General features: G+C 50.5%; 11 protein-coding genes and 1 non-coding gene across 25 annotated transcripts in view; 5 read left to right on the top strand and 7 right to left on the bottom strand.

Moving 5' to 3' along the window:
* The window catches only part of MKS1 (MKS transition zone complex subunit 1), a 13,154-nt gene extending 12,590 nt beyond the window's left edge, over positions 1-564 (top strand). For both annotated transcript variants that reach the window (XM_037375150.1, XM_037375151.1), the window contains one exon: positions 1-564. This exon is cut by the window's left edge and continues 1,933 nt beyond it. The gene's annotated coding sequence lies outside the window, so the exon portion shown is untranslated.
* A 10,093-nt stretch (positions 565-10,657) lies between these two features.
* STX1A (syntaxin 1A) lies at positions 10,658-100,667 on the top strand. 2 transcript variants are annotated; one of them, XM_037375145.1, is made up of 10 exons: positions 10,658-10,759; positions 27,860-27,937; positions 28,744-28,843; positions 70,284-70,358; positions 73,757-73,830; positions 86,911-87,019; positions 94,415-94,488; positions 94,810-94,947; positions 96,650-96,760; positions 97,382-100,667. In XM_037375145.1, exons 1-10 carry the CDS (start codon positions 10,730-10,732, stop codon positions 97,457-97,459), a joined length of 867 nt encoding a protein of 288 aa, XP_037231042.1. In that variant the 5' UTR covers positions 10,658-10,729; the 3' UTR covers positions 97,460-100,667. The 2 variants fall into 2 exon arrangements, with proteins under 2 accessions (XP_037231042.1, XP_037231043.1); XM_037375146.1 differs by lacking the exons at positions 96,650-96,760; positions 97,382-100,667 and adding an exon at positions 96,545-96,648.
* Positions 100,668-100,982: 315 nt separating this feature from the next.
* BUD23 (BUD23 rRNA methyltransferase and ribosome maturation factor) lies at positions 100,983-106,891 on the bottom strand. 3 transcript variants are annotated; one of them, XM_037375147.1, is made up of 12 exons: positions 106,211-106,312; positions 106,091-106,128; positions 105,749-105,844; positions 105,463-105,545; positions 105,269-105,365; positions 104,357-104,453; positions 103,943-103,993; positions 103,274-103,359; positions 103,016-103,061; positions 102,632-102,693; positions 101,518-101,607; positions 100,983-101,366 (listed from the first exon to the last, which is right to left on the bottom strand). In XM_037375147.1, exons 1-12 carry the CDS (start codon positions 106,256-106,258, stop codon positions 101,312-101,314), a joined length of 849 nt encoding a protein of 282 aa, XP_037231044.1. In that variant the 5' UTR covers positions 106,259-106,312; the 3' UTR covers positions 100,983-101,311. The 3 variants fall into 3 exon arrangements, 2 of the variants coding, with proteins under 2 accessions (XP_037231044.1, XP_037231045.1); XR_005102224.1 differs by lacking the exon at positions 100,983-101,366 and adding an exon at positions 101,851-102,054; XM_037375148.1 differs by lacking the exons at positions 106,091-106,128; positions 106,211-106,312 and adding an exon at positions 106,812-106,891 and having other exon boundaries at positions 101,059-101,366.
* LOC119142586 lies at positions 102,079-102,215 on the bottom strand. The gene has a single exon (XR_005102344.1).
* On the top strand, positions 106,327-107,598 carry DNAJC30 (DnaJ heat shock protein family (Hsp40) member C30). Its single transcript, XM_037375149.1, has 2 exons — positions 106,327-107,272; positions 107,359-107,598. Exon 1 carries the CDS (start codon positions 106,341-106,343, stop codon positions 106,983-106,985), a length of 645 nt encoding a protein of 214 aa, XP_037231046.1. The 5' UTR covers positions 106,327-106,340; the 3' UTR covers positions 106,986-107,272; positions 107,359-107,598.
* A 7,321-nt stretch (positions 107,599-114,919) lies between these two features.
* VPS37D (VPS37D subunit of ESCRT-I) lies at positions 114,920-117,561 on the bottom strand. Its single transcript, XM_037375167.1, has 4 exons — positions 117,387-117,561; positions 116,368-116,539; positions 115,922-116,004; positions 114,920-115,735 (listed from the first exon to the last, which is right to left on the bottom strand). The coding sequence occupies exons 1-4, from the start codon at positions 117,507-117,509 to the stop codon at positions 115,241-115,243; spliced, it is 873 nt and encodes a 290-aa protein (XP_037231064.1). The 5' UTR covers positions 117,510-117,561; the 3' UTR covers positions 114,920-115,240.
* Positions 117,562-120,757: 3,196 nt separating this feature from the next.
* On the bottom strand, positions 120,758-124,819 carry LOC119153933 (fibrinogen-like protein 1-like protein). The gene is made up of 3 exons (XM_037400949.1): positions 124,626-124,819; positions 122,493-122,555; positions 120,758-121,386 (listed from the first exon to the last, which is right to left on the bottom strand). The coding sequence occupies exons 1-3, from the start codon at positions 124,807-124,809 to the stop codon at positions 120,758-120,760; spliced, it is 876 nt and encodes a 291-aa protein (XP_037256846.1). The 5' UTR covers positions 124,810-124,819.
* Positions 124,820-132,069: 7,250 nt separating this feature from the next.
* Positions 132,070-133,952, top strand: LOC119142410 (fibrinogen-like protein 1-like protein). The gene is made up of 2 exons (XM_037375319.1): positions 132,070-132,216; positions 133,228-133,952. The coding sequence occupies exons 1-2, from the start codon at positions 132,159-132,161 to the stop codon at positions 133,860-133,862; spliced, it is 693 nt and encodes a 230-aa protein (XP_037231216.1). The 5' UTR covers positions 132,070-132,158; the 3' UTR covers positions 133,863-133,952.
* A 2,644-nt stretch (positions 133,953-136,596) lies between these two features.
* Positions 136,597-138,347, bottom strand: LOC119154093 (fibrinogen-like protein 1-like protein). Its single transcript, XM_037401283.1, is given in 2 exon segments — positions 136,597-137,225; positions 138,152-138,347. Coding segments are annotated over 2 exon segments (825 nt in total).
* Positions 138,348-150,939: 12,592 nt separating this feature from the next.
* LOC119142322 (coiled-coil domain-containing protein 183-like) lies at positions 150,940-156,607 on the bottom strand. Of its 6 annotated transcripts, none has more exons than XM_037375141.1 (11): positions 154,718-155,101; positions 154,486-154,590; positions 154,169-154,291; positions 153,646-153,774; positions 153,444-153,504; positions 153,261-153,361; positions 152,824-152,984; positions 152,298-152,457; positions 152,027-152,152; positions 151,684-151,777; positions 150,940-151,167 (listed from the first exon to the last, which is right to left on the bottom strand). In XM_037375141.1, the coding sequence occupies exons 1-11, from the start codon at positions 154,895-154,897 to the stop codon at positions 151,061-151,063; spliced, it is 1,347 nt and encodes a 448-aa protein (XP_037231038.1). In that variant the 5' UTR covers positions 154,898-155,101; the 3' UTR covers positions 150,940-151,060. The 6 variants fall into 6 exon arrangements, with proteins under 6 accessions (XP_037231038.1, XP_037231036.1, XP_037231035.1 ...); XM_037375138.1 differs by adding exons at positions 155,762-155,883; positions 156,256-156,607 and having other exon boundaries at positions 151,051-152,152; positions 154,718-154,885; XM_037375139.1 differs by having other exon boundaries at positions 151,684-152,152; positions 154,718-155,100.
* Positions 156,608-158,336: 1,729 nt separating this feature from the next.
* On the bottom strand, positions 158,337-162,148 carry SBDS (SBDS ribosome maturation factor). Its single transcript, XM_037375142.1, has 5 exons — positions 161,959-162,148; positions 161,365-161,494; positions 160,434-160,634; positions 159,693-159,857; positions 158,337-159,074 (listed from the first exon to the last, which is right to left on the bottom strand). The coding sequence occupies exons 1-5, from the start codon at positions 162,084-162,086 to the stop codon at positions 158,946-158,948; spliced, it is 753 nt and encodes a 250-aa protein (XP_037231039.1). The 5' UTR covers positions 162,087-162,148; the 3' UTR covers positions 158,337-158,945.
* Positions 162,149-162,211: 63 nt separating this feature from the next.
* Positions 162,212-268,943, top strand: TYW1 (tRNA-yW synthesizing protein 1 homolog). 5 transcript variants are annotated; one of them, XM_037375135.1, is made up of 16 exons: positions 162,212-162,309; positions 164,361-164,506; positions 165,207-165,347; positions 165,845-165,946; positions 166,763-166,957; positions 167,790-168,071; positions 169,297-169,419; positions 182,778-182,901; positions 193,983-194,035; positions 196,632-196,750; positions 207,223-207,332; positions 212,861-213,038; positions 216,841-216,976; positions 239,280-239,390; positions 252,453-252,620; positions 265,275-268,943. In XM_037375135.1, the coding sequence occupies exons 2-16, from the start codon at positions 164,375-164,377 to the stop codon at positions 265,494-265,496; spliced, it is 2,196 nt and encodes a 731-aa protein (XP_037231032.1). In that variant the 5' UTR covers positions 162,212-162,309; positions 164,361-164,374; the 3' UTR covers positions 265,497-268,943. The 5 variants fall into 5 exon arrangements, 4 of the variants coding, with proteins under 4 accessions (XP_037231032.1, XP_037231030.1, XP_037231028.1 ...); XM_037375133.1 differs by having other exon boundaries at positions 162,235-162,322; XR_005102223.1 differs by lacking the exon at positions 265,275-268,943 and adding an exon at positions 239,869-240,071 and having other exon boundaries at positions 162,306-162,339; positions 252,453-252,561.
* Positions 268,944-277,758: the final 8,815 nt, after the last annotated feature.

The raw sequence follows: 277,758 nt of genomic DNA, 5'->3' as shown, positions 1-277,758 counted from the left end.
CAATACTTAGTTTCTGGCTGGGTGTTTCTGTTATTCTTATCGCTAATACCTGAATTGCGTGTCTCTGGAACCCTTCTCAGGACTGAGTTACGAGGTTAAGAGAATATTCTTTTTATAATAACAAAAGACCTTTCTGATTGAGGTGATGCCAAAGGCAGATCCTGTTAAAGAGTGGACTCTTCTGATTAGAAGATCAGGTTCCCAACTTGTGCTTGTTGCTCAGCACATTTATATGGCAGGATGTCGTGCATTGAGTGTTTAGGTTACACAGAGATGCAGTAAGGTTTACATAATGATACTAGTTTTCTAGTTATAACTCTGAATAGCGTAAAATCTGACAGAAACTTAACAGAGCAAAATCTAAAAAATAATAAAAAAATTTATTATAACCAAATAAGCAATTCTTCCAAAGACAGACATTGCTAGCAGTTTTTCACCTTTCTACTTGCAGCCTCCTTGGCCCAACCAAAGAAAATGGTGCTCGTAAAAGATGTTTTGGAGAAAGCCTGCAGCAAATGTTCTTTGGGTATGCTCTTTTATAAATTAAACCAGCAAATTTCCATATACATGTATGAAAATGTCACTGATCTTTTAATCAAAAATGGCATTTGGTGCAAGGCTTGTGCCCTGCGTTTGCCTAGGAGCCTGGCCAGCTGGAATGGAGGTCGTGCATCCACCAGGTATGTGTGCAGAAGACATGGCAGGTGGCCCATGGGGACAGGCAGAAGGGCAGGCTGGCGACCTCACTGGATCCATGGGGACTTCCACTGTGCAGAAGTGTCCCTGCAGTTTGCGCTGGAGGGTGCCTCTGCAGTGAAACACAACAGGAGAAGGTGGAGGAAGAGACAGGTGTGGGTACACAAGAGCTGGGCATGGGAGGGCACCAGCTGATAGCACAAGGGAGCCTGGCAGGCTGTGGGATGCCTTGACCCAAAGATGGAGGGAACCTGGAGGGCAGAGGAGTGCGCAGCGGCTGCAGGCTAGGTAGTGCTGCAGTCTCGTGGGGATCAGTGGGGCTAGCAGTGATGAGTCTGGGAGGTCCATGCTGTTCCTGGTGCACAGCCAGCAGCCCCCCCAGTTCTGGCTATATCAGCTGCAGCAGCGTAGCTGGTTTCTCTTGAGCTTTGTCTGCTGCTTCCTTCAGGGCAGACTGGAGCTGTAATGTTTTTTTGATTGCCAGCTGGACTTCCAGCCCAGCGAGCATCTGTCTGAGGCTGAATGCTGCAACCTTACCAGTGATATGGTCTGCAGGGGGGCAGGAGGCAGCTGAGAGTCCCTAGGGGCTTTCCAGACATCTCATTAAATAAACTATGCAAACAAAGGGTAATTGCAGAAATGTTGGCTTGGTGGATTAAAAGGCTGTGGGCAGTTGGCAGGGCTTGCACGATGCTGATCAGCAGCCGTTAGAAATTCCAGTGTAAATGTAACAGAAAAAGAAAACCTAGAAATGAGTCATTAATGTTTCTGGGGGAGCAGCTTTCCCCCGAAGAAGCTGGAGCGCAGGAATGGGGCTTGCTCTCAGCTGAGGAAGGTTCGGGCTGTGATAACTTCCAACTAGAGCCTTGCCAGCAAGCCTCAAACACCCCTTTGCCTTGGTCCCACCTCAGTGCTTGTGATGGGCCAGGGACACAGGGCTTTCTGGCTGAGGTGGGTGGGCCGTGGTGGGCTGTGGTGGGCCGTGGTGGGCTGCGGTGGGCTGTGGTGGGCTGTGGTGGGCCGTGCCGCCGTGCTGTGGCTGGGCAGCCGCAGGTGCTGGGGATGCGCAGGGATGCCGGCTCGGGGAGCAGGAGCTGCAGCAGGTGCATGTCCTGCAGAGATTTGCCTCGCTGCTGCATGCAGCGTGGGGAAGGAGAGGCGTATTTTATCTGCACCACAGGGTTTAAGTGGTCATGATTAAACAACTACTAGAGGCTGCTTGTTGGCTCGATATATTTTGTTTTAGCCTCTGGGCTGGAGTATCTCCCTGCAGGCCCTGTCCTGGCAACGAAGGAGCGGGCTGCTTTGTCTTTTGCCCCCAGCTGCCTTTTTATTATGCTTATTGTGCTTTCAGGTGCAGCCTGTGTTCTCTAAAGCTAATGTCAATATTTCTATGCAAGGCAGAGTACAGCTGACCTGAGAAAAATTGCAATTCATTGGATCAGTCAAAGAATAAGTATCTGTGTGCCCCTTTTCCTGCGTGGAAATGATTGCTTTGGCTTGATTTAATTTCTCTCACTGCTTTGGTTCGAGCAGGTTTTAAAGTGAACCCTAGTGCCATGCAGGCCAGAGGTACTTCCCTCAGCTGTCAAGATCCTTTTCTAGAGTAACACAAGAAATCAGAAAGGACTGATAGAATCAGACTTCTCTAGAATTTATTCTCAAGTTCTTATATTTGAAAAAAAAAAATAAAAATCTCGCTTTCAAAACAGCTGTGAGGATTTCTGTAATGTGTGAAAGATAAACTTGTCTTGGAGGTGTGCGATTTTGGGTTGTTTCAAGATTGCCAGATCTGAGAATGAGAGAATCGGCCCTGTGGGTGGGTGGGAAAGGTGGATCTCCTGTGACTTCATCTGGCCTTAGAAAACCAGAAAGGTCAGGCTGGATATCAAGACCTAGTCCACTGCTTTCCTTCAAACATCACCTTGATGTAATCAAAGCCTGAGACATGTTTTTTCACCTGTTCTTTACATGAAGATGGAGTTGACCGATTGTCCCTTCTAGATGTTGGTGTGGGGGGGGTTTTGGTGGTTTTTTTCAGGATTTTTTTTTTTTCTGTAGCCAATTTTCTTGTACAGAGCAATCAATGGTGGCAGCTTGTGCATGAGCTGAGCAAAGCCTGTTGTCAGGCTGCTGTTGGAGGCGTGAGGAGGAGGGAGCGTGTGATTCCTGCCAGGTGGTTATTGTTTCTTTTGGGGGTTCCTGTCCCACGCTGCCAGTGCCTGTGACATCTTTTTTTCTGCTGCTGGTCTCCTCGTGAGTGCTGTGGTGCTCTCTTACAGCTCTGGAGATGCCATCAGGAGCCTGAGAGATCAGACGAGCTGTAAGCCCAAGTGAATGGCCATTCTTCTTGCTGCTGGAAACACCGAGCCCAGCCTACTTCTCAACGCTCTGCTTGCAATGTCCAACACTTTCCAATGCAGTTGTGCTGGCAAGGTCACCCGTCGGTCACCTCCCCTTCTCATTTTTTCCCCTCCCTTTCCCAGTTTGACTTTTTCTTCTCTCTGTGCATGTCACACACAGACCTCTGTATGTGTATAGATCTGTGTGTTTCTTCCTTTCTGTAGTTTAAACCCTGGGTGTAGTTTTGACCCTGTTCCCTCTTTGCACCCAGCCATGCCCCTTGCCCCTCCCGAGCAGCCCACAGCCTCTCTGTTCCCTTGCACCCCCCGGTGCCATCCCCACCCCCCTGGGGCTCCTGGCCTAGCTGGGCACCCTGCCCTGGGCAGAAGCACCCTGAGGACAGTGCCAGGTGTGCAGAACAGCTGGGTGGCATGGACGCAGCATGCCCTACCAACCTGGGCTGGCTGGAGCAGCAGCCTGGGGAGAAACCCCTCGTCCACAGAGCACAGCTCTTCCCTTCCTTGCATAACAGCCTTTCTGGGTGCCCTGCCTCAGCCTCTACAGATCACAGCAGTTTCCCTTCCCTCCGACTGTAATCTCCCTTGTCTGCTGGCGTCACCCACTCCTGCAGGGCTCAGCTGGGCTCTGGCCCCACAGGCAGCATGGAGGCAGGAGTCGTGTCCTCAGAAAAGCGATGGCAAAGCATCCTCCTGTCACTTGGGCACGTGAGAATGCAGGCAATGTCAGCTTTTCAAAAGCAACTTTTAATGACTGTTGGCATGGAGACAAGTGTTTGGAGTAATCGCTTTTGGCATCATCTCTGCTCCCCTAGCACAGGGAGAGGGAACCTACAGCTTGTCAGCTGGATCCGCTTGTGACTATGGTCATATGTGCCTTTCCCTGCACTGCTCCTCCTCTCCCCAGCATCTCCGCATCGGCACAGGCACACACCAGCAGCAGGGTGCGGGGGTGAGGTTCCCTGTGCAGGGAGGGGGTTAGAGCGGCCCCATCTTAATTAGCTCATCCCTGCCATGCCTCTGAGATCCCATCTCTCTGTGCCATGAGACTTGGCCTCTGTTCTTGGCACTGAGGAAGACTCCCTGGCTCCCTCAGCACTGCTGTGCTTAGTGGCTCCAGTCTTTGCACCCCCTGAACAGCTTTCCAGTCTACTCCTTGACATATTACTTCTGCAGCTGCTCCAGGATCTCTGTCCCATGCCTCCACAGAGAACAGTGTCCCTGAAGTGGCAGCGGTGGCTGCAAAATGCACAAATGGCTTCAGGTGGTCTCTGAGCCACAGCCAAGCTGAGCCTCGCAGCCCCTGCTCCCGTGTCGCGTGGCACCTGGCTGAGCTCTTCTGCTGTCAGCCTCACTCAGGGACAAGGGGCTGCTTTTCTCTGCATTTCTGGTGGGGATTAATTCTGCACCCCTTTGTTGTGCATGTCTCAGCGCTTCCTTCCATCAGCAGTCACAGTTCCCTCTCTCCCAATGGAGGCGAGTCCTCAGGAACAGCAGGATCAATCTTAGATCAGCCACAGACTTCACCAGCCATCCTCCTGCAGCCTCCACTCAAAATACCTTTGTAGTTTTTCATGCGCAAGTGGAGCATGTGTGACTCCTCTGGTTTCTGTGCTGCATTTTCGGTTACTGTCAGCTGCCTGACTCACCTGAAAGCTCATAGATACATCAATGGCTGCAGACGCAGGTGCTGTTCAAGTGAAGTGTGTCTCTGACTTTTTTTTTTTTTTTTTTTTTGGCAGTTCCTGTTGCTTGTAGCACATACGCAGAGCTCTCTGAGCCTCCTCCACTTAGTCCCTGCATCTCCAGGGCTCTTGAGGAGCTGGTCTCCCCACTGCCACATCTCAGTCCTTGGGGTTGGAGGCTGCTGTGTCTGCTGTCTCATTTCTTGCCACACACCAGCGCTTCTGCAGCCCCCCCAGTGCCCTGTACAAGACCAGTGGGTGGCACCTGGCACTGGAGGGAGGGTGTGTGGGTGGTGGTGGGCTGGAAGGGAGAGGGGACCTGCAGTCTTCATTGGAGGTGGGATTCTGTTGGGACCGGGAATGGGAAGGGCTGTCATGTAACTGACAAGGAAGTTTGAGAAGTGGGAATGCTGGCTTCCGTGGTAGTCTGTGGAGCTTGGGAGAGGAGGAAAATGTTTATGTGGGAGCCGTTTGATGGGACCTAGCTAAAAAGGGTACTTCAGATGAAGGTGGTCCTGCTTGATGGCTGGCACGGAGGAAGGTGCTGACCTGTCTTGCTAGCAGGGGTCCCGGCTCTGGCAGCCTGATGTTCATGCTGGAGGTCTGCCCAGCACGCTGAGCAACGGCAATGTGGAGGGAGCTGAGCCATGGGGCCTCAAGGACACAGGCGGGATGGCCTGTTCAGCATTAGCTGTAGCAGGGGAAAGGGTGCTCCCGTGTGACAAACGGACAAAAGCACTGCCAGACCTATCCACAGTCTCAGCTGGGACAGCCAGAGCGTGGTGTCCTGGCTCTGGTGAGAAGCAAGGACGGAGAGCTGGGTCTGGAAGGCTTCATCCTCACCTGCCTTGGGGAAGGGTGAGTGTGGAGAGTGTGGGGCACGTGGGGCCTCCAAGGAACAGCCTCTTCCCTGGCAGGAGGCAAAGAGGTTTTTGGGGACATGGAGGCAGAAACAGGGAGGTGAAACCTCATGGTGGGCAGTGGAGAGCTGAGCTGCCACGATGTGGGAGGACAACAAACATGGGCTTTTCCTTGCTGTATTTTGATGGCTTTGCCTGTCCCTCCACAGGTGAGACCATCCCTGGAATTAGGGTGATTTGCAGCACCAAGGTCTTCTGTGCCCCCTGCATGGGTATGTGGGTGAAGTGAGCCCCTGCCCTAACAAGCCGCAGTAAGTGCAGCACAAACAGGACGAACGCTGCAGCAGCTGGCTGGTGCCAGGTAGCCAGTATAGCTGTGCCCAACACAAGCTCCACCAGCGAGACCCCTCCATGCTGTGAGACCCTGCGCCTGCACTCCCAGCTGCGGTGTCCATGGTTGTCCCTTGATATCAGACCTCTTGAAAGGCACCTAGATGGAGGTGGCCCAAAGGTGGACCCAGATGCTGTTTCCCTTCTTATTGTGGGAGGAGCTGATTTTCAAGCTAATGTGTCTCTGTGATGGGAGCAGGAGCTTCAAACCCTCTGGGAGGAAAACTGGCCCCTTCCCCTGCAGGAACAATTGACCCAGATGGTCCCAGCTCTCCACAGAAGCCAGCGGGCAGCAGCACACTGAAGAACACCGGTCTTGTCTCAGAGTGATCGGGGCCCATGTCTGCGTGGGGCAGGTGAGCAGAGCTGCCTGGGGAGGGTAGGAGGTGGCTCCTGGATGTGTCGGGCTCGGTGGGCCAGTGAAAAACCACCAGCAGCATGTGGCAGGGGCATGGCAGCATGTGCTGTGCCAAGAGTTGCCCCTGGGGATCCTGAGAGTGGCTGGAGAAGGTGCTGAGGCCAAAACACCAAGGTGCTGGCACCAGGCATGATTTCAGCTGGTCTGCACCCACTGCTGTGGCTCCTGGATGGGAGGGTGGCTTGTGTGTGCAAGTGTGGGCTCGGGGGCTGAGTTAGCGGTGCTGTTCAGGGGGAGCTGGTGGCAGGAGAGACAACTCCTTGTGTCTGCCCAGCCTCCCCTGGAGGAGGAGACAGAGAAGACAATAGAGCAGGGAGAAGGTGTGCTCCCAACCTGGGCTTGGAGGGGGCTTATAGGGGCGATGGCAGAGGGAGTGACATTGCTTTTGGAAATGTATAGTTTCTTGTTACCTGAGTAAATTAAGTCCCGTTCCTGGCAATGGGAACTCTTCCCTTGTGTGGGATGTGGTGGGAATGGTGGGATGTGTATTAAAGCTCCTCTGCCCACCTGCAAAGGAGCTCGGAGAGACACTGGTGGGAGGGGGAGCCCAAATAACACCTGGCCAGGGCCCTGCCAGGAGCCACCAACCCATGTGAGGCCCCTGGGCAGCACAGAGGGACAAGGGGGGTGGAAACCTAAATTAGGGACCTGGGAAGGGATGCCCTGTCTGTGCCTCTCCCGGCACAGCCTTGGCCCCAGGGCCCCGGTGTGCAGGTGTGCAGGCACTTGCTGGGCTTGGGGGGTTACACTGGGGGCAGATGGTAGGTCTGCCTGGGGGCACGGGGGACGTTTCAGGATGCAGGAAAAGAGCACTTGGGGTTTGCACAGGACTTGTTATGGGATGTTTAAGATAGGAAGTGAAGGTGGGGAAAGTGGGGGGATCTGGGTGATTCAAGAACACGCATGGGAAAGCAGACAGGCAAGGGGACAGGGCTGCATGTGACCATGTGCCGGTCAGTACACTCATGGGGCCGTGCCCAGCGCCTGGAGATCAGCGCAGGCTGACTTGCTTATTGAGCTCCATCTCTCATCCTGCCCTGGGCGAGGGCTCTGCATCCCATGTGCATGTGTGTGGGGGGGGTGCACCAACTAGAGTCAGACCATGGCTCGGAGGGGTGTGTGTCAGCCCAGCTGCTGGAGGGCTCCACACTGTGCCTATGCATATGTATGTGTGTGTATATATATATATATATGTATATGTTCCCCAGGGAAGGGAACAGGACAAGGCTGTTGGTGCTTTCTGTGCGTCTGTCAGTGCTGACCAGTGTGGCCAGCGCTGTGTGTGTGTGTCTGTGTGTTGCGTGTGTGTCTCCCGTCCCCTGGGATGGAGGGACAGAGGGGATGAAGCTGTGTGTGGGACTGGGAGCTCCTCCAGGCAGGCTGAGCTGGCTGTCCTGACGCAGACCCCCGCTGGTACAATGGACACCTGCCGTGTTCCCTTCCTGGACATAAATGCCAACTTCCTGAAGCTGTAATCACTGTCCCTCTGGCATCAAGTCCTGCCTAGCGCCTGTCTGGCTCTCTCCTGACCGTGGTACTTGTGTCACGCCTCTGCTGGGCTGCCAAAGAGGCAATGAATCCGAATTCGCAGTGCCAGGCTGGGCAAAGCCCTCCTGCCTACACCTCAGTGTAGCAGCAGGCGGGACACAGCCAGAGCATCCCTTGAAACGTGGCCAGCGTCATGCACCATGCAAGATCCCCCATAGCCCTCGCTGTGGGGGGCTGGCCAGGCTCCTGCTCTGCCCGAGGGGTCCCCATCTCTCCTGTTTGGCCTTGTGTCTGCTCCCAGGAGCCACCAGTCCATGTGGATCCCACTGGTGCAAGGCTGGGGGAGCACAGAGAGACAAGGGAGGTGGGGACTGAAACTGGGGGCTCAGAGGAAAGGACCCTGTCGGGGCCACTCCTGGCACAGCCTCAGCCCCAGGGCCCTGGTGTGGAGGCGCCTGCGGGGGGTGGGTGGGGGGTGGGATTTCTGCTTGGGGGCACGGGACACGGTTTGGGATGTGGGAGTCGCACAGGACTTGTTATGGGCCGTTTAAGAGAGGAAGTGAAGGGGGGGGGGGGGGAAAGGGCGGGGGCTGGATGATTCGGGGGAGCCTGGCACAACCCGGGTGCTGTCCCCGCGGGGCTCCGCAGTGCTGGTTGCGCTCCCGAAGGAGTGGGAAAAGTGTCGGTACCCGCACGGTGCCGGGCTGTCCCGCACGGGGGGGGCGGTGGGTCCGACCCCCGCAGGTCCCGCCGCGGCCGCCAGGGGACGCCACTCCCTGCGCCGAGCGGGTGCGGGGGCACCGTCGGGGCCAGCCGGGCGGTGCGGGGCCGCGGCCCCCGGTCAACGCTTCCCCGGCGCGGGGCCGGGGCGCACCCGATCGTGCTGCCCGGGGGGCTGCGCACCCAGCTGGCGCTGGGCACCGCGGGCCATGCCGTGCCGTGCCGCGCTGGGCTGGGCTGCCCGGGCTGCAGCAGCAGGAACAAGCGGCGCCGTGTGCCCTGAGGCGCTGCCAGCCGCAGCCAGGGCCCCCGCCCGCCCTTGTCCGTGGGGCTCAGGGGGACATGTCCCCTGCGAAGGGAGGGCGGAGGATGCAGCTTGAGCGCAGCATCTCCCAGCCTGGGCATCCTCCCGGCCACAGCTGGCTGCTCCCCAGGGAGACCTGCGCACCCCCGCAGCCAGCCCCAGCGCCCGCACGTGGGGCCGGGGCACACGGAGGGCTCAGGGCGCTGGGGGGCGCTGGGGACACCGCACGCCCGTCCCGGAGCTGAGGGCAGCAGAGCGGAAGGCGGGGGGGAGGTCTGCTGGGAAGAGCTGCTAGAACTCACCAACCCCACGTTTATCCGTGGTGGAGGTGGTGCAGCACCATGAGGGGAGCCCCACTGTGCCCCCAAAGCCTGGACTCATCCTGCATCTGTGTCGCTGCCCCGCACATCGGAAGCCCCGGGTCAGCCCGTGTCTGGCAGGCTCCCAAGAAATCTCTGAGCATCTCCTCCAGCATGTGGCATCTCCCAGTTCACTAGTGCTCCTTGATTTCATAGCCCACAGCAATCTGCTTGGCAAACGACCTCTTGCCGTTTTCATCCTCTGAAATCAGTCAGGGTCCCATGGATATTTAATCCAGGCATCTTATTTTTTCTATAGAAACATATAAAGCTGAGCAGGGTTTGCTCAGGCCATTTGTCCCTGATGTGCTGGTCTGGTTCCGGGGATTACCTGCTCAGTGCATGAACCTGGAAGACCATGGGGTCTTTGTCAAGACACTGAGTTTTGATGGCTGGATGTTTTGCAGGGAACAGGAGCAGGGTTTTGCTGGGACATTTGTCCTTGACTCCCACCTGGCTGGTTTAGGACACCGAAGTCTGTTCCCAGGCTGAGCCACCCCCTGCACTGGTGCCTCTGGAGCTTCTCCCTGGCACAGGAGCACTGGGAGGACACCTGAGCCTCTGCATGGGCGCACCCCAGGGATGCTGGACACGTCCAGAGCTGCTGAAGCTGTGGCCAGTGGCCCTGAGGCTGGCCCAGCTGGCCCCAGAACGTGCAGGAACCCGTGGACACAGGCTGTGGGAAATCCCCTTTCTGCTCTGTTCCTGGGAAAGGTGGGGAGGGCATAGGGGTGTCTCCCAACACCACCAGTTCCCCCGAGCGCAGTAAGCTGGCCCTGTCTGTTTGAGCCCCGTTGGCACCTTGCTGCTCCCTGCAAGCCCAGGGTTGGGGTCCCCAAGGGTGGACCCTCCCACCACCCCCCCACCTGTCCCTGGGCCGGGGGTCAGTGTGAGCCCCTCCCGCTGGTGCCCCCAGACCTGCCGGCTCCCCAGCCCCGGTGCTGCTGCTGCCCCCCAGGGTGTCCCTGCGGCTGGGGCTGCCGCAATGTCCCGCGGGTGTGACGCCCTAGGTGAGCCCCCAGCCGACCCCCTAGGCGAGCCCCAGCTGTGACCTCCCCTCCATGTCATTCCCAGGTGTGACCTCCTCCTGTAGGCCCCCCAGATGTGATTCCCCCTAGGTGTGACCCCCACGTGTGAGACCTCACGTATCCCCCAGCGTGCTCCCCCCGGTGACACCCACCACTTTGGCCTCCCCCTCAGCTGTGTCTTCCCACCGTTCGGTGCCCCCCCCAGTGGTAAGACCCCATGTGCCCCCCCCGCCTTTGTCACCCCAAGATGCGTCCCCTCCGGTACCCCCTCGGGCGATGCCCTCCCCTAGCTCACCCCTCGGGCCCCGGCCCGGCGGGACCCCCCGAGCCCCCCCCCTCCAACCGCTCCGCCCGGCTGCGCGCATGTGCCGCGCTCGCCCCTCCCCGCGGCGGCCGGAGACAGCGGCGGCGGCCGGGCAGGATGAAGGACCGGACCGGGGAGCTGCGCGCCGTGAGTGGGGGGCGCCGGCGGCGGGGGGGGAGGCGGGGGGCGGGCAGCGGCTCTGCCCGTGCTCGGGGCCCGGCCTGCACCTTCGTGGACCTGCCCGGGCCGGGGGCCTCCGTGCCAGGCTGAGCGGGGGGTGCAGCACTCGCGGGGGCGTCGGGGCGGGATGGGGGTCCCCGGGCTGTGACCACCCCCCACCCCCGCCCTCGCAGCGGGCCGCTTCGGTTCCCCCCCGCCCCGGCGCCGGGCGGGCGCTGCCTCAGGGGACTCCATTTTCCCCGGTACCGGGCGACCGGCTGCCCGGGGGGCCGGACCGGCTGAAAGCGATCGCAGCTGGGGCGGGGGGGGGGGGGGGCGTAATTTTTGTTTTTATCCGGAGCAGCGAGGGCAGCGCCCGGCAGGGATGCTGCGGGCGGGGGACGAGCGGCGGGCCCAGGCCGTGCCGTGCCGTGCCGCCTCCCGCCCCGCTCTGCACCCGTTTTGCTTTTTCATCCTCCTGGCTCTGCTGATGTCATCTGGCCTGGGGACAGCCCGGGGCCGCGCAGCCCTTCGGGTGCCGCCTGCCCGCGGGGCCGCTGCCCCCCCGCCGCCCCGGCCCGGTGCTGCCGCTGCGACCGGCCGCCTGGGGCCAGGGGGTCCGAGCGGGGCGGGGGGTCCGAGAGGGGCGGGGGGCAGCATCTGTAGCAGCAGCCAGTCCCAGGGAGCCCGCCGGGCCCGGTGCCCCCGGGCCGCTGCCTCGCCGGTGGGGCTGCGGCAGCCCCTCGGGGACCCCCGCGGGTCGCGGGGCCCTGGCTGGCGGAGAGCTGCGCCGTGCCGTGCCGTGCCGGGTCCCCGCGCTGCCCCCGGGCCCCCCTCCCGCCGTGGGGTGGGGGCGTTTCAGCTCGCGGCGAGGGTCCGGGCTCCGCAGCGTGCGCTGCGGGGGGTGCCCGGCGGGGGAGAGCCTGAAATGCCGGGGTGCTGCTCTTCGTGCCATCACACCAGCGACTGCTTTGCTGCTTTTCCTTATTATTATTATTTTAATTCCTTTGCGATTGGGTCTGCCGAGCCGCCCGGGGGGCGAGCAGGGGTCCAGCCGTGCTGCCTGTGCTGCCTCGCGGGGGAGGGGTGACCTGCAGGAAGTGGAGGGGGCGACCCAGGCGTGGAGCAGGGCTAGCGGGGGCGGGTGGGAGCTGGCCGGACCCCGCAGGGACCGCACCGGGATCCACCAGTTTGGCTCGGTCTGGAAAACGCCAGGCCGGAGCTGGGGGGATGCCAGCAAGGGGCCGAGGGGTGGCTGTCGATGCTGGAGGAGGAAGGGACTATATAAAGAACAGCGGCACCCACCCCCCACCCAGCCGGAGCGCCTGGAAAGCACCCAAACAGGGGGCTCTTTCACCACCAACAGTGCTGTGAAATGGGATTGGAAAATAGGCTTTTTAATAATAATAGTAAAAACCAGCCCCATGAATGTCCTCTTGGCAGCCGGTGCTGGCTGAGAAGCGATGCCGTAGAGTGTTTGAAAATGTCTCCGTTCCTTGAAATATGTCTTAAGAAAAAAAATGTGTTTTCGTCTCGTTCCTGCTGATGATCCTTACTCATCAGCCTAATGCCGAAGGGTGCAGCATCCTCCCCGGGGCTCCCCGCTGCATCTGGGAAGCCCTGGGGATAGAGGTCTGGTTTGGAGCATCCAGATGCCGTGGAGCTGAGCAGGTGCCCACACTGGCAGTGCTGCGGGGAGTGGGGCAGCGCGTGTGGGAAACGTGGATTTACACCCTCGGTGGTGGCAGTCACCCGGGAGGAGTGAGATGCTGCAGTGGATGGGGTATAGGGAGTGTTTGGGCTTGTTTCTGTGCTGCCAGTAGCCAGCCTTATTAACAGCCTGGGCCAGTTTCTTCCCATTTTAATACGGTGTGGAAATTCTGCCAGGGGTGATAAAAAAGAAGAATTAAAAAAACCCAAAAAACCCAAAACCCTGGCGTTATTGGAGCTGAGGCAGGGATGCAGGGCTTTCACTGCTGTGCAGAACAGGAGCTTCATGTCTTAATGGGGTTTTTAAGATGGTACTTGAAATTCAAAATGCTAATCCTGTCTCTTTTTCTGAACCTTCCTGCTCTGGTCATGTTCAAACTCACTTGAGCTTATCTAGTGCCCCGGGGGTGGCACTGCTCCCCCCGCCCCCCCCAGCCTGCTCTGAACCAGGGGCAGGAAATTTTGCTTACAGCTGAAAAATGTCCTCTTGTGGAGGCAGAGCAGCCGAGAGCTGGCTGTGAAGAATGCCCAGAACAAGACCTGCAGAGCTTTGTCCTCAGCTGCTCATGGGTAGGTGCCATAGGTAGCACTTCCTGCCCATCTGAAGCAGGTCCCCTTCCCCAAAACCCCCCAAAGCAGCCCCTCCTTCTGTGGCTGTCGCTCTGCAGTGTTGGTGACAGAGCAGCGACGGGAAAAAATGTACCTGAAAAATAATTTATTTTGCTTTTGGGACGGTCTCTAAGCTGTTTCTCCCTGTGCTCTAGGCACCCAAAATGTCTTTATCTAGGCTCTGCTTGTGTTTTGTCATCCAGAGCTTGAGGAGAGCTGGTGCTGAGGGTGCTGCATTATGAAGAGCCGTCGCTGGAGGAAGAGCCTGAAAGTCTAGTCAGTGGGCAAGGGCTCTGCTGTCCTGGCTGAGCGGGGTGCCATGGCTGGGGTGCTGCGGGGCCAGGACGAGATGGTGTATATGTGCAGGACTGCGAGGGTCCCACGCTGCACCATCCAGCCTGGGAGATGACACCTCAGTTTGGGTGAGATGTTAGGATTTCCAGGGTGTGAGACAGGTCCAAATGGTAAAACAATTATGAATGTGAATGATGTTTTGAGAGATATGGGGAGGAGGTGAGGGAGATGTGCAAGTGTCACAGCATCACAGAGTGGTTTGGGTTGGAAGGGACCTTCAGAGACCACCCGGTCCAACCCCCCTGCTGTGGGCAGGGCCCCCCCCCCCCCCCAGCCCAGGCTGCTCCCAGCCCCGTCCCACCTGGCCCTGAGCCCTGCCAGGGATGGGGCACCCACAGCCGCTCTGGGCAGCCTGTGCCCGTGTCACCACCCCCGCGGTGCAACATTCCTTCCCTCTGTCCAGCCTAACCCCACCGTCATTCAGTTCAAAGCCATTGCCTTGTGCTGGGGACCCCAGAGCTGGAGCAGCGCTGCGGGGGGCTGTGAGGAGAGCGGAGCAGAGGGGGAGCATCCCCTCCCTTGAGCTGCTGGTGATGCAGCCCAGGAGGTGCTTGGCTTTCTGGGCTGCAAGCGCACGTTGCTGGCTGATGTCCCACTTGTCATTGGTATTGCCCCCAGCCCTTCTTCTCAGGGCTGCTTTTCGTCCCTCCCTCCCTCCATGCCTCCTCCAGTCTGTGCAGGTACTGGGGATTGCCCTGACCCAGGTGCAGGACGTTGCACTTGGCCTGGTTGAACTTCATGATGTTTGTGGACCCACTGCTCCAGCCTGTCCAGGACCCCCTGGATGCTGTCCCTTCCGTCCAGCACGTTGAATGCACCAGTCAGCTTGGTGTCACCTGCAAACTTGCTGAGGGTGCACTTTTGTTCCCACGGTCTGGGTTGTTGGTGAAGCTGTTGAGCATGCCATGAAGGGACATCTGGCAGCCCCTGGTCCCAGATGTTTCCAGCAAGACTCAATTCCCTGCACTTGCTCCCCGTTGCTGAAGCAATGAAAGGATGCTGAGGCACTGCAGGCTGCTGTGAATTACCTGCCCGGGCCAGGAGAGAGGAGTTTGAGCGGGTACAGGGGCTGGAGGTGTGCAGTGGGCTGGTGTCTGGGTGGACACAGATGGTTCAGGTCAGGGTTGCTGTTGCTGGTGTAATGGTGTTACCGGCCATTAGGAAGCATGTGGCTGGGTGATTTTGGGAGGATCGGACTCTGCTGTCAGCATTTCTGCCAGTTAGCAGAATTTCCAATAGTTACCCATTTCTGGTAACTGCAGCAGTCGCTGGGCTCTAATTGGGCTGGGAAGGACCATTTATTGGTTGACACATCCTCTCCCTGTTCCCTACTAGACAGCCCTTGCCTGATGTTTTAGCTTGGAATTATGCAATGGAAATGTTCCTTGAGATGCTAGGGTGGACACTGCCCAAATCGTGGATTCAGGCTCTGTGGGGAGAGGTTTGGCAAGGCCACCACACTTGTGGGACAGCGTCCAAGCCTGGCAGGTTTCAGTGCTGGCAGAAGCTCCCCCGGTGTGAGAAAGACCTTCTCCAGATGGGTGACAGGAGAAGGACAGTTTGGTCTGGAGGTCCCCATTTATCCCCCAGCACAGGTCTTATGTGGTGGGACCGATCATCTGTCTAAGACTGGGTGGCTGCAGAGGTGCTCATAAGACTGAAGCCTCAACGGTTGCTTGCAACAAAGCAAGTGTACAGAGTGATGGTCACGTTTCTGGTGACCTTCCCAGGGGTCTAAAGGCTTGCCTCACTCAAATGCATGTTAACTGAGAATAATCCCACCAGGGTTTGAAGAGTTGCTGTCTAGCCAGAACTCTTTGAAGAGTTCATATCTAGCTTTTGTTTCTCATCAAACCTGGTTCTTGGGTAAGGAGCTGTTTCCCAATGCACACAAATGGGAGAGGCATGGGTGCAAAACCAGACCCACTTCTGCACGTCTCCAGTTTGCAGAAATGGTCAGAATGGTTTTGCGGGGCCCTTTCCCCTTATGCCTGTCGCTGCTCTCCAACAGCCATTTCCAGGCGCTTTCTCCAGCCGCGTCCCTGTGTTTGTGCCGTGCCATCGGCTTCCCCAGCCGCCTGAAATCCCCTGCTCCTGCCTGTCTGCCACGTCCCTGCTGCCAGCGCTGCCTCCTGCCCGTGGGAGTTGTGGGGAGGTGTCAGTTAAAAATAAAAGGAGAGAGTAAGTGAGGTCAGCTCCAGGTCCAGCTCGTGGATCCACCCTCCTGTGTCCTGCGGCAGCTGCATCTGCAACGCGGCTCCCCAGGACTTGCAGCCAGACCTTGCTCCATCCCTTCTCGTTAATAATCCTGTGCAGCTCCCACTGGTGATTTCTCTCTCAAGGACACAAATGTGAAGTTGACCAAAGTTGATGTTTACAGCAGGACTTGGGTCTCGTTGGTCTCCATCTGAGTAGTGGGGCTTTTCCGGAGCCACCCCCAATGCAAAAGTCCCCGCTGACCCCAGAGATAGATAGGTTTGCTTATTTAAATGCTGTCTTCCTTTCCTTTTTTAACCCTCTTGGTTTCCGGGCGTGCTTTCGAGCTCTTCTATTCAACCAAAAGGGTCATGTAAATAATTCAGCTTCACTTCTTCCCTTGCCTATCAGAGAGCTGGGGCTGTCACGTGGCAGGTGACAGCTGGTGGCTCTGTATTGCGTGTCCGCAGCCCGCACAGCTGCCGGGTCTGGCTGCAGTCAGTGGGGTGGGCAGTGATGCCAAAAAGCTGATTTTCGGGGGGCTGGAAGGAGCAAAGCTGCTGGGAAGGCTGTGCAGCAGGGCCGCCCTTGGGCTCTGCCTGGCCCCACTGCCTCGCTGCCCTGTGGGTGCATCTCGGCCCGGAGGCTGCTTCGCCTCCTCCCTCCCGTCACAGACAGTAGGAGGGGGTGAGACGTGGCTCATTCCTTGCTCCTTGGGGTCTGCTGGGCCTGTCAGCCAGGCAGAAGGTAATGGAGGTGGTGAGGGTGAGCCTGCAGTGCCTGCCTTGCACGCTCCCTGTCTCAACGCTTTGCCCCCCCGGCAGCTGCGGTCCCTCTGTGGCAGGTCCCGGCACACAGCGCACACCCACCCAAGCAGGGCAAGCCAAAGGAAGCTTAAAATTGGGAAGGCTCTCTGATGTGCTTTGAACACGGTGGGATGCAAAGCCCAGCCTCTGGCTTGGCCCTGGATGGTGTTTCATGCCCTCACTCTGGGAGAAGACTGGGGTCTGCACCCTGCGGGGGGGTGGCCTGTTGGATGGGGGGCTCAGCCCCCTCTGGCACCAGCCTCAGAGCGGGTCGCTGAGCACTGGGGTCCCTTGGTGTCTGCTGGAGATGTCAAGGTCTGGTGTGGTGGGGGCTTGGTGGTGCCACTGAAGTCAACCTGAATGCAGAAGTACCGTTTGCCTCCTGACACCCAGTGCGGTGCCGTGGACATCGAGGAGCAATGAGACGTTGCATTTGGAAGCCGCGAATGCTGGCTGCGCACTGGGTATCTAAAAGGGCTCCAGCCAAAGGGGTTTAGACTAGTGCCTGTTGTTTTAATTGCAAGTGTCTGTGTCTTTGTGCAAGCTGCTCAGAAGCTATACAAATGTTTGTTTTGCTATGTATCTCCCTGTTAACAAGATTTCTCAGGAAATATGCAAAATTATCACTACAGGCAGAACATGTACAGTAAGGCTCATTAAGCTAAGTACTGTGATAAATTGCTACTTCCAGAAAATTATGTATATTAGCAGAAAGGAGGAGAGTGAGCCCAAGTGGAAGATGTGGGAAGACAGAGTGTGCAGTCACATCCTGGCTGCGGGTGGCTGGCGGGTGACCTGAGCAAACCCACGGCAGGGGACAGCTGAATGTCCTTGGACCATGGCATCCGCAGGATTAGCTTAGAGGAGATGCATGGGGAGGGGAAGGCAAGCAGAGAAGAATGATGTGGGAAACAGAAACAGAGCGATGCTGTGTCAGGACCAGGCAAGGTATAAAGCCAAGGGGACAGTCTTAGAAAAAACATAAAACGAGGCAACTCTGGAAGCACAAGGATTACAGAGTTTTGCTGAGCTGGAGGAGGGGAGAGAGGGCAGGGGTGATGTGCCACAGGCTGTCTGCGTCTCAGCCTTCCACGGACAGCAGCAGGACTGGTGTCTGAAATGTGGGTGCTGCCTTGCCCCCCCAAACGGAGGAGCAGACCGACAGCTGTGAGCAGAGGACAGGTTGTGGTGTGTCGTGGACTCAGAGTGGTTTGGGTTGGAAGGGACCTTCAGAGACCACCTGGTCCAACCCCCCTGCCATGGCAGGGCCCCCTCCCCCCAGCCCAGGCTGCTCCCAGCCCCGTCCCACCTGGCCCTGAGCCCTGCCAGGGATGGGGCACCCACAGCCGCTCTGGGCAGCCTGTGCCCGTGTCACCACCCCCGCGGTGCAACATTCCTTCCCTCTGTCCAGCCTAACTCCACCGTCATTCAGTTCAAAGCCGCTGCCTTGTGCTGGGGACCCCAGAGCTGGAGCAGCGCTGCGGGGGGCTGTGAGGAGAGCGGAGCAGGGGGGGAGCATCCCCTCCCTTGAGCTGCTGCTGATGCTGCTGGGGACGCAGCCTGTATGTCTTTTAGCCTGTTGTAGCGAAGTTGCTTGTTGCTGCTGCCATTGGAGAGCTGTTGCAGGACCACAGTCATGGAATCGTTGAATGGTTTGCATTGGAAAGGACCTTCAAAGATCATCTAGTCCAACCCCACTGCCGTGGGCAGGCACATTTTCCACTAGATCAGCTCCTGACTGGGTAGAAAAATTCCAGATCTCCTGCCCAAAATTATCTGTGTGTGTTTGTTCTTAGACCAGTGTTCTCCTGCTGATGGATGAGGTTCCTCCTCCCTGCTGCTGCTCCTCTGGTGTCCGCTGGCAGCTTAGCACTCACCGTCGGGTGCAGGGGACAAGCCTGGGCTGCACTTTGCCAACATCTGCTGCAAGATGGGGCTGAGCTTTCGGTTATTAGTATTTTCTAGTGGATGCTTACGGACCTGGGTTTCTTTTCATGGGAGCTAACTAAAAAATAATTAAAAGTAAAATCTTCTGCCCGCGTTGTTGCGCGAGTTCTCAGCAGCTCGCTGCCAGCCGTGGCTGCTTCCTGCCACACAGCACTTCTGCTGTGGTGTCTGCTGCAGGTTTTCTGGTGGTGTCTTCCTTTCTCTGTCATTGCATTCAGATCTTCCATCAAGTCCTGTCAGTCTTTGGGTTTGTGGTTTATGAAACGACTGTTTGTTTTGGTTTTGCAGAAGACATTTGCCTTCTGGTGGGCCTGGTGTCTCACCTCGGTGGTGAGGTTCCTTTATGTGACCTAGGCAAGAACACCAAAGAAATGTCATCCCCGTGTTTGAGCAGTCATGACTATTTGAGCAACCTGGTCTAGTGGGAGATGTCCCTGCCTGTGGCAGGGGTCTTGGACTGGAGGATCTTTGAAGGTCCCTTCCAAACCGACATGTTCCGTGAGTGTCTGTCTGTAGGCAGTGCAGTCTGACATGAAGGATAACCATTTTACTGACTGCCTTGATTTTCACGTACTTGTAACACGGGCCAGTGGGAGCTGCAGTGCCACCTGCGTCACCTCCTCTGCCTGAGGCTTTCCTTCTCTTTTCACTAGCAGCTTCCCAGTACAGACCTCATGGTCACTGGTGAGCATCACCAGGGTTTGTTGTTGATCACAGAGCACTCAGACACCCAAAGCATGGTGGTGATCCTGGCAGAAACCTCTCCACTTGCTGACCCTGGTGAATATGCAGTGGGATGGAGAGGAGGGATGAGTGCCATGGCTGCATGTGCTTCTGCTGCGCGTGTGAAGCTCTGGTCCACACAATAAGCATAACGAGGATGATGCCACTGTCAGAAGGATGTTAAGAAATTAATTTCAGATAAATTAGGTTTGTCTACTGTTTTTCACCCAAATTATTCTTTAGCCACGATTGCAAATTTGTAAAGTATTGACTGTAAAGTATCGATGCCTTTCGGGTAGATCATAGTACTGTCCTTGTTCTAGAGCCGCAGGATGAGGTCCGTGAGCTCAGCTTTTTGCCCACTGCAGTATGGTGGCACCTCTGCCACCTCTGACATTTGTTCTTAGTCGTTAAGTGGATTTTTACGTGCTTGCCTCTAAAACAGAGCTTGAGAGTTGACCATGGCTCTGACAAAAAGGTTGGGCTTTGTGCCAAAGGCCAGTATCGTAATTCTGCAGTGATGGAAACCAACACCTAAGGACAAAACTCTCGGAAATCTTGCTCTCCCTTGCACCGCTACTGTTGGAAATTAGAAACGCCTACTGACTCATGTGGATTTCATGCTAAAGTCATTGTGCCTTGAACCTTTGTTCATCAAGAAGTTGTTAGTGGGAAGTATGGGCTGGGTTTGGTGAATATTGGAGTTGGACATAGCTGAGTTGAGGCCTGTGTGCTATAAAATACGCAGTTTATTCTGCTGCATAGCTGTACTATATATATAGTCTACAAAAAATGCTAGGACTGAGGCTGTAGGTAATTCAAGCCGTGGTCTCAGGTGGTTCAGCTCCCCAGGGTTCTCACAGGGGCTGATCCTCTGGCTGTCCTCATCCTCAGCCTTGACACCACCTTCCTGAAAACCCTCTGGAGCAGGACTTTGGCCTCTGGGCTCCTGAGGAAAGACTTGGTTTGGTTGCTGCAAAATGCTCACGCAAGCCCTGAGGTGTGAAGGATCAAAGGAGACTCCCAGGATGAGGGTGGTGATAGTTGGCTGGGTAGGAGACCCATGGGTGCTTTGGACCTTGCTCGTGTGAAGCTTCAGCAGCAGAGCCACAGCGAGCTGCTCTTCTGCTGCCGAGCATCGCAGTGCTGGGCTGGGGTGTTTCCAAGGATCTGGGCATCTGTGTGCTTTAATACGTGTCCTGTAGGCTTTTTAAGATGGCAGAGAAGAGATCACAGCGCAGTTTGCTGCTGAGTTATTCTGACCTCGTCCTTCTCGGTAGTGTGTGCAGCTGCCTGCCGGAGCCGTGGGAAGGACCTGCCGCAGGAGCCCTGATGTGCTGATGGCAATACCCTGGCTCGTGGATTTGGACAGGGGAAACAGGGCGACTGGTGTTGGACCATGTGCCACTCCATGTGGGGACGAAGTCCTGGCCGTGACGCGCTGCTACTCAGAGAGCATCCCCCCACAGAGCAGCCTTGTGTTGTGCGTCCCATGAGGTGCTTTGGTTTTGGTGCAGAAAGGTGGGTCATTTTGTAAGGAGAGCCAAGCCCAGATGGCTGAAATTTCTCAGGCTGGGTAGGTCAGTGTGTGTGTGGTCCAGTAAATAAAAAACCCAACAGATTCAGCCTGGAAGAGAGGTCCGCAAGCAGCATCCTGCACCAATTAGAGCTGAAGCCTTTTTTTTGCTTAACTTAATGGTCCCTGAAAGGGGGGGTAGCAGCTGTCGTGGCTTTTTCCTTTTGTTGTGCTTTTGTGAAGCTTTCCTTATCTCTGGTGGGGATGGGAGGCAGCAGGACGGCTCAGCCCTGAGTGGAGGCAGGGCTGGGGCTCTGCCTGCTGCCTGTTCGTGCACGCGGGCCAGGGATGGCCACCGGCAGGGCTCGGTCGGTGGAGGGATGTCAGGGGGTCAGCACAGTCCCCTGGGATGCAGAAGTGCCCAGCGGCAGCCGGGCACGTTGCTCCTGTGCTCTGGTATGGCTCTGCTGCCTGTACCAGCGCCGCAGACGCATCTGAACATGGTCAAATTAATCTGCAACGCTAACAGAAGAGGGCAGGAGCTAAAGCCTGCGTGTAGCTACTGCTGAGATAATAGCGACCTCATTGTGCCTGGCTGCAGCTTGCCCTGCCTGCTGCCTCTTGCTTTTCAGGGGAGAACAGGCTTCCAGTCCTTTTGGTTAGTTTGTGCTCTTCTGCCATCTTCCAGCAAGTGCCTGCGGAGGGAACGGGGCTGGTTTAAACCAAAGGGATGAAATCTGCTTTGTAATGAGTTTATTAGTGGCGTCCTTGTTGCAAAACTCGCAGAGCTAGGATGCTCTGGGGTTCTGGACCATCTTCCCATCCACTGCTCTGCTTTGCAGCTCGGCTCTGCCTCAGGCTCCTCTTGGCATTTTGGCCCTTGTGGAGGGGCACCTTTAACCCTGTGAGGTGAACACTGAATCCTTTAACGCTGAAGGAGCTCTGGCAGACCTGCCCTCCCCATCCCACTCCCTGCACTCAGCAGCACTGGGAGGCATCGGTGAGGCAGCGGCTCCCAGAGCCATCCCTGCTGCTGGCACGCTGCCTGCGGTGCTGCCTGCTGCTTGGCCTCTGGTGGGCTGGAGAAATAAAAAATGCTGCGAAAGAAGGGTTATCTTCACCTACCCTATGTGGGAGGCAGAAGCCCAGAGACCCCGGGTCCCCAGCGCTGCCCGAAAGTGCCCAAGGCAGGAGCAGGTGTTGAGGGAGGCTGATCAAAACCCTCCTGCCCTTCTGCTCCAGATGTGCCAGTGGCACAGGACCCACATGTCAGTGATGCAGGCAGCGATCAGCACTGCTACAGTACCTATACACATAAAGGGGGCAATGCCCCAGACCCACCAAGGCTTCAGAGCAGTGGAGCTGCTTGCTGGCTGCTTGTGTTAATTAACTTGGGCTCATTGCCTGCTGTAAGCCGTTTTCAGAGCTAGTCTCACCTGAGGCACGTAGACTTGCAGTGCTTTGCTGTGGCTCTGTTTCCTCTTGCTCCGTGAGGAGTCTTGGGGCAGCTTTTGCTGCCTGAGGTTGCAGCATGTCGAATGCGCCCAGTGGGTGCAGAGATAGCTGGGTGCCTGTTTCGGCAGCTGAGAAGCACCAGGAGGATGGCGTGCCCGTCGTTCCTGCATGGTGTCGGGAGTGCATGCTCCTCGCCTGTTGCTGGCAGGCAAGCCTGGGCTTTTGGGAGCTGTGAATTGTTTGCTGCTTGTGTTGAGCAGCACCAGCAGGTAGCTCTGACCTAGACCTGAGGTTTCCATGTGGCTTTGAAAGCCTGGGATGCTCACGACTGGGATGTGTGAAGCCAAAACGCTGTTGGGTGGGTGGACACTAGGTTTTCTTAGGAAAGGTATTTTGGTTTCATTTCTACTTCGGCAGCAGTGTATGGGAAGACACTTCAAGCCTGGGGCGAGAGTGCCTGTGAGGGCTGGCAGTGTGCCTGGTCCAAGCCTCAGCGTGGAGGGAGATGCTGGGAGGAGGTGACCCTTCAGTGCCTTGCATCCCAGGGGGCTGTGCCTGCCTGTGGGCATCTTCTCCCCCTGGAGTCCTGGTTAGCCCCTTAGCTAATGCTGCTGCTGCCTCCCTTGTGCGGGGGTGTCAGGTCAGGGGTGGTAGGGCCAGGCGATCCGCCTGACGCTGTGTGTTGGGACACGCTGTGTGTTGGGAAGCGGTGTGGCAGGGAGGGTATTTCCAGTGACGTGGGTTGGACAGATGGTGCCCTTCTCCAACCCAGAGTGACATGTGCCCTCCTGACCAGCAGGCTCCATCCTTCTCATTTCCTCTTTGCTGGGCTTCCAGCTGGGTTTTTGTGCTGCTCTCCCCGCACACAGCAGGGCAGTGCCGCGTTCAGTGCCTGCCCTAAATAACCATTGCCCTGGCTGTGCATCAGCGCTCTGTTGTGCCTGGGGGGCAAGCTGCCCTGAAAATAGAAGTGCCTCCAACAAGGCTGTGTGTGGCTTTGGCAGAAACCCTCTCCCTGGGTGGTGGGTTGCCTTCCTCCAGGATTTCTGGGTCCAACAAACGGCAGGGTCCGATGGGCGGCAGTGGTGGGACCAAGCAGTGGTGTGGCATCCTGCATGCAATGAGCCAGGACCATTTTGCATGTGGAAGGGACAGACAAGAGGTGACAAAGAGATGGGCATCTCCGTGGGTGGCATGCTAACCTGCTGCCTTTCCTCTGCTGCCAGTACTCTCTGGCCTGCCTGGTCATGGGACAAGCCTGCATTTAAAATTAATGACAAGGAATGCTTTCCTCACAGGCTTGAAAAAGAGGCTCAGAATTCCTGAATATTAAGATCCTGCCAGAATGAAGGCAAGAAAAGCTGCTGTAGGCTTGGGGGAAGTTGTGATGGAGGTGCCTTTTTCCTGTGCAGGGCTGCAGAGGCTCCCTGGTGCTTACCATAGTTGATCTCCCTGGGAGGGGGCTTTCATAGCATCACAGAATGGTTTGGGTTGGAAGGGACCTTCAAAGATCATCCAGTCCAACTGTTACCGAAATCTCGGAATGAAGAACTTATCGACGCCAATGTGATGTAGATAAGCAGACACTTCTTTATTGACGGCCGGGTGCGTGAGCGAGTCCTCTCACGATCAACGCACACCAAGTCTCAAAATCGGACACCATATATAGAACTTATTCATACATATTCATTAAGTATTCATGCATAATCATAATATTTCCCATAAATCATGTACATATTCTCCTCCTATATCTGATTCTGCGCAGTAATGCTTAGAAAGGTCTAAAATGGGTCTGGGGTACGATTTGGGTAGGTGGTATATGAGTCGGTGGTCGCGATCTCCCCCTGCCGGAATTACCTTTTACTAAAGTTCACGGTTTCTTGGCAGGTAACCACAAGCTATTCCAGTCGACTCTCCCCAGTTTCCATTCATCTCATATTCTGACATTTCAATACACTTTCTACATACAGAAGACTGGTCAAATACAAAGAAACCTTTCAAACCCTAAATTTATTACCTAAGTTTTAACAATGATTCTAGCCCATTCTTCTAGCCTTGGTACGGGATGTACAGAGGATCTCATAGCAGCTTTTACTGTGCAACTATAAGTTTCATTAAAATATATTTCTTATCCTTCTATATTTCTATTTTATAAAATAATTTTATAAAATCAAATAATCAATCAAATAAAGTCAATCAATCTTAACTTATTAGCAAATCTGTAACACAACCTCTTGCCATAGGCAGGGCCCCCTCCCCCCAGCCCAGGCTGCCCAAAGCCCCGTCCCACCTGGCCCTGACCCCTGCCAGGGATGGGGCACCCACAGCCACTCTGGGCAGCCTGTGCCCGTGTCACCACCCATGTGGTGCAACATTCCTTCCCTCTGTCCAGCCTAACCCCACCGTCATTCAGTTCAAAGCCATTGCCTTGTGCTGGGGACCCCAGAGCTGGAGCAGCGCTGCGGGGGGCTGTGAGGAGAGCGGAGCAGAGGGGGAGCATCCCCTCCCTTGAGCTGCTGGTGATGCAGCCCAGGAGGTGCTTGGCTTTCTGGGCTGCAAGCGCACGTTGCTGGCTGATGTCCCATTTGTCACCCACCGGTCTGTCCCAGTCCTTCTCCTCAGGGCTGCTTTTCACCCCTTTTCCTTTGATCCCTTTCTGTAGATGATCATCCTGCTGGGTGCATGGCAGCGTGGTCCAGGGCTGCAGGCAGGTACTGTCCCCTGTGTCCCCTGGCAGAGCTGCTCTGCACACAGAGCCCCGCAGGCTGTCTGCCCTCACCGGGGCTGCAGTGCTGCCCTGACCCCCACCAGCCCCTGCGCTGTGGGGTGTGCCTCCAGGCAGGGTGATGTGCGGGGCCTCGTGCCCTGAGGTGCAGGATGAGCCAGTCTGTCTGTGGCAGGTGCTGGGGATGGGTCGGGTGGTGGGAGGATAAGCTTCATGACATGGTGCTGGAGTCAGCAGGGCTGGAAGGAGCACAGGAGTGGTACGGTTGGTGCAGGAGGTCAACTGGAAAAACAGCCTCATTTCCTCTGAGAAACCTCCCCAAAATGCAGCTCACCATCCAGCAGCCTAATCATTGCTCTGAGCTAATGAAGAAGACACTCACCACTGAAATCCCACCTGTGGAGACCATTGCTTGTGGGGGCTGTCAGGGATGTCCTTGTTGCTGATATGAAGAGGCTGGGCAGGGTGGTGGGAAGGAGGATGCCGTGACCTGGCAGCTTGTGTGTCCAGAGTGGCATTTGCTTTGGTGGCTGCATCTTCCATCACTCGCAACGTGTGTCCCCAGGCTCTGTTGGCTTTATGTATTTCTGAGATCCTTGGAGCCGGGTGTAGGTGGGAGTTTGTGACCGCGTGCGCCATTCGGGATAATGCCAGCGTAAGGCAGGCAGAAACTGTGCCTGTTTGTGTGTGCTGGCAAAATGTCCCTCACTCTGTGCAGGAGTTAAGGGTGTTGTAAGATGGGGTACCACCCATCTTAACTGAAGGCAGTTGATGCTTAAAATCAAGCATGGCACAAACCAAGTGTGATTTCTAGTGGCATGTAAACTGAAATGCAAACGTGAATGGTAGCTACATCCATGTAGCAGGCATTCATCCATGTAGGCATCCTTCCTAGCTTTAGATGATGCTTTTTAACCTTGGTGGTGTGTCTTCTTGCTCACAGGCTGTGGGTGCTGGGGAAGCACCTGTGGTGCTCTGGGAGTAATGGAGGAGCTGTAGGCATTGCTCTGGGTTCATTTGTAGACCCCAAGTGGACCTTTGCTTACAGCCAGTGGTGACTGTGCTGGTGCAGCCAGGCTGGCTCGCAGGCTGAACGAGTGACACAGCACTGGAGCTGGGGCTTGAGGGCAACCGCCGTTGTTTTGCTAAGATGGGTTTGAGTGAGGTTGGAGCAGCAGTGGCAGGGGACAGGGAGGAGGAGAGGGTGCAGGTCCCTCCAGCCTCGCTGCCTGGTGGCATCGAGGTGCAGGAGGCGTGTAACAGAGCCCATGGCCATATCCTGGCCCTGAGGCCGTGTGGCTGGTGTTGGACTTGACTGTGCACCCAGCTGTGTGCTAAGCCTGAGTCGTGCTCTGGCTCTCGGTGTGACCGTTGGTGGGGAGTGGGAGAGGCTCGTGTGGACCTGGTGTGAGAGCAAAGTGCCGAATTTGGAGGCAGAAGGCTTCAGGGAAGAAGCTGGGTCCTGCCTGATGCAAAGGGCATTGCCTTCTGCAGGGAGTGTACGGCTCCCTGGCCGGTGTCCGAAACAGCATGGCCAGCAGGGCCGGGGCAGGGATCATCCCAGTCTGGAGGCTGCAACCTGAATCCTGGGTTCAGTTTTGGGCCCCTCACTACCAGAAGGACGTAGGGGCACCGACCTCGCTCCCGCTCCGTACTCCCAGCACAGCAGTGTGCTTTTAGCAATGCAGGGAAGAGATCCAAGTCAAAGCAAGAGAAGGCTCTAGGTGCTCATCCTCAGGTTGATCTCACCCAGCTCCATCAAAATCTAAATGCACCGACCTGTTCCCAGGCTGGTGGCTTCTGCCATGTCCCAGCCTCGCTGTGCAGGCACCTCCCACCACTGACCCCTGGTGTGGGTGCCCAGTTGGGGCCAAAATGGCCAGATTCTGAGTTCCCAGCTTCAGGGAACATTTAGTCTTTGTGCCCACAGAGTGGTGGGGTAGGGACAGCAGCGCATCTGTTTTTCCTTGGCAGGGTGAGATTTTTACTTGGATCATGGTAGCCTTCCAATCTCAAGGTCTTTGGATAAGCATTTTGTGAAGTCGTTACCAAAGCAAAGGGTGCCATGAGGGTGGCAAGGCTGAGATCTCCCCTGGGTGACCACCCAAATCAGTCACCCTAGGCTGAAAAGACAGTTTTAGGGGGAAGGATAGGTATTGCACCTGGCTTATTTCAAGGCAAGACTCTGCAGACTGCATTGGCTAGCTCCCTGCAAAGGGGCCGCAGGGTGATGTGTAACCATCTGCAAAATGTGGGACAATTATGAGATGAGCAGAGACAGTCCTCTCTCTTAAATCTTCTCCATTCCACTGGATCATTCTCTCTAGTGGACTTGGAGTAAGGAAAAACTTTTCCACCCCATTGATTTTCCATTTCCCTCCATCATGCATCTGCTTTGGATAATAATCTTTTAAATGTCTGCGTATACAGAGGACTGTAATTTTTCTTTCCCCTGCAAGCTTACATCCTCTGCCTCACTGGGACAGGAGGTGTTTTTATCTCTGGTGACAATGACACACATGCTCCTGCAGACAAAGACAACCCTTCATTTGCCTGCTGTGGCTTTACTAGTTCTGTTGTATTTTCTGTTCTCTCCCATCTTTCCTGCACTCCACAGCATCCCTCGTGCTTTCCCATCGCAGCATCCTTTCTGTTTCTCATTACTGCTGCTTGCAGAGCTGTTGTGCTTACTACGCACAGCTGAGGATCGTTCATAAAGTTCCCTCCTCCAGCTCTCTGTAAACGCATAGGTGTTATAAATCTTACTCTGTGCTTGCCAGGGGAGGCCATGCAGTGTGGCAGCTGGCTGCAGTCGTGTTTTGCGTCGTGCCCTTATTGCTGGAGCTGGCAGTCCTCGGCTCCCTCGCTGTCTCTAGTGCTCTGGTGTGGCAGCACCTGGGGCATCCTGTGCTCTGGCTGGCATTTGCCCCAGCTCCTGGGAGCAAGTGAGCAAAGGAGAAGGGGAAGATGCCCCTGAAGAGCTCCTGAAATGGAGCCGCAAACTTAGCAGGGAGCACTTGTTGATGCCTCTCTCTGTGTCGTTGCAGGCAAAGGACAGTGACGACGATGATGAAGTCACTGTCAGTGTGGATCGGGACCGCTTCATGGATGAGTTCTTTGAGCAGGTGAGACATTTGTTTCTCCATTGCAGCTTTAAAGCTAGTTCAGACCTTTCTGTTAGCGCTGGAGCAGGTTGTGGGGCTGCAGTACAGGCTCCCACTGTGGGTGGGGAGCAGCAGGTGAGGTGGAGATGGGGGTCCTGCCCTGGCTGATGCTGCTTAGCTGATGCTCAGGGTCCTTGGGGATTATGCTCAGATGACTGATGAGTAGGAACCAGGCTTCCACGCAGGCCTGAGGCTGTCCTGGTCTTACCTGGCCCTATGGATGCTTTGCTGCTCCACCTGCTGCTCCAGAAACCAGTGGCACAGCTGGGCCGGGTGGCCAGTCAGTGGGAGCAGGTGAGCCTTGCAGCCTGCCTGCCTGCAGCCTGCCTGCCTCCAGCCTGCTGCTCAACTGGACCAGCTCTCAAACCTCTTCTGAAAGCACCTCTGTGGAGCAGAAGTTTCTGCATGGGATTGATTTAATTTTGTGCCTCTCGTTACCAAACAAGAGGTTGTCTTCTGGCATGTGGGTGGCTGTAAGATCTGCGCGTGGATTTTTAGCACACCCTTAGCATGGCATGTGTGTAGGGGGTGTTAAAATGTATCTGTGCAGGCAATGGAACGGGGAAGGAAAAAAATCTCATGTGCAGATGGAGGAAGATGAGCAAAGTGTGGTGTGAGTTGAAGGAGAAGACAGAGCTAGAGAGTGGGCATCCTGGCAGGCAGAGGGCACAAGCAGAGGTTCCCCCTCAGGGATGCTGGTGTGCCTTCTTGTAGTCCAGAAGGTCTCTCACAGCACAGGGGACCTAGCTTCTTGTCCGTCTCCACAGGTGGAAGAAATTCGAGGGTTCATCGATAAAATTTCGGAGAATGTGGAGGAAGTGAAGAGGAAGCACAGTGCCATTCTTGCTTCGCCCAACCCTGATGAGAGTGAGTGAGCCATGATCTCCCTGTGTCCCCGTGGGCACGTGGCTGGGCTGGGCTGCTTGTGGGGTGGACAGGTCGGGCTGAAATCCCCTTGTCTTCAGGTGACCATGGCTGGAAAGCTACAAGCTGCTGAGGTGGCTGATGGCTGGGGCGAGGGAGGGCTGGGACCTGCATGGGAAGGAGGTGGAGGGTTGAGTGATGGCTTTCTGACTTTGAGAGGTGGTGAGAGTCCAATGAGGCTGCTGGAGGAGAATTCCTGAAGGATGGGGCAATGTGGAGGCTGAAAAGAGCAAATGGCTGGTTTGATGCTGGTTGGTTGTTGTCTTGCCCTGGGCTGTGTGGGTTGGGCACGTGGATGAGGCAGCACTTGCAGAGCTGGCTGAGCATTGCCTGCTTGGCACAGAAATGGTGCAGCTCTTCTCTGAGCCCTCAGAGTGCACTTGTGATCCTGCCCTCTCTGTCCTGAAGGACATTTTGTGGTGGCTGGCCAAAGAGTCTGTAGCTTTCAGACCTTAGTGATCAATCGCTGTTTCTTTCCCCGTCTTGTGTTTCTAAGAAAAGGTTTGTTGCCAGGATCAGAAGTTAAGGATTGCAGCACCCAGGAGGTGGCAACGTTTGAGAGTCTGTGGGATCCAACAAGGTTAGAGCTGTGGGTGATGAGTTCCCCTGTCCCCAGGTGGAGCAGTGCATCTCCCAGGGGAGCCAGAGGAGCTGGCACTGGCAGAGCACCTGGGGCTGGTGGGGTCAGCTGGGCTTCCCGAGGGCAGAGGTTTTCCAGCTTTGCTGTCTGCAAACTCCTCGTTGGGGAGCAGGTGGGACCCGAGCTGTGCAGGGGAGAGCAGGGCTGAGCACAGCCGGGTGGAGATGCTTACCAGTGGGGATGGACCAGGGGTCTGTGGCTGCATCAGGACCGACCACACGAGATGGCTCCAAGCTGTTGGTAGCCGTTGTCGTCAGCAAAGGCGTTGCTTTCGTGGGCCAGTGAGCGATTGCTGAACGCTGCTTGTGCCCTCCCAGCTGCAGTAGCCCTGATGCAAAGGTGTGCGTAGGGGGTTGGAAGGCTAAGACCAGGTCTCTGTCTTGTCATCTCCCCTCCTCCTATCCACTTCTCATCATTTGCCCAGTGCAATTTCACATCTGCTTGTATCCAACTGTGAATTGTTTCTAGAGGTCCCAGGAGGCTGTATGTACACACATTTTCTTGTGCCCAGCCCTGTGTCAAATCAATAGGTATTGCTAATTGCTTGGAAGAACGTGGCCCTTATTAAATTGTCTCATGCTCCCCTCTCCTGGCAGCTGCTCCTCAGCTAAAATTTATTTGGCCAAGCCTGGAATTGAGGGATTTTCTCAAGGGAATTCACATGTCTCAGACTGTTGTTCAATCATCCTCCAGGCTCTTTTGGTCAGTGCTTGCACTGTGAGATTTTGCAGTGTTTCTGTTTGGGTGTTTTCAGGGAAGAGCGGTCATTGCCTTCCTGCTGGCTGCTGGGCTCATACAGCGTGTGTCGGGACAGTGTCCGCTCAGGGCTCAGCCAGAGCTCAGGCTGCAAAGGGCACTTGTGGCCTAAAAGCATAATAATCTATTTAAAAGTCTTAGATGTGCAATGAACAAAATATGGTGACGTTGATGTGCCTTCCAGAAGCATCCAGGATGTTGGGAGTGCTTTTGGTTTTCTTTTACAGTGTTACTTTGCTTTAGTATTGCAGAAGATCCAGTTTATAATGCCAAAAATTGATTGGGCAGTGAGAGCAGGGCCCACATCTTCTTTAGGAATTAGTGTTTTGTAATACTGTGGTGTGTCCAGGAGGTGCGGTGGGTCTGATCAGATGCTCAACGGTAGATAGGCTCACAGAGTGGTGTGGGTTGGAAGGACCTTGAGAGACCACCCGGTCCAACCCCCCTGCTGTGGGCAGGGCCCCCCCCCCCAGCCCAGGCTGCTCCCAGCCCCGTCCCACCTGGCCCTGAGCCCTGCCAGGGATGGGGCACCCACAGCCGCTCTGGGCAGCCTGTGCCCGTGTCACCACCCGCGTGGTGCAACATTCCTTCCCTCTGTCCAGCCTAAACCTACTCTCTTCCAGTTCAAAGCCATTGCCTTGTGCTGGGGACCCCAGAGCTGGAGCAGCGCTGCGGGGGGCTGTGAGGAGAGCGGAGCAGAGGGGGAGCATCCCCTCCCTTGAGCTGCTGGTGATGCAGCCCAGGAGGTGCTTGGCTTTCTGGGCTGCAAGTGCGCATTGCTGGCTGATGTCCCACTTGTCACTCATTGGTGTCGCCCCCAGTCTTTCTCCTCAGGGCTGCTCTCCGTCCGTCCATCCATCCATCCGTCCATCCATCCATCCACACACCCACCCCTGCTCCCCAGTCTGTGCTTTGTGTGTGAGCTGGATTTACCCACCTGCCCGGTGGAGGTGCTGGGCTTGGCCCATGTCATACAGAAGGGCTTATTCCTCCTCTCCCCTCCCTTCCTGCTGATCCCTCTTCTGGCTGCACAGACTGTTCTCGACTCCAAGTTGCCGCTACTGCCTGGGCTTATTTTGGCGCCTGGTGGGTGGGCAGCTGGCTGGCTTTGCCATCTTGCCGGCGTGGTGGCAGCCCCCTGCCTGCACCTTGCAGCTCTGGTGGGCTCCCGCCCGGCTTTGGGGGGACGGGGAGAGTCTCCCCACTGAGTGGCTCCATGCTGCAAGTTGGGCAGCATCAAGCTGAGGCTTGGGTGGGCTTGGAGCAGCCAAGGGGCTGCATTGCTGCTTGGGTCAGGGCTGTCGTTGCTGCTGCTCCTGATCTGAGTCACAGCTCCTGATAACCTGTTCCTAAAATCCTTCCCGGTGAGCTGTCGCATCTGTTGTCGCTTCTGGCGCTTGAAGCAGGCTGTTTGTCCTTGGTCCTTGGTCTGGGCCGCTTCCCAGAGGAGGTGGCTTTGAGTGGCAAGTTGCCAGCTAGAGAGGAATGAAATGATGTTGGTTTTTTGGTTGTGGTTTTTTTGTTGGTTTTTTGTTTTTTGTTTTTTTCCCTGGAGCGGTTGGGAAGGACTTCTCTGCCATTGGTCTTCTCTGTGCATCGCATCCCTCCCCATGGCCATGCTCCTCGTCTCCTCGTCACTGCGTTATGTAATGGATGCTGTTTGCTGAATGAATTGCCTCTGGGAACATAAATCTTCAAATCTGTAGTCGTGTCTTTCAGCCTGTCAGCTTGGTCCATCTCCACAGGCTTTGGCAGACCCAGCAGGTATTTCAAACCTGGAAGCAGGTCCATTACGGCTCTGCACCAGGCCAGAAGGGGAGGTTCAGCTCTGTGTACACTTGACCTCCAGTTTCATAATTTAAGCTGTGCAGACTCGAGGTGGTGGCTGTGGACACCAGGGCACAGGTCCTGGGTGACACTGCTCAGGCTCTCTGTTGGAAGAGATTTGCGTTATCTGCAGAGTGGCCTCTGTAATTCCTAGCAGACCATCTCCTGGCAGAGAGACGTGCCAGGTGGTCAAGGAGACAAATCATAGCTGCTCACCTCTGTCTAATGCATTGAAGCAACAGTGGCTCGTGCCAAAAAGGCAATTTGGAGTTGCCTTGGTGCCTGGGCTCTGGCTGGACACCTCTGAGCAGGCTCTGTGCTCTCGTGTAAGCATAACCTGGCTGCTCACCAGGTCCCTTTGGTAGCTGTCATGGCTGGAAGCCCACTTCGTTCAGAGGAGATGCTGCTCAGGCACTGCTGGGAGGGAGGGAGGCTGCAGCTGTTCCTGCTGGAGCTGCCCTCCTCGGGCACTGGTTTTCTAGGGGTAAGTTACCCCTGGTGCGTGGTCCCACCAGGGCAGAGAAGAGACCTGAAGACCAGAAGTTGCAGTCACGTTATGTGGGAGGCTTCAGGCTCGGGCTTGTTTGATGCTCCTTCAGGAGGAGTGGTGTGAGAGGACAAACAAGTTTCAAGGAAAAGTCTGACTGTGTTCTCAGGCCTCTTTGCGCTCCTCCACCCATGGTGCTGCTTCTCCCAGCTTCCCTGGGATGGGAACTCGGAGCCAACCGAGACTTCAACAGACCTTGAGGATGGAAGTGAGAGGAGCAGGGGCTGGGATGAAGGAAGAGTGGGCCCAGCGCAGCAAGGGACCTGGCAAAGGGTGCCCTGGCATGTCCTGCACACAGAAAACAAAGCAGTGTGTTACCCCATTCACTGTGCTGCTCTCACCCCTGATCTGCAGCCTCACTGATGCTGCCCCTGCCACAGTCATGTCCCGCTCAGGTCTGGCCAGGGGAGGTTTTTGGTGCAGGCAGGGGGTTTGTCCTCTGTGCAGTGCAGGAGCATGGCAAAGCTGGCTCCAGCTCCCCAGCCTGAAGTAGAAATAGACCCACAGAGTGGTGTGGGTTGGAAGGGACCTTCAGAGATCATCCAGTCCACCCCCCCTGCCATGGGCAGGAACATCTCCCACCAGAGCAGGTTGTCCAAAGCCCCGTCCCACCTGGCCCTGAGCCCTGCCAGGGATGGGGCACCCACAGCCGCTCTGGGCAGCCTGTGCCCGTGTCACCACCCGCGTGGTGCAACATTCCTTCCCTCTGTCCAGCCTAAACCTACTCTCTTCCAGTTCAAAGCCGCTGCCCCTTGTCCTGTCACTGCAGGCCCTGGTCAAAGCCTCTCCCCATCTTTCCTGTGTGCCCCCTTGAAGCGCTGAGCGGTCGCAGGAAGATGTGCCCGGAGCCGCCTCTTCTCCAGGCTGCACAACCCCGACTCTCCCAGCTTTTCTCCAGGGCAGAGGTGTTCCAGCCCTGGGGCCAATTTGGTGGCCTCCTGTGGACCCGCTGTACCAGGGCCACGTCTGCCTTGTGCTGGGGACCCCAGAGCTGGAGCAGCGCTGCGGGGGGCTGTGAGGAGAGCGGAGCAGAGGGGGAGCATCCCCTCCCTTGAGCTGCTGGTGATGCAGCCCAGCAGGTGCTTGACTTTCTGGGCTGCAAGTGCACATTGCTGGCTGATGTCCCACTTGTCACTCATTGGTATTGCCCCCAGTCCTTCTCCTCAGGGCTGCTCTCTATCCCTCCCCCCCTCCCTAGCTCCCTCCCTCCACCGACCCCTGCCCACCCCCCCCCACCCCCCACCCCCTTCCCAGTCTGTGCAGGTACTGGGGATTGCCTTGACCCCGGTGCAGGACATTGCACTTGGCTTGGCCTGGTTTGATGGCAGTGTGGAATGGATTTGAGAGACATAAAATGATGAGTGATGCAGGGAGGTTGCTTACTGCACCTCCCAGAGCAGGGCTCAGGACAGGGAGGATGCCAGTGCAGCTGGTGGGTGGTAGGGTCCCCACCAGCAGTGGTGGTTCTTCAACCTCCGCAGGGTTGTAGGGGCACGGTGTGGCAGCAGAGCTCCCTGCTTGCTGCAGGACCCAGGGAACACGCACTTTGCTGGGCTTTGCTTGTTTGAGGAGGGGGAGGAGGGAGCCCCATCTTCCTCCCCTGTAACTGCCCCTGCTGCCTCCAGCACCAGGAGCAGTGGTCCTGCTGCGCGCCTGCCTCCTCCTGCCACGGCTCTGAGGGAAACGAGGTGACGCTGAAACAAGAAGCCGTGTCCTGACAAAGGTGTGCTTGGTTGTGCTGGCAGTGGCACACATGGGAGGGCATGGGCACCCGTGGGGACGGCAGGGAGGAGGTGCCGTCTGCTGCCCTGGCTCTCAGCATCCCGCATTCTGCTCCTCTTCCTCCTCTGTGCAGGTCCCTATTGGGAAGGTGTTCTCAGGCTCTTTGCAGCCCGTGCCCAGTGCAGCTACGGCAGCAGATGGTCCCACAGCTCTGCTGGCCCTGCCTGGCATGAGATGGAGAAACTGGAGGGGTGCTTGGTGCAGGAGCGGAGCTTCCTCTGCCCACCAGGGAGGTCCAGGAGCTCCTGCAGAGTGTCTCTAACACCTTGCGTGGCTTGGGCGTTCCAAGCAGAGCTGTGCTAATGGTGCTAGTGGTCATTGCGGCAATGCCATCCTGTGCTCAGGGGCTGCCTCGGGTGGCTGCATCCTGTCTCAGTGTCACACAGAGATGCTTTTTGTCACCATTTCACAGATTTCTCCAGTTCCATCTTGAATAAGTTTTGTTTCTTCTCCTTGTAATTCTTGTTGAAGGGCCACTCTAGGACTTAACCTCCAGTGGTCAGGAACCATCTTCTCATTTCCAGCCTGAGTCTATTTATGATCGATTTACATACCGACGTCATCCCAAGAACAAATATATTTAGCTGAAATAGCTGTTTGCCCTTCTGGCTTTGTCCTGTTGGGTCCATGCAGCAGCTCAGTTGTTTTGCAAGGGCTTTGCACAATCCCTGCTGTCCCTGTCACCTGCCTCAGCCCTGGTTTTGAAGGGTTGGAGTACCCTGAGGTGTGAGGTCTCCAGGATGTTTGGGGGGCCCTGGCTGCTGGTCAGCATTTCTTGAGATTTTCAGGCTGTGTTGCCCTTTTCTTACCTTGTCGTGTTGCTATCTCTTTGGAAGTTGGGGTCTGTCTGTGTGGGATGGGCCAGAGCTTCCCATGTCCTGGTGGTGGGTGCTGGGTCTCGGCACCTGCAGGCGATGAGTGTTTGAAGGAGATGGACAGCGTGAGGGTTGGCAGGTCATGGTGGCACCTATGTGTGTTAGCAAGAGGCTCAGCTGTATGTTGGGTTGTGGAGATGGTTGTCCAGGGAATGAACAGTTCAGCTCTCTCTGGTGTCTCCAGGGAATCCCTAGCAGAGCTGGGATACAGGTTGGCAGAATGCCTGCCTTCTGCGCTAAGCCAGCCCAGCACCTCCTGGCACTGATTCGGTGGGTGCTGCGGGGTGCAGGTGGAGCAGGGATGAGCATGGGTGCAGGGATGCTCATGCTGTGAGTGTAGGGATGCTCACACTGGTCCTCACCTTCCCTGGCCACTGCTGCCTCTCAGCACGGACCTGTGTGAGGCTCCCACAGCCTTGTGCCCAGCACGGTGCCACTTGCTGCCAGACCTTGGATGCTGCCCTCAGGAATGGGAGATAGGGACTTTCTGTGCATCATCCCAGTGCCGGAGCAGGGGTGCCTGGGACACCTCTGCCCCCTCTCCCTTGTGCCTGTGTGGCTTTTTATTTCATGTCCCCTTGATGAGTTATGTATTAGTCCAGGTGAGATTCCCTTTTACCATGCAGCAGCTGTGCAGTCCCCCTGCACACCCCAGCTTCATGATTGCTGGCACCTGTTGTCTGCTCTGTCATCCTGAGCAACACTGGGTGATCTGCAACGCCAAGTGAATGCAGAGTAAATATCAATTAACTGTAGTGTGATTCACGGCAATGTAGAAAAAAAAGAATAAAAAATCAGCTGCTCTGTAATTATATTGGGCTCAATTTAGATTGGCTAGCGGTGCTCCTGGAAGATGTGCTATTGCTGCCACAAGATGCAACTTTTGCTGGAAAACTTTTATCTCCTTTGGGTTGTGCACCCCGTTGCATCGCGGAGCCCGTTTCACGGTGGGAAACAATACTTACTGCTGGAGGTACTGCTGTCTCTGTTGTAGCGTGGGAGGGCTCCGGTGGCTCCTTGGCTTTGCATGTCTTGCAGCAGCGTAGCCCCAGGACGGTACTGCAGCCCCTGTTCTTGCTGTGTCCTGGGTGGTTTGGGAGAGAGCAACTGGCAGGAGCGAGCAGCCCTGGGGATGACGGGACACGGGGCTGTCACTGTCCTGAGCCCTGCTGCGTGTCACACACTCATGTCCTTCTCCACTGGCTCCTCCTGTCTGCATGCGAATCTGGCCCTGCTGCCCACCCTGCGTCTCTGCCCTCGCACTCACCGGCCCGGGCTGGCGCTTGAGCCGTGGCTGGGGTGCGGGTGGGTGGGTGAGCCAGGCTGTGCCGCGCTGCTGGCGCTGGTGTCACCATGAGGCTGCCTGAGTTGTTTGGCCTGGAGAGGTTGGAAAGAGGGAGGAAGAAGGGAAAGGAGCAAAAATGAGAGGGAATATGGCTGCTGTGCCCCTTGTAGTACTGGCTGGAAGAGTTTAGCCCTTATTGCCCAGCAGGCTGGCCAGGCCGGGGCTCTTCCAGCCAGCAGCGGGCTCAGCAGGCTGGGTGGCTGCCCAGGACACATGGGTGTCCTTGAGCTCTCCTCACCTCTCCCTGCTGGATTTGTAGCAGTTGGTGCTGGCTGGGCCTTGGGTGATGGGGGGAGAAGAGGAGCCGGGAGCCCTGCTCCAGTGGGCAGCGAGCTGGTCTGTGGCACTGGCCCCAGTGGGTGCGGTGCTGGGTGGCAGGGGGACACGCACTGCTGTGGCACCACTCCTGGGTGATGCTTGCTTTTGACTCCAGCCTGCAGTTGAGTTTCTCTTGCCTGTTTACAGCAGGCAGCATCCCCTCCCCATCCCCTTCTGTGCTCCACGTGGCATGAGAATTACTGTGATTTCTAACGCTTTTAGCTCTCAAGCTTGGCGTTGGTGGGGCAGGCAGGGAAGGGGGGCTTGAAGGCCAAAGGGTGAAAGAGCAGAAACGTGAGGCTGATTTGGGAAGCACTGGGAAAAGGGAACAGCAAGATCAGGGCGTTGGTTGCAGCCTGGCGTCTGCATGGCAAGCAGGTGAGCCCTGTCCCACATGCCTGTGTGCACTCTGGCTTTTGAAGCACTGATGCTCTTCAGAGCCATGTCCCTGCTGTACGAGTGGCCACGTCACCCAGCAGTGTGGCTCAGTGCACAGCAGTGTGCCCTCGCCTTGGGGTTGGTGCACCACAGGGTGCTGAGGGTGCTGCCTGCACTGGCAGGAGAGGGGCAGAGACCCCAGGGTGGAGTGGGATGCTCTCTTGCAGACCTCATCCAAACACAGCAGTGTAAGCTTTGCAGCTAGATCTCGGCTTTCTCTTGCTAAATCTCTGTTGTCTCGGTGTTAACACCGAGGGATAATCTGTTATTTGCAGAAATGAGTTTAGGAGGGCTGAGATGAACAAGCCGTAAATCCTGTTACTGCTTTCCCAGGACTGCTTTGGTACTGCTGCACGCCGCATCGCAGGGACGGCTTTGTGCTCTCTAGGCAAGCTGGGATCAGGGGCACAGCCTGGACCTGGCCAGCAGGGAAGGGCAGGGGCACAGGCAGGAGGGTGGCCAGAGACGCTGTGATCTCCTGGGTCCGCAGCATCACCTTGGTATCATGCCGTGGGCACTGCTGCAGCGAGGGGCTCCTACTGCAGCAGGGTTCAAGGACTGGCTTTACAAAGCTATAACTGATTTATTGATGGATGAAGAAGTCAGGGATGGTAAATTGGAAACTGCTGAAAACAGCTGGAGGAGGAATTACTGATAAAAACCCATCGTGTTTCAAGCAACTGGGAAAACAGCAGTTGTGCATGTGTCTTTGGGTAACCTTCACCCATGTGTGGCGGGCTGGTGTGCATGGTTGTATTTCAGGTGGAAGGAGGGGGTGCAGGAGTCGATTAAAGCTGTGGGAGGAAGCAGGCACACAGAGCAGGAAATCTGAGCTCTGAAGGACCCTGAGAGCTTTTAGAGTGCAGAGAAAGAGGAGCAGAGCTAGGAGCTCGTGTGAGCCAGGTCCGGAGGAGGAGGTGGGACAGTCTCCCCTGGCGCCGTTTGGCAGGGCTGGCCAGGCAGGCAGCCATGTGCTGGGGAGCGGAGGCTGTGGCTGCAAGCTGGGAGACTTTACGCTAGACAAGGCTGGTGTTTGCCTCAAGTGGCTTCCCTTGCCCCTTGGGTTGTGCCGTGTCCAGGCTGTGGTGGTCAGAAACGGGGCATCCCTGGCTCTGCTGTGTTGTCCTCTGGAGCAAAGGGATGCAAGTGCTGCCGCCAGTTTGGCTGCCCACAGTTTGAGAACAGTGTGCATCAGCTGATAAAGATGCTGAGGAGAACCTGGAAGAGCGACTGAAGGGGTGACAGCCAGGGTCCCCAGTGGGGGGCTGGGCAGCCTGCTGCCAGAGCAGGCTGAGCAGTGATGGGACCAGCTGAGACACTGCAGGGAGCAAAGCCCCGACAGTGTCAGCGAGCACCTGGCTAGCCCAGCCCAGCGGGGGTGTGTGTGTTTGAGATCAGGGTGGGTGGCTGGCTGCCAGGAAGGGGTGCCGGCTCCATCCCTGACAATTAGCAACGGAGAGCAGAGGTCCTCATAAAACCTGTTCAGGAGTGACCGGTGTCTGAGTGGGCCAGGCTGGGAAGTGGCAGGAACTGGCGAGAGGAGCTGCTGTGCCTCAGCCGGTGGCAGACCCAGCGGTGAGCTTGCTTCGCTCCTCAAGGAACGAGCCTGGAGCTGTTCAGATTTCATGTGACAGTGGCAGTGCTGCTGCAAGTGGCCATGAGATACCTATGGGCTTTTTATTTCTGAGTAATGACAAAATAAAGGCACTTAGGACAGCATGGTAGGATACTGCAGTCCAGTTGTGCTGGCCTGTTGCACAGCAGTGGGGCTGTGCATCTGCACCCAGGGGCAGAAACTACCACGCTTGAAAAATGGGAAATAAAGGAGAATACTGAAAATAGAGACAGTCTCCACTCTTGGCTTGGAGACCCATGCCAATATTTTACTCGGTGCTCAAAAATAGTGTACAGAAGTGTGGCCTAATATTACAACACAGTAAGGCAAAGAAAAATTATTCTTGGGGGAAGGTTGGAAATATAATCCTGTTCCTTTTTTAAAAGGCAGTTAAGACAGTGCTGCTGTATATTTGATTGAATTGCTGCAGTAATCAAGTGTTTGAATGTCGTTCCAAATCTTTTCAGGGCTTGTTTTAGAAGAAAATACTCACACAGAAAGTATCTCCTTAAACTCCCTCAAAAATCCCTCTATTTTACTGCCTCACGATGCCGCCCACCTTCAGCGTGTAGCTCCTGCTCTCCCGACATGTCGCGCCAGCCGCCCCTCGCTCGGGTCTCTGCCTGCCGCACTCCCACCGCACCCGCGGGTTTGATCCCGGGGGCTGCTGCCACGTCGCCTGCTACGTGTCCCGGTCCCTGTGGGCTGCACGGGAGTAGCTGGAAATAACCATTTCCCTGCAACCCAGGACGATGGTAAGTCGCCACGGGGGGTATTGCTGCCCATTTACCGCTAGTGTGGAGCCCCGCAGAGGGCTGGGTGGTGGGGGTCTGGCCCCTGGCAAGTGCCTGGGAGCTGCCGGTTTGGAGTGGTGGCTGCTCTGGCAGCTGCTGGTGCAGGCAGAGCCCTGCTGCCTGCCTAGAGCTGGCTGCCTGCCCAGCGAGGGCTCGTCATCTCCGTTAGCGGAGGTGGCCTGATGTCTAACGAGGGCATTGGAGGTCCTGGCAGGAGCGCCCGCAGGTAGGTCCAGGCTGTTCCTCATGCCTTTGGGAGCTGCTGCTCTTCAGCCCTGCTCCCGCTTGTGTGGATGCCTGCAGGGGTGTCTGTCAGGCAGGGGATGCGTGGACATCCGCATCACCAGCCCTGCCACCACTGTGCCAGGCACACAGCCTGGGCATCTCTGGGACATGACTGGATACAACTTGGACCTCCTGGTTCCTGAGCTGGACATTGTTTGTGACCAGGAGCTACCCAAAAGCTTGATCAGGACTTGGGGTTTAATTTTGTTTCCCCTTGCCAGGCTCTGTTGCCATCTCCCTGGGTTGCCCACACCCTTGCTTGTGTCCGCCTCTCCTCAACCCAGCTTTAGCTGTTTGCGCAGGGGATGCAGGATTGGGAGGAAGGCTTGTGAGCCTGGCTTCATGTGTGTTCCAAAGCCTGGGACAGTGTGTCCCTGGGCTTCTGCCCCGGCGGGGAGGTGGACTCTCTCCAGGCTTATCTCAGGTCCTGGTGAGGCTGAGGCTGCCTGCTCAGGGAATTTGGAGTGAAGGGCACGGACTGTAGTGGCTTTCCAAGTCTGGGGATGGCAGGGTGCTTGGGACCATGTGGGTGGGTGGTGGCTTTGGGTGTCAGGGCCATAGTTATAGCTTCGGTCTGCAGACGGAAGAAAATCTCCTGCAGCGCAAACGCTCCACAGAGCCACAGATTTCTTCAGGGCACATCCACCTGCTCCAGCATGGGATCCTCCGTGAGCTGCAGGGCAACAACCTGCATCACTGGTGTTCTCCAGGGCCTGCAAGGGAATCTCTGCTCGCGCACCTGGAGGACCTCTTCCCCTCCTTCTTCACTGACCTCGGTGCCTGCTGTTGTTTCCCTCATATTTTCTCACTCTTCTGTCACAGCTGCTGTTGCATAGTGGTTTTCACCCTTTCTTAAATACTTTGTCATGGAGGCACCATCACTGTCACCAATGGGTTCAGCTTTGGGTGGCTGCAGGTCTGTGTTGGAGCCAGCTGGCACTGGCTGTGCCCACCAAGGTGGCAGCTCCTGCTGTTGTCTCACAGAGGCCACCGCTGCAGCCCCTCCACCACCAACATCAGCAGCCCCTGTACTTCTGGGTGTGAAAGTTCATAAAAACATGGACTCAGAGTGGTTTGGGTTGGAAGGGACCTTCAGAGACCATACAGTCCAACCCCGCCTGCCATGGGCAGGAACATCTCCCACCAGAGCAGGTTGCCCAAAGCCCCGTCCCACCTGGCCCTGAGCCCTGCCAGGGATGGGGCACCCACAGCCGCTCTGGGCAGCCTGTGCCCGTGTCACCACCCCCGCGGTGCAACATTCCTTCCCTCTGTCCAGCCTAACCCCACCGTCATTCAGTTCAAAGCCGCTGCCTTGTGCTGGGGACCCCAGAGCTGGAGCAGCGCTGCGGGGGGCTGTGAGGAGAGCGGAGCAGAGGGGGAGCATCCCCTCCCTTGAGCTGCTGGTGATGCAGCCCAGGAGGTGCTTGGCTTTCTGGGCTGCAAGTGCACAGTGCTGGGTGATGTCCCACTTGTCACTCATTGGTATCGCCCCCAGTCCTTCTCCTCAGGGCTGCTTTTCATCCCTCCCTCCCTCCTACCCTTCCTCCATACTCTCTCCCCTCCCTCCCCACCTCCCCTTCCTCACCCCCAGTCTGTGCAGGTACTGGGGATTGCCCTGACCCAGTTGCAGGACCTTGCATTTGTCCCAGCTGAACTTCATGAGGTTTGCACAGACCCTCCAGCCTGTCCAGGACCCCCTGGATGCCGTCCCTTCCCTCCAGCATATTGACGGCACCAGTCAGCTTGGTGTCACCTGCAACCCTGCTGACCATGTGCTTGATCCTGCTGTCTGTGTTGATGAAGTTATGAAATGTTGGTCTCAGTATGGACACCATTCACAACAAGTTTCCCTTTGCACATCGAGCCATTGACTGCAACTCTTTGGACATGGCCATCCAGCCAATTCCCTATCCAACTATTTGGATATATAATTTTTGATTTGGATATATAATTTGGATATATAATCCCTCAATTAAATCTGTTATCTTTCTAATTCCAGTTTCTCTGGTTTCCCTCAGCTTTCTCTCTGGTGAGAGCTCTGCTTCAGTGCCAGGTAACATCAGCTGTGATTCAGCAGTTGTGCTGGAAGCTGCCTTGCCTATGCCAGCATCTCTCTTATTTCTGTACTAGTTTGAACCTCAAGGTCACAGCCAAGCCCATGTTTGCTGGCAGTGGTGGCTGTGAGGAGGTGTGCGGCAGCTCTCGAGGTTTCTGTGGTTTCTGAAGCACTGTGGCTAAGCAGAGTGCCTCCCAGCTGTCCAGCCAAAGGTTTAGCCGAAAGTCATCCTCTGCCGATAGGTGCTAGCACAGACCTGCAGGCTGCAAGGCTGGGTTGTGGGTCCTGCGTCCCTGTGCACTCTGGGCTCTGCAGGGGCCATGCATACATCAGGCTCACTCATTGCTGTGCATCCCCCCACTCAAATCCTCCCCAAAACCACCAGCTGCCACCGGTGGTGTTTCTGCTACCGCAGCTTTGCAGGCTGTGTGCAGACCCACATCGCAGGGGCTGGCTGGAGGGGAAGGGGCTCCACAGCTGTGTGTGCCCGGTGTTGATGGGCTCCCTGGCCACGGTGCCAGGTCAGCAGCACCCCCTCCTCAGGCAGCTGATTTTCTAGGTGCCAGCCCTGGATTTATTTCTTCGGTTACAGCAGATGAAAGGGACCCTATGGTAGTTTCAGGTTAATTCCTTGGGCAAGTATAAATTACAGATGTTAGGGCAGGGCTGGTGAAGTGAGCAACTGGGAAGTTAAATATCAAGGGAAGGTGCTGCCATGACCTGACACAGTTGCTGCTTATGAACTAGAGATCATTCAGAAGGAAAAAAAATCCCCATTGACCTGTCACTTGTCTTCTTCCCCTGCAATTTGCTGCTTAATTATCAGGGCACGGATCCCCTGCCTGTAATAAGTGCTCACTGGTGTGAGTTGCAAATGTTCTGCAGCTCTGTGTGCACAGGGCGGGATGGAGAGGTGAGCGTGTGCCCCAGCTCCTTTGGTGCACCCAGCCCTCTGGAGCTGTCCCCGATGGTGGTGTCCCGGCCTGTGGCTGGGGGTGGTTTTATGGGATGTGGTGCTGCTGAATAGTTTTTCTCACACGTGAGATTTTCTGCATAGTGTGGCTGGCTCACAGATGCAATTAATGCCATTGGTTGATTGCTGGGCTCTCCTTTCAGGGACTTGCCATGTCACCAGCACACTCCAGGTCCTCTCCTGCTGGCAACAGCGTGCTGTGTGTGGACCAGTCTCCTCTGGAGACAGCGACGTGAGGACCTGTGGGCTGGTGAGGTGTTAGCATAAATCCTGGCTCGTGACTGAGGGATTAGAAATGGGGTTTGGATTGATATTGCAGACTCAGAGGCCTGAATATGGGATGTTTGCAGATGCTGGCTGATAGGGACAAGGACATTAAATTAATTGTTAATCTGTCACCCCAACAGCAACCGCTGCGTCATGTTAGTGACAGTGATGGTCAGCGGTTGTCTGCTCATGCCTGGCAAGCCAGAGGGAAGAGAAACTTGCATGGCTCTTTCCTCTGCCCAGTCTCTCAGCCTGGGAGTGTTTTCTTTTTTTAGGGTCTTTCGTTCAGTTTTATCTATTTTTTCCTTGCTGGCGAGGGCTTTGGTCCAGGTATCAGCTGGCAAATCCTTCCCTGTTGGCTCTTCTCTGCCAACAGGCACCACACTCAGTGTCCCACGTTGGTTCTGGTGGCCACAGAGGTGAGTAACCTTCTGGAACTGGTTTCTTTTTCCAATGAATAGTTCTTGATGACTTCTTGAAGACCAGGCTTTCCCCTCTCCTTCCCATGGTTCCTCCACCTCTGGGAGCAGCCTTTGATGTGGTGCATCAGGGGTTATTACCAAAGCCATCAGGAGGGTCTGGAGCTGTGTGAGCTGGGTTCGCTGTCCCCAAGTTCACTGCTGCCCCGCACTGCCCCTGCGTATTCCCCTGCTGGTGTCTGGTCTTGAAAGTGGTTTTCAGGCAAAGGCTGCGTTTGAGTTCATGATGTCTTGTACTGCGGGCTGCTGTGTTCTGTGGTGGTGTGGGAAGTGTTGGTGTCTGGTGTGGGTGGCTGTTAGACCAGTGCCAGTCCCTTGGGAGAAGAGCCATTCAGCAGGGTGGATGCTCTCTGGACCTTGAGTGGTTTGAGAGCTGTCTTTTGGAAAGTTGCATTTCTTCCTCCCCACTTTTTTAATTTTTAGGGCAAAAACCTTACAGTAATCAAGTGGACCTTGAAATATACATTCGTGTCCCCTGATGGGGGGTGCTGCACTGGAGCTGGGGGTGAGTATCTGTTGGTGGTCGCTGACTGAGGGGACTTGTATTTGTTGTTTGCCAAGCAGAAATATTTCTGAAAACAAGTCATTAATGCTGGGTAGGTGCCTGCACCAGGGCAGGGATGAGCAGCAAAGAAGTGTCTTCCCAGCAGCTGGATGGTGCCAATTCTGTCTGGCTCTGATGATGGAGAAAGTACTGGAAGAGTCGGTGGGTACGGTAAAGACATATCTTGTGTCTCAGAAAGATCTTGCTAAGAAGTTGCTCACTTGGGGAGGTCAGCACTGCAGGATCTCAGTCCCATTGCGGGGCTTTAAACAAAACTGTGGGAGGTCAGGGAGGGCACCTGAGGTCACTTTGAAAGTCTGGATTAGCTAAGACTGACCCTCAGTAGATGAGGATCAGGTCTGGAATCATTTCAGTATGCCGTGCATGATCTGGGGTCCTCGATGGGGTGCACCCATGGTGCTGGGGGGGACTGAGCTGGTGTCATTGCAAGGCCACTTGCAATTATCACTGAAAGCTGATGGTGATCAGGAGGGATCGGGAGGAGGATCAGGGGAGCTCTAGCCCAATCAGCCTGTGGTGCCTGGGAAGGAGCAACTAATCCTGGAAACTGTGTGCAGGCACATGAAGGACAAGAGGGTGGTCTGGGGCGCAGGTTTATCGGGAAAATTGTGCCTGACCAACTGTAGTTTCTGCGATAGCCGTCTGGGTGGGTGCTACCTTGACTTTTGACACTGTCTCCCCTGTTAGACAAAGTGTGGGGTAGATAAGGGGCCGGTGGGGTGGATTGCAGACTGGCTGAGCTGCTGGGCTCGTGGTGGTGATCAGCATGAACACCTGGCCAGAGGGTGTGAAGAAGACAGAGCCAGACTCAACTGCAGGGTTGAAAAAGCAGCTGTTTTGTGTACACAAGCCCTCTTGGTACCTGATAGGGAACAGCCAGCTTCAAAACAAAGTGTAGGCTGAGAATGCTTGTCCCTGAGCTGCCCTTGGTACAGCTCAGCTGAGCCATCCGTGGGGAAGAGGGAGCTGGTGCCTGTGGAGCAGGGGTGGGTGTAGCGTGATGGCAGGACCAGCTGGGTCCTCCCTGCAGAAAGGGAGAAGAGCATGTGGGATGCAGGGGGCAGGCGAGGTGATACTGTGCTGTGAACTCAGTGTCATGGCCAGGATGTTGTCCCGCTACTTGGGGGAGAGATGAGGATGGTCTGGTTGCTTTGGGAAAAGCGCCCTGTGCCCGTCATGCCAGTAACTGAGTGCATTTCCCAACCTGACCTTGAACACTTCCAATGATGAGGATCCAGTGAGTGGCAACCAGATGTGTTGACCAGCGGAGGCTTCAGTTTGGTGGTGAAATCATCTTCTCTGTGATCCTGGGTGTTGAAAGCATGGTTCTCACAGGGTTCCCCGCTGGAGTCTGGGAGGTGCTGGATGTCTTGGCTTGAGACACCACGTCCTGAGCGGACTTGTGGTGCTTGTTCTTCAGTCAGGGCGTTGGGTACATTGTGAGATCTTGTTGCTGACACTGGTTGTGCTCCCGGGAGGGGGGTCCCAGGTAGAAGTGTTCCAGGAGAGCAGGAGGTGATGGCAGCCACATTTGGGATGGAAACTGTGGGAACTGAGGTGATCTGTGGCTGTGCCCATGTGGGAAAAGCTGTCGTGTGTATCCAGGGTGTCACCCTGCATAGGGCTTGGCTGGGGGATGGCTTGGAGGCTTCTCTTCAAGCAGCTGCAGAATTGCCAAGCATGTGATGGGATTGCTGTGGTGAGGGGTGATGGCTAGGTGACAGCCCCGTCTCTTTTGGCTCTATTTCTTATGATCTCAGTGTTAGGAGATCGGACCATGGGTTCCCCCAGTGCTGAGCCTGCAGAGCTGGAGATGGATGGATGACCAGGTCCTGCCTTCTGCTCACAGGACCCTGAAACAAGTGTCTAGGGATCCAGACAGGCAGATGACATTAGTGAGGGGACTGGAACTGAGCCCCATGTCGTAGCTGTGTCACACCACAGTACAGGCAGGCAAGGACCTCAAATCAGGGACTTGTCAGCCACATGTAGAACTCCAAACCCCCTTAAAAATCCCTGTTTGAGGTCCTAGTTTAATGAGCAGATTGAGGTGAATGGTGTGTGGGGAAGATCCTGGGCATGGGAGCAGGGAGCAGGTGTTTTGACTTACATGCAAAGGAGGTGGCAGAACATGAACATCAAAGGGGCTGGAGGATGGAGGATCTTGGTGCAGGATTACTGGGGGACTTGTTTTCTCACAGCATTTCTACCATCCAGGAAATGTACTGAGTTATGGCCTCAAATTAAGCAAAAAAAAGAGAACTCCTCTGACAAAAGAAACCAGGAGTATCAAGGGAGTCAAACAGCAGTGGGGAACCCGTGCATTGCTGGTGGATGCTGATGCAGGTGCTTCACATGGGAAGCAAAGTGGTGGTGAGCTGTGGCATCACAACAGAAACACCCTAAACCTGAGACCTTTGGGAAGCCTTTAGTTTGCCTTTGGTTGGGAAAATGGGAAAAATTATTGCTGTTTCAGGCAGGATGACTGCAGAGGCTCCACCTGGGTAGCACTAGGTTTGAAGGCTGTCAGAGGAGAGCACGGCTCGTCCGTGGCCCTGACCCTTCCCTTGCGGTGGCATTTCTCCTCCTGTGGCCCTGGAGACCTGCCCGCCGGCCCTGCCTCAGCTTCTGTGGGTCCGCTGGAGGGAAATATTTTCTGAGCACCAGCAGCATAAATCTTGAGCTTGCTTTTAATGCCAGCAGAGCCTCCTTAATAGGTTTAAGCTCCTTGCAGTCTTCTAGCACTGCTGTTAATGAGTTTCCAGGCCCCACAGAGGTGGAGCAGAACTGTATTTTCCTAATCGAGTTATCAGATTATTAGCAAAAATGCAAATAAAATTGCTGCTTTGGTTGTGAGTATAAAAAAGGGCTGTCTGGAGAAGTGCTTTGCTGTGAGCACCATGTGACAGATAATGGAGGAGCAGGCAAGGCTGAGGAATTGTCAGGGAAAGAAGATAAAATGCAGCTGGGATGTGGCGTCCTCCAAGTTCTGGTCTGGGGCTCTCCCATGAAAGATTTTTCTTTTTAATCATATGAATCTGTAGATGTTAGAAGCATTTATTGAGTCATTTCATGAGCGTACCCTACTGGTAAAAGAGCTCACGAAATGTTAATGGATGATTAATTAGCTTTGAGGTAAATAATTAATCAATGGGTGTAGAATCCAGCAGGTCAGAACTTGGCTTCTGATCTGTAAATACTGATGTGCGCACAGCCGAAGACCATCTTGTGCAGATACTATTTATCACTAGCCTCCGCCCTTTTGCGAACCACTTCTTTGTGCACTTTTAATAAGAAGGGTGATTGTCACGGCTGGTAGTGATGCCAGGGTAGTAGCATTTTGGCCTGTAAATCTAAAATAACTCTGCATGGGAAGGGAAGTACAGCCCCTGTCCCATTTACAAGTGTGGCAGTGAGGAACAGAAGAGATGAAGGCCTCCCTGGTGTCCCCGTGCTGGTGGCAGTGCCTGGAGGCAGGCTGTGGAAATGGGAGCAGGATGTTTGTGGTGCTGATTGTTGTACAACTTGGTCATCAGCAAGAGGAGTAGTTGTGCCGCACAGAGGTGAGATGCAGAACGGTGCTGAGACATTGCATCTTGTGTTGGAAAGGGCTTCACCTGGGGGAAGCTTCTCTGCTCTTGTGTTTTGAGCTCTCTTGTGCTGTTGTTAGTGTTGGCTGAGTGGGGTTGCCTGGTACCCTGGGTACCAAGTCCAGCCATGATATGTTAATAAGGATGAGAAGATTCTTATCCAGGACAAGGTGAAACCTTTTATTCAGGGCAAAGTAAAATCCCTTGTGCTGGACAAGGTGAAAGCTGCAAGGAGGCGTGGAGGATGCTGGTTAACTAGCATTATTTCACTTTTTCTTCATAGTGAGGGATCTCCGTACCAGATTAATCTGTGCCTTAGAGAAAGGCACTGGTATTCTGTCCCTGTGGTAAAACACAGGTGTTCCCTCTTTCAGGCAGGTACTTGTGGAAGGCTTTGTGTGTTCCTGGTTGTCCTTGGAGCCTTTGTATTCTCCATGTGCCCCCCAGTCAGAGCTGGAGGCCATCATGAGATGCAATGACTTGATAATTTCCTATAGCAGTTGCTGCCCAGAGCTGGCTGTTGTACTGCCTTTCCTCCCCGGCACCCAGCACACTGGTGAGTCAGAACTAGAAGGTTGTCCCATGGTGGATCGCATGTGCCAGAGTTTTGGGGGGCTGTCAGCATGCTTGGCAAGATGTGCCACTGCCACCCACAGAGGACCCACCCTGTGGGCACACTGGCTGTTTCCTGACCCCATCTGAGACGGGTTGGATGAGAGATGTCCATTTAAATGCCCTTGATGTTATTTTAGTCTGTTTTGATGGAAACTATCTCCAGAGCAGCTGCTGAGTGTGCGTGTGTGCGTGTGTACGTGTGAGAGCCTGTGTGCCATTTGCTACAACCCAAAGTCTTTGTTGTTGGCATTCTCGTAGCTGTCACCTCGTGGCCCCAGCCTGAGCCTGCTGGAAGCCTTTCACTCTTGGATATGGTCAAAAGTGGTGGGTACAAGTGTTGAAACTCTTTACTCTGTCCCTCTAACTGCAGCCACAAAGGGAACAGCCTCTGTGGAAATTTTTGGTGGAGGATGATCAAATCCTGATGTGCCCATGTGCAGACCTAAGCCTGTGTCGGCTCCAGCCTTTCTGTAGTGCCATGATGTGAAACCATCACTTGTTCCATGCCTGTGGTTGATGCTTTGAATATTGCTTGGCTTTTTACTGCAACTTGAAGAGGTTTAGATTGCATTAATATTTCAAAAATAAACAGGTGGGCTATTACAGCTTTTTTATTACAACACAGGTTGTGTTGAAGGGTTTCAAATTCACTGTTTTTATCTTCAGGTCTTCATTTCCACTTCAAACAATTACTGGTCTTTAATCTCTTAAATTAAGTGCTACCTTAAAAGATGCAATCATAAAAAGGCTCAGTAGAAAGAAGACCTTGACCTCAGGTGAAGAGCACCTGGCTTCAGGCTTCAGTGTCTCTGGAGCCCTGAGAGCGGCTGGGGCAGCTCGGTGTGCATTAGTGTTTATCTAGGGCAAAGAAGCAAAATGGGAAGACGGTGCAGTTTGTTTCTGCGGTTACTTCAATTAATCAGCGGATAAAAACCCACAAGTTTCTCCTAAAGAGTTTCTGGGTCAAAAGCAGAGCAGGGGCAGACTCGTGGAAGGTTTTCTGTGCTCCCTTTGCTGTTGGCTTGTTGGAACAATCTGTGATGCTACCTTGCTCTTCCCAGCTGCAGGATGCCGTTGGTCCCAGGTAGCCAGGTCTTCTCTTTGAAGCTTTTCCATTGAAGAAACAAGGCTGAGGTTATGAAGTTCTTTTAGTCGGCCAAAGCTGCTGGTGAGAAACTGTAGCCAGTGTGACCTCCAGTGGTCCTTTTATTTCTTGTTCTTTTAGCATAGTGAGAAGGTTTTGAGAAGAGGTGACAATGTCAGGACTTGAAAGGCTTCTATAACAGCAGAGCCAGATACTAAATCTGCTCTCTGAAAGCAGGCAGTAAAACCCCTGTCATTGTGTGGGGAGGATGTCTTCCCTGTTGTCCCTCAGCTCAGAAGGAGTGCAGGAGTCTTGGCGCCACTTCTTGTCACCCGACCTACTGTTTTTTGATGAAAGACAATTCAAACCTTGTGCTGGTTTCCAGGTTTTTGGGGCCAGGGCCCTCCTGAGCACAGGGTCACCTGTAAAAGCATCAGCCTGTGCTGATGGTAGAAGATGACGTTGTGTGGCATCCTAAGCTGAGGATTGCTCTTTGTGAAGCGTTTGGAAGTGATGTGTGTGGTAACATCTCGTCCACTGCGAGCTTAAAGGTTTTGAATAATGAAGAAAAGACTGGCATGTCCATGCCTTTATAATGCCATTTTGGCCTAGCAGGTTGGGTATGTGAGAGAAAAGTTGGGATGTTTCTGTACAGGTGTAGCTTTTAGAATAATGCAGCTGAGTGACTCATGTGTGTTCATCCCAAGTCAGAAATTAGGACACTTTTATACAAGGCATGTTAATGTCTCTTAAAAATGCTGCAGCTATAAGAAGTGCCTTATTCTTGGCATCCATCTGCGTTCTAGCAGAGACAGTGCTTAGGGTGGGTAACGGCACCGTGTGTGGATTATGTGTCTTACCATGACCAGAAGGAATCTGGAGCTCCCAATCTGGAAGATAATTCTGTGCCTTGAGAATACTGCAAGGGCTTTTAATAGCTCATGGTGCTACAGGAAAACAGCCTGGTGGGAAAGCGATTTGAAGAACATAAGCAGAACATCACCCACCTTATTTTCCTCTGAGTTTTAAGAAGATCCAGCTTAGCAGTTCCACTTCTGCAGTGGTGGAGCCACGTCAAGTGGAGCTGCTCTCAAAATTTAGCAGTGGAAAGAGGCATAATTTTTGCTCTTAATTGCAAATTAAATGAAGTGATATCTAAACCCTCAATCCTATTCTTTTTTTGTGTCCTGATTTTCAGTTTTATGTGAAAAATGCGATCTAAAAGGTGTCATCAATGTATGCCATCATAGCTCCATTACATGATGGACCCATCCCCGCACCACCTCTGAGCAGGGTATTGCTCAGAACATCCAAACCCTGGGGAGCTCCTGCTCTCTCATGAGAGAAGCTCTGAGCTGCTTTTTTCAGCAGCCTGAAGTGAAGAAACTCATAGTTAACTTTGCTGGTGAAAGGGTTCCCATCGGGACCAGCCTCTGCCCTGGTGGGAAGGTGATGACTGATAGGGATGGAGCAGCTGGCAATGGTGTCCCATCAGCTCACTGGTCGTGAGCAACAGAAGGAATGGAATGAAATTCATATTTTTGTGATTGAAGTGATTTGTTATGTGAAAAATCCAGATTCTCATGATGGAAGCAGGCTTTTGAGAGTCTGTGGTGGTGTCCTGTTGCAGATGGCTGCTTTGGCACACTGGCAGTGGGGAGCGCGCTGGTGCTGAGACGTGAGCCTGCCTTGCTGCGTTTCTAGCAGGGGGACCATGATGCTTGGCTGTCAGGGTTGGTATTCAGACAGTAACCTCTTCCTATTTTCAAACTTTGAATTCAGCAGGAGACCAAATTAAGTTACATGAAGACACTAACTTCTGAACTGTCCGTTTGTCTAAAGTATGACCTGGAGTTTTAGGCAGCAAGTCTGACTTGGTGGGCCCTGCGGCTTAGGAAACCTCTCCTTTGTTACACGTGCCTGGGGACGATAATAACATCACTGCATGAATGCAAATGCAAAATTCATCCTGCTTTGCATACAGGCGAAAACGTGCCCAGGAGAGGTGGAGCACAGCAGCCCTGTGCTGGCTGCCCCCTGAGCTGTTGCTCCCAGGCTCTGTTTCTGGCAGTGAGATGTGCTCTCTGCCCGGCTCCCCCAAAGGCAGATGCTGTGCAGGCTCCTTGGCTTTCTGCTGAGCTGCTCCTGCTCCAGCACAGGGTCACCCTGTGCCCTCTGTGCAGGTGCTGCTGCTGCTGCAGCAGGGGTGGTAGGAAGGTTGCAGGGCTGGTTTCCACACGTGGGGTGTTTCCATGTCCTCCTTGAGGACAGCCCTGGGGGGGTTCCCAGACCCCCAGCCTGGGGCAGCTTGGAAGCCAAGTGCAGGTGGGCAGTGGGGTGAGCCTGTTGGCAGCGATGCTCACCTGCCCCATCCACTGCTGCCACTGCTGGGGGCTTCGGCTGCTGCATCCCCCTGCTTCCCTCCTCCTCTCGCTGCCTGTGTAGGAGCCCTGCCTGAGGCAGAGACCACACAGCAGGTGGACAAAAATAGCTCCTGCAGAAGCTGTTGAAATGTCAAGAGTGAGCAGGCAAAGCCCACTGGCAGTGCTGACAAACCACGCTGCGTGCGTGGTCGGGGCGAGTGCCCTCCGCCGTCCCACGGTGAAGTGGCACCTGCTGAGGGCTCTTTACAACATCCTTACCGTGTGGCTTGGAGCAAGCACCAGGAGAGCACTAGGTAAAAGCTGCTGCAAAGCTGTCCATCCTTGCTGGCGGAGGAAGGCCCACCGCTGTGAGCCATGTCCTCCCCTCCTGTGCTGCCCAGCCTCTCACTTGTGTCTCTTCAGGGAAAGCACTGGCGGTGGGGAAGGGTCCTGACCCCCGTCTTTCCACACCATTTGGTGCAGGATTACCCGTCTGAGGGGCTGGGGGCTTCATGTGCTGCACAGTGTCATCTGCAGTGTCAGAACAGGAGATCCCACCTTGCCTTGGCAGGAGAGAGATGCTGGAAGAACTAGGAAGAGCTTTGGAATTAGTTATTAAAACTTCACAGGCTCCTAATGTGTAATAATTAATGGCAAGAAGAAATGGGCTCATCCCAGGTCAGATACTGGGTGTGCCAGAAGGGGAGCTGCTCTTGTTGCCAGTGTTTGTGTGTCATTGATACTGAAAGGCAGTGCCAGCCTTAACTGTTACTGCTCTGCATAGTGTTTTCAGTGTGAACCTATTCATTGCTGAATGAAAAAAATTCAGTGCTGGAATTTTTTGGCCAAAAAACATGAAGAGTCACCCCTTCAAAGCTGCCTGGCCACGGAGCGCTGTGCAGTCAGCAGCACTGCTCCAGCTGTTGGATGTTGCATCCTTGTTGAGTGTGATGCTGCTGCATATTCCTGGTTATTCCTTATTCCTGTGGTGATCAGGCTGTCCGAGGAAGGAGGTGAAAAGCATCGTGTGTTGCAGGACATGGCCAGACATGGCATGCAGAGGAAAAGGCAGCCGGCTGGTTTAGTCAGCCCTGGGTGGGGGGTCTGGCTGGGCTTTCTAACCAAATGGGGCAGGGTTGGCAGGACTGCAGTGCTGCTGGGGCACCCGTATGCCTTGAGCTGTGATGTTTGTCCTGGTTCTCCTTCCACTGAACTTGGTAACTTGAGTGTGACGAAGGGGGTGGTCCGGAAGATCAAGGTCTTGATGTAAGGACATGGTAAAGACTAACCAGCTCTTCAGTTTTCAGCATTTCCTCCTTGTAAGGTGATAGCAGATTGTAACAAAGACAGTCTTCTCTTGGGCTCTGGAATCTTCTTCTGTAAGGCATTTTCTCTTGTTCATGAACAATCTCTACTGTTAATGCCATCTCCTTGCTTTATGGAGTCTCCTTCCATCTGTTTCAGCTAGTCTCCTGATGAGGAAGTTCCCCTTGCATGTGTCCAGCAAAGTGTAGGCTGGACTTTTGGACCCTTACCAGCCCAGGGTCCATCATCAGTGGTGCTGCAAGGGGGCAGGTGATGTTCTGCAGCCATGTAACCTCCTGTGACGTGGCTGCTTTTCAACAGATTTCATGAAACATGCAGCTTCTCTTGTCTGGTCTGATACATGACAGGGCACTGCAGCTCCTTATTTTCACAGAATCACAGATTGGTTAAGGTGGGAAGGGACCTGTGGACGTCACCTGGTGCAACATCCCTGTGGGTCATGTAGAGCAGGTTGCCCAGGACCATGTCCAGATGGTATTTGAATATCTCCAAGGATGGAGACTCCACAGCATCTCTGGGTGACCTGTGATCAGTCACCATTACAGTAAAAAACCCTTTCCTTACAGAGCCATCAGATGGTTGGTGTGGAACTGTGCTCCACCTCTGGAGACTGTGGTAGGTCAACAGCAGGAAAGACTGAAATCCTTCCATGCCAAAGGAGTTGGTTGGGTGATGTGTCCTCCATGAAAGAGATGAGGCTCCAGTCAGTGGGGGTTCTGGCAACCCAAGTATAGATTTGGTGCTTAGTTTGGTCCAGAGCATGTGAGCATTGAATCATAGAAGACTTCTTGAGGACGCAGATCTTCATTATCAAGTGGAGCATATCCAGCGATGGCTAGTGTCTGGTCTTCAGGAGAAGTTCAGAGACCATTACTAGTTACTGAGATGGAAACAAGAGGAACCTGTCCCTCCCTGACCATTGCACACAGGTGTCATATCTTCTGCAACACAGCATTTGGGTGCGGCCCTTGTCCCAGCTGGCAGTCCTGTGACCTGGCTGAGGCTGGTGTGGGAAATCCTGAGCATCCCTTGCACCCAGAAGGAGGTCACTGAACAGGGGATTAACTGACAGGGCATTAAGTATCAACAGACTGCAAGAAGCAGGCAAGCCAAGTGCTGGTGGACACCAACTACTTCCAGAAGATTGTATAGTTAATATTTTGCTGAGACGAGGTACCGTTCAGACTGCTGTGTGCGTGGGCAGCTGTTCCATGGGCCAGCACCCGCATGCTGTGATTAGGTGGCATTTCCAGACCTCCCTTGGGTGAAATCCTACTTTCTAGACTCTGTTGCAATTGATTTTCTCCTGGTACATCCTCATCTGGGAAATGTGGAGGCACTGTTGGGACACAGGGTCAATGTTGTGTTTGGAGGTGGGATCACAGCCCCCTTCTGCCTGTACTGCCCATGCTCAGCACGGTGCTGCATTGAGCTTGGGGAGTCAGTTGTCTACCTAAGCCCTGCTCAGATTTGCTGTTTCCCAAGGAAGAAAATGCCTTTGATCCCTGCATGTATGGTCCTGCCATCGGCTGCTGCCTTTCTTGCTGGCTCTCGTGTTACCTCCTCTCAGCGTACAGGCAGATGCAAGGTCCTGGAGTTGTATTTGGCCATTAGATTATTGCTCTCCATGGGAACCAGCTGAGATTTGTTCTTTTTCAGTATCTCTGTAATTGATTTTTAGCCTGGTTTTGTCATTAATCAGGTGTGTCTTTAAATCAGATAGGTGAAGCAAGCACAGCTCTTCTGTGCCACCTCTGTGAGCTAGCGAGTGGATTTTCCTCCAGCCTGCAAGCTCTTAATGAAAATACTGAATTGAACTTGACCCAGGAGTGACCCCCATGTTGGGACTCATTCATCAGTTTTCCCCGATCCAGCTCTGAATCTTTAATCATCTGGTCCCTGTGTCCAGCCTGGCAGTGTGGGTATGATATACCCGTGCATCCCTGCCTAGCCCCTGGCTGCTACATACTGCAGGAAAACCAAAGATCCACTCCCCTTCTGCTTTTCCTTCCTTGCACATTTTGTTTTAAAACCTTCACCTATTCTGAACCTCGTTTTGCTTCTGAGCTGTGTTAGATCTATCCCTCTGAAGTGAGCTTAGCAGCAGTGCCTTTTCCGCATCTGCAGCAGTTGGAAGTTTCTGATGTCTTTCCTGAGCATCACCTGTGTGTATTAAAGCTGTTTTTCACTCAGAGTTAAGAGTTGGGCTTTGCAAAAACATTGCTGTCCCTGCCAGAGCTGCTGTAGAGCTGCATGCATGCCTTGATGTGAGGTGTGGGCAATGGTCACGTGTTGTGTGTGGAGCAGCCCCGTGCCTGCCTGTGAGTGCTTTGGGCTTGGATTGAGGGGCCAGAAATGTGGGGAAGGATAACTTGGGAAAGGCAGCAGATGGGGAAAAGCCTCGGTCTATAGGGTTTGGTGAGGAGACCAGGTTGTGCCATGACTGTAGTGTACAGGGCGGGGGACACAGCCACGTCTTGTGACGAAGGATGCCGTGGGCATGACCATAGACGTTTAGAAGACACCCGGGTATGAGGTTTCCCCAAGGATTCCCCCTGGGGAATACAAAGCCTGCTGTCTGAAAGATAGAAATACCACCTGGCAGGGAGAGAGATGTCCCTTCCTGGGCAAGCTGGGGAGGAGATGTGGCCATTGCTGTCAAGGTTGCTGGGGTCCCAGGAAGCTTTGGGCAATGCTCTTGCTTGAAGACTTTCTTCTGCCCACCACATGGGGTGGCCCAGCTGCATGGCAGCAGGTAGGTGCAGCAGAGGCTGTGGTTGCCTGCATGCAGCTTCACTTGCACAGCAGTTAAATTTTAGATTTTAGAGATATTTCAAGTATGCAAACAATGAGACAGGTAGTGGTGGTTGGCCAGCCAGCTGCCAACAGCAGGTGCTTGGGGCAGAGTGTGAAAGCTGCCAGGGCACGGCCGGCTGGCGTGCTGGTAATTAGCTAGGAGTGGGCAGTGTTGCAAATAGGGGAGGCAAATCCTGGCAAAGGAAGGAATCTGGAGAGCGAAGTGGCAGGGGAGAATGAATTCCAGTGCACGGGGAGGGAGCAGGCTGGGGAAGCCATAATTAAGAGAGACAGGCGGTGGGAGTGCGACGAGCCCAATGCAGCAGGGGGAGGAGGGCGCTGGGGGTGCTGCAGGGATGTGGGGCCAGGAGGGAACGGGTGAGTTGGTGCTGAGGAGGAAGTGTGGGGGCCACCATGGGACAGTACACAAAAATACTTCCTATGCAAGGGCTGAGGAGGGCGAATAAGTACTTGGCAGTTGGTCTGTGCCATCCCTGACCTGCATCCGTTCGGTTTCCCCCTTCCTTTCTGCACAGCCTGGGTGCATCCGTGCATTGCTTTGCAGTAATTTTGTCGGGTGTCTGTTATTTTCTGTTCATTCAAGCTGTGTTGTTCCATCTGTCTTGTTAAAGGCACATTGTTTTTTTCTCCCTTCCTACTGCCATTCCCAGTTTCTCTGTTTCTATTTTGAGCAGTCAGAGGGGCACTGAGCAAGGACAATGTGGGGGGTCGGAGCAGTGAAGCAGGGAGCAAGGTTTGCTGGTCCCAGTGGTCCCCTTGCTTTTGGGATTCCCTGTTCCCTCCTCCACTGCAGGGGAGGTTCCCCCTGCAATGAAATAATGAGTGCCATGGAAAGGCGGCTGGTGACACGCTGGTGACGCTGGCAGCTGATGCTGTGCTGGGGAGCAGTGGGAAGCAGGAGCGAGCGTGCCGGGAAGCACGTCGGCACTGCCTGCATGGCGCACAGCTCCCCACACTGCCTGCAGCCACGCGGTAGGCAGCGAGGGCAGGGGGAGGCCGGGGAAAGCTCACAAGCAGCACCACAGGAGCCAGTGACGGGGAGATGCTGGGGAGAGCTGGGGGATGCTGGCAGGGAGGACTGGTCGGAGGCTGCCGATGTGTTTGCTGTGCGTGGGGAGGGAGGTCTCCAGCCAGGGGTGGGTGCGTTCCCGTGCTCCTGAGCCGGATCGGGGGGAAGTTCCTGATCAGGGAACAATTTGTTTCTGATTTCTGTAAATCAACAAACAAACAAAAGAGCGAGGCAGTGAGGCAGTCTGGTGATGGGGACTGTGGAAGAGGGCTCAGCCCCAACGTGCGTATCTCATGTGAAGGCACGGAGCTGGCTGGCTTTTACGTTTGGCAGCGTGGGTGCAGGAGTGGATGGATGGACCAAACCTCACCTTGTCACTGTGGTCACCTGCTCACCCTGACTGTAGCCCAGGGGTGATGCCAGCCCCAGTGAATGAAGCCAGTTCCCAAAGTTGGGGAGAGCTGGCTTTGCTGTGCAGGGTCTTCAGTGAGGTCTTGGCATAGCATGCACCTGCGGGGGCTCCACAGCCTGTGCCAGCACTGTCCTTGCCGCTGGCCTAGCAAAAAGGTTTAGGTTGGACATAGGGAAGAAATGTTGCCCCACGAGAGTGGTGACACGGGCACAGGCTGCCCAGAGCGGCTGTGGGTGCCCCATCCCTGGCAGGGGTCAGGGCCAGGTGGGACGAGGCTTTGGGCAACTTGCTCTGGTGGGAGATGTTCCTGCCCACAGCAGGGGTGTTGGACTTGATGATCTTTGAAGGTCTCTTCCAACCCAAACCATCCTGTGAGTCCATGACTTTATGAAAAAGTTACTTGAGCAAGTGCCCAGCCTTGTGAGGTGATTTTTTTCCATTTTTGACATTTCCCATTCCTCTTCTCCTACCTCTTTAGCGACACTCTGTGACCTGGGCTGCTGCCAAAGCCTCCTGATGACCAAAGCCCATTTCCCTTTGTCGATTAAATGCATTTATGATTATTACTTGTGGGTTGCTATTTACAGAGATGCAGTGGGCTGCTGTGCAGCGGGTGGCTCGTAGGTGCCTTCCTGGCCTCCCTGTGCCCGAAGCCATCTGCTCTGACACCCGGCAGAGCTGCAGGTTGCAATGGCTGGTTGAGCTGGACGGGGTGTTGCCCTCGCAAACCTGCTGGTGGAAGCTCCAGCTGAGGTTGGGAGCTGTCAGATGGCCCCTGCCCTGCACGGGGCCCAGGGTTGGGAAAATGGGGAGTCAGAGGTGCGGGGAACTAGGACCCACAACAGCAGAACAACCAGCCAGGCTGCCTGAGAATGGGCCATGAGCAATGCAGTTTGTCATGACCCATTTGGATCTCTCAAATTTATGGGATAATGTACTCTGTAAGTTAAAATTTATTTTATGAGCTCATCAGGAAAGAAAGCAAACAAGACAACTAAGAGCTCAATACCCTTTTCACAGACTAGTCTGACATGTGAATTCAGTAATCCATCACTTAATTCATGAGGTTTCTAACTCAGTAGTTCTCAAATTCGTAACTTGCAACTCATGACTTGCAGCTTGTAACTCATGTATCTATGAGCAAAACAGTTGCCTAGCAGAGGGTGAGAGTGCTCATCCTTCCTCCTCTGTCATGGTGCGGGTGTCCCCTCTATCACACCGGGAAGTGCAGAAGCCTCTGCAGTCTGGATGGTGTTGGATCCACTTAAAAAACTTTTTGGGTAAGCTTATGTGGTTTTAATTTCCAGCTTGGAAGCTTGGCCTGTACCATTTCTGTGAGTCAGTGGATTCTGAAGAAGCTGCCAGACAACCAATGTGCAAGGATGATGGCTGCAGGGCGCAGCCAGCTGCAGGTGACAGTGGTGCAGAATGACCTCCAGTTCTTCCTGGCCACCATGGATGTCCTGCCTGCATGTTGTCCTCCCTTGGACCTAGTGGTGTTGCTCCCAGCCTATTAGCCAAAATCCAAGCAGGAGCTGAGCAAACAGTCACACAGTTCCTTGCACTTCAGTCCGTGTTTAAAAATGTAAATCAGGCCATTTTTTTAAAGAAAAAAAAAGCTGGATTGGGCAGCAGAGGTGTCTGAACTCTTTGGTGGGTACTTACTGGGGCTTTATTTCGCACATGCTGCTTTGAGTACTGAATAACAGTGTCTTGAAGAGTGCTCTCTTGCAGCTGAAGCTCTAGGTGGTAGGACATCTTTGGGTCATTTTTTTCCACCAGTGCTAGAAAAAGTTTTCTTTCCAGTTAGAGGTAACACTTGCTCTTTGTCATGGAAATATGCAACTCTAAAAATAGCTTTTCCACAATTCCCTGGCTGGCTGCCTTTCTGCACAAAGCCCTGTTTCTCTTTGTCCAAATGGGGTCACTGTATTTGATGTGCATCACTTTGTGCGTGGGCTGAAGGACTTTCCCTCCTGCTGTGGACCCAGTGGCTTCTCCACTGCCCTGCAGCCTGCTCAGCGGCCAGGGCCCCTTGGTGGCGCAGACTCTCTAGCTTGGACTCGCTGTCTCATCCTGAACAATTTAAATATAGCATTTGGGGTGCATCTGCTTTTGGGAAGAGTCGTGGTTTGTCCTGGGTCAAATAACTGCTGGGCCCATGGTGGGTCATGCAGAAGTGGGCTGTGTTGGTGGACCTGTGGGACCTTCCCCATGGGAGCCCTCTGCTCCCAGCAGAACTGTTCCTGCACCAGCCCAAGGGGACTGGTCCACCAGAAAGGCCAGGGGACATGTCTGACATACGTTGTGATGTAGGTTTGTGGCCCGTATGGTCATGGCATTCTGCAGAGTGGTACCTGACGTGGCCTGAGATGGCTGGTGGTCTTCCAGAGCTCTGCCTCCTGCTCTAGGCTCTGGGGTTTGGAGAGGTCCAAAACTATTTCACCCCCCCATTATTTTTTTTTAACTTAGTCTGATTCAGTTGGCATTGCATTCAGCCTTCTAGAAAAGGGTCAGATAAATGAGTGCTACTGCTGGTGTGGGGAGAAGGCAGCGTGGGCTGGGGTGCTGAGGATGGTGGAGGGCGCAGCGGTGGCACCGCTCATCGCAGGACGCAGCTTGCCTGCGGGTGGCTCAGAGCCGGACTACCTAAGGAGGTGTGGATAAAAAGGGAATGATGGATGGAAGTGCTTTGGTATACAGCCAGAGGACTAGGAATAAAGTTACTGAGGCATGAGAACCCCATGAAGTTCACCCAGGCCAAGTGCAAGGTTCTGCAACTGGGTTGGGGCAATCCCCAGCATCAGCACAGACTGGGGAGTGGGTGGGTGGAGGGAGGTATGGAGGGATGGATGGATGGAGAGCACCCTGAGGGAGAAGGACTGGGGAAGACTGGTGGGTGGCAAACAGGACATGAGCTGGCAATGTGGGCTTGCAGCCCAGAAAGCCAAGCACCTCCTGGGCTGCATCACCAGCAGCTCAAGGGAGGGGATGCTCCCCCTCTGCTCCGCTCTCCTCACAGCCCCCCGCAGCGCTGCTCCAGCTCCGGGGTCCCCAGCACAAGGCAATGGCTTTGAACTGAATGACGGTGGGGTTAGGCTGGACAGAGGGAAGGAATGTTGCACCACGTGGGTGGTGACACGGGCACAGGCTGCCCAGAGCGGCTGTGGGTGCCCCATCCCTGGCAGGGCTCAGGGCCAGGTGGGACGGGGCTTTGGGCAACCTGCTCTGGTGGGAGATGTTCCTGCCCATGGCAGGCGGGGTTGGACCGTATGGTCTCTGAAGGTCCCTTCCAACCCAAACTACTCTGTGAGTACATAATGCCATGATTAAAGCATGGGACAAAAAGGAATTATTTAATTGCCCCAGGCAATTAAATAATTAAATAATTGGTCTCTGTTACAAGACCAATTAAGAAACCCGAGAACTGCGGTTGCTCACCTGTGATCCCAAACTGAGCTTAGTTTGTGTTACTCACACCTAGAAGAAAGATTGGCATCGCTGGGGTGTGAAATACCCTTGTCCCAGCAGGAGGGAAGGACCCTCTGCAGAGCCCTGGGTGTGTTCAGGGCTCAGCGCTGGGGCTGGCCAGGCTGACGCAGATGAGCAGCAAATCTTCACATCGTGCAAATGTGCTGTACCTGTGCTGAGGAGCCTCAGTCCCCTTTTTGTCTCAGCAGATAAAGGGGAACCCAGGACAAGATTAAAGGTGAGAAGCTTTTGGTGCAGATGTTCATGACTTGGTCCTTCATATCATGTGTGCACTGAATAAATTTAAAGCACTGTATTCTCACTGCATCCTTCTGTGTCTCTTCCCACTTTTCTGTAACTCCTGCTTTTACAGTTTTATATTTTACAGATTTACATTTGTCTCCATATGGGAAAATATTTTCCCACCCTCTCCCAGTGGCACAGAAACTGGAGCTGAGAGTTGCAGAGAGCCAGAAAATCCAACAAGCAGCAGCCCAAAGGATGGTCTGAATTTTTTGTGACATTCTTAAAGAAGAGCAGAAACCTCTCAGCTCTTTTGATGCATTAATAAAGGAAAATGGGAGAATAATGCAGAAAGGACAAAACCGTAGGGGAAATGCTTTTTTTGAGTGTTTGAGAAAATACGTGATGTATCTTATGATGATTAGGTTCTTACATTCCAGCAGTAATTCAGGTTGTTGCTAAACAGTTGGCATCAGAAATAAACCCTGCTGGATCCAGTCCGCCTGAAGTTATCGATTGGGACGTTTTCCAAGGGCTGAGTAAGATGGTGCCTCTGCCATTAGTGTTGATTTCCAATAAGTCTCCACATACCTGATGGGCGTCAGGAGCTCAAGAGGTAGCACAGTGTCAATTTTTTAAAGAAAGAGAGAGGGAAAAATCTGGGTAATTATTGACTGATTAACCTGATCTTGCTTCTGGACAAAATAATGGAGTATTTGAAGTGGAATTCAATTGAGAGAATTAGAGGAGGGTAAGACAACTAATGCAGTTAGGTGTTGTAAAAATAGATCTGAGCAGCTTCACTGGGTACCTCTGCCTGCTGTGTGCCCGCAGGAGGGCTGGGTTAGCTTTGCCCCCTGCGAGCCCCAGCGCTGCCGCCCCAATGCACCCTGCATCCATCCTGGGTGGCCCTGGGGTCCGCCTGTGGCCCTGAGGCGGGTGGGAGCGGTGGCACAGGGACAGGGAGCTCACAGCACAGCCTGGGCTGCGTTGGGTGCCACCCCGGAGAGCAAGCGGCTGAGCTGAGGGGTTGAGGGAGAGCGGTGGGGAGGACAGGGAGAAATGGTAGGAGCCCATGGAAAGGGAAGGAGTGATTTGCTTGTTAGCCAGCTAATTGCTCCCGGAGAGGTGGGCACCCCAAAACCTTGTGGGTGATGCTGTAAAACAGCCAGGGTTGGAGATCTCTGACAAGTGGGCACATTTGCAGCTGGTGGGAGCAGCCGTCCGAAGCTATTCACTCACGTAAATTGTGCTGCCTTAATAGGGTGCCCCTCGCGGGGGCAGCTCTGTCATGGGCCAAGATGCATCCCCAGGGCTGCTGGCTGCAGCTGCCTGCCCTCACCCATGCAGTGCCCACCGCATCGGTCCTGTGCGACACTGCTCTGCTCTCATTGGGCCCATCACCCACTTTGAGCAGCATTTTAGCAGGACCTCATTGCTGTGCAAACAAAACCACACCCTTCAGCCTGCATTGTAGCTCAGTGTATGTAATTATTGCTGAAAAAATAATTAAAAGAGCTCCTAAACTCCCCTTGCTTGGAGCCATTGACAGTGCTGTTCCCTGGCAGCTCGGTGGCCTCCCACTTTCTGAGGAGCAGCTCCGGTGGAGCCGTGAGCTGGTGTGCTGGCATGAGGCGTGCCGACTGGGGATGCTGGAGGCAAGCTGTGTGTCCTACGAGGTCTGCTGCTGAATGCAAACTGTTCCTTCCATGGCTGTGATGGAAGGTGGCTCCACGAGCCCATGCCAGGCGGGATGGGCAGCAGATCTTGGGAGCTGTTTTGTTGCATGAGTTGGATTCAAGCCCACATGAATGTCCAGGCAGGGTTACAACATTTATATGGCTCCCCTTCATCCCTAGCTCTTCATCACCGTCTGCAAACTGTTGTTTTAGTGGGAGTAGTTGGAAAAAAATGAAAACCCAACACTTTCTCCAAAAAGAGAAACTGGAATGAGTTAGCTGCCCCGTCTCTGTCTCTTCCACCTTTTGCACAGGTTCATCACCAGACCTAAGTGCTGCGTTGTGAGCAAACTTTGATCCCCTCATTTAGGCCTCTGGATTATAAACAACCAACAAGCGTGGCAGCAGGAGAAGCCCTTGGTGCATAGCCCGGCTCTTCCCTTGTGGCTCTTCCTTTGTCCTGAGATGCACCCCAGGGGGTAGCATGGTCATGGCCAGCTCAGCAACAGGCTGGGAAAGGGCTTTGCATGCTGGGCTCCTGGGGGTGAGCTGCCCATGGCCACTCCGTCATTGCAAACCCGGTTGTTGGTGCAAACCTCTCGGTGTCGGTCCGGCTGGCAGACTTGGACTCTGCTTGTTGGTGACGGTAGCTTGGTGCCTCTGCCTGGCCGGACCGGCAGCCTGCGAGGGGCACGCTGGGTTTCCTGGATGTGCGAAACAGGATCCGTCGCTGCTAATATAAAAAGTATCTTACAGACACAGTCCCACTGATGTTACTAGCTTTGAATTACCTAAATTATGTAATGTAATTTATATTTTTATTACATCAAAATATGTAGTCAGTTAAACATCCTACCTGCTTCCTTCCTTAGTGACGTAAAAAGTCAGAAGCTACAGATTTAACCTGTTGAGGATCACCTCCAAACACAAACAGATGGTACAGATGAGGCATTTCGGGGAGCACCTTTAGTTCCAGGGGATCAGTAAGAGCTTTTCAGACCCTTCTGTGCATCGTCTCTGTTCTGCTCCAGCGTAAAAGCCTTGTGACATTTTGCAGTGACATTGGACCCAAGCAGCGTCTCTCCTTGCTGCACCTCCAGCAGGATTTGTCCCTTCTGACATGCTGGAAGTTAAAAATCCCAGGGCTCCTGTCCCTTCATGGACATCTCCCATGCCCTCACTCCTGGTGAAGGCAGATGGATGGCATCGCTGTATCCTGTTTCTGCAACCTGGAAAACAGCTGGAGCTCCTTGTATTCCTTCTGCATGGAAGAGACAATTCCAGCTCTGCTCAGGGCGGTGGTCGCACAGTTTTCTGTCCACCCCTCTGCATGCTTCTCTCTTCTGTCATACCTGCTGCACAACCTGCAAATGGTTGTGTTGGTCACAGTTGAAAAAACTAGAAAATTAGGAAAGGATGGAGTCGGCATCTTGCAAATTGAGCGTCTAATTTTTTTCCTCTTATTTTACTTAGCTTGAATAAGTAAGTTGCAATGCCAGACTCTGAGCTGCATTTCACAGAATCGCAGACTGGTGGGGGTTGGAAGGGGCTGCTGGAGATGAGCTAGTCCAAGCCCTGCTACAGCAGGTTCTCCTAGAGCAGGTCGCACGGAGTCATGTCCAGGCAGGTTGTGACTGTCTCCAGGGAAGGAGACCCCACAGCCTCTCCGGGCAGCCTGTGCCAGGGCTCTGTCACCCTCAAGGTGAAGAAGCTTTTCCTCACGTTCAGATGGAACTTCTCGTGTTGCAGTTTGTGCCCGTTGCCCCTTGCCCTGTTGCTGGACACTGCTGGAAAGAGCCTGGCCCCGTCCTCCTGACACTTGCCCTTAAGCTGTTTGTGGACATTGATAAGACCTCCTCAGTCTGCTGTTCTCCAGGCTGAATAGGCCCAGCTCTCCCGGCCTTTCCTCGTGAGGGAGATGCTCCAGTCCCCTCACCATCTTTGTAGCCTCTGCTGGGCTCTTTCCGAGCAGTTCCCAGTCTCTCTGGAAAGGGGCAGCCCAGCACTGGACACAGCACTCCAGAGCAGCCTCACCAGGGCAGAGCGGAGGGGGAGGATCACCTACCTCCACCTGCTGGCCACGCTTCTCCTTGTGTATCCCAGGGTCCCACTGACCCCTTGGCCACCAGGGCACACTGCTGGCCCATGGGCAACTTGCTGCCCACCAGCACTCCCAGGTCTTTCTCTGCAGAGCTGCCTTCCAGCAGGCTAGCCCAGCCTGTGCTGGTGCGTGGGGCTGTCCCTCCCCAGGTGTTCCCAAGAGGGAACATCAGCTTTTGGGAACTGAAGGACTGCAGAGAGGTCACTGACATCCCAAATCTCTTTTGGCAAATGGGACTTGAGCTGGGAAGTCCTTCTCCACAAGGCTGCTCTCTCTTCCCCCACCCGCCAGTCTGTGCAGGTACTGGGGACTGCCCCAACCCAGGTGCAGGACCCTGCACTTGGCCCGGCTGAACTTCATGAGGTTTGCACGGACCCACTGCTCCAGCCTATCCAGGACCCCCTGCCATCCCTTCCCTCCAGCATCTCAGCTGCACCAGTCAGCTTCATGTCACCCACAAACCTGCTGAGGGTGCACTTAATCCCACTGTCTGTTGTTGATGAAGACAACAGATGAAGTGTTGGTCCCAGTATGGACACCATTTGTTACTGGTTTTCACTTGCACATCGAGCCATTGACTGCAACTCTTTGGACGTGGCCATCCAGCCAATTCCTTATCCATCTATAGTCCATCCATCAAATCTGTATCTCTCCGAATAAGAAGCAAGAAGGTTGTGGGAGACCATATGAAATGCCTTACAAAAGTCCAGGTTGGTAACACCTGTAGCTCTTCCCTTGTCCACTGATGTGGTGACTCCATTGTGGAAGACCACCGGCTCAGCCAGGCAGGATTTGCCCTTGGTGAAGTGACCTTCACTGTCTCTCGTCACCTCCCTGTCATCCATATGTTTTTACATGTCTTCCAGGAGGCTCTGCTCCACGATCTTAGTGGGCTCGGAGGTGAGGCTCGCTGGTCAGTAGTTCCCAGCTTGGGGCTGGAAAACTTTTCTAGCCAATCTCCTCCCTGGTGGTTTTTAGAACAGATTTAATTTTTATTACTTTAAGGCCATAAAACACTATGGAAAATGTTTCAATCAACTCCATAGATCCAGGAAGGATTCCTTGTGGCTTGCTCCCAGAGCCCAGGTAGTTTGTGGGGCTGCCAGGTCTGTGCTTCCTCTTTGCATTTGTGTTTAAAAGAAACCCTACATTTTGTAAATGTTAAGTGCCAAGATAAACAGGCACATCAATGGCAACCTGCAAAAGACAGAAGAAAAGTTTTAAGGTGAGAAAGGTTTATTTTTTAAACTTGCAGGAACTGTGGTCAGGATCTTCTTTAATTTTGTATTAAAAAAGTTAGCTCTTTGCCAAAAAGATCCTTCTTGCAGCTCTGTCAGGTAACTCAGTTATGAATTAGTTTGGAATTGTGCTCTTGATTACATTGGTTGGCTGTTATCAGTAAAGAACCGCAGGCCACAGAGGGGTGAAGGTTTATTAATCTGAATGATAAGTGAGCCAGGAAGCTTTGATGGCTGAGAACTGTACCGTGTGTGCAAAGTCACCGTATCGTGCGTGCAGAGTCAGTGTTGCGGTGATGCTCTGGTGTGCTGCAGTGGGTGGGTGTCAGTCCTGCAGTTGGCTGTGAGGGGTGCAGGTCTCGTGCCTGTCCCAGCCCTTCTGCTCACCGCTGGGCACTTTGGAGGCTGTTTCCCTCCTCTGTTGACGATGGCAATATCAGTGCTGCGTGTTGGGCTGCAGGCAGGATCCCCTCCAGCCCTGAGGAGCATCCTACATGGCAGCACTGGGTGCTGGTTCCTTGCGTTTGTCCCCTTCCGTGTTGCACGGGGGATGCTTTTGGGAACTCAAGAGTTGTGGGGAAGGGGAATGCCAGGGAATCTGTTTTCCCTCTTTCCCAAGCAGCTGAGGCTGTGCTGGAGCTGAGTGTTGCCAGCCTGGGCTGGGTGTTTGCCCTCTTCCAGCTGGCTACCCTGGTTGCTGTTGGCAGAGGGAGGGGAGAGAGGTCCCACCACTGCCTGCACCCCTGCCTCCCCCATGCCACCTGAACTCCCGGGCAGGTCACAGTGGTGACTGGGGACATGGCCCCACAGTGCTGGTGGCCATGGGGACGTCCCCGCCTCCCTGCTGTGCTCAATGCCGCTGGAGCAGAACAGACATTCCAGGATGGCTGTGGGATGCAGGGAGCCTGGCCCATCCTCTTAAACGTCATGTCTTGCCCTTTAGCACTGCTCTGCTCGCTGGTGTGACTCCTGCTGTGACTCCGGCCATAGCAGTGGCGATGTTGTGGTACTTCAGCTTCTTGTTGCTGAATGTTACTCACTGTGAATGGTTAAATAGGTTTGAGTGAGTCACTTCAACAGACGCCATGGATGTGAAAATAATTGTCTAGGAAGCTTGTGCCTGCCAGGTCGCCAAGTAATCCTCACACATCCTGTGAGTCGAAGCCAGCCAGAAGGAGTGTGTTCTCCCTGCTGCTCAGTTGAAAATATTTTGAGGGAAGACATCCTAGCTCCCCATCCCATGTCCCCTCCATCCATCCACACAGTCGTGTCCCCTTCCTGGGTGAGCAAGCCTAGCTCCCTGCCTGTCCCTGTGTTTGTGGCAGCCTGTTGTCCCCCAGCACTCCAAGGTCTTTGCTTCCCCGTCAGCGGGTCCTAACCTGTCTGGGTACAGGGAGTTACTCAGCTCAGGCTGGCTTGTTTCTTTTTTAAATACAAGTTCTTTCAAGAACAGGGAGAAAATAAATAATTAGTCACTTAAAGGAGAACTCAAATGGAAAATGTCCTCTTCCCTTCCCTGCATTTGTGTGTATTGTCCAGCAAATAAAGAATTTACCGCTTCCCCGTGAGGCCACTATGTTGCTCAGAAATACCTGGAGTCTGGGGTGAGGGTGTTAGCAGATGTGTTCCTCTTCTCCTTTTCCCAGTAGTGCTGAGGCTCTTGGCTCGGGGTCAGAAATGTGTACAACTGTCTATAGGATGTGACCTTCCCCCAGCACATTCCCATCATGATGATTTTATAATTATGCCTGTGACTGGCAGCTGGGAATGTGCAGCATCAGAGCTACCACAGCCATTGAAATGACTCAGTTAATGTGCCTAGAGTCTGTTAAACAAAGTTTAATTTAATTAAGTCAGTCTTGATCTCATCAAAATCAAGAGGGAGCATGAGGGTGGCAGCATTTCTGAGAAATCATATTTGAATGGCAGGTGGTTTGTACTTTCTTTAGTATCTGGATTTTGAGATACTGCAACGTGCTGGTCTCGGTGCTGAGTTGTGGAGTTGGCCACCCCACAGTCAGGGCACTGCTGTGTGGGAAGCCGGGCTGCCGCAAGCCCACAGGTCAGCACAGGGTATTTTGTACCACCCAACCTCACCCAACCTTTTTGCAGTTGTGCAGCATGCAGGGCTGCGCAGGCAGAACATGGTTGGGTACCTGCATGCTGGGCATGGGTGCTGTGCCCCACACTCCAACCTTGCTGGTGTGCTCAGGGCAGGGTCTGGCAGGATGGTGAGGGGCACACCTGCATGTCCCAGCTCCTTCAAGGATGCTGGTTTCTGGGACAAAACCTGGCTGAGATCACAGCATCACAGAGTAGTTTGGGTTGGAAGGGACCTTCAGAGATCATCCAGTCCACCCTCCCTGCCATGAGCAGGAACATCTCCCACCAGAGCAGGTTGCCCAAAGCCCCGTCCCACCTGGCCCTGAGCCCTGCCAGGGATGGGGCACCCACAGCCGCTCTGGGCAGCCTGTGCCCGTGTCACCACCCGCGTGGTGCAACATTCCTTCCCTCTGTCCAGCCTAAACCTACTCTCTTCCAGTTCAAAGCCATTGCCTTGTGCTGGGGACCCCAGAGCTGGAGCAGCGCTGCGGGGGGCTGTGAGGAGAGCGGAGCAGAGGGGGAGCATCCCCTCCCTTGAGCTGCTGGTGATGCAGCCCAGGAGGTGCTTGGCTTTCTGGGCTGCAAGCGCGCATTGCTGGCTGATGTCCCATTTGTCACGCACCAATATCTCTCTGTTCTTTGCTGCATGACTGATCAAGGAGGTTCATGCCGATCCAGGTTTGCTGAGCATGTGGCTTGTGGCTTGGAGGTGCTGCTGCTATGCAGCGAAAAGTCTTACAAGGCCCAAGTGCCAGGAGATGTTGCAATGGTTGTGCTGTCAGTGGTGGTGAGTTCAGAGCCGATTGCTGGCGTTTGCGCTCAGGAGCAAGGGCAGAGAGCCCTGTGCTAGACCCCATCAGCCAGGCAGGGCTTGGAACCTCCCCATCTGATGTACTTCTTCTGAATGTGGCATATGCTGTAGCTGCGTCCTCTCTCTAGCCAATTCAGGAGTCCTGCAGCCTGCTAGACTCTTGTAAAAGCCCTCACAGTCTTGGAGAGACAGCCCTGGGGAGATGCTGAGACTCACCGATGGGCTCTGTGCGCAGCAGGACTGTTCTTCCAGTGTGAGCCACGTGCAAGTCACACAGGCTTGCATGGGATGTCCGCGGGGACAAGGAGGAAGGGACTTGCTTGTACTTACTCTTATTTGCAACTCCTGTGCCCCTGCCCGTTGAAATAGGAGAATTGCAGCACACCCTCCCACCACTGCTGGGCTGCTTAGTCATTTCATGGGCTGTGGGACTGTTGGGTGGTGGTGGTGTTTCTGGCCACTTTAGCCCCTATTTTTCTGCCAAAAGCAGCAAATTCAGGCTGGGGAGCGAACACACAGACCCTGGCTGTTAGTCAGGGGGTGTTAGAGGAAAATGTCACCTTTCATAATGCCCTGGGAGGGGCTGGCCAGTGTGGCAGAGGCTTGGGGAGATCAGCCCTTGGTGAGCAGAAGATTTTTGGTGTCCAGCAGCGGTTTTCTCTCCGCTCAGGAACTAGCTCTGTGGATTGTGTATCCCTTCCCTTCCATTTTCCGCAGAGCACTGGGTATGGGGGAGGTTAGGGCAGTGTGGCCAGGGGGTCCCTGGCTCCCTGCTTGCCTGACCAGCAATGGGTTTATTTCCAGGCTCAGGAGAGTCCAGCAGGTGTGTGAGGAAGAAGTGCTCCCAGTCTGGAAGTGGGAGTGCTCCCAGCTCTGGACTCCACATGCTGCAGGGCCAGGCAGCAGATTTTTAGCGGTGTCTCCAACACCTCCATCTTTGCTCTTTTCTTTCTCCCCAGAAACAAAGGAGGAGCTGGAAGAGCTGATGTCTGACATAAAGAAGACGGCGAACAAAGTGCGCTCCAAGCTAAAGAGTGAGTATTTGCTTGTGATGCTGCTGTGGGGCTCTGCCCGCTGCCCTCCTGCCCTGCAGCCCCAGGCAGCGGGTGCCGCAGCTCCCACCCTGGGCTGGGCATGCAGCAGGCAGAGCGCGTCGCTGCCGGGTCCTGCTCCGTGCCCCTGGTGCTCTGCACTTCCCGCTAGTCCCCTGTGACCGCAAGTGCCACCGGGCCCTGGCTGTCACCTCAACCCTACGCTGGCAGCAGCTGGGGTTTGGCTCGGGTCAAGGCAGTTGTGGGGTGGTTTGCTCTAGGTAGGAAAGGGCAGGTTATGGACACGCCGCCAGCCCGGCCTGCACAACCTCTGGCAACCGAGCTGACGCAAGGAGGGGTCACAGAGCTGGGGGAAGGGACAGCCAGAAGTGGTACCTGCCATTGCTTTGCAATGATGACCCAGGGATGGGCATCATCTTCTCTCCTCCAGCATAATCTAGCTGCTTTTATGTGCCCTTTATGAATTTGTCCCCTTGTGCCCTGTCCCCAGGATCGAGGTGAGGGAACAGGGCCACGAGCACCTAATGGGCTGCAAGCAAGTCCCATGCTGCCAGCACAGGCAGATGTTGTGCTCTCCTGGTGAGCCCTGGCTCTGAGCAAACTGCAGCATGGCCAAATGCCGCCAGGTTGTTGACAACAGGTTGTTGCAGACAGGTGGTTGAAGAGGTGCTGCTGTGGGACTTGCAAGGCTCCAAGAAGAGCTGGCTCTGACCCGGTGAGCCAGGTTGGCACAGGCAGCCTAGGCAGGCACAGCACCAAGGAGTCCCCATGTGGAGAACCATGGTCCTTCTTCCTTATGTGTCTCTCTGGCAGCATGGGGCATACTTCCCTGCTGCTCCCATCCCGCTCCTGCGGGGCTAGTATTGCTTTTCCATCCCTAGTGCAGGCTGCATTGCTTGTGGCATTGCCCAAGGCAGCGGTGCCTCCTGCCCATCCCGGCTGCACCGCTAGCGTAGGCGGGCAGGAGGCACCGCTTCTCCAGACACGGGCTCTGTGGGCCAGCGGTGGGGAAGAAGGGGGCTGTTGGACTCGAGGAAAGTTGTCCTGACTCATCAGCATGCCCTGTTACCTTGGCATGCCTCCACCTTGGGTAGCGCAGGGGCAGAACGTGGCCAACGTGACTGTTAGTTTCCACCATTGGGAGGGTCAGTTGGTCTCTGACAAGTGGGGAGTGAGGACAACACGACTGTCAGCCCGCTGATGGCAGGAGTTGTGCTGGAGCACTTGGACTAGCCCAAAAGCCCAAGACTGCACCCATGGGATTCAGTGGTTCAGTGAGGACGGCAGCATCTTGAGGCAGGTCACCCTGGCGTGGCTCAGATTTGCCTGTAGTGGTCTTGGACATCAGCGTGGGCTTTGCCCGAGATTGTTGCAGGAGACCTGGCTGTGTCTGAAGGGTGGGAGAGGACCTGGTGCTTCCCCCATGGCAGCAGCGTTCTCCCTAATCCCAGGGTTTCGTGGGAGCCCCGCAGCTATGGAGGACCCTAGATACGGCTGGAGCTGTTCGTTAGGTTCCTCACCACTGGTGTGGCCATGGCTCATGTTTATGCCAGAAGGAGACTTGTACCTCTGCTGCCTCCTTGCTGCCCTCTGTCCTGATGTGTGATCTCAGGTAGACCCCGGAACAGGAACCAGGGGCCAGCTTACCCATTTCATAAACCAGGGGTCCCTTCCCATGCACCAGAGCCCCACCCCCAGCCATACTGGGACCCTGCCGTCCAGGTGGGGACAGGGTTTAGCCTGTGCAAAACAAAAAATCCTTTTCCATAGCTGGTTTTTTTTCTGTATTTTTGAAGGGGCTTTGAGAGCCTGAAGGATTGCAGGACAGGCTCCAATTCCCGTTTCCTTCTTCCAGAAAAGACTCACTGGTATCGTATTTACCTGGAACAACAGATGATTAGTCCTTGTGCTTTGTCCCAAATTGCCTTGTGGCCAGCACGATCAATGAAAGAAAACAGTCAGGACTGATCAAAAACACCATCTGCTGACAACGAATTGACTTTTTTAGGACAGACATTGCTCATGCAGTGGGTAATTCTAATTACGAGCTTCTCGGGAGAATGTGATTTTATTAATTATCATAAATTCACAATGTTTGCCAATACTGTTCCTTGAGAACAGGGAATGGTTTATGGCAAGTGTGGAGGAAGACCAGTTGCTGATGAAATATGCTGGGCAGGCAGCAGCCGGTGCGCTGACAGGCAGAGGAGCGTACAGGAGAAGTGCTGTGGCCGTCTGACTGTGTGGGATGGGACCTTTCAGATAAGCTCTAGATACAGACGCTTGTTCCAGGAGAGAATAGGAGGGAGTGCAGAATTTGTGCCGATGTTCTGCAGCACTCCCCTGGAGCGCGCTGTGCTGTTGAGCACCCTCTGAGAGCACTGTGCAGGGGTCCCCAGGCCCACAGTCCCTCTTACAGCGCTGCTGCTTGGTGCAGGGCAGTACCGTGAGGCCACCCGTGCTCACCAGCACGAAGCAGGAGCTCAGATGTGCACCATGGTGGTGATGTCCTGCGCTCTGCCCTGCTGCACTGGTTGGTGCTGGGGAGCCACTGGGCAGCTCCAGGGAATGGGGAGCCCCTGCTGCAGGAGGAGCCTGCTTCATGCTAGGCTTGTGGGACCGGCTCCAGCATGGAGGGTGCTGGGGACAGCAGAGCTCAGAGAACTGGGGGATGTCTGCCTTGCTCTGTGCCAGACCTCCTGCCCTGCAGCCTCGTGCCCTCTCCCTGCCCAAACCACAGTGAGATGCTGAGCAGGGAAGTGCTCCTTCCTGCTGTGATTTACGGTCTTTGGGCAGGTGAGGAGGAGTTCATCTCACTTAGTTGCACCACCGGGCATAATGAAGAGGGAAAATCTCTGCCTTGCTGCAGAGGACTGTTTTAGCAAGATGAAGCATGCTCTCGCCAGCCTGGTGGGTCCTCCCTGTGCAAGGCCGGGCAGCTGGCAGACCTACTATTTTTAGGGTCCCTGGAGAAGTCTTGAGCTTGGTTATTTTGCAGAGACATTTTAGCTCTGGGTTTCCTCCTGCTGCCTAGCAGGGGGAGAGCAGCATTCCATTTTGCTTGAATACTGGGAAGTGTGAAGATCAGACCTGAACATTACATCAGTTTTGTATTGAAATCCTTGCTTACCAGCCTGGGGGTGACAGGTGCTGCCCTTGACAGCACCAGGTCTTGGCCAGTGGCCAGGCACTGAGTGCTTCGCAGTAATGAAACGGGGCTTTGCTGCCAGTCCAGGCGAAACCACAGGCAGGAGCAGGGGACTGCTCGATGCCAGACGCTCCATGATTTGCAGGCTTCTCTTTTACAGCCCCTTTGCCAAACAATCCCTTTTCCTTTTCTAAAGAGCGTGAAATAATCTGTGTCCTTTTACCTTGACCAGGTATTGAGCAGAGTATTGAACAAGAGGAAGGACTGAACAGGTCATCTGCTGACCTGCGGATAAGGAAAACTCAGGTGAGTCTCTACCCTGTGGTGCTGGGAGGGGGAGGGCAGGCAGCAGCTGGAGGCAGCTGAGGGATCCCAGGAGCTGAGTGAGAGGGGAGGGCTGTGCTTGGCTTTAGAGCAATCAGGTTGCAAATACTGAGCAAAGTAACACAGCACATTTCTGAACAGATCAGCGAAAAAGCCAGCCTGACCCATGACGTAAGTACATGCAGAAGGAGCTGTGGCAGGGAGGGCAGCATGCATTGGCTTTGTGCCTGCGTGCAACTCTGGGCATCTCTGTGGACAAACAGGCAGGTGGGTTTCTGCACATCCATGTTAAGCATATCACTAAAGATGATTTTGACTGGAGCAAAAACACCTTTTGAAGTGCCAGCATTGTGGCGGGGACTGTTTGCCTGCAGCGTGTTCAGAAACCTGCAGCCTTGGTGTGTTTCTGCAGTGCCTGGAAGGATGCTTGAACAGTTCATAAACGAGACCAGACTTACTAATGCAGCTGGGTAACTCGCCTGAAGTTTCATTTCATCTAAGAAGATGGGTGGTCTTTCAGAGGGTACTGTGCAGGCTTGCAGCCTGCTGGAAATGTTCTTCCCTGTTGGGGCTGTGGTTGCCCCTCCACCGGGCATTGATGTGGCTTTGCAGCCCAGGAGACATTAGACTTTTGAAGGGCTGACACAACTTTTCTGCTTTTCCATGGAACCAACAGTAACTAGCACCTTGTTTAGATGGGTTTCTTAGCAGGGTTATCCAGGGGTAGAGGCAGAGATGGGGTGCACCTCCATTCTCCTCCTTCTAGGTGTGTTAAGCTCAGTTGTGACAGATGGTTGTGCTGCTTGTGCTTCTGCCTGCAGCCAAGGTGGGGTGAAGTGTGTTGGCTCTGCAAGAGATGGAGGTTGAGGGACATGGGGCTTGTCCATGGGTCCAACAGCACACACTGGAAGTGGGAAGTCACCAACTCTGCTTTGAACTGAGGCTGGGCTGCGTGACCTCCTGACATCCCTTCCAGCCTCAATTATCCTACAGTTCTATGTAACTTCCCTCCCACCCCCCAAAGTCAAGAAATAGCTTAGAAATATTTGATGTAAGAAGTGTTGGAGTATCTTGCAAAGAGGCTTTTCTCTCAGGAGCAGCGGGAATGTCTGATTGCTGTGGATGTCCCTGCTGAGCGCTGCTTGAGTCCTGGCCTAAGGCAGCTGGAAAGAGAGGGCAGGTCACAAATGTCTCTCTGGTGTCCGTGGTGGGTACTAGTGGGAACACTTTGAGAACACCAACAGAGAGAGCGCATGCAGTCAGTGGGGTTACGGCAAGGCCAGTAACGTGGCAGAAAGTGCCAAAAGAAAATTTCCTTGGGGAAGCAGCAGGCAAGCACGACGCGGGAAGGCAGTGCAAAGTGCTGGAGGAGCACTGATGGAAAGGCTGTTGAGGGGCAGCTGGGGGCAGGGGAGATGACTGAGCTTCGTACACCCCTCATGCAGCCTGCGGAACCTGCACAGGTCTCAGGTTAACTCAGAAGCATTTGACTGCTGATGACTGGAGGTCTCATAAGACAAGGTTACCCATGGTCTCCAGGTGCTTTGGAAACCAGGGCTTGAATTCCTAAATAATGCGTACTTTACAAAAATAGGACATACTTTTACAAATTTTCTGAAATCAGAGCTATGCAATAGTCTTGGGCATCCCAGGGTTGCAGAGCATGTCGTGATGGAGGCAGGAGAGACCAAGGCCGTGGCTCTAGTGGGCTCTGTTGGATCAGCCAGTGGTGCAGATTTGTTTGGATCAGGCGGAGGCATGTGGTGGCACCTTGGCCCCAGCATGGGTGCAGGACTTCGTGCTGACTGGAGCTGCTGTACTGTGCACCGTGCGCAGGAGGGTGGGTGGCACCTGGCACTGCACCCACAAACACATCATTAACTCCAGCTTTTCAAGGAAGGTGGATCTGAAAGAGTGCATTTGTGCTGGGTTGGCACCCTGTGTTGTGTGACCATGACATTTTTGTATTGAGTCCATCCCTTGTTGTCTGTGGTCTGAGCTCTGAAAGCTGAACTAGTTTAGCCTGATGAAATGGCACTAGATAGAGGAGATTACTGGTGTATACTGGAAAAAGTGTACAAAGCAAACAAGTGTTAGACTTAGAGGTGGCATAACTTGGCCAAACTACTCAGTGACAGGCTGAAAACGTGGTTTAATTCTCGTGGGGAAGTGATTGTGGAAGAACGTGATGTTTTACAGCTTCAGCTCCTCCATCTGCCCGAAGGAAAGTCAGAGACTTGATTGCATGAACTGTTTGACGAGATCTTCCCCCATCATCTGTGATTCACCCTGGACAAAGCAGCTCCCTCCAAGGCCTTTCCAGAGAGGGGCTGTGCCTGCTCAGTGTTGGTTTTGTAGTGTTGCCCCAGGCCACGGGCATGGTGGGGAAGCGCATCTGTGGGGCCTTCTCAGGTGTGGGGTGTGACCAGGCTTCTCCCTTCCTCTTGCGCAGGGGTGCTGCTGCCTTTGGGGGCACCAGGGTGGTGTCCAGCAGACCCTCGCTGAGGATAGGTGAGCCTCTCCCTGCTGTACAAGGGTGCTCAGGTCCTGATAGCAGGATCAGGCCATCCACTGACAGTTGCGTGCCTAGGCCATGGCCAGCTTCTGCATCTTGGCGTGGGATCTGACTTCAGCACTGCCTCCTCTGCAGCTACTTGGACTCTAAAGCTACTGGTTCATGTATAGGCTGAAAGGGTCACTTCTCCCCTGCCAACCACCATGAGTCAGGCTGTCGTGAGGATCTCGCAGGGGAAGGGGATCACTCTTGAGTGACCCCAAGCGCCTGCTCGGCCCGCAGGTCCCCTCATCTCCAACTTGTCGTGCGTGGTTCGTGGTTCACTGGACTCTTTTCTGTGCTCTGCCGTGTTCGTTTACTTTGTTGAAATGTTTATGCCTTGGGAGGTGGCACAAGCACATTTTTGTCCTCTTGCTTTGTCCTGCAGAAGCGGTGAGTCTGAGGACCACTGCTCATGAGCAGGCAGTGTCCTGTGTGTCTCCTGCAGGGAGAGGGAAGAAAGAGTTAGATAAACTGAATGGAAGTGTACGCATGGAAGCAGCAGAGGGAATGGCAGAAAATGGGATACAGGACTGGTGTAGGTTGATGGCACCTAACCCAAAAGGTCATCGAGATGCCAGCATGAATACATGCAGCTTCTAAGAAGGCTTAGGGTGGAAAACCATTAGGCAGTGTATTCCAGGACAGGAGGTGAGAGGGCCTCTGAAGCTCCCATGCAATTTAAATCATTCCATAATTGTAGTTCAGCTATGCTGCCTAATGACCCTGGGGCAGGAGAGGTTAATGGGGTGGAAGGTTGGTGTTGCTGGCAGCTCCTGGTGAGCACAAAAGATGCATCCCAACCCCCTCTGTGGCCACCAGTAGCAAAGGCCCAGGTGAAGGGGACCTGTAGGACATGTCACACACAAACGCTGCTAGCCATACGTTTTGTGGTGCATGTGATTTTGGGGCATGAGAAAACGGGTGAATCCAGAAGGGAGTGAAACCAGCTTTATTTTAAATATATTTTTATTGAGTAAACTCCCTTCCTGTTCAGTGCAGTCTCACGCTAGGCTTTGTTAGCTCAGTTGCAGCACTCTGGTGTTGAGCTTCTTTGGTTCATGTCTGTATTTTAAGCACCTTGCCTGTCCCGCCTCGGCCATGGGCTTGGGCGGTGAGAGTTCAGCCAGGCTGGAGACGTTTCCCCGGGGGCAGTCACACTGTGGTGGCTGGACAAACCATCTGCATTGCAATGAGCCGTGTTGAGGACATGCATCTTGGGTCCAGGACATCTGGACCTGAAGTCTATGAGCCTGTCACGGCTGTCTTGCCATTGCAGCATCTTAAAATCAGCCTTCTCTGGGCTGAAGCTTTGTCTTCTGCCCCACCAGGCAGGGTTGCTGTGTAGTTTTTACAGTGAGTTGGCCACCCTTCTGGTGATCCTTTGTTGAGAGAGCACCCAGCAAGATGCAGTCATTGCTCCAGCAGTGGAATCAGCCTTGGCATCGCTGCAGGACGAGCTGCAGTGCTCTGTCCTCGCTGGTAGTAGTGGAGGAGGTGCATGAAAATGATGTGTCTCAGAGCAGAGAAGCAAGGCCTTGCTCTGCAATGAAGATTGTGTTTTAGCAAACTATTAAACTGCTAAAGGTAACAGGAGCTGCCGACATTGCTCTTCAGCACCTAGAAGTGGGGATCCTGGCATGGATCTGCTGCTCTTGCAGGGGGTTTATGCACAAATACAGCTCAGTAAAAATCCTCCTTTCTCTAAGCACTTTGCAGTGAACCAGAGTAATTTTAGCATTTGTAGTTTATCTCCTTTGCAGTCTGGGAAGCCACTTGAGTAGTCTGCTCTCCTGTGCTGCACCTGGTGCCAGATCAAGACAGCAGCAACATTAACTGATCATTTCTGCAGAGGCAGCTTCCAGCTCGGAGCCCAGTGTCCTGCTGGTCCTGCACGAGTGGCAGGAGGCTACCGTGGCTGAGCCTGGGGCAGTGGGGAAACAGTCCTCCGCAAAACTGGGGCATAAGAAAGGCTTGTCTCCAGAGCAAGTGGGAAGGAGAATTCTGGAGTGTAGTGAAGCCAAAGCAAAGGGTGGTGCAACAGCACACAGCAAAGGACAGCAGCAGGTCCCTCTGCACGCCAGCACTCCGGTCCTTCCCTGGAGGGATCCTGGCACAGACAGAGCGCTGCTCTAGTTGGGCAGTGTCGGGGGGAGTCAGCAGGTCTCTTCGCTGGAAAAACCTCTGTCATTACCACCCCAGAGACACTGCTGTGTACTGACAGAAGTGCTGTGAAACCCACACTGGGCTTTCTGCCCTGTTGCTCTCCCCTGTGCCCTTCAGGAGCTGTTTGCCATCTCAAATGCAGGTGCTGGGTGGCAGTGGCATGGAGGGGGAGAGCGAGGAGGTGGGAGTTGAAGGTGGCTGGCCCTGGTGTCAGCTGTGGTGTCCCCATGTGTCCTAGGCAAAGGCATTACTTCTGCAGTGTCTAAGGAAACTAGAGGGGGCCATAAATCGGTGCTTTGTAGCCCAGGGCCATGAATTTGAGCAGGGTTTACATTTGCTCCTTGTTGAAGCTCTGTGATTTGGAAATCATCCTGGCACATGGGAGAGCGGGATTCAGGGCTCTGCTCCACCACAGAGTCACAGAATGGTTTGGGTTGGAAGGGACCTTCAGAGATCATCCAGTCCACCCTCCCTGCCACGGGCAGGAACATCTCCCACCAGAGCAGGTTGCCCAAAGCCCCATCCCACCTGGCCCTGAGCCCTGCCAGGGATGGGGCACCCACAGCCGCTCTGGGCAGCCTGTGCCCATGTCACCACCCGCGTGGTGCAACATTCCTTCCCTCTGTCCAGCCTAAACCTACTCTCTTCCAGTTCAAAGCCACTGCCCCTTGTCCTGTCGCTGCAGGCCCCGGTCAAAGCCTCTCCCCATCTTTCCTGTGTGCCCCCTTGAAGCGCTGAGCGGTCGCAGGAAGATGTGCCCGGAGCCGCCTCTTCTCCAGGCTGCACAACCCCAACTCTGTCATCCATGGACCACTCAGTCAAGGAGCTGGGAAGTCTTCCTGTAATTTGGGCATTTCTTTAGGTTCTGTAGGTAATCAGGGGAGAGGAGCTCCTCTGGGCTGCAGCTTGGAGCCCCTGCACTGGGAGGCTGAGATGGGCAGTGTAGCACACTGCTGCGCTTTGGGGCTTTGGCTTCTGACCTGGGCGGTCTCTGACTCCGGGCTCCTGCAGCTGTTAGTCTTCCCAGGGAGGCCGACCCCATGCTGGGACCCCGTGTCCCTCAGTGTAGAAGACTGAAGCTGGGTTAATTAGCATTGATAATATACAGCTGTGGGCTGGCTTCAGGGCTGGCCCATGTAGATAAGGTGCAGCTGTGGCTGGGTAAGTGAAGTGGTTGAGAGCCAGTGAAGGGAGAGCAGCCGAGGAAGAAGCGGGGAGAGGAAGAAGCAAGAGAAGAGCAGAGTGTGCCCTGGATGAGGTGAAGGCAGCAGAGGGACTGTATGAAGAGTATGCTGGATGAGATCATGAAAGACCTTGTTGCAGGTTGATAGTTTGGAGAGTGCCGTGACACAGTGTGCATGTCCAGTGTGCACGCTCGTGTGTGCAGGAGGGGATGGAGGCTGGGAGGTGAGCTGGGCACAGGGTGGTGTTGTCCCAGGGTTGTGTTGCTGGCTTTGCTTGTTGCTGCACGCTGTGGGTAAGAGGAGGGGACAGCTCTGGCAGGCTGGCTAGCAGCACTGCTGGGCTGTGTGTGCCTGATGGTTGAGCTGTACTGGTGCAACTGTTGTAGCTGTCACCTGAGGAACTGTGTGGGGTGAGCTTGTATTAAAGCAGTCTTCTGGCTGGAGCATACCATTAGTGTGAAAGTGTCCCTCGCTCTTGCTTATGTTGGTTTTTGCCCTGGTACCCAGTCTTGAATTTTTGGTGCTATGGGTCAGATCCTTGGTGGGGCCACCACCTTGCAGTGGAGCTATTGCACCTGACATTGGCTGTGTCTGTAGTGTGAGCGTCCCTCTTGGACTCCTGGCCATACAGGGACAAACAGCAGCCCAACTAGAAATCTGGTACCCAGGTTTGTTCCTTGTTGAGGGATCACAGCAAAGTGGTGAGAAGGGAGCTCGGGACATCCCAGCCCCTGCCACAGAGCAGTGCCAGTCGTGTCAGGTTGCTCGTGGTCCTGTCCAGCTGTATTCTCAGTATTAGATTCTCAGATATAGAAGGATGGAGATGCCATTGGCATCAGTCCATGGGTCCTCTGGGCCCCAGTCCAGTGTTTGACCAACCTTATGATGATTTTTTCCTCCTTACTACTTAACTAGAATTCCGTGTGTCCCAGCTTGATCTGTTGTCTCGTCCTGCCCCTGTGCACCTCCAAGAAGAGTCTGGCTCCAGCAACTCTCCATTCTCCCACGGGGTCACTGTAAGCAGCAGTAAGATCCCCCTGAGCTTTCTCCCCTTCAGCTGACCAAACCGTGCTTCTCTCAGCCTGTCCTTATTTCTCCTGTGCTCCAGCTCAGAACACCTTGGTGGCCTCAACTGGCTTTGCTCACACGCAATGTGTTTTGGGGAGCCCCAAGCAGAACGTGGCACTTTAGTTGTGGTCTCACAGGCACTAGGTGGAAGTGAACAATCCCTGTCCGCCCCATGGACTGTCCTCCTGCTCACCCAGCACATGATGAGTTTTACCTTCGCTGCTGACTATGGGACAATGTGAAGTCCGTGAGGACTCCCAGAGCTCTAGGTACTTTCAGGCCAGCTGGCCCCCAGCCCATCCTGTGACATGCATCCTGTCCCCAGTGCAGGATGCTGCATTTGCCCTTGAGCTTCATGGTGTTCCTGTCAGCCCCTTTCTCCAGACTGTTGAGGTCCTTCTGAATACCAGCCCTGTCTCCTATTGCTCTCCCCACTTTGGTATCTTCTGCAAACTTGCTGAAAGCGCACTCCGCTACACCTTCCCAGGTTACTGGTGAAGATGTTTAATGGTATTTTTCAGACCCAATATCGCTCACTGAGGGTTTACCATTAGGAACTGGCCACTGGTCGGACTTGTATTGCTGATCACAACCTGGCAGTCCAGACAGTTTTCAACCAACCTTATCCAACCTGTGTCCTGTCAAAATGGCTGGAAGAATACTGTGGGAGTCCATGTCAAAGGCCTTAAACACAGGGTGTGCACTGTTCCCTGCTCTCCTCTTACCTGCATAGCCAGTCACCTCATTGGAGAAGACCATCAGAATGGCCCAGTGTGATTTTGTCCGGGTAAATCCATGCTGGCTGTTTCCAGTTACCTTCTTGTCCTTCTAGGAGGGTTTACTCAGTGACCTTTCCAGTGACTGAGAGGAGGCTGAGAGGTTCCCCAAATCTTCCCACCAAAAGATGTGTCATTTGCCCTTTTTTGCCAGTCCTCTGGAACCGCCCATGGTCATTGCTGTCTTTGGCCCTTTGCAGTGACATTAGCCAGCTCCATCAGCATGCTCGGATGCATCCCACCTGGTCCCGTGGACCTGTGTATTTCCAGTTGCCGTAAGCGTGCCCGATGTCTGCGTGCCTCTCCACGGGCAGTGTTTCATGCCACTAACTTCTGCTCAGAGGGCACCGGGATGCCAAGGACAGACCTTAGCAGTGATCACCAAGACAAAAGAAGAAATGGAAACCTTAGCCTTTGCTGTGTCCCGGATCACTAGATCTCCCATCCCATTGAGCAGTGGGACCACAGCTCTTTGGTATTAGGGCAGCCCGTCCTGCGGCCCCGCACACTCCTCACACTGCTCCAGCTGAGCTCTGCCTCTCCCAGCTCCACCCTGGGTGCTTGGGCGATGTGTCTGTGTTCCCCCAGAACCTGGCCCCACTCCCACCTTGGCTACTACCTTTGTGTGTGGGATTTGGGATGATTTGAACTGGAGAGCTGGTTTAGATGTGCCTGGTACTTTAAGTGTGGTCCTTGTGTAGGTATTTTGCAGCAAGGACTTCACTAGTTTGCATGGGCTTTGGCGTGAGCAAATCACTGAGTAAAGAGAGGAATGAGGAGCTGATTTCCCCCCTTGTTAACAAGTTGTAAATTAGGAGTAACTGAGCATTAAGATTATGGACTTTTATTCTGGCTTTGCCGGTTTTATCTCCATCCAGTAGAACCTCATCAGATCTGGACCTTTGTCCTGGTTTCGGCTGGGACAGAGTTGATTTTCTTCTTAGCAGCTGGTGCAGTGCTGTGTTTTGGATCTGGGGTGAGGACCATGCTGAGGGCACGCTGATGGTTCGGGTTGTTGCTGGGTGATGTTTACACTTGGTGCAGGATTTCTCTGTTCCTTGGGACCTGCCGGCGAGAGGGCTGGGGGGGCACGGGGAATCGGGAGAGGACACAGCTGGGACAACTGACGCGAACTAGCCAAAGGGCTATTCCATGCCATGGGATGCCACGCTCAGTCTATAAACTGGGGGGAGTGGGTCGGTGCCTGCTGATCGCTGCTCCCTGAGCATCAGTCAGTGGGTGGTGAGCAGCTGTATTGTCCATCACCTGGGGATTTTTTCCATTCCCTTTGGATTTTAGTCTTCTCCCCTTCTCCCTCCTTTTCATTAAATTGTTGCTGTTGTTGTTATTATTTTATTTCAATTATTAATTTTTTCTTATCTCAGCCTTTGAGTTTTATCTTTTTCCTGATTCTCTTCCCCATCCCGCTGGGGGCAGGGGGAGTGAGCAAGCAGCTGCCTGGTACTCAGTTGCTGGTTGGGGTTAAACCACGACAACCTTTCATAGGAACAGCTTTTTCTTACCCTGGGCCAGCTGGCCAGGCTGTGTTGGAGCCAAAAAGGCAGGGAGGTTCATGTGAGTCTGGTCCTCTGGTAGGTGCTGGGGCAGGTGGTGGTGCTGGTCCTCCTCCCTGAGGGCACCAGCCCATCCTCCAGTGGCTGTCCCAAACTCCACAAGCTCCCAGCAAACTGGTCCCAGGGGTAGCCTCGCTCCAGGGCTGCTTCTGCACGGAGGAAAGGTTGTTTTCATGTTCTAAATTAATTACATTAAAACCACTTTGTTTATCCCTGTTTCACATCAGCAGTTTGAGTAAAGCACCATGCCTCGGTCAACTCGCCAGCAGCAGAAAGATATGGGGAGCTTTGGGGTCACAGCTCCGAAGGGCATCCCCAGCCCAGGAACATTGCCAGTGAGACAGGTTCTCAGACATCCCAACAGTATTTCCCATGTTTCTAGAAGTATCAAATTTTGAGTTCCTAACAGATCAAAAGCTGCTATTTACAGTCTTCCAAATGTCAGTAATTTTGGTCCCTGTAATTCAGAGCAGCTTTTGCTGTGGTTGTTTTGGGGCTTGGTTTGTCTGCCTGGTACAGTGGAAATATTCACCTCACTAGAGAATAGTTTGAACTAGTTCAAACACTGAAACAAACCCGGCCGGTAGGAACTCAGGAGTGGGACCTCTCTCGCTGCTGTAACCCTGACGGGCTCAGCAGGAAGGCAGGCATCTTCCCTGGGATCCCCCATGGGATGAGCACTTCAGAAATGTCTTTCTTTTAATAAAAAACATTGAAGGCCAAGGTTCCAGGTTTCAGTCTGTGCTTTGTGGGAGTTTCAGAGCCCCCTGTGGGTACCCAGGGCTGTATGAGCTCTTTGGCAATCCAGCTTGGTGGTTCAGCAACTTGGGCTGTCTGCCCCATGTTTGGGGAGTGAAGAGTTGCTGGCCCAGGGTGAAACAACCCCATTCCCTAGCTTTAGTTAATATTTTCTGTTTAGTGAATTTCTTTCAAAGGCAAGGTACGTTTTTATTTACTCTGAATATTCAGGTAGTTTTATGTAATGAGTGAAAGCCTTTTAAAATGCTTTTTTCCAGCCTGTTTTGCATGAAACTCTGTGTTCCTTCAAAACTCAAGTGCATTTTGTAGACATGTGGGTTGCCTGTGGGAACATAAAATAACAGTCTGACAAAATAAACAGCAAGTTAAATAACTTCTTAAGTCAAAGAGGTATGGCATTGGTATACTGATTAGCAGGAAGGGGTGTCATTCAACACCCAGGCTATACTTGGCTGCAGATCAAAATACCTTGATACTTTTCAGCTGAATGAGAATGAACTGGAGTTTAGAAAAACAGTTTTGAAAAGGTAGAAGTATTGCTTAGATGGCACATCACATTTTTTTGCCAGATTTCAAGCCACGATGCTCAGGAGCTGTTTTGACCTTGCCTTGGGCTGGGCACCTCTCGAGCAGAGGCTGCCTGCTCAAGCTGAAGCTGCCAGGAGGCTTTTGTGTGTCGTTTGCCAGCGGAGGAGGAATAAGATGAGCTGAGTCTTAAGTCTCTGCCATAAATACTGAGCTGCTGCTTGCTTAGAATAGCTGCAAAGCAAGTGCAAGTATATCTTCAAGATGTCTCCGGTGCTGTGTCCTGGAGGTGGGGATGTGTTGGCTGAGGCTGCTCCAGGTGTACCAACATCTGGTAGGAGCATCCGAGTGCCAGTGTGTGCCACGCATGTCTGACCCCGCAGAGATGCTGCGTTCCGCCTGTCCCTCCTTGTGCAGACTATGGGAGCTGTTCCAGCTCGACAGTGCTGGGTACAGCCCTTCGGTTTGTCTAAGGGTGAGCTCAGGCCATGCTGGTGGCCCTGAAAGTCCCAGGGGGAACACTCATGGGGGGTATCTTCATTGGGTTAGTCTCTCTATGTCTTTCTGCTGATCCTTTCTGAGTATTGTCTTTTTCTATCCCTTTTCCATCATCTCCTCTCCTTTCACCTTCCACCATTTCTCCATATCTCCTCGTGTTCCCTGCTCCCCAGACTGGGCTGCATGAGCAGTCGATAGGGTGAGGTTGGGGTAACACAGGCTTTGTCTCCCTGCAGCACTACTGTGGGTGCCCATCGCGTGTGAGTGATGCTGAGTGCCCAGGATGGAGGTGTGAGATGTGGCTGGTCCCATCAGTCACGTGTTGTTGCTTCTGCTGCATGATTGAAGAAGCGCACAAGCATTTCTTTCTTGACACAGTATTGGGTTTGGCTCTGCTTAAGACTCGTGCACTGGATTTGACTTCACTTAAGACACATGCACCAGATTTGCCTTCTCTGGAAAGGGAGGCTTTCAGCCCTGCGAAGAAGGGCTTAGAGAGACTGGTGGGTGACAAATGGGACATCAGCCAGCAACGTGCGCTTGCAGCCCAGAAAGCCAAGCACCTCCTGGGCTGCATCACCAGCAGCTCAAGGGAGGGGATGCTCCCCCTCTGCTCCGCTCTCCTCACAGCCCCCCGCAGCGCTGCTCCAGCTCTGGGGTCCCCAGCACAAGGCAGCGGCTTTGAAGTGAATGACGGTGGGGTTAGGCTGGACAGAGGGAAGGAATGTTGCACCGCGGGGGTGGTGACACGGGCACAGGCTGCCCAGAGCGGCTGTGGGTGCCCCATCCCTGGCAGGGCTCAGGGCCAGGTGGGACGGGGCTGGGAGCAGCCTGGGCTGGGGGGAGGGGGCCCTGCCCACAGCAGGGGGATTGGACTGGGTGGTCTCTGAAGGTCCCTTCCAACCCAAACCATTCTGTGAGTTCATGATCCTATGAAACTCAATTTCTGGCATACTGGGGAAAGGGTTCTATAACCCTTTATATACAGAACACGAAGAGATACCAGTGTTTGGATGAAGGATGCATGTGATGCTCTGTCTTGCCTTTCCTGGAACATGTTCAGGGCTGTTTGCTGTGCTCAGCCTGGCAGCTGGATCAGACCACAGGTCAGGCCCCAGTGGGTGCTCATGCAGGGATGAGCTTCCCCCCTGGGGACAATAGCCAGCACTGGAGGGGAGTTAGCGTTTTCAGTAGGACCCTGATGAGGTGCAATTCCAAGGTTTTCCAGTGCATTTCCTGTAGAATGGAAAGCAGCCTAGTAAGATGAGGGTCTCCGTGTGTGGGGGCTGACAGCACTGCCACACCACCCCCTGCGGGCCGGCAGCCACTCACCTTGGGGCATGTGGCCAACCCCTGGGACCCCATAGGGCTGGTGCTTAGGGGAGCCCTCTGGCGTGGGGAGGCAAGGTGGGACTGTATTTCCAGAGTGGGGACAATTACCCTGGACAGCCCTTGTCCCCTTAGCCCAGCCTGTGTGCCCCAGGGCACAGGGTCCCCCGGGTCTGTCCAGCCCACCTCTGGCATGGCAGAGTGACTGCTGTGGGTCCATCCTGCACCAGTGCTGGGTCCAGCACATCCTGTCAGCGCGGCAGAGGCAGGCAGAGCTTGGCCCAGGGGGCTGTTGTGGTCTTGGCTCTGGGCTGCTTGGGCACAAGCTGTGCTGTGGTGTGAGAAGGGTGCTGCCAGCCATGACCCACAGGTCTGCCCCTGTCCCAGTGGGTACTCTGGGGGCTGAAGGCTGTGCTTGCATTGGGCTTGGGTGAGGGGTCCGGTCCACCCCGCTGGGGCCATGTCACCTGCTGCCACTTGCCCCCTTGCATTTCGTCACGCTCCTCAGAGCAGCTTTTGGGCTAGAAATGCTTTCTGGGCTGCTGGGGGTGTGGGGGATGCTCAGGGCTGGCAGGTCTCTCCCCCTGTGGGACCCTCACCTGTGCTGTCTCTTCTTCTCTCCTCTGCAGCACTCAACACTGTCGCGCAAGTTCGTGGAGGTGATGTCGGAGTACAATGCCACGCAGACTGACTACCGGGAGCGCTGCAAGGGCAGGATTCAGAGGCAGCTGGAGATCAGTGAGTAAACCTGGAGGGGGAATGCAGCTGGGCTTTGCACACCATGGGACCAAATCCTGCACCGGCTCTTCACCAGATCAGAGCTCCTCCTGCAGCTATGCAGAGCTCTGCTGTGAAAACCTGGGGGTGTACAGGGGCTGTGTGTGCACCCATGGGAGCAACTGGGACACAGCTTCTGCTGGGAGATAGGCACATGGTGGTACCTTGCATTTCAGTGTCAAACCACATCCAGCAAAGCACAAAAACTCCCCTCAGATTTGCTTAAATGCTGTGTAGAGAGTGCAGAGAGCACAGGGAGAGGAAATCCTTCCTTGTTTGCAGCTGAATTTAAACCCAAGGAAGCTAGCAGGAATTCTGGACTCCCATGTGTTGCCTTGCCTTTCCTCTGGGTGCTTTTCATCATGGGTGAACTGAACTGAACACAAAAGCAGAGAAGTGAGCTTAGAGGTGGGGGCACTCACTGCTCCCAGCAGTTTCCCTTGCCACAGGAGGAGCACGAGCCTTAGTGTGTGCCCCAGGTATCTCCCTGCACTCAGGACCTTGATGGCTCTTAGCAGCAGTATCGGTGTCTTCTGGCTGAAGGTGGGCCCCAGGTGACACCTCTGAGGCTGTCAGCACCATGGCACAAAGATCTCTCCCATCCAGGGCCCACCACTTAGCATAAGTCTTGTCCTGCCTGTCCACAAAACCTGCTCTCCTGGTGGTTCTTCTGGGCAGTCAGTGATAACCTGGTTAGTTTTAGAGAAATGTGGTCATCTCCCATCAAAGAAGAACCATACCACCACCATAATAAGCAAGCAAGGGAGAAGTCAGAGCATGCAGAAATTAAGAGATTTTTGCAAATAATCTCATTGTCAGAGAGGCATCGTGGGCTTTTGTGCTCAAATGAAAAAGTCTGAATGCTAGTCTAGGGTTTCTTTTCTCACAACAAATGGATGCTTTCCTTCCTTTTCACAACTCGGTGCAAATAATAATGTAGGCGATCTTTGATTCAGAATGGTGTCCTGGAAGGTCACCTGTGGGATTGTCCTTCCTGAGCTGCATATACCTGGGAATCTGGGTGCTACTGGGGTGTGGTAGTTTCTGTGGAGGGCTAGAAGGAGACTTGGCTGTGCAAGCCTTTCCTCTGTTAAGATTAGTCTTTAGGATGTATAATAATAATAGAAATGTTTAACACTGGCTGAATGGAAAGCTTGACTGACATGAGGCTCAACAAGAGCTTGACGTTTAATGTAAAGTAGGATGATGAATGTGTCACTATAGCCGACTGACTCATTTGTCAGTGAATGTCATTCTGTAGGTGATACCCAGCCACAGGGATGGCTTGTAATGTAAATGTGAATTTAAGGTATGCCTACGCTTCCCTTTTGAGAAAGGAGAAGATCTGAAAGGACTCAGCCAGGTCCTCAGTTGTCTGCAGACCTGAAAGAAACCTTCCTCTTGGTTTTCTGCTCATGGATTTTGGAAGAACTCTGCTGCTCTGCTTAAATTATGGAGATACATTAAATTGTACTTGTCTTTGCTCTGTCCATCCTGCTGGCTGTCAGTATTGATGGGGTGCAAGTAAAAGGCTGCTTAGGGCTCACTGTGGTGCAGCCTGCGTGCAAAGGAGGTGTTCTAGTTAGCGATGGTGAGGGACCTGCTGTCCTTTTGGGGTGGAGCTTTGGAGCAGATGCGGAGGCAGGATGGGCTCTGTGCTGGGAAGGTATGCAATCCTGGGCATAGTCCTTTGCAAAAGCTGGGTTCCTCTGTCAGGACAGCGGAAAATCTCTTCTGGCAGAAAGGCTCATCAAAAGCAACAAGCTTATTGAGGCTTTATCAGCAGTGCTTCCTGGGCGGGGGGGTCTGCTTGTCCTGGGGTGTCCCAGTGAGTCCCGTCAGTCCAAGCTGCTCTGGGGACTCTTGAACAGACTCTTCTGAATGGAGCTCAGCTGGAATGTGGCGACTGCACAAAGCTCTACGAAATCCTCAGCTCTCATTTTCAGCTCATGAATCCAAAGATAGAAAGTGCCAGGAGCTCTGACAGCAAAGCCAGTAAATCCCTGGGGTTTTGAAAGTATGAGAGCAAGGGCTTCTCAGCTGTTCAGGGGAGGCTTTCCAGTGCCCCGGTGAGCTTCTCTGTCCTGACTGCATCTGCTTCTTGCTCTGGAAATAGGACAGTCACAGGAGAAATGGCGACATCGCTGCCCCAGGCCATAGCCACCTCCTGGGGCTCCCCGCAGCCCTCATGATCTGCCCCTTCTCCTTGTGTAGGCGCTGCTATGTCTGCGTGTGCCAGAGGCTGTGCCTCAGTGGCCCTTGCCATCACTCTGGCCCATCTGGCACACACTGAGCCATCCACGAAGTGGATGTCCTCTCCCACCGCTTCTGCCTCTCATAATCGTTGTCCTCACCCTGCCCTTACTCACTTGCTCTGCTCCCAAACACACCGAGATTGCGCGTGCCATGGAGGGACTGCAGGATGCGCCGTGTTCTGGGGTTGGTGATGGCAGGACAGATGCTCGGGGGCTGTCCTCTGGCTGGACCGTGCCTTCCCCCAGTGGTGTCCCTGCTTCTGTTGCTGGGAGCTGTGCTCCCCAGGCACGAGCTTCCACAGTGCCTGTGGTGGGAGGTGTTGCTCCTTCGGTTTTTTCATCTCCAATTTGTCTGCTATGAGAAATGATATCTTAAATCTAATTAGGGTTTGCTTCCAGAAAAAATTGGATTTGAAACTTGGAGGAGCTTTCTGTGGTGGGTGTGCAGCTTTGAAGCTGTGGAGGTGCTGCACAGACGCTGCTTGTTTTTATGAACAGTTTTGTTATGTGCGAGACCAAGGAGCCAAAAATAAAGCATCTGCCATCTCCAAAGGCACTATGAGAATTAATCAGCCCCTGTCCCAGTGTGCAAGACCCGGTTAATTGATGGGCAGAAGGGTAGGCTGCGGGTGCATCCCAAGCTGCCCTTGAGCCAAGAGGGTAGGGGGGCTGCTCTGGCCACAGTGGCTCCTCTGGGCAGCCCAGGGTGGTCCCAGGGCCCTTGGTGCTGAAATGGCCTTAATTAGGATTCCTGTGACACTTTCATCTCGGGGAAAAAAACGTGGGATTTGTCTGAGCTAAAAATGTCTGGTTGGGTGAAAATGCCTGCGCAGCGCTGGAGGTTGGCCCCTGCAGCCCTGCCCTGGCTGAGCAGAAGGGGTCCTGAGGGACAGGGAGGTGGGGAGCAGTTTGTGGTGTGCTGGGCAGGCTCTTACAGCTGAAGTCTGCTCATCCCAACACCACTGCAGGCAGTGCTAGGGCTGTCTGAGCTGGGGGATGGCCAGGGGGGTTGGGTCACTCGCACCCGTTACCTCTACAAGCACAGGTGGACAGGGCAGTGTTGTCCCTCTCTCCAGGAGTTGCGTGGATTTGTATCTAACAAGAGCTTGAAAGCCAGATCCAGACAGATGAACCCAGCCTTGGGAAGGTGCCTTGTCCTCAGTGTTTCCAACCTGAGTCCTAGCTGTTGCTGTGTGGGTGCTTGTGCAGCCCTGCCACCGGGAGGAGAGATGCTGCAAGCTGAAGGAGCACAGCTGAGCCGCTGAAGTTAATTCAGACATGGCATGTTTGACTTCTGCAGCCCGGAGGTGCCTGGAGCCTTCACTATTTATAGAGTGTCTGGCATGCAGAACTGGGCAAGCTGGCGTTTGGTGTCAGCTGGGTGATGGGGTGAGCTGTAGCACTGGGAGCTTCCTCAGGGTCCTGCACACCCTGATGGAACTGCTTCTGCTGCATCCCCTGGGAACTGGTCGTCAGGGGTGGTCACTCCATCCAGTTGGGCATCACAGGGCCAAGGACCTTGGGGTCTTAGTTAAGACCAAGCTCAAGGTCCCAAGGCCAAGGCAGTGGCCTTGGGGTTGAAAGTTTCCTCAGTGGCTTCATGTCTCTGCCTGTCCCAGAGCTTCTGATGGCCTTGCTGCACCGTGACCTGTTCATCATCTCTTGCCATTCTCTCCTTGCCAGCTCAGGGCTGAGTTTGCTTCTCCCTCGGAGCTGCAGCTCCAGCAATGCTCGGTGCTGCTTTGCTCTTTGGCAGAGCTGCTTCTCCCCAGAAATCTTTAATTTCTAGAGATGCCAAGTAAGAGGAGGATTTACTTTAGAGCTCTCTAGGGGGGCAGGGGTCCAGTTCTCGTGATTTTCCAGTGTTTTGTCAAGTTTCAGGGCAGGGGTTTTCCCCCAGGCTCTTTTCCCTTTGTGGGCACCTTGCACTGACACAGTCCTTTTGTTCCTGTTTGTGGCTGTGCAGTAGCTCTGTGGTGATGTGGGCAGCAGATCAACCATGTATCTAGCAGACTTTCATCTGATTTTATTGCTGTTGAGGAGCTAACAATAGCCTTTCCAAACCAGGAAACCTAGCCAGAATGCAGTGGACTCCCTGGGAAGTCCTGTGGGGTCCTGCGGATCAGTTATATGGCTTTGGCAAATGTGCTGGATGGTGTAGGTGAGATGCAGCCTCTTGGCCTCCTGCTTTGGCTCAGCATTAAAGCAAGCCCTTCCTGACAAGCCTTTGGCCTTTTTGACCAAGCCTACCCTGGCTGGCCAGTGGTTAATCCATGTGATGTCTTTGCTTTTATGTTTCACCTCACCGCAGCTTTTACTGGCCCCGCGCTCTGCAATAGGGGAATAGGGTACCAAGGAGGTGGTGAGGGCTGGGGTGAGAGCATGTATCCTGCATCCCATCCCACCTCTGTCTGTGAGAGACGTGGCATCTCCTGAAGCTGATCCCATTGCTTGCCCTCAGAGCTGTCTCAAGGGCTTGAACTGGGCAGAGCAGGTAGCCCTTGACACACTGCGCCTGGCACGCTCCTCCTTGTCACTGTGCCAGTGACTGCTCAGAGTTGAGCACAGTCAACAGGAGTGTTTGTAAACACGTGCTGTTCAAGCCCTTGTTCTCCTTTCCTGGAACTGAGGGGGTTTCAGCTGAGAGTGAGGAGCCAGCAGGTGGGAAGAGCTGGTAGGTAGGTGTTGTGCATCATCCTTGGTGGGAGTGATGCTGTGTCATCCTAAAACATGTAACAGTCACTGGAAATGGGCTGTGGACCATTCCTGTAGCTGGGGAAGGTGTGGAGGGTGATCATCCCAAGGGGATGTTGGCATTATGCAGCTCCTTAGACCTATGAGTGTGCAGACGGCAGAGCTCAGCCCTCACCTGCAGCTGTGAGCAGGCTGCACTGAGCTCACATGGGGTACAGACCAGTCAGGTTGTTCTCTTGCTGCAAACCAGAAGCTTCTCAGGGCTTTGGGTGCACTAACAGGTGTTAGGTGTCTAGACCAGCCTCACACAGGACTTCTACCTCTCTCCATGGGTCCAGGGGCTGTGCAAGATCAGGCCTGGGCCACCCAGCCCGTAGCTGAGCCATGCTTCTGAGGTTCCTGTCTTTAGACAAAGGCCTTGACTGTGCCTTTGTTCCAGGGGTGGGCTCAGGTCTACATTCAAGATGATAGCTTGCCTCTAGTCCTGTCTCCTGGGACTTTGGATCTTTATTTTAGTCATGTCACAGGGTCATGGACGCGTAGAGTGGTTTGAGTTGGAAGAGAGCTTCAAAGATTGTCCAGTCCAACCCCCCTGCTGTGGGCAGGAACATCTCCCACCAGCCTAGGTTCCTCAAAGCCCCATCCAACCTGGCCCTGAACCCTGCCAGGGATGGGGCACCCACAGCTGCTCTGGGCAGCCTGTGCCATTGTCCCGCCACCCTCATGGTGCAACATTTCTTCCTTATGTCTAACCTAACCCCACCCTTGTTAGGCTTAAAACCATTGCCTTGTGCTGGGGACCCCAGAACTGGACACAGCGTTCCAGGGGTGTGTGTCTCAGGAGAGTGGAGCAGAGGAGGAGCGTGTCCCCCGCCTTGAGCTGCTGGCCACACTGCTGGTGATGCGGTCCAGGAGACACTTGGTTTCTGGGTTGGAAGTGCACATTGCCAGCTGATGTCACCCACCAGTATCCTCCAATTCTTCTCCTCAGAGCTGTTCTCTATCCATCTGTCCATCCGTCTGTCCGTCCGTCCATCCATCCCTCCCCCAATCTGTGCTGGTACTGGGGATTACAGGACCGTGTGAAGATGTGTAATGACTTGTGGAGGTGTTCTTGTTGGAGGAACTCCCCAGGCAGGGTAGGAGCACGCACCAAGCCCGTAGGGTGGTGGCCAGGTAAGGTAGGGCCCCCTGCGGTGCTCCCTGGAGCACTGACACACTTGTGGCGAAGGTCTGGACTGGGCTCAAGGTTTCACACACCTCCCTGGTCTGAGCCCCTGGTGTGGCACTGCTGGAAGCAGGGAGCACTGTCCTGTGGACTGTCCCTGTGCTTTACCATGTCTCCTCCATCTCCCCATTCAGAGGTGCCCTGGACTTACCCTGGAGGATGTTCTCCCCCTTTTGATGCCATTGCCAGAGCCTGCAGGCAGGGTGTCACAGGGGAGCACTGTACACTTCCCTGCCTGCCTTTCTGCTGGGGTTGGGTTTGTCAGGCTTGGTAAAATTGTGTTAGCTGCTCCTGCCTGTCCGCCCGCAGTCGCTCCTCATCACACCAGTGGGATGTCTCCTGCCATCTCTGCAGGCAGCCTGCTCACCCTTCCCACTCCACTGGGCAGCCCCAGGAAAAGCCTGTCTGACGCCGGCATCTCTGTTTAGCGCTGTAATTTCACAGGTCCTGCCTGGCTGTTAGCCTGAAGAATATGCTATAATTAATGGTGGAGGATCAGTGTAACCCACAGAGTGATTAATATCTTTCGTCTCTGTAGCAGCGCAGAGTATGTCCATGGAGAGGGGAAAGCAACCACGCACAATAGGTGAATTGCTCCCAAAGGAGCTGTGGGGCTGAAGGTACCACCCTGGGACCAAGGAGGGGGTGTGTGACACAGGGGGAAGGATGGAGCCTGGTTCCTGTTATGCAGCTGCAGGGCTAAAACTCAGGCAGCCCAGCAACTGCGGCTGCCAGGCCAGTGAGCCCTGCTGAGACCAGTGTCCTCATGGCCTTGATCTGGCCCGGGATGGGGCTTGCCAAGAGCATCCCTGCTCGTGGCTTGCTGCTCTCCATCCCTCCTCCTTCACAGCCTGCCAACTGGGTGCTGATGGCTGTCGGGCCTTTGGCACCACTCCCTGCCCTGCAGGAATGGGCAGCTTGACCAGGAGGGACAGACAGGCCTGGGTGAGCTGGGCCAAGCTGGCGGTTTGACTCCCTTAAAAAGAGGGGTCACAAATCTGGTACGGAGCCAGGCTGCGAGATTGCAGCCCCTCACTACAGCATGCTCTTGGGGTTGGAAGCTTTGATCCGTTCTACCCTTGGGAGATGCCATGGAGCCAGCAGAGCCTTGCAGTAGGGCTGCAGGACCCGTAGCTGTGTCAGGGGGCTCATGGCTGACCCATGTTGTCTCACTTGCAGCTGGCAGGACTACCACCAGTGAGGAGCTGGAGGACATGCTCGAGAGTGGCAACCCAGCCATCTTCTCCTCCGGGGTAAGCACCAGCACAGGCTAAAGCCAAACCAACCCCCTCGTCCTGGGGTGGGGGTTGCCTGGTGGATGTACTGCCACAGTGGCCCCAGTACAGGAGTGATGAGCACAGCCCACGCAGGAGGTGGGACGTGGGTGCTCAGGTCTGGCCTGAGGGTGCTGCCTAAGCAGGGGCTGTGTCCTGGCTGAAGGATGGGGTGGGGTTTACTGCAAACAGCTGCCTGGCTGGAGGTGCTCTAGGGCTTCTGCTCTTCCTCTCTTGGTGCCCCTAAGCCCAGCATCTGAGGGGCTGAGCATGCTGCTCAGTGGCTCTGTCTTCTTGCAGATCATTATGGATTCAAACATCACCAAGCAAGCACTGAATGAGATTGAGACACGGCACAGTGAGATCATCAAACTGGAGAACAGCATCCGAGAGTTGCATGACATGTTCATGGACATGGCCATGCTGGTGGAGAGCCAGGTAGGGAGACACTGCAGCCCGGTGGCTGGCTCGTGTGGGGAGGTTGGAAGGTGATGGAGCTGTTGGTGGTCCCCAGCCTGGATGGGTGCTGAGGGGAAAAACTGCATTTGGAACTGATGCAGCCCCCACTGGGGCTGAGCTGGGCTCCCCAGGGCTGGAGCCACCCGCTCTGTGCCAAAGAGCCGGGGGCTGCTGTGTGCCCAGGGCGGGAGGTTCGGTGATGGGCTCTGGAGAAGGGCAGTTGGTGGCTGCCACGCAGGTGGAGATTTCTCAATCTCCCACGGAGCACCGGGCCCTGCCAGGTGAGCTCAGGGTGCTGCCAGCCTTGGTGGTCCTGCCAGGCTGCCCCTGGCTGTGCCCAGCCCGCGGTGCCTGGGCCCGCAGCCAGGCACATGCTCGAGTGTCTCTGCTCACCCCGCTTCTTGCCCGCCATGCTGCCACGGCCTGAGGAGACATCAGTGGCAGGTAAAGCCCCGCCGAGCCCCCTCCAGTGCTGCATGCTCCGCTCTGCATGGCTGCACCCTGCATGTCTGTGGCTCTCGCGTGGCACAAGGGCCTGCCCATGGCAGGCGGGCAAGGGTGGACGCAGCATGGCAGCGTTGGTGCCTCATCCTGCCTGCCTCGGGGGACAGATGTGGGGGACTCTAGGCCCTGCTCTAAGGGCCTAGACTGTGCCAGCACCCTGCATTGCCCTGCGGGGTGGAAGGCTCCGAGCTGCTGGCACCAGGAGCAGAGGGGTGCCAGGCTGGCAGCAGTGCTGGCAGCTGCCTGCTCCGCCCCAGGCATGGCACAGGTGGGAAGGAGAAGCAGCAGCTTGAGGCAAGGCAGGGAGCAGCAGGGAGCCTGGCGGGGTGCTGGTGTCAGTGCTTGAGATGGTAACAACAGAGCACCCCTGGGCTTGCAAGACTCATCATCCCCGTGCTTTCCAGCATTAGGCTGAGAAATGAGTGTTGCAGAGGTGCTGGCCGTGACCCCCGGCTCTGCAGCCCTGACTCCTTCTGGGCTGTGCAGGGAGGTACTGGGCTTCAAGTTGCCCACCCCTGCTGACCCTGTCGGTCACATGAACTGTCAGGCTCTGTCTCCAGCTGGACCTGGCTGCTTCCCTGTGCAGTCAGGATGGGGATAAAGGAGGAGGACAGGCTAGGGGACCATGTCCCCATGAGCTGGGGGGGGGCAGAGCAGGGCAGGACTCCTTGCAGTCCGGTCTCACCAGCCTCACTCTGGGGCTCTCCGCTCTCAGCCAGGGCACTTGTGTGGATCAGAGTGGTTGCCCCTGCATGTACGTGGTTTTGTGGGCATCCCCTGTGGCGGTGCTGGTGTGGTCCTTGCTCCCCTGCCATGCCTCTGGTTTCGGCAGCATGCAGCACGGTGTCAGTGTAGATCCTGTTGCAGCTTTGATGTCACCCGAGGTACCAGACAGGGTGGCCACCAGGCCAGGACCAGGCTGGGGAACTCCTTTGACCCTCACCCTTGCTTACCTCCCTGCTGGGATGTGCAGAGGTCTCAGCCCTCTGGGACAGAGCCTTCAGTCTGGACTCTCCACCCCAGGGCATCCTCTGCCTGCAGGCAGCTGACAGTCCCTCTCTCTCCTGTGCAGGGCTGCTGGGCAGGGTGACCTCCACGTGTGCAGAGGAGCAGCAGAGCAGGAAGGAGCTCATGTCTGCACACGCACGGGCACGTGGGCTCTGTCCCCGCTCTGCAGGGTGAGATGATTGACCGCATCGAGTACAATGTGGAGCACTCAGTTGACTACGTGGAGCGGGCTGTGTCTGACACCAAAAAAGCAGTGAAGTACCAGAGCAAAGCCAGACGGGTGAGTCATGGCACTGGCTGGGGCCTGTCCTCCCCTGCTGATTCCATCCTGGGGTCAGACCCTGCCTGGCGCCCCTTCACGGGTGCCTGGGCACTGCTTTACCCCACACCACCGGGTGCAGTGCAGGTCCTGCTGGTGGCACCAGCTGATGCAGAGCTCCCTGGCTCACGCTGCGTGAGCACCGATGACAAATGGTAGGGCAGGGGTGCTGCTTGTCAGGGAGCTCAAGGGACAGGGTGGATCCCGTGGGCCAGGCCTGCTGTGAGAGCCATGTCCCTTGCCAAAAAAAAGTAGAGAAAAGGCATGGTTCAGCTCTGACGCTGAGCACTGTGCCAGCTGCCTGTCCCAGTTCCCATACCTGGTCCCATACCAGCTTGTCAGCTCAGGGACCTGTGGGCCACCAGTGCAGCTCTGGCAGCCCAGGGCTGAAGTGGAGCTGGGGTGCCCATCCTGACGTCAGGGCTGCTGGACCTCCTCTGGCTCCCAGGGTGCTGCTCAGAGCCTGTCACAGGCAGACAGGACCAGGGCAGGTCACAGCCCCCTGCTCTCAAGGCCAGCCTGCCCCAACACTCACAGTCCCTTCTCCCCTCTCTCCCTGCCGGTGTTGGGACACCTGAGCAGAAGAAGATCATGATCATAATCTGCTGTGTGATCCTGGGTATTGTCATTGCCTCCACCTTCGGCGGCATTTTCGGCTAGACTCACCCCACGGGACTGTTCGTGTGCAATGGATAGAGCCACGCGTGCCATGGGGCCGCAGCCACGCCGGAGCGAACCACGCAGCCCCGGAGCCTCCCAGCAGCATTTCAGTTTCTAATGCATGGTTGTTTGTGACGCTGTGTGTGCGGTGCGGTGCGTCTGTGTGGAGGGAGCGCCGGCCCCGGGGCGCGGGCAGGGTGCAGGGGGACGGTGATGGGCACAAAGGGGACCCAGGGCAGGGGAACCTGAGCTCTCATCACTGTTTCAGCCTGGGTGGCTGGCTGGGACCAGGTGGGGACAGAGGTGCCCTTGGGCACTGCTGCTCCTTCTGTGCTGGGCAGCCTGTGTTAGTGACAGCCGAGGATGAGGAGGGATGGACGAAGGGTGTTAGGGGTCCTTGGGAGCACAGTGCCCGGTTACATCCCCCAGCTTCCCCATCACCTCCAGCCAGAGCTCTCATGTCTGTCACCTGCATCTGTGCTTGCAAACAGCTTTCCTTGGGCTGCTTCTCTCACGGGGCCCTTCCCCAGGGCTGCGCTCTGCCAGGCCCAGTCTCCCCCTGTTCCTGCCAGCTTCAGGGCTCTGTCCCTGCTGCTCTGCTGATGGCAGGGCTGCCCCCTCCCTAGGCAAGCCCTCGCCCAGATGTGGGTGACAGGGGCTGGACATGCTGCTGCTGGCAGTGGATGCCTAATGGAGCAGTGTGGGATGAGGAGCTGCTGCATGGGGCCACCACAGTTGTTTGGGGATGGGGACAGGCCACGTAGGGAACTGTGCTGGCCCAGCAGGGAAGGATGGCACAGGTACTTTAAGGCCAGTGTGTTTCACTGGCCGCTCACCCTGCACCAAAGCCTCACGGTTCTGTTCTCAGCCCTAGCACGTGGTGGCCCTGGCTGCTGCTGCCCCCAGGCCTGGGCTCTGGCTGTTGAGGTTTGGGGCTGGCTCTGATGCCAACAGTGCTTGCCTGGGAGGACTGCGTCCAGCCTCACTCCTCAACATTGGCACCCATGGCTGGGGGTTGGAGGCAGCTGGACTTTCTCCTGTTGTGGTCCCAGGAGCAGCCCCTGCTGCATTCACCCCCCACCCCACCCCCCACAAGCTAGGAGCAGCAGCTTTCCTCCTCTATCCTACCAGCTCCTGAACAGGGCAGTGCCCGACTGCCCCTTTCATGTCTTCACCTTTCAATGTCTGCCTGCCCCTCTGCCACCTCCTCCTGGCACACTGCCCTTCTGCCTGCTTATCCCCTGGGCCATCCAGTGAAGCAGCTGCACTTGGTGGGGTACTGTGGGAGTGGTTGGATGCCTCATGCCTTCTGCTGCACCCACTACATGGGTGCAGCTACTGTGGTGTGGCCTGAGCCTGCTGGCAGCTTGGAGGAACCCTGTGTTGCCACTGTCCATTTCCCTTGGGTCGGAGGCAAGGTGCTGCCTTCACATTCTTCCAGAGACTCCAGGGCTCCAGCTGGCCCAGGCACATGCCAAGGCACCACAGAGGAGCCCAGAGCAGGGTAGTCACCTGGAGCCAAGCTCACAGCCACACACTCGGGTAAGGGCTGGACACAAGCCCAGATGCTGGTTACAGAAAAAGGCACTTGACGGCAGAGTACTCCAGCTGCAGGCATGTCACATCCCTGCTTCCAGTGTAGAGAGGCCAGTGCTGCTCCAGCCCTGTGCTCCTCCGCCCTGGCTGGTTGCTGTAGCACGGGCGCTGGCCCTGTGTGTGGTGCCCATGGGTGTGAGGTGAAAGGCTGCGAGCTGTAGCCAAGACACAGTGCTGCCTTCCCTGGGTACAGCAACACAGATGTGGCTCTTTCCTTGCCATTGTCACCAAAGGTCCCACACTACAGCCCCAGTTGCATTCAGCTGCCCTTGGGAAGCGTGTCCAGCCCAGTCCCCTGCCCTGCTGAGCCCAAGTCCCCAATGGGTCCAGCCACGGGAACATCCAAGACTGGAGCCCCCTTCTTTCACAGTCCCACAAGTGATGCGAGCTACAGCACTGCAGCCTGCGTGTGCAAAAGGGCTTGGGGCACTGGGACCCCTGCAAGCAGGGGCAGGCCGGCTCTGGCTCCCCCTCTCCGGGGCAGGAGGCAGGCATGGGCAGGGTCCTTGCTCGGTGGTGTGTCTGAATCCAAGACAGGGAGCTGGAGGTGATGGCACGAGTGGTCACTGCTCCGGCCCCAGGCAGCTCCCTGCCACCACAGTCTGCGCTCTGCTCTGCTCAGCCAGCAAGAGCACTAGGCCCCCTCCGGGAAGCAATAACGCTGCTGGCCGGGCTGCTCCTGGGCAGGCAGGCAAAAAAGCTCCTCTCAGGCTCTCACCCTGCAGCAACGCCCACCGCTAGCACAAGGCAACTCTTCTTCCACGCAGCGGCTTTTGTGGCACAAGCTCACGTGACATCAGGGCTATGGCCCACCCCAGTCAAGGCACAAGGCCAAGAACAGCACTGGGGGGAATTCTGGCACTTGCTCCTTCCTTGTTGGTACCACCGTTGCCAGCAGGAGCTGGATGGGGCCACAGTTAGCGATTCTGCTACTGGCACATTGCCGAGACCCTGCAGGCAGCGGTGGTGCCAGGCTCTGACACGAGGGAGGCAGAGGAGCAGGCTGCTTTTGGTGCCCCACAGGCAGGCTCACACTGTCCTCGCTGTGAGGGGAGGGTGTTTTGGTGCAATAATTACCCCTGCACTACGGGAAGCCCCATTCCGTTCCTTTTTACCTACCTGTCGTTGCATGTACAGACCAAATCACCAACAGCGTGGTTGTGCTTTGCGGAGACATTCCACTTTTTCTTTCCAGCTCCCAACCTCAGACCACTTGTCCTTTTGGGTTACACCACCTCTGTTCCAAGTGCCACCTGCCCTCCCAGCGCCAGGAGTGTGTCGATGCAGTATTTTCATGAGCAGTGTGGGGCACGCACAGCTTGCACTCAAACTGGGGATTGGGTTTTTTTGTAATTAATGTACTTGAAGGCTTTCCGAGCCCCCCGTGGAGTTGTACTGTTGCTGTACTGTGAGCTAAGTGTCCTTGTTTTCTATGTGGATCTTGACCCTGGCTTGCTCTGTCTCACTGGACTGGATGACACTGTATGTTGCCTCTTTTCTCCTTCACCCTTTCCCTCCCTGCTAGCCACCCTTTCTTCTCCCAAAGCTTTGGGTGCAGACAGCTTCCCATTTTGTGGAATTTTTATGTAGAATAAACATTTGTAACTGTAAAGCTCTGGCTGGCACTTCTCTGTTTCAGGGGAAGGGAGGTGGTGGGGAGCAAGTGCTGGGGTGCGGACAGCCCCAGCACCCTGGGAGCACTAAAGCAGACATGGTGGGCCTGACGGAAAGCACCCACAGGCACAATCGCCACAGGAAACACACTTCTGCCAGGGGCAAGATTTGCCCTCACGGGATATGCACCCTTATACTGCCCGACTCCCTGCCTGCAGACAGAGGGCAAGCTGGCAGGGAACTAGATGCTGCATTCCCACCTCAGTACTCCCCTGCACTGAGGGCAGGACACAGGAGACCAGCAACACTCCTGACTCGTTAACTGTTTAGTGAGGAGGCTGGATGTAATGTTCTAGCTCACCTGGAGCTCCAGATGGCTCACTGCACTCTCAGGAATATAAGCAATGGTATTGTAGACACCAAAAGGCCAGAGCACTGTCTGCCACTCAACCTTCACCAGAAAAACAGGGCTGGAAGCTTTAGTTGGCTGTTGGGCAGCACCTGAGCCAGTTTACAGCTCCAAGAGCCACCATGACCTGTCCCAGCAAGTCCCAGGCCTGGGATGCCCATCTGTGCCATCCATGGGAGGCTCACTGGAGGGACCAACACACCATCTTCCATGTCAGCAGTGTCCAGAGCAATTCAGAAGCGAGGGCGGCGCTTTCGACCCGTGTATTTTGTGTCTGCTCGCACTTCCCTGTGGAGAAAAGCAGAGAGCAACTAAGCACAATCTACAGGTCATTCCAGGAGGGAAAGGGAAGTGGGTTTGTGGCAGGAGTATGAACAGGTGACAGCAGGCCAGACCAGCACAGTCAGCCTCAGCTGAAGCAGGATCCAGCTGAACTTACTTGCCCTGTCGTCGTCTACGCTCCTTCTTTTCAAGGATCCAGTCCCGGCTTTTCTTCACAGACTTGCCCTTGGTGTTTCTGAACCGTGTCCTACAGAGAAAGCAGACAGCAGCTGGAGAGGAACTGAGGCGCGGGGGGCAGTTTTCCTCCTTGGAGGACTGCCACCCAGAACGGGGCATGCCCTCTGCCTCATACAACTAGCGAGTACCCCTCCCACCACCCCTGGGATGAAAGCTCAGCCAGCACTGGGGTAGGTGGCCAAACAGTCCAACTCCAGGTGCAGTGGGGGAGGAGGCTGCTTCCAGCCCCAGCTCTGACCTGAGGAATACCTACCCTGCACAGGCTGCAGCAGGCCAGCACTCCCCTGTGTCACATCTGACACCAGCAGCATGCTGGGCTCTGGGATCTCGAGGGGAATTACGGGCTCAAGCACAACCACCTTCCCCTCATCTGCTCTACTCTGAACAAAGTAGACAAAGCCTCTGGCTTCCCAACAAGTTGCCAGTTCTCCTATTGCCCTCCAAGACCAGGTACCCTCTGGAGTAAATAAGCAGAGAACGGCAGTGTAAGAGGCAGGAAAACATGGCAGCCACAAGCTTCTGGCAGCCATGACGACTTTCCTCTGATTTTTGTTCTCCGTCTCTCCCACTGGCTGCAAGAGGGGATCTTCCCTGCACCGCTACCATGGGAGGAGACCTGGCCAGCAGGAGAAACCTCCCAGGCCACAGCTAAGCAGAGGTAAGCAAAGAATTTGACAGTAGAAGAAAGGGAATACCAGGCTTCAGACACAGAAGCCTAGCTCCTCAACAAAAAAAGCCATGTTTGGTATCACCAGAATTGTAAAACTTGCCCCTCCCATCTCGCCGCTATGCAACAACAACAGCCCCATGATGCCACAACAAACCCTCCAATTAACCCATACTGTTCCTTGTGTCTGGGGCCCTTCAATAAAACACAGCAGTACCCATCCGGGCTGCCAAGGGTCCTCCCAGTCCCTTCCCTTCAGTCCCTTCTCACATGGCAGTGCTGTGGTTGTCAGTCAGCAACACCCAGCCCTTATATCCCCACACCCCTTGTTTGGGGAGAACTTGCAGCTTCACCCCCTGCACGATACCTCTCATTGGTGAACTTTGCCTGGTGTATCTCTTCTCCATCAGCACACTCAGTACCAAGGCCCTGAAAAGCGAAATTGGGAAGTTACATTCTTCTGGCAGAGAGACAGCTAACAGTCATTCCATCTAAATTAAGGGGAACCCAAGGCGCTGCAAGGGGAAGGACTGGAGCAGGAACAAACTCGTCTTCCAGTAATTGGAATATATAATTAACTGGAATATATAATAAATAAAAGAAACCAGATCTCAGGGACAGCAGGAGTTGGTGACACTCACAAAAAATGTTTAAACATATAAATGAAGTCACATCTGCACACAGAGCTGCCTGGCTTCCACATGACCCAGCAGCCAGGAAGGCAACTCTGCTGCCTCATGGAGCTCCTTACCTTCGGTAACGTGCCAGATGCCCCAACAAAGAGACAAAGGAAGAACCTGAAAGAGCAAGAATAAGGAGCATGAAGCTGGAATCCATGCGATTCCCACTCCCCAAACACAACTGGGATTGTTTATAACAGAGTCAGACCTAAGCTGCATCCTCTGTCCAGGACTGTATCAGAGGAGAGAGAACGGCTTGAAAAAAAAAAAAAAATCACTGCTACCCAAGCCTCACCCCAAACACACACTTACGAAGAGACACAACTCACTTCTTGGCTTTGGCACTGTTGGGGTAATCTACCACCATTCCCCCAGTAAAGCCAGCTCTCATGGCTTGGGTTGTGATGAGCTCCAGCTGGAAAAAGAAGCATGTGCAAAAGTTATTTAGCAGTCAACCACCAGCAACGCCCAGGAGACCTCTGAGCTCAACCAGAGCTAACTGCAGATGCCAAAGATGGGTCATTCCTGCTCCTTTTGAACTCTACACTAAGCTCCTGGTTCTGCAGTACCATTCGGACACCGGCCCGCTGCCTTTGTTTGGTTTTCCCGGCTGCTCAGTCTAGTCTGGGTTAATTGGCATAGCAGACTCTCTAAGAGGGACACTGGGCTAGATTTCCCAGCCCTGGGGAGTACAGTGCTTAGGACTGCAGGCCAGTCTTCAAACCCTGTCACACAGGGGAAAAATCCAGGACAGCAGATTCAGATCGTGTCCTGCCAACTTATTTGATTTTAAGGCTCAACCCAAGACAATCTGCGAAGCAACAGAAATTGCATGGGGCACTCTCCTTATAGGATTTTTCTGGGCTCTTGAAGATGGCGGGAAGGAGAGGCACACAGACCCAATATGGAGAAACATGATGCATTTAGAGCCTCAAACAGCAATGACTTCTCTGCCTGGCTCTGCCTGTACCTCTCCCCCACTGACTAATGTCCTGTACCTGTTCCGAGTTCTCAGGGTACAGCTGCAGGACAGCTCGGGATCCTCGGGCCTACAGGAAATAAATCAGTCACAAACCTGTCTCAGCGCAGGCAGGCCCTCTAGTCACCCAATTCCTAGCCCAGACACTAGCAGCCACCTCCCCAGAGCCTCCTGGAGAACACTGCCAGGAGAGCTGCTCAAACTGCAGAGCCAGCTCCTTCACAGCACAGCAAGGTACGGGGGGTAACAGCAGGGATCTGAGAAGCATGAGACACCATGCAGGCAGGCAAGGAGATAGGAAATGGGTGCTCCTGCCAGTCCTCCATTTCAGAGCAGAATTTATGTAAATAGCTGACTTAAAATATCTTGCTAAAATGCACCAGTGAGACTGTAAAAGTAGGCAGAGGCCTGACTGGGAGAGCATGACACTTACCAAGGCAGTATAAAGAGTAGAGAAGAATCGATACAGGCGTTTCGGAGGGCTGTGCGATTTCTTATCAGCATTACAAAGCCATTGCACTGCGGAAATACTGAGAAAGAAAACAAGATCCCTGGGACACTAAGCCATTGATTCTTCTGCAGAGCCTCTCTGCCTCCCTCCTTTTGAGCTTACTTCCAGCACTAGGCATGCGTTAGGCTTCAGGGAAACAATTTCATTTTTCCAAGTAGCTTTGCCTTCTATTTTGCAGTTACATGAACCCCTCTGGAGCCTCACTATGCCAAAGCCCAACAAGGCACAGTAGTTATCCAAGCACAAAAGAATCTTGAAGCATCCCCTTTAGGCCAGGTGTTCAAATTATTCAAGTGCTTAGCTGTGGCCCTTGCATGGCTACGCAGGTTTTGCCTATCAGCAATCCCAAACAGAGCATTCAGTTCAGCAACAGATAATCCCTGCTCCGTCCCAGCACCTTTCTGTAGTATTCTCCAAGAAGAAGAGTGTTGCTGTCCCCTTCGCCTAGCTCTTCATCCCAAAACCAACTATCAGACCTTTGATCCAGGGACTGACCTTGCAGCTAAGCAATGGTACAGACATACTTTCCATTTTCCTCCTCGGAGTAGGCAATGACAATACCCCCACTTTTATTTACTTCAATAAAATTCCTCGCTCACCAGCACAAAACAAGACAAGCATCAATTGGGAAACAGCTGTCGGAAGCTGCTTCAACCATCCAGAATCTCAGCAGCTTATCCCAGAGAGGTGGAGTCAAGTTGCATGGAGCAAAAAGAACTACTGATAAGGACAGTCGTGTTCATCTGCTACACACCATAGGCAGACCACGCGTACTGTACAGATGATGCAGTTATGTGGAGTATCAAGGGAGCTCGCTTATGTACACAAACCTACCTGATACAGCCATCAAACATGCCAGGCCTGAAGGGAATGCCATGACCCATATCTGCAAGGAGAAGGTCTCCTTCCACCTCCCTTTCCATGGCCACATCTGCACAGAACAGAGCATGGCTCAGGCAACCAGCCCACACCTTTGGGGACCACCTCTGAGGTGAGACAAGGGCGACAGGGGAGGAAGGCCTGCTCACCCAGCATGGCAGGGCTGATGTCCATGCCAATCCAGTAGTGACCCTCGTCAGAGATGTAATCCCCGCTCAGCCCAGAGCCACAGCTGAAGGGAGGAAAGTGCTGGGATCATGGCCCGGTCTGAGGGCGATACTGCCCAGCCACACCACTCCAGCAGCCCGTCACGGATCTTTAGCCCACAACAGAGAGCCCAGGGCGCTGCCAGGCCTAGATGCCCCTCGGCCCCCGGCACCCATCCGGCCCCCAGGTGCCCCACGTGCCCTGACAGAGGTCAGGGCCTCCACTCACCCCACATCCAGGAGGAGGCACGGCCGGTCCTCAGGCAGTCCCAGCAGCTCCACAGCCCGCTCCGACATCTGCGACTGGATCTCTGCCACCCGGGAGCTGCGGGGCGCGGCCAGCAGGCTGCAGCCCCGCGGCGGGCCGCCCCCGCCCCCGCCTCACGGCAGGCCCGCGCCCCCGCGGCAGGCCTGACGGCCCCACCGTCAGCCCCCCTCCCCGTGGGAGGCCTCCAGCGCGGCCACACGGCGGGGTGCGCTCCCCCGGCAGGACCCCGCACCCTCCGCCCCACGACGAGCCGCCCCCCCGCCCGCGCGGCCCGGCAGCCCCGCAGCGATCCGCCCGCCCTACTTCTGCGTGTACTTCCGCGCCTCGGCCTCATCGTAGAACTGCAACGAGAGAGCGGCGGCGGTGAGGCCCGGCGGCCCAGCGCGGCCCGGGGCTCCCCACCCGCCGCCGCCCCGCGCTCACCAGCTCGGGCGGGCCCCGGTGCTCGGGCCGGCGCCCGCTGCCCGCCATGCCGCCGTGACGTCACTGAGCCGCGCCGCCGCCCTCCTGCGCCTGAGATGGCGGCGGGCGGGCGCTGAGGCGGCGCGGTGCGATGGAGCCGGCCGCGCTGGGCCGCCTGCGGCGCCTCCTGCCCGCCGCCCCCCGGGCCCCGCGGCTCGGCCGCGCCCTGGCGCCGTCCCGCGGCGGGCAGACGGGCGGCGGCGGCGGCGGAGCTCCGCGGGCGCGCCGCGACCTGTACGAGGTGCTGGGGGTCCCGGCCACGGCGACGGCGGCGCAGATCAAGACGGCGTACTACGAGCAGTCGTTCCGCTACCACCCCGACCGCAACGCCGGCAGCGCTGCCGCCGCCGCCCGCTTCGCCGCCGTTAGCGAGGCCTACCGGGTGCTGGGCAGCGCTGCCCTACGCCGTAAGTACGACCGCGGCCTCCTCAGCGCCGAGGACCTGCGCGGCGCCCCGCCGCCCCCGCCCCGGCCCCGTGCCCCGGCCCCGCCGCCGCCCCGGCCCCCCGCCACCGCCCGCCGTTGGCCCGTTCCCCCGCCCTTCGACTTCGACGCCTTCTACCGAGCGCACTACGGGCAGCAGCTGGAGCGGGAGCAGGTGCTGCGGGCGCAGCGGGAGAAGCTGCGCCTCCTCCGGGAGGAGGCAGCGGCCCAGGGACGCTTCCGGCTCCTCTCCGACCTCTCCGTTGCATTCCTCCTCGTGCTGGGTTTTGCTGTCCTCTACGGCCTCAAGTGACAGCAGGGCCGGGCAGCCACCAGGGCTCCCACCCAGCTCCACCGCTGTGGTGGGACAGTCATCGGTGGGCACGGCAGCTGGCTGCGGGGCGTCCCCTGTGCCCGTGCAGCTGGCAGGCACTGTATGCAGGGTTTGCTCCTCAGGCTGCCGTAGTTCCCTTCTGCTGGTGTGACCTTCAGCCACAGTACGTGAGCAGCAGGCTCCGTGTGCAGGCTCTGCTCTGTGGGCTGTGACCTGACCCCTCTGCCAGCATGGCCATCAAACATGGAGTGCAACTGACAGGCATGGTACGTGGTTGTGATGTGACCTCCACAAGCGCGACCTGCAGACAGCTCGTGACCACCAGATACCACATGTGGGCTCTGCTCTGCAGGCTGCAGTGTGCCCCAGCTGCCAGTGTGACCTTGCAGATGTGGTGTAGAGGCTCAACGGGCTGCAGTGTGCCCCCTCTGCCGGTTTGACCTGCAGACACGGTGCCTGACAGGTAAATGCAGTTCGTGGACTCTGCTTTGTGGACTGTGACGCGTACCTTCCGTTCGTGCTGCTGTTTGACCTTGGTGGGATCCACGTGCCTGTTCTAAGCCACAGCAGAGATTAAATGGCTATCGGTGGCGTCTGTGTGCTGTGTCTGTTCGTGGGAGATGGTCTCACCAGTGCTGAGTTTGCTGCTATTTCAAGACCAGCCACCTCTGTGCTGTCACACCTGTTACTGCATTTTTGGGGAGTGTTAGGAGTGTTTGTTTCCAAACTGCATCGTTGCCTTTTGTCTGTCCCTGTTCAGGGCTTGCCTCACTGTGTGGCAAGTATGGAAGTCTTGGATTCAGCAGCACAGAAGACTAAAACCTGAGCTCATGTCGGCTCATGTCCTGGTCAGCAGGTGACATCACCTGCAGGTGCTTGCCAAAACACTTCAGTATTGAGAGTAGCCTGTCCTGTCTAGGTCTTGCCAGGAACTTCACACATGACCATCCCGCACAGGCCTTTGTGGCTGGGAGTAGTACACTTCAGAGCACCGAGTGGCATTACTTGTTTTACATGTATCTAAGCATAATTTGCACATAAGAGTATTTGCTTATTTAAGTATTGAAGTGTTTTAACAACTAAAGAATGTGTCTTTCAGAGCTTCTGTCTTACCTTGGGTGAAGGTTTCACCTATGCTATGCTGGTTCTACATGGAGTGAGTGAAGCTTACTGAATTCTGAGTGTGCCACAGACTTCATTTGCGTTATTTTGTACTGATTTGCTGGGCCTGCCTGGCAGTGGTCTGTGCAGGAGCCAAGTCCTCGCCTCTCACTGCAGTGACCCTGGGTTATGTCTTCTGCCAGCACAAAAATGTTAAAAGCAAATGCCCCGTGTTTTCCAGTTGCAGAGTTCTGTAATACTGAACAGAGCCTGGAGCAGTAGTGTGGCAGAGAGTGTAATGTCTATTGGTACAGGGTATATGCTGTACAGGAGAGCTTTTTGCCTTTTCTGGAAAGCATTGTACCACTCCCAGCTACAGACTTTGGAGACTGCTGCATGTTTGCAGCAAATTCAGCCCAGGGGCAGAGAGCTTTCCAGGATCCTCTCTGGTTGTCAGTCCGTCCCTCTGTGTGGGATTATGTCAGCATGTGAAGAGCCGGAACCTGGCGTTCAAGGGCATTGGTTACAGAGTGATAGTGTCTGGAGCTGTGGCTCTATAAACCAAGTCACTTGAAAGACCAGAGGCAGTTTCTCTGGCAGAGTTTGGCAGGAAACATTTGCTTCCAGGCTGGAAAAGCTAGGGATGTCCATGGGATGTGGTGGGTACTAGGGAGCACCTCTCTAGTTCCTGGCATCGTAGCTTGCAGGTTTTTAAGGCAGCCCTAGCAAACACGAGGTGTCCTCTGGATTGACCTTTCTTAAATCTATGTAGTGCTGAGGCCTGGGAGCTGTTCCCCCAGGCAGACTCCATAGCCAGCCCTGGGCCAGCTTCCTGGCAGAGGGATGGTCTGGTGTGGTGCAGCGTGGAGCAGGAGGAACAGGCTAGCTGTTGTGCTGCCTGCACCCCTCTGTCCTATAACACCGGAACAGGGAAGAGTTGCTCCAGTAAGCCAGCTGGGCCGGTGCTCCTGCTCTGTGTCTGGTGTTTGTGTCTGAAATTGGGGAGTGAAGCACCCAGGCACCACAACCGGGTTAATCCATGTGACTTTCATTGGGTGGTTTGGGCAGTTCGTATTACTGGTTCTTCCTCTTCTTCCTCAGGGCTTCATGATGTATCTTGAACATTAAAGATATCCAGCTATAAACTGGTGATGAAATGACACGTCTTTCTTTTGGTGGGCTTTGGTGGTAAATATTCCTCATACTTGCTGAGAAAATGGAGGGTAGGGGACAGGCTGGTGTTTCACATAGTGACTGCAGCAGGGTGGGGAGGGGGGGTGTCCTGTTTCCCTGAGGCTGTGGTGGGAAGGGTGGGCACGCTGCCTGCAGTCAGTGGGGAATGGCCTCCCTGGGCCACCGTGGACTTCACTCCTGCCTGCTGGAGACCCGTTCTGCGCTGCCTGTGACACACAGGCTTTGCAGCGCACTTGTGGCATACCCTCTGTACTCACTGTGCTCTCTGTACTTGCATACCGCAGGTAGCGTTCAGTTTTGCTGCTGAGTTTGGCCAGAGAAGGGGAAGCATGGCATCCAGGGTGTGGAGGGATGCTTTGGGGCATCCAGTCTGTCACTTTTGGGGTGGTACAATGTATACTTCTCCTCAGCATCACCTTCGCCCTGGTTGGGCCTGAATGCTCCTCTGCTGCAGGAAGGATTTCAGGAGCTCAGGCACAAAGTGGCTGAAGCTAGTCCAAATGCACAGACCGACTGACAGCTCCCAGCACACCAGGTTACTACCCTTTTGTCTTCTCGTGTCAATATTGTCATCCCATTCTTGTCTTTCCCTAGTTGTTTCCCTGATGGAGAGGTGCTAGGAGCAGCTGCATTTCTTGCAGTTCTCCTTTAGCCAGGTGAGTGCAGTCCTTGTGCAGTGCCTGTGGCACAACTACTAGGGGAAACACAGCAGGGCCTAGCAATGACAGAAGTGCTGTGGCAGCAGGGGCTTGCGTGAGCTGTACAAGCCCCCCAGGATCAGAAGGTCAAAGTGGAAAAGGAGAGGAAACAGGGCCCAAGTGGGGCTGACAGGGTGTGTGAGGCTGGCTGCACAGGGACCTACTCTGTATTTAAACCCCGTGTTCTACCTCTCATGGCTGTGGCTGAGCAGTACTGTTGCTGAGAGGTGACTATTCGGTGCTCCCAGTAGTGGGATGCTGAGCAATTGGAGAGGGCTACAGAGCTGTCTTCGGAGAGGGAAAAGCACCAGGCAGATCAGTGACAGCCATGAGGAGTTTGCTTTCCTTCACACGTGCTGCAAGGGGGATGGGCTTGTGCACTGCTTCAGCACCTTTGGCTGAATCTTAGCCATGCAGCAGAGGGTGAAGCTCTGCAGCTACCTGTGGCCTTGGCTGTTTTCACACCTCAGGGACAACAGGGATGGATCCTTGGGGGTGCTGAGCCAGAGAGGGTTGTTTCTGTGACAGAGCCCATCTTCCTGCAGCTGGGGGCAAAGCAGCCATGGATAGGGGTCATGGCAGGGAACAGCTTCCACTCCCAGATGTACTGCGGGCCTTGCCTCCTTTTGAGGATGTATCCAGTTACCACAAGACATATCTCAGTAATGTACTGCAGTCACAGCTGTTACACAGCACACCCCCCCACACCCTGGCCTATGCCCTCGAGGTGCTGAGGATGGCAGTCTCGGGTGGGGAGGAGGTCACCGTGAATAGCTGGCATCCTGAGGCCTTTGCTGGGAAGAGTGTGATGTTCACAAGGGAGATTTCTTCTTCCACTCTTGAGTCCACTGGGGCCACCTTTACACATTTTCTAGCACATCCTACCCCTCCCCTCTCTTTATTGCTGTGCAGCTCCATGTTATGTCTGCCTTTATAGTAAGTGATGTATTGCATGCACACTGGGTGCTAGTCCTTTACTCTCTTACCCCTGATGCAAATTTTTGCTAGCTCTTAGATTTGTGTCACTGTAAGGAACTGCCCAAGGGTGAGTTGCTGGTGGGGCCTCAGCTATCACCCTGTGCCCACGCCTCCAGGCCTGTACTGCTCTACCCTGCACCTTCACCCCTGGGTTTATTCTGTGTAACTTCTTGTTACTCATTCTCACCCTTGGATTAGAAACAACAGACATCACACCATGCCTTTGTAAAAGGGAAGCAAAACTAAACCAAACTAGTTAATGGCCACTTGGTAATTAGATGCTGTTACAAACTAAGTAAATCAAACAAAAGCTCCAGGCAAGCCGAGACAAGCCTGGATAAAGCCTGACAGCCCTAGTTCTGAGGCGCTGCATGCTCAGTGCAGACCCCATTCCTCATCTTATCCCAGCCTGTTCTTGTGGGCTGGCAGCAGCATAACCACAGGCCTGGGGTGCTGAGCTGCTCACCTACCTGCTGGGTAGTGCAGCCTGTGGGCACAGGGTCTCCGTGTTTCATTAGGGCCTCTTCTCTACATCTAAGGAAGCTGGGCTGCTCTTTGGGAAGGAAGGGGTTAAACCCGGCTCCTGGCAGGTCTTTAGGGGTGCCAGCTGGGCTGGGGGCATGAGGGGCAGGGACAAGGAGCTGCAGGCTGGGTGAGCAAGGTCCTACTTGGAGGGATGGCCATCATGCCCCACCGCCACCACCAAGAGGGGCTGGCCTGGCCTGGAGCCAGGTGAGGGGACAGCCCCAGCCCTCACCTGGCCTGGGATCTGCAGGCAGGGCTCTGCACCCCACTTCTGTGCTGTTGGCCTCGAGGTGGCTCTAGGAGGGCAGCTCCCCTGCCCTTCAACAGCATCCCCTTGGGTGACTCCTCTGTTAATAGAGTTAACTGTTAATAGAGTTTCCTCTGTTCAAGTCCTGCTGCCTGTGGAGTGCCTGCTGCACAAGAGGCCCTGCGGGCACCCTGACATCACCTCCCGCTGGCTGGCCCCAGCCTGGGGTTTTGCATCTCCCACAGACCCGGGGTTGCAGCTTAAAGAGTTTCCTGGGGGCTGCCTCTGCTGGGGGCCCCCCTTCTCACAGGTGTCCTGCCCCTCCTGGGCTGGGGGCTGCTGCTTGCCCAGCCTGGCTTCTGAAAAGCCAGGCCAGGGGTGGCCACAGAGCTGGCAGATGCCCCACCTGGGTTTGGCTGCACACCAGCTGGCAGAGGGGCTGAGCTGGCCCCAGGGCAGCCGGGCCAGCGCAGAAATGAATGCAGGTGCACGCCTGGTGGCAACACTTCCTCCTCTAGCACGTTGACCCCCACCTTGACACAGTGCTGCAGGGCAGGCAGCGCTTGGTGCAGGCAGGGAGAGCCACCGTTGCAGACAAGGAAGGGCACAGAGGGCTCACCCTGTGCTGCTGCCAGCTCCTGCCTGTTAGCAGTGTTCCTGTCTTGTGCCCCATGCAGGACTTTGTCCTCAGCCCAAGGGGCTGGAGCTGCCATACCACACACGCAGTGCTGCCATGTTCCCCAGAGGTGCAGGGTACGTAAGCTCCCTGCCAGGACCAGTGCATCTGGGGGGTGCAGCCACCTGCCTGGGGCACTACATGCCCCAAACTGGACAGGACCACCTCCAGGGTTGGAGGAACCTCCCCAGGGCAGGGGCTTGCCTTGCTTGGCAGCTTCCCAGGGGTTAAAGTACCTTAGCTGAAGTGGGGTGGTGGCCAGCCCAGCAGGACCATGGGGCTGCCAGGGCCTACCCACTGCCACCTGAGCTGGGCAGGCGCCTAGGGGTGCTACAGTGTTCCTATGGACAGAAGGCCAGCCAGGACCACAGCAGTCCAGGTCACTTTGTTCTTTGGATCATTACTTTTAGTGCTGTCAGCCTCAGTGGGACACACTCACCATCCCCAGGCTGGAGAGAGGCAGCTGCTCGCCTTGAAGGCTCACGCTCTTGAGGCCACATCTGCCCTTGCCCTAAGGTGACTCAGGACCTGCCTGGGGCCAGGGAAGTTTGTCCTAGTGCTGGTGGCAGACCCACACAGCATCGCCTGGGACTGCCCAGCCCTGGGGAGCTGTGCAAGGCAGGCACTGGCTGGGGAAACCCACTGATTGTGCCTGACTGGGTTTTGGGTTTGGGTGGCTCGACTCTTTGTGCATGGTCGTGTGCACTAGTGCCAGCCCCAGTGCTGCACCAGGTCCCATGTGGCAGGGCAGTGACACACTTTAGCATTGCCTTTGGCTGGCATTCAGTCTGTACAGGTGCCTGGCTCTGGGCTCCAGCATGCACCGTATCCTCACACCATTGCCTTGGCGTCCTTTCCTCCTGAGCCAAGTGCTAAGGTGGCCTTCCTCTCCCAGGCGGGCATCCAGATCCCCAGGGAGATGCCTTGTGCTTATCTATGCCCAGCTGCTCCCCTCACCCCTGCTGTCTTGTGTGTGCATGCTCAGAGCCCTAATAGCTCAACACGCACACATCACTTGGGCCCATATCCCCATGCTGTACCCACAGCTCTGGTCATCTCACACAGAATCTAGGGCAGCACTTGGGGTATCCTGGGCAACTATCTGGGGGACTCCAGGACACTGTGCATCCCAGCCCTCTCCAGACACAGCACAGATGGTCCCATACAGACCAGCTGGCCTCCTAAGTCCTCCTGCTTGGTCCTCATGTCTCCCTGGTTATGTTAGCCCTGCGAGACTGGTACGGGAATCCAACCAAGCTCTTGTGCTGTGGTTGCCAGCCTACTATAGTTCTTCCTCCTGGCATGTGGCAAGCCACAGAGCCCAAGTGTGGCAATCAGGTGTGTTCTGGTACCCTTATTGACAGGCTGCACCCAAACTGAGCCTGATGGGACCCAGGAAAGCAGGAGGTGTTCTCTGAAACCCAGATGTTGCAGTGACTACTGTCTCCTTGCCTGCCAATAAAGCTGCAGTGGCTGGTCCCCAATTTATCCTAGTCTTAAGCTTGTTTTAACCGGTTATACTGGATGAGTGGCCCCAGTCCCACACGTGAGGGCTAGAGTTTGGCATAAGGGTGGGTACCCTCTGGTGGAGGGGGTGATCAGACACTAAGCCAATGGTCTGTATTTTAGGGTGCTTTGTAGCCAGAGCCAGGGCCCCTTGCTGCTTTGGGTCATTTCTAAGCAGTCTGTGTAACAGTGCCAAGCTGCAAGGCAGGCGGGCAACCGGGAAAGAAGTTAAATGCTACAACCAGACAAGGCTGAAAGTGTTAAGAGCTTGAAACCAAATCAAAAGCTAGAAACAGCACAAGAGATGCCCCAGAGCAAGGAGCAAGTGCCCCAGGGTGCTGAGGAGGCTACAGCTGGAGGAATCTGGGCTGTCTGCCCCAGCCTTGTCTCATCATCCATTGCATGAAATTAAGTAAAGGATCAGAGGAGCTGGAGATGAAATAGGGTGAGCTCAGGCCACCCGCTGCCTTTTCCAGTGGTGGCCGAAGTCAGGGTTAGTGTGGGAGGGTGGATGGGGAATGGGTACTAAAACCACCGTAGGGCTGTACGCAGGCTGATGAGAGCTGTTGCAGAGCCACGAGTAAGCCAGCTGGCTGTGAGGTATAACTCTTCATGGGGGCAAGGGCTTGGCTGCTGGCACGAGGCATCTCCAGTTACCAGAGGTCTTCACCATGTGTGGGGCCAGACTGCTGGGAGATGGCCCCTGGTACCTCTCTGGGGGGAAGCGCACACTCGCTGAGCTCTTGGCCCCCCTTGCAGGGCTCTTCCCTTTCCCAGGGCATTGATGGGCTGAGCCAAATGCAGGTGCAACATCTGGGGGCTCCCCAGGCTGGAGGACCCTCCTTGACTGCCAGTCACTTCCAAGCCTGGCAAGTGTCCCCCCACACCACTTCCTCCCTGCCTATTCCATCCCCCTGTTCATAGCCAAAGCCAAGCAGTAACACAAGGCGTGGAAAAGGGCCTTTATTTAGAAAGCACATGGCACAGTGCTCCTGGGCCCTCTTCCCTGCTATCTCCCACCCTCCCCCCACCTCCCATCACTGTTCCTCTTGCTGTGGATGCAGACACCTCCCCCCTGGCAGCTCCCCAAGGGCAAGACCCACTACCCAGCCACAGCGCCCAGCCCACCCCAGCCCCAGCCAAGAACTTCCATCACTTGTAAGCACCCACCCCTGTGCCTGCTCAACAGACACCACAGCCCCTCAGAGCTGTGTCTACACCACACGCCCACCTCACATGCTCCCTGGCCAGGGTGTTCCTGCACAGCCCCTGTGGAGGCATGGGGGGGACATCCCCTGTCCCTGCCCTGCTAACGGTGTGGAGGCTCCTGGTCTTGCTTCTGGTCTTGCAGTTGCTGCTGCCTGCAGAAGGGCTGGGGGCTGAGCAAAGGGACGTGTCTGACGAGGTGCAGGGGTGAGACTGGGCTGGAGATTTCAGAGCAGGGAGATGCTGGCTGGTGTTCCAGGGCTGGGAGATGGCTTCTGGGAGGCACAGCTGGCATGGCAAAGGGCACAACGGCCTCCAAGGGGATGAGAAAGGTGGGCACAAAGCCGTAAGAGAGATCGAAAGCTTTGGGGGCTACTCCACTCCGCAACGGGGCAAGGCGGGCTGGTGCCAGGCTAGTCAGGGCACCTGGGCGCCCCACGAGGCCCACAGCGTCCCTGCCCGCCTGGTCCTTCCGCAGCAGCTCCTGCAGTTTCTCCAGTTGCGTCTGGCAGATGTGGGAGCGTGTGCGGCTCTGGTGGAAGGACTCCAGAAAGGAATCGAGGGGCAGATCCTGGGCCAGGAACCGCTCTACCTGTGTCTGTGGAACAGGCAGTGGGACAGCGTTAAGCCAAGAGAGCCACAGGACCACAGAGGGAGCCCAGATGGTTGAGCACCATCCGGACCCTGGACTTTTCTCCAGGGTCTAGCACATCGGAGGGCATGGAGACTAGTCTGGGGCCCAGGAGAGGAAGGGGCAGCAGCACAGGGGTCTTGCCTGACTCACCTCCGACTCTGCCTCAGAGGCATCGAGCTTGGCTTGGAGCTGGCCCAGGGCACTCTGTGGGCTCCACTTCTTCAGGTACGCTTCTGTGTTGGGAAGGGATGGGGCTGCCCACAAACATTCTCCTGCATGCCTCCCCACTGATGGAGCTGTGGTCTTTGCCATCCCCAACCATCAGCTCTGCCCACCCCACCCCCCTCAACTGAAAACACCCCCAAACACATCCCTGGAGCCACCTGCATGCTGAGGCCTGTACCGCACTGCAGCATCGGTCCTGGCCAAGGGCTGGCTATGTTGAAGGCAGCATCACCCCCCAACTGCTCCTGATCATGGCTGGGCCATTTCCCTGGGATTTCAAGGATGCTGAGCCCACCCAGGCCCTTGTATTAACACAGGTTGCTCTGACCATGCTGGGCTCTGCTTCACCCCATCAGCTGCACCCCACTCACCCAGGCACTGCTGCTTCTCCCAACACGCCTCTCTTATCTCCTGCAGCTCCTGATACTTGATGGCTAAGGAAGCCTTCCCATCCTCCAGCCGCGGGCGCAGGGAGAGGTTCACCCTGGCCAGGGCGCAGTTTGAAGCCAAACACATCTCCCGCTCCAGCTGCAGACTCTGAAACTGTGGGGAAGGGAACAGGTTGTGGTGTGTCAGCACTGGGAGAAATGGGCAGAACCAGTCCGAGCTGGCAGCCTGCTGGGAGGGGGTCCATCTCCGTCCAGGGGTGAACCCTCTCCTCCTGCACTGTACCCATCCCTCTGCTCTGCCTGGAAAGGGGCTGTGTCCCTGGGGGGGATGCAATGGCTGGACCCTGGCTGCGCACACCACAGGGCAGCTCACCCTGACCGTGGCAAACCTCACAACCCCCTTTGCAGGGGAGAGGACTCATTAGCTAATGAGGGTGTCAGGAGAGAGACACACACCCTCCCTTGCTGCACACCCACCTTCGGTGTCCGCACTGTGCGCGGAGGGGAGCAGAGCGGTGCGAGGCGCAGGGGCAGGATGCTGGAGCCAGGCTAGGGCTGGTGGCGGCACAACCCGCCGCCGTCCCGCAGCGCAGCGCCGGGAGCCCCCGACGCCCCCGGGCCCCCCCAGCCTCAGGGCAGCGGGAGCAACGACGGCAGCGGCCGTGGCCCCGCGGCGGGTTTTGGTGGCCCGAGGCTGCTTGGCAGGCGGTGGCTGCCGAAGCTTGGAGCGGTACCCCGAGTCCCCAGCCCGCCGCCGGCCGGGACGCTCCAGCTGGGGTTTCCCCGCGGCCACCCCGGCCCGGCCGGAGGGTTTCGCTGCCCCTCCGGAGCCCCCGGGCTCGGCGCGGGGGTGTCGGGACTAAGGGAGGACCAAGGAGCAGCGGTGCCAGGGGCCGGCGGGTGCAGCTGCGCAGGGCTCCATCCCGCGTACCGGGGAAGCCCCGCCGGGCGCGGGCGCTGCACGGCTCTGCCCGGCTCCGGGACCACCCCCCCGGCCGTACCTTCCTGCTGAGGCGGGCGGCGCGCTGCAGCCGGAGCTCGTCCTGCAGCAGGGCGCGGAGCTGCGCGGTGCTGAGCGCCCCGAAGCGGCGCGGGGAGCCGGTCGGCGCCGGGGGCCGGGACATGGGCCGGGGCACGACGAGCACAGGCCGGGACGCCCCCGCCGCCGGGAGCCGCGCCGCGCCCCGCCCCCGCCGCCCTTAAAGGCGCCGGAGCCGAGCACAAAGCGCTCCGGCTGTGCACCCGGCTGTGTGCATCCTGCACTGCGTGCATCCTGCACTGCGCCTCGCTGTGTCCATCCTGCGCCTCGCTGTGTGCATCCTGCACTGCACTGTGTGCATCCTGCACCTCCCTGTGTCGTCCTGCACCCACCCTGCTGTGTGCATCCTGCACTGTGTAGTATCCTGCATCGCACCCTGCTGTGTCATCTTGTATTGCACCCTGCTGTGTGTCTCCTGCATCACACCCCGCTGTGTGCGTCCTGCACTGCACCGCGTGCAGCCTGCATTGCACCATGTGTGCCCTGTGCTGCACCACACTGTGTGCATCCCACTTCTCACTGCATTGGCCTCACCCTGGACTTCACGGCACTGCACTTGTGCATCCTGTGGACATCCTGGCACTGCTGTACCCATCGGCTCAGGAGAGAGAGAGCAAAGAGGCACCTGTCACTGCCAGCTCTGGGCGGGTCCCCTTCATCCCTTGGGGAAGGGAGAGGTGGGAACGCTGCCCCTCTACCTGTGAGAAACTGCTCCATGCAGGGTGTTGTGGTCACTAAATATTCACAGGGATTCAGGGGCCTGAAAGAAAAATTCGGAGAGCATAAACCTGCCCGAGGACTATCAGTGCCACTTCAGGACATCTCTGTGCTGGAAACGCTCTTTATATCTTTGTCCTGCTCTTACTCTATAACTAAAATGTGGTGGAGAAGCTGGGGAAAAGTAGCAAAGCAGGACCTCCTGGGAAGTGGGGATTGCTTTCCATGGGAGTTTTACCTTAGTGAAAACCCACAGCTGCAGGAAGAGCCGTGCACTGCTGCCAGAGTGGGGACGGCTCTGTCCAGGCCAGGACATTTCCATGGAGGAAATACCTGGTGGGAGATGGCATTTAACATCTGCTGCTTGACTTGACACCAACACTGCCTGCTGAAGCAGGATGAGGGGAAGCTGTCAGGGAGCTGCTGGGGGCTGGAGGTCACTGCTGTTGGGTGGCCAAGAGCCCAGCGGGATTGAAGAAGCATTTGGATGGGTAGCTTGGGCTCGGGGGCTGTGTGAAGCCTGGTGTTGTTGTAGGAGAGATGAGAACCTGTACACTGGGATGTGCTGTGGTGGAGGGACAAGACAGCAATGCAGAGACACCCACTCAGTGAGCCCATCCTCCTGAGCTGGTGGGTGCCAGTCCTGTTGTACTGTGAGGACGGGATGCTCTCCTGCATCTGCTGGCCTGTGTCTCTCCACTGCCTTTGGAGAGCCCTAGCAGAAGAAAACACTGCTGGGCTGAGGATCATTTACTCCTCAGTCTGGTGGTGCAAATGAAACTCCAATTTTGCCTGTCACTTGGAAAGCTCAGAGGCCCAGGAGCAGGACCAGTGTCATTTCACAGTCTGCCCAGTGCCACATGATGGCATTGAGCCTGCTGACTGTGGAAGCCAAATCCATTCTGGGGGTACCAGGGAGTGGGGTGGGGGCACCATCCTGACAGCCATCTTCCACATGCTGCTACCATCTCATACCCCTGCTGCAGGAGAGCCTGTCTTCCAGCCAACGTCAAGTCCATTCTGGAGCTGCCCTGGGCCTCCCTTCCCTGTGATGTGGTGCCCACTGCAAGGCAGGACCAGGCTGTGGTCTGAGGTCCCACTCTGCACTCTGGTTTGTTGGGGCTCAGCTCCTGGTGCTGGAGGCTCTCAGGAAAGTGAGTGCAGCCTGCTTCACCTGAGGGCTGTTTTCAGCAGAAATAGCCCTGAGCTCTTTCCTCAGACATCCTGAGGTGCGGTGGCCCCCCCCCCCCCCCCCCCCCCCCAATACTCTGTAGTGCTGAGGGCAGTTCTCTGGAGCAGTGTAAGGTGCTTCCTGGCTCAGAGATCCTCCACTGCTCATTTCTTTCAGTATTTTCTAATTTCTCAAATCTTTCTGGATGGTTTCAAGGGCACACTGTGCCCTGTAGTTTGCAGATGAGGGCTGGGTTTTCCCTTAGCAACTGGTCTTGCAAGCAGAACTGACTGGTGTTGCTCCAAGATAAAGCCAGAAATGGTTTGTGAAGGTGAAAGTGCTTCTCGAACGGTCTGTCCTGGCAGTGCCAGGGTGCTGTGGGATGGAGGAGCTGTAGGGGCCTTGTCCTGCAGCCTCACAGCATTAGCTCTGTCTGCACTTTTCCTGGCAAATGTTCATCTAAATTGGTCTCAGAAACTTGACTATGGTGATCTGGTTCCAGTAATGAGCTCTTCCCTCATAAGTGTCTCCTAATTCAAGTGCCTCCTAACGCCTGACCTGCTTTGCTTTTGCTTCGATTTAAGTTCACTGCTTCACAGTCACAGCAGACAGATCTGCTGATGGCTTTGAAATCACATTTCTGCAGGATCAAAGCAAGACTTGACAGACAGACATGTAGCCAGGAACAGCTCCTGGCAGCTGCAGCCTCCCAGCAGGAGCAGGAGTTGGGCACCAGGACATTGGCACAGCTTTTGGCCCTGGACTGTGAATGTGATGATGACATAGGAAGAGTTCTCCCATGTGACAGATACCTTCTGAACCATCCTGTACAGATCACAGGTCCTTTATCTTAGTGAAACTAGATTTAATTTTCTTACATTCATTCCTGTGAGAACCACTTGAGGCTTTTTCCCTCCATGTGCCCCAAGACACCAGTCCTAGCACCTGACATGGGATTTCTTGGGTCTCAGTGGGAACACATCAGAGATACAGAACAGACATTCATTAATGGAAAATGAGCTCAAGGGAGCAAATTTATTGGGATGCTTTACAACACACTGCAGAGATGCACAGAGTATATGGAAATTTGTGGCATGTAGCTTTTTTGCTTGCTGTCAGTTCTGGAGGCGCTAAGAAACTCTGATGGAAAGTCACTCCAGGGATGAGTGTCTTCCTCCCACAAGGAAGGTACATGTGGAATCCACAAATTTCACAAGTGATTTTTTTATTCTTGATTTTGAACATAATAAAAAGTAATCATTGGCAAGCACAGGGGGAAAGAGCTGAGCAGAGGGGGAGCCTGCACCAGAGAGGGGAAGTGGAAAATAGCATTTCACTAAAACCCCACTACCCTTGGGCTTCTCTCTCTGCTCCTGAAAGGCTCAAGCTGTTTGGCCATGTGGAGCCTTTGCGGTGTCCAGTGTGGACAAGAGGGGGAAGAAGCACTAACAATATGAAGCTGGTTTGATGAGGATAAGGGAGGATTTGCAGTTCCCTTTGCACAGGTTGCCCCATGTCATACCACCCTTGAAATTCACCCGTACAGAATAGCATGCAGAGTACCACCACCCACCCTCATAGCTGTAGGCACAGTTTTTACTGTAAGTGTCCTGATCCCGATCCTTTGTGGAGAACTTCATGTTGTCGTGCATGGTCTTGGGATTGTCTGAGGTCATGGCATCCCCCGCTGTCCCTGTATAGGAGCCCAGCCTCAGCCGGTAGCCATGGGACTCATCTTCCAGGCTGAAGAGGTTGTAGTCTGCGAAACTGATGTTGTCTGTAGAGTCCTGGATGATAAACCTGACCTGGTAGACCTTCTGCTTGGCGATCTGATAGATGTACTCAGTGCCCAGCCAGTACTCACTGCGCACATTCCCAAAGCCATACTTGTAGGTGCTCCAGGACTCGGCCCAGGTGACTGATGTGTCTTTCTGGTTCCTCTGGATGACCGTCCAGCCCCCATGTGTCACATTCATTTCACAGTACACCACAAGGTGGTGGAGCCCTTTTGGCTGGATGATGTAGACACCGCTGCGGCTGCCAGCAGGGATCTCGCTGCAGTCCTTGGGCCATCCTGGGGCAGGAAACAGAGATGGTTGTTAAATCCCATGCGATGAAACACTGAAAGCACCTGATGTTTCTTTTATGCCTATATTCTTTTGCACACGCATTCTTGGGCTATATTCCTGCCATGTGCTCACAGGAGTAAATCAGATCTTGAAATGATCAATGTAAGAGTTGGGTCTCATATCTTCCCAATCAGGATTCAAACCGATGGAGGCACACTGCCAAAATGTCTTGGACTGGTGAGACCAAACGAGACATTTCCTCCACCCAGCACACCAATGCACCTTAGCCCAGTTTGAGCTCAGTCTTGCAGTGCTGCGGTGATTTGCCTGTAGCACGCAGGTGATGTGTCACCACACAGGAAAATGCAAATCTGGGTTATAAAGCCATTGGCTCTTACAGCATGGAGCTTTAGATCTTTATAGTAATCTCAGATACCCTGGCGAGAGCGTGACCAAGACATCCATATTGCTAATAATTAAATCAGTCCTTGTGATCTCAATAGGGCAAATCCATCGGTTTTCTCTGGGCTTACCCAAGTAGCTTTTTAGAGACTTCCTGACTTGTTTGATTTGATTACGGCCTTTCCATGCTCCAGAGTGTCAGCTTCTTATACAACAAACAGCTGAATGCACCTACACGCTACTGTGAAGGGACTTGCTCCACTCCCAGTACCTGTGCTACTGGTTATTCCTACCCAGATAGGACCTATCTTGTGGTCCTATGGGCTAATGTTGACTCAATCACTTCAGTAACATGGTCAGTCCCTGTCTTACCCAGTCTTATCATCACCTGTATGGTGAAAATAGAAAAATAAAAAATCACAGCTTCCCAATGGCTAATAATGGATCATTGTTTCTGGTTTAGATCTTTAGGTGGACAATTCCCCATGCTTAAGCTCCTCATCAAGCACTGAGTCCAGGACGTGGCTGGTAATAGAATCCCCCTGAGAGCCTGAGCTGTGGCATCTCTGTAGCCTATCCGATAACCAACACTTTTCCTGGGAGGAGACAGTGCACGTGTAGTACATGGGATAAAATGGCTGAGAGCTCTTCGTGAGCCCAGCAATGGGGAAAACTTATGAGCAGATGTACTCCTTGAGAAAACACTTACCGTGGCCTGCCGGTGGGTGGGGGGCAATGTCTCTGACCTGTCGAACATGATTGCCACCATGATCTGAATTAACAAGAACAGAGGAGACAGGAGTGAGTATTGAGAGTAGACATGTCAAATGCCTGCTGGGAGAGGCGATCCTCCTGTTTTTCTGTTGTTGCTTCTAGTTACAGAGGGACTTGGCCATTTCAGATATCAGCCGGTTGGTAGTTTGGGGTAATTCACATGGTGTTAGAAAGGGGCAGATCCTTGGTGAGAAGGATTTGGGCACACTGTGTAGGAAAAAGACCCCCAAATGGTGGTGGCAACACTGGAAAGATGGTTGTTAAAGTGCAGTAGAAGCAGTTAGGAAGTGACTCAGGAAGAAGAGGAATTAAAGGGGGAAGAAATGTGAGAGCAGACACAGGAAAACCAGTGCAGGCAGTTGTCAGGAGCTGGGAGAGGGGCTCTGCTCAGCTGGGTCAGAAAGGAATTATAAGGGTGTTGCTGGAAGAGAGGGTGGTTTAGAGTGAATTAGTGCAATTCTGTTGCAGGGGTATCTTCTGTGTATCCACTGATGGCTATTAAAACAGGGGAATGAACAACAGGCTTATGGAATCACAAAAGCCATTCCTGTCCTCTCTTTGAAACAGTTGCCTCACCCTGCCGCTGCTGGTCTCTGACATCCTCAAATACCTGCTCCCCACTTCTACTCTCAGCTGGTGCTTTCCTATCCCCTCCTTTATGAAGTGTCTAACTTAAGTCTCTTGCACCGTGTATAAGCCCATTCCTTCTTTTACTACACCCAGAGTATACTTTTTCCTGCAGACACAGTAATATTGATATCACTTCTTCCTTCATGGTCTTCTGATGGTGGGACATTCAATTCTTCAGCCTTCCTTGACACAGTCTCCTGCCAGATTTTTGAACCCTTTCCTTTTGACTCTCTCTAAATGTGTTTTGAAGTCCACCAGTGAACGTGGTGGTTGGCCAGACCCTGTCTGGAGTGGGAAACACTCATGTAGCATGGTCTAGAGGACTTTCCTACCACAGTATTTAATTTTACTACAGCCATACAAAGCTGTTCACTCACGTTCTTTCTGTGAGCCACAATCTGCTCCTGCTCCTTTCTGCCTTCACTTCCCATCCATTTGGCAGCACTCCTCCACAAGTCAAAACTCCTCAGTATTAGTTTGTCTTGTCGGGCATGCTGCTCTGCTTACCCATCTTGCATTCATGGTGCTCACGTTTTCAGAGCACCCTGCCAGTGATCTGGGTGAGAAATGAGTGTGAAGCCCAGAGAACACCCCATTTTTCTCTACTCAGACTTGCAGTTCTTGGTGAAGCCTGAGCTCTTGCCTCAGTCACGGGTGCTCCCTGTGTTGGTGGTTTTGGGGCAGCTGACCTTTGCAGTGAAGGCTGATGTGAAACCAGCACTTGGTCCTTGAGCTCTTATTCCAAGAACATTTCCTCCTCCCTTAGAAGGTGACCAGCTCTTTCTGTCACGTCATGTCCAACCCATAGCCCCTGGTTTTATTCCAGGAGCATTTTGTGGAGGCTTCCTCATTGCTCCAATATACTCTGGTATTTGTAGGCTGTTCTGTGACATCTTTGGGCTGATTGCTCTGTCAGTGCCACTGCTTAGACTCTTTGTATTAACTTCATTTAGTTCCTCTTTGTATTCATTTCTCTTTTGAAGTCAGCTCTCCACTGACCTTGTACTTTCCAGTGGTGGCTACTGTTCTCCATGTGCTCAAAACACACTGTGATCGCCTTAACATCTTTAGCACTGCTTCTCCAATAAAGAGCCCACAGTTTACAACACCTTTGGCTTGGTCTTGCTGCTAATGAGCCTGAACCTGTCACTTCCCCTGGGAACCTGTGAACTCTGGGATTTGGACTATTGGACTCACTTATGGACAGAAGAACTTCATGCCAGACAGGAGAAGAGACAGGCAGCAAGCAGAGGAGGACTCTGAGATGATTCTTGTTCCAGTAAGAAGGCCTACGTTGCATTGGCATTGCCCACACTTAGACCATTATTTAGTCCTTCCTCTGTGTTACAGGGGTGTAGTTAGGCTCGTGAGGTGGTCTGTGTAGAAACTGACCGAATGTCACCTTGTTTGCCTCTCCCTGTTGTAGTGGTATACTTACCAGGCTGGGAGGACTCTAGGGGAATGTTCATGATATCCTCCAGTGTGCCATTGAAGAGATAGAAGTTTTGTATGTCAAGGACAGGAAAAGATGCTGCCAGAGTCAGCAGGCAGGTGAAGGGCAGGAGACAAAGGCGCTGGCTAGCTGAAATGGGAAGAGATTGGAAAAAGAAGAAAGAGATCATAACTTTTCCATTAGAGGGCCATGATTCCCATCTGAATCCTTTACTTACAGAGTAAAATAGGAAAATAAAATTATTTATGTGTAGAGCTCCCTGATGGAGCTATAAGCCCCAATTCACTCATTTAGGTGAGCTATCATATTGGCCGGAGTCATTAGCAGTGGTACCTGCTGTCAGTGATTTTTGAGACAGAAGAATTGTGAAAACCTTGTCCACACCCAAGGTGACGGTAATCAGAAATCGCTGTAAAATCCAACTCTCAGGGCTGGAGTTGAGAAGCAGGGTGAGCATGGGGGGAGGAATCCCCTTTCCTCCCAGTTCTCACCATGCTCCCGTGACACACTCACAGGGTCTGAGCTGGGACTACACCTGCCTCCGGTGCAGGTTTGTGGTCAGTGAGAACCCAGCTGTCTGGGTGAGAACAAGCCCCAGGCAGGGCTGTGTGTATTTCTCTGCTCTGCATGAGAGCAGCATGGCTGAGAGTGGCAGCACAAACTTTCAGCAATTACAGCCTGCCTGGTGCAAATGATGTCTTTTACATGGTTATATGGTTACTCCAAAATTTCCATATGTAGCCAGCTGCTCTGGTTTGTCCTTGTTCAGAGCAGCTAGGGAAAACTGCACATTTTTGCAATATTAAATCTAAATAAAAGAATAGAAAGTTTATCATGATTCCTAGAGAGTGGGGCACTGTGGAGACACCTGCCCACGGGGAAATCTGTTCGTGATAGGATAGATGCAGCTCACCCTGGCAGATTACCAATGTGGTCCCTCCATCATTTGAAAACGAGCAGAGCCAAACCTATTGCTCTGCCCTGGGATACCTGGGTTTGGTACCCACATACCTGACTGAGAAGGAAAATGATCAATGATGCCAGCATGGGACTGCTGTGTGCAGTTGCAGCCGCTCTAGAGACAAGCACCCCTTTCTGGGAATGCTCAGAGCAATCTCAGTCATTTGTGCTGGTTACAGTTTTACACCAAAGGTCTTTTAAACACCCTTCAATCCAACTGACTTGCATCTCAATTCCTACATAACATTTAGTGTCTTGGTACACTTGTGTTTAGAGGCATGTTTAAAAACATGTCTTCTTTAGGCCACCAGAGAAGCAATGCTCCCTCCGCTGCTGGTCCATTCCCCCATGAAATTGTCATGAAAAGTCTGGGTTGGAAGGAGATGCTGGGGTGGGATCAGCCTCTCCTGGGTGTCCTTCTGGATACAGCAGTATGCTTTTGGGTGTCTAACCCTCAGATACTGATACCTGTTGAATATCACTCCTTAAGAAAGAATATCTAAGAAACTCCTTTTCTATTCTAGAGTATTTAATACTTTTCCTGAAGAACTGAAAATTACAAAGAATGTTTTGTAACTATGTGGCTTGTAAAATGGGATATCTGGCACCCCAGGGCTACACTGACACAGCCTGAAAATAGCAGAACATGCAGGTTCCTGCTCCAGGTCCCAGCCTAGGGCACAGTGAGCCCCAACAATGTAATGGACTTCGCACGGGCATGCCTGGGCTGTGCAGACAGGGAGCCCTGCAGAAGACGAAGTGCCAGGATGCCCCGTGACCCACAGCTACCTGAAGTGGTGCCATCTCCTCCCATCCCATCCCATCCCATCCCATCCCATCCCATCCCATCCCATCCCATCCCATCCCATCCCACACTCACCCATGTTGTCTCTGCAGGGACCTGTGGCACGGAAAGCCGAGTGGTTTTGGCCTGGCTGGAGGGGTGTCCAGCCTGAAAGTTATAGGGCTCAGCAGGTGAGGGGGTGGAGGCACAAGACCCCTAACCACAGCACTTGTCCTTTGGTTGGCAACAGGTCTAGTGGTTTACAGCTTATTTGCTTTTCGTCATTAAGTGGTATGTCCTCAGACAATGAAGTCTGTGTCTCCCAAAGGTGAAGAACTTTCTTAAGGGGCAAAGCAAATAACTTGGTGCCATTAAGTGAATGGCTTGAAACAACCGTGATTTACAGTGCCTGGCTGCCACCCTGTCTTGGCAGGGTTTCCCCAGGGAACAGCATCCTCTGGGTACCTCTGCACATTTCAACTCGTAAGTAAATATCCAGATGGCATTCCCCCTCCTGGATGGAAATCAAACATCAGGCATAAATCACTCTCTCCAGAGCAGGCATCAAGCCCAGCTACTACTGGGGACCCCATTAGACCCTTCAGGGAAGAGATACTCTAGTGTTCCTGGCATATGTGCACTGAACTTCAGAAAGTGCCACTCCAGGTGCCTCCTGACGTGCCTGGCCTGCCACCAACACGCTGCCCTTTGCGCAACATGCACTGTGGTCTCCCCTGGCGCTGCAGCCCTTGCAGCAGTCACAAGGGAGGTTTAGGAATCGTGATGTGACACTGACGTAAAATGGTCTCACTTCAAGCCCCTCTCTGCTACTAGGAGTGCTTACACCATGGATTTCTTACAGAAAATGCCAGACCATCCTCTCCCTGGGTATTGATACCTGCACTATTCTGAGGCATGAGGACTCCTGTACCCCATGCCCACCTCATGCTGGATGGTACAAGGCAGCCAGAGCCTGTGGGGGAGCAGACTGGGCTGTTGTCACAGGCTGTTTGCTGGTGATACGGCCGTCCGAACATGGAGGCTCTAGTGCATGCCCTGCTGTGCTGCTGCTTCTGCTCAACAGCAGATGCAAGCAAAGGCAGGCAGCAGAGCTTCACCAACAGCTTCCAGTTCCTGGCCAGCTTTTCCAGGAGGCTGTGGCCAATATTTGGGTTAGGATGTACAAAGCAGGCAGGTGGAAGGCCATAGAGGGGATTTCTCTGAAACCCCAGTTATGTCCTGGGGCCCAGCTTCTGCTCAGTATGTGTTTGTTATTCAAAAAGCCACAGCTGTGGCATGGATTTTTTTATTGCTGCAGCCTGGGCTGCATCTGGAAAAATGTGGCCAGGAGGGTGAGGGAAGGGATTATTCACTTCCATGTGTGAGATGACAGCTGGAGCGTTGTGTCCTGTGTGGCACTCCTCCATGCACAACAGCAGCTGAAGCTCTAGGAGTCCAACTAAGAGCACCAAGACAACAAAGGCAGGAGCACACGACATATTGACAGCCTAAGAAAGATGGACCTGTCCAGCCTGGAGAAGGGAAGGCTGAAATGGGATCTGGTTGCCGCCTACAGCTACCTGGTGGGAGGGTAGAGAGCAAATGGAGTCAGGCTCTTCATAGCACTGTGTCTTGTTTCAGACCCCTCATTACAAGAGATATATTGACAGACTGGAGCAAGTCCAGTGAAGGCCACCAGACTGGTCTGGGGCCTGGTGCTCAGGATGTTTCAGGAGAATCTGAGAACTGGGCTTGCTCCACCTGGAGAAGAACAGGCACTGGGGAGGTCTTGTTGCTGACTACAACTGCCTGGGAAGATACAGAGGACATGGACCCAGACTGTTCAAGGAGGTGCATGGTGGTGGGATGAGAAGCAATGGATCTAATCTGGAACATGGAAATTCCAGTTAGAAACAGGGACTTTTTTTTTTTAACATTAAGTTGGTCAAATACTGGAACAGGTGCCCACAGAGAGGCTGTGGGATTGCTCTCCTTAGAGGTATTCAAAATTTGACTGGACAAGGACCTGATCTTTTTTAAATCTGCTTTGAGCAGGGATTGGATTAGATGGCCTTCAGAGGTCCCTCCCAACCTAAATTGTTCTATCACCCTGTGATTCCGTGACTCTTCTTGGAAGTGCACAGGGATAGGATGAGAGTCATTGAACGTAAGGGAAGGGAGGGAAATTAGAATTAGATTAAAAAACATTTCAGCCTGAGGGTGTTCAAAGACTAAAAAAAAAAAAAAAAAAGAGAGAAGTTGTGGGACATCCCTTCCTTGACATATTCACAGCTGACCCAGATGTGACCATAAGCAATGCAGTCTAAGCTGTCAATGCTTTGTCTTCGAGGTTAGAGCAGGGACACTTGGAGGTCCTCCTGGCCCTTATGCCTCTGTATTTTTTCTGCAGGAGTACAGCAATGGTGCCAGGCCTTGTGCAGGATACAGAGCTGGCCACAGCAGAACATGCCTTGAGAAGCCACTTTGGAAGCCCACAGAGCTCTAGCAAAAGCCTCAGAGCCCATGGAGCATGAGAGCCCTGTACAGCCAGCCAGTCTGGTGTGATTTGTTCTTTCAGTGTTAACTGCTACTGTCACGGTGCTGAGGGCACCAGTAGGCGTCAATGGCTGGTGACCAGTCCCACCTGGGACCTTCATCTGGGCCTATGAGGTCTGGTTCAGCTTGGCCCTGGGCATTCAGCCCTGACCTGAGCCACACAGTGTGAGTTCCAGCCTCCAGTTCCCTCTCTGGCCTACACTGTGGGTAGCTTATCTCCTGGATGGACCACTGAAATCCGCATTGCAGCTTATCTCCAGCCCTGCCTTTTGCACTGCGTCCTTTTGTCCAGTGTCTGGGACCCAGCTGACTGCTTGCCTTGCCTGGAGCTGTTGCCACCATTCAGCTCTGCTGGGACGTGGCAGGACAGAGTCCTGCCAGCAAGGGCATTGCCTCCACAGCGTACACCCTTGGCTTCTGACTGGCCTGCCCACGGAGAGCAGCCAGCCTTTGCTGCCACCAGAGAGCTTGCTCATGCCTTCATTCTCCTCCCTTGAGTTCTGCATGGTGCCCCTGCTCTGCTTCTCTGGAGTGCAGCCACTGGTTTTCCTCAGCTCCACTTCCAACCTGTACCTGCTCAGAGGTCCTCTTGCAGCTGTCAGAAGACAGAGGTCCCATGTCAGCATGATTTAAAAAACCTTTGTTTGATAGCTTTGAAGATACCATCCACTGGAACAAACTGGGGTCTCTGCTGGGCTGTAGATAAGCTCTCCTCTTGACACACTGTTCTTTGAAGGAAATAGCATTTGCATCTATTTGGAGCAGCCCCATGGTGCCTGCTGTACACAGTGGCATGGGAGAACTTCTCCATGTCCTGTGAAGTCCATGTTTCTGCTGCATCTGGCAGCTCTGTTGCCAGCAATAATCCCAAGGGTGGCTCACCAGCAGCAGCCTGCCCCCCAGGCCTGGCACGAGCACCCCATCACACCCCGAGGCGTTGTGTTGCTCAGTGCTGTCATTAGTCTCATGGGAACTCCTAAGTCACCCACGTCCTCTGCCCCCACAGAGGGAACATGGGCCCTCTGCCTGGGGTCCTTCTTCCCTGGGCAGCTTGGGCCCTTTTCCCTCCATAGACTTGGGAGTGCTGCTTTTGTGATTCTCCTAAACTAAATGAGACTGTGGACAAGGGCTCTCAACCTCTAACCAAGCAAGCAGGGGTGAGATCTAAGGGTTCAGATGGAAGCTGATCCAGAGATGCCTTAATTTGTAGAGGTCTGGATGCCACTGTCCATCCAGACCTGCAAGTTGCACTGCTTGATGTGGGCTCCTATAGTATGGAAGGTTTGGTGGGACCCTCAGCTTGACGCTGGCTTGCTGTGAACACCATGTTTAAAGCTGTGCCATGAAGTAGACTTCTGGTCAGGAGGCTACTGAAACCAACACCAGAGAAGAAAGTAGAAGGGCCACATCTTTATCCTCTTAAAATTGGCTTGACAAGGTGATCGAGCTGTTTGCACCTTCTGGCATGAAGAACAGCCCTCCCAAACAATCTGTCCTGAGAGCATTTTGCTCCTGTAGAGGGATCAACCCCTGGTTGACATTTCTGGGGCTGGGGGGAGAATCAACAGGGTCTCACCTGACCAAAGGCAGGGATTGGGAAAGAGAGTGGCAAAGGGACCCACAAGCACCTGTTTGTTACCTGGAACCATTGCTCTCTGTCTACTCAGAGCATGCAGACTGGGGTGACAGGGGACACTGTATACAGTGACTTCTGGCTGCTGGACACTGGTTCCAGTCCAATGACTTAACTCATTGATCCTGAAACCCACCAGTGGAGAGTTAGCAAGCAGGTACGTCTCTTGACCGATCCACATCTTTCCAAGGTCACCTTTGGGATTGGGCACATAGGAAACCTAATCTCTCCTTTGCTAGTTTCTGTGTGTATGTCCCTAAAAAGCTGCATCTCTCCACTTCAGTTTGATCATGGCTCTCCAGAATTTGCTCCAAGTGGGCAATTCATGTGTAGTGTTTGTGTATCTGGGAGAGTCGATAATTGAAATCCCTCATCATGGAGGGGGCTTTTGTGGCTGGAAGGCCATGCCTCCCTCCCCTCAGGAGGTTTAGTTGTGCTGTCATGGGATCTGGAAACTGCTCGAGCCACAATCTGCAAGTGCCTCCTTGTGCCTCTACAAATAACGAGTGTGAACACAAGTGGGTGTGTGCAGTGCCTATAAAGTCACCATGGAAAGCTCAGCATGAGACGGTGCACCGCTACATTCCTGCTCTCTGCTCAGCCGTGCTGTTGTGATGGGTGAGTTATGCTCCCAGCAGCACATGTCATTCATGTGTGATGCTGGGCTCAAACAAGACCTGGCTGGGGTGAGTATACAAAGGCATAAGATGATTAGGAGGACAGCAGCCTTGATCTTGCTTGTGTGATGCGTGCTGCCAGGCACCTTGGTAGCAGAAGGGATGCTTGACCAAAGCAACAAACAACACACATGCTTGGTGCCAGCCTATGCCTTCCCAGGCTGCCTGTGCTCTGCATCCCCTTTCCTGGCAGGGCTGGTTAATGTGGAGACCCGGATTTCAACTTGGCCCTTTTCCCTTCCTGATCAACGCATATGGCACACAAGGTTGCACAAGGGTCCTTCCCCAGGCATGATGGCATCTCCTCCAGTAACAGAGCTAGCATGGGGTGTAGGGGTGCGCTGGTGACCAGCACGGAGGGTTTGGACTTGTGTCACTGTGTGGGCCCAGGAGACCTCCTCCGGTCAGCTTGGGAGTGGTATCTGTGCAGTAGGATCTAGCCTTTGACTTTGGTTTCCCAGTAGCTGCCATTGGGCTGAAGGGGCTTATATAAAAGGCTTAAGCATGATTATTCCAAAAAGAACTGTTTCTTGTGATCCCTCCCTGCTGGCAAACTCTCCCCAGATCTAACTGTGTCACTGTCCTCTCTTAGCTACTCTTGCACTGTATGTTCTGAGGACAGATCTGCAGGTTGCTGTCTGCTACAGGGAAAGGGCTGATCAGGAGGGTGACACAGCCCTTTCTCACCTTGCAGGGGCTGAGCCTCCACTGAAGCTCAGCTTTTACCACCCTGGGAGCCCCCTGCTCCTGCCTGCACTCCGTGGCTCTGACCTCCCTGGTCCGAGCTCCCTAGGGGCTGGGGGGCTGCCCAGGGATCTCGTCAGTGATGGGCACTTTCATCCCCAGGGCTCCAGGCTGGGAAAAGTTTTCTCCGTGGGGACCTTGTCTTCCGACCCATCGTGGTGGCAATGCTTCTCCTCTGTGCAAGTGCTGGCCTAGCAGTACCCACTGCCAGCTCCCGGAGCGGTGAGTATTGAGCAGGTGGGGGGCACAAAGGTGCAGAGCAGGTAAGTGTCTCCTTAGCTCAGCGCTGACACTCAGGTCTGCTAAGTGCTAGGAAGGCCAGCTGCACCCAGGCTGATGCACAGCATAGGAACTCCTGACGCACGCAAACCATGCCAAGCCATGCTCACCTCCTTGGTGGCTCCATGCTGAAGCCAAAGGGTTTCTGCCCAAACACCATAACTTGGCAGGATTGCTCTGCAGTGCTTGTGTCTTTTTACACTTCAGTTCTAGGGTAGATCCTCCCAACATTTTTAGTTTGGGTTTTTTGTTTTTTCTTTCCTTTTCCTGTTGCAAGGAGGGTTACAGTCCCTGCAAGACCTGTGTTTCTTAAGAAAACAGAATTCCATGGGATGAATCAGAATTACCCACAGCAAATTGTCCCTCATCAGACACAAAACAAGAAAAGAAAACTAGACAGCAAATTAGTTTGGAAAGTGAGTCATGACAGATCAGTCCTGCTAACAGATAAACTGCAACAAGCTGGGGAGAGATCCCCGTGAGATCAAGGTAGAACTTAGCATTCTTTTGCAATGCCATGACCCCCAGGGAAAGCATATATTTTCATTTCATATACTCATCCAGTGGAGCATTTTGGACATTTCTGATCCTTGCAAGAGCTGCAGCTTAGTGCATCAAAGGCCTTGTGTGAGGATCAGATATACCTGGATGGCATCACTGGCATCTGGAAGATTTTTGTCCCCTCTTTTCTTGGCCAGATGCATTAGAAGGCTGCAAATGAACTAGCAAGTAATGAGAAATAGATCCTATGGCTCTTATCAGGGCCACTGTCGTAGAGACATTAGGTTGCCCTGTGCATGAGCCAGTAGAAAAGCTGCTGTGGAGCAGACCACAGATAAAACCAGCCCTTTTTGTCCTGAGTCCTCACTCCCCTACAGGATTTCCCTGTTGCCCTGACAGACTCATATGATCCTTCTCTCTCCCACAACAACCTGTTTGCCACTGCTGCTGCAGGGTTCCCCGCAGACTGCAGCCGTCTCCGCAAGACCAGCCCCAGCGGGGTGTATGTCATCCAGCCAGCAAGGTCTCCCCCAGTCGTGGTGTGGTGCGACATGGACACCGAAGGCAAGGGCTGGACTGTTGTCCAGAGAAACTCTCATGACACCGAGATCACATGGAAGCAATCCTGGACCACCTACAAGTACGGCTTTGGGAACGTGCAGGGTGATCACTGGCTGGGCACGGAGTACCTGCACCTGCTGACGCAGCAGGGCACCTACAAGGTCCGCTTCATCGTGCGGAATAAAGCCAACGTCACCCATTACGCCGAGTACGACATCTTCAGCGTGGAGAGTGAGGCTAGTGGGTACCCGCTGAGGCTGGGCCGGTTTTCTGGTGATGGGGATGACTATCTGACCCTCTATCACCCCAAGAAGGGGGGCTTACATGACAACATGAAGTTCAGCACGACCGACAGGGACCAGGACCAGTACAGTGGGAACTGCGCCAGCAGCTATGGGGGCTGGTGGTATGACAGGTGCCATAATGTCCTGCTCAATGCCAAAAAATACATCCTTTGGCCAGGATTCTGTGATAATGGCGACTGTGCATCCTCCCTCATCCTGGTCAAACCCACAGATGTGTGCTGACCGTGCCGCAGCTCCCAGCCTCCCAGGAGTTTGGGGGAGTGCCACTGTCCCCAGCTCAGTGCCCCGTTCCTGTGCCTGCCAACCGCCCCGTGCCAGCCCCGGTACATGTCCTGTGCTGCCCGCAGTGTCCTGTCCTGCCCTGTCACCCACTGAAGCACAGCAGCTCTGGGGCTCAGAGGCAACCATCCGGAGCCCTGGGCACACAGGCAGCTTCACCCAGTACCGTGGTGCTGGCTGGTGCTGGGACGCAGAAACGAGTTTGGGGTGGGTGCACCTGCTCCTGTCCTGGGGAGGGGGAGACTGTGCAAGTTCCCTTTCCTGTGCGATCGGTGTATCCCTGCTTTGCTCAGGCCCCGCTCCCTCCCCTGTACACCCCACAGCTCTGCTACCCACGCTGGGAGAAATCAGCTGCAATAAACCCTGGAGCCAGACTTCGCTGCCTTGTGTCTGCCTGCGGTGGTGATGCTGCACATAAGTGTGTGTGTATCACTCTGTCCAGTCTCTGGGGTGGTGGACCTGGGGGAAAGTAGTTCTATTATGCAGGTCCTCTCGTGGGCAAGGAGATGCACCTCCCCAAGGGATGCCAGATCTCCCTGGGACATGGAGAGCTCACCTCCCCAAGGGCTGGTGTGGTGGCTGCTGGACCAGGTCAGCCGTACTGCTGATTCTGCTCCCAGGCTGAGCTGGTGCAGAGCAGGTGTGCCATGCACCGGGTTTTTGCCCTTTTTTTTTTTTTCTGAAATATTTCAGTGTTCCATAGTGAAAGGCCTGACACTGGTTCTCACTGCTGCTGACTGCTCTCAGCATCAGCCTGTAACACAAGCTTTCCTCCCTTCGGTATGGTTGTTGTACACAGCTAAATACAGCTGCTGTGGCTAATTCTGTCTGTGGTTTGGTTCTCAGGTCTCTGGACACAATACTTCTTCCAATGGCTTTTTCCAGCCACTGTGCACTGAACTGTGGCTGTAAGGCAACAATTAGTAAACAGGGCCAGCAAAGCCCAGCATCTTGCAAACCCCTCACCCGTAGTTTGCTCCTGTCCATGGCTGGGTGCTTGCTCTATGCTGGGAAAGGGAAGAAACCACCACATACTGGAGTGTGGAGAGGATGGCGGGCTCCCTGAGGGTGTGAGATATGTGTTGGTCCTGTTGGATACTGCTGCAGAGGGGAATGTAGCTATGGATCTCCTTTGCCATGAAGGCACGTTCGAACTTAGGGCTTGAAAGAAGCCATGGTTCCTCTCTTCTGTCTTTGGAAAAAAAAGCTGAACTTGAGGAAGTCTTGTGGCTGTGAATCCTGAACAACTTGGGACTCTCGGGCCAAGATATGTGACTTGAGGTCTCAGGGGCACCCTGCAGAGTTATGACAGTGCCATGCTCCTGAAGAGGCTGCACAGGCAGCCTCGGCTTCCCCGGAGGCATCTGTGGGCCTGCAGCCCTGTTGCATGGGATGATGACTGTGTGAGGGTACTGCTGGTTGGGAAAGGCTTCCCAGTTTGAGCTGATTTGAGAGTAACGTTTCTGGACTGAGATATGCCTGCTGGTTTAAAAAGTAATTTGCACTCCACCTGGCTGGAGGGGAGAGGCTTGACAGAAAAGGGCCTGGGGTTCCTGCTGAACAGCAGCTTGCTCAGGAGTCAGCAGAGCACCCTTGCAAGTACTGAAGGTGAACTGCACTGTGGGCTGCATTAGCAAGAGTGCAGCTCCCCTCTGCTCTGCACTGGGAGATCACATCACAGACACTACGTCCGCTATTGCGCTATCCAGTGCACAGAGATATCACCACAATGGAACAAGCCCATATGGACCCAAGCTGATCCAGGTCTCAAAATTCCGGGATCCCTGACATGTTAGGCTGCCTCAGCTCTTAACCTGCCCCAGATATACCAACCATGCAGTGTGCTGATGCCCTCACAGTGCTGTTGTCCCTTTCTTCCCTGTGCACTCCTCCAGTTACCTCCCAAGGCCTGGGCTAGCATTCACAAGTTTGACAAGGCAGGATGATGCTGGTCTGACCTGCTGTCTGGCTACCTCCAGGTCATGCATGGCTGGCAGGGCTGAACTGAGCTGATGCTTCTCTCCGACTCTGAGTGCTTGCTCTTGGCCATGTGGTACTGCATTCCCTTTTTTGAAAGATCCCCACCTTGAAACCCAACTCTCTTCTTTACGTGAAAGTTTCGTCTTTAATTCCTCATTTTAGTCCTATGAAAAATTTTCCCTTCAAAAATCTTTTCTTACTGCACCAGGAGCCTCAGGTCTGGTCCTGGCAAGAAACTGGCAGCAGTTGCAAGAAAATCCCGAACAAATGAAGGACATTTGCACATGTCTGTGCAGGCTCTGAAAGCAATTTTATTCTGCAGGATGAACACAGACTACAGGAGGAATATGATGTGTACATGGCCTGCCTGGGCTCTTAGCAGCTTAGGTCAGGTTAGCTAGTGATGGGTGGTATTTTGCTGCTGAAGTTATCTGCACCTGCAAAGCAAAAAGAGAATAAGACCTTGCTGGGTCAGGAGGTTTTTAGGTTTCTGAGCACAGTTTTCTCCCCAGAAAGGAACATGCTAGAAAACCACAGTGTTTATAAGGAAAAGAAAACAGCTCTCGATATACAGGAACAATCCCATTCACCCCCAGCTCCCCAGCCAGCAACATGGGCCCCAACAGGGCACTGGTCGGGCCCCAACAGGGCACTGGTCTGGCCCTGTGCCCTGTGCAGACAGGACGGGGAAAGAGTACTAATGGTATAAAGCTGGTTTGATGAGGATGGCAGAAGCTTTGCAGTTCCGTTTGCACAGGCTGCCCCACGTTATGCCCCCCTTGACATTCAGCTGTACAGAATAACATGCCGAGTACCACCACCCGCCTCCAGAGCGGGAGGCACAGTTCCCTCTGTAAGTGTCCTGATCCAGATCTTTTGTGGAGAACTTCATGTTGTTGTGCACATTCCTGGGATTGTCTGAGGTCATGGCATCCCCTGCTGTCCCCGAGTACGTTCCCAGCCTCAGCCGGTAGCCGTGGGACTCATCTTCCAGGCTGAAGAGGTTGTAGTCTGCAAACTTCATGTCATTTGCGGCATCCCAGATGACAAACCTGACCCGGTAGACCTTCTGCTTGGCGATCTGATAGATGTACTCAGTGCCCAGCCAGAACTCGCTGTGCACGTTCCCAAAGCCGTACTTGTAGGTGCTCCAGGACTCGGCCCAGGTGATCTCCGTGCTCTGCCGGTTCCTCTGGATGACCGTCCAGCCCCCGTCCATTGCGTTCATTTCGCAGTACACCATGAGGTGGTGAAGCCCTTCAGTCTGGATGATGTAGACTCCACTGGGGCTGCCAGCAGGGATCTCGCTGCAGTCCTTGGGCCAACCTGGAGCAGGAGAGAGGGCAATTTAACAAAATCCTGTGTGACAGGACAAGGCCATGTTTCACCCTGTGGCAGTATAGAGGGACATCTGGCCAGAGAATCTGGGGGATAATCAGTTGTCCCAGTCCAGAGAGGTCAATGTGCTTGGCTGGAGGTGAGAGTGGGTTGGCCTTATCCCTCTGTTCCTCTTCCATATGGGATAACTAATGAGGCAGCCCCAGTGAAAGGCCCCAGACCCACTGGACTATGCTGGTATCAGCCCAGGAGACTGAATATGGACACTAGTGGGCTCCTTTAGGTCTCCTGAAAAAGGGGTTGTGTCACTAAAACAGTCACACTGGGGAGGAAGGTGAAGAGGACATTGCCCCCCACCTGTGACTGAGAACAGGAGAAAAATTACTCCTTCACAGACACCCCGATCAGTCTGCACGGTGTATATACATGCACACACCCACAGCACGGCAGCCTGCATTGGTACACCTCCTTACACCCACTACCCTCCATTCCGGAGCAGGGCCATGGCTGGGGATGGTGCAGCACCCTTCCCCACCCAGATCGGGCTGCATGAGCACACAACACTGGATCCCCGCTGTGCTGGCAGGTATGGTCTCCCCATGCCTTCAGCTTGCTTGCTACAGGACCTCCCGCTGGAGCTCAGGTCAACCTGCCGATGGGCAGAGCTCCTCCCTCCAGCTGAGCAAAGCCTGGGCTTGGTGCTGTGTCTCCCCAGCCTGCCTGCTTGTATATATGCTATGGTGGTGTCCTTTGAATCTGAGGCATCATAGCACACCCTCTGCCAAGTGTCATTTTACCACGGCTCCACTGGCCCAGGGCATGGGCTGGGGCTGTTCAACAGCCAGGGCTGACCCAGACCAGGGAACTGAAAGGAGTTGGTGAGAGCACTGTGATGCCCATAGGATGCTACATACTGGTTTTCTTCAGAGCACTCGCCGAACTGTTGGAGGGAGATTTCTTGAAGACGTTTAGGGTTTGTATATGCATGGAATTGCCTGGGGCAGCCAAGACCAGCACGCAAACGAGTAGAAGGCTCTGGGCTGCTAGAAAGGGAAAAGATGGAGAAAACATGAAATGTCACCCTCCCTCCGGAGAGGTGAGAAATCCCATGGCTTCAGTACTACACAGTGTAACATGACCATGTGAGGTGCAGGAGGGCACCAAGCCTGCTGGGCGGCATCAGGTTGGTCCATGGAAGCTGCAAAGCTTGCTAAAAGGCCTCAGTTCTTTTGCCCAAGGGGTAGAAAACCTTGCCTTTTCCCCTTGGCCAGCTCCTGAAAAGTCATGCACGAGATAGTTTTGGGTGGAGCAAAGCACCCAACAACCCACTGAGCCAAGTTTCATTCTGGACCTCTGAAGCAGGGGACTGGCAAGGGTGAGCAGAGCACAAGCTGCTGATGTTCAAAGGGGTGGCAGGTGATCATGCCCTCAGAGGGCACTGGTGCCACTGCTCCCCATCGGTGTGTGAGGACCAGTGCACAGAGCCTCTCCCTATTGCTGCCCTACATGTGTTCCTCCCATTGCTAGCAAGAAGTGCCCCGCTTCTCAGCCCCGTACTCACCCATGGCGTCCATGTGGGAATGCCCTCTGGAGCACAAAGCTGTGGAGTGGCAGGTCCAGAGGTATTTGTAGTGCTCCCTGCAGTGGGTGGGGTGAGTGGGTCCAACCCTCCCTCCCAGCTTCCTTTCTCCTGTAGAAGAAAATCAGGCTACGTCTCCTTTGTGTCCTTAGAAAACAGAAGCCGAGACGAAGGTGCCTGTGGTCATAGGCACATAGCTCCCTAAGCTGCAAAGAAAATACCCCCCCATGCCAGCAAGAGTCCTTGGAATGATCTCCTCTGTGAGTGCTTAGCTCCTTGGATGGAATTTCCCCTGGGAACAGCGTATTTGGGAGCTTTGAAGAGTGCAGCTCAGTAAATAAACACTTGAATGCCAGTCACCAGCCAGTGCGGAGAGCAAACACTGGGGATGTCCCCACCTGCCACCATTACAGCAGGGTGCTACCAGGTCAATTGGTTCTTGTTTAATGTGCTTTTGACAAGCCCAGCCCAGCTCTTGGTGGGGAAGTCAGAGCAGCCCCGAGACTCCCAGAGGGACTGGCTGATTGTTGTGGGACAGTATTTGGAGCGGCTGGTGTTTTCGGGATGGCATGACAGCAGAGGATAGTGGTAGAGGTGATCTTCATCTGGGGGAAGCAGGAGAGCTCTCTATTCCGCAGTGGTCCATAGTCCTGATCTGCAAGGATGCAGCTGAATGGGTCTGCTGAAAGACACTGGTTAAAGTTTCTGTGGGCCAGTTGAGACAGCTGCAGTCTCTGGGGCACTCGGTTTGGGAGACTGGTCAAGCAGGGTGGATGGATACAGATGAAAGCAAATGTCTGCCCAGGAATGGAGTGAAACTGAGTGGATGGAGAGCAGCAACAGGGATCTGAGCTTGTACAGAGGGGAACAGGGGGATCTGAGCGTGCACAGAGGTGAAAGCAGAAAGCTTGGCCCTGTGTGCATGGAGAGGATGGAGTGGATCTGAGTGTGCGTGGAGGGAAAATGGGGGGCAATTGAGGGTATGGAGAGGGACTGGAAGGGATCTGATGGTGTAACCTGTAGGAACTGGGCACCCACAGAAAGGATGGGTGGGATGTGAGTGTCAATGGAGGGCAACAGTGGGATGTACACAGATGGAAGAAGTCAGCACTAAGCAGACACTGAAAGGAACAGAGAATGTCTGAGTATTCAAGGAGGGGAACAGAGGAGATCTGGGTGCGTACAGAGGGAAATGGATGGACACTTGAGCATACAATGAGGGGAATGGAGATCTCCTTTGTGAAAGGAGGACAACAGAGGGTTCCAAGAGAGCACAATGAGGGGATATGAAAGGAGCTGGATAGGAATGGAGAGCATCTGAGAGTGCTTGAAAGTGAACAGAATGAGTCCAAGAGGATATAGGAGCACCCAGAAGGTAACAGAAAGAATTTGAAAGCAGGTAGTGGTGACATAGTTTGGATGTTAGGCACTCAGAAAGGATGGCAAGAGCTGGGGGGTGCACCAAGGGGAGTGGAGGAGATCTGAGCATGCATGGGTTGGAACTGCTGGGTTCTAAGGCACAGGCAGAGGAGCAGAGAGGATCTACAAGCACTCAAAAGGGAATGGAGGGTAATTGGGGGTCCACAGAGAGAAACAGAGGGAACCTGAGCATGCATAGAGAAGAACAGAAGGGACCAAAGAGGCATGTGGGGGAATAAAGAGTTCCTGGAGGGGATCTGAACGGACACAGAATTGAATGAATGGTTTTGATGTGCCCTTTGGTGGTCCCCAGGATCTGCCCTCTGGTTCAACGCAGAGGCTTCCATTTGGTCCTCTTGTCCCTTTAGAATCACTCCATTTACCTTTTGGTCCATCCAGAAGAAGGTGCACCTTTGGAGGCCTCCAATTTCCCTTCTGCACACTTCTGACTTCTCCATTTGTTTTCTGGTGCCACTTAAGAGCCCCCATTTTCTTTGAAGTGCTTCCCAGTGTCCTACCTTTGCTTTCCTTTTCATGCCAGAACCGTCCGAATGCCCTCAGGTGCTCTCCAAGCCCTCCACTGCCTTCTCTTGCCACCTCATTGGGATGCAATGGCAAGATGTGAAAGGACCTCCTGAGATCACCTGGTCCAGCCCCCTCCTCAAGAAAAGTCAGCTACAGCAGGCCACCCAGGAAAGTTTCTGATTGGGTTTCGAATATCACCAAGAATGGAGACTCCCTCCCTGGGCAACCTGTGCCAGTGTTTGGTCACCCTCACAGTGAAAAAGTGTTTTGTGTTCAGATGGAACTGCCTGTTTGTCAGTTTGTACCCACTGATTCTTGTCCTGGCACTAGGCACCACTGGAAAGACCCTAACTCCCACTTCTTCATTCTGTCCCTTCAGATATTTATAGACATTGATAAAATCCCCTTCTGAGCTTTCTCCTCTCCAGGCTGAACAGTCCCAGCTCTCTCAGCCCTTCCTCAAAGGAGAGATGCTTCAGTCCCTTAATCATCTTCAGGACCCTTTGATGGACCCTCTCTCACATATTCATGTACCTCTTGCACTGGGGAACCCGGAACTGGACTCCAGGTATGGCCTTAGCAGCAGAGGAAAGGATCACCTCCCTTGACCTGCTGGCAATGCTCCTTCTAATGCCGCCCAAGATGCTGTTGTCATTCCTTACCATGACCACTGCTGGCTGATGGTTGGTTTCTTGCTCACCGGGATCTCCGTGCCCTTTTTTGCAGACCTACCTTGCAGCTGGATGGCCTTGGGATTGACTCCTGGAGTACACCACTGGTGTCCAGCTGGACTTTATGTCACTAATCAGCACTCTGGGCCTGTCCATTCATCTTTTTTTTAGTCCACCTCCCTGTTCACTTATTTAACCCATATTTTGCCAGTTTGTCTGTTAGGATGTTTGGGGAGACAGTGTCAAAAGCTTACTAAAATCGAGGTAAACAATATCCACTGCTCTCCCCTCATTCATCATGCTAGTCCCTCATTGTAGAAGATGGTCAGGCTACTTAAATACGATTTCTCCTTTGTAAATCCACGATGACTACTTCAGATCACCGTCTTGTCTTTCATGTGCCTGGAAATGGTTTCCAGGACTAGCTGCTTCATCAGCTTCCCAGGGATCAAGGTGAAGCTCACCAGCCTGTGGTTCCCTGGGTCCTCCTTCTTGCTCTTGAAGATAAGAGTGACATTTACTTTCCTCCGGTCTTCAGACACTTCTCCCAGTTTCCAGGACTGATGAAAGATTTTTTAGAGCAGCTTTGCAATGACATTGGCCAGCTCCCTCAGCACTTGTGGGTGCATCCCATCAGGGCCCATGGACTTCTGTACACACAGTTGGCTTAAGTATTCCCTAACCTTATTCTCTTTCACCAAGAGTATGTCTTTCTTACTTCAGATTTCCCCCCTGATCTCTTGGGCCTGGAATTCCTTAAGGTTGGTGGTCTTCCCAGTAAAGATAGAAGTGAAGAAGTCATTGAGTACCTTGGCCTTTTCCATGTCCTGCGTCACCAGGACTTGTGAATGGGGATTCAGCAGCAGACCCACATTTTCCCTAGTATTCCTTTTGGTTTTATACCTGTCGATATCTTTCTTGCTGCCCTTCACACCCCTTACTAGATTCAACTCCAGGGCAGCCCTGGCTTTCCCAACGCCATCTCTGAATGACTGGACAGCATCTCTTTATTCTATTGGCCATCATCTCTTTATTCCATTGACCATCATACTATGCTTTCCTGACCACTTCCTTTATATGTCTGAGTTTACTAAGGAGCACCTTGCTCATCCACACAAGCTTTCTGCTACTTTCGCTTGATTTCTTGCTTGCTTGCAGGAAACATATAATAAAAATGTCCCCTGTCTCCATCTAATTTTGGTTTTGGGGTGAAGAGTGTGGGTTGGTGGCCCCTACTTCCATGGGATCCTCTGCTTGGGGTGGCAAGCTGTGTGCTGCAGAGCATGGCACACCTCTGAGGATGCTGGTACACTCTGGTGCACTGCCAGCCTCCTCTCTGAAGGGATAGCCAGGCCTGAGAGCTGCCCCAGTCTCTGGGGAGGGGCCATTCTGGCTGCCTCATCACTGAGACCCTCAGTCAGCCCCAACGTACAGTGGGCCATAAGGGCTCATTCTCCCAGGTCCGTCCATTTGGACGGTCTCAGGAACTGGATTTTGTGCCTGGCAGCTGATGGCTTCTGTGCTAGAGCTCCAGCAAGGCTGTCTGAGCTGCTGCTGTGCAGCTGAGCCCCCCACAAACCCCTCCAGAGCATGCAATAAGGAGTCAGAGTCCTGGAGGACACACTCACTGCACTTCACGTAGCAAATGACCTTGTAGCAAGCCCTCCACTGTGGGACTGCAGCAATCCAGCGCTCTTTCTGCCCTCAGCTGCTCCATGTTGTGCTGAGCCCCTCCAGCCATGGCCTGGGGCACAGACAAGGAAAGAGCCCAAGAGGTCTGAGAGGAAAGGAGAGCCCATGCCTGGTGGCTGCATCTTTCTGTCATCCTCCTTTGCCAGTTGTGTATGTTTTTGTCGTCAGCACCCAAGATAGGAAGAACTTCATCCTCTTCCCTTTGCTTCACACAGCCTGATGGAAACCTGTGACTGAAGGGAGTGTGATTTGCACCCCGCTACCCCCTCAGCCCACTCGTTAGCAGCAGAAGAAATAGGCAGGGATCACAAACCCAAAGTGTGTTCCTAATGGAAAATGTTAGTATTACTTGGATGAGAAGCATGAGCTGCAGCATCCAGGAGGAGCACATGGTGGTTCTGTTGGGTATCAGGCAAGAGGAAAAGGTCCATTCTCGGGTGAGGGTTGGCCTCTGTGGGATGGGATGGGATGGGATGGGATGGGATGGGATGGGATGGGATGGGATGGGATGGGATGGGATGGGATGGGATGGGATGGGATGGGATGGGATGGGATGGGATGGGATGGGGGGCACAGACTGGGGCTTCAGCCCAGAGATTGCTGCTCAGCCATAACCTGCACTGACAGCCCAGCAGATGTAAACACAGCTGGAGTGTCCACCCAGGTGGCAGAAGCATTTTACCAGTAGCTTTGGACTGAATACGCCGATGGGATAGGGGCATACTCTGTGTGTACTGCAGTTGTAGCCTGTTTTGTCATGTTTTTCCGGTAGTTGTTTTTTCTAACATAAGTCTAGATATGTTTAAAGGCAACATAGAGCACTGAAGATACTGTGATCACAGCCTAAGGGTTTTAGAGTAGTTTTTTTTCTAAAATCTCTTCTTCAAGGAATCATATAGCATTCTTCTTCCACTGTTTGATCATTTTGTTACAGACATAATGACTGAAAAATCTGTAGCAGCAGTTTATTCAAATTACCAAATTGAGTCAACTGGGTTATACAGTGGTATAAAAGTAAATATGTGACAAAATGGTTTCAGGCAAAAAAAAAATATCAGAGGAGAAAGTAACTTGGCATTTGTAATGGCCATGACATATAAAGGTGTAGTAATACATCAGTATCAAAAGAAAGCTTTCCTACAGGTAGCAGACTGACCTTCCCTTAGTGCTGGCTGTTGAAATGCAGGGTCAGGGGTTTTGGGACTGTATTTTGGACTGCTTGTGCACTGCCTGTTACCCAGTTTTTCTGTACGCCAGCCCACAGATTTCTGTGTGCAAGCCCAAAACACCCAGATCTCTATCTCCAGCGTAATACACATGTTTAGAACTCTTTGGTTCTGCTTTTAGACTGTCCTTATTTGCACATGCCATCCCCAATACAAGAAAGCAATTGTGGAAATGTTGGTCCTTAGGGATGGATCCACGTGTCAAGCTCCCCTAGGGTGATCCCGGGCATGCGGAATCCTCTGAGGGACCTTGTTGTCCAGGTCTGTCAGATGTCTGGGGGTCACTGCGGTTTGTGAGTCTCCAGCATTGACAGGTGGCCCTGGAAGGCAGAAGGGGGAATAGAGAAAGGGTGGGGATGGGACAGGGGGGAGGAGACCCTGTATCTCCATCTGAGGAGAGGGGGATCATGAGGAATCTGGGGGGCCCAAGGGGCAATTTGGTGGTCCTGGGGGCAACTGGTGGGTCTAAGGGTGAAAGTATGGGACCACGGGGTCAACTGACTGTAACTGGGGCGCCTAAGGGATAGTGGGTGTTCTGGGGACAAGGGGGAATGGCAGGGTCTCAGGGATAATTAGGGAGTCTGGGGGCAGCAGGGAAGCCTGAAGTGGTGCTGGGTGCAAGGGAGGTGTCCTGGAACGGGTCAGAGGACAGTGGGAGTCCCAGGGGGACATAGTCCATGGCTTGCAGTCTATCGGGATTTTGGTTAAGGTTTACCAGGTCAGGAGGACTCACACCAGCAGCAGCACGAGCGCCATGGAGCCAAGTGCCAGCCCCAGCAATAGCATGTGGCGCAGGCGGGTCTTGCTGTGGGGCCAATGTAGCACAGCTCTGAACCGAGCCTGGAGTCTGTGCTCGTCCTCCACACTTCCCTCTGATACTGTAGAGACACAGACACCTCGGGTCATGGGGCACTGCTTCCCAGGGACCAGGTGTCCTTTTGTAGGACCTGCTCCCGCCACAGACCTCACTGCCCTCTGGGACCCAGGCATCTGGGGGTCCCTGCTCCACCCCATGTGCCCCACTGTCCCCAGAGAAGCCAGGCATCAGGGAACACCTGCTCCACTACACCTGTCCACCATGGACCCAGGTGTACTGGCACCCTACTCACACCCCATGCACCCCCCGCCCATGGGCCCAGGTGTCTGGGGTGCTACTTCACCCCACACTGCTCACTGCCCCCAAGGGTACTCAGGTGTCTGGGCGCACCGTTGAGGTAGAAGTACTTGCGGACCAATGGCTCATAAACCTCCCCCAGGGAACAGGCGATGGTTCCTGGAATGGGGTCATGGATGATCAGAATGCGAGATCCCTCTGTGCTTCCCTGCAGCTCCTCAAACAGTGTCAGGTCCTGTGTGTACAGCTGGGGAAGGGGGGGAACACATCAAGGCAGCCTGGTCCACCAGGTACATGAAACAATATACATGTGCATGCAAAGGCACACGTGTCCTGCACATGCTTGTCATGTCCCACGTGATGAAGCATGCTTCTTGTACCCTTTACTCATGCATGTGCATGCACCTTATGTCCCACGTGCTCCTTGTGCTCTTTGTATGCACAGAGGGATGCACAAGCAGAGCAAAAGCCACTTCCTTGCCACACGTGTGCACACAAGTACACATGAATCTGCAAACACAAGTGACCTGCCTCTTGCTTGTGTGCACCTTTCACATGGGTCAGCACTTGCTTGCATCCTGTGCATGCTTACACACGTGCTACTTATATCTACTGTATAAGCCATACCTGTATCTATGGATTGTCCTTATGGCAAGCGCACAACTGTGTGCATGCAGGCCTTGCTACCCAGGCCCAGTCCTCTCTTGAATGTCTGTGTACACCCTTGCACAAGCATATATGCAACTCACGTCCTTGGCAAACATCCAGGTAACGGGCAGGCCAGGGAGGGTGGCAAAGGGCACAGAGCAGTGCAGTGTGACGGTTTCATCTGTTTGGGCCCGCAGGACCTGCACTGGGAGCATTGAGAAGCATGTGAGTTCACATCTACTCATGCACTTACAGGAATGAATGTGCTCCTGTGTGACTACAAGTGCTCACGTGCTCGCAGTAGAGGTGCACAGGCATGCACCTCAGCACACTGCTGTGCGTTCATGGTGGGCCCAGCAGGCATGGCCACACATGAGGAATGGCAGTTGCCCCCAGAGACCTGGAGGCACCCAGCGCCGGGGTGGGACTTAGACCAGCCTGGATGCCTGGGTCTACCATGTCCCCATACCTGGGCAATCCAGGGGAAACTGGCAGTCCACGAGGCGGCAGGTAGCACACTGGAAGACGCGAGCAGCTGGCTGGTATCCTAGGATGGAGAGACTTGCTGGTCCCATGGGGATGGGAGATGTATGAGGCGACAGAGGGTGGCAAGACAGAGAGACGGGCACTCACCACAAGGCGGGACACAGGCTGGAGCTGGTGGAGAGGAAGCAGCATTAGACTGGGGATCACTGGGGATCCGCATCCCTGTGATGAGCTGTTTGGGCTCGTCCCTTGTCCAGCCCAGATGGGATCCCCAGGGGTTTCTTCAGGATGGGGGTGCCCAAGGTGGGGGTCCCTGGGGTGTAGATGTCCATGGTGGGGGGGTCTGTGACAGTCCCTTTAGTGGGGGTCCTGGAGAATTTCCAGAGTGGGAGTCTTGGGTGGGCGTCCCCACTGGCCCCATACCTTTCTCCAGATGGCTCAGCTTCGCCCAGATTACGTTGACGGCTGCCTGTAGAGACACCTCAAAGGGCTCTGTCCAGAAGGCCAGGTAGACAATGTAACCTCCCTCTGATCCCCAGAATCCCTCCTCAGACCCCACAGATCCTCTGTACTTGCCTCAACCCCATATGTCCCTACTGGAGTTCCATATATCCCCAAATACCCCCCCAACACCCCGCCCCTCCCCCCAGAAGCTGTATACCTTGAAGCCCACATACCCTCAGGATTCCCCAGCTATCCCCTTACAGCCCCAGACCTCCATATCGTCTTGTATTTCACCACACCCCCCATTCAAGGCCTCCGTGTCCTATCCCCCATGACCCATGTCCTGACCCTACCCCTCACATGTCCCACATCCCCTGCTCACTCGTCTTGCTCTGCTTCTCCAGAAAATGCAGGGCATCCATGACGATCTCCCGAAGTACATCACGCTGCCCCGACCCTGCGACCAGTACAGGTGTGCTGAGACCAGTACAGGGTTGGGATTGGAGGTTCAGGGATGGGAGGGTCCAGTAAGGGCTGGGAGTTTCTGGGGGTTCTGCAGTCCTGATCAGGGTTTAGGGATACTGGGGAAGGGTCAGATATTCTTGGGGATTCCTGAGGTCCTAGGTAGGGCCAGGGTGTCCTCAGTGTCCCTGTTCTGGTTTGGGTGATTCTCAGGGTCCTAGGCAGGGTTGGGGTTCCCAGAGGTCCCTGAGGTCCAGGTCAGGACTAGGGAGACATTGGCATTGTTGGGAGTCGTAGGGTGCCTGTCTGGGGTGGGTCCCTGGGGTTTCTGTTTAGGAAAGGGGTCTTCAACTGCCAGGGATCCCGTGTCAGTATGAGGGCATCGGTTGAAGTGGGAAACCCCAGACGGCTCTGGGATCCTGTTCAGAGTGGTGGTCCCCCTTGGGCTGGAGGTCCCTGGTGGGATGGAGGTGCCGGTCAGGATGGGGAACCCATGACGCACCCACAGTGACAGAGGAAAGTGGCTCAGCAGCCTGGGCAAGGGCCTCAAGGCAGCGTTGATGTCGAGGGTCCTTGAGGGGGGCCCCAGTAATGTCATGGCAGAGCTGTTCCCGCTGACTGGGAGGCCCAAAGCAGAGCAGGCAGGAGTGCACCGCAGGGAGCCAGGATGCCAGGGCCACCCACTGCCACAAGGCAAGCCCCCCTGCCTTGATGCCTGGGTTTCCAGGGAGCCAGGGAGCCAGCACCCACCACCACCCCATGGCCACAAAGTACAGCACCCAAATGCTTGGGTCCCCAGGGAACTGCAGGGTTCCCAGGTGGAGCCCAGGCGCCTGGATACCCAGGAGACAGTGGGGTTCCCAGGTGGAGCCCAGGCGCCTGGATACCCAGGAGACAGCGGGGTTCCCAGGTGGAGCCCAGGCGCCTGGATACCCAGGAGAGAGCGGGGTTCCCAGGTGGAGCCCAGGCGCCTGGATACCCAGGAGACAGTGGGGTTCCCAGGTGGAGCCCAGGCGCCTGGATACCCAGGAGACAGTGGGGTTCCCAGGTGGAGCCCAGGCGCCTGGATACCCAGGAGAGAGCGGGGTTCCCAGGTGGAGCCCAGGCGCCTGGATACCCAGGAGACAGCGGGGTTCCCAGGTGGAGCCCAGGCGCCTGGATACCCAGGAGAGAGCGGGGTTCCCAGGTGGAGCCCAGGCGCCTGGATACCCAGGAGACAGCGGGGTTCCCAGGTGGAGCCCAGGTGCCTGGATACCCAGGAGACAGCGGGGTTCCTATGTAGGTCCCAGATACCTGGGTCCCCCCTTGAGAGGAGTGGGGATACCTAGACATATGAGTCCCCTGGGGTGTGTCGGCTGGAGAATGGGCTCCCAGACCCTCATTTTGGTCTCCCCAGATTTTCTGCCTTCAGTCCCTGCCAGTCACTTTACTTGGTGACCCAAAATCCCCTCTGTTTTGATGTCCAATTCCTTGCCTTTGTCCCTATGACCCTGTCCTGTCAGCACCCCCAGTCCAGTCTCTTGCAGAGAGGAACTATGCAAGGCTTCTCCTTTTCATTCCTCCATGTCCCATCTCATTAACACCTCCTTGCTCTTCCACCCAGGTGAGCCAGCCCGATCCACGGTAGAGCGGCAGATCTTGCTGCACAAGGGGGTTTCCTAAGGCAGGAAAATGCCAGGGCAGCGGAGACACCCACTGAGAGCTGACAGCTCTCATGAAAGATGCTTTCAAGGTCTAGGCATTGCCAGAGCAACCGCAGCCACCCCACCCCCATAAAAAGCAGCCTATGGAGCACTAGTGGCCAGGAGCACTGCCAGCAGAGCAGGCCAACTGTGTGGTGATCAGCCAGGGTGTGCGCAGCAGTTTGCATGGCAGTTTGCGCAGGAAGGGCGTCATCATCCTACCAGCAAAAGAAGCGAGTTCAGTTGGTGGTCATCACTCTCCCAGGAGGAGCTTGGCTATGGTATCCACCTGGAAGAAAGCTCTGTACTCTGCACTCACCAGGATGGATGTGGCAACCCAGAGAGAGCTCCGGTGAAAACATGCAGGCATCCAGGCCTCGGGCTGCAGGGCATGCAAGTGCCTTTCATGGATGGCAGTGGTGAGAAGAGCTCTGTGGGGTGTGGACAAGTGGATGGTCTGCTCAGCCTGGTGGCAGAGCTACAAGAGGAAGTAGAAAGTTCAAGGAGCATTGAGAAGTCTGAGGAAAGCATAGACTGGTGGAACCATGCTCTGCCCTCCATGAGACAGAAACAGGAACAGCCACCAGAAGAAAATCAAGATCAAGGGGATCCTGTATCCTCCCTCTGCTAGGCTGAAGGTGGTGGTTTAAAGGGTAGGAGTGAATGGAGGCAAGTCCATGCTCGGGGTGGCAGGCAAACTCTCCTTGGCCACCTCGTCTTCCCAGGTGACTCTGTACAACAGGTATGAGGCTCTGGATGTAGACGGCCAGTCGATGGATGATGTGGATGACAGTCCATCTACACCAGAGGTATTGCCAAGGTCAGAAAGGAAAGAGCCCTTCCTTCCCCCTAGGGATGATGTTACAAGTGCTGTTGGCATGAAGTACAGGGACCAAGCAGAGAGGACAGTGAAAGCCTGGTCTGGTGTTGATGTCCCCCGGCTGAAGGGGACGAGGTGCCACTCTCCCGCGCGGGTCTCCCTGTCAGTGCTGGCTGTACTTGGGGAAACAGCACCATCCCTTTGCAGCCATGTTTTAGGAGTGCCTTTGCAGCGAAGGCACCGTGGAGCCCACGGCTGGGTGTCCGTGAGCAGTCAGCAGGGCTGGGGATCCTGTCCGGGAGCCACAGGCTCGCTGTGGCATCCTCTGCTGTCCTGGCTCATGCTGGGTTAGACCTTACCTGCAGGCACTGCCCCGCAGCCCAGAGGTAGCGCCCGACGTGTGCTCTGAGGTCAGGGTTATCAGTACGAGTTGCACAACGTGTGTGCGGGGGCCAGGGGAGGGCAGAAGCTGGAAGGGTCCCCAGCCGGGTCAGGTCAGGCAGCCCCAGACTGGGGGCTCCAGCTCAGACTTGGCTCTCCCTTCCCGAGGCAGGGTCTGCCCTTGTGCTCCCACGCATGCACATGAAGACCCCCACCCTGAGGTCCAATGCCTGGACAGGTCTCAGCCCCTGCCCCACGTTTCCCCAGAGCTGCCTTGGACAGGCAACAGCCCTTTGAGGTCCCACAGTGGTCTGGGGCTGCAGAGGTCCCGCGAAGGCGATTGCCCCACAGGAGCAAGGGGGAGAGAGCCACCCTGACCCCAGCTTTGCTTTGGCCACGAAAGCGGTTCCCCCGCCCGGTCCATCCCCACCTCTGCAGAGAGCGCAACGGGGTGAGGGGCGGCGGGGATGGGGGTGCTTCCAAAGCCAGCTCAGCACCCAGGCGTCCCAGGTGCCAGAAGTGACCCCCCCATTCCAGGTGTACCACAGGCCTGTGAGGAGTGCAAAACATCTACTTTATTAAAGCTGCCGGCCAAAGAGCACAGCGGGTGGCTCTGGGGCATGCCCAGCACAGCGGGTGGCTGTGGGGCATGCAAAGGTCTGCTGGAGAAACTGCTACTTCTTGCCACGCTGCTTGCTTTTCATCAGGAGCAGCCCCTGCTTCTTGATGCCCTCCCGGGTGAGGACAAGGCCACAGGATTCGTCATCAGAATCCAAGGACTCTGAGGAGAGAGTGGAGAGGAGTGGGCTGTGGAGGCTCTGTGCGCTCGTGTCCCTGGGCAGAGCCGGCACCTTTTGCAGGGCTGGTGGCATCCCAGAGAGCCATCGTGCGGAGCCCTGAGGCACAGGCACTGCCGACTGGCTCTGCCAGCCCCGCATCCCAGGGGGACCTGCAGAGCCTGGGGTTGCCACCGCTGTGGCCCCTCTTCAACACTGCTGGCGCTTCCCAGAAAGGCCTGGAGCCAGGGGGTGGTGGGTACAGCTCCCGCTTTGTTAAAAACACAGTAGAGAGCTGCCAAAAGCTCGTGGTCTCCCCCAAGAACATCCAACAGGAGGAGGCCACAACCAGGTGATTTTGAAGCCAAGGCTCTCCCTCCTTGTCCCACAGCACCTGGGACAAGCAGCTCGTGGGTTGGGCTCTGCTGGGACAGTGGAAGACAGGCAAGGATGCCCAGGAATCCCCACGGGCAGGGGCTGGGATGGTTGCTGTGGCACGTGTCCTCGCTGTGCTCTCCTACCTTGGCCGCTGCCTGCGTCCTCCAAGGAAACCCTCAGGTTCTGTGGGTGATCCGCAGTGGTGTTCTCTAGTAAATTACGGACCTCGGCAAAAATCTGTGGAAGACACTCTGGGTTACTTGCTGAAGGGGAGGTGGGTGTTCCAAGCCAAGGGCTGCCCCACCTCGAGGTCCCCGCGCGGGGCACACCCTGCAGTGCCCCGTGCCACCGGGGGCTGAGCTGCTCCATGGCTCTCCCCTGGCGCCACCTCCATCCTGCCAGCTGGGAGGACGCTTGGGATGGGCCGTATGGGAAAGCCCCGTGCGGGTGCCCGAAGGCCACAGCAGGGATGGAGCCCCCGCGCACCTTGTTGTCCTTGTTGGGGCTGCGCCAGTCGTGGGGCAGGCTGGCCACCCGCTGCACCAGGTAGCGCAGCTTCTGCTCACAGTGCTGCAGCTTCTCCTCCACCGCCATGGCCTTGACGGGATCCTCCTGGAGTCAGAGAGAGAACAACCACCTTGGTGGGGAAAACGAGCCACGGCGGGGGGACAGTGGCTGCGCCAAGCGTTTCCACGCCGTGCTGCTGCACCACCGGGCAGTGGCCGGGGCCAAGCTCACGCCAGCCCCATGTGGGTACCTGGCCGGGCACGGTGATGCCCTGCAGGCGGACGAAAAGGCTGTCGATGTCCTCTTCACATTTCAGCAGAACATCCTTGCTCCTCATCATCTGGGCCCGCATGTCCTCCAGCCGAGCCTCTTGGCACTGCAGTTTCAGCCGCAGCTCCTCCTCCAGCACCCTGGAGCCAAGCACATTCACATCCATACAAGTGCACAGGGGGGGCAGGAACACCCTAGAGCTGTTGCAAAAGCTGCTCAGGTTGCCAATGCAGAGCAGAGGTGCTGCCTGCAACCCAGCTCCACGCTGCTGGTACCACTTCCCACGCCAGGCCAGAAGCGCGGGTCCTCCTGCCGCCGCAGCGGGAGCTTTGGGTGCTCTGCCAGGCCCAGAGCTGGGGGAGCCCCCTGCTCAGAAAACCTGGCGGCACAGGAGGGGTGGGCGGCTGCAGTGGGACGTGGGAAGGGGTGCCCTGCTGTGTCGGGACACCTGGCACACACGTGTCCCCCCCGCCAAGGGCCGTGGCCCGGTGGACACGACTGCACACCTGCTTGTGTTGGAGGGCTGGTGAAACTTCAGCTTAGCTAGGTTCAGCTCCAGCTCGTGCAGCCTCTCCGCCAGTGCCCGCTTCTTCTCCTCGCCCTCCTTGATGCACTGCTCCAGGTCCGCCGAGGACTTCTGCTGTTCCAGGAGCCTGCCGGGTATGTCCTGGCCGGGGGAGAGCACGAGGACTCAGCCCCCGGTGCTCCTGCAGGGTACAGGACCCGGGCCGTGGCCTCGGGGAGCCGTGTGCACCATGGACGGCTGCAAGCTCATGTCACGGAGAAGTGTGGTGCCATCCCTGCCCGCCCCAGAGGGCCTCTGGGCGTCTCCCGAGGCAGAGGAGGGCAGAGAAGCCCACAATGAAACAAGGCAAGCAGAGGGCTCTCAGCTCCCCGGGCCCTGAGCAGCCGTGGGTTTTGCCAGAGGGGGGGGTCACGTTACCCAGATCCTGGAGCACTGCAGCGCAGCCTTGGCCTGCTGCATCTTCTGCGTGACCCTGGCCTCGTGCTCCATCTGGGACCTGACGGCCTCCAGACTGGTGCCTGGGGTGGGAGGGAAGCGTCAGGGAAGGATGCCTGCGGCTGTGCCCGCGTCCCACCCCCCTGCACCCTGCCAGGCACTCACCCACGAGCTGGTCCTGTGAGGCCGGGGTCGGGGAGTCCACGGTGAGCTCGTGCCTCTCCTGCTGCAAGGATGTGCATTGTCACCCCCCACGCTGCTGACAGCCGGGGGGAGCTGGCCCTGCAGGCCCCCGACCCGTGGGGGGCCCGGCACCGATGCCTGCCGTCTGCCCACAGCCTGGCCTGTGCCAGGACCCCCAGCTCACCGCTCTCAGGTGCCTTTGGTACACGTCCTTCCGCCACCCTGTGTCTACAGAGACCTCCTGGGTGGCCCGGGAGCGGTACATGCGCGCTCTCTCCGCAAGGATCCGGCTGCGCGTCCTGTTTGCGTCCTCCTGGAGCGTGTCAGAGAAGGGAGAAGTGGCTGTCAGAGCTGGAACGGACCTTTGGCAGCCAGCTGAACTTGTGGGATGGCCAGGGTCAGCAATGACCAGCCCCGCCGCCAAGTAGACAGGCTGGGAAGGATAGTGGGCAAGGAGGGCTGGCGGGTGGAGCGTGCTGCCTTCGCCGTAGCTGGGGCTTCGGGCAGGCTGTCCCCAGCCCCAGGGCAGCCCGGCCCAAGAGCGACACCCGGGAGGAGCTATGGAGCCATCGGGGTGCTGTGGGCAAGCCCAGCTCCGGCTCTTTTGCTCTTGGTTGAAGGCACACTCAGCAGCTCCGGGGCACATGGTGCCGTCGGTGGGCTCTGGAGGGTGGAAAAGGGCCCCGAGGTGCCCCTGGCCATCTCACCTTGGCTCTGTCAGCGGCTTTGCAGGCCTCCAAGGCCATGAGATCCATGTCCTGGAGCTCCCTACCATACAGCTCGGCCATCTTGCACAGGAGGTCCAGGTGCGGAGGCAGGTGGGCCAGCTCCTGGGACACAGGGAGCCACAGCACGTCACCCCAGTGAGCCCCAGGGGTCCCCCGTGCTGTGACAGCAGATGGAGGGGAGCAGGAGGACCTCTTTGATCTGGGAGGGGGGTGTCCCACCAGCGTTGCCCCTGGGGCACCTCCTTGTCTCTGCTGGGGGAGCAGGTGGCACGATGGCACGGTGGGGAGGAGCTCACCTTCCTCAGGACATCCCGCACCGCCAGGTACAGGGCAGTCACCTTCTGTCCAGTGTGGACTTTGAGGAGCACCTTCTCAATGTTTTTCTCCAGCTGGCAAATGGCCTGGGGCAGAGGTGGGGGGGTACAGGGGGTGACCCCGCATGCCAAGCCCAGAGGCCAGCCGGGGGGTGCAGGGGCTGGATTAGAGCCCTCTGCAGGTGCTGCCAGCCCAGGAGGGGGTCCCAGGTACCTGCGCCTGTGCCTGCTGCCGCTTGTCAGGCATCGCAGCATCCTGCAGCTGCTGCAGCCGCCTCTGCAGCTCCTCCCGCACTTGTCTCCGCTGCCTCACCTGGTGCAGCAGCATGTTGCAGGTGTTCACCCGTTCATAGATGTCGGCCTGGAGCTTCTCCTGGGCCACCTGGATGGGCATGCGAGCATTCAGCAGGCTGGAGGCAGAGCTTGCTGGGTGCCCGCGGCACAAGGGGGTCCTGCCTGCAAAACTGCCCCCAGGGTGGAGCTGGGGACACCGGACTTAGGGGTGCTGCCTAACTGAGACCCAGGGCTGGGCGTCAATCGAATCCATCAGTGCCCCAGCTGCGGGGGTGCCGGAGAGCAGCAGCAGCAGCAGCAGCAGCACCCCCCCGCACCCGCCTGCCGCTGGCCCTGCAAGAGGCCCCCGGGCAAAGGCAGCTCTGCGGGGCCAGGGTCTCTGTCACCGCAGCGGGGCTTATAACCGCGTTGTAACCTCGGGACGGGCAGTGAAGGGCAGGGCAGGGACAGCATCTCTCTCTCAGGGATGCGGCTGGAGCTGCAGGAACCCGGGCAGCCCTGGGCACACACAGGCTGGGACAGCCGGGAGCACTGCCGGGACAACAGATCTGCTCAGGGAGCTCAAGGAGGATCTGCACGGGTGGGTCCCGCAGTGGAAAGGGACCCGTGGGACCACACACAAACACCCCCCGTTGCACCACACCAGCCCTGGGGGGCTGTCCTTGTGCCGGCACCAGGTCACTCTACCACCCACCCTGTCCTTCTGAGCCTTCCCACAGCCCCAGCCCCCTGCAAGCAGCCCGGGCGCGCTGGGCCCTGTCTGGTTGGCCAAAGTGGCCCCCAAGGACTTTGGCGCTCTGCAGGTCTCAGAGACGCTGCGTCTGTTGTGCTGTGGGCACGAGAGGGGCAGAGAGAACAATCACCACCAGCCTGGGGCCAGTCCCAGCCTAGTGCTGCCCTGTGCCGCCCGCTCCCGACAGGGCCAGCGCCAGGCAGGGGTAGAGCAGGAGGGACCCGACGGTACCTGCTGGCTATGGCCCCGGGCACGGACGTCCTCCTGCACAGCCTCACACAGGCGGGGGAGCCGCTCTCTGGTCCCACTGCGCTTTTCCTCACGCGGCTGCGCGCAAAACTTCCCGCCTTGCTCTGGGGGACACAAAGGCGCTGTTGGTACCGTGCAGGACAACGCGGGGACCGAGAGCCACCCGCCCGCCCCAGGCCGTCCCCACAAGAAGCCCAAGGGGCAGCACCCTGCAAGGCGACGGCGGCACACAGCTCCTGGGCGCGCTGGCTGAGGTTTGCCTTGCGGCCCGGCATGGTGCCACTGCTCCTGCCTCGGCCCTCCAGCCTGGCTGCGCACGTGGCAGCCGTCGTGGCTCTACTGCCCGGTGGAGACGTTGCCGGGCTGTTAGGACGTTGGCAGGCTGTGACACGGGCTGTGACATCACAGAGCTGAGCTCACTCCCTGCACTGGCGTAACTGTCACAGCGGCACCTCCCAGTGCCGCATGGCACACACCTCCTGCTCGGCCAGCGCCTCCTGCTCAGCCATCGCCACCCACGGCCCCCTCCTCTCCGCTTCTGCGGGCGACAGGCGAATGAATAACCAGTTACTGAGGCAGCCCAAGGCAGGGCGGGCAGCGCGGTCCCAGCGCCGTGGCTGCAGCAGTTGCAGCCCGCCCAGCTGGGGGACCCCTCCAAGCCCCACCAGACACGGGGCCAGGACACTTGCAGGGAAAACACGTGGGCACATGGACCCGAACAGCCCCCCGCGCTCTCTGGCAGCTGCCGGCTGGTTTCGCATGGCACCAGGAGCCCGTTCCTGCCTCGCCACGTGCCTTCGGCAACACGGAACAGCTACACAGGGAGTTCTGCTCCCGTTGCACCGGGCAAGAACAGACCAGCTGCTGAGACTGGGCTTTGGTCTTGTCCTTCCCGCACGTTCTGGCTCAGCTACAGACACGGCAAGGAATGCAAGCATGTACATTTATTCGTTGAGAAATAAAACCAAGCTCCCTCTACCAGAGAGGAGAATAACCCTCAATCTTTGATTTGCAGAAAAAGACTCCTTACAGAGGGAAACTGCCTTCCTAGCACCAAGCTTGTAGATCAGCTCTGATGAAGTTTCTGTAGCTCGAGATCTTTAATGTGCAGCCGTCCTATGGTGCTCTAGCTGCTGAACATAGGAAACAAAGAAATTAGAGGATTCTGAAATCAAGTGTTACCGACACAGGATCATCCCAGGCTCTTACTCAGCACCTCATGTGCAGACTGATGGATTGCATGTTAACGCCAATGGCCCGTGACAGGCTACACGCAGACATTATCATCTTCTGTGCTTCATAAAAATGCGCGTGAAGAGATGGCCCTTTGAAAGACAAGCAGTGAAGGCTTTGTGCCCACAAGGAACCTGGCCAGTCTGTCCGTGCACGTCGAGATCTCCACACTGAGGCGGGGCCCACGTGGCAAGTAGAGTCATTATGCCACTACACTGTCCTAGGCAGCATTTAAACATCACGGCAGGTTACCGGGGGGTGGCAAGAGAGAGCTTTTTAGAAGAACGGCTAAAATGCCTCAAGGATGTCCATTTCAGTGGCCCTCAGCAAAACTCAGACTCTCGAGTGGACGGCCCTTCCAAAATACTGCTCAAGAAACATGAGCCAGGCTTGTACAAGCTCGTGTCAACAGGCGCCTGCAGAAACCAGCTTCCAGGAGGAAGCCTTTGACTAAGGGTCTAGTCCCACAGGCCCCCTGCACCTCACACGTCAAACCTCTCCGCTTTCAGTTGTCTTCAGCCCTCCCTGCCTAAATTCTGGAGACTTCCCACGCTGTTCACGCTACAAAGGAAAAGGTCACGTCAGCAGCGCAAGCCAGAGCTCCCTTCAGTTCTCATGTAGCAGGCAGTCGGGCGCGCTAAAAGTGAACAGCCAATGATGAACACAGCACTCGTCTGGGAGAGACATCGAGGCGCTGGCTAGCCTGCAGCTCCTGACCTGCTGCCTGCTGTTAGCATGGGAAGGGGTACGTCACGCTGAAGGCTCCGTAAATCCCTGCTGGCTGAGCTTTCGGTCACCCAAGCACAGGGGCTTTGCCTGGTGGTTTGCATTTTCCGTCTCTCCTCCTCCACTTGCTGTGCTCTCTTCCCCTCTTCTTTGAAACACACCAGCTCCACTAAAAAGCATTTGTTGAACACAGCTGAGACAAGAGCTCATGGAATCTGGAGCTGCCTGGAAATGCTGGGCAGGTATTAGAAAGCAGCATAAGCAGCGAGAGGAGAAAGGACAGCTGCCAGGATTTCTCTGTCTCGCACTAAAACGGGGCACAACCAAACTGCTCCTGCTGGGGAATGGCGGCCCAACAAAAGCCTGTCCAGCTCGATGGGCAGAGGCCACCCATGCCTGTCGGAGATTCTCACTGACGCCGTGGAATGAACAGCTGACAAGCACAGGCCACCCCTTCGGCCTACAGAAAGCATCGCCGTGGCCGGAGGCACCTCCTATACCATTCACAAAAATGATTTTATGTCTTTCTGTATCTCTAATATAGAAGCAGGCGATAACTGATTTTTCTTAAGGTAGCTAAATACATGTCACGAAGAAGTTATATGGAAGAGAAGGTTTTTAATAAGTCAGCGAGTACTCTTCTATCCGGCAAAGGAAATCTTTAAGAATGGTGTTTTAATTATCAAGCAGCCAATTGTAGAAGCCCAAGTCAGTGATCGTGCTGCTCACAGATAGATTTTTAGGAACGATCCATGCTTTGCACGTGCTGAGAAGTGAAAAAGCAGCTCTCTTCTGAAGGTTCCTCTCCTCACAGACAAACTCACCCCTCAGCAATCTATGCAACCGGCCGCTCAGCACTGACAGCTCCAGGTAGCAACAACGGGCACCGTATCAGCCCAACACTCTTCAACAGCAACCCTTAAAGGAAACCAAAGGAAAAGTCACTTGTCTACCACATCTTAACTCAGGCCTCATTAGTGCAACTCTGACATAAAACGTTCCAGCAGTCAAACACATTTGTAAACCAAGCAGGTGTGGAAGGATAAAAAACCCCACACTGCATGTAAAAATCTGAAAGGACTAGTGTCAGGAAATATCTGGCAGCAAGAGAACGGAAAAACCACGAAGGCCGAACAGAAGAGCATGTCTATCGCCAGTCATTTCGTAGAATGCTGTTGCAAGTAGAACTGCTGTGGGAAGGCTTTCATTATTCAAGCTTTTCGTCTCCTTCCTCCACGTCTTTCAGACTCAGCACCTCCAGGGTTCCTTTCCCTTTTGTCTCACTCCGTATCAGGTCATCAATCTCTCTGAAGCAGCCTGGGTCAATAAGGCACACCTGAAATGTCAAGCCATAGTATTTGATTGTCATTAGACCCTTTTCAAAGTCTTACATTAATTTTCATTAAAAATAAAAATGCTTTTGTGACTAAGAAGGACTTTGCAGAATTGATAAGCAATTTCTATCAAATAATCTTTCCACAGAGGCTCTGCAGTTCCATTTACCCATGCTGGGCATGTCTTTTGACAGCTGGGATTGCTAGATTCTAATCTGGTCTCGGAAAGATTCTGGCTAATACCAAGTTCTGCTTTGCCACAGACTATTTCTTCAAAACCTAATTAACCGCTGTCAAATACAGGCCTGACCCACCAAATGAAGAGTAACATTCCATACATGCAGAGAAATTTATCCGTGCTGTAGGATAATCACTGCTAAGAGGAATGACACTGCTCCTCTGCAGCTTGAAGCAGCAACCTCTGTACAATAAAGGCTACTTGCACGCTGACCTCACTAGGATTAGGTGACATTAAAACCACAAAGCACACCTCTGATTTAGAACCCCTCGTAAACCTGCAGTTTATCTCAACATCTTCCACATATTCATTCATCATCTAGTCAAAGGTACAGGTGTAGTCAAATCAAGTATGACACCCAAGGGACCGCTTTATTACTCACAATTTCCAGCTGTTCGTGGAAATCTTCACTCTCAATAACTTTAATCAGGGGCTTGAGCTTCTCTCTCAGTTTCTTCCCCTCCTTTGCTGGAAGGATAAATCGCAGCCTCATGTGAGCACGTTCGATCTGCATGGTTTCCTTTAACTGTCTGATCACTTCCAGTGCCTGTCACGACATGAAGAGGAAAGAGCATTGACACACCTGCTTACAAACCCTTGCACAGACCAAAATCCAAATCCTTTGCATTAGCTCCAGACACAGTTCCCAGCACTGATCATTGTCACCCTGCTGCAGGGAGTATGGTTTACACTCCCTTGGTAGAGCAGCAAGAAAAGGCAGAGGTCTGGCTGTTTGTGACCACTTCAAATACTTAACAAGCCTGCCCAAAATCACGTTCAATAGCAGCCATACTGCAAAACAACAGAAACCCACGTGGCTCAGATGCAAAGCCTGATTCACTGCCTCAATTAAAATAAACGATAAAACTTCCTTCTGTTCCAGATATACCACTGTTGCTGCTTTAATTGGTTTCTTTCTTTCTCCCTTCCCCGCATTGTTAGAAAACAAACTGCGTGAGTTTCAGAAGCTGCTTGTACCCAGCATGCAGCTGCCAGCCAGCTGAGTAACCGCTCTGCAGTCTTCAGACCGCAGTGCTCTGCTCACCCCTCCGTGGCTGCGCAGGGAGAAATCAGGCTTGAAGAGCCACCTCTAAGCAGCAGCTCATGTCGCGAGAAAACCAACCTGCTGCTTTGTGCTCCTGTGCGGCTTGACGGAGTAGTGAATATCCTTCATGGCTCTTTCGATCAGGATCACTGTGTATGGCCTCTTTGTTTCAGGATTCACACACTTGTCAGCCACAATAGTTGCAATGTCTCTAAACATCTGCTCCAGCTGTGTCTGTCGTTCTTTGTCCGATACTTGCAGCTCCCCTTTGGATAAAATCTGTACAGTAAAAAGGAAGACATTAGTTAATAAATATACAGATTTGAGCACAGAATGAAAACTTTAGTAACTCTGTTAAATTTAACAATTGATTCAATGGTTTGGTTAGACGGTACAGCGGAGCAAAAGAACAACCGTATTAGTAATGTACACCATTATGGCAGGCACCACTGTAAAGTCTGCAGACAAAAAACCCACCACAGACACACTCAAAAGCGCAGATTTACTTACATTCTCACCACCTATAAGTCCATGGTTTATATCCTGCCGAGGACTAAGAAAGTGGATCTGTTCCTTTTTGTAAATATCTATCTATCTATCTATCTATATCTCATACATAGCATTTCATTGAAGTGTCCAAAGTAAGAAGGAACTGTCCCATTTCTTTCCATGCATCCTTAATAATGTATTTTAGATGAGGAACTGCTTAGTGCTGGCTAACCTTTTTCCTGTGTCCGCAGACCTCAGCACGTAGAAGCTGCATGTTACACAGAGAGCTCACAACTCTTTCCAGCCAGCTGCACAGATAATGTTTAAGACTATAGCACAGTGCTACCAGTCCTTCCGTCGCACTGCTTCACCAATTGAACACCACTTTTGCCTACAGCAGCACTGCATTCAGTGGGAACTTTCTAGGGCTAAACCAACCTACCATGCCCATGTGACCTGTTTGTAAAAGATTTGGCAGGTCTTCTCCACGCTTTGAGAAAGCAAAGTGTGTGAAACCTACCATCTTACAGATTTCTGTTTGGTCATCTGTCCCAAATGCTTGAACAAGATCTTCCCTCTTCGCCACCTGGCCTTTGGAAACGTTGACAAACACTGTATGTGTCTGCAGGACCTCGTCGAGATCTTTCTCCCTGAAGATGAGGAGAGAGTTCGAAAACTTGTGAAGTCAGTCATGTAAGAAAGAGCACACGAGTATTCAGCGAGGAGGAAGAAGTCCTGCTGCCAAGGGCTGGATTAGGGGAGCCTGGAACCCGGATTGCCCAAGCGTCACTGCCGGGGATGGGCAGGGTCACCGCCCCTGCGCGGCTCCCCCCGCTCCCCACAGCTGGGTCCCCCCCTCTACACGGGTGTCCCCTGCTCCACAGCCGGGTCCCGCACGGCTCCTGCCCCAAGCCACAGCCGGGTCCCATCCGGGTTCCCGCCCCCGGCACAGGCCGGTCGCCATGGGGCTCTTCAGCCCCGCCGCCTCCCCCACGCCCCGCCACACCCGGGTCCCCACAGGAAGTCGCCTCACGCCACCGGGCGCCCACACGGGCCTCCCCCACAGGCCGCCCCCGGCGGCCAGACCCCGTCGTCGTCGGCCGGTCTCACTCACGCTCCGCTGCGCCATCCCATGACCTTGTTGCGGTAGCAGGCGATCTCGAAGCGCTTGCCGCCGCGCCGCGCCCGCACCACGGCCACGTTAGTGAGGCGGATCTGGTTGGTAGGGGTGAAGATGGACATGGCGGCGGCTGTGCCTGCGCCACCGGCGGGCGCGCGCGGGGCCGGGGGGCGGGGCCGGGCCAATCTGCCTCCCCATTGGCCGCCACCGCGCCTGGCCCGCCCCCCCGCGCTCAGCAAAGGCCCTGCGGAAGGAAACGCGGGGGGGAGGGGCCGGAAGAGGCGGGTGTGACGCTTGGGCTGAGGCGCGGGGCTCGGCGGTGTGCGGCGGGCCGCGGCCATACGTGTGAGGGAAAGATGTGTGTCTGTGTGGGCAGTAAGCCGTGAGGGAACGGGTGGTGGGGTGTAGGGGGAGCAGTAACCGTGAGGGGTGTGTGGGGTGGGTCGTAGGGGTAGTAACCGGGGGCTGTAACCGTGAGGGATGTGTGGTGGTGCTGGTGGTGGGGTAGCAACCGTGAGGGGAGGGGGGTGTGTGTGTAGGGTAGTAACTGTGTGTGGGGGTTGTGAGCGGTGTGTTTGTGTGTAGTAACTGTGAGGGTTGTGGAGACGGGGATAGTAACCATGAGGGGTTGTGTGTGTGGGGGGGTGTGGGGCAGTGACTGTGTGTGTGGGGGGGTGTGGGGCAGTGACTGTGTGTGTGGGGGGGTGTGGGGCAGTGACTGTGTGTGTGGGGGGGTGTGGGGCAGTGACTGTGTGTGTGGGGGGGTGTGGGGCAGTGACTGTGTGTGTGGGGGGGGTGTGGGGCAGTGACTGTGTGTGTGGGGGGTGTGGGGCAGTGACTGTGTGTGTGGGGGGGTGTGGGGCAGTGACTGTGTGTGTGGGGGGGTGTGGGGCAGTGACTGTGTGTGTGGGGGGGTGTGGGGCAGTGACTGTGTGTGTGGGGGGGTGTGGGGCAGTGACTGTGTGTGTGGGGGGGTGTGGGGCAGTGACTGTGTGTGTGGGGGGGTGTGGGGCAGTGACTGTGTGTGTGGGGGGGTGTGGGGCAGTGACTGTGTGTGTGGGGGGGTGTGGGGCAGTGACTGTGGGGGGGTGTGGGGCAGTGACTGTGTGTGGGTTCTGTGGGGGACAGTAACCGTGAGAACAGTGTGGGTGGCAGTAACTATGAGAGTACTGGGGGTGGGGGGGAGGTCTTCATGAGGGGTCCTACAGGAGGGCAGTTACGCGGGTGGGGGTGAGTACCCTGGAGGAATGAAATGGGGTGGGTGTTGGGGTGCAAGGGTGAGGAACAAGGGGCATCTGCCATGGGGGGGTCAGGCGTGGGGGGTGCTGTGGGTTAGTTGTGTTGTGTCAAGTACAGAGGGTGAGGTGGAGCAGGGTACCTGGGCTGCTGCAGGTTTCTAGAGTCCCCCTTGAGGGATGTGCTGCTTGTGTTGCCTGGCAGCAAGGGGGCTGCTAACAAAGGCAAGTGCTCTCAGCTCTTTGGGAGTGTCTGTGTTGGTGGTGGAGGGATGAGGGGCATCCCCTCAAGCTTTTGTTCTGATACTGTAACTGCCTAGGGGACAAGTAAGATACCAAAAGTTTCCCGCCTCTTGGAAATGCTGTTTCTGTGCTCTTGTATGATGTCTGTAAAAACAAGAGCCAAGAGGACTGTAAATAACAGGAGGAGGATATAATCTGTGTTTCTCAGTCAATAAATGTCACCAACAAGCCTTATTTAACCCCTGAATATTTTGTATGAATTATGTAGTCACAGGCACTGTGTAAGCGTGGCCTCCTGGCTACAACATTTTGTGTCCTGAATGTTCTGAACAGAGTTGAAAAATCTCAGTTGTTCTGAATCAAACCTCACTCACATGATAGACTTCTGAAAAAGTACTTTGAATCCACCAGGTTTCAGTCTGGCCTTGAAACTGGATCAAAGCTATTGTAATCAGTGTGGTGTCTAATATGTACGAGCAAGGGTTGTATTCAGCAGCAAAGTGTGTAGATGATTTTCCCCTTAGGTGGAGCTTTCTAGCTCCAGAGATCTGCATGTGTTCGGGTCTGTGCAAGACTAAGGCCAGTGCAATACAGTGGATGTTTCACAAGGACTTTCTATGTTCAGACTCTTGCACAGCACAAGCTTTTTCTGTCTTTTCTTATAACAGACCCTGCCCTATCTAAGCTAAAACATGAGCTTGGATAGTCAGATGAAACTAGGCTCACACATCTGAGGAGGTGAAGGTTCCCTGAGTCAATTGTAGTGTCTTGTGTTTAGCCAAAAACTGTTTTCTCTGAATCCTGGGGAATAATAGCTAATGGCATGATGCTGTGGTTACTGTGTGGTTATTTTTTGTGTGTTCATTCTGAATTCATACTGTAGGAATCTGCTCTTGTTAAACCTGTGATTTAATCTAGATTTGGATGTCTCAATGGATACGTGGAACTTTTATACTTGCCTGGTGTCCTTATGGCTGCACAGATTTTACATCTATTCTGTTGTTGGTTTTGGGATCAGCATTTGGATCATCATTCAGTTCACCACCACCAAAACCAAAAAGAAGGTAACTGAACATGTAATCACTTTTGTCTGAGAAGACCCCAAAAGTCTGTGTGTGGGAGTAGTAGCTGGGTAAGGGTACCCACTGGTGCAGTGAAATGTGCTGCTTCACTGTGGGCCCACCTGGGATCCTGCAAATCTCAATGGCATTTTAGTTCATCTGATGGTTATAATCCTCAGTCTGGATTGTTTTATGTTTGTGAGTAACTAAATGCCCTTGTTGCTGTGATGTTGGAGTAGATACCAGCTGAACACCTCTCACTTTGTTACTTAGAGAATGTGTCAGCCTGGGTTGCTCTGTCACTTCAAGTACATAGCTCTGCTCATGTCCAGTGTTTTCACGTTCACGTTTCTAGTGATGTTAATGACAAGGTTGAACTGATTTTAGGATAGGAGTGGGATTAGGCCATTCAGGTTTTTAAAACGTCCTCATGCAGGTGAGTGAAGTTCTGCTGCAGGAGATGGGAGGTTCTTTGATTCAGCTGTATCCTGTTCTCTCCCTGGTGTGTGAGATAGGTATATTGTGGCATAGCCTAGTTCAGAGAAATAGTTACTTGTGTGTTTCTCTAGGTGTGAGAGAAACTGTTGCCTATTAGTGGTGCTGAGAATCTGGTCACAGGATTTGAATTGTAAATGCTTTTGGGAAAATGGGGTTAACATAATTTTGAAAAGAGATTGAATGTGGCATGGCACTTGTTTCACAGGGTGAAAAATCCAAGGGGAATTCTGCTGCTTCTGAAGGAACAGAAGGCAAACTAGTAAATGGATGTGCCGCTCTGCAGGCAAAGGAGGTCTATGTTGCTGGGGTAAAGATTTTCTATGGGTCTCAGACTGGCACAGCAAAGGTATGTTACTTTTTTTCACATACATGATTGTTTTGAAATATTGTTGAGGTTTAAGTATGTTGCTTGCTTTAAAAACACTGCACTGTGTAAAAAATCTGGAAGTTCATCAGCTCATTAAAAGTCATAGCCCAATGTGAAAGATAAAGGGAGTAGGAAAATCGTTATTTTATGTTATTTTCACTTAAGTGGGGCATGCAGTAGAGACAGTGATTATGAAGCTTAAAGTTTACTCTTACAATATACTCTTAATTTGTTAGCAGATCTTCTTAGAGGAAAGCGCTATTTTGGGTGCTTTCTTAAAAAGAAGTTGCTGTGTGTGAGTGTAAAATCATGAGTTGTTAATGTAAAATGCTTTTAGCCAGTATACTTTTAATGTGGGGAATTTTAGGTCCAGTTGTCATGTGTCACTGTTCTTTCTGTGCTGGGATAAGTCTTGTTTGACCTTTGTGATAGTTGGGTTGAAGTAATTAATAATTTTCTATGTTTCTTTTTTTCAGAGATTTGCCAAAGGTCTGGCTGAAGCAGTTATTTCCCTTAATTTGCCTGTGGAAGTCATTAGCATGGGAGATTATGATCCAGATGATTGTTTATCAGAAGAGGTGGGTATGACATAAATATGACTAAAAAATACAAGTTTTTCCTGGGATTGTGAAGGCTGTCTTCCTTTTGTATTTCTCTCCTGTTATCCTGGAAACCTCCACAGCTGTGTGTTGAAAACTGCTTCCCTTCCACATAAGCAAGTATAGCCTGTTAACCCTCAGCAGAAAATACTTAAATTTTGAAAATTACTGGGAAAGGATCACATAGAATATTTTGATGCAGACAGTAACTTTATATGAGCTAGTTCTGTAACTCAATTGTGAGTTATGCGAGAGTGGCTGCACCAGGTTCCCTTGTTCTGTCTCTGACTGTGTACACGTGGGGAGTGGTTCAAAACCGGAGTAAGTAGATGGTGATACTTCTGCAGCCTTTGTGGACTTACAAGTTAGGAACTTCTTGGGAGATGTATTTATATTGTGTAATTCTTGAATCTGTGGGTGTAATACTGAGTAATCCTTGAATCTGTGGGAGACTTCATTGCCGCAAGAGTCTGTTCAAGAAGCTGTTGACTGGGGTGGGAAAGGTAGATGTCCAGTTCTGTTTTACCACTGTGACCCTGTTAAGTAGGGAAAAGACAACTTGATCTCTCTTGGCTAATTTAGGATGGCTTTGCAGGGAGGATGGCCGTTCAGCACCACTGAGATCACCACTGTTGCACCACCTGCAGCATCCCACATCAAAGACTACCAACCCACTTAGCAGAACTTTCATCCTTTGACTGCTTTCATCTGCTGATGTGTTATGGCTCTCTTCTGATGTAAAGTGTTCAGAAAAATGCAATGATCTTTTCCATTCTGTTCTGTGTATATTATTAGACAACCAGCAGGAACATTTGTGTGTTCTTGGTAGCTACGTACACAGATGGACAGCCAACTGAGAGTGCAGTGTGGTTCTGCAAGTGGTTGGAAGAGGCTGTGAATGACTTCCGCTTTGGGAAAACATATCTGAAAGGCCTGAGATATGCTGTGTTTGGCTTGGGAAACTCAGTGTATGTTGATCATTACAACACAGTAAGTATCTCGCGTGCACCTTTCTTTGGTTTCAGCTTAGCTTTTCAGAGAAGCATTCTTAAATGCTACTAACTGCTACAGATAGTACAAATGATACTGGTAGTTGGTGTGAGAATTGCAGCTGTTCAGTGGACTTGATTAAGGACTGGGTTTAGGGCATGGACAGTGCAGATTTGAAGCAACTGTGCTGCTCTTTTCTATGGGAAAGGAGTCTCATAAGCACTGCATTGATCTGGAAGGTATGATAGTACATATGGTAAATCCTTACTGAGTTAATTTCCTGGCTTTGAAAGCTTTCTATCAGTGCATGAGGGCACCATACTGTAGCCCCTCTCACTTGCTGCCTTTTAGTTTAGAGTGCTTTTCTTGAACATAAGTACTTTGCTGTATTGTGTGGATTTTAGCTTTATTTTCTGATGTGAAATATGACAGTGTCTTAGCCTGGTAATTAGTTTCATCTCACTCAGATAAATGGCATGACTTGTCACCAGGTTGTTAACTTTGTATAGTTGGGGCCACATGGAATGTGTTATGCATGTGGCCATTTTGACCAGCAAGCATCACACAAAGAAGTTTGTTCCTGGAGGTCATCTCTTATCATATCAGTGTGATAGCAGAGGTATTTTCAAATGGGAGCTGGAGGATGTGTGATGGTGTTCAGAATGCCTTGTGTCTGTGCTCTGAGTCAGCAGGTACGAGGGAGTCTGGAAGTCCCTGCCCCGCAGTCCTGTGCAGTTTGCTAGCTCTGTTTCCAGGCTTGGTCCTTGCTTGTGTAGTTGCCTTCTTTGTTTAACTTGGGCTTTGTTTAATTTTCCTCTAATTTTCATCCTAGGTTGGAAGAAATATTGACAGGTGGCTGTGGATGCTCAGTGCCAGCCGTATCATGACACGTGCTGAGGGGGACTGCAATGTGGCCCAGAGCAAGCATGGCAGCATTGAGGCAGACTTTGAAGCCTGGAAAGCCAAGTTCCTCAGTCGGCTCCAGGCCCTCTGCAGAGGGGAAAAGAAGCCCTGCAGTGGGAAGTGCAAGAAAGGAAAGTGCAAATCTCCGGGAAAGCAGAGCAAGGAGAACTCGGATCATGAACATGGGTCATCAGAAAATGAGAATACTGAGGTAAAGGCAAACTCCATGGGATTTTGTTTCTGGTTTGGTGCCCCTTGGAGCACTACTTGAGTTCTCTCCTTCCTCCTGTAGTCCAGAGGGTGCTGGGGGAGCTTGATACTACTTTGCTCTGTAGCAGAGGGGGAAGTGGGATGAGATCCCGTGGCAGTTAACAAGTAGAACAAGCCATCCAAAAAGGACCAAAGGATCAGTGATGGACCTAGCCTAGACTGAGTTTCTATGATGTAGGAGCCTTCCGTTTGAATAGGGGGAGGTATACATTGTGACAGATGCTCCAGGGAGCCAGTCTGGGCTCTAATCAGAGTATTGGCCTTGTCTCATGGCCAAGTGAAGCATTTAGTTCCCTCTGAGGTTAACCTGCTTCCACTTCAGCTTGGTGAAGCTTAGGTGCTTTGCCTGCCATCCCAAAGTCTTTCCAAAGGCAGCTGGGGAAGTGTTATCTGAGCAACTCCTGTGGTTCCTCTGAACGTGTCTGCCTGTAATTGTTTGTGTGTCTTCTGGAGTGTTTTTTGATTGCAGGCTTTGCATGAGAAATGCTCTTTATGCTGTACAGTGCAAGACTCGGAGCTGCTATGGCACCTTAATCCTCCCTGCAAGCCGTTTATTTTTGGGTTGGAAATGATTGATATGGATGGCCATGTTAAATTTTGTAGGGAAACAGGGGCTCTTCTAGCTGAGTGGGCTTAAAAGTGCTGGGTACTGCAGGAGCAAGAGGAAAAATCTTGCTGTTGCACTGATGCTGCTGTGCTGTACTTCAGCTGTGAACAGGAAGGGAGACAACTTCTGCTCTGTGAAGAGTTTTACTTGGAAAGCAGATCCCTCACTCCCTGTTCATTCACATGGGGGCACTTGCGAGTTAAAGGAGTGCTGTTAGACTTCCAGATCGTCATAGTATGCAGTGGGGGTTGGACTCTTCTGTATTGCTTCTGGAGTGATCGGATAGGCATGTGAAGAAAACAGCAATCTGGAGGCAGGATCTCTGGACTGACTTTTGGGCAGTCCGTGTGCTACTGAACTCTTAAAAATACACACCAATAAAAGCCCTGAGTTTAAATGCATTTCATACGTTATACAGCTTATTGGTAGACTGTTATTTGGTTTTCAGTAGACTTGACTGATGGTGGAGGCTGATTTCACTGGTTAGCCTAGCTGAAGGTCTTATGTTTAACATTCAGATTAATTCCTAATTTTTTTTTTTCTCTGGTCTCTTACATAGGCAGAGGAGTTGTTTGAAACCAGTAGTGAGGAGGAGGCTGATGCTGAAGTAGCTGGAGGCACAAATTTTGTTGTTGATGTTGAAGATCTCGGCAATATCGTGAGCCACATGAAGAAAGCAAAGGTACTGGTGTTACAGCATGTATAGAACTGTCAGCTCTTTGCAAACAATCAGTTGAATTGATTAAAATACTGCTTGCTGGATTAGAATCTGTGGAGTCCAGTTAGAGGGAGAGCAAAATATGAGCTACTGGAGAACCTGCCACAAGAAAGAACGTACTTGGAGGTGTGTTTGGTATAGTTCCTGGCTAACTGTGACTTGTTCACTGAGCAAATGCTGCAATGGTGACCTGCGGTTTTCAGTCTGCAGAAAAATTACTTCCACGGCTAATGTTCAGATCTGAATTCACGTCTCTGCCCATGTGAATCATGGTCCAGTGTCTAAACACAAATCCTGTTGCTGTATCTGCCTGTGGGCATGTCAGCTGAAATGTGGGTGTGTGCTGTGACATGGTGCTGCAAGACTTTGTGTCTTGCTTGCTGCTGCCCTGAGATGAGGTGCTGTCCTTGCAGAGCAAGCCAGTGAGCTTGATCTGATCTGTGCTGAGTCTGTTAAAAGACAAGCATAGCTCCTGCTTCATTTCAGGGTGTTATGCTGTTCCTGTGCAGTTCTGTTCATGTTTCTTTTCCTGTGTTCAGCCCACAAACAGGATATATCAAACCCGTTGGGTTAGCACACAAAAAGGAGTGAGGATATAAATAGCTACTGGGCTAATCTGCAGTGTGCTCCCCGTGCTGCTGGCTGAGCAGTTGGCAGCTGGGGTGGGAAGGGCTGGCCCTGGGACAGTGCTGTAGTGTGTTGCTGATTGTTTCCCCCTTGGTGACCTTTCCATGGTGGTGTCTTTCCTTGTGAACATGTGAGCTGTTGTCCATCCCTCTTGCAACAAACCGGCCTCTCTGCCTGTACTTAACACCTTCCTCCTCTTGCATGCCTGTAGACTCACAGCTCTTCCCAAAATGTGGCAATTTCCTCAGCAGTCTGAGCTGAGCTGCCCCCGCTGGGCCAGAGCAAGGCAGGCCTGGGGCCACGGGAGGCTGTGTGCTTAGGAGGGAAGGAGGTTGCAAAGGGAGCCGGGGTGCAGGGGATCTCTGTTCCTCACTTTAGGGAGGGGAAGAAGGGAAAATACTTGCTGTTGCTTGTGACAGACTTTGTCAGGAGAGTAGCCCACTACCTTGGGGGCAAGGCAGGCCGCTCTGTGCGAGCTCCTGTCCCTGGGCTTGTGCGGACTCGTGCACTGTAGCTCGCAGAAGGGTGGGTGAGCCATCTGACTTTCGTTTGAAGGGAGGAAAGGTCATCAGCCTTTCTCTCTGTGGAACTGCAGTGAAGCGGTCCTCTTTCTCCTCTCCCGCGTGCGCTCGCCACTAGAGGTCACTGACAAAAAGGGAACGGTGCCCTGGGAGATGGGTTAGATGATGGGGGGGAGGTGGCGTCGTCCAGCAGTTTTATGAAAAATTAGGCATTTAGTGTCAGATGACTGACAGAATGTGGCAACACCATGATCAAAAGGTAGTGTAAACCAGGAAAGCCACATATCATCGTAGTTCAGTTTATGAATAAAAAGTGAGCACAGCTATAAAATGCTGCTCGTAGCTTCTTGTGCTCATTGCATTCAGCTGTGCTTGCTACCAAAACAATGTGTTGTGGTTTTATACATAGGCAGTGAGCATTCATTGCTGTCGGACTCTGGCTGGTGCACAATTCGACAATTAATTACTTTCTCCTTAGCTTCCTTGTTGCTGTGCTTGAGAGGTGAGAGGCCTGTTAGTTGTATGTACAAGTTACTACAGAAGTGCAGGTACTTCTGTGTAGGTCAGGTTCCTGTGGCTCTGACCGAAGTAGCCCCTCTGATGTGAGGGACAGCCTCTGTCTGAGCACAGACCTTCCTCTGGAGTTGTAAGTTGCAGTTTTTGAGCTGCTGCCTTTTCCTCGGAGGAGGTGGCAAACAGTTGTTCTGCTGTAACAGCTGAGCACTGCCCTCTTGCCTCTGCAAATGGTTAGATCCTGCGAGTGCACATGTGGGTGTAGGACTGGCAGTATGGTCTTGCTGTGCATGGAAGTGTCATGGCCCTGTTGTACATGAGCTGTTGTCAGCTGATGAGACAAGAGGCCCTAAAACTGTGTGCCAACCTTTCTTCATTGCTGATACCACTGAACTGTGCTGCCATAGTCATGTCCCAGGTTTTTGGATTAATTTGAAACCTTAAATGATGTAGTTCTTATTGCTTGTCCCTTTATTCCTGTTCTGCATGGCTACGGTGCCTCACTGCGGTCTGTGCTTCTGGTTTCATGCTTCTGTAAGCAGTGCAGGTAATGGAAAGAGGGCCCTCAGCGGTGACTTCTCTGTAAATTCTCAGCTCTCTTGTATGGGGTATTGTTTCCAGAGTGATGGCACATTATACCTGTGTAAATATTTTATGAGGGAGCGTGAACTGATGGCTATCCCTGTCATTAACTGGGAGAAGAAATGATGGTCCTCATTGTGAGTCTCCTGGGGAACTTGTGCATGGACTTGCAACAGGTTTATGCAAACACTTGAATTGTAAAAGGATTCTGTAGGTGCCTTACTGAAAATAAATGCTGAATACTTGATATAAAGAGCAGGATGATCAGCATTTATGAAAGTAATCTATCGTGATCAGACTCTCTGGCTCCCAGGCAGGAAGATTTAGTTTTTTAAATCCAGTGCATCTTGGTTTAAGTCACATCCTCACTTTGGTGGCTGTGAGTTTGTGCAGTGAGAAGTTTTCTTTTTCAGATGAGTTGAGTCGTGCCTTTAGCCATTTTTTCTCTCCCATAATGCTGAACTGTGTAAAATTAGTCTGATGCTTCTATTTTACACTGATGTAATTTATTGTCTTGCAGTAATGACTACCAACAGGCAAGTGCTTTGGGTTTTTGTCACGGAACTATCCCTGTACAAGCTAACAAGTTTGAAGAAAACTTGTCTGTGATATAATCCTTAAATACACACTTCTTCATACACAGAGTACCTTGGATTTCAAATGTGCTGTGTTTTCAGCATGGGTTTTGTGGATGTCAGTGTTGTGTGTAAACGGCTGTGCATGTGGAAGGTAGAACAGCAGGTTCTGGCTTAGTTTGAAATATGCTGGAGTCCAGCTTTGCTCTCTTCTACAGGCGTATGTTACCTCTTGTGAGAATCACTGGCAGATTAAGATGGATGCGCAGTTATAAATAGTCATTGTTCCTTGTTGTCCTGCCTTTTGTGGGATGGTAGAGTGAGGCTGTGGAGGCAAGTGTATCTAATAAATGTTTGCTTACATACCTGCAGGTGATCTTAACTTAATTTTGCATCCATCTCCTGTTGCTTGACTTGATGGAAATCAAGGCTGAGTTTTGTTTTACAGCTTGTTTCTCACATGCAGCAGCTTCACTGTGCTTTACAAAGCCCTGTCAAAGGGCTTGAGATAAGTACTGGATTCTTACAGTCATTTGGATCAGGCAGATGGTTTCAGGAGCTCAAGGTGAATGCCAGAACCTTGTGGAGTTGTAACTATTCCATACTATCCCTTGGCAAAGAGGTGGGGTTTTGAAGAGCTTCTGAGGGTAAAGACACAGTTCATTGTGATGGTGCCTTCTGTGCACTGGATCTGAGCACAAAAATTGGCACTAGGTTGGGCGGCAAAGGGAAATCATTTAAATATATAAAATGGTGGCTGATACAAAGGTAAATTCCACACTTTGTTGACCAAAACTCATACTATGTGGCAATGATAACTTCATAGCTGCTAAAATCCAGCCCTTTGTTTTCTGAGTAATTACATTTTTGGACCTTGCTGCAGGTGATACTTATTAGGGCCCTGAACTGGAACCAAACCTTTGTCAGTACAGAAAATGCCTGTGCTTTCATGGATGGGATTACTGGCCACAAAAGTCCAACAGAGTGTGATATGACCACAGCCTGAAGGAGGGCTGGGCAGGGCTGAAGCTGCTTCTCTCAGGTGCCTGATGATCCAAGGCTGCGGTGCCAGGTGGGGCTGGATGATGCACACTAGGTGGATTAAGGTTTGGATGTTCTCTGCAAGTTACTGCCATTCCAGCTGCTTGTTCTTAGGCTAACCTGGGCCTGTTCTCCAAATTGCTTCTGTGCAGCAGCAGAAGGCAGTCGTGGTTCTTTAATAACTAAGTGGACTTAAGTTTTGCAATTGTGCCACACTTTCCCCATCCTCCGAAGTTGCTCTCCTGAAATGTATTTATGAGATAAAATGTGAAATCTAATGGGTATGTTTGTGGTCTGCAAGACTGCTATTAATCATAGGGACACCATTTCTTAATGTAGATTGTCTCCTACAGCTGCAAGATTGTGATAAACTAGAAAGACAGATCAATCTAGTCTTGTTCCCAGGGAATGAAATGGCTTTATTAACCTTCATATTTATAAACTGCAGGCATGAGTAATAGTAATAATAATATCCTAATTTTATTTGGATGGGTTGGGAAGTAATCAAATGGGCATATTTTGTTGACAGAATTTCAAGATTAATGTTTTTGTTTTCTAAAACAAAAAGTTTGATGATGCTGATACTTGCATTTGCAATGTAAGTATGGAGGAGCGGGGTGTGTGAGAGAGTAAGACCATGACTGAGTTTACAGGAAGCAGAGCATGTCTCAGAGAGCATGTTCAAGAAGTTTGTTTGCTTCTATGCATGTTTGCCACAGGAGAGGTTTCCTGATCCCCTTTGTCACTCTTCCTTAAAAAGTCACCCTACATTAGCCTTTTGACACCATTGGGATTGTAAATCACACCACTTGCAGTATTTCCCGAGAGCCCTTTGTGAGTGTATGACTGCTATGGAAGACCGAACCTTGCTGACACTGGGTGAAGAAACTTCAGGAAGTTGGCTGAAGTTTTATTTGAAATGAGGCAGTAAGTGTTAAGGTATAAGGTATTTAAATACAAACTTTGTGTTACAGGCAGAAACTTTTTGGAGTATGCCAGAACTGTTAGCCATCTTTTAACTGGATTGAATAAGGCTGGGGTACTTAGTTGTTTCTAAATCTTGACAGTTAAAAAAGATGTGCATGCTTAGAGCTCTCCAAAAATTTCTAACTTTTAACGGGTGAAAGATTCCTATAGGAAGAATGTGCCGTTATCTGCAACAGCTCAGGCTCTGGGCTGAATTTTGACCTCTGCTACTCTGGCTCCAGAACTCAGTGTGATCCTTTATGTTAAAATAAGCTTTAAGAAATATTAGCTGCTTGGGGACTACTTCTAGCGCTAAAATCTGGGTTTGTCACAGGGACACTTCCCCCTTCCCCTTTCCTGTGGTCAAATCTTTCTTCTCCAAACCTTGGCTATTGAAAAGAGTAACAATTCATAAACAACATTACAAGAGATCTTGAGGCTTGCCTTTTCTGTGTAAGATTTGGGAGTGCCCAATGAAAAAGATGAAGAAAAATTAAAAATACTTCAAATGTCCAGTCAGAGGTTTCCTTTAGTCTTTGACATTTGGTATGATATTGGTTTCCGTGACAAGCTTTTGTAAAGGGCTTTGAGATTTATGAATGAAAACTTTTATTTTTGCCCTAATGGTAGATACCATATTTCTTGCTGTTCTGTAGTCTATTGTAAACTAGCCAGTAAATGGGTAGCGAAGCAGAGCTGGTAGATACAAACAATTCTGGAAATCTGAAGTCCCCCTGAATATTTGGCTTCCTTTTTATTTGCAACCTTTTCTAGACCACATCTGTTGTTGGAGATGATCAGGGCTTAGCCTGCAGCAGTCTAGCCCATCTGCTTACCATTTCTCCCAAACTTTGTGCTACATTTCTTAAGTGTCTCTTTTTCCTGTGTGTTTTTTAAGGTTCTTGCCAGCCAAATAACACCATTTAACAGAACTCTACAAATCAATGCAAAGAGTAATTATCTGCTGGTGGTAATTATGGGGAGAAGCATGGAGGAAGTGGCCTGTTGATGTCATTGCTGTATCCAAGGAGAGAGTGGCACAAGGATGTCCTGTGGGAGCACAGCATCTGTTGCCAAGTAAATATGTTGTTTGAATAAGGTGTTAGGAGGCACAGTAAATGCATACATGTTCCCCTAGACAAACACTGCAGGCTGGTCATTCAGCAGTGCAGCCAGCAGTAAGCCTGTCCACATGTAGTCTGTAATCAAACTCTTATTAGCTGTGACTGCCCAGTGGTCAGTATAGTTTAAGTGGCACTCAGCTGCAGAAGCATACATCCTTGTCTTGCTTGGTGTCCTACCCCTCTGCGTGAAGCACAGCACTGGTCAGGGACAGTGAGACCTGCTTTCTCTTTCCTGTTATGAGGTGAGCCACAATCTTGCTTCCTTTGCTGATACTTAGGCTGCCAAAGCAGGTAAAGTATCTACCTTTTCTTGTTTGTGCCAGAGCTGATACTCTGACATCCCTCTCTTGCTGTTGGTTGCAGAGGCTTGACGTGAGATGGAGATTAGTTTGCTAGGTGGTGTGGATATGCAGACAAGATGCAGCCTCTCCTAAAAATATTCTCAACAGAAGAGCATGGCATAAGAGAACAGAAGTAGCATTATCTCAGCTCAACAGGAAGAGCTGGACACTGTAACATGGCATTAAACTGTCTTTGTATTGCAGAGTACTTTACGTGTGTGCCAGACCATTCTTGTTTAAGCTTCTGCATGAGGAAATGACATTCCTCCTTGCTGCTGGCATGGCCAGAGCCTCTGTGCCAGTGGCTCATGGCAGGGCAGTCTGTGTGCTGACAAGTGATTCCCACATAGGGGGCCATTCTGACCCAGCTCGTTTGGGCTGGAATGAGCTGGGTCCTGGTGACAGTCAGTGCTACTGAAACAATAATGGATTGTTAGTTTTAAAAAGAGGAGTGCTGCTATATTTCATCTACTGTAAACAAGTTGCAGAAGAGACCCAGGTGTGAAGCATAAGGCTTTGCTGGAAAAGCAGCTTGTCTAGTTGTGTGCGTGGAACTGTGCTGTGTCCCCTTGGAGAGGATGAAGCACTGAGTCATTTCTGACTCTTCTTTGGCCTGTAACTTTGGAATGTGGGGCTTTGGGTCTTGATGGATGCTCTGCAGGGCTCTTGGATATCAGTCTTGGTCTGTTTTCCTAACTGACTAGTTTATGTTATCTTGCACTCAGTGAAGATTGATTATGGTAGAAACCAGGCAATTTCCTTTTGACTTTAATAATGTATTCTTATGATAATCTTGTGGCCTCTCATCTAATAGTTCTGAAAAGCTGGTTGATGCATATCATTGAAAGGGCTGCAGACCAAAATGGTTAATTTGGGCTCTTGGAAGACTTGTATACAGCTCCCCATCAAGGAGGAGACAGGTGGAGAAAATGCAAATAGGGACTTTCCCATGCTGCTTTTCAGTTAGCACTGACTTCTGCTGATTAGGAGCTTGCATGTAGTCTTGGGAAAATGGTCTTCCTGGGAAGGCTAACCCAGGTGGGGAGTTGGGCTTGTAACTCTCATGGTCGTAGGAAGATTGTGTTTCTGACACTTTTCCTCATGTTTCATAGCCTGTGTTAACGTTTTATGGTTGGGAGCTTTACTGCGTTATAGGAATTCTGAAGACCAGTGAAAGCTAAGGCAGATATGAGAACTGACTGCTGCTTGCTGACATCTGACATGTCCGTGTGCTAGCATGCGCTGGGTGCCTGCCTTTCTGTGGAAGGCATTTAGGATTTCCTAATACAAAATAGCAGTCTGCAGTCTAGCTGGCTGCTTTGCTTACAAGGGTTGGCCTTTCCACAGCAAATATTGCTACTAAGAAATATACCTCTAGCTGGTATTAGCTCAGATTTGCTATGTTTGAAGAAGCCTCCAGCCAATGATTGCAGAATTAAAATTCATCACACTTTTTTAAATGTGTGTATGGTGTTTTGACCACTTGAAAGATTGGTGTTGAAATGAAATGTCTTTTTAGTCCTAAACTGTAAGGAAAAGAAAGAAATGGGGAAGTCTTTTACAGACCCATTAAAAAAAAAAAAAGACCACCATAACCTGCAAAATATGTTAAGATGTTGTGAAAGGATGTGTGCTGCATGCTCTGTGTGTGAGAAAGCAGACTAGACTGAAGTGGAAAATCTTACTGGTTTTAGGCTGGACGCTTCAGCACGCTTGTTGAATCACGTTACCTGGATTTTAGTTGAGATTACTGTAGCACAGAAGAAAGGAATAAAAATGTGACTAAATGGCCCAATTTTCAAAAATAAGATAGTCACTTTTGGGTGGAGACAGACACATTTTTAGTTTTGATTCTTTTGTTGCCTTTGAAAATCAGTTTTCTTTATTGTTTGGTGAAGGAAGTTTCCCAAATCAAACAAATGTTGACAGAATCAGGCAGCAGTATGTGAAGTGAAGTTGTGGTTTAACGACACCTTGTAAAAACCTTCCCTAGAGCACAGCAGTGATGTTATAGCTCAGAGAAACAATCTTAAACCCCACTGTAGCCCTACAGATACATTTTTAGAGTTGTGATCTGGGAATTTTTTTGTCCTTAAGGATTGAACCTACAAGAAAATGGACATCAGTGGGATCATCTACTCTTCTGCATTTCATGGAAGATGCACAGTGCCCTTTCAGACTGATTCAGTTGGATAGCAGCATACATCTTCTGTCATTACTTGTCTGCCTGAATTTGGGTCTTCAAATGCTGTTGTACATGTCCAAAAATCTCAGCATTGACTTTTCAAACAAAAGAAAATGTGAGATTCCTTCTGTGGGGGCTGAGCTCCAGGTCTGTTTGAACAGCATCCTTTCTCTGGATGGCAGCTAGTACCTGCTGCCTCAGAATAACATGAGGGACCTTCTGCTATTCTATAGCTTAGTAAAGGTAGATGTGGATGGAGACTTCCTTCCAGCTTGTTGAAAGTTCACAAAGGTTTCTATTCTAGGAGGGGAAAAAAAAAACCTTGCTTCTGAGTTTTTGAGGTGCTTTGGGTTTTGTTCTTTTTCTTGTTTGTTGGTGGCTTTTGTTTTGTGGTGGTGGTGGTAGTTTTGTTGGTGTCAGTCAGAACTTCTCAGGGGCTTTCCCCATTTTGAGGGACACTTGGAAACACATGCCATGATTTTTGCTTTTGATCAAGCCACCACCTATTTCATCAGGGTAAGGGAATGGATTGCCAAGTTCCCAATCTCTCAGCTGTCATGCTTTCAACCCTTGTCTGCTTTTTGCTTCAGTTCAGGCCTTTGTGCTTAACTGGCCAGTGATGTATGGAGTGAGTATATAGCCTGTGATTATGTAGACTCTAGCTGGTTTTAATAAGACTTTCTTGCTTTTGGGGTGTTTGCTGGTTCACAGACTACTCAATCCAAGTTTCCATATTCATCTTTGTGCTCACTTGCAAACAGTCTAAGCTGTTTTTATTGGTGACTGACAGCAGTTAGGGCATCCCGTGTTGCTGTAAGAATGGCAGGCTGTTTCTTCCATGGACTGAGCAAATTGCACTTCTGTCTCTGTTACAGTTGGATTGTGACAGCCAGAGCTCTGTACCTGGATGAGGAAGGTCCTCACAGCACACTAGCAGTCTTCTGCTCTTCATTTGTGTTCAAGAGTGTCTTTGTGGAAGTCTGCTCCCTGTCCCACTCTTTTTCCAAGTGTGTTAGTCTTGCAGGAAGGTTGCTTTGTAAGGAAACGAATGCTGTTCCTGTGGGCAGCCTGATGTCTAATCAGCTTTCAGAAAACCCTGCATGGTTCTTGCCTGTGGTGCCACTGACAGATGAGCCTGAACTAGGGGAAAAGTTGTCAGCTTTTCTAGCTGTCCTCTTGTCACTAGAGTAGTGCTTCCAGAGCTCTGCTTGGTGTGAACTTCAACTCCTCATTTGTGTAATTCATGAACTCTAATGCTGCATTTAATGGCTCCCCTGGGAAAGTTTTACGAATATTTCTTGCTGCCAGGCACAATTTTCCCGATAGCCTTGCCAACATTTTTCCGTAGTACTGGTTCTGTTAGTCCTGGCTCCAGCCCCTGATGTATTACTGTTTTCTTAATGTTTGTGCCTTTCATTTGTTAAAAGATCTTGGAGCTTTTTGATGGATGAGGCTGTAAATCATGACAAGGCCAGGGGTCTCCTCTTCTTTGACCACTGGGAGGTTAAGTAAGAAAGAAGTTTAGTCAAAATTAGGATATTTTGGATGTAATTTTCCTTCTGGGACTGAAAACTTCTTGGGGAATACGTGTTTTTTTTCACCATGGCATGTGAATAAGTAGAGCCATGAGGCTACAAATGCTAAATTAAGTTAATTTAGGGAATTTGCTTGGAGTTCTTGATTTTTTTTCTTTCTCACCTCTGCAATATTACTTAGAAGAATATTTGATGTAATAAAAGGGAAAACCAGGGAGGTATTGGGCACCTTGGCATCTTGGAGAGACCATTTCAAAGAGGAGGAAAATTGACAGTAGCATGTCCTGTTGGTCACACTCAAATGTGGCTGTGGATGAGTTTGGTGGGCATATTTTTAGGAAATCCTTTGAAATACTTGAACTGTAATTTGTCAAAGAGGCAGCAACACCTCTGCCTTGGCAGGGAATGCTGAGGTCCTTTTTTGTCTCTGCCCAGTGTCAGAGACCCTTTGCTCTTAGTGCATCAAAAATGAGCTTCCGCCTGCCCATAAAGGATGTAGTGCCTCTGCCTGTTGTGCTGCCTGTATGGCAGTAAAAGGGAAGAGATAATTTTTTTTTTTGCCCTGTCCTATAGAGGAGGATGATCATAAGTCCTTACACTTGAGGTTCAGTTGTTTTTATTCAGGTCTGCTTCAATGGCAGTAGCAAAAAACTCTCCAGTGTGCTGCAGCAGGAGTTGTGCTGAGTCTTGAGGTACGAATGGATTGGAGTGTACCCCTATGTTTTTTCATGTGTAGGTTCTCTCATTTCTGAACACAGGCCAGAAGATGACTCTTCTGGTTTTTTTGGCACTGAAGTATTTCAAGGACCTGAAAAGCTGCCTCTTGTCACTACTCACTTGATTTCTTATAGAAAGACAGTAATTTACCTTGGATTTACTACAGGGCTTTCTGCTAAATTACCAGAACTTGAGAAGTTTGCTTTGTGCAAAGTTAACTTTGTTCTCTCCACTCAACCCTAAATAATAAATATGAAAGGTTTATTAAAGCAAGTAAGTAAAACTCCTGGGGCTACAAATTCCACTTCTCACAAGAAATACCTGAAGCCATTCACTTGCTGAACCAAATGAGCAGGTATTGCAGTTCAGAGAGAAACAAATAATTATTTTGTTTAGAGGCTTTCATATCATGATGAGAAAGGAAAAATATTATCTCTGAGGGGGAAAATAATTATTGTAATGTGTTTCTGCCCTGCCAGTAAGGCAGTTTTACTTGTTCTTATGTTTAGGTGCTTTTCTCTGATACTGCGTAACAGACACAAGAGTTAGGTAGAAATGCAAATGCTTTGATTACAGAAAGGCTTTTTCTGTATCTGAAGGCTGTCTTGAATGGAGTGTCTCTCATTTGTACTTAAATCAATTGCTGCATTTTTAATATTATGATGTGCTCCATAATGCATATTTAGTTCTAGAAGAATTAACCTGGCATGAGACTGTTGGCAAACAGGCCAGGATGGTGTCCGCTTTTAGATTCTGTGTAGCATTTTGCTTTAAGTAGCTAACAAATCTGTGCTAAGATAGCGCCTTTCCTTTTAAATGGGTGGCTGGGCCTAGTTCTGGGTTAACTGATAGCTTGTGGGATGAGAAGCTTGCTATTTAAGACAATAGTTAAAAGGTGAAGATTTCATCTCCCTCCTTCCTTATGCATGAGGCTTTTCCAGTAATACTAATATTTTATCGTTGAAGCATTTTGCTGATAAATGAATATCAAATCTCAAGAAATGAGACTTTTAAATCCAACAAATGACAAGTACTTAGAGCTAGCCTTTCAGGAAAGTTTTGATGCGTTACAGAAACCAATGAAAGCCTGCCTGAAAACTTGGCAAACTGAGTGAAAGGAGTAGAAGATGGAAACTTCTTTCTCCTTCAGTAATGACCATGCTTTTAACAGTCATTAGAAAATACCTTTCTGCACAACCTCCCTGAAACTGTGAGCAAAGTTTTATTCAAAACTAGTAGGAAAGCTAATAACCTCTGTCCCTAAATGTTTTACTTCCCTATTCCCCTCTCAAGTGCATACTGGGAGCTCTTGTTTTGTCCTTGAACCTCTGAATCTGTGTGTGTGGTAGGTTTTTTCCTTGGTGGTTTTTTTTTTCTTCTGCGGCATCTTTATTTTCTAAAATTTTGCTCACGTACAAAAGTAATCTGTTTGTATGTCTAGGAACAGCTAGATTACTTTAGATTACTTTCCCTGTTTGTGAAGAACACAGTTTGGCAAGTCAAGAGCAGTGGTGTGTGATGCTAACAGTTGGTGGGCAGACTCAAACTGGAAGTGTTTGTATTGACTTCTTGATGTCTTTGGCACAAAAGTGGCTTGGATGTGAAATAGCCTCAGTTTTGTGAAAACAAAATGTCCTCTGTTGGTTTTTGTCTGTTGTTTATCCTAACTCCTTTAATATTTCAAAAAAAGCCATAAAGGACTGACAGATTACAAGTTGCATGAAATATCAAAGTAATTATTTACACTTTTGTGCTGCTTTGTGCAGACGTGAAACAATAAATACCCATAAAGTCTCAGAAGTGACACCCATACAGCTGGGGATTCGCAATTCCTCATGTGCTGGGGTTTGCTTCTCCTGCTTGTAGCTTTATGCTATATGTGATATTCCTGCATTTGGTTTTAAGTAAGCTCCAAGGGCTTAACTGGGTCTATAAAGCAGCGTCTGCTGGAAGCCAAATTGAGGTGAGATGCTGCAGCTCATGTGTCTGGAGTTGGCTGTGGGGTGGGGAGGAACAACCTTTTCTTGCAGGGCCTTTGGTGATCACTGAATCTTGGTGATGCATATGGCTGCTGCCTCAGGTGACTTGTGGGGAGCACAGCTTCTAGTCTGTAATCTCTTACGCTGTGTCGTGATGTGGCTTTCTTCCTTGACCTGTCCAAATAATTGAGACAGTAGCTGCTTGTCACTCCAGGCAATTGTCAGGCACAAAATGATTTGTTCCCTCTGGCTTGCATTCGGTAGACAGGTGAGGTTATTGTGCAGTCATCAAACACTTGAGCTTAAATCCTGGAATCCCTCTCACTCTCAGATGAGATTCAAACACCTTGTTGCTTAAAATATCCTAGAGGATTTTATTGCCGTGTTAGTAGAACAAATCTAGTGGTGTCGTTGCTGGGTGGGTTTGTTTGTTTTTAATTTACTGTCCTAAATTACTGAAGAGTCAGAGTCTGATGGGAAGAGTGATAAAATGCCAGATTACACAAATGCAAGAATTCATGTGTGGGCACTTGCATCAAGTCTGTGGCTGAACTGTGCCGCTGTTTAAAATGTGATGTGTGACTCTAAATGATTGTAATTCACTGTCTTTAAACAGGGAGAACGTGAGCTTGAGGAAGGAGGTGTTGGAACGCGCTTGACTCAAGAGAACTCTGGGAAGAAGGAGGGTGGAAAGAGAGAGATGATAACCCCAGCTCTGAGAGAAGTGCTCACAAAACAAGGTGGGGCTCTGCAAAGACCAGGTGGTGGACCAGGCTTTGAAGTCTTAATGCTAGGCTTTCAACAGAGCAAGTGAAAGGTGGTGTTATTTATGTTAAAAATATTGCTCTGGACCGTCAGTCATAGCAGGCTCTAACCAGAGGCAGGACAGAGCTTGGGTAGGGGCTGTTTATACCTGATTGTTACAGGGGAAGAATCTAAAGCGTGATGCACACTAAAACATATGGAGAGTATATCAGAGTTGAGAGAGTTTTAATGTTTCTGCTAAGGCAACTTCTGAGAGAAAATGGTAGTCCAGCATGCCCCTAGCTCCCAGAGTGTGGGTTTCTCAAAGAATATTTAAAGATCAGCTTTGCACCTCTATTTTGCATCTTAGGCCCCTGCTTTTATTTCAGTTTCAAACTGATTTTGTTACTGAAACTTTATTTCAAGAAGTGGAAGTAGTTCAAACCAACAGTCCACTAGATGATTAGATCAGTAGCTGTCTAATGAGCTGTAGAGGACAGTTTTAATGAACTTAATCCCTTTTTTTTAAAACAAAGGACAAGCATAATAAGAGCCAGACTGACAGCCCTGCAGTTCAGAAGCCTCAATTCTGAGTGGCAGAGCCAGGGGAAGGGTGATGTGAGCTTCCCTGTGCTACTCACTTGGAGACTAATGGGAGTTTAGTCTTAATTTCTTTTATTTCTTAGGATGAGTGTGCTCAGTTTTCTTGCTTGCTAAATCAGTAGTATCTCTCCTGATGCTTCTGGGAACAGGTTTCTGGTTATTGCAGTGGAGGCATCTTGCTACAGAGCTGGGCTCTGAAGTTCTAATCCTGACCTGTGTGAGTCCAGCAGGTGTGGGATCCCAACACCTTTGCTCACCAGGATCATGACCATTCTTTGGCCTAAGCTTTTGTAGGTGACTGGTGGTGTTTTCTGCCATGAAGTATCTGACATGTTTGGTTACTGGGTTTTTTTTCATTAACCTTAGCACAGTTATAAAACAGAGCCTTTATTTTAATTCATAGTCTGAAGGAATAAAGCAAAGACTTAGAAAGGAGCGGTAGTTACCCTGCCTCCTCTTCATGCCCATAGTGGTGGTGCTGCTGGCTGTGACCAGTGGAGGGATTGTAGGATGCTGGTTCAATAAATCTTTTCAGCTTCAATTCTGAAGGCTGTAACATGGTGGCAGTTACACTGCAGCATGCTGCAGAGCATCTGGGACACTATTACAGCCTTTTACTTAGTTATTACTGTCTGTGTTTTGATTCAGAAATCTAATTGTTTTATCTGCCTGCAAGGAAGCTTAGGGGATCAGTGGATTTAACTAGCAGGCCTGGGGGAGTGGGCTGCTGGAAACATGGCTGTCTAGAAATGGGCAGTGGGGAGGTAAGTGTGTTTGTGTGCTGCAGGTGCCCTGGTTTGAGAGGTTAGAGGGGCTACTGACTCTGTGGAAGGGTGCACAGAGTGCCCCAGACACCTCAGTTTGCTTTGAGGCACAGGAACCCTAGGTGGACTGTGGAGACTGCCTGTAGTACTGAGTTCTGAGAGGGTGGCTTTCAGCACACTGCCCTGGCTTTTTTGTGGTGCAGGGCTCTCTGCTGGCTCTGCCTTGTGCTGTGGTAGTTAGGATGTTTCACACTGGCTTGCTTTCTTATCCAGTCTGTATTGGTTTGGTTTTGAGGAGTGAATGAAACTGTGGTTTTCTAATGGTATATAAAAAGTGGTCATTTGGAAAATTACAACAGTGCAAGAGGGAAAGTCACCTTCCTACCATAATTTTTTTGACACAAAGGCAAGCTCCCCAGAGAACTCAGATTTCCTTGTGATGTTCCAGGGAACAGGAATTTATTAGCCATATAAGCAGATATGTATTTCTCCCTTCCTTCAATATTCAGGGTGATGCCAATATTGTATCAACTAGTAGGTTCTACTTATGTAAATCTGCAGTTACAAAGATTTAAAACTGTTGTATTTGTGTTACCACTGCCTCTTGCAGGCACAGCCCTCCCTTCCTTTCCTGTGCGGCTCACCTAACTCTTTAATGGTCATTCAGCAGTGAAGAAAAGCTGCCTTTTTTTCACATCATATAATGTTTTCTTTCTGCAAATAACACACCAAGACAGGCTTATGTGGTTATAAAAATAAAACAACTCCCTTCTTCCCTCAGCAGCGTTCCCCTCAAAATAACAAGTGCAATGTAGTCAAAAGATAATCTGATTTATTTAGCAACAACTGGTTGCTTTGGGTGTAAGTTCAGTGTCTCTTCAACATTATCCCTGAGGGCACAATTAGCCCAAGAGGAGGGAAACCAGTGCTAGTGATTCAGGAGAAAGCTGCTCTTTTAAATTGTAGTTGCGTAACAGAAGTTTGCCTTTGAACAGCATCTCTCCAGGATATTGTAATGCTCACTCTTCTTATTTTTGATTCACCTTCAGACAAATTTACCTTCCAGTAGGTAAACTGCATATTGCTTAAACAATAGTTTTATTTTAGCAGTGGTATTGAATTTCAGCTAAATATAGCCTCACCTACTGGGTTGTATAGATGTTGGTCCTCATAGTTGCTTGGTTGCAAATACCTTTATAAAAGATGCTCTGTAACAATTGCTTTTTAAAGTCATAGCCAATATTGTGTTGTGAGAAAATACTGATTCCCTTTCAAACAGTGTTCAGTCTTGCATGAAATACAAATACAGCACAAACTATTTAATGCCTCCAAGTAACAAGTATAGTGGGAGAGAGGAGTTGCTAGTTTGAAGCATTTGGCTGTGTGTTATATTTGCAGTGGTACCATTTTGCTGTGTTAATACCTTAGCAATTTCATCTGTTTAGATGTCATGAAATAAACTGAAAATAGAAACAAACTTTTCACATTAATGTTTTTTGTATTATGATCTAACATGATTAGTTAGATACAGCCTAACATGTTTATATTTGCTTTCTGCCGTTGTGTAGATTCTTGAAACAATCCCTGCTGGGCTGAAAGTTGTGGGTATTTTTTTGGGGGTGGTGGTGTGGTGTGTGGGGTGTTTTTTGGTTTTTTTTTTCTTGGCCTGGTTAGTAGGAGGATTCTGTACATGGTGAAGTTTGCCTTTCCAGAGCTGCTGATTTTTCAGGAAATGCATTTAAATCCTTTTTAGCTTCAGGGGCCATCTCAAGCTGCTGTTTTAATAGGAAAGATGACTGAAAAAAAACCCCCACCCTAGTATGAATCCATTGGGGTTCCTTCAGTGTCCCCTCTATCAGCTGTGCTTATTTTAAGAGTACAAAATCTTGACTGTCTTTTTATGTTTTCCTGCTGCTATAACGTCAGTACAGCAATAGTGCAGAGACCTGTGCTCTATTTGGGTTGTTAACTATCTTTAGTCTTAACTGCTCTTTGATTTTCCAAATGTTTTATTGATAGCGATGGTCAGACTGAAAGCCAACTCAAACTGTCATGCCAAATGTGAAAGCAAAGACTGGTAGTTGGGGTAATCATGGTTTTACTGCAGCTGACTTCATGAAATATTTGAAGGTCAAACATGATATTGCCCAGTGACAGCCAGTTTCATCATCCTCATCAAGCTACAGTTGTGTTTAGCAGGGTTTCAGGTCATCTTTGATGGGCTTCTCCTAAATGTGCAGGAATAAACTGAGAAAAAAACAAACCCAGATCCCTGAAGAGCTGATTGTTTGCTTAGATTCCAAGGACCTGGATTTCTTAAGCAATTCATGACATGTATTTCCAACATGCTCTTTGCTTTGTTCTTTTCTACTGTAGCACTATTAAAGCTGTGTGTTTTGTGGTAGGCAGTGCATTGGGAATGTATTAATGATACCCAAAGACTGACTCCACTGACATTGTGTAAATTATTCTGTGGTGTTGCTGCTACTACAGGTGCAGTTTTGCTGCAGTCCAGTTGGATTGTTCTGTCTTTACTGGTTAAGCAAGCCTACAATTTAGCACCAGGGTGTCCAGGATACTTCTATTTTACTTGTATCCAAAGGCAAGTGGTATTGGGGAGACAGCTTGTATCTGAAGTAGTACAGGCTGCTTCAGTAACCACTCATTTTCATGCTTTGACTTCATGGTTGATAAAGACACACTTTGATCAGTGTTTTTCAGTATGTATGGGCAATCGGGAGGCTGACATCAGAAAAATATTGAAGACTGGGCTTTTCAAGTGCTTACCAGCCTTGTTTGAAATCAAATTTTTGAAAGTACTTGGTGGTTTTTGCTGTCCGTTCTTTGACTGGGGTTTCCAGTGCCTGCAGCTCTGAGCTCTTGACAGTCTCAGCTTGGCTCACTGCGTTGAGCTTTCTGAGTGTCCAGACTTTAGAAATGAGATCCACTGTACAAAGATGTTGCACAGATATTGGTGCTGCTGGATGTATAATTTTGCAGGCCATGTGCTAAAATGTTTGCGTGCATCTTTGGGATTTGGTGTGCTTTATATACAGCTAGGAAACTCCAGGTGGCACTAGCAGCTCGCAGCTGGGCCAGGGATTGGTAACGCTGGTGCAGTCCCTGAATGTGCCACAGTATTCAGATACTGCCCATGAGAAGACTGAAAATTAGTTTGAAAAGGAGAAAACTGTTCTTAAGCAAGCAGAATAAATACAATGACTGAAACCAGATGAAGTTAAGCATCCTAAACTTTCTTGCAGTTCCTTAGAAAATGTCTGTGTAAATAAACAGCAAATACATGGTTAAAGGGGAAGAATCCAGGAAGCAGAAGATGCTGAAGTCCCACAGTGTGGACGCTGCCAAGAGCTGGTGGTGAGCTGACTGCAATACTAATTTGCTGGCACAGATGTAGGAGCTTATCAGGAACAGAGTAGATGGCACAAGCTTGGTTTTGCGGGCCTGATTCTTCCCTTGTGTAGTTGCTGGAGTTGGTAGAATTACTACATGTATAATAGGGGAAAATAAGCATAAATGCATTTATATTTGAAGTGCATTGATTTTTTTATTTTAGATTTTGGAAGGGCTTTGGAGTTTATTGGTCTTTGAAATTAAGTCTATTAAGCTGGAACAAAATTTAAGATACAGTCAGGCAAGGATAAAATTTGTTGTCCTTTTTTCATAACATGAGTTTCACCAAACAAGGGGATAGCTTATGCAAATGGAAATGTGGAGAAAGAGATGTGCCTGGAATGACTGAGAAAGAGCAGCTCAATAAAACACAAACAAAAAGAAGACTTTGTCTGTAGCAACTTGTAGTTCTATTACTCTGGGTACTTGAGGTGAGAGGAGGTCTCAAGAACTTGCAGTTGATTTGGGGGATGGATTAAGATGGGATGGCCTACTGTGGTGTTGATGACCATGGCCTTCCTTCTATAAGACATGCTTTGCTGTGGTTGCTACTAGTGGAGGTCACTAACATGACCCGTTCATGGCAAACATTTTGCAACAGCTCAGCAAATGGTCTGGCTTACCACATTGCCTTTTGACAAAGGTGCCAGATACAAAAGGCTTTTCTTGGTTTTCTTCAGTATCTGTTGATAGAGGTAAAAATATCAGGGTGTCTCTGGCTGTATTTGTCAAAGGCATAATCTGACAACAAGTTATGTATTTGAATATTGGAGGTTTTATATTCCTACTGCCAAGGCAGTTCTGTACTGCAAAGGAAAAGGTGCTCTTGGGTTAAAATGGACATCTGGGTGTAAGTGAAAAGCCAGACTTTAAGAATTTTTAGATCTTTTATGATCAGCTGTTGAGGCTGGATTTTATTATAGCTACTGGCATTCCCACCCTTGAACTCTGCCAGTCTCATTTTCTTGATACTAGATTAGGTTTGGTTTGCCTGCTGAAGCAGCTATATTTCTTTCACTAACCTTAGTAGGCTTTTACTATGTGTTAAAAATGTTCAAGATGGTTTTTGTTTTGTGTACAATGAAAAGGATCTGGTGCAGCATTTCAGCAGCCCCACTGAAAGACCACACTTCTCATCCGTTCTGGAACAATAGCATTTTTGCATACAAGGTACAGTCCCGCAATCCTTTCTTGCTTCCATGAGCCCAAAGCAGGAGTGAGGACACAAGTCCTTCCACAAATCACAAGTATTTTGTGCTTTAAGAGCACTTTTTTTTGAAAAAGAAGAAAAACACTAAAGTAGGTCTTGATGTGCTTTGCAAGGTTTTATTGAAGATTGAGCAGTGCTAGGAATGAAACTGGAGGTTTCTTCTATCGCGCTTGGGCAATCTGAGTAATTCTACTTCTTTCTACATTTGCATAAAATATTGATATAATTTGAACAGGTTCCTTTTACAATGGCATTTCTAGTTTGTTTTCCTTACTAATTTTTAAGCTTTAGTCAGAACATTGTCTTCGCAGTGGCTCAAGTGCATCAGTAGTATTACAACTTTCAAAATGATCCTTGAAGTGGTGGTGGTGGATTACTGCTCTGTCACTGACCTTCAGCTCTGACCCTTTTAAACTGTACTCTTGCAAAACAGCAGAAAATTGGAAACTTCTTCCCTGTAAACATTCTCCTAGTGTGAAGTTCCCTTTCTGCACTGAGTTTCAGCTTTAACACATAATCATTGCTTAAGCCCAGAGGGCTTTTTAAGGAGATTGCTTGGTAGAACCACACTTACTTGTCAGCTGTATGTCACTCTTGGAAGAAAAGCATTCTGAAAGTCGTTGGAGGTTGTGAAGCACAAGGTGACGTCAGATTGGCTTTTACCAAGCTTATGGTGACTGCACTCTTAGAGAAGGATGGCTAAGTCTTGTACGTTTTCAGGGATTTTTTTTTTCTTTTTCAACCACTATCTACTTCATCTTTTCATATTAAATCTGCTTTGTGCTTTCAAAGTCTTCTGTCGCAACAAGGTTTGGGTGGTATAGGCATCTGAACTGGAAGGTGCCTTTGGGTTTTCTTCCAGATGTTTTGCCTTGTTGGGATAGTTAGCAATCTTTGAAAGCTGTTCAGTGTGGCTTTCTTACAGGTGCATATATTTTTTTTTTTTAGACTGTGCGGGTATCATGGCACTGCTTCTGCTATGGACAGTTGAAGTTGTAGTAATTTGGTTTATCTTACATGTTCTGTTTTCAAAATTAAAATGGCATAATTGCTCACATGGACGTAATTCATTAATATTTGGGAGCTTAGAAAGACTTGCTAAGTGTATGGCGTTGGTGAACTAGCAAAACATGATTGGAATACCTTGATATCGTGGAATGTGACATGGATAAATAGCAGTGTTCTGTCTCTGGCTGAGAGCTCAGTAGGGTCCCTTGATGAATTCTTTGAATTTCAGGTAAAGGACTTCTAAAACTATTATGTACATGATAGTCGAAATGCTGCAATGTAGTTTGAAACGGTTACAGAACAGTTTTGTCCCAGACAATGAAGCAGTCACAATCTGTGACACTGGCCATCTCTTTGGTTAAAAGTGCCTGTGGTCTATTAAATTCCAGTTGGATTGTCAGGGTGAGCAATTGCCAAATGTTTATCAGCTTAGTGTTATTGCCTGATAATACTAATTTCACACAAAAGCTTGTTTAAAAGCTTAATTCATGTCTTGTTATAGTAAAAATGACACTTAATTTCAGTGAAGTTTGGCAGGCTTCTAGGTCGTTCAAAATTCATCATCTAGCTCAGGATCAACTAATTCACAGACTTCAGATTAGACATTCTTGTGCCTCTAATAAGGAGTTGAGCTGATTATTATGAGCCTACTTAAAATTTAAGGAATTCTTTGAATATTAGGCTGTAGAAATAATAAATGGATTGGGTTTTTTCAGCCTTAATATCTGAAGGTACATAGGGACTGTGAGCAATGTCCCATCAGGGCAACATACTGCATTGTTTGGAAAGTGGCGTATCCAGATATTTACTTAGTTATTGCTCACAAGTAATATGCCCTAAGAGCAAAAAGGTGAATGTGTTCACAGTGAGCCCTGGCATGCATAGGTACAGACTTCTGGTCCATGAGTAAGATATGATTCAACCACCGTTTGCCTTGGCAGAGCCACAGTGAAGTTGTGGCAAAGCTGATGGAAGAGATGAGCTATCCTGAGCTTTCCAAAGGGTTGTTCAGCAGAAGCTACAATGTGGACCCTCAGACTGCTCTTGAACATGTTTTCTGACGTTTGGTTTAAAACTTAGCACTGCTTGGTTCTTTAACCCTTTGTACTTTCTTCTAGCCCAGACTGGTTTGCTGCCTGTGTTACTAGCCAGCAGTAAACCAATACTTGAAGAAACAGGCTTTGCAGAGGTGGGAGGACTCCGCTTAGCTGCGGTAGATGTGTAAAAAGTGTTCAGCCTTGGTCACTGTCCCTGACCAATTTTATTTAATTTCCAAATCTGAAAAAGCATGGCATTGCTAGTGTTCACTGCGTTGGCTTAGCAGGGTAACCATGCTTTTTACAAGAGTTACCAATGAGGTGAAGACCCAAGTTCAACAGCTTCATACAGTGGTTTTAAGAAGTTCTGCAAGTATATGCTGTTTCTTCCTGTAACCATAGCTGTGACTCCTGGCAGCAGTGAACAAGATGAGTAAACCCCTGCTCATCACTAAAGCTGGCTGAAGTTTGTAAGACTGTTTTGATGTTGAATGTGTACAATTTTTTTTGGCCTTTAAAGGAAGCTGTGGGTGCTCCACATGGTGGAAGTTGATTTAAGTAACTTAAGAGAAAATGCTGCAGCTTTGGGCTCCGGAGCTTGGCACCTTGCTCAGTTTAGCTGCTTCCTTTCTTTCCCTTAAACAACTCTGCAGCTGATCTGGGCAAGCGTGTCCTATTTCCAATTTAATTTTAATCTAAAACTCGTTTTAAAGCAGCCATATTACTTCCACTGACAAGTGATCTGTGAGAGAATAATCTTACGTGAATGCTGTTGCTGGCTTCTGAAAAATGGAAAAAAAGGCTGGGGCTGTGCTGGTTGACACCAGCTGAGCCTGGCTTGGACAGCTGTATTAAAGGGAGGAGGAACGCAGCACCCTTTTCAATGCTTGTCAAGAAGTCCTGTAAGGACATGAATTTTAGCAGCATGGGGAGGTCTCAGCTGAGATTACACATTGCTGGACAAGCCTGTTGGCAAAGAAATGCTTGAGAAATAGGCAGGACAGACCCAGCGTGGGAGAGATGATGTGATGCAGACAAATGCAGTTGTGTGCACTTGGCTGTGCTTCTGACAAGTGTCAGTCAGAAGTTGCCACAAAGTCTTCTGGGTCTTACCCAGTCCTAAATAAAGATGTCCCCAATATTGCATGTGGCTTTGGAGACTATTGGTTCCATGTTAGGAGGGCTGATCAGGGTTACACTGATGCCTTTCTCCAGGAAAGGATTGGATGATTGCTATGTGAAATACCAAGGCTTTTTCGTTTACAGAGTTCTTTCTTCCTTGCTGTATCAGGGGTTATGCATTTAGTGGGGAAAATGTTGAAATATTGTCCATTCCCACAGAGCTGAAAATGGGAGAGGGAGCTCAGGACATGGGAGCAGCCTGACGAAGTCCTCAAAGCCTCACTTAATCTTGCAGTTGGCTCCTGCCATCTAACAGGGGGTCCCCACTGCCTGGCCCTGCCAGCCATCTCCCCTGTGCTGGCCCATGTGTTTATGCAGGCTCCTGGAGGGTCACCTCAGGGAGCTGTTCAGGCCAAGATTGCACATGTGCTAACCTCCCAGCAAGGTTAGAACCAGCACAAGGAGATGGGAGCAAATACCAGGTTAAGAAGAAAGAGGAGCGTGGGCTGATGTCTGCTGGGTTTAAGTTGCAGAGTAGCTAGAGCAGCATGCTCTAAATGCTTTATGATACCTTGTTAGCCACGTGTGTGTCAACACAGTTTAGTTTTTAGCTAGTGCAGCTGTTGTGGAATCTGCTGTCACTGTAGTTCCTGACTGGCTCAATGTCCCAGGATGTGTGGAAGACTTTGGGGCACAATCACGCTCCCAAGGGATCTTGCTGTGCAGGAAACACATGGTGACAAATGAGCAGGGCAGGGTAATTGTGCTGCTTTAAATTGCAGGAAGTGAAGGCCAGTTCTTCTGCTGAGCAGAAGGCTTCTTTTGCTTGTTAAGTTCATGCTGGCTGGCAGGAAGGAGACTTGATACCTAAAACTGGATGTATTTTTTTCCCCCCTTGAAAGTGTTAACAAACATCAGCCTAAAGCAGCTAGTTGAGATGTGCTGGGTTTGGGGACAACCAGGACACTGATGTATAAACACTACTGTGTGAATGACACAGTGAGGCTTCGCAAATCCCTCTTATTTTTATGCTGATTTTGAAGTGACTTTTAATCCTTCAGACATATTGGTCTCTAAGCACTTTTTTCAAAGAGGAAAATAACCCAACTCAAGCAGTTTGGGTAATAATAGTACTTGATGCTTAACGAACGTTGTGGAATTAATCCTCCTGGACCAATAAATTTAAATTAAATTGTGTTCATCTCGGCTGGGGAATGGGGAAGTGCTGTGAAATCGGCTTTTCTCAGGGTATGGAGGAGTGGCTGCCTTACAGTGGCTCCACCATGGCCAGTGGAGGTAGAATTGGTGAACCTGTGAAGTTTGGGTTCAGGCTGAGCCCTGCATTTTGGTTCTCTTCCTCTGCCCTGGCAGCTGCACTGTGAATCAGATGTTGTCCTCCAGGCTTGGTCAGACCTGCCAAGGAGTGATGGAAATAGTCCCCTTCATTCTGGAGAAGAGTCTGTTCTAGGGTGATGGCTTGGGGCCAGGGAGATGCTTCTAGTTTCCTGTCCTGCTCCCTCCCATGTGCTGTTCCTTGGGGTCAGTAAGGTGGTCCCACATTGCTGAGCTAGTCCTGTTAGTCTGCTATCCTGTTATATGGAGAAATCTTCTGGCCACCCCCAGCTGATTCCAACAAGAATGAGTAATGTAAGTAAATCTTACTCTCATCAAGAGAAACTGTTCCAAGTTGGCCGAAGTGCATTGGGTGGCCATGGCCTTTGCTGTGATATGCAGGCTCCTAGAATCAAATGGTGTGCTGTGGGTGGGTGCTGACATCTTGTTGGTAGTGTCACCTTTAGGCTAATGTGGAAGAGCAGCACTGAAACTGTGATGCTTAATATTGTGTATCAATTGGTATGTTTTGTGTATCAATTATTGCAGGTCAAAATCAATTGTTCAATTATTATCTTGTTTGTTTTTAGGTTACAAACTAGTTGGAAGCCATTCTGGGGTGAAGCTCTGCCGATGGACAAAGGTATGCTCTCTTTTCTTTTTTCACTTTATAAATTAAAAAAAAGTAGTAGAGACTTGGGTATTACTATTTCCAGATGAAATAACATTTACCTACACGAGAACAAATTTTGTCTTCCAAGCTGTAGTTCTGCTTTTCAAGCTATTAAAATCCTTCTGCAGAGAGTGAGAATGTGGCTGTGGCAAAGAGCTGGGAACACAATTTTCTGTTATTTTTCCTGTTGTTCTGCTGTCTGCTGAAATATTTCCTGCCTACCGAAATACATGGCAGGAGCAGAGCACTGCAGTGAAAAGTGGGAAGGTTACGTCACCAGTGTGAGGTCTTCTGAAACAAAGACAACACAGTCCATTATTACACTCGAATGGGCACACAAGGGCATTTGAACTTCTTGTTCTGTGACTGATATATCTGGCTTGCGACAGTCAGTGCTCTTCCACTGGTTTTCAGCATTTGTCAAATAAGCTTCAGATTGAGAGGTAGCTGTTGCTTCTTAATCCTGGGACTTTTTAGAAATTACTATGTGGGGGTGTGTATGTATGTAGTTGTACATAATATGTCTGTGTGTATGTTTACATATGTATGAGAGAACTCGTCCTCTAAGCTCTGCGTTTGTATTTTTTCAAGTATGCAGACTTAAAAAGGTTCCTGGCAGAGGCACCACAGCCCTGTAGAACAAACTTCAGCCACTTTGGTATGTTTTAGCTGTCCTTTTCAGGTCCCTGAGAAGCTCAGAAGTTGAAAGCTGGTCAATAATGTTACATATTTAGGGAGTAACATTGATACAGCATACTAAAGCCTTCAGCATTCGTGGGATGATAAATTATGGGAAGCATCATCTCATTAAAATGCCAGCACATTTCTAATTCTTGTGCTGTGTCAGTGATCAGTTCCTTGGTCTCTTAGCTCTCTTTTGCTGCATGATTAACTTTGTTTATTTTTGAAAAGAGCTCTTTGAATGGCAATCCACCGAAGTGGGTGGTTGCAGTGAGGTTTTCATATTGAAATGCCTGGTATCAATGAACTGTTTCATCAAAGGACTTGTTCTTGTGAATGGTTTAAAGTGCCCTGTATTGTCATGAATATTTGTAAGACATACTGATCCCACTGATGCTTCTGCTGTTTACTCTTAAAATATTTCTCTCCTATCACTTTTAATGTCAGAGAAGGCCATGATATGTTTAAAGAAAAAGTTGTCAAACTTCATCAGTGCTGTGACTGAGAGAAAACCAGAGAACCTGTTTTTATTAAAGAACTGGAATTTAATGCAGCACTGTAAAGCCATTTCACAAAATAAATAGCAGCTCTGTGTGCTTAGATAGGACCATACTATTTTTAGCTTAAGCAGGAATTGAATGTAAAGTATTCTAATAAATTGAGCTGAAATTGGTTACAGGCAGTGGCTTTGACTCAGATTCACACCAGTATGTGAATATCTTTAGGAGGCTTGTTTGAGATTTGTATCAGCAGAAAGCAGGAGCAGGGCTGGAAGGATTAGTATTAAGTAGAGTTTCATAACGATATCTCAGATTAAAATGATTGTGTTCTGTCATATTCTGGAAAAGAGTGTAAAACCTGCAAATTTTAAGAGTTGTCGATTTGTCTGTTTTATGAAATTCAAAATATAACTTGCGGTCCTAGAATTTGTGGATGTGGGTAGAATAAACAGCTTTTCCATTTTGTTTAATCTTTCAACTGTATGAAAAGGCTGTGCCTATGTTAGGGGTTACCTGTGTATTCTTTCTCTGCTGCTCAGTGGAGAATTTCTTTTGGGTCACTAGGACTCTTCAGGTAGGGGATGGTATATTAAAAGTTACTGTGTCATATTTTAGATTTTCTCTTGAGAGTAGTAGAGATCCTGTCTCATTTATTATTATTTAACTGAGATAATGAAAGACAGTCTTAGCTCCAAGCAACTTGCATGCTAAATAGGAGTTAAAAGCCAGCGGGAAGGCTACTGTGGTTCTACTGTGAGGAGAAGTGCAGCGTCCTGCTGGAGCCGCTGACTGGTATGAATGAGAGTTTATAAGGTCAGGGTATTTATTTAATTTAGTACTAGAAGAAATACTCTACTAGACAAATGAAAAGAATTGAGTGTTCAGTAGGGCAGCCTTGAAATTGATCCTTGTTACTCTTTAGTGAGCTTTTACAATAATATTTCTTGCAGCTTAAGTGGCTTCACCTGCTTGCTTTTGTTGGCTGATTCAGTTAAAACTTCAGTAAAGCACATTGTCATGCTGTGGTGTTGCAAGTGAGAAGTTATTGATTATGTTAAAGTTTCTTTCCTCTAAAACAGTTATAAATTCGACATCATAAATGCCTTTTTTCTGTAAGGGTGTATATAAACAGTCATGCTACATACTGATCTGTGTGCTATGAAACTTCTTAAAACAGTCTGCCTCTGTCATTATTCAGACCTGCTTCACAGCTGTGACCTCGCTTGCAATGTTTGTCACAGGCGACTTTGAACACTGAAGCTGCTAATGACTGAAAACTGCAAATATGCCTAGGGAGCAGATTTCAAACCTTTGCACTCAGTTTGGCTACAGATAGTGTGTTTTTAACTTTCTTGGTATTTGTATGTGTCTTTCTCTGCTGTTAGTCGATGCTTCGAGGCCGAGGAGGCTGCTACAAACACACATTTTATGGAATTGAGAGCCACCGCTGCATGGAGGCCACACCGAGCCTGGCTTGTGCAAACAAATGTGTCTTTTGCTGGAGGTAAAATACTAATGCAGTTTTACTTTGAGATGGGGGATCTGTGCCTCTCTGTCCCCGTCCTGTTCCTCAAACCTAGGGCAGGGTTAGTTGTGTGCCCTTTTCACTTGGAAACTGGGGGAGGAAGGATTTGGAAGGGAGCAGTGTTACTCTCTCTGTACTCTTTTCCTTCTGAGAGCTGCAGAGCATGTGGGTCAGGGATTGCTGGAGGTGAGCTGGGTCGGTGAGCTCCACATCTTGGAGGCTGAAAAGGATCTGAGGGCTCCCAAGTACCACTTCCCCTAGAGCAGTGTCCTGTGCAGCCAGGTCTCAGGCCCCAGCAGGTGCAGGCTAGCTGGGGACCAGCAGAAGGAGGAATCAGGGAGGCAGGAGACAACTCCTCTGTTTACTGCCCTGCAATTTCCACTGCTACCTGCACTGAGCACCTGGTAGAAGTTTGATTGATTGCCTCTGGAGATCACTGTCTGCAACTCCCTGTGGCTCCTGGTGCTCTGGGGAACACAAGCTGGCTCATGTTGTGCAAAGGCACCAAGGTGCTAAGCAATGTCATTATCTAGTATCTTTTGTTTTGAAATTGGACCATTTTTCTTTTTCCAGATACCTTCACCCCACCAATTCAACTGCATTTTCAGGGAGTGAAAAGTGTTGACTTAGTAGCTGTTGCTTTCCTAAAACACTAGCTAATAAATGACTCTTATATTTTAGTCAGTAAAGTGACCCCTTTTCTCAGCAGAATTGCTTTGCTGTTAATTCTCTAAAGGAAATGAACTTTGCCGGGATCTGAACTGTGAGCTGCTCTAGCCCTGCTTCCTCACCAAAATGCCTGGAGTTTTGAGGGAGGGTTTTGCTCGGCTGGAGGAGTGCAGGATGGGATCGGTGAAACAGAGAGGCTCAGCAGAAATAAAAGCAGTGACATGAAAGCATACTGAGTGGGAGGATGTGGAGGCTATTCTTTGAGTTCTTTTGTCTTCTACCTTGCTAGCTAATTCATACCGTGGGGGCTGTGCTGCTTTTGGTATTTATGCCTACCCTGGGGGGCTGGCTGCCAATAACACCCATTCCATCCCTTAGTCTGGGTGTCCAACACTGCAATATTTCCATGGAAAACCAGCCAAATTCTTCTGAGTACACTTCCTGTCTTTCATAGCTTCAAGTTTTAATAATGCAATTATTTCATGAGAATATTTAAATGACAGCATCAGTGCAGAATAACTGCTATAATTTTGAAGGTGCTTTGAAGATCTCTCCCATGTTAGTGTTAAGTATAAGCATTAGATGCTGGTCATCCTGTTAAGTTTGCATTTGGGAGTCTATTCCAAAATGTTAATTGGTGCTCTTGATGGTCTTTCATCATATCCTGGCTTGAAAGGACACAGCAAGTGGCATGTTTAATGTGCAAGTTTTGCTGCTTTTCTTCAGAGCAATCTAATGACTGGGAAGAAAAATGTACTGCTCATATTTTTTTCCGTGTATCACCTAGCAGTGGTGCATTTAATTCTGCAGTGGTGACTGTACCGGTAGGAAGACGATTACTGTGCATGTTATCTCTCTGTCCCTACACAAAAGTTGTATCATAAACAACAAATAGAAAGCAATAACATCATCAGAATGAGGCATTTTGTTCCTAATATTGTACTGCAGACCACTGATGCTGTTCCCCTTCAAAGTGACCCAACTCAGTATTTTGTAGCAGCAGCAGCCTGTGCCTGGAGTATGGGACTGATTCAGGGAAGTCAAACAAGTGCAAATTGAAAAGTTCAGTAATTGGGATAAATCACCATGTGTGATACATTCCAGGTGCCTCTAACTCATCATCCTGTAACTGTCACTTTTAAAAGGGATCCTGAAAACAGTAGCCTTAATGATAACAGTGCTTATTTCACTAATGGTAGCAACCTGAATTCAAGGAAACAGCTTTCCAGGGGGACTGTGCTGAACAATGTTCTCACTTATTTACCTTCTGGTGAAGTGCATTGCAGTTGTTTAACTCTTACGTGTGGACTGCTGCGTGTTGTCTTTTCTCAGACCTCTACCAAGCTGGAAGACTTAAGGCTCAGTTTGAGACTCATCCCAAGGTTTGCTTTATTTACACCTTAAGCCTGACATAAACCAGAACTGCTGCTGGAAGAAGCTTTCTTCACTTTGGATGCTTTTCAGATCCTGTGCTTGGGCTGCTGCAGCCTTCATGTGGCTGTGAGCTGTACTGATCAGGTTAATTTGGTGTAGGTAGAAGGGACTTCCATACCCACTCTCCTTGCTACTGATTGCATGTCAGCACAGTTCACACACCCTGCAGCCAGGGCTATCTATACACTTTTTATTTTAAACCCACCACACCTTGCAGATTATTAATCATGTGAGACTAAATGTAGACTTGCAGTAACCAGTAGCTGGGTAGGATAAATATGTTACCTTCTTATTAGCAGTTACCATCTGTGCTGTTGCAGACATATGAAGCAATAGTTTTGATCTACTGTTGGCAAAATGTTTTTAATACAAGTTGTATGCCTTGCTGGTCTCATCGTGTAGTGTGCACACTAAAGTTGCAGATAAGACTGTTGTGATTGGTTTGGGGTTTTTTTCCTTGATCTCTTCAAGACTGTCTGCCAATGTTCCCACCTGTATAATCCCTGCAGCTCTCCCAGAATTGCTGAGGAAAAGGCCAAGGAGCCTGTTTTTCTCTTCCTCACTTTGGGAAGAAATGCTGTGGTTCAGCTGCTTTCCCTGGGAATTGGATGTTATGGTAGCTGGCTGGTTGTGACTGGCAGATTATGGCCCTGAACCAGGAATCATGGGTGGAGGAAGCATCCAAACACACTCAGAAAGTTATGGGTTTTTTTGTAAAAGATGCAGCTTGACTCTGCACTGGAAATCTTCCATCTTGTGCCGGAAGCAGTGCATCCCTGGTAGAGATCAAGCCTGTAGTGCCCCCTTCCTGGCTTGTGTTTCGCTGCCTCTCCCCCTCAGAGTGCTGACTGAGAGTTTTATGCAGAATTATAATATGGCAGCTGCTTTGGAAGGCTGGAAAAGCAGATTGTTCGTTTGTATAATGTTCCCCCTGCAAGACAGCACTTATGCTGTGTTGAACTCCTGAGGCTGTTGCATCAAGAGCGTGGTGGAGGAGGGAGAAACCCCATACCTTAATTACTGCAACATACCAAAGTCGTAATTCTCCCTACAAAAATAGTCTGTCACTATCCATTATTGCTCTCAGCTGGTCTTGCTGTGTTTCTTGTGTCTCTTTAGCTTAATTGTCTAAATGGAAATGTGCAAGTGACCAAATCTTTTAATCAATTAGAGCAAATGTGAGGACTGAGGCTTTCTGACACTGTACTGTGGCGCAGTCACCAGGCAAACCTGATTTGATTATGTTTTCTGGCTGAGTGTCTAAAGCACAATCAATTATTGTGGAGAGATGGAACAGCTAAGTAAGATTTAAATTAATAGGGTTTATTATTTTTGCATCTGTGGAGGAGGCAAACCAGACAGAGTGAAATATCCTGTAAAGAAATTGGTTCATATTTCTTCTGTAACTTTATGATGTTTATACCTGTACTTGAAGGTTTTTCAGTTTTAGATTGTACAGTAGGCAACTGAAGTTCTGTTCAGACAATCTAAATAAGTGTATAGACAAAAGCCAGTGATCACAGTAAGCCCTGCAAAATGAAGAGACTCAAAACTAATAATTTCTCATAGAGTTACTTAAGATCATTGAAAAATTAAACAAAAGCTTCTTCTCATTAAGTAATTTGACTCCAGAGGCTAAATTCTTCAGGGAAATGTGAAGTGTTATGATACCAAAGGAACTGACACTACAGGTTTGTGAGATTTGGAACCTGAGCCTGAAAGCTCAGTCACCTTGCATCTGAAGCCCTTGTCCTGCCAAGTTAAAACTCTCTACTCCAGTGTTTCAATTTGGTTATTTTTTTGTTTACGGAATTGATATATTGTGACCCAAGTTTCATTGTTTCATTCAGATTTGATTCTTCACTGCTTTGTTGACCTCTGTGCCTGTCTGTCCTCCAGAAGCTTGTGAAATAACCATATAAATGGGGTGGGGGACAGGACATCATAGGATATACCTAGCTCATGCCCTGGCAATGGTAAAAAAGAAAAAGTCATGGTGCCTTTATGTGCTGCTCTCCCAGCACTATAATAATTTGAGGCATTTCTAGGAGAAAATGTTAGTGTGGCCCATCAGGTGGGATGGGAGCAGACCCTGGTTGACTTGTCTTGGCTGGGTGCGTATGTGCCAGCTTGCAGGAGCGTTGGCACCTTACTAAGATGCTGGCAGTGCCTTGTACTTGATGCTTGTGCAGGATGGAGTTGCACCAGTTTCTTGGTACTGTGCAACAGGGTGGCTCTCCGTATCAGACACTGTTCTGCCAAATAGGGCACAGAAGTGTGGGGGTAAGGTCACTGTAAATGCACTTAATCCCAAAAGTAGTATCTGCCATGTGAGGATTCCACCTCACACTGTGCAGTGAGCAGTATTTTCACTCCTGTTATGCAAAAGGTTTATGAAAGAAAAAATACCCTACCAGCAACTTGCTGGGATTGAAATCTATGCTATTTTACAGCAGTGCATGTTTTCCTGGTCTTGGACTTGTTGAAGGCTTTTGCAGTTGTCATTATTTACATATTTATGGCATCAGTAGTGAATATAAGCAGATTATTTACTATGAAATAATCATATGTCTTGATAGTTACTGTGGGTGGTTGGTGACTTAGTACTCTGTTACACTACTGTGATGGAGTGATTGTGGGCTTTGAAGGTGAACTTGTACATTCAGGTTTGTTTTGAAATAATCTTTGAGACTGTGCTGAACATGATTCTTCTGGGAAGGAATCAAATATCTTTAAAAGAGCCCAGGGCAAACTTCTGGGAGGTGCTCAGCATTGCCTGCCTTTCTAGAAACTGTGGTCTTAAAAGCGAAGCGAACATTCTGTAGAGTTGAGATGTAGTATTTCAGCCTGGGATGTCTTCCATCCCTAAGATTTCAGAAGTATGAGTTAGGAAAGAATCATAAATTGTTTAGCTTGGCAGTGTTGGGTTAATGACTGGACTTGATCTTAAAAGGTCTTTTCCAAGTCCACCACTAAACTGTGTCCCTAAGCACCACATACATCTACACATCTTTTGTATATACCTCCAGGGATTGTGACTTCCCTGGGCAGCTTGTTCCGATGCTCAACCACCCTTGCAGTGAAGAAATTTATCCTAATACCCAACCTAAACCTCCCCGGCACAATTTGAGGCTGTTTCCTCTTGTCCTGTTGTTTCTTATCTGGGAGAAGAGACTGACCCCCACCTCTCTACACCCTCAAGTGGTTGTAGAGAGTGAGAAGGTCGCCCCGAGCCTCCTTTTCTCCAGGCTAAACACCCCCCCGCATTGCCATAGCTGCTCCTTATGACACTTGTGCTCCAGCCCCACTGCCTGGCTCTGGACACACTCCAGCTCCTCAATGTCTGTCTGGGGATGAGCAGCCCAAAACTGAACGCAGTATCTGACGTGTGGCCTCACCAGTGCCAGTACCAGAAGTGGGTTCTTTCAAAAATCTTCTAAAGTTCGGTCCTCTCTCAGTTCAGAGGAACTGGCAAAACCAGCCTAGTATAAAGACCTCACTAATGGTACTGTATCGTGAGGTGAGTTAATGGTACTGGATCGTGAGTTGCTGCCAGGTGTAATACAAGCAAGGTATCTTGCAAGGAGAAAACTACGTTACTTTTGATGGAGCAGGTGATTTGAAAAAACTTTAGGTAAGTTAGTGAGGGTACAGCTGCAATATACTCCTACTGAAAACGTAGAAGTTATGGGTTGATTTATTTTGTTTAAAATTCATCAATTCATTTTGGGCTTTTTCACCTGTTTCTGAAAAATCTTTTAAAGTTTATTTTAATCTATTTAGTTTAAATAAATCTTTTAAAGTTTACTTTAAAACATGAGAAGTCCAAATTTTCTTCTGGAAATACTGAGTATTTTCTCATTTTTAAAGTGAGAGTTTTCTTGGGATATTCAGATATCCAAACACTTCAGTCTTAGTTCTCCAATTTTTTCTTCTCTAAAATTGTTTAAATTTATCAGCATTTAACAACAAATCTATGCCTTTTGAAAAGCTTTTATTTTCCTGAATTTATTAATAATAAACCTGTTATTTTTCTCATTCGTACAGCTCAAAAGATTGCTTAGAGCAACATGACAATTACCTACTATCTTACAAAAACTTCTGTAGAAATGCTGTGTTCCTTTTCCTCAGATGGTGGTCTAGATAGAGATTTTGTTGTTCCTATCAAAACTTCTCTTTTTAAAGTGAGTGTTACCTGATTTGTAGAAGATAAATCTGAGAGACTTGAAGTCTTTACTTTATCTCTGCTAAAAGGCATTTTGCAGTCAAATGCAAGTTATGACTATGTGATACCATCAACGTGGTGATCTTCTTCATTGCATGTTGTCCTCCCCAAGTTCGCATCTCCAGCCAGGTTGGTTTCCCCTCAGATGTGAGGCTGGCTCCTGAGCCATCCATCATTCAGCTTCTGGGAGCTGTTGAATAAGACCACTCCAGGACCTGACCTTGCAGATGCCTTTTGGATAGATCTAGCGTCCTACTGAACCGGTGGTAACTCATCTTCAAGTTTTCCACCCAGACTTGTTCTCTCTTACAAGTCCGTAAGTGTTACTTACAGACTGTTTCTTTGGCAGATTATGGGAATAGTGGATAAGATGGCATCAAAAGCTCAACATCTTCTTCTTTCCCTTTGTCTGCAGGTAGCAGTGGTGGCCTTGGTGTGAAATGTTCTCAGCAGGTTCATGTTGGCTGTTACCTATCCCAGCGCTGTGTTCTGGGGCTCACAAACACTTACTTAATCCAATATGTATTGAGGAGCTGGCAGTTAGGAGGGGCTAGTATAGAAATCTTTGGCTTCTGCTGAAGTGGGCATTGCATTTGCACTTTTCCAGTGTGTTTTAAGTCACTTTCACATGCTCCTCACAGACTTCCAGCCTACTGCTAGCAACCTCAATACTGTAGCCAGTTCATCCAGCATGCCTTAGGGGTGAGTTTAGCAGTCCTAGTGAAAATGTTTCCTTTAGATTAAATCTAATTTGTCCTCTTCCTAGTCCAGTCTGGGCTCTTCCCATTGCTGTCAGGAGGAAGCAGAAGAAAAGGTGTAAATAGGTTTCTTGTAATCGTGGAGAAACATTGAGTATTATTTGCTTGTGCATTGGATGAGCTTTTTCCTTAGTCTTCCTCTTATTCCTCACATCGTTATAGGGAAAGTGGTTCTTCTTGGCCCTTTTGTATGTTCTTTGCTTGTTGTGTCTGTTGGGGGTTTTTTTGCCTTGCCTATCTTCTGATGATGATCCTGTGTTCTTGTGCTACTGCTCTTATTTTTCAGCTGGAGGATCACAAGGTTGCAGAAGAGCAGGCTGATTTCTTGTTACTCTTCCTAGTTTTGTTTTTTATTGCTGCAGTTTGCCTTTCTGCCTTCATAGGCTTCAAAGAACTTCCAGTTCTCCTGAACCCCTTTGCCCTTCAACTCCTGTCCTCTGGGATCTTGCCCACTGGTTCTCAGGGTTCACTGAAGTCTGCTTCATGAGCTCTCTTGTTTTTTTTTTTTCTTTCCCTCCTCTTCCTGAGAACCATGTGCTCTGTCCTTTGTGATCACTGCCACCAGCCTTTCCTCACCATCATGTTGCCCGCCAGGTATCAACATTGATCAATTGATCACTGCAGTAAATGGGACTTTATACTCATGTGGCATTTTCCCTCAAAGTTTCTTGAAAGACTTGATAATGCTAAGCATTGCTACAGAAGACGGCAACCATTTTAAGAGGGTATAGAAGCAAAAGCTGATTTAGTAATATAATATACAAGCGATCAGGGAGGGGGATGTGCTGCCCCACTGAAGCATACACCTTCACAAAAGTCTGATTGTTCTTCAGTGATGCTTTGGTATTGCTGGCCAGTAATACTGGTCGATCAAAGGTCTGATGAGAATGCAAATAAGCCTGGATGGAGGCAGGCTTGTTAGCCAAGGGTGAGCTGAGAGCTACCCATCATGTTTTGTGCAGTCTTGCATCACTCCATGGTGGTGGGGTGCTGTGGCAGTGATGACTTGTCTCTGCAGTAGCAAACCAAACCTGTTTCGCACCTGGAATATTTGATAAAAGAAGGGTTTTCTGGTGTGGGTGGCTTGGGGTGAGATTATGTTTTTGGCTTGTGTTCTTTCAGGAAGGGAAGGAATCCTATGCACAATTACCTGCTTGAGTAGGTGAGGGGGGTAATGTGGAGGGTCAGAGAGCCTGCAGGGTAATGGGAAGGTGACTGAAATTCTGTCTGTGCCAAGGGCTGTGAAACAATCTCATCAGCCACAAGACATGACTTTTTCTCCCCCTATTACAAGAGAAACTGCTTTTTGCCAAATAAGCTGCTTTGTTGGCATGACCTGGTATGTTTATTAAACAGTTAGAATGTGTTAAAAATTCAAGGACTGTTAGAAACTAATAGCTGTCCAGTGTGCATCAAGAGGCTATTGATTTTCTGCCAACTTGCCTTATTAAATATACAAGGTACAAGTCATGTAGTTAAACATATAAGGGTTTTATAAATGCCTTTTATAGTTGGCATTCAGAAAACTTTCCATGTTGGCAGACAGGGGAAAAAAAACCCCAATCCACGGAAATTTGAAAAGCAAAGCTGTTTTAGCTAAAAGGATCTTTGAGATGTATAGTAGTTTGAGAGCAGCATTCCAGTCTTCGCTCTTGAGGCGAATGAAGAAATGCTTGGGCCAGAGGGGTGTTATTACTGGTGCTGTGTCTAGAGTTTGTGTGTTTTAGCTCTATCAAAGCGTGGAGCTGCAGGTCTTTCTCACTTGAAGTCAGGGGGAGTCTCTTGAGTGTCTTCAGTAAGCGCAGGCCCAGTGCCTTCATTCTGAGGAAGTGCTTCCCTGTCTCTTCTCCTTTAGTTAACCTTTAGTTAAATGCTGGGCATCAAGTCCTGATACCTGTGTAGCTGGAAGGCTGAATACGGCAGCTAACTTCACAGTCATCTCTGGGGCTGACTTCCAGGGGTGATGGAGAGTGGTACAGGGAGCAGAGATCAGCTGGCCAGAAAAAAGTGTTTCAGGAGTCTTTATTGCTTGGTCTTGTTTTCTTGACTAGATATGTTTTGAATCCAGCAGTGCTGTTCTGAAAGATGCTGCAAAATTTGCTACTCTTCTGTTAATAAATTCCTCTGAGCTACAGTGGAATTGGTAGGGGAAAAGCAGAGGAACAAAATATGTAGCATATTTTGGAAAAAAAGCAGGAGAACATGGGAAAAGAGCAAGGAGGTGAAGTGCAGGAATTCATTGTTTTTCTTAGGATGATACTTAAAGGCTGAAATGTCCCTGCTCAATACCAGTCTAAGTGTGGCAAGGCTGGTGGAAAATTCCTCTCACCAGGGAGAGCTCTGTGCTCTTGTACAGGCTCTCTCTGGGTTGTGTTTGTCTGGGTGTGAGCATGATGGGTTGTGCCCCGTTGCTTAGAATATTTAATTTGGTGGTCAGAATGTGCTTTTTTCGCAGGTGACTTAAAATGGATCTATAACATCCTCTCATGTTAATGAAAGAGGGAGTGGGGAGAAACTCCACATACCTTCCAGGTGCTTGGGTGGATTTGCCTGGGTAGGCTTTTTCCATTTTTGAGGAAAACAAAATATGGGTACAGTCGTCCTTTCTGGGTAGGCAAGGTTGGCTTCCTAACCCAGTATGACGCAAGTTGTCCCTTAGTTGGAAGATCAGTGGTTTTTCTCCTGCAGTCTGCTTGGCTCAGAGAAGTTAACATTTTGTTTCTATTTTTTTGCGTTTGGGTTTCAGTAATGTGGTAGCTAGCAGGTCTCAGAAGTGATGAGAAGCCCCTACTGAGTAAGTCTGGGAGATTAACCAGATCCACCAGCAGTGCACCTCCAGCATACAGCAGACTTCCTAGTTTCTTCATACAGTCTGAAGTAGTCTGCCCTCATCTGTCTTGTTACTACAGCATCACAGAAAGACTGGATTAGAAACTAATCCCGTCCTTCTCTGGGTGGTAGTTGGTACCTTTGCAATGGAACTAAAAATGGCTTGGGGCCTTCCTTTTCTAGTGCTTTGCACAGCTGTGGCTAGAAGAAGAGTTTGAACCAGTTTTCCTTTCTTTACAGAGGTCTTTCTGGCTGCAGAGCATCCTTTTAGCTTAGAAGCTTTTTAGCTGTCCTTCAAAATAGGTATGTTGAGTTTAATATAGACGGCAAGGTCCATTCTTCCTTCTAGGGAGACAGAACCTGGGCAGAGGGGGATGTGAGAATGGTGTTCACAGATGACATCTGACATCTGTGTTGGAAGCAGGATATCACTGAGAGTTTCTTGTTGCTTTTAGCATTGCTAACCAAGGTCAGAGTCCTCAGGGTGACAGCAGGCATGTTATAAATGGCAGTAAATAACTGTCTTTTTCCTTCAGACATCATACAAATCCAGTGGGTACAGAGTGGCGATGGAAAATGGACCAGCCTGAAATGATCTTGCAGGAAGCTATTGAGAACCATCAGAACATGATCAAGCAGTTCAAAGGTAACTTCTCCCATTTCTTCCCTGTTAATGATGCTTTTAGAAGATAACCAGCAGCAGCATCTTTAAAGCAGAGATGAAAACATTCTGGTCATCTGTCAGGTGCTGGGAAGGAGTTGTGAGTTTTATGATATCATAAAGATGGGTAAGTAAGAAGAAACTTCTGTGGCGCATGTAGTGTTTTTGGAGATGTTCTGCCTTTTTTTTTTTGACATAAGAACACGAGTCAGTCCTTGGGTATCTGCTGGTGCCTTGAGGGGCTACAGTGGAGTTGCCTCTTGTGCTTCTTGACAGTTGTCATCTCCTTTTGCTCAGTGTGCGTGGAGGCTTCTGCAGTCATTAAAGCTGGCCTGGACAATGAGGAGTCTTGAATCTTATGTAAAAGTGAGGGTTGGTAGAGGGCAAAAAAAGTCAATGCTGAACCTGATAGGAAATATGCTGCCCTTTGCTTGCGGCATGTGTGGTCTGGGTCACAGCTCTAGAGCTTGGCCAGGGGAAAGCAGTGAAGGTGCTGCAGTGGGCTAGGGAAAGGTGATGTCAGTTTGGTAGGGGAGGCTTTCCATGGGGAAGAGGTAACAAGGTGAGAGGTGGTCATTGCATCTTCTTTCAGATTAAGCAAAGCACAGCTGTCGGTGCTCAAGGCAGGGCAGTCTGTAAGGAAGTGCAGGTCTCATTCCCCAGCCTCGGTATGCAGCCATGTGGGCAGTGTGGGGAGAGCCCTGAGCTAAGGCGGGATGCCAGCAGCAGTGCTGCCTGACTGGCTGGGGCAGAGCTGCTGCAGGGTTTCCTGGCTGCCTGTTAACTCAGCTGGTGGGATGCAGTGCCAGCACAGCAGGAGTTTGGTACAGGTGGCTTGCATGCTTGAAGAGCATGTAGGATGTCAAATCTTGTCAGGAAGGCTAGAGCAGCCGTAGAAGACTGTTACAGCTCTAGGCAAGTGTTCATGGTTAGCACTTAAGGCACTGAGCACTTTTCAGACTCTGCTGTTTTATTCAGTCTGTTCTGGATAGTCAGGCTCTTAGATGAGTTGAAATGTAGCTGGGCATGCTGAGAGGATTGTGACTTAGAACTTGAGGTCAAGCTCATGGCTGATAACAAGCAGGGTGCTTCAGGGGCTGTACGATATCAGTTGCCAGGTCATCATCTCCATCAACAAATGGGGATGATGATGGAGAACACCCTCAGCGACTTTGCAGGTGATACTAATTTAGCGAGTGTGGCAGGCACACTTGGTGGCACAGCTTTACTTCAGTGGGACCTTGAGAAACATGAGTCTTGGGCCAACAGATACATGTGGAGCTCAGCAAGAAGTGGAAGGTTGTGTACGAGAGTGTTACAACCTCATGTCAGTCCCTGCTGGGAGACCCACCTGCCACAGTAGAACATGGGGCAGTAGGCTTAGGTTTCTGATTGAGAGGTTCAAATTAGAGATCAACATAAGCTTGTTCAGCCAACATTGTGTCCAGAGAGGTAAAGGACCCTCCAACCTTGGAGGCTCTCAAGTCAAGCCATTATCACCCCCGTCCAGTGTTGGCGGTTGTCCTCTCTGAGCAAGAGGCTGAACTAGAGACCTGCGGGAGCCCCCCCAGCTTAAAGTTCTGTGGCTTTAGTTAAGAGAGTTAAAATTGAAAGGCTTAAACAATAGCACACCCCCTCATTTTTATGAGGCAGGACTTGACTCAAAATCATCTTTTACGTTTGCTTAGGAAAAAGCCAGATGTTCAAAGCGATGACTAGATTTGCATGCAGCTGCTGATGGTGTATTAGGGTATGCTTGTGAAGGCTGCAGTTGCCCTCAAGCTGTGCAGTACTTGTGCAGTGTGATGGAAGTGTTGCCCTTGTGTGACGGATGTGTGGCAGAAATGTATGTTGTTTGCACTGAAGAAAGATGAAAAGCAAAGTCACTTTGCAGATACTTGAAAGCCCTACCTTCTGAAAGCTGAGTGTAGAAATATGTTTAAACCCAACTTCAGACTAAGGAATAATCTTCTCCTCCTTCTCTTCCTATGCCCTGGTATCTTATGAAAAAGGGTTGAGAAGAGCGAAGGATTCTAGATGGACTTGGCAGCATCTGAAAATATTCCCAGTCTCCAGAGGCCTTTAAGAACAATCCTGTTTTCTCTTTTTGGAGCTTGTTTTCACTAAAAAAATTTGCAAATATTCCCTGAAACTTGCATGTCCATCCTCAGCACGGTTATGCTCGACCTGGAACTGTGAAAGGAGAAAGAAGAGAGAAAAAAAAAAGCTCTGAGCTAGAACTGTGCTGCAAAGTGGAAAAAGAAAAGATGTGTTACTTTTGCAGAGTGATACATGGCAATGCACTTCTTGTCTTGGGAGCCTAAAAGTAAGTTTTATTAATGAGAAGAGAAATCAGTAAGAAAAGCCCAGTAGCTTGCTGTTACATTTTGTGAATTTTACATTGTCACTTCCCTAAGGTGCATGTGAAAATATTGTTAGAGTAGAATCAGTGAAAGAAAAATTGAGTTGAAACACTGTGCTGAAGTCAGGGAGGGTTAAAAGCTGCGCAGTGTCTTGCAGGACAGAAGTCCCTGCGTGCTGTGCCAGAGCTGTCCTCTTGTCCAGGCTGGAAGTGCCTCAGGCAGAACACATGACTATTTCCGGCAAACTTAAAAGCACTCCACAAATAGTAGGTTGGATTTTATTATGATTGGTTTTTAAAAGAAAAAAACCACACCAAACCCCTACAAATGACCCCAAAGCTTGAGCAGTGAGGTGGACTAGGTTGCTGCTTTGAAGAAGGGCAGGTTGCAGCTGGGCTCTGTGGTACTGGCTGGGCAGCCACAGGCACACAGAGGAGTTTCCAGCAGTGTGCTACGTGTGGCTGCTGAGATGTTTGAACACAGATCTCCATCTTCAAGCAGACCAGACTGTTTGGGCTGCTGGAGAAGAAAGCATGGGAAAAATACCCTAGCTAGAGAGCCCTCAAGGCTCCTCAAGTGTCTGATAATGCTGCTGAGATAACACACAAAGATTTTTGAATAAATTTGTTCTCTTTCTAGTACCAGTACCAAAGTTTTGCATTCAGGTACACATACAGACACCTCTATGTGCCAAAGGAAATGGTGAGCTAATCTGATGCTTTATTAATTCTACACATTGTAGTGAAAATGAAATATCCTTTGAAGGAACAGAAGAATTCTTGGGGACCCCCTGTCCTGTAGGGTATCCTAGAGGATGGCACACTATCCTGTAAGAGTCCCTGTGATGGTTTTAGAGATGATGATGATGTGTCATCTTTTAGTGTTGCCATAGTTTTGTACTGGTTTTGAAGACCATAGACATTAATGTCACATAATTCTTTTTTAGACTAACTGATGGAGACACATCTTACTGATAGGAGCTAAGGTGGGAAGGTGTGAAGTAGTTTATTTGATGGATACACTTTCTCAGTAGTGGCTAGTAAATCTCTGTGCCCTTGTGAAGGGCACACACAGAATAGAAACATAATTCAAAAATAGGAGAGTGGGACTCTCTAATAATACAGCTCTAATTCAACTTGGGGGAAAAAAACCCAACAAAACCCAACCAAAAAACCCCACCAAAACTGTAACCTGAGCTAGGAAAGCCTAAGACTACCTGTGTGTCTTGCTGTAAGAGTGGATAAAACAGGTTCTTTGTCTTCCCAGTCACCCAGGCACTTGTGATGACTAGTGTACAGGTACTTGCAGAGGTGTGCCTGAAGTCAACAACCAGCTGTGCCAGATAATGTTTTTCTTTCCCAAATTGAAGTGCATCAGTAGGAGAGCAGCTGGAATCGCTTTTTAAAGGAGATGTGCTGATTAAAGAATGCTTGGCTGTATGCTTTGCTGGAATCTGAGCTTGGTAGGAGCCAAAAGCTGTACACCCCTGCCTCTTGCAGGGGCTTCTCAACTTCGTACGGCTCCAAGCTCCTGCACCTGTTGGAGCTGCTGCATGCCCTGCCAAATCTGCCCAGGATCTGACTTTGCTGAAATTCATTGACTGAAGACAGAAGGAGGCTCATCTGCAGGAGCAGAGGTTGAGTGCTGTAGTGGTATGGGAGCCAGAAGTGCAGGAGAGTTTGTGTGTTCCCTGGAATACCCACTAATCCTGGTTAGTTTATTCCTGTCTAGTTTGTGATTTATGTGGTCAAATGATTACATACACTCCACAGAAGGGTAGAGGTTTTGTATTTACTATATGCCAGATTTGCTGTAAGCTGTTTGGAGAAAGTTACTCTGAGACTTTGTGGTGATGGAATTTTTTTCTGTCTGCTTATAAAGCTGGCACAGTAATTGTCATAGTCCAATTGCAAGATGCTGACAGAGAGAAATTAATTAATTCCAAAAATGACTTACAGTAGCTTTAGGAATACCAAAGTTAGTCCTTTAATCTCAGTGTGTGGTTGAGATGCTTCTTTCTTTTCAAATAAAGTTCTCATTTAGTACTGTCAAGTTTCAGTGGAATAACCATTAGTCCTGTCACTTATTCAGGACTGAGCCTGGCTGGTTTAAAATGCACTAAGCTTTGCTCTGATCACACACCAGCTTTTCTGTGTGAGGCTGAAGCAATATCCATGAATACCTCTTTTTATCTTGGCTTTACAGCATAGCATGTAATTTTCTGTATTGCTTGTGCTCCAGCATCTAGGCAACGAAAGGTGAGCTGAGGACCCGGTTTCAAACTCAAGTCTTTGGGGTTGTTTTTTTGAAACAGTCCAACACCCAGTCTAAAACTTCAGATATTATTTGAGTACATAAAGGCATGTCAGGGAAATGTGAAGTGACATATTTGGAACAAAAGCTTGTTTGTAGTCAGATGATTTCACACGGGGTCCTGAGTACTTGGTTGGATACAGATGGGCTGGAGAAATATTTGCCTTTCCCCTGCCCTCCCGTTGGTACAATGTGACTCTGATTGGTTAAACCTGCAGCCAGCATTTTAACGTGGACGCTACAGTAGAGCTCAGTTGTGTTTTCCAGTTTGTTCTGAAATGTCTCTTGCTATTTGGAATGGTGTCATGAGTTGGGTTTTGTTTTTGAACGTGTACTCAGAGCTGCATTTCATGTACTTGTTAATGTGGATTCAGACGCGGTGGTTGGTGTTCTGCCTGGCTCCTCTGGGGAGCTGGTCTTGGTGGGGCTGGGGACCCCAGGGGGTCAGCAACAGACACAGATATAATCTGGTTTTGTTTTTTAAGAAGCCTACTTGAAGTGGCATTAAACTGGCATTTGTGTTTGTCTCAGCATTCAGGCAGCACCACGTTGCGGTCTTAGCAGTATAAAGCTTGACTCAAATGTTACTAGACAATTGCTTGCATAGTTAGCAGGGCACACAGAGCCCCAAGCTTTGCCTGTCTGGCCATGCACTGTTTTGTGGACTCCTGCAGAGCTGGCTCAGTGGGCACTGGCTGTGGCTTGCTGTCTCCTGGTTCAGGAGGACTCCGGCAGGTTTTGCTCAGTCTGTCTTGTGCCAAGAGTGTATTTTAGATACAGATGTGTGGTTTGGGAGGGGGTTTAGTTGATTTAAGCCTGTTTTCCCTCTTTCTGCAGGTGTGTCAGGAGTAAAAGCAGATCGCTTTGAAGAAGCAATGACAGCAAAGCACTGCGCGCTGTCACTGGTGGGAGAGCCCATCATGTACCCTGAGATCAACCGGTTTGTGAAGCTCCTGCACCAGTACAGCATCTCCACTTTCCTGGTTACAAATGCACAGTTCCCAGATGAGATTAGGTAAGAGTTGGGCAAAATATCTTCCTACTAAAACGTTTGAGTGCTGACCTGTGTTTTAATTCTGTTTTATCTCTCATCAGTCAACTCTGCATGAGCACTGGCAATGAAAAAGCTCACTCGGCATCTATTTGATTTTAACCTTAATCTCCCTGTGCTCTTTCTCATCTCTTTCTCTCCCTGTTTGATTTTCTTTTCTATATCTCCTAAAGTGTGATTACCTCTGGAAGTGAAGAGAATGTAATATAGTACCTCCCGGAGGTGCGACAGGAAGAGAACAGCAAGTGAGCTGTGTTTTGTGCTTGGGGACATGGATAACTGGTGTGAGTGTTTCCAACAGCTAGACCAGGAGACTGAACTCATAAACTGCCTTTTTGGTTTGTGTGCTTCTCTGCAGTCTGATCTTTGGTCTAACTCTGTAAGACCAGCTGTAATGGTGCAAACCAAAGATCTATACAGCCCAGCAACTCCAGCAGGACTCAGAGTGCAGGATAAGGAAAGTGGAGAAGCACATACTCATCAGCAAAAGTGAGATCAGTAGTTCTTAACCTCCTCTTGGAGGGATTTGAGCTAAGTGTTCAAAACATTTTAATGAACTCTGAAAGAGTCTTCACAAATGCAAAGAATCCCTGTTTCTGATGTTCTTGAGCATCCAGGCTGCTTTTAATAAAATCTGAAGCAACGTAGCAAGGAAATGCAGCATGTGGTGTGAGCTGCAGGGTGGTTGGGAGCTCATCAGAATACCGTCAGCTAGTAACGCTGATGAAGTTCAACCCTGGTGTTACGTGAGCGTGTTTGCAGAGCTGTATGCAGGGTGGGTTTGGTATGTTGCTCAGCTTGTCATTTCAGCTCAATGACTGTGTTAGCACTTTCTGATAGAGCTTCCTTTTCGCTTCCTTCTCGTGGTCTGAATATGGCAGTGAGGGGGGAGGGCATGCAATTTTTGAGTGAGTAATTATACACTACAAAGGCATTCCAAATGATTTGAATAACTGTGTAATCAAGTTACTTTAAGTCATGTATTATGTGCCTGATAGACAGAAATTGCTCTTTCCTAAAAATAGTATTTTAAAAAGAGAGCACGCACTATATTTTGAAGCTGCATTTCCTTAGGATCTGCTGAATGTTTTTAAAAAGAAACAAAAAAGAAAGTGATAAAATGCTAGTCTTGCTGTCCTAAAAATTGCAGCTGATTTTGGACTCATCAAAGCAAATGATTTGCTTAATTTGGGAACTGAAGTATGCACCAATCTCACTTTTCCACTGTCAGCAGAGGGGAGTTATAGTCTAAAAGTTAGCCCTAAAATAGACAGCATGACCTCTGGTATCCAGTGTGCACGTGGGGAGCATGTCCTGGGGTGTTTGCTGGGTTTAGGAGAGGGGCCTGCTGGCTCTGCAGACCCTCTGGCTGGGTCTCCAGCATGATGCTGCCTGTACCTTCCTCTCTTCTTTCCTCCTTCTTTTGTATTTAAACTGCAGCTTCATCTGCCTCCAGGCACACATTTTCAGAAACTGAAGGGTGTTTTATAGCATGTGAGCTGGCGTTGAACAGTTACTTGGTTCTTGTGCTTTTCCTTGTCTTGTTTCTGATCAGTGGCTGTGAACTAGAACCCTTGTGTATGCGTCTGCATTTATGAGCATCAATAATAATAATGAGTAGATGCTTATTATTGTTCATAACCAAATGATAATTTTTATTATATTGATGTTTCTGTTCTTTGTGTCAGACTAGGCTGTGTCCTGTGTGGTTTGTAAAACCACCTCATGGCCTGAAGTAAATTTATTGCTCTTGAGTTGTGCTATGCTACTTGCTCATGATTTCTGCCCAAGTTCATATGTGGTAAATGCTCTCAATTTGATCTGGATGGGATCTTGGATGTCTAAGCTAGCTAGGAAATTAGAACCAAAAATTAAGGGAGAATGTCGAAAAAATCCATCCTAGTACCATGCAACTAAATTTCCTGTTAATTGTGAAATGTAGCTGTATTCCAGGAACATCAGTTTGTGTTCGGCTTCTCCCTGGTGCTGGCTGGACCTATGACTGCCCTTTCTCCTTGCTCCCCTTTGTCAGGGCATGTGCAAAGTTGTCCTGGCTTCAGTCCCAGCCAGGGCAGAGCACTGTGGACCACTCCCTTTTGGAACAAAGTGAGGCAGAAATCTCTCCTTGAGATCTCTTCTAATTCCTTAATTTTCTCCAGTCTTGCTTTTGCCTGTCCTTAGGATTGAGACCTTCAGAGAAGAGATGATTTTCCTCTGCTCATGTTTTGTAACACACTCTGTCTTCAGTGGGGCCCCTTGCAATTATGCAAATGCAGCATTAAGTAAAGAAAAGAGTATATTGGCTGTGTTCTTTGAAACTGAATACTTTGATCCACTTATGCCTAGAACATTTGGTCATTTTTGGAGATTGTGGCTTTGGGCTGCCAGTCCAGACAAGCTTGTTTACAAAACAGTTTTTTTAAAACCTAAAATGTTGAGTTAGTTCTGGGCCACTTTATTCTTCTGTCTGAATACATACAGAGAGAATACATTTAGGTAAGCTGTTTGAATGTTGGTGTTAAGTGTTTTTTTTCTGGACACTAAAGGCTCTGCTCGAGCTCATTCTGGACAGCTCTTGTCACCTTTGGTAAGGACGGGGGGTTGGTGTATTTTTAGTTGGCACTGTTTGGCAGCTGAACAATAGTTTCTAATTTCTTCTTATCTTCTATAAAGAACAAATAAAGCTGGGACTATAGCCTGCTCATTAACAGACTTCACAAATAACGCTTGCAGTGTTGTCCTAAAACTGTTCAGAGTTAGTTACGCGGTACAATTAGGATGCTGTCGTTTCATCTTAGAGACACCAGGGTGGAAGATGCCATGAGGGGGTGGATGTGTTACACTCACTGGCTTTTTCAGTTTTGTCTGTGATAAGGGAGCTTGTTTTAGGATGTTCCTCTTTTAATGCCTTCCGTTATCCCTCTGCTAATGGACTGCAGGGTTGCTGCTTCTCCTTTACACCCTTGGGGTTTATGGAAGGGATTAGACTCAACCCAGGCTCTTTGCACAGTAGAAGAGGTTTAATCTTTTTAGAAGTTACTGGTGTTGGGCTCACAGATGCTGTGCTTGCTGGCATTATGTGACCAGAAAGACTATGTTGCAATATCTGTATGAAATAAGAACCTTGGAATCGGAAGGAGAACACATTGGAGGATTGTGCTTGATTTTATTTTCTAAATGCCTTTGATTTCCCTTCAAAAAAATATTTGACTGATGATGCCAGCTGTAGGTCAGGTAAGTTCAACATGTCCAGCAGTAGAAACTGGTTGAGTTATGGTTCTGTTTCTGTTAAATGGGATTATTTTTCCGTGGGCCAGGGCAAATAGAACTTGGGAAAAGGGGCTGAGCTTCATGGTTTTTAACCATGGCGGCTGTGGTGAGAAGCAGAGCCTTCCAGTGCCTCGTGTGAAGCCCTGGCAGTCTGCTTTGAGAAGCCTTTCTGAAAGAGTTGCAGCTACGCTGGAGTGAATTATGTTCCAGTTCAGTGAGGAAAAGATAATTAAAATGTCAGCCAAGGCCTCTATATGTGACATTCTTAGCTTTGGGGTGTATTGTTTGTTGAAAGTAGGTTGTAACATCTTGCTGTTAAGATGATGGTCACTTGGCAGAGATGAACCATCAGAGTTTGGTAGTTTCCCTGTAAATACTGTATAGTTCCTGTCACTACTGGATCAGCAGAGCAGCTTATCTGGTGATACTGTATTTTGTGTGCTTTGGTAGGAAAATACAAATCTGAGAAAACAACAATTCTCTTTTTATTTCCAAGGAACCTTGAGCCAGTAACACAGCTTTATGTCAGTGTGGATGCCAGCACCAAAGAGAGTCTGAAGAGAATTGATCGACCCCTCTTCAAGGATTTCTGGCAGAGGTTTCTAGACAGTTTAAAGGCCTTGTCTGAAAAGGTACCCAGTTAAAGACGTATTTTTACATACTCTTTTCTTCCTTGTGCATCTTACCTACTTGGGACAAAAGTAGAAGACTTAAGAGACTTCAGACGGACCATGAAGTGGGTTCTGGATGTGTTGAGAGCATATTTACATGTTTTGTATGTTAAGGTGTATAAAGTCCAGCAAGTTTGATCAGTTTTCAATGTGGGGAAAAATTTAATGGTGAGCAGAAGTGTATCAAATGGAACAGTATGCTGCGAATACGAGATGCTATGAGAGGTGAAGAGATTATAAAATAGAATATTTCCTGATGAAGTGTTTATACTGAAAGCAGGCTGCTAAAGGAAAACTTGAAAATTCAGGAAAGCCTAGGAAGAGTCATAAATCCCCATGTGGCACTTAGCACTGGTTCTCAAAGGTTCTCTTGAATTACAGTACATAAAGGACATTAACATGTGTTTTTAATGGAATTTAGTAGCTCTGGTTGCCCTCCTGCTACATACAGAAATCTGCTTATTTCTGGGAGATTTCCCCAGAACAGTAGACCTGAGCATAATAGCAAGGGTGACCCTTTACACTCAGTAGTTTATGTCTGTCTGAGACAGCTGAACAGTGCATTCACCTGAAGGCCCATGGGATCATGTTTGCTGCTGTCGGCTCAGAACTTAGTCTACTGTGTAACAGTTCTTGTATCAATTAAGCACTCATGGTCCTAGTATCACATGAATTAATAAGAATAATGCTTTGTGAGCGTGTCTTCCCTCTCTTATTTACTGATACTGCGCTCTGATGGAAGCAAGTACTTCTGTTTACCAGTTTGGCAGAAGTTGACGTGTTACCTGCTGAGATGAACAGACAAGAGAGACTGTTTCATTTGAATAATGAGTTTTTCTGCCTTCTGAGATGACAACATTGGACCATTTTCTGCCAAAGGTACTTAAATTAGTAGATCTGGGAGACTCTGTGCAGAATACAGTGTCACTCAATTACACAAAGACATGGAGTAGCTTGATCAAGCTGTTTGTGTGCAAGTCTGCTGGCTGATACTGTTAAGCAAAATCCCAGGTCATACTCTGGGCTTTCTGTACTCAGGTACAAACTTACAAAGCTCTCTGTGTGAGTAGACGCAGCTGTGGAAAGAAGAGGAGTGAAAATACTGAAGGCAAAAATACTGAAAAAATCTTTTGGAAACTTGCTTTTGCCCATCACTTCTTTCCTTCTGCCTCTCTTGACCCTGGATAGATATGGTTCATTTGTTGCTGTATGCTGTCAGAAATTTCCTTGCGAAGAATTGAAGGTGAAAGTATTGGCAAGTCTGTCCATACAGCTAAAAATACTCTGGTCAAGGTGAAGAGGAGAGGAAAAAGAAGCTCAACTAGCAGGTGCATTTTCTCCTCGAAGCAACTGCACTTTGAAGGGTCCTTGAAACACTGATAATGCAAGGGCCAATTAATAGTTGCACCAGTCGGATACGCGCTGTTCTGCCAGCGCCTGCTCAGCTGCATATTGCATCATCACACGAGGGACAGTGAGAAGTCTTGGGGAGGCTGCTGTTTTGTTATAACATTCTCTTAATGATATATATGGTTCTGGTACCCCAAAACTATCTTGAACTGCTTCTGGGCAGAAGCACCTTTCTGTTTTCCTGCTGGGCTTGTTGCTTGGTGTTCGTGTGCTATTAAGCACTGTTCTGTAGGACTGTGATGAATGAAAGGTGGTGAAAGCTAATGCATTTGCTGATTTCTTGAGAAATACAGCTCCTCTTTCAGAATAGGGGGGGAAGTGCTGATGCATTGTGTTTGGAAAGTGATGCTAATATATCTGGAAACAAAATACAATTCCCATATTTTCATGCTGCCTGACAAACTGTCCAGGCTTATTCAGGTCTCCTGAGGCTGAGACAAGCTGGCATTGCAGCTGATAGGAGTCACTGCTAATAAGAATCATGGGTAGGTTTGATCTATGGACATTAAAAAATAAAAATGGGTGAAAGGGCTTTGTAAAACCACAAGTTGTACCTTGCTGTGCTTGCCACTGTGGTGTTTGGCAAGTGCTGTTCCTGCAGTTAGCCTGCTCGCTTGCGTGACTGCTGACTGTCCCCAGGGCCTTGTGCTCAGTGCTGCAGGGATGGGTATTTAGAGACAGGTCCTGTTGCAAGATGTTGATAATCCAAACAGACAAGTAGGAGAAAGGAAGAGGAGAGGACATGGTCCTAGGTGAGAAAGGAGTGAGGATGTCCTTCTTAGCTGTTCTCTTTTCTGCCACCAAAAAGCAGGCTGATTCTTGTTAAAAATAGAAATGGAAGTGCCTGGGCAAAGAGGTGGTTTTCAAATCCTGTTGTCTTTAGTGAGGTAGTTACACTGATAAATGGGTTTCATTACTTCAACTGAAGTTCTGCACAAAGTTCTTGAACCCTTAATAAAGGAGTGAATTTAATAATGGATTGTTCCCAGTATGATTTAACAGCATCATAAAGCATGTTGGTGATCAGTTGCTACAGCATTTTCAAAGGAAGTTCAGGACTAAAAGATGTATTCTTTCTGCAACAAATGGCAAGAAACCCCCTTTTCTTCCACTACTATTTGGAGCAAGGTTTATCCTTTCTAGAGTGATTCTCATTGAGATGATCTTTGTGTTAAATTTTCTATGTTGAGAAATGTTTTTTGAGAGGAGTTTGTTAAACAGCAGGTAGACTCCCAGAAGGCTCTGTTTTTCTTGTCATGTGTCTTCTGCCTTCCAACTTAAATCGAGAGGAAAAAGTCAGACATTAACATATGCCATTTGGATTGTGCCTTTTCAGAACATCACATTTGAGAAGTCTTGTAGTCTTGTCCTCTGACAGCCTTGGGTTCATAAGATTGAAGGGTGACTTGGCTTGATGGACAAGTGCTTGGAGGTAACTCTAAGGATGTGAATCCTTTTTCTCATCATAAGGTTGAAAAATCTGTTCCAGTGGTTGAAAGATATTTCTTCCAGCCATTGCTGCCTCAATGCTATATCTAAATGAGAAGCAAGGTACAAATTAATAATGATGGTCCAGAAGCCCAGGAGGGAAGAGGTATCTCTTGAAATTTTATGATCAAATTGATGCTTATTTTCAAAAATAGCATGAACCAAACGTTTTCTGTCTTAGCAAGAAAATAAGGAACCGATGTTCTGTGAGCTGTCATCTACCAGCAGTCAGAGTCATGATCCATTTGTGTTTTGACTTTGTGCTGTTTCCTTCGGTGTAACTAGACCAGAATCTGTAGGTTGAGAAATTTGAAAACTGTTGTTCTTGTTGTTATCCATAAATCACCAAGTGTTTTCCCAAGCTTTGGGTGTGTTGACTGAGACAAATGGGAATCCCCCACTGAGCTGCTGATGTGGGGATGCAGTGACCCACTGTTGCAAAACTACTCACAGATTTCTACCCAGGCACTTTGAAAATAACTGGAAAAAAGATGGTGATGGACATGCCAGCAGAACATACCCTGTTTGTGGATTTACATTATACTGCAACATCTCTGAGCACACTTTTTTCCACCTGTTGAGAGAGTAAGACAACTCTTGAAGCGAGTGGGCTGCTGGTCCATGGACATTTATGGACACGATGAGCACGATGAAAAAAGTCCCTCGTGTTGCTTATGTGCTCTGAGGGAGCAAACTTGACGTGGTGTCACCTCTTCTGTCTGTATCTTCTTGACATAATCATGATAAATCCTGTCCAGTCTGCTCGATATGCTGTACCTTGTAGTACTTGCTGTGCTGCCAGACACCAAGTAGGCATTGCTCAACTGCTTTAACTTTCAGGGGGACAAGTGCCAATGTTCTCTAAACAGATTGGAGCCACGCACAAAGCAAACAGGGGAAAAAACCCTTTAGGTTAATAGATGTTATGGCACTGCAGGAACTGATGATGAAGCAGAACCTTATCCTTCCTGTCCTTCCAGGAGGGTCACAAAAAGCAAAAGAAACAGCTTATTGGCACTTTGTGGAGTTCAGTTAGACTTGTCTTTAGACATCATAGATAAGTCTTGCTTTAGACATTGGGTAAAATCTTACCCTCAATCTTTTTCTACTTCAAGGAAATTAAGATTTCACAGAAAAGCTCTGTGGGGGAGGTGTAGCAAATTTCTGCACACACACCCCACACCCCCCCTCTTCCATTAAAAGACCAAAAAGGGAAATTCTTAGCTCTACTTGTCCGGGGATATCACATACTTAACCGTGCATGGATTTGGTGCCTGTGGTGATGTACTCCTTGCTGGAAGGTGCTAGATATGGATATGGCTTGTCCAAAGGCAGGCATGAAATGTAAAAATGTCTCCTGTTACCATCTTCCAGGTCTGCATTTGCATGCTGCTCACAGGTAGTTACTTTTACACTTCTGGATGATGAAGATGCCAGCTTGCATATTTAAAGTTTTCAGGCTTGCATCTGGTGCTGTTTGCTTTAGTCTTTTTTTTTTTTCTTCCCCACTGAGATCCTTTCTACAAAGTTACTCTTGGCTTCTGTGTGATTACAAATGTAGTGTAAATACATCAAGTTATGTCTTAAGCATGTCTTACTGCTTATTATATATTATATGACAGTAACAATTATTTTTATGAAAAGAGCACATTTGATTTGCATGGAGATCATTTATGTGGTTACTAGGGGAGGGGAGCTGGTTTGTAAAGCCTAGTCTGATGTTTCTGAGCTAAGTCACTTTTCTTAAAAATTTAAATGTAAAACTTGCAACAGATGTTGGAATCGGTAATCAATTTTGCCACTATAGATTTAGAAGAATTTGACTCTTCTGCACAGTAAATGCTCTTCACCAGCTGTGTGCTTGTTTTAATGGTTTTGCTAACGAGACTTCTGGTGTAAGCCTTTTGAAACACAGTATGATGAGTGCTACAAAGGTATGATGTTTAATATTCAGTTATTGTCTCTGGAATAAATCATCTGCTTTCAGTTTAGCTTACAGCAAGAAGTGATCCAAATGAGGCTTTGGTGAGATTCTTGGCTGCAGAGGGAGTGAAGCCTTATTTCTTCTGTCTGTTCCAGTACTTCTTGGTTTGCTTGCAGGCAAGAAAAGGGGAAAAATGTTCATAAACACACTTCACAATCAAAATATGTTGTTCCAAGCTGCCGGTTGTTACTGCATGTCTTAAGAAGACAGTATAGTGATGCTGGGGAGGGAAGGCAAGGTGGCTCTGAGCCTGAGGCAGAAGTGGGAGTAAAATCCATGTTGTCTTAGTCCTTGTCCAATGCTTTGTCAGTTAGCCCATGTCAATCTTCTCTTCCTCATTACTATACTTGGTGCTTTGGAAAAGCCAGGCCAGTGGACTGTTTGTTTGCTGCTTGTTCTTGCCAGGGGAGCAAAGCTGCAAAGAGGCTGCTCAGCTGCCACCAGTGTTGTTGGTAGAAGGCACTTCTCCACCTTCCCATGCCTCTTGGAGCTGGGCTCTGCCTACGAAGTGTAAATGGGAGAAACAGACGGCCATCCTCTTCCAAGTTCACTCTTCTTTTTCACTCCTTAACTAGCACACATTATTTAGCTTGCCTAGCTTTTATGCTACTTAACATTTAAGAAGCATTTGCTATTCTTGTTCTTTATTAAATATGATCTTTCTTTTGCATTGAGCTCTTCCTAGAGGCTGCATGAAAGATGCCAGGTTTGGCTTTTAGAGAACTTGGTTCAAACCAGTCTCGCTTCCCCTTTCCAGCACTTCTGTTATTTATTAACCCAATCACTAGCAAAGGGCTGCTCTGTTCCCTGGGGCTTGGCTCTGGCAGCCAGAACTCTCAGCTGTCCCAAAAGACTCTCTGTGGTCTTGGGGATGTCTTCTCACATTTTCATTCTCTAGTTGTGAAATAGAGCAGTAATCTTCATGTAAAAGCACCCTGAGAAGACAGAGCATGTGTGTGTTTTTGTGAACTCTTTAAAAGGAAAGAACGAGCCTAAAATTCTGCTTGTGGCAACTAGGCAAAGGAAACTTGTATCTGCACTTTATTTTAAAGCATGTTTTTATTTAAGCCTATAAAGTAGAAATAACTGGGCCAAATGCCATAGATTGGGATTGTGCAGAGCATTGCATAATATTCCATTCTGCTAGATGCATTAGCTGTTGGATTTCTCTACTTACTGACTGATTATCAATGGCTCTAGCATGATGATTCACATAAGAAGCATTTATTGCATTTATTGAATCTATTCATTTGACGTTTCAGGAAAGATAAGTTGACAAAGCATCTGCAAGAGCAATCTATTTTCTCATCTTGGACTGAATGTATAATTGAGGCAAAAACACTGAGACACAAAAAAAATGGATTTTATGGGAATGTGGTAATGGGTGTGCTGGTACTCCTCTAAAACAGAGGGAACATTCTCATGGACTTGTGCAAGGCAAATAAAATTGGGAAGACATAGGTTTGGAGGGGGTGAGAAATCCTCTTCTAAGGAGTTAGCTACAGTGCAGTGAGTACTGTAGGTGTGTTTTCTGCAAGCCTCTATCATCCAGTAGCTGGAAGACACATGGACAGGGCCATTCAGTGTTGCAGGCTCTGGGATGGCTCTCCTCTGCCGTGAGGTGGGATTGGTGTGTTTGGCTCAAACTGCTGCTGAAAGTGATTTGACCTGATTTAGGTGGTTTGGGGCTGAAGCAGCTGGGGAGTGCTCAGTCTCTTCCTCAGTGTTCTTTAGGGCAGGATCCTGAGCAGGTAGATAGCAACAGAGCTCAGGGGACAGTCATATCTTCAGTGCTCTGCTTGTCAGTAGTTGTCTTCCTCAGCTCCTGTTGCAGCTTCTTTGGGTTACCCAAGTGCCAGCAACAGCAGAATCTGACCATAAACCTCCTTTGTCAGATAGACTTTAGCAATAAACCAGCTCATGCAAAGAAGTGCTGCTTTTCCTTGTTGCATGTAGATGTTTGTGCCTTGGCTCTGTTCTTCTGTATGGCTCTCCACCCTTAAAAATCCAAAGGGAGCTGGTGGTGTGAGTTGGGTATTTGTAACTTTGGACACTTGCTGGTAGGTGTAAATGATGGCTGTGATCAGTGGGGTGGTCTGTGGCCTCCCAAACCACATACTCTATTCATCATTTCCATAGCTGCTGAAGTAACTCACCTGGAGCCTTGTTGACTTGCAAGTTGTGCGCTTGAGAGCCATGTCCTGCATTTTCTGCTTGGATGAAACTGCTATTAAATTTGCCAGCGTAGGAAACGCAGGCACTACAACACACGGATTCAAAGTCTACTTTGAAGCTGCTAAATTGCTGGAGCATTTTTCACACAAATTTGTGGAGTTTGTCTTGTACATACTTTTACTAATTGCCAGCTTTCAGTGTTACAGTGACATGGTGCCTCGTGCCTGGGGTTTGCATTCAGGCAGGTCTGTGAAGCTGGCTGCTCCCCAGCTGCTCTCCAGAATGAAATTTGGCATTTAGACCATGACACTAGCCCTGGTTTTTGCCATGACTTTGGATTACTTTTACAGTTTGCGTTAAGAGGCTAATTCTCTTTCCTCCTTCACCCAGCCTCTATGGCATTGAGCAAATCCTTCTGATTCTGCTCTAAATATTCCATGCCTTGCTTCTGTTTCAATTGTCTTTGGGGAACTGACTTAGGAATCTGATGGAGCAATACCATGCTTGAGTGAGGTGGGGACAGCAGCATGCTGCGCGGTGGCAAGTGAGAGCTGTATTAGTGGTGGTGTTCAACATGTTGAGACAGGAGCGATGGTTGCCTGCAGTGGACTGCTGGATGCATTTTTGCATGGTCACAAGGGGACCGGAGTGCTGCACAGAAAGGTAATGGCTGTTCTTTTGCAAGTAGAAGTGATTCTTCCTGCATGAGCTGCTAGTCTGCAGTCTTTCCAGGTGTTGTTCCATGGTGCTGACCTGGCTGTGAGACTGCGGTAGCCAGGAGGTGAAACTTTCTCAGCAGGTGGAAATGATGGGGCAAGGGCTGAAGAGTTCACATATTGTTGCCTGCTCTGATGTGGTGATCCTCTACAATTTTTCCTAGAGTATGTCTGAAGGGAGTAATCCTGTAAACCAGTGGGAACTGAAAGGACTCTGATTCCTCAAGGCTAAAACTCAGAGGGTAACGGCTCAAAATGAAGAGCCAGATACAAAGCCTATGGGAGCTGCTAAAAGGCTCCCAGTGCTGCACCTGAACACACAGGTAGTGCTGGTGAGAAATATTTGGAGGGGTTTGACAGTGGCTGCTGGCAAACAGCTGTTTCACAGCAGGATTGATCTCCAGACCTGAAGTGTGTTGCAGAGCATCATCCCGGTGCTGTTCAGGGCCTGCTTTCACAAGCCTGCCAGTGCAGAGCATCATTCCTCCTCTGTGCTCAGGAGGGGAATGTCCCCTCTCTATATGCCACCTCCTGGCATGTCTTGCTTTGCCCCACCACTGTGCAGGAGTGCTCTCAGTCCCCAGCTCAAGCTGGAGCTTGACTGTTTAATAGCATGGGCAGTTAAAATAAAGTGTATTTACCTTTCCATACTGTTTGTTACTTTAGACTCTTGAGTTAAGGCTTTACCAGAGCAGTAGGCTTGCAAGGATTGCTTAATCAATAAAGAAATTTATCTCATACTCCTTGTTTATATTGCTCTGTTAAATAAAACGGGCAGGATTTTCAGCAAATCGCGGTGGGGTTTTAGATCTATTTTTAGGCTATTTGGACAAAACCCAGGAGAAAAATGTTATAAATACTTTACTTCACAGACTGTGAGAGTGATTTTTAATGAGGTAATTATGTTTTTATGGTGGATTAATCTCTGCTTTCATCATTTGACTCTTGCAGTTGCATTGCTGGCTTGTTGTTTCCTAAGATAACAAGTGTCAGTTTACTCTCTTCATTACAACAGCCCCTTCCCAGTATTCGGCCAAGCCTGTGTGCCATGCCATTAGTCACACGCCTGTCATGTACGTGTTGTTGGCTGCTGCTGCCTGAGTTAGTGGTGAAAGTGTTGACGTTTTGTCAAATCATGGATTCTCTTTTTACCTTAAAGACATGATGCTGCCTCATTTTTCATTATCCTGTAATTGCCCACTTAAACCATTATTATTACAGAATTATTTAAAATGCAGTTTATTCTTCTGTTCTGTAGCCCCTATTGCTGAGCAAAAATCACTGATTTTGAGGAATATTCTTTTAGAGCCCTGCAAAATTTCAGTGGGCTGTTGTTTTCCTGGCTGAGCTTTCCAACTAGAGGTTTGTAAGGTAGCATCCAAGTCATTGGCTGGATGTATAAATAACTGTTGGTATGGCTTAAAAATACCGAACACCTGGCAGCTGATGTAGAGGAGACTGGGTTCCTCTGTTGGATCCAAAGTGACTTCGGTGAATGTTCAGTTCATTCTTTAGCCAGAAGCTTTTGGCTAAAATTGAGCTCTTTTTAAACTGCTTTTATCCTTCGCTTTCTTTTTTTCACACGTACAAATGCTGCTCAAGTTTATTCTTTTATGTTCCCCAACCTGTGTGTTATGATATTTTGCACATTGTTTGAAGCAAACTTTTTTCCTTGTCATCCTCCTTGGGGTTCCCCTCCTTGTCTGTAGCTTGTTCTTAATATTGTCCTTCTCTGGATTTCCTTGCACTGCTGGAGTTAAAACTGTGCACTGCTATGTGACGTGTTGGAAAATGGTGCCTCTCTAGGACCACCACACCAGCTACCGCAGGTTACCCTCATCTTTGGCCAGACAGCCAAGCCTGAGACACTGCATCATGGAGCTAGAATGACATGACAGCGTGGAGCTATAGCTGGGACATTTTTGGGAATGTGAAATGAAAAGAGGTTTTGAGAGGTTCCCAGAGGGTGGTTTCAGCTCTTCCCATCACAAGACTGGCTCTTCTTTCCCACATGGGACCAGACACAAGTATGTTTACTCACAAAGTGCCAGCCCAGACAAAAGTAGAGATACCTGCTTGCCTTAAAGAGAAATCATTTTTATGGTCAGATCAAAGCAAGTCTGTGATTCTCCTGGATTTTGCATCTCTTTGGCAAAGGAGCTGTTTTGCAAATGGGATGGAGCCAAGGTGGCCGAGCAGGTCAGCTGCTGGCTGTGCTCCTGTGCTCATCCTCCCTTTGTGTTGAAGAGTAGCAGCTGGAGCTGGACAGAGTGCTTGTCACTTGGTGCCTGCATGGCAGGTCCCTGCTGCTGTTGCAGCTGCTGCTCTGCCCCATGGGACTGCTGCCGTTCTTAATTGGAAGACACCCGTGCGGGAAAGGTCTTGATCTCACCTGTATTTGGGAGCCTTCACAAAACTATCCCCTGTCAGACTTCTGGTTTAAGTCTTTTCAAAGTCAGTGGGACCTGGGCACAAACTTGGAGTGTTGCTGAAGGCTTTTATCCTGGTGACAGTGCTTTTTAGTGTCGTGGGTTCATTTTGTGCTCAGATTTGAGCCTGTCTTTGGTTGTGATGACGCTTTGGCACAGGGCTCGGTGGGAGTGCTACCCAGGCTCGCACTAATGCTTTTGTTGGCTCTTTGGTGTTAAACATACTGTGCTTCCCCAGGAAATGAAATATCGGCAGGCTGTGTGGTCTGTTTAACAGCAAGCTTGAAGTGGTTTTTTGCTGCTGATTTGATGTGATCTGTTTTAATGCTATTCTTCTATTTTAAGTTACATTGCATTGGACTTCTTTCCCTTGGTATAAATTTTACATGATAATTCCTTGAAACTGCTCTAGAAATATTGAAAATAAATAATAACTGGAATATTGTTGGTGCTGATTTGCAAGAGTAAGTGTATTAAAAACGAGCCTATGGAAAATGAATGAGGAGCAGTCACAGTGCTGGATTTACGTAAGAACATTTTTAGGTCTCAGAACAAAGCTGTTGCTGTACTTTGTTTTATTTCTAGCGATTCTTAACTAAATAAACTGATTAATTTCTACTGAAGTGTGAAGCAATAAAGGAGATTACAAGTAATAGGTGGCAAGTACGGGAAGAATGATTGTGGAGGGGAATGTGACTTAGGATGCCGGTTTAGGAAGGTGAGATAATGAAATTTGATATATTTTCTCCTTGGTTTCTAGTCTGGTTCATTTATTCTTGTGCTTTGTACATCAGCAGGACTGCTCACAGGCTGAGGGGCTTTTCTGGCTTAAAATTCTGGCTTGGATATTGGTGCTGATGTGCTTATCTCACTCCAGGATTTTCTTTTTATTTCGAGTGAGAATTTCAAAGCTGGTCAATACAACCTGATTTTATATGATGTGAGAATAGTTATGTTGACTGATCTGTCTTTTTAAAAAAACTGGTGCAAATCCGAAGCCCAACTTTCATGTTTTTTGTAACTTTTTCATGACAGTTCTAGCAGAACTAAAAAAATGTATATGGCTTTCAGACTTAGCACTTCAGAATAATACTTCCTAGAAAAAATATTGTTACACAAGTATACTAAAACTGAATGAATTGCAATCTGTTTTGCTCTTTGGCCTTCATCCAAGTGGGCTGACTTGGGAACCAGGTGTCAAGACAAGATGTAGAACCAGTCCCTCATCATTTGGATGCATGCACCTTGTAATTGGCTTTACCTGATTCTTTTGCAAAAAGCAGGAAAGAGTTTTGCATGCAAAGGTAGTACCAGGCTTGTGTTTTGGGTGGGTGGAGTTCTTGTGTGCTGTTTTTTTTGTTTGGATTTGTTATTTTTCCATCTTAGTTTCTTCGGAATTAGAACTTGAATGTTGTGCTGGAGCTGGTACAGGGGTCTAAAAAGATTGGAGGTGATGAGGTTTGTTTTCTCCCCTGTCCTGGAGATGACATGGGGACAGCTCTTGTGCTGTAAGATCCTGGGTGAAGGCCAAGGGCTTTGGTGCCGGTCTGCAGGTAAACCCTGAGGTTGAGTGCTCTCACTTGCCTAGCAGCAAAATCAAAGTTCGGAGCTTCACTCTAGTTTTACAGCAGAGTAGCTAATGTGTTAATTATCCTATGGTAATACGTACCTTTTTTAGCAGTGAAGACAAAGACTCAGCTTGCTTTAAACCGGTGTATTAATAGCAAATGCTTGAACAATGTATGTTTCTAGTAGATACCTACGCAGCATAACCTATTCAGGTTTTTTGCTTTAATGACTATTAGCCTGAAAAAAGGAAGCTGAAAACTTTTGTGCTTTGTGCTGACTAGGTCTTTGAGGGGAAAAAAACAACCCTCCTCTGCTGTGCACATCTGCTCAGCAGAAGGCTCTCCGGTGTTTGCAATGTGACTTTTTGGAGGATATAATCTCTCCAGTGCCCGTGTTCAGGGCTGGTCGTGTAGTGGTAGGTGAGCCCAAATGAAGGAATGAGGCTTTTGTTTAAGGGGAGGGTCCTGGCTGCCAAAATAATAGATTAATCTGCCATCCTTTCAAGGGTGCCGAGTCTTACTGATGATGTTCTCCTGGCACGTGATGGGTGCCACAGCTCATCTGCAGAGCTTCTGGGAGCCTGGAGGCTCAGCAGTGCTCATTCGGGAGAGACAGAAGTGATCTCTAGTCCTCTTACACTGGCTGTCTCCAGGCTGAACTGGAAGGGTTTGGATAGCTGTGAAATTCGGGGTCTGTTGGCATTTGAGATAAGATTTTCTTTTGCTGCATTTTGGCTCTTTTTATCCTTCGTGGGGTTTTACGCATAAAGATGCGTGTTATTGAATATGGTGAATAGATAACTTGGCTGCAGGGTGTTTTTTTTTTCTGATCACATCCCTGTGACAAGTAATTTCCAAGTGTGAAAATTGCTTTGATATCTTTATTCAGGACTCGCTCACTTGTTCGGGTTATGCAACACCTTACTAAGGGACCCGAATTGAGCCTTTGGAGAGGACGGCTCCTCCCTTCGAAGGGGCTGTTGCTCGGACAGGGCAGCTTGCCTGCCTCCTCCCACCATGTGAGGAGCCTGCCAAAAGAGCACCAGTGCGGCGCTGGGCTGCGGGATTGCATACGTGTTTCAGTTTTTTTGCCTGATTTGTATCATGATCAGAGTGGGTCCTTGCCAACTAGGAAGCTCTGAAAATGTGTCATAAAGTCAGTTTGCAAGTCGAGCCTTTCCTTGAAGGAAATAAGAAATATTAATGAAACTAAGAAGCTGGCTTTTGAAGTGGCTTCCTGTTCATCATCTAATACCTGCAAAGGATCTGTGAAGTTGTGTGAAAGCAAGAGCTGGTTTCGTTTAGAGTTTGCACCATAATTTTCTCTCCCCCAAGAGTGCTTTTTGCATTTAAGCAATGTGGTGTTTCTGTTGACAATACTGGTTTTGTTACTTGATTCATTAGCTGCAAAAATATAAATTTATGTTGAGGAGTCTATGAATGAAATGTAATTTCCAACAACAAAATTACTCTATTGATATCAGAGTAAGGTATATGAGTGGTCAGAATATCTGACTTTTAAGCAGGTTGAAATAAAAATCTGGGGTTTATTACAGTAGGACACTGTTACTCTGCTTTATGAAAAGAGCAAGTTCAAGTGAGATGATCCAAGGTAAGGGTCTTGCAGGACCTTAGCGTGTGGTTTGGAGGAGGAGTTTTGTTTGCTTTGTCCTTTGTCCCAGCCTCCTCTGATCCTGCTCCCACTGCCTCCCTGCCCCAGCTGGAGAAGGGAGATGTTGCCCTACCCCAGCAAAACTTGTATCAATCCAGCAACCTGCTCTTTGCAGCACAGTTGTGTTCACCATTCCCTTTTCCTCCTGAGATTAAACCTGGGTGGTTTTATGAAGAATAATTTCATCTATGAAAAGATGAATGTTGAGGAGGAGGGAATTAAAAAGAAATGATAAAAAACCCCACAAAAAACCCAGCCCCAATCCCTCTTGGTTATTGAAGCAAGAAGGGAGCACTTTGTCAAACTGACGTGCGAATCCTTTATTAACATCTGGGCCAGCGGATGCCAGGAGAGCAGTGTTGCCTTGTGGGCTTGGGCTCAGTCTGAGGTGTGTTCGGTGGTTTGGCGTAGGGACTTGGCTATTGGCTTAACATACGCGTGCAGCAAATGTTCATTTGCAAATGTTATAGGACTAGGAATGTTTTAGAATGGTTTCAAAGGAAAATGTAACCGCTGTGGAAATGCACAGAAATGTCAGTGCTGGCTGTGCTGCCCCAAGGGCTGGGCGTCCTGCTGGGCTCAGCGTAGCCGGGCGGCTGGGGAGGTCACCCCACTGTTCTTGGAGCTGTCACTGGGCCCGGGGTTGTTTCGGCTGGAGGTGCTGGAGGGGTGCAGGTGTGCAGCCGCCTGGCGACTCGTCTGCGGATTCACCCGAGGGTGGAGGGAAGGAGTCCCATCCCCATCTGCTGGCCCGGATTATGACTTTGAGCTCTGTCCATGGGGCATCGCTGTGGCTGGGACCTGGGCATGAGACGTTCTTTTGAGACAAGAATTTTTGTCTTTTTATCTGCTGAGTGAGAGACCAGGATCTCAGATACAGTTAATAAAATACTCTTTTGGTTTTTGGTTTTATAGAATGGCTTGGGTTGGAAGGGACCTTAAAGATCAGCTAGCAGTATCCTTCCCTAATCCTGTTTGCTTTGGGGAGGGTTCTGTTTTGTTTTTCCCTTGCACCCTGTTCTGGCATTCAAGGGATGCAATTTTTTTTTTTGGGGGGGTAGCTTGGAAAGATTTTAGCAGGAGTTGCCTGAAGGGAAGATACTGCTTTTCCCCAGGTTAGTTCTTCATTCCTTTGTCCTCAGATGTTTGGGGAACAGAAAGCTGAGCTGGCCCCTGTTGACTTGCATTTTTGTGACCCCAGTATAAAAAGGTGACTGTTGCTACACAGTTTTCAGAATGCAACGAGAAAGTGCAGGATCTCTTGTTTAAGTGTGCTGCCAACACTGATGTGGTTCCTGTCCTCCAAAGAGTAAGATATGAAATGGGGGAACAAGTCATACTGTGGTATGTACCAACTATATGCCATACCATATGTGGTATGTCTTAGTGTTTTTCTTTCTTTTAAGATCTTTCTTGGACAATATTCCATATTAAGGTGCCTTTAATGAGCCAACTACCATGTACAATCCCAAAGAGACCATGTGCTGTATTTTAGAGGAGTCTGCCGTGATAACCCAAGCAAATGTATGGGAAGGCAAAGGGTATTTGTGTAAAACTGTTCAGTTTTTACCTGTGGGCTCAGTGTCCTGTGTGGGCAAAAGCACCTCATTAGCTGCTTTATATACCTGAGAGTATGGGCTGGGCGTTAGAGTTCATCAGAACAGGACAGGATCACAGGAGCAGGTTGTTCCTTTGCTCCTAAGCAGTGTGCACTGGCCTGGAGAAACGTCTCCTGGCATGAAGGACTTGCAGTGCCTGATGCTAATTTTACACAGCAGCACAGGCCCTTCCTGCTGCTGTTTTGGTAGCTCTTAAGGATGGGCTTTGTGCTTCTGGCATGTGTTGTGACCATGTAATTGTTGCTGTTACAGTGATGTGCTCTGTCAGTAGCATCTCGAGTCAACTGATTTACCAAGAGCAAGAATAAAAGCATTGCTGACCCTTGAGCTTTGGAACAGAGGGGATTTCCTGGCAGAGAAGGGTTGGCCTGTAGGGATGCTGCTTTCTGGGGCATGGAGCATGGGTGGGTGCCTCTCTTGTGAGGCTGCTGAGATTTTTGGCAGGGCCAGACTCCTCCATCCTTGGCCCTCCCGGCTGCACGGTGAATGTGCTGTGACCTGCAGCCATGCACCGTTGTGCCCTGCAGAGGCAGAAAGCAAGATGATTTCTCCTCCACTGTGCAGCTGCAGATCAGAGCAAAAGCATCAAGTCGTCCAGCACAACGTTCTGCTGCAGCCCTGTGAGGAGATGGATTGCATCTGGAGTGCAGCCAAAGAGGCTTCATTTGGCTTTTAGATGTTCACAACTGAAAAAATAACACTTTAATAGTCAGTTATTCTGTTTCTGCAATCAGCCCTTTGGAGAGCATGCTCTTCAGCCGTGACCTGAGTCAGGAAAAGGCTGAAGATTGCTGCTGAATGCTGTCCTGTTGCCCAGACTGGATGAATGTACTTGGTGCTCAGAGGGTCACTTTGGAGCAAGGATGCATCCTGCTTTTTGCGCAGACATGCAGGCATTGTGCCATATAACTGCTCTGAAGAACTCCATGTTTTTTGTAGTATTACTTCAAAAGTTATTCTGACTTCTCCAGCCTTGAATAGATTTCTTTCAGCATACTCAACTGCTTTTTCTCTGTGCTCCCAGTTCTTCATCGAGGTCTGAATTGTTGGTTATTTAGTGTTCCTTGATTATGACCTGATGGACAGTAGTGCTCCTGCTCTGGCTGTAATGAGGCTGCTTGGCTGCAGCGTGCACTGTTGCCCTCCTGAATTTTTTGTTTTGTGCAATGCTCGCCTGATCTAAGGGAACCTTCTCTAACCACTGCTGCTTGTAGTTCTTCCTCATGGGGTGGTCTGCATGCTGCCCTTGGTTCCCCTCCTGAAAGGTACTTGAGGAAAATCTACAACTCCTAGATGGGCAGGATGGGAGCTGTCGAGATGGGAAGACAAATCTGCTTAAAGCAGGATCAGCTTGGCTGAGCTGAGCGCTGAGTGTCTTCAAGCATGGAGACTCCTCAGCCTCTCCCAGCAACCTTCTGCGGTTCAGTCAAGCCCCTGTGGAAATCTCACTTAAAAATGCAATTTGCTGTGCTTCAGCCTGTGCTCATTGTGTCTTGTCCTTTCCCTGGGTGTTGCTGAGAAGAGTCTGCCTCCTTCTGCTTTACTCCCCCCACCAGGTATTTTTTCAAGGCCATATTCTAGTTTTCTTTCCCATCTCTTGTTTTCCTTTTCCACACAGTGGGCCAGGCCCTAGAGCTGCCCTTCCTGATAGGCTGATCATTTGCATAAAGAGCTTTTTGGTGTAAAACAGATGCAGTTCCACACCCTCAACTTTCACCCATTCAGAAGGTTCTTTATCATGGTAACTTTTTCTTTTCTGCTAATGTTACTCTGATGGCTCTCTGAAGTGAAATAATGGTTGCTTTTCCTGGAAACACCGGACTTAGAGCATTGCAGTCTGGTTTTCTGTCCTGATGGTTTAGATCATTAAATTCTCAGGGCTTAAGCTCTTATTTCTTGTTTTTCAGTGTTTCTAAGAGGATCTCCTGGGGCCCTATTATTGTACAACTAAATACAAATAATAGATTAATAAAACAGGATTGTTATTTGTACTGCTGGCAGTCTGTAAGGATTACTTGTATATAAGATTTTGTGGTATTAGGCCCTTAGTCATTTTGATTTGTCCCTTCTACCAGCTTTTTCTCTGCTCAGACAATGCTTGAGAGATGTTGCCCCCTGGAAAGAGTTTTATTCAGTTGCAATATTAATTTATGATTTTTTTCTACTTTTTTCTGTATCCCTTTGGCAATATTTTTGTTTCTTCTTTCACCACCAGTTGTGATTAGTTAATACAGATTTTGTGATAGTTCAGTTTCTGAAGTGATGGAAAATACAGGTTGCAGTTGTTACTTGTGCTGCCCTATGGGAGGAAAAGCCTTTTTAATGTGCTTATAACAGTTTGAATTTTATGAAGTATTTGAACTTTGAAGTTAGACTTCTAAAATTATCTAGGCTGTATATTGGAGAGTATTAAAAATGAGATTTAAATGGGAAGAAAAAAACCCCACCTCCCTTCATGCAAGCCTTCATTGCTGTAAGAAGAAACACTCACTGAAGCATTGTACTTAATGTAAGTGTGAAAATGCTGTGCTAAGAGTACACTGGTAACGTTTCGTCCTCCCCACAAAACTGTTCTTGCAATATTGCATTTACTTGGGTCTGACAGCATTCGTCCTGTGTTCAGCTTGTTGATCTGAGCTTCAAACCACTTTTTGGTGGCATTTGTTTAGTCCCTCTGCAGAACAAGTGTAAAATTAATAAATGATTATTTATGTTTTTGCAGAAGTGTTTGCATGCCTCAGCCCAGTTCCAAAGTGGGGGAGGGAACAAACTGTTAAGAGTTACAAGAGCAAAGCACGGAGAGCGAATAGGGATTAGCCCTGGAAACCATTCATTAGATTACAGAGGGAAGAAGTGAGATGATCCTAGCAGTTGCAGGCACAGCAGTGCTGGGCAGAGGGGTGTCCCCACTCATTCTGGCTTGCAAGATGACAGGTGAGTGGACTTCCCTCCCTTTGGTGTCTGAAGGCTGGCAGAATGCTTGGTCATCATTGCACATGGATGTCCTCTGCCAACATAAGATTATTTTTTCCAAGATGTTCATATTTTTGCTGATCCAGTTGGGTTTTGGTCACGTCTGTCCGAGTGCGTGTCCCCATGCTCTAAGCCAGAGGCAGCTGTTGGTGGCTATGTGCCTTCACGCAGCTTTCACATCACACCCTCTTTGTATTGGTGGTGGCAGCCACTGGGAAGCAGGGCAACTCTTCCAGTTGCTGTCAGTATTTTGTGGCCTTCCCTGAACCTGCCCCATCTGCTCTGGCAGTTCCAGGAACATGTGGGAAACAACCAGGCATGTCTAAAAGAAGTTGACAAGTGCTGGAGGCTGTGCCTGTGATTCCAGGAGGAAGCAGGGCACCGTAGGGTCAGCCCCATGATTATGAACCCCAGGGGACCCCTGTCTTCTGTGTCAGCAGAGCATGGAGCCACATGTTTCTTGCTTGCTCTTACACCTTCCTCCGTGCTGCCTCCTGGAGAGCTGTCCCAGGGAGAGAAGTCCCGGTGATGGTTCTAAGTGCAGTGCTGAGGACTGGCAAATAAGAAACAAGTGTGTATTTGTTTCCTCTTTGATAATGGTTTATGTTAATCTTTGCAATCTGATTTAATCAATTTTTAATAGACTAGAGTTGATTTTTTCAAATATATTCCTTCCACTGTATTTTGGCAAGAAACATGAGCTGTGGGCAGTCCCCTGCAGCATGGTCTCCTATGGGGTGTGGGTGCACTTGGCACATTCATCTGCCAGCAGAGACAGAGGGGGAAACCAGTGTGGGCCCCCCTCAAAATCACAGTGTGGTCCTCTGAAATCACAGCATGGCACTCCCAGAGTCATCTTCCTCCAGTCAGTTGCTGTCAGTTTTTGCTGCCAACAAAGATGCTACTAGTTGGGGTTTTTTTATTGCTGCAAGTGATCCTTTTGGCCCCTGGAAAAGATTTTCTGTCTTCTTGGAGACTTCATAAAGGAATTGAACCTTGGGAGAACACTTAGTGCTGTTTTCTAAGCTTGCTCCAAGCAGCATGGCAGTACTGTAAATGCCACTTGTCACACATGGCCTTCAGGGTAGCAAATGCCCTCCTGAACTGCCAGCACTTCAGTTATCTAAAGGCCTTGCCCTGTCACTTCACACTTGAGCTAAGTATAAATATTTTTCGTTAGTCAATAGGAGCGTTCCATACATCTGTTGATGATATTTGTTATCCTTAATTCCAGCACTTGAGACCAGTGTCTGCCTGGTCTGGTCTCCTGTTATCTGTATGTCCTGTTCAGATTCCCCAAATAAAAAGTATCTGCTGTCTGAAGATCAAGTGGATTTTCTGAGACTTTCATCCTGCAAGTGGATTTCCTGTGGTTTATGTCTCTGTGTTAAGGTTGAGATTATAATTTTCTTTTTTTCCTTTTTTATATCCTCCACTGCTGCAGCCTGTTCAGCCAGTGGTGGTGATGCTGCTCATGCTGGATTTAGTAGGATGCACTGTCCCACTCAGTGTGCTCATTGCCAAGCTACATTTTCTATACACAGTAAAGATGTCCAGAAACTTGCTCTTAATTTCAGCACAAAACTATCCTGCCAGAACAAAGATATGCCCCAAAAAGCTTCACTTCATGGTGGGCTCCCCACTCTGATTGCACTGGGAACCCAACTTCCTAGTCTGAGGACTGGGTCCGGATCAGCAGCCTGTCTTAGGAGCTGGTATTAAAATGTGATTTTTATGTACTGCTGTCTTGAAGCTGCCCGCATTTGTTTACTGCTGTGAGCTGACCTTTGAGGAGACATTTCTGAGTTAATTGGGTATCTAATCACTTCAGATTGATAGGCGTATGTGTATTGGAGTTTTTCCTCTTGTTTGGTATTTTCCCCTCTGGTTTCTTCTTTCTCTGTTCTATGGCAAATGATGCGTTTATTTTTTGTACTAGATCCTTCATTGTTTTTCTCTTTAGTAATTAACTGTTGATTTCATACTGGCCTGTTGCTTCTTGGCGTGAACCTTTCTTTTGCCAATCCATTCAAACTGAGAGTCTCCTTAAATATGTGCTTATATGCTGTGGCTAAAGTAGAGGCCAGCTATTTTAATTCTTTTGATATTTGGCTTTCAATAATCGTTCTCTCAATAATTCTTCAAAGTTACTCTCACAGACTTTTTTTTTTTAAAAAAGAAAGCTCTACCTTAATGATTTTCTTAAGACACGGACTCCTTGTATGTATCGAATTCTTGCTTGTGTTTGTCTCCTGGAGAATTTTGCGGGTTTACCTGGTGCTTAGGTTCCCAACACAACAGAGGCAGTGAGTGTGCTGGGACACTTCTGGTTCGTAGAAGAACATATAGTTCTCTGTACATATATGCCCTAAAGACCTTCCCCTGGCTGTGTTCAGATGTTAATGGGAGGAAGAAGATGCTCCTGTTTCTTACTGGTTTGTCCTAGTTATTTGTTAGTAAATAATCTGCAATGTTTCCATAGTAAACTGGTGTAGAAAATACTACTTTTGTTTTCCCTGAAATGTGTTTTAGGTAAGTGAAGTTTTGATTTTTATACAGAGGGCACAGTTCACTTATATGGCCTGTAGGTTAGAGGCTCTGAAGTAAAGTGTGGCTAGATTGAGGATTGATACTGGGAAGTGTCCCCGTGTTACCTGGGGAGTGGTCATAGCACAAACACTTTAATAGCCTTGGACCAGGACTCAGGGTCCTGGGATCTGTCCCTGCTTTGCCTGAGGTCAGTGGATACTGTCAGAGGTACTGCAGTGGGGAACAGTCTGAGGTTTAGTGATGGAAAGTTCCTTATTAGCTTACCCTTCTCCAGTTGAAAAATGTAGTAAACTGAATAGTGTGCATGCTTCCCCCACATGGCGTTGACGTTCAGGTAACCTTGTGCCATGGGCATGTTGTGGGTAATAGGTAAGGGAGGATCTCCTAACTCGAGCTGAGTCTAAGCCTGGACTTTCTGGGGCAGGAGACTTTGATTCCAGCCCTTGCTGGGACTGTGAAGTCCCAGCCCTGGGATACAGCGTGGCCCCAGCCATGGAGTCTTGGGTTGCTGCGGATTTGTTGAATTGCTGTTTGGTGCTGGCTAAACTGATGCTTTTGTCACATTTTACAGTCTACAGTGTGCCAGGGCAAGAAAATGAGTTAATTCAAAAAACAATTGTGCTGGAAGATTGCTTTATAAATAAGTTTGAGATAAGCAAAATAAAACATTAGTGGAAGAGGAAGGGAAAGAGAGGGGAAGGATGGAAACAAGCAGATGCGAGCAATGAGACTGGATTTGTTCCGTGGCTAAGTGCTTATATTGCTAAGAGAAGTCCTTTTGTCATGAATAGCTGTTGTGGTGAGCAGCTCTTAGAGGGAAAATCAGAATAACTCCAAGGAAAGAAGTTCTCAGAGTGCTGTCTGCCACTGTGCACAGAAATAAGTCAGGTCTGAGTGTTTTGGAGAGGCACTGGTGTGATGATGGGGAGCTGCAGTGCTCAGCAGTGGGATGGAGAGGACAGGTCCATGCAGTGATAGTGCCCGGCAAAAATCCAGCTGCCCTGCTGCTGCAGAGGGTAGTGAGGGGTAGGTGCTGCTCTTGTAGTTAGCGCTGTAGCAACTGTGTTTCTAATGGTTTGCACCACGCTTCTATAAGGCTAGGTCATAAGCAGGGTGCTTGCAATGTTTTCCGGTTGTGATTTTTAATGGCCACTTTGTGCTTCCAATAAAATGTTCTGCATAACTGATCACGGGAGAGCCTTTTCTCTGTGATACTGTACCTGACGGGGAGTTTGCAGATGGGAGCAGACAAGGGTCTGTCTGTTCTTGTTTGTCCTGTCCAAAAGTCACCAATGCCAAGTGATCCAGCTGGAGGAAGTAAAGTATATCTGTGTAGCAACTAATGGTGAGGTTTTATGTCTGGGGAAGCAAATCGGAGAGTGATAAACTGCCTGGTTGTTATCCCATTAAGTTGAAGTACTGGGGATGTATGGAGGGAAGATAAGTGTATAGCAAAAGGTGGCTCAGCTCACAGATGCTATGGAGTAGCTTTCTTGAAAGAACAAGTGAGGGGGCTCTTGGTTTGGGTCTGGTTTGTTTTAGCCCCTGGCTTCTTGGAATAAATTACTGAGATTTTTGTGCCCACCACCACCCCACCCCGCTGTTTGAAGCTTTGTGCAAGGCTGGAACATGCTTCCTTTGTCAGAATGTGTTGCTAATGTAATTCTTCCTTTATTTCAGCAACAGCGAACTGTTTATAGGCTGACACTGGTGAAAGCTTGGAACGTGGATGAACTCAAAGCCTATGCTGACCTGATATCCCTTGGTAAACCAGACTTCATTGAGGTCAAGGTGAGTTGCATGAAGCTACTTTATCTTTTTAATTAGTATTTTACTTTTTTCTCCCCATTCCCCACCCTCTGGTCTTAAACTTATACGAATAAATTCAATTCTTTCAAAGATTTCAGTGATGCATGAGGAACTTACCTCTTCCTTTTAATGTAATAAAGACTTACCTCTTCCTTTCTAATACCTTACGTGTACATTTAAAGTAGTCTTCAGTATTATGCAAGACAAGATTTGTACCAGCCAGCATCAGTTTCTGCCCAGCAGAATCATAACTCTCTGGTCTCTTTTGTATTTCTCATGAAAGCAGAAACTGATAAATGTAGATACTCCTTCTTTGTGTTAACCAACATTTTAAACAAAATATTCTGGGTCAGGCTTGTAGTTTGTGGTATTATTTTTTCCCATCCTAGTCTCAAATTTGCCGGAGAAGGTGATAAGGTGTGGTTTACTGATACGCTATTTGTCTGGCTGTGTGAAACAGGGAAATATTACCCTCTGGAACTGGAAGAGGTACTAACAGGAGCCCATGTGAGATACAGCAGGGGAAGGAGGTGCTTTATCTTGGACTTAATCAATTTAGTATATAGAGAATGTAGAAAAGGCACATTACGAAGTGCTCTGTGAAGAATCACTATCAGCATTTTCATCCAGCAAACTCCTCTGTGACCAGCACATTTACCTCAGGTCTGTATTTCTGCAGCTCTATTACTCCTGGACTTTTTTGGTTCTTTCTTCTTTTCCTTCTCTCTTTTTTTTTAACCTTTATTTACTGCTGCTTTGAAGAAAATGCCTGGAGTTTGCTGCAATTTCCGTATGAAACAAAACCCAGAGGTTTTGATATTGTCAGTGTTGAGAGGTCTCTTTATCTCTGAATGTGCTGCTGAAGTTGATAGCTTAATACAAAATAAGATTTTGAGTATGGTTTGGGGGAAAAAAACCTCAGCTTTACAACATGTATCAGACTGCTTTATATTCCTTGGGTAAAACTTAGCAGGAGGAGTGCTCCTATGGGGCCCTTCCTACCTTGCATCTCCTGACTCTCTTACTGTAGCCTGGCTGTACAAGATCCTTCCAGTGTGCACGAAGGGCAGAGACGAGTGTGCAGAGCAGCACGGAGTGTGGGGCTGTCAGTGTACGTGCTGTTTAGACTGCTCTGTCGTGTGTACCAATTTTAGTAAAATGAATCGGGTGTAAGTTAATGTTTCTGAGCACAGATTCCCCTGAGCACTCTCCAGGGCGAACATCTGCCTCCTCCAAGGCAGAAGGCTACTGTTCCCTTTGCCTGGGGAAGGATTCAGCCTCTTATTTGTGGTTTCCCAGCAGCGCAGAGCTAAGTTCTCCCAGCGGCTCTTCCCTGGCAAAATCATGCCTTGGGCTGCCAGGGAAATAGGTGAGGAAAGAGGTGGTCGTAGATGTACTCCTGGCACTCTTCCAGCTGGGACAGGCTACTGCCCACTCTGCTTCAAAAAAGTCATCTTTGCAGTCCAGGTGCTTCAAAGTGCTTGTCAGATCTCAACTAGTGATGACTTTTCTCTACAGAAGGGATATGCATTGAACACTTTGCCCTGTTTGCAAAAGTGTGAACTGAGGCAGAGAGGGGCTGTGTGACATTCCCCAAAACCCCATAGCACGGTAGTGTAGCTGGGGGTTCGGCCTTGCTGTGTACCTGCCAACACCAGCCGCAAAGGGGGTTCAGAGGGGTTGCAGGGCACAGAAGGCAGAGAGGTACAGAAGGAATGATGCACTGTCTGGCCACATGCTGTTGGGTGGGTTTGGGACTTTTGTGGACTGATACTGGTTTTCAGTTGCTGGGTTTTTTTTTTGTGTGGCTTGCTTTTTTTGAAGTTTATGCTGTTTAATATTACTTAAACTTGCAAGCAGGATGCCTTGCTCTAAATGCCGTATTTTCAGAAATTACGTATTTCAGAATTTCCAGCAGGTAAATGAACTTCTGCTGTAGGACGGAACTGTCTTTCGGGCAGGTGGTGATCCTGGCCAGAGCATGGTGTCTTCAAGCTAAGCAACAAAACAAATTGTGTCTCAGTTTCTTCCTCTATGAATCGTTCAGTGTTATGCCTAAACTGTGATCCTACAAACAGTCTGTAATTGGCATATGGAAAATCTCTTGTCTTTCCAATCGCAAGAGCAGTACTCGGAGAAACTAGAGTTTAAGCCTTTCAGAGGTTGCAGCATCTCTCTGCCTTGTCTCTGCTAGTTGTTGTATTTAGGCTGGAAGTGATGGGGGAAGTCTTCCCTTCCCTGGTTACAGCTCTCATTAAAAACTGCAGTACAGCAAATGTGAAATCACAACTTCATCATGATCTGTATACTCAAAGTCCAAAAAGTCTTCTACAGTTTGCTCTTTTTTCCAGTCTAGCAGAGGGAGGATGATTTCTCAGAGCTCTCAAAACCATACAGCGAGTCTGACAGCAGCTAAGCCCCGCAAGACAGAAGTGAGAAGCTGAGTACAAGAAAACACACTAATTCCTTTTCAGCTTCAGCAGCAGAAGTGAATTGTCAGGGTGCTGCTCCAGCTCTTTCACTAGCAGGCTCTGAAATAGTCTCCATTTTTTTCCATTTAATTGAGCTTTTAAATAGAGCTGTGCTGTCTTGTTATCTTAATTTCGAAGACAGGGAAGCAAGGTTCATATATTTCATGTAGGAAGCACAATGTTGCAAGCAGGATTGCTGGAGTGCCCATTTGTAGCAGGAACTGAACTGGTCTTACTGCTGTCTGAAACGAATGGTGCAACTCTGTTCCGGCACAACACAGGGGGTCTAAATGGCATTTCCATCCTTTGAAAAATTCATAAAACTTTGTGATGGCTTCCATGAAGCAGTGGATTTGCTTGACACCAGATTGTGTTTAAATAGACCCAAAGCTGGATGAAAGGTCTTGCTCACAGATTTTTGTATGAAAAGTTTTTATGTGAGAGCAAGGGGTTTTTAACAAGTTGCATTGCTTCCTTGCCTCTTTGGAGCAAGTGTAATGATCTAAAAGATGGGTGCTTGGTGCTCTGCAGAGGGGAAGTAGCTCACACTGAATATAGTATTAGCCCAGTCAGTGGCCTTATTTGTTTCACAGTTTCATCTGCCAGTTCCTGCTAAACAGCAGCGTTTCTAAAGCGTGGAAGATTTGGCTCTGTAGGGAGGCACAATGGCTTTCTTCTCTTGTTGCAGTGTCTGACTTTTGAAATGTGAGGGGCTTACATGGTTTCTCACTTCAAGCATGGAACCAATTTTTCACTTTTGGCCAGGAGTAAGTGACATGTTCTGGAGTGGCTGATGAACAGCTAGTTGTGTTGATGCGGGGTAGTGAGAGTGTCCACCCAAGTACCAACAAGAGAGGCTGAGAGGGGATGTTATCTGAAGGACAGCTTCCTTACTTGGCCATCCTTCTCTGAAGTGTTGATGGATTGCTGGTGGGGTGGTGTGCCCCCGTGCTGCTGGAGGTGTTCGTGTTGCTGCTGCACCTGTGCTTAGACCCTTACCCTGTGGTCTGACAGTAGTTATCCTCCTTTGCTGTGCACTTTGCAGACAGGTTGTTTTAATCTGATCATCTTTAATCCTGGCTTGCAAAGCTCTTGTCTAACACCCTACCCATGAGATCAACCTTCGCTTACAGCAGGATCACTGGTGCCATATGGCCAGTGCAGTGGTTTCAGAGGCGTCTCAGCTGTGCTGTTGAGCACGCTGGGGTTGAGAATACATCAGGGTGCTTTGTTGCTTCTGCCTGTGGGGGATTCTTCATTTGTGGGGTGAAGCAGAGAGACAGGGTCTCTGTCCCTGCGATGTTTGACTGCTCTGGAATAAAAGGAAGCAAATCTCTTTTTCAGCAAAGGCGAACAGCAGAAGCAGGACTGCATCACACAGCCCCCTGCCTAGAGCCTAGGAGTTTGCGGTTGTGCAGGCAAAGCATATGTAAGCAGAGTGATCGTGTAGATATAATCCCACAGCATTCAAAGTGATACTTCATACAATAGTACATAGGAGTTAAATTCTGACCCAAAGGAGGGTGGGTTGAGGTGTGTTCAAATCTAGCACTCAGTATCGCTATCAGTATCCCCTCTCATGCACTGTGTATTGATCTGCACTTGGAAAAAACTGCCAGTGTGTAGCTGCCCTTTCATCCAGCCCCAGTAGTTGTGGTGTCCACATGGTTTGTGACCTGGGGTTTTTCCCAAAAGACCTCATATTTTTGATTTAAAGTAATTTCTTGTGTTCCTTTGAGAATGAAGCATATTGAAGAATCTATTTGGCGTGTGAATAGGGCTTAGCATTTTGTTTATTTTTTTTCAGAACTCCAGTGTGACAGGTCAAAAAGGCAAAGACTGAGTCCTGCTCAAAGCAAATAAACTAAAAAAATATTGCAAGATACTGCAAAGCATCTGCCAGAAAATGAGGCTCATCTCAGCAGGGATTTCCTGGTTAAATACTTGGGATAAATGACGTTCATTTAAAATGAATGTAGCTAATCCACTGTTGCTTCAGAAAGGCTCACAGGGTGGAGTGGATAGAGATTTAGATTCTTGCAGGCCTTAATACTTGTTCTCATTTACATGAGTTATCTTACAGTGGTATAACTCTGTGGGACCCTATTCTTTCTCTTATTTAAGCCAATAGAAATTAGCCTTGATTACCCTTGTGTAAAACTCAAGTAAAGGAAGAAGCAGTGATGTGGTTATTAAAATTGATTCATGTTTGTTTATTGCATTAGTCTGTTTTAATGTCAGAATGTCACTGTCATAGTTGTACAAAGTATTTTTGGGAGTTGCACATTCTGGTTTTAAAATATCTTTTTTGCAATGTTACCCTCTTTAGTGTTAAAAGCCAGAGATTTGTGTTGACATGCAGTATTTTGCTATTTATATTCCTTCTTAAACCAAAGGGGCAAAAGGATTTTCCTATGAAATGTGAGCCATAAAATCATTGAGGTTGGAAAAGACCTTTAAGATCAAGTCCAACCATTAACCCAGCACTGCCAAGCCCACAACTAAACCATGTCGCTAAGCACCACATTTATGTATTTTTAAACACTTGCAGGGATGCCAGTTCCACCATCACCCTGGGCAGCCTGTTCTCATACTTGAACCACCCTTGCAGTGAAGAATTTTTTCCTAATACCCAACCTAAACCTCCCCTGGCACAACTTGAGGCTGTTTCCTCTTGTCCTATTGTTTCTTATCTGGGAGAAGAGACCAACCCCACCTCACTGCACCCTCCTCTCAGGTAGCTGTAGAGAGCAAGAAGGTCCCCCCTGAGCCCCCTCCTCTCCAGGCTGAACACCTCCAGCTCCCTCATGACACTTGTGCCCCAGCCCCTTCCCCAGCCCCTGCCCGGCTCTGGACACGCTGCAGCATCTCTGTGTCTGTCTGGGGGTGAGGGGCCCAAATCGGGATTCATGGTGCGGCCTTCCCAGTGCCGAGTACAGGGGGACGATCGCTGCCCTGGTCCTGCTGGCCACACAGTTTCAGATCCAAGCCAGGGTGCTCTTGGCCACCTGGGCACTCTGCCGGCTCAAGCTCAGCTGACCATCAACCAGCCCCCCCAGGCCCTTTCCTGCTGGGCAGTTCCCAGCCCCCTGCCCCCAGCCCGCAGCTGCCTGGGGCTGCTGTGACCCATGGGCAGGACCCGGCACGGAGCCCTGTTGAACCTGATACAACTGTGACACCAGCCCAGCCTGCCCAGACCCCCTGCAGAGCCCCCTGCCCCCCAAGCAGGTCAGCACTTCCCCCAGCCTGGTGTCACCTGCAAAGTGACTGAGGGTGCACTCAATCCCCTTGTCCAGGTCATTGATATTCATCAGGCCCTGAGGAACTAATTCCAGTTGTGAATGGAGTGTGCTGCAGGGTCACGCTGGTGCACCACAGCCAGATGAGCACATGAAAACAGAGCCTGGACCTCCAGTCACTGCAGACACATTGTGGCGCAGCTGGGTACACTTCTGCTTTAATTGTTGCTGTGTCCACACATCCCCTCCATGCTGCCGCTAGCTTTAAGGCTGTGCATGTGGGTCAAGTGTTCAGCCGCAAATACCTGGCTTTGCAGTTCAGACCGGGTTCTGCAGTGGTGAGGGAGATCTGGTTGCTCTGGTCAGAGCCACAAGTGGAGTGACATCCCTGGGGAAGTGGTCTGTATTTGCTAGAGTGAAGCTTCATCTTGCAGTTCTCAACAGTAGCGTGGCTTCTTGCCTGAGCAGAGCCTTGCTGCTTCTTTCCATCACTTCAGTTTAAGGTGGTGGGGGAGTGGGCCTACCTGGCTTGTCCTTTGTTCCAGGGCTGTTCATCCTGTGGTGCTGTCTGAGTGCAGGACTTAGGCAGAGCACAGATGAGAGCCATGGCATTGCACAGAATTTCAAGTCTTCATAAAATCAGTTTTCAACCACTTGAAAGCATTTGTACATGATGATTGCTCTGCAGATCCAGTGCAGCATCCTTGTGCTGAGCTCGTGGTGGAGGATAGGCTGGGTGTTGTTCAAAGCTCAGGATGATGTTCTGGGACTGCAGCTCCTGCTCGTAGTGTCTGAGACTGACTTATGGTATTAAAAAGACCCAGTAAATGACTGCAAGGAAGGACCAGAGGGAAGTATCTATCCCAATCTGCTTAGTCTTGTCATATTAAACAGTAAAGATTATTTAAGTGCTTAAAATAATGAAGAAAATGAGCTCTGCTTTAATGAGTTTTTAATTGCATGCAGCAAGCAGCGATTGCCCCACCTGTCAAAAAGCTATTCAGAATCTTGCTGCTATTCCCATCTGCATTTAGATGAAGAGAAGGTGAAGTCTCCTGTCCTAGTGCCTGCTATAAAATAAATCTAAGCGATGTGTAATTTCTATGCCTGAAAAAAACTCAAACTATTGACCAGTTAATATTCTCTCAACTGTGAGCCATAGGTCCAAGGACAAGACACAGAGCATGGATGGTCCAAGGTGGCAGAGTAGGCAGTGGCAGGGCTGCATCACCTCCCTGTCATGCTGGAGAGCCACAGGGCTGTTGAGCACTTGACAAGAGGTTGAGCACTCTGCTGGATAAATCCCAGTTGGCCTGGACTGCTGTGGAAAGCTGCTTTCAGGTGGATCCTGAGCAGCCTCTGCTGCAAGTTGCTCCTTTCATTATTAGCATGTGTGTGTGACAGAGGTAGGGACCCAGCTTGCTATTTCTGTTGATCCAGCTAAAGGTTACAAGTTACTAATATGTGCCTGAGGAGTTCAGCTTGACATCAATGGGGTTTTTTAGTGTTGTGCGTACACAGTAAGGCTTGATAACAGGTTTCATTGCAAACATAGGTGAATGATTAAATTTTGAGTTTTCAAGTGACCCTGCCACACACTTTTGTCGAAAAGTCAGTCTTTAGTCCAAGCCTTTGGTTTGGTACAAATATATGTGTGAAATTGAGGAGGTATTTTCGTATTCCAGCATTGGGCTTGGGTACAAGCGTAAGCCTGATGAAAACCCAAGGTAAAATGGATTGTTCTCATCTGGTTTTTTTTTGTTTCAGTAAAGGTTAGTATCCACAATAAGTGGGAACCACAGGGCATGGAAATTGTATTAGGCTTGTGAGGCTTTTAGATATGACCAGGGGAAGCTGCAGAAAAAAAAGGAGCATATGGAAACTGGCTGTGTGTGATGGCCCAGTGTTGCTGTGCTCAGCCAACAGTCTGTAATAATAAATTTCTGTCCACGGCCCTGAGTGCTTGCTTGCAGGAGAAGAAGGGCTAGCCCTATGTACTGCGTTTTGCAGCTGGGGCAACTGAGGCAGGGTAGCAGTGGATTGTAGCAAAGCAGGTCACTGGCTGAAAATTCACCTCCTGCCTTCCAGCCTAAGTCTTTCTAAACCTCCCACCTCTCCATGTGCTATTGCTCTTTACCACGGTATAAGGAGCAGAGTGATAAAATAAGTGATTTTAACAGTGGCCTTTTCTGTCTCAGTATCTATATGGCTTGTCTGTGTCCTGCGTTTCAGAGTTTAGCTTATACAGGAGGAGTTCCTTTGATTTCAAGTGAGTTGCCGAAGATTCATGGGCTGCAGTAGCACGGATCTGCATATTCCGTATGTGTGGTGCATCTGGAGAGCTGGTGGTAAATATTGGGGTTATGCTGCATAACTAACCATTTCCATTCCTGCTTTTCAGATTTAACTGACACAAATAAACCAATGTCCTTTGTTAAATCAACTTGAAAGCAATTATTAAAAACAACCAATGAGTCCAAATGCACTCCAATGAGGAGCAGACGTGCATGAAAGCTTGTGAATATGATTTGGACAATGCAGATGCTCAGATCATAAGCATTTTTATTGCAGAGAGTGCAATCTATCAACATGTCATTTGAGGCTTTTTATATTTGTTTTGGGTCAAGGCTGCCCCAGTTTTTAAACAGTGGCTCTGTCACTCAGCAGCTTGGCTGACACTTTTGTTCTTCTGTTAATTCACATGAGCATCAATTAAACAAATTTATAATTTGTGGGCTAGGAGTTAAGAAAATTCTCTTGTTCAGTAATTAAGTTGGGAAGCCTGGAGTTTCAGAGTTGAGAAACAAAGCACTGTCATAGTTAGTTCCCCAGTAATTTTTCCTTCGTAGTCCTGTGGATTAAAATGATTGCTGGTTGTCAAGATCTCCGGCAAGGAGCCAGATCACAGTGGAAAAAACGTGCTTCTTGCTGCAGTGATAATCATCTTGGCACAAGGCATTGCTTAAGTACAGTGTTGCGTGCTCGGCTCCATTACAGCAGCACAGAAATCCAGAGCATGCCCGGCGCTGTGGCTCTGTATTCGTACCAGCGTAACCAAGAATAGCTGAGATGATTTTCAGAAGGCTTCTGCATTTCAAGGTCTTTGGCCAAAGCTATGTGGCATGATTAGGATGCTAAAAGCACCCTTATTAAAGACTAATTAAGAGGCACCATCATTGATGCTGCTACTGCAGGGAAGTTGGTGTAAGAGCTTAGGGTATACAATAGAATGGTTTCCTTTTTTTAATGCTTGATGTCTTAATAACTGTCTTCGTGTATTACTGAAAAATATAACATGAGTGCCCTAATCAACTGTTCACATTTTTAAAGTGGTATCAGCACTGTTAATTAACTCAAATTTTAAGAAGTTGGGGAAGTTGAAAGCTGATGTGCTTTCATTTAGTGTGCTGCTAAGCTGATTTTCATTGATTTGTGCTTGTGAATTAATCATCCATCCGAGCACTTAGTTATTCCATTTGCTTCTCCGCTTTCTTTGCTTGTAAATGATATCTTTGAAGTTTATTAAAAGAATGAGTCATGTTGTAGCTTCCTAAGAATTTTCCCCCTCTGTAGTCATACATTTTTCATGCTGCTCAAATCATAATCTGTATAATGAATGCAGGGAAAATATTGCTATATGGAGCCATGTCTATACAGCTGAACTCTGGAAATACATATCCTATTATTTATGTGGCTGGCTGCTCTAATATAAGAACATTTAAAATCTTTTTGAGACTTTCAGAGCCGGGCTAAAAAAATTAACCTACATAGCTGTTTAGCGCTCCCCTGGCTTGGCTGCAGTTGTGCACAGTCAACCTGTTTCCACGGTGGCTCTGAGTTATGGTATGTGGCTCTAATATTGTTTGCATGGGCAGATTAATAGAGGAAGTCCCTCATAAATTTAACAGTGAGAAAGTAATTGCTTCCAAAACTTGTACAGTTTCTAATTAGCATGAGTCTGTTTCTTTTGTAGCCCTATTTAAGCACTGCATGATTCACCTTGCTCTAGTTTTAAGTATTTGCAAAGGATCTGTCTGCACGTGTCACGGTCAGCAATAAACAACTTAAATGTAGGTGAATTAGGTCTTGGGAGTGCAGCATCAGCTGGGAGCAGGTGCCATAAACATAGTGTGGATGCAAATGCCATTTAAAAGTAGTAGAAGTGCTCTTCACAGAGGAAAACATGAGAACGCAAAACATAATCATCCATAAAATTGTGTGCACTCTGTTTTAAAGACTGGTGCTTGATGGGATTCTGTGACTAGAATAAGAAATAGCTGGGCCAAAGACCAAAGGTGATGAAACAACCCAGCGAGGTAGAGAGGGGTTGGGCTTTTGTCTAGAAGAAAAGCTGTTTCTTGTGTGAATTTGCCCTTTTGGCTACCAGTGGATTTGTGACCTGGGTTGCAATACCACAGGTTAAACCACCTGGATGAGCCTTTAATGGATTTTATTTGGAAAGAAAGAAATAAGAAAAACACATGTCTCAGCAAGCCACGTACTGCTGAGCTAGTTTATGAGAATATTAATAAATTAAAGATGGAGCAAGGCAGTAATGAATTTGAGTTCATGGCTAAGACTAAATCAGTAATTCAGGAGGTTCAAGTGATCCAATCTCCAATTTAAGAGCAGCTGATCTCAAAATGATGAGGCTGAAGTTGGGTGGAGTGCTGTGTAGGAGAACTTGAGAGGCTGCATTCACTGACAAGTGATCGTTGCAGCGCATGGAGCTGGCGGCAGCAGGGGGTGGGTATTGCAGTGACCTGGAGGGGCTCAGCTTCTGCTGCAAATAAATCACCTAAACAAGCAGTGCTCATGTCTTGGCTTTGTGTAGGCACAGCAGGAACGTGTGTCCTGCTTTGACGTGCTCTCCTTCAGTCTGTGTGCTGTATTGGGTGTTTGAGAAGGGAGCTGGAGAAAGAACCCAGTATCCCTGCTAGCTTAGTGCAATTAAATCTGAGATGAAGGTGTCTTTTTGAACAATGTCACTTCTAAAGTAGCAACTAGTTTTGAGTCTTTTTCCAGAAAACAATCAGAAAAGCTGCTTCGCCGAAGGTTCCTACTCCTGCATGTTCACACTGGCAAGCTACAGAGCTTTACAGGCTGATGTGCGGTGGGAAGCTTCTCTCCGTGCTCTGCCCGGGGGGTGCTTGTAGTGCTCATCACATCAGTTTGCATGTGCTGGGTACTTCCCATGCCATGGACTAGTTGTGTTTTTTTATCGGTACAGATACAACGTACCAGTGTTGCATGACCTTTACTTCTGCCAAGTCGGGAGATCAGGAGCGATGGGGGCTTTGGGGGTGTGTGAGCGATGGTGCTGGCCTTTCAGCTGGCAGGTGGCATTGGGTGTGGGATCCGCAATCAGTGCAAATCAATCATTAAAAAAATTCCCTCTGTTTTGGGTGGACATTTGCCCTGGGGCCATTACTTCAGCTCTCAGCATTTCATAAAGCAGCACAGACTGTTTGTGGAGTGGTAGGATTATAGAAACTCCCCAGTTGTTCTGATGGCCCTTGACCAAAACACAAGCTGCTTTTTAATGTTATCAAGTCACTTCTACTCATCAGTAAACAATTAGGTTCTCCAGTGCACCAAACTGGATTTTTACCCTCCTTCAGTGTGTATGCAGGAGGTGCAGGCAGAGATGGACTTTTTTTCTGAACAGTTCTCAGTATTTACTGAATTAGTTTAAGCAAAAGACTGTAAGAGTGAAGTGAGCTGGAGGGAGTTTTTATAAATGCCTTTTTATTTTGGGGTGTTTCCTTGTGTACTCAGCCCTGAAAAATAAATCTGTGTGTTTACTGACTGTACTGGCTTTACTGTGCCAATGTTATTTTTTTATCTGGCTCATGGCCCTCGACATCCAAGGGGGATATTGAGCAGTTTGGACAAGTGTCCCCAGTTTCTATTCACTGGTCTGGAGCGCTGAATGCCTAGCAGTGGATGTAGCTGTCTTCTCCTGTAGGTGAGGTCTGGGGGGAAAAGCAGGGAGGAGCATGCTCAATATTTTCCTTAAAATGCTACTACCTGCCCCGGCAGGTGGGCAGCCTGCAGCCCTCCATGCAAACAGAACTGCTGGTACTGAGCCAGAGAATTAAAGAACTGTCTTGGAAATGGCAACTTGTGTTACTTTAGATGGAGGAGGTTGGGCAGAGTTCTCCACCTGGTTTCTAGAAGCATGTGGCCGCATGAGGCTTTGTGTTCATCCTTTCACGCCAGTGTTGAGGATCTTGGTGGAACCTGGAATCGCTGGATGCAGCAGCAGAGCCAGCAGCAAACCAGCTTTTGTGGTCTATGCTGTGGTCACCTCTGAACAGCAAGCTCATTGCTGAGCAACTGGGTTATTTCTGCCTCCCAAGGAATGAACGAACAACAAAGAGCAGCACCTACAAAGCCTTGAAATTTTCTTACAGTCTTGTAAGTCTTGTTAACTGGAAGTCAGAGGAGCAGTGCTGCCATGGAGAGGAGCAGACCAGAGGCGAGGCAGGCTGGGTTAGAAAGATGAAGCTCCAGCAGTGCCACAATGCTGTCCAGGGCGGCTGTCTTTCCTCCCCTACAGCTTGCCCCATGGCCTGTGCAAATCTTGTCTCCCTTTTTTCCAGGCTGTAAAAGGAGGGTAGGAACATGTCCCTCTCGAAGATGTTGACTTCCTGGCTTTGTTAAGGATTGTTAGGTGCTTGGCTACTGCACAAAAACAGCTTAGATGAGCAGAGGGGCAGAAGCAAAGCCCTGTTTTTTCTGGGGAAACTCTGTTTTTGAGCCCAGGGAAGATGCTTTTATCCCCATGGAGTTTTACGAGGGGCCAGAATGAGATTTATATGAATATTAGAGGACAGTGGCAGAAATCACAGCCTTGGCTTGGAAGGGGAAAGGTCCTTATCTCTGTGGCACATAGGACAGGTATCTCTAGAAGTGTCATGCTGACTTGTTGCATTGGATGTTCACGAGACTTTCTTTCAGGCATGTCGTGTTTTAAGACCAAGTGACTTATTCAAAGGGCCTTTGGTGGCTCAGGAGCAGCACGAACATCCTCTGTTTGCATGGTTTTAAAGCTGCTTTCCACAATAAGGACTAACCTGTGTTTTTTCTGCTGGAGAAGCCTAGGCACACAGTGGTTTGGTGATGGTCACTGAGGGAGAGGCAGATTTATTTCTCTCTCTTTTTTTTTTGTTTGTTTTTAATGCCATCTTCAAATTTGTTACCTTTCCATAAGATACAGCGTGAAGGGGAGGACAGAGCAGACTGTTGCCAGGGTTTGCTCTGACTGATGCCAGTGCTGCCCTGAGCTTGTGAAGGGTTAAGCTGACTCTGATTTCCGTATTTCTTTTCAGGGCATGACATACTGCGGTGAAAGCTCAGCCAGCAGCCTCACCATGGCCAACGTCCCCTGGCACGAGGAGGTGGTGCGCTTTGTCCAGGAGCTGGCAGACCTCATCCCCGACTATGAAATTGCATGCGAGCACGAACACTCAAACTGTCTTCTGGTAGCTCATAAAAAGGTGAGACTGTCAGGGTGCGATAGCGGCACCATATCTTCTTGGAAGTGTTGTACAATTGCCTTGTTCCAATACATACTCTCTCTAGAGTTAGCTGGATATTTTCTTGGGGGAAAAAAATGCATTAGCGTATATTGCAGAGCATGCTGTGGAATAGTTACTGAAGCCACTACAGGTTGCAGCTCTTCGTGGTAACTCGCAGCATTCCCATGGATCCAGACAAGAAGCAAGTATCTCCTGTGCTTTGTCACACTCGCTTTGCATTTTGAGAAAGGCAAGAACAAATCTTGCTTAGGTGGGTCAGCTGGCTTTGTCTTGTTTCTGTATTTTCATGATGATTTTCAGTGGCATAGACAGCTTGCTGAGAAAGTTACACCAGAATAGGCTAGTGTTGTGCTTTTCCTCTTCTGCATCTTCGTGATGCCTGCTAGAACTTTATAGAAATTTATAGAACATCCTTCCCTTTAGTCAGAGTTAAGATAATGTGTATTTCTTCCTTTGGAGAAATAATTTTGGCAGAGTTAACAGAGGATGTTTTCCTTTTGAACTGGAGCTGCCTTTCTGCAAAACTCTTTTGCAGGACAAACGAAGCAGCTAGAACAATTACATGCGTTCTCCATCTTAATGATGGAGAAGAAGTAGTGGTGCTGCCTTGTGACACCAGTCCAGCGTCCCTTTATGCAATTGGAGTGCCTCACAGGCCAAGCGTGTTTCAACAGCCTGTGTGGAAAACATTTTGTTTGAAACTTGGGTTCCTTCTTAAATACCATCAACACAATTTGAAATAAAGTGCAACTCCAAAAAAATACTAGATTTAAAGGATGCTGGATATGAAAAATATCAAGTACAATTTTGCTTTCTGAGCTTCAGAAAAGCTTAATAGAAAGAATAAAAGTGTTTAATAATGTGCTAGCTAGGCAACTAGTGGAGCAGCTACTTATTATGCTAATTGTGATGATCTTTCTCTTTGCATATTCTTTGCTTGTGGTTGAAGTCACGAGCGCTCTCATGTCCCTTGCTTAAATGGGAGCTGCTTTTAGTGAGTGGTGGTGTAGGGATTTCCATGGGAGCTGATTCACAGTACGTGCAGGGAATAACTAGTTAAAATCGCCATTTGCAAAAGCTCCAAAACATTTTAAAGCCACATTTGAGCATTATTAGAATTTCATTGTTGAAAACTTCTGCACAGTTACAAAACTGTTACTTGCAATTTGCAGTTTTATGGGAACAGCTGTAAAAGAGCAGAGGAAAATGGGATACCTGGCACTATTTTTCTTTTAATTCACCTTAAAGTTGCTTTATTTAAAGTTGCTTTATTTACAGTCTTGTCTTGGTTGTTGCCACTGGCAACTGTGCCTGAGCAAATCCTTGATTGCAAAATACTCTTTTCCGTTCTGAAGTGAAGGGCCCAGGGAAAGAAAGGAAACAGATTGCCACCGAACTTCTTGATGCATAATTTAAGTAACACTGTTAGTAACAAGAATAGATTGATACCGGCCCAGGAGGAATTCAACAGCTGCTTTGCTTTCCAAAGCCATTAGGAGAGGGTGTCTTTTGGAAACAGTTTATACTCAGTACTAAAATAACTAATAAAAAATAAATTTATTTCTATTACATTTAATTTTGAATTTCAGGCTCCAGTGGAGAATAAAATTTGTCAGTGTATATTATTTGCAGCAAACCTGTACTCTGGGAACAGTCAAACTAGTGATTAATTGCAAAATCAAAGGTATCTTAAAAAAGTTAAGGAGTTGCAAGAAGATGGTAATAAAAATCATTAGGAAATGTGATTTATTTCACTGTGTTCTTCTAGGTCTGAGTTTTGAGGTGGTCAGTGCTCATATTAATTTTAAATGCCAATATTGAAATGCCAGCCTGTATAAAAAAGTTGAAAATGTCAGAGAAATAATGCTGCTTGCTTGCAGCCACTGCTTCCTGATTTATGGAGAGTCGTTGATGGGCATATGCTTACCTGATGAGTGATAGTTTAGAATGTCGGCTCTGATGTCTCTTAAGCCCAGGGATTTAGGTAGAAACAGGGGATTTTAGGTAGAGGAAACTGAAGTTTGTACGTTTGGTGTTATTTTCTTTTCTCGGGAAATCAAGAGGTGATACAGAGACTAGAGCTGTTGCATTTTCAGGATACCTCAGTGTCTCAAAGAGTGTATTATTGGGCTTCCAAGTCTCTTCCCACATACGCGTGCAGGCACATGCACCCTGCTGACCAGGAGTGGGTTCCTGGTGTCTGAGTCTTTCTGCAGTTACAGGTGAGGTGCTTGTGAGAGCCTTCAGGACTTGGTGAGTCTCAGGACGTGAGATATGTCCCACTTCACCGCAAAGAGCTTTGGATCTGGCACTCCTGCGCTATCCCAGGAGACCTTAAAAAAAATCTCATAACTTGAAACCTTACAGTAAAATGTTTGTTTTCCAGTTACCCTTCATAGAGCCTAAAAAAATAACACAGAGAATGCCTGTGCCTCACTCACCATAACCTGAGAAACCATTAGTTACTGGTATTTCCACTTTTTTGTTGTTGTTTTTTGGTGTTTGTTTCCAACTGGGTGTCAGCTGCTTGAGCCTGAAGGACAAGCAAGGAGAGCTAGGCTTGAGTGCAGCCCTTCCTTGGCTTGGTCTGGGCTCCCATGGGTGGGAGAGCTCCTCTTCCCTGCCTTTCCTGCATCTTCCTCCCAGCTTTCTGCTCCCCTCCACATACAGGTTTCCATCTATTCTTGAGAGGTGCCCAGTGTGTTTTGGTTCCATCCTTTCTGATTCTGTGGCAATAGGGCTAAGTTCTTGAGTAACTGTTTCTTTGTAGCAAATCCTATAAACACCACGGTACAAAAACTTAATTTATTACAGCACTGTTGAACTAATGGCTGAGATACTGAGACAGCAGCAGCTTTATCATTTAACAATTAATTCGAGTAACCTTTTCCAGAGAGATGTTAGGCGCTGTTTTTCCTGGATTGTAACCATAAGTGTATCCTCAGGACAACCATAACAAGTGCTTAAGAAGGGGGAATGTGCTGCAGCTGCCTTGCAAGCAAAGATTTTTTTGAGTGAAAGTTAGCATCTTAGTAATTTATAGACTAAACCCCTCTGCCTTGGTCTGTTGAATTTGCTTTGTGTTTACCACTTTCTCCATTGTGTTAAAACGCTTGCCTGCCAATTCTCTTCTATTACATTCATTTAAATATCTACCTTGCTTTTGCAAGTGGGTTGTTTTCCAGCTACATTCTCCCTGTTGCTTTACAGCCACAAGTTTCTCGTTAGTTCAGTTTGTATTGTGTCCTAGCTGCTCGCTCTGGTCCTTAGCAAGTTTTCTAGTAGGTGTGAGGATCCCTGCCTCTCACCCGTGATGCTGGGATTGATTTCTGTGTCAATTAGCTATGCGTGGCACAGGGAATAGTTCTGAAATCCCATTGCTTTTTGCTGTCTTTGGATGTCTCACTTAGCAGGATGAAATGAAAGGCTGGTGGGTTCAGAAGGGTGGCTGCCATTGTTCTTTTTTTACCTTAATAAATGGGTACACCTGACTTCCAGAAGCAGATCCAAGTCCATAGCCTGGATCCAGATGTTCCCTTGTGGTGTGGAGGCAGTCTTGTGTCCCAAACCTCCCTTGCCTCACCAGTTGGATTATTTCCCTGGTTGACGTGGTCTGGGTTAGCACTGCATTCTCCAGCATGGCAGTGTGAGCCTGGCATCCACAAAATGACCCAAGGTAGATGATTTTAGGAAGGTCCTTGTAATCATTTCATTTCCATAATCAAAATGCAGTGCTGAGGTTACACAGGGTACCTCCGAGGCAGGTGTCGTGGTTAGTTTGAACTGAAATGAGTTGGGAGAAGATAGTAGCCTGACCGAAGGTGCTCATCACTCTCCATCAACGAAGAAATCTTCCCAGCAAAGAGGGAATCAGCCTTTTCTTTCCCACCGGGTTTTCCAGCATGGCCTGTGTCTGCACCATGGAGGCTTGGATGGGACATGAAGACTTCACGTGCATCCTGGCTGCACTTGCAGAAGGCTTGAGAGGTTGGGTGAAAGGCGTTGAAGTTGTTCCATGCTGAGCATTTCATCTATATTTAGGGAGGAAAAGGAAGCACTTAACTACCAGCTGCAGATTGACTAACAAGGGTTATATTACAGAAAAATAGTCCATCACACTTTATTTCCTTCCTGCCTTGCAAATCATTCGGAGAGCATAAACTGTTCTTGTGATCAAGCATCCCAGATCCAGAATTTGGGTCATGTTCTCTGCCTGCTCACCCATCAGTTACCCTGTACCTGTGACAGCGTTACTGTGAAAGGGGGAAAGCAAACTGGAGTTGCTGCTTCAGGTCACTGAGTAGATGCCACATCCCTGTGTCTGCAGCAGATGCAGGGGATGACGCTGCTCCCCAGCTGAGGACAAGGTGTCTCAGTAGCCAAAGAATAGCCTTAGTGCAGGCATGAGTACGAGTGTTACGTTTCCTGAAGGTTTTTTCTTTCCGTTGTCTCCTTCCAAATAGGAAGGTGGCTCTGCTGTGCTTGATCTGTTAGTTATTAAAAGATGATCACAGTTGTGCTGAAGTAATCCATTTTTCATCCACTGGAATTAAAACTGTCTGGTTGTAGCCCTGGCTTAATTGGCAGATGAGATGTTCTGCTCTGCAGTGGGTAGGGATTAAAAAAAAAAATCTGCAATAATGAATCTTTTTTTTAGACTAACTCATGCGAGATTAGATATAATAAATAGAAGCTAACGAGTTGCAGAGGACTGGTCCCACAGGCATGGGGCCATGCAGCACTGGTGGGGGACGGTGCCTGCTCAGCTGCGCAGGTCGGGTCAGCGTTGGTTTCGTGTTGCCTTTTGGTTTCACTCTCTTGAAAAACACAACAGCGGATCCCATTTCCAGGCGTTCTAGTTGCCAGCTTTAGAAGGTGTTTCATCTACTGTAAGATGTCTGATTGCTAATGAGCACTTATTTAATTCACTGAACATATAACTGCAAGGCTACTTTTTGTTCCCATCTAAAATTGATGGAAACTTTCGGTACTGTTAACTGTTCATAGATACTGTCTGCAACGTTGCTGAGGAGTTTAAAACTCTGTTGTTCCCAGGGCTTGGTGTCCCTGCAGATTTTCATTTAGCCCCATGGACACAGCATGTAGTGAGACTTGCCTCTGCATGCCCCTGTGCTGTTCTGTTGCATGCATTTGTAACTTAATAACCACCTTAATCTTTATTTCTTCCCCCTAAAGCCTGAGGTTACAAGTGGTAATTAAAAACAAAAGATTTTAGCTTTTTAACAAGCAATATGACCCTGTTAAGATTAATTATTCTACAATATTTCTTCTTTTCCTGAGTGACTCCATTTCAGTCACTTCCACTGTCAAACAAAGGGAGCCTTAAATAATTGTGAGCCTTAATTAGGTGAGAAACTGTGTGTAATAATTCAATGAATTATTTGTTTGACTTGGAGAGCTTCATACTGGCAGGTGGTGAAAATAGTCATCGCGGTTGCATAATGTAAGTGCTTTGCACTCCCGTTATATATGATCTGTTTAATAATACCCTGTGTGACAGTGTAAAAGCTGTTTTGTTTATTGCAATGATGGGCAGCCTTCAAATTTAAATTCAGGAGCTAGGATTTGAGCCATCAAGATCATCTTTACAGAAGCCTTTTTTGATGTCATGCCCGGAGAAGTGGCTGGTGGTGGAGACCAGCAATTGAAGACCAGCAGCTGAAAGCTGCTGCATTGCAAATCTGGAGTGGTAACTAATTCCCAAGTAACACATTTGACACGGCATTACCCTCTACTTGGGCATCTCCTGTTTTGTGTACCAGTGGTCTGAACTGCTTATAAGCCAAATGACTCGGAAGTGGAGTGGGAAGATGTGATTTTATTTTTCAGAAGGGGAATCACAAAGGTAAAGACTGGCAGGTCAGTCACAGTGAGAGCGGGATGAACCTACCCCCCCAGCTTCACGTATGGCCTCAGCTGCTGCAGTATTTAAATTCCTGCTGACTGCGAGAGCCCAGCTGCACCATCTAGATGGTTCATGAGACTTCTGTCTGTCCATTATAGAAAAGCCAGATGTGTACGTTAGCCCACTGAATGTGTGGATGTGGCTCATAGAGGGATTCTCCGCAAGCTTTGTGCTGTTCCTTTGAGACCGACGTGCTGTAGCAGACCTGGGGTCTGTAAGTGTCTCCTGGTCTCTTTGCTGACAATGAAAATGTAAGAGGAAATAAAAGGGATGTTGGGTGTTAACTACTGCCCTGCCACATGGCCAGTTGCAGCCAGTATGAAAAGTAGCCGGGACGGATTTATTTTTGCATATGTGGTAATATGTATTTTAATATATACTATTAATATATATTTTTTAATTTATATATGAAGACTTCATGTGCATCCTGGCTGCATATATATCAATATATGTTAAAATATATATTGTTAATATATAGTTATATAGATAAAATAAAAAATATATAATAAATAACATGTATCCCTGCAGATTGATAAAACTTGTGGTGTTTTGATGCTCCTGAGTGGTACCAGCTGCTACCACGGCTTCTAAGGAGAGAAGCATTTCTACCACAGATTTTTTTTTTCTTTTAATCTCAAAATACCATTAATATAAGCCCTGTAGTGTGGGGACAAGTGGTCTTCAGTGACCCTGTGGGCTGTGAGCTCACCTGGCTTGAGATGGACAGTCTGCACAGCTGGCAGGAGGCTGTGTGGATACTTGAAAACAAGTTTTTGAATTTCAGGACCACATAGTTATGTAAGCATGGAATTATAAATACATCTGCTTAAGACCTGTGTGCAAAGCCACTCTCCATCTCCTGAGGACAATGCTTTTCCTTAATAGCAAAAGAATGTATTTAAGCTCAACAAAGAAAATATTTCAAGGAAAGCCACTGAAAAACAGACTGAGGATATCCTGACTGCTTCTCCAAAGATAATTCAAAGATAAGTTTTCTTCTCAAGAAGGAATATAAATGGGATGTAGTATTGGGCCTGTTTAAATCCCTCTGTGTTTAAATGCTCAGGCTCCGCAGGGACTGTAATGTTTGATGGACTGTGAATGCATTACCTCCCGTAAAGTCTTTGTGCACAAAACAATTTTTTTGTTGTTGGTTTTCTTTGTTGTGTTGGGGTTTCTTGGGGTGGGGTTGTGTTGGGGTTTTTTGGGGTGGGTTTTTTTTGTGAAAGCAACCCCCTGCCTGCAACACAGAGCATGCAACACTGACTGCATCTTGCAGCCCTGGCTCACCAAAGCCATGGGCAGCAGCACTGCTGTTGGCACTTGAGGGTTGGTTTGCATGTGGCAGCCAGGAAAGGGCTGTGAAGACAGTGCTGGATCCAGCCACTCTGTGGGGAGAGACAGGGAGCAAGGCATGCCAGCAGCACAGAGCCCCCGTGTGAGCTGTCAGCTTGTGTTGCTTGGCTGGGATTTCAGTGCTTAGGCAGGGGGAAGGACTTAATCATTTCTGAATGTCTAAGAGCAGAGCTGGCAGTTGGGTTTAATTTGTTTTTCAGGATGGGATGTAACTGCGGACTAGGAAGCGTCAGACCTGCTGGCCTTACAAAAGCCGAGTTGCTGAGACTTGCTTTTGCAAAATGCTCCTTTAATGTCTCATGCTATGTGCAAACCAAAATAAGTGTTGACTGAAACATTTGGCAAAGACAGGTTTTAAAATGCTGGAAACCATAACTAAAAAGGCATCAGAGGAGCAGTGGGCTTTCCCTGCCCTCCTGTATGATGCTACGCCAGTTCTGTGCCTCCCTGCAACTGAAGTACATGCTGTTTTCCCTGCTTCCCACATTACTTTTTTGTGTGGTCTTTAAAGCAACGTGTAAAACTGCCGTGTTTAACTATTAGACCCTGTGCATCTGCCTGGGGAAGAATCTATTTGTTGAAATACTAAATCTTCGTGTCCTCAAGTAATTAAAGAGTAGTTGTTGCAAGACCCAAAGCTCTGCTTTCTCTTCCCAGTTCTTCCCTCTGCTCCTTGGGGATGCTGCGTTGCAACACAGCTCATCACACAGAGAAACACAGAGAAAGGTTTCCTGTGGGTCGTCTCTGCCTCGGGGACAGCCTCTGTCCTTCCAGCCCAGGGTTTGCTCTGCAAGGATGAGGTCTGCAAGGAGCCACAGCAGGCTTTGCCCCACTTCTAGGTTTTATTCTCTTAGGTAGCCCATACTGTTTAGTCCTTTCCTGAAAATACATTCATATTTTTGTGTGGAGAAAGATCAGAGTGAACGGATGAAGAGGAGCCACCCCATTTCAGTGTGTTTTTCTCTGAAGAAAATATAACATTATCCTTGTTTAGGACAAACTAATTGATTTTTGGCTGACTTCCATTTTTCAGTGTTAGCATTTCATGTGTCACTGTCTCTGCCTCTCCTCTATTTTATCCCTTTGCATAAACCTCGTGTTTATTTCTCAGCAGTTATGCATGTCTGGAGAAATGTAGTAAATTGTACTACTATATTGTCCTCAATATATGCATACATTCCTCCCTCCCCCCCAAAATTGCTTATGCAAATATGTTGATAAGAAAAGAAATATGTAGTGTGGCTTTTCTCCTCCATGAATGTTGATGGGTTTCTGTAGCAAGAAGCTTCTCTCTCTGCTTACAGCATCATTTGGAGCTGCTGTAAACCTACTACAAAAGATAATTTAAAGAAATTTCCTGTTTGTATCCACTCTTGGGAGTTGTAAGAGAAAAGGGAGGTGTTAGCCATGCTCTGTTGGTGCTCCCAGTTAACTTGCCTCTCTATTTTAGTCCTTGCTCCCGGTTGTCTTTGCTGTATATATACTAGTTTTGCTATAGACTGTTAGAGGGGCTGGCGATGTCCATGGACAGCACAACCCCACGTAGGTAGCTCCATCCTTTTGCACCATTGCCTTGTGGCTCCCCTGGGTCCAGCTGTCCCAGTCCAGGCAGAGGTGTGTAACCCCTGGACACACGTCCCCAGTCATGGTCCAGCATCACACCTAGATCTGCTTTTCTGGGCTTGAAGGCTGTTATGAGTTTCCTCATTTTCCCAGCATTAACTCCTGCTAGGGGCAGAGCTCCTTGCCCTGGCTGTGTGATCTGCAGAAATCAGGCAGGTTTTGCAGTGCTGTAGGGAGCAATTGGTGATGGGACCATGGGGACTGGAGCTTGGGGACCAGAGTGAGGGACTCTGGGAGCATGAGCTCTGAGGGAAAGGCATGCCCTGGCTCCTGTATCATCTCGCTGCTCAAGTAAAGTGCCCTCAGGGTGGGCAAGTTTGCCTTTCCAGGCAATGCAGCTTGGCTTCAGAGCCAACTGAAGTAGCTTTATTACTTTTTTTTTATGATGTTAGCTTAAAAAAAAAAAAGTTTCAGCCATTTATCTTTTGCCAGTGTGTTTATCATCTTAAAAGACTTAACCAGGTAGTGAAAATTTCAATAAAAAACCTGACCACATTAGTCTGAAATAACACTGATGTTTAGTATTGGCTCGCTGGTTATATGAATGTTGTGAAAGTATTTTGAGTCTTAAATCTTTTGTTACTTATGAATAATCACAAAATGGTTAAAATCCAATCTATAAATCTTGTGGGTAATTGAGGCTGTTTTCCTGCACCCCATCTTTGTCTATTTTTTTTTATTCCTCAGCAGAAGTAATTGCTTTCCATGACACACTTAAAGGATTGCTCTCATTTCTTCGTGTTTTATAGCTCTGCTATTGCAGCACTGAAAATATTTAATATTATTTAATCTTCTTTTGTAATGAATCCCAGGCAGCCTTCATTTGGTTGTTCTGGTGGGAACGGTATCGTCACCTTGGTCTGCAGCAGACTGCTCTTAGCCCTGATGGCTTTCTTCAGTCCCAGGAGCTGCACGTTCAGATGGAGTCAAAATTAAATAGCTTAAAATTTTACTTTGGTGACCTAGCCAAAGTTCAGGACACAGAGCAATGCACATGCATATGCAAACCTGGTGGGTTTTATCCCCAGGAAAGCATACGTAGTGCTTTATGCTAAAGGGAGTGAGTGATGAGGGGAGGACAGGGCAGAGGTCCCTTCCTGCCGCTCACTAAGCCACCTCTGTGTCCCACCTTGCTCAAGAACCCAGCCCCAAAAGCTGGTGGGCCTGGGCCCACTGCCTTCAGGCCAGCTGCATCCTTGCTCGCTCTGCTGTGCTTCCTCCGGTGGCCTCTGAAAGCTTAGCTGCCTGACTGCAGGGGATGGGGACTTTCAGGGGCTGGTGTTGGAAGATCTTCGGTTTTCTTTCCTTCTGCTGCTAGTCTTGTCAGAGGTCACTAACTCCATGGAAGAGCAGCTGATGTTGGTGAGATACAGCCACAGCATGATACAGTGGGGAGTGGAGGATGGCGGGGGGGTGGGGAATAGTTTGCTTCTAAAAAGAGAGAAACCATCTGATTGTGTCCCAGAAACTCATGTCAGACTCATCCGTGTGCAAGACCGCTTCTGCCCTTGGCTGGGCAGTGATAGTGTCATACTGATGTTGAAGCTGCTGTGGATGATGAATGCCAGCACTGATGCCGGCCCATTCATGGGATGGTGGTTTTTTACCCACCCATTGCCAATTAAATCAGTTGTGAGTGCAGCTGCATCACCATTGACTGGTTTGACCAGCAATGGTCTGAGCAGGGCTGCTTCTAGGAATACTTCTCAATGTCTCCTGCAGGTAATAGAATGCTGTTTTCTTGCAGTTTCTGACTTTAAGATTCTGGAGAGGCAGATGTCAATGCCACTATTCGGGTTGGGGATGGTGGCTGCAGTCCATACCCTTGTTTCAGCGGGTCTGGGTGGCACCAGTATCTCCTGTGGCTTTGGTGCTCTTGCTGAGCTACTCTTGACCACAGGGTTAACAGCTCATTGCAAGCTCCCCCTTCCATCCGGAGACTGGAGCATGCCATTAGCTTTCAAGGAAAGGGGCTTTGCTGAATTACCTATTCAGCTGAGTTCAGATGGCAGCTTTTTTGTTCTTTATGTGCTAGGTTTCTCTTGGTTGGCCTCAAGGCTATCTAGGGACCCATCCGACCTGTTAGGAGTGCTCCATACCCATTGTGGGAATAAGCTCAACAGCCTGTGTGCTGAACAGCTCTCCTGTGTGCCATGTGTGTTAAAAGCTTTGCTGGATCCTGTGGGTTGGTTGGTGGGTCGTGGGCCTCCCCCCCCACCAAGTTTGCATAAGAATTTGCTGAGTTAGTGAATCAGATCTGGGGGGAACAGGTAGTCCTATGCACGGTGTGTGAACGCGTCACCAGCACCTCCACACACACTGTGAAGGAAGTGCAAGTCTCCTGAGCCTGGATCCTGTTTGGGACCTGCTGCTTTACAGGTGATGTGTTGTCTCCTCTATTGCTTTACTGGTGGCTGCACACACTGGGGAGGCTGTGTTGCCTCAGTGAAGCATGGCCTCCACCTTGGCGTATAAAGAGCGAGCGTTGGGCAAGTGTATTTACCGTGAGACTTGTTCCCCACTGTTATGACTCTGCAGTCTGATATCTCTGCTCCGTGTGGAGAGGATGACTCCTGCAAGAATTCATTGTAATTATGCAGGCAGCAATAGATTAGCATTAGCAATGTTTGACTGCAAAATTTTGTGAGTGTCAGCATTTTTTCCAACCAAAAAAGCTTTTAGCTCTTGGGCAGAAAGTCAAGTGCCATTTTAAATCCATAGCCATTATGTTTTTGAAAAAAACAGGGAGTCAGTCTTCCTCTTTTTTTGGGGGGGGGGTGGGGGTGGGGGTGGGGATGAAATGCATAATAAGCTCTTAGTTCAGATAAATCCTGCTTGAGGATTCAGTCAAGGATGTTGCTAAATTAGCAGAGCAGGTCTGCTAGACAAATGCAGCTTCAGCTTGTCAAAATAAACAATATTTTAAAATTCTCGTATGGAAAGAGGATTCGTGTCCTTAAACTTTTTTTATCTTTCCCTGTTCCCAAACACAGCCCTCTTGCCCCTTTCAAAGAACCAAATCCATGCCAATCACCACAATACTCTGTGCACACAAGGCTCTGGCACTGCTCCTGTTACCATTTTGCTAGGCTGTGGGTGTCTGGAGTCAGTGTCACATGCTCTGAACAGGGGTTTTGGTTGGCCTTGGAAGGATCTGTTTATCGAGGGGTGCCTGGCTATCACTGTTATTTATATGTTTCTTCCAGGGCTCTTCCAGTTCTCTAAACCAAGGTCTTTCAGGTATAAGTGACACCTGGCAAGGGCAGACATGCCTGGGAAGGCTTTGGGATGCACGATGGAATTGTTCTTCTGGCAAAGTGGGGCCAAAGTGGTGGTAGGATCTGGTACTTTGAAGGGCCCAGCAAAGCACCCAACAGTCAACCCCTTGTAGACAGCTGGTAGACAGCGCTAAATGGCTGAAGCTGTAAGAAAAACAGCCATCCTGTATTTGTGCGTGGTGTCAAACCGTGTGGTTATAATGTGGCTCAGAAACAATGAGTTCTGGGTATTTGTCCACCTAGATTATTTTTTTTTTCCTATTAAAGCAGTTATCCCGTGTTAGCTTCTGGATAGCTTTACACCTGGACCTTAATGTGGCTTGAAGATTAAAAAAAGACTACAGCTGGGTAACCAGTGTCTTGTAGAAATGTGGTATTTGGTGGTACTCATTGCTCCCTGGCTCAGTACCATGTTTCTTTTCCTTCCAGTTCAAGATCAATGGTGAGTGGTGCACCTGGATCAATTACGAGCGCTTCCAGGAGCTGGTGCGAGAGCACGAGAGGAGCGGTGGATCCAAGACTTTCACAGCAGCTGATTACGCAGCCAGAACTCCTCGCTGGGCACTGTTTGGGTCCAAAGAAAGGGGATTTGATCCCTTGGATGTAAGATACCAGCGGAAGAACAAAGCAAGAGACATCTCTGGGTGCTGAGGTTAAGTTGGGGCTCACTGAACTCTGGGATGGCTGGCTGCTGAGTTTTGATCTCTGTTTCTAGGCTAACACCAATTTTGACCTATTCGCCTAGATTTTTCTGACGTTTGATATTGAGAAGGAGGGTGAAGCCTGTATTTAACCCCTCCCTCCTGTTTTTAGAGTTTTTTGGATGAAAATATTTATAATACTATCTCAAGATAAAGCACAAATGGTGCATGCCAGCAATTTATCGTAACTGGCAGTGTGATGAGGGGGGCAGTGGCTGTGGTCTCCATAGTGAAGAGTGTTTGGAGTTGGGAATGGAGGGGGAATATTCGTGTGATTCTGTGCCCTGCTGCAAGGAGTCCCCAGCCTGTGGTGGCACCCAGCTCTCTGCAGCAATACGTACCACATCCATACGGATTTGTGCCAAGAGGATTTCAGTGCTGTGAGGTGATTGGACCTGTGAAGGTGGGACTGCAGACGGATCTGGATCTTAAAGCCTGAGCCCTGCTGGAAGTATCACTGTACAGACAGTAACAAAGATTTATGTGTTTTAAACACCGGTGCCAGTTCCTATAAAAACCCCATTCCATCCCCAAGAAGGTAAAGCTTGGGAAATGGTATAAGTAACAGCCCCTGTAAATATCATCTGCAACTTATGATCTCCCTCCAAATATCTTCCAGTTTCATGGGTTTGGCAAAGAATATTTTCTGAGTAGTTTTATCCCACTCCCCCAGCAGCCCTAAACACCACATATAATTCTTCAAAGGCCTGTTAGGCTCCCGCTGTGTGTGTCCAGTGTTCTGCTCACGGCGAGGACATGCTGTGGGGAGCTAGCAGCCCTGGGCATCAGCAGATGGCTTCCTTCACCCAGGCAGGTCAGCAGCGTTGCTCCTGGTTTGGGTAGAGGCGGTAGTCTGATGTAAACAAAACCTGAATCCAGTTGAGATCTCTTGTGTCAAGAAACCAACTCTTTTAGTTTGGAGAGGTGGCATCTAGGCACAAGGTCCAGTGACGTGTCCCTGGGTGTTGCTTTTGGAGACCCTGGGCTGTGCCTGGCACTGTTCGGAGGCACTGCAGGCTGGCTGGAAAATTGCATTTAAATGAGAGCAGAGCAGGTGGTTTTCTGTTGGGAAAATCCCCGCTTTCATGTGTTGATAACCTTTCCCTTTCTGTTTATGCAACATCTGTGTCTGCTGCAGTCCCCAACCAGCAGCGTGCAGACGCCTGGAGCAGACCCCCGATGGCCGGCAGTGCCTTCAGTTGCCAAATGGCTGAACTTGGCTACAACACTACTGCTTCCCAGCTGGTTCCCGTGCCTCTGCCGCTGGCTTCCCTGAGGCCCAGGGTGCGGTGGCTGCTCTCCTCCCTCGCTGTGCCCAGCCAGCCTTTTGGGGTGAATGGGCCGCCGTGTGGGAGGGCAGTGGGCAATGAGGCTCCTCCGTTTCCTCAGGCTGCTGCGTGGTGGCTTGACCTGCTTCAGCTAAAGCCCTTCAGCAGAGGTGGCTGGCTGAACCAGCTGCAGAAATAGCTTTAATTTAGACCCCGAAGTGTCAGCTGGTGGGGAGAAGAAAGTGCAACCACACTGGAGCATTTTTGTTTTCCTGTTGAGCTCCAGAGCATAGATCGGAGGTGTTCACAACACTCCCACCTTAATGGTGAGGTCCCTAAGCCTGCAACTCCCAGCACCCATGGTGCTGTAGATGGTGAGCGTTCCTGAGGTTGTGATTTCATTTCTTTTTAAAAGAACTTCATTTCTTAAAACTGTTAAAAGTGTTTCTAAAGAAGAAAGTAAATAAAGCAATTTTCCCTAGAGCCCTTTTGGTATGTCACTGCTGTGCAAGACTTTGTAAGAGGGGATGCTAAAGGGATTTTAAGGAGATCAAAAGCACAAATGTTGCAGAATATCTTTCTTTTTTCTTAATAGCATATGGAGTGGAAGGGAGAGCACGTGTGTGCCCATAGATGATGGAGAGGGCTTGGCAGGTGGCAGGCTGCTCTAACAGGTGGGTCACCCAGCTCCCCTCCCCAAAGCACTGAATGGAGGTTGGAGGTGGTCAGAAGTTACCATGCTTCCTCAAGCCAATGCCAAGCAGCACACAGGTGGCACCAGCAAGGCCTGAGGCAGGACAGGACATTTTCAAGTCGTGTTCCTACGACAGAAACCTGGCACGGTAATACTGCCGCTTTGTGTGCATTGCATCACCGAAGTCCAGCTGTGGGACTCTCAGCCCCAAGATGTCCGCGCTGCATGATTGCATCTGGCTGGAGTCTGAGCTTGGTGTCTCAGGTGTCCCAGCAAGGCTGGCGAGACCCTGTGCACAGACCTTCGTCTATCGTGACCCACCTCAGAACCTGTGCCTGGCATGAGCCAGTTCATGGTGAGATCAGATCTGAGCCGCTAGTGCTGCTTCCTAGCTAAGACGTCTCTGTGTGCTTCATCCTTTAAAGCCCCAATCACAGGAGCTGGCAAGTGCCCAGTTCATCTGGGAGGGCACCTGTTTATTGCATTATTCCACCTGAAAATGTTTTTTTTTATGTTCTTAGTGGTACTTTCTGCTGTTCAGTGAATGGTGGAAGAAAGACATGGACTCATTAAGGGCAATGAAAAGTCCAGGTGAGGATCTTTGTGTGTTTGGTTCAGCGGTGGACATCTGTTTTCAACCAGGCTTTCCAAAATTACTTTTTCTTCTTGCTTTCCCGACCATATTTTCAAAAGAAATGGGAAGTGAGTCTTAGGGACTTGGTTTCCTTAAAGACCTGGCTAGAGAAAGGATGCTCTCCTTTTGCCTTGTGGAGAAGGATTTGTTGTGTTCTTACCATGGCTTCACTGGGGCAATCCCATCCTCTGCTCAGTTGCTCCCCTGTTCTCTTGGTCATGTTTGATACCATTTAACTCCCATCTGGGCTTTGGGCTGAAGGTTAGCAGCGCAGGAGGGCCCAGGTGCTCCATGCTGAAAGATTTGAAGCCGTTAATGGGAAAAACATTTCTAGCAAGACCTGTTCTCCGACTCCTGTTTCTGCTGGGAGGGATGGTGTGTGGAAGAAGTGACTTCTCAGCAGCTCCCAATGTTGGACCACATTTGAGTTAAAAACTTTTCTGGGCTTATTTTTGCAGAACTAATGCAGTTCGAGTGAAAATACCAGGGGTGAGATGCAGCTGCCTGAATACAGATGTTTAGTAGGTGCAGAGACTTTTCCAGCCACCAGCTGTGCTCTGCAAGACTCCTGGCAGGCCTGGCTCCATGTCTGCCAGCTGTTCAGGGCATCTCCCAAGCCACCAGGTGTGCACATTTAGGCTGTGGTCTTCCTTTTCTTCTGATCAGCTGTGGGATGATGGTTATCCTTGTTCCTCTGTGTGAGCTTCTGTAAAGGTAGAGCATGGGGGACCTTCCTGTAGCCATGCCCAAGGGAAGGGAAGTTCTTCATGCCATAAATAATAAAGGTCCACAGATATTTCAGTGCCTCTTCATCAGCAGCCTCCTGTGGGGTGTGTTAAATGAGGTCAGTGGCAGCTTAGGCAAGACGTGAGCTTTTTGTGGGACTCTTGTTCACCCTGGAGCATCAGTTGTGTGTGGGTGCAGATGGAGTTTTGGGCTGGTGTGTTTGGTGTCCACCATAACCCGCAATACTCCTCCTGATGGGTGCCAGCTCTTCTGCACCTATTCCTCCTTCCTGGGCCAGACACCTCCATGCTGCACACACCTCCCTGACAGGTGAAGAAGCCATAAATCACTAGTGCGCACCCCAGTCCCTTGTTCCTACACACCGAGCCCTGGTAGCAGCCGGTGCTGCCCAGGCAGAGGTGGTCCCTGTGCCAGCGGAGCCCTGGGGCTGCCGGCCTCAGCGGCTGCCGTGGTGGTTAGCACTTCATGTAAAATGCTCTGTAAAACCCTGACAGTGCCTTCCCTTAGAAATCCTAGGGGAGCCCTAAAGAAAACTGTGTGTTTTCTCTGTGCTGTGGTATTGGCACTATTTCTTCTCCAGCCCCCTTGGGACACACAAATTGCTGCTGTCCCCATTACACAGTGCTTCTCCACGGGCCATTTGGCTCAGTTGAAATAACTTGTTGGCGCTGTAAGAGGCCTCTCCCTGGTCCTCCCTGTGTCCTCACGTTCCCTCCATCCTTCTCCCTGGTCCTCCCCCTATCCTCACATTCCCTCAGTCCTTCCTTCCCGCCCATTGTGCTCCTGGGCTCTGGGGCAACTGTCTGAGCAGGTGCTGAAGGCTGGTTTGCAGCCCTGGAGATGGGGCCACCGCCACCGGGGCTTAGCCAAGAAGACAGTGGAGAGAGACAAGGTGGGTGACCTGCACTGAGCCCAGTGCCGTGGCATCCCCATGGGGATGGGCAGCTGAGGTATCTTAGAAAAATCACAATTCCCCTGGCTCAGTGGCTAGAGGGAAAACACTGCCCCCAAATACCAGGCGGGATGGTAACCACGGCCCCATCCTACCTGCTTGAACCTCCTGGGGTCCATCTTGACATCTGGAAGCTGCTCTGAGAGCAATTTGCGCAGGATTTGCTTTTGCAATTACACTTGAATTGCCTTGTGCTTAAAGCAAATCTTTCAACGCACATATCCAAAAGCAATCCTCTTACACAAGTAGCTTTCAGTTGTACAACTTAATATAAATCGCCATCTATAGCTATTTCAGGGACACGCTAAACTGAAGACCCAGCCAGGCGGTGTGGGTTGCTGCTCTTGCTCCAGCTGTCTGCAGGCAGTTGTGGGGGTCGTGCTCCGCGTGTGCTGGGGCCGGGGAGCTTTGCTTCTGCTGGGAGGGGGTTTTTTACCTACTCTCCTAACAGCAGCATTTCATACCTCACCTGAAATTACTTCTTTTAGATTTAAAATAGATTGCCACTCACCAGGATGCTCATGCAGGCTGGGGGTTGTGTTTTTTTCACAGGGAAACTTTAATGGTATGGGATGCACTCTGAAAAGAAGTGATCCTTAGTTAAATGAGATCTTTTCTATTCTGCTAGAGATCGATACAGGATCCCAGTCTGGGAAAACCTCTCCAAAGTCATGTTTTCAGGATCAGCCTATGCTCTTGTGATGTTGATGCTCTATCATTCTAAATGTATATGACAATATCTGGGTAATGCCAACCCATTTTCCATAGGTTTTGATCTGGACCAGAGCCACCCTCCAGCAGCATGTGCCTGTGGTGCTTCTGGGGTGCAGGGGGGTCTCCACCCTCTTTGCTGCCCCCAGGGCTGCCCAGAACCCCCTGAAGACCTGCCACTCCTCCGGTTTGGGGGGGTTTGCCCGAAGCCAGGGCACAATGTGCTTCCTGGGTGCAGTTTCCAGGGAAGAGGAACCTGTTGGTTCAACAGCCAACCTGGAAGCTCACGAGGTTCCACCCTGAAGGCAAGATGGGCAAAAATTATTTTAACCACTCGAACTGGGGCACAGGGCTCCTCAATTGCTCCCTGGCTTTATCTGCCTGGCCCAGCGCCTCCTTCCACGGTGCCGGCTGGCATCCCTCCTCGCCGTGCTGCGGGCGCTGTCCGGCCCCGCTGCCCTTGTGCCCTGATTCACAGGGTGAGTCCTTTGAGACAGGGGTTGTGTTTCATTTTTGAATGAGGATAAATATATTTGGTTCCAAACATCTCCAGCAGGAAAACATCGCCTAAACAGGGAGTTGTCATCCATCAGCTTTGTCTTTTTTTTGGCTCCACTCCTAAATCATTTATGGTGTTAGAGCCACTATTGTGCCTCGAGGGGAAAGGAAGAAGATATCTGAATTAATTGAAGGAAGGGCATCTTTCTCCTTCCATCAGCTGCAGACTGAGTTGGCAAAGGCTGTGGGCCCCGCGGGAGGGGACCTGACCCAGCCGCGAGAACATGTGCTGCTCTAGCAGCTCGCTGCGATGAAGGGGAGGCAATTAATCCTGGGGAAATATTTCAAAGGAAGCCCTTGCTTTTCTGGAGCTGAGCTTTCCCAGAGGTGAGAGCTCACCAGTTCCTTCCCCCCCTCCTCCTCCTCCTCTCTCTGTCTCCTCCCTGGCCAAGCAAAACCAACCAGCAATGGCTCGATGGCTCGCTGCAGCAGGGATGGAGGTGGCAGGAGCTCCTGGATCTCATTTCCAGCAGTGATAGGCCATTTAGGAAGAGGCAGAGAACCTGCAGTAGGCATCATTCCCTCCTTCAGCCAGTCTGAATGTTGACTCCCAAAATGTGATAAGCAGTGGCAAGGCTGAAGCCAGTGAGAGCATGAAGCGGGGCTGATTTTATGACTGTCACCATCCGCCATGCCATCCCTGGCGCCCAGGTCTCCCTTCCCATGTGGGGCATGAGCCCATGTGGCTGCGTCCTCCAGCTGCCCGTAGCAGGGCCACCATACTTGGGTTGTCTCCTTGGTGCTTAGACAAATCCCAGCCTCTGGCTTCATCCCAATGCCTTCCTCCGTTATTACTTGGAAAGGCTGAGGAAGGAAAGGTCTCGCTGCTGCTTGTACAGTCCTGGTGACCCCATTTCATGAGCAGTCCTCAAAGAGATGATGCTGAGATGATCTCCCACCCCAGGAGTGCTGGGAAGTGTTCACAGGATGTCACAGGTGGTGATAAACCACCTCCCAGAGCAAAGCGCTGGTTTAAATTAACTGTCGGTATCTTCTGCAGGTGGGGAAGCTCCAGGTGAGGCCACAGGAGAGGGCAGGGGGTGTCCGGGGTGGGGGAGCCTGTGCTGGCCCGGGTGGGGGGCAGGGAAGGGCTCCCAAAGTCCTGCAGCCGCTGATGCTGAGGGTGGCCGGAGACACAGCAGGGCCCTGGAGATGCAAAGAGGCGGATGCCAGGAACAGTTATCTTTAGTCTGGCGATTTAAAGCATTTCCCCCAGAAGCTGCTGTTCATGTTGGACTGGAAATAATTTACTGTCGCAGCAGGCTTTCTGTTAGTTTTACCATTTCTTCTTTTTTTTTTAACAAAAGCCTGGCCTGTGTTCTCACTGCTGTCCCTGAGGTCTCACACCCCAGCTGTGACTTTCCCTGGTTCCCAGCTGACCCTCTGCCCTCTCCCCAGGGAGTGATGTAGCCAGAGCTCCCTGTACTGCCTTTCACAGCCTGACCTGGCCTTTTCCTTTTAAACCCCTAAAATCCCGATGTGGTGACTTGAAAATGCCACTTGATACACCTCCCTAGTTGCAGCACCCAACCCTGGGGACACCCATCATCCCAGGAACACCCCATCCCAGGGCTGGAGCATCCTCTCCCTTTTTGTTTCCCAGCCTCTCTGTCTTCAGGCTGCCAAGACCATGGTTCCATATGTGTATTAAAAACATCCAAAATGGTTATTCCCCATGACAGAGCCCCCAGGGTGGCTGCGGGCTCCTCTGAAGGATGCTGCAGACATAGGGAAGGTGCTGCACAAGGCTTCCCACTTCCACTGGGAAATTTTGGAGGGTGCAACAGAGAAGATGCCAAAATTTGCTGCATCTCCACAACAGGAGGGTTTCTTGAGGAACGAACTAGAGCAGCTAATCCCTCATCCCAGCCATGCCGATGTGGTCCAGGTTCCAGAGCAGCCAGGAGCAACTGCACTGGCCTGGGGGTCCCATGCTTTCCACAAAATAGTAAAAAGCTCAGTTCTGATTTTCCTTGAAATTTAGATTAAATCTCTTGGGAGACTTAGTTGTATTATTTTATTTTATTTTCTTCTACACTTTACCTTGATGTATTTTAAACTGGGTTTTTTTTAAGGAACAAAGTAACTAAAGATTTTTTTTTTAAAATAAACTGTTCTATTGAATGAAGAAGGAAACTTTTCAAGGGTTTCACAACCTAAAAAGGAACGTTTGACCTGGAAGAAGAGCTGGGAATAGTCTTTCCTTGTGGACAATTTCTGTTTCAGTGATGTGCTATATTCATATTCTTCCCCGTCTCATTTCAGGGTGGGCTCAAGCCCATCGGGCAGCTGCCGGGACGGGTGGGTGCTCTCTGCCAGGATGCCCCAGCTAGGGGAAGCCAGACCTTCAGGTCCCCTGTTGCATAGTGACTGGTGGCATCTTTCAAATTAAATTTTCTAAACCAAAAAAACCTTATCAGGATAGATGAAAATTGATGACAAGAAGAAATTAATCCAGACCCCCCCCCCCCACCAACCACCAAAACCTTGACAAAATTCAGAATACAGCAATTGCTTAGAAAAAAATGTGGTTAAATACTGATGGGAGAAATCCTCCAAAACTTGATGCCATTTTTTTTGCTCCAATGGAGCCTGGTTTGCCTAAGCGTGAGCCAGTTCAGGTCCCTAAACCAGCCAAGGACTAGTTCCTTGTTTGCAAGGTGGGTTGGAAGCTCTCAGTCACTCTGGCCAGGTGACCACAGGGAACAAGGGACATTTCTATTCACCTCCTGCAAGCACCTGCACCCACGCCGGGGCGAGCTCTATCACCTCTGTCCTGCCACCTTGTTGCCGTTATTTGCCGTGTGCCTTTCCTATCGCCGGCTTGTTTTAGGGATGCTGATAATAACAATCCTCACCTGCAGGGCAGCCATCTGGGAGCTTAAACCACCGCTGCCTGCTGAATTTCATCCTCTTTGCCAGGGGCTCAGATCAGATCAGCTGTTTAAATCATCTTAGTGCTAAATACATGTTATATGGAAAACAGAGAGAAAGCATCAAAGACATGAATAATTAGCTGTTAAATGCCGCAGCCGTGCCAGTGGCTTGCCCCAGGAAATGTGAAGCTGCTTGTCAAATTATCCACAGCCCCCCGAGCTGCTGAGCTGTCTTCGGTAACTGGTAATTTCTCCTCCGGCTGGGACTGGGGGAGGATGGCAGGTGAAGCCCGCTGGCAGGTTCGTTTCCGTTGTAATCACAAAGACCTGACTGTGATGTTCTGCAGTGAAACGGGCTCCTTGCAGCCTTTGCTGTCGCTATGTCCCAGCTGTGAAGCTCCATCAGGGTCTATAAGGGGGGAACGTGGCCTTTACGCAGCTGCTCTATTATCTAGAGCATCCCACACCCTTGCAGCCAGCAGAGAGGGAGCACTGCCTCACTCCCCTGGCCTTAGCATACATATTTCCACTTCTCATTCCACAACCCAAAAAGCTACTGGTGCGGGTGGATGGAGAGCCCCTGGGGGTTTGCACGGGGCTGCCCCTTCGCAGGTAGCCACGCTGCCTGCACAGCTGCCTGCACCCTGTGCTTGGTAGCCAGTTCCTGCCTTCCCTGGTTAAACGTCATTAAAACACATCCATTTGCTTCTAAATGTTTGCTTAATCAGAGTTTTACTTATTCCCACCCCACAGCCGTTATATTCCTCGCTGGCTGTATGTGGCTGTGACGTTTTGGCAGCCCAGGAGGGATGAGGCTTCCCAGACATCCAGGAGGTTGCAGAACTTGGAAGTGCTGACATTTCAGCCTTTTTTCTTTTGGGTCAGGTCCTGTGGTCCCATTTGAAACCCTCCTGGTGCAGCTGCCCAGCAAGATGGTGATGGTCAAATATTGCTCTTTTCCCCATTTCTCCTCCCTGCCACCGCTGCTGTGTCCCATGTACCCACTGTTTCCTGGGGGGAGCAGCTTTAGGGTTTTCAGAAATACATTTATTTTGGGTTTATTTTCAATAAAAGGCAGGATCTGTAGGAATGCAGCCCAGAAACAGCAACAGATCCACCAGCACTTTTATTTCATTGAGACACATGGGCTTAGCATGGGCAAAGAAGCCCCCGGTAATTCCATGTTTACTCCATCCCTCAAATCAGGCTTATGAACAGCGTGATTCAACTCAAAAAACAGCCCGATTTAAGGGTGGTATTTGCTAATTGACTGCTTGCTTTGAGGCAAACGGCATCGGAGGAGGCTTTTCATGCCGGGCTGGGGGTTCTGGCTCTGTCAGCAGGTGATGCCCCCCCCTTGCACCGTGAGCCTCGCTGGGGCGGCAGCAGCACCCGCTGCCCAGGCAGTCACGTCAGCCTGCAATGGGTACGGCTGGAACTTACAGGTGCCATTAAGGCTGCCACAAATGAAAATGAAATAGTTCTCCTTGACTTTTTTTTTTTTTAAATAAAAGCGACAAGTTTTGTATCATTTCATGAGATCCTGCAAGTCCTTTTAAAATGTGAAAATAAGCTAATTAACCACAACAATAAACCAATAAATAATGGAACAGTAGTAATACAGCAAATTAGTTGTAACTTGCAGTTTCTATTTGCCACTTTGGACAAGTCTTTGGCTTCAGGTTCTGCTTTCCCTTCCCCTCGGGGGATGGGCACTGATGGTGCATCGAAGTGCCCTTTGGGTTTCGGGGAGCCAGGGGTGCCCATCCTTGCTCCAGTCCCTCTGGACTGGGGATGGCTCTTCCCAAGCATCCATCACTGGATCTGATTTCTCTGTGGTTGCAAACTGGAGATGTGAAAATGCATTATTTTTTTTTTTTGAGCCTGGAGGTTTAACTTGGACTTTTCTGCTTTTTTTTTCCCTTTTTTTTTTTTTTTTTTTTTCTTTTCTTTTTGTCCAGGTGCAGGCTGGGCATGCAAAACCTTAACCCATCTTTTCTATTTCTGATTAACATGCAGCCCTTCTGCTTGTCAACCACAGCATGCCAAGGTCTGTGTTTCCCCCTGGCCACGGTCAAAACTTATCAGGGGCTGGTGGGGCGTCCACCAGCATGGGCTGGGCTTGCAGCATTGGAGTGATACAGGTTATAAGAGAGTTGTCCTCTCCAGCAGGGAGTGATGGTGAGTTTTGTTGCACTGAGGCTGCATGGTCCTTGTGAGAGAGCTGATAAATAAAAAACCACCTCAGTACCTTTGCACAGGATTGATGCTATGTGGCGTGTTTCCTGGAGGGGTTTCTAGTGTGCTTTGGTCTCCTCCAGCAGACTACCCTGTGAATGATAAGATACATTGTCCACATATTATGGAAATCTACTCTCCAGATTAATGCAGAAGGAAAACCAGCGGTGAACTCTACAGGCAGAAGCTGAGGCTGCGAAACACCGGATCGTGGCATTAACATGGTAATAATAAAATATTGTTCTTTGGCAGCAGGCTTACAGCATTACAAGAAAAGCTGCTCTGAGCTCAGCTCAGCTTACGTGGGTAGCACCAAAATACCTGTCACTGCTCTCCCAACATTTGCTCAGTACAAAGCTTTTTGCTTTCTTTAAATAAATAAGCTACAGAAGTTGCTAAACACCACAGAGGAACAGCAGTGAGAAGGCAAGACTAAGAAGTGGAAGCTGTTATCCAGCTTTTTCGACTCAAGCCTCACTCAGAGGGATGAGGCATGGAGCCAGCAATCTCCATTCCTGGTGAGGTCTCTGAGCCCGGGCACACTCACGACATCTCAGAGTTGTGGCATGAAGCTACATGCATGGCCCCGTGCAGCAGCCAAGCAGAGCCCTGGGGGACATGGGGACACAAAAACCCCTGTCCTGCAGGAGCTGTCTCCAATGCCAAGCTGCCTGCTGTCCTTGTCCCCTGGGGAGTACACAGTTTCTAGAAGGTCTGCAAATGCCCACTTGGAAAAGGAGCAAAAGCATGTGGATGTGTGTTGTGGGTTGACCTTGGTTGGCTGCCAGGTGCCCACCCAGCTGCTCACTCACCCTCCCTCTTCAGTAAGACAGGGAGAAAATAAGATGAAAAAACTCATGAGTTGGGAGAGTGGCATCAACGCTTCTCAAAATAAAGCACCAAATCATGCCTCCTGGTTTGAGGAAGCGATGATGAATGTCTCCTGGCCGCAACGAGTACTGCTGGAGGAGAGAGCACCCAAGGAGCAGTGCAGCTTCGGTGAGCAGTTGTGTAACGCAGTGAGGAGACACAGAGCTAAAATCAATGGTGTCGGTTCCTTTGCTGCAGGCACTGTGCATCACTTGGAGTGTGCGAAGGTAATCACCACCTTTCCTTGAACACTTTTGTGGTTAATTTTAAAATGTCAGGGTTGGTTGCTCAAATTCCCCATAATTTATTCATCTCATAGAGGTGGTCTCTCCATGATTAAGTCTGCAGCAGTTTGGGGCTCACCTTGCAAAAAAGGACCATGCTTGGGGCAAAGCCCTCCTCAGGCATGGGAGATTACCTTGTTCCTGGGTTTCCTCTGGCCCTGGAGATCTCTGAAGAGGTGATATGGCTGGAGGGTGGATGGGGACACCACGTTTTTCCCATCACTCCCTTCGGGTCTGCCCTTCACTTGGGAAGAAGATGATACAGGTCCCACCAACCCCAGTGGAGTGGTTAATGCAAGCTTAAAGACAAGGAGTGGAAATGATGTGTTTTTTTCAACAGCTCCATAAGAAAGCAGCAAATTGCACTTAACAAAAGGAGG

The sequence above is a fragment of the Falco rusticolus genome, chromosome 1 (assembly GCF_015220075.1).
Source record: "Falco rusticolus isolate bFalRus1 chromosome 1, bFalRus1.pri, whole genome shotgun sequence".
Classification (NCBI taxonomy): Eukaryota; Metazoa; Chordata; class Aves; order Falconiformes; family Falconidae; genus Falco; species Falco rusticolus.
This window is presented reverse-complemented; position numbering and strand designations above follow the sequence as displayed.

Excerpts from the sequence above, each read along its gene's own strand:
- LOC119153933 (XM_037400949.1), bottom strand. The coding sequence starts at position 124,809 with ATGATCTCTTTCTTCTTTTTCCAATCTCTTCCCATTTCAGCTAGCCAG. Across the intron at positions 122,556-124,625 it reads CCTAGAGTCCTCCCAGCCTG|ATCATGGTGGCAATCATGTT; the intron begins GTAAGTATACCA and ends TTGTTAATTCAG. Across the intron at positions 121,387-122,492 it reads CCACCCACCGGCAGGCCACG|GATGGCCCAAGGACTGCAGC; the intron begins GTAAGTGTTTTC and ends TTCCTGCCCCAG.
- LOC119142410 (XM_037375319.1), top strand. The coding sequence starts at position 132,159 with ATGCTTCTCCTCTGTGCAAGTGCTGGCCTAGCAGTACCCACTGCCAGC. Across the intron at positions 132,217-133,227 it reads CACTGCCAGCTCCCGGAGCG|GGTTCCCCGCAGACTGCAGC; the intron begins GTGAGTATTGAG and ends CTGCTGCTGCAG.
- BUD23 (XM_037375147.1), bottom strand. The coding sequence starts at position 106,258 with ATGGCGGGCAGCGGGCGCCGGCCCGAGCACCGGGGCCCGCCCGAGCTG. Across the intron at positions 104,454-105,268 it reads ATGTTTGATGGCTGTATCAG|TATTTCCGCAGTGCAATGGC; the intron begins GTAGGTTTGTGT and ends TTTCTTTCTCAG. Across the intron at positions 103,360-103,942 it reads ACCCTGAGAACTCGGAACAG|CTGGAGCTCATCACAACCCA; the intron begins GTACAGGACATT and ends TTCTTTTTCCAG.
- VPS37D (XM_037375167.1), bottom strand. The coding sequence starts at position 117,509 with ATGTCCCGGCCCCCGGCGCCGACCGGCTCCCCGCGCCGCTTCGGGGCG. Across the intron at positions 116,540-117,386 it reads CCGCCCGCCTCAGCAGGAAG|TTTCAGAGTCTGCAGCTGGA; the intron begins GTACGGCCGGGG and ends CCTTCCCCACAG. Across the intron at positions 116,005-116,367 it reads GGAGAAGCAGCAGTGCCTGG|AAGCGTACCTGAAGAAGTGG; the intron begins GTGAGTGGGGTG and ends TTCCCAACACAG.
- LOC119142322 (XM_037375136.1), bottom strand. The coding sequence starts at position 154,897 with ATGCCCATCCAGGTGGCCCAGGAGAAGCTCCAGGCCGACATCTATGAA. Across the intron at positions 153,362-153,443 it reads CTCACAGGACCAGCTCGTGG|GCACCAGTCTGGAGGCCGTC; the intron begins GTGAGTGCCTGG and ends CTCCCACCCCAG. Across the intron at positions 152,985-153,260 it reads TGCAGTGCTCCAGGATCTGG|GACATACCCGGCAGGCTCCT; the intron begins GTAACGTGACCC and ends TCCCCCGGCCAG.
- SBDS (XM_037375142.1), bottom strand. The coding sequence starts at position 162,086 with ATGTCCATCTTCACCCCTACCAACCAGATCCGCCTCACTAACGTGGCC. Across the intron at positions 159,858-160,433 it reads ACAGGAGCACAAAGCAGCAG|GCACTGGAAGTGATCAGACA; the intron begins GTTGGTTTTCTC and ends ATGTCGTGACAG. Across the intron at positions 159,075-159,692 it reads TCCACGAACAGCTGGAAATT|GTGTGCCTTATTGACCCAGG; the intron begins GTGAGTAATAAA and ends TTGACATTTCAG.
- STX1A (XM_037375145.1), top strand. The coding sequence starts at position 10,730 with ATGAAGGACCGGACCGGGGAGCTGCGCGCC. Across the intron at positions 73,831-86,910 it reads TGCGGATAAGGAAAACTCAG|CACTCAACACTGTCGCGCAA; the intron begins GTGAGTCTCTAC and ends TCTCCTCTGCAG. Across the intron at positions 87,020-94,414 it reads TCAGAGGCAGCTGGAGATCA|CTGGCAGGACTACCACCAGT; the intron begins GTGAGTAAACCT and ends TCTCACTTGCAG.
- DNAJC30 (XM_037375149.1), top strand. The coding sequence starts at position 106,341 with ATGGAGCCGGCCGCGCTGGGCCGCCTGCGGCGCCTCCTGCCCGCCGCC.
- TYW1 (XM_037375131.1), top strand. Across the intron at positions 165,947-166,762 it reads ATGATTGTTTATCAGAAGAG|ACAACCAGCAGGAACATTTG; the intron begins GTGGGTATGACA and ends GTATATTATTAG. Across the intron at positions 169,420-182,777 it reads GCCACATGAAGAAAGCAAAG|GGAGAACGTGAGCTTGAGGA; the intron begins GTACTGGTGTTA and ends GTCTTTAAACAG.